The sequence below is a fragment of the Halictus rubicundus genome, chromosome 1 (assembly GCF_050948215.1).
Source record: "Halictus rubicundus isolate RS-2024b chromosome 1, iyHalRubi1_principal, whole genome shotgun sequence".
NCBI classification, from domain to species: Eukaryota; Metazoa; Arthropoda; class Insecta; order Hymenoptera; family Halictidae; genus Halictus; species Halictus rubicundus.
Genome location: NC_135149.1, coordinates 18190462 through 18469405, shown reverse-complemented (window position 1 = coordinate 18469405; position 278944 = coordinate 18190462). Strand labels below are relative to the sequence as shown.

The 278944-nt window shown below is 44.0% G+C and overlaps 1 protein-coding gene and 2 long non-coding RNA genes across 8 annotated transcripts; 1 reads left to right on the top strand and 2 right to left on the bottom strand.

Moving 5' to 3' along the window:
• Positions 1-16304: 16304 nt before the first annotated feature.
• LOC143358636 (uncharacterized) lies at positions 16305-39510 on the top strand. 2 transcript variants are annotated; one of them, XR_013082986.1, is made up of 3 exons: positions 16305-16889; positions 38832-39371; positions 39445-39510. It is a non-coding gene; the product is annotated as an uncharacterized LOC143358636 (long non-coding RNA). The 2 variants fall into 2 exon arrangements; XR_013082983.1 differs by lacking the exon at positions 16305-16889 and adding an exon at positions 36096-37333.
• Positions 33501-35037, bottom strand: LOC143358580 (uncharacterized). The gene is made up of 2 exons (XR_013082976.1): positions 34918-35037; positions 33501-34839 (listed from the first exon to the last, which is right to left on the bottom strand). It is a non-coding gene; the product is annotated as an uncharacterized LOC143358580 (long non-coding RNA).
• Positions 39511-111591: 72081 nt separating the features above from the next.
• Positions 111592-246955, bottom strand: Dll (homeotic protein distal-less). 5 transcript variants are annotated; one of them, XM_076791974.1, is made up of 5 exons: positions 245076-246940; positions 230975-231216; positions 117701-117872; positions 113976-114288; positions 111592-112624 (listed from the first exon to the last, which is right to left on the bottom strand). In XM_076791974.1, exons 1-5 carry the CDS (start codon positions 245557-245559, stop codon positions 112606-112608), a joined length of 1230 nt encoding a protein of 409 aa, XP_076648089.1. In that variant the 5' UTR covers positions 245560-246940; the 3' UTR covers positions 111592-112605. The 5 variants fall into 5 exon arrangements, with proteins under 5 accessions (XP_076648089.1, XP_076648083.1, XP_076648107.1 ...); XM_076791968.1 differs by having other exon boundaries at positions 245061-246939; XM_076791992.1 differs by having other exon boundaries at positions 230975-231198; positions 245076-246937.
• Between the last annotated feature and the right edge of the window lie 31989 nt (positions 246956-278944).

The window sequence follows — 278944 nt, the reverse complement described above, 5'->3', positions numbered from 1 at the left end:
AGCTGTACCCAGCACCTGTAGCACGTAACCAAGCGTCCATCTGTCCACCCGTACCATCAGTGGGAAGGCAAGGCCTGACTTCTTGCACCGCAATCAATCGAGCCGCCGCCGTTGCCAGTTCCTATTCCTTCTCCCTATCCCCTTCTTCCCGTCAACTTCATCTTTTCCACCGACTATACTACACCGAACACACGCAAAACCTAGCTTGTCCACAGTCGTTCCCCGAAAATTATTTATTTATTCACGGTCGAGCCTCGTTCAGGCCTGGCTCACCGAACAAATGGAGTGTTACCAAGATATCAAAGTAATCGATGTGCACCGCATTATCATAATTTTTCAACATCTTGTTCTTCACGTGTTCGATACCTTCGGTACATTGATGGCTCTATCGTTTCAAGCAGAAATCAATTTTTATTATGAACAATCGAACGATATCCGAGTCGTGTATCGTCACTGTTTTGGAACGCTGAAGCCGATCATTAGACCGCGGATTTTTACGCAAAATAAGAACTGTCTGTCAGTCCAAGATACAGGAGCTACGTAGCAATTATTCCTTTTTAAAATTTAAATTCTTACACTGTTTTGCATTGGGTCTGCTCAATTTTCTCACAAATGCGTCGAATCCGCAGCCCACTGATCATGCTCGAGTAATGATTCTTTCGTGCATATTTCAATACTAGGAATTATCACGAATGCAGACGATTTAAGCTAGCTAAGTCGCGAATTTCGTCCAAGGGGGGAGGAGGGGGGGGGGCACTAATAAAAAATGTGAAAGAGATACTAGAAGGCTTGAACAATATCTAGACTGTAAATCATCTCCATTTTGGAGCGCAGAAGCTGATCATACGTGAATAATAATCCTTAATCCAGGATCGTTATAAAGAATCGTGTTCTACCCAGCCAGCACTAATGCAGACCTCACTGGCAATATATTCTGCACGTATCGCCAGTTGAATAATTTCATTATGGGAAGGACACGTTGCCGTTTAACCAGAACTCGTACCATCCGATCCCCCGAAAGGCATAGCCCATCCTCGAACCCTGTCTTTCGAGTTTTTAGCACGGAACCCGTGGCGTTGTTTTGCGGCTCGCGCGCGCGCGTAAAAGAGAACCGCGTGCGTGCCACGTATGAAGACAGTTACGCAAGGTTTCTTGATTTCTTCTGGTTCGTGGCGTAAACCGGCGAAAAGAAAAAGAAAAAAAAAACCGCGGCCTTGAAGAGATCCTATGGGTGGGAGGATCAGTCTGTTTTTCGGCAATGAAGCAAAGATGTCGTCGCCGAAAACAAGCAGCCTACTGGCAGATTTGTTTTTTACGGTTTCAGGAACGAGAACAGCGACAATGAGGGTGGGACAGGTCCGTACCATGGAAACAGAGATTCGCAACGCTCGCAGGTCAAAATCTGCATACCCATCGACCCTCCATGGTTCTTGAAATTTTTGCATAGAGGAAGACAATGGCTCGGGGAGGCAAGTGGCGAAGACAAACGACGGGCGACAGGATCTGGTGTCACGCTTTCCACTTTTCCTATTTCTAGAATCGGATTATCGTTACGTTTTCTCGAGTGGCACGACCGGTTGCCTCGAGGTCACTTTCTTCCTCGCGGAAGACTCCCGCTCCTTTCGAAAATCGGGATTAGCTAACATTTAGATCGCCGGAGATAATGTTTGTGACCGGCTTTGTGCTGAACCACTGTTCCTGGAAAAATTCACCTTTTTACTGGAAACATTAGCTTCACGATTAGCTACCCATACACTTCCAATATCGGTAGCAGAGTCGTGCTAATCCAATTACACAACTGAAATACAATATAATTACAATACAGCTCTCCAAATTATAGCCCAGAACTTTGAAGAAGTGCAATATATTTTTATGTTTTTCTTTCATATACTTGTTTGCTGTCTATGCGGCTTATTTTCTATTCTTCGTCCTCGTTCGTAATACGTAACGCTATTTTATGTAATTTAATTACAAAGTATTTTATTGAAAATTTAATTGAACGAAGATCTGAATTAATAAATTACAATATGACTGAATTACTTTGTAATTATAATTCCTGGAGTAATTCAATTGTAATTCTGCACTACTCTGATCATTTCCTTCTAGGTTAGAGTCGCGAGAGAAGTTGTCGGATTGAATCACTGAAGACAAGGGTCAATCTTATCTAGTTAAACTGATACAAAAATAACGAACAAATTCATTTTAGTTGTGATCCTCCAGTAACGTTAATTACTGTACTTGTAATTCAAGTTAGTTAGACATTCGTTGTTCTTATGGGAACAAAGTTTTACTTGAAAAATGCCCAACACTGTCTGAAAACAATTTATTGAGAAATAGTCGATTAATAAAACTTGGGGGGCGGGCGGTACGTAGAGTGTTAATATTTATAAATAACGCATAACGTTTGCTTAAGATTGGAAATTTTCCCTGAAAAAATCTGAGGGACCAAGGAGTGCCTTTACTTGCGTCGTTTGTCTAATGGAATTCGAGAGGTCTTGCTGTAATTTCTTGGCATTAGAGTTAATTTTACGGTGTTTGAGATTTAGAAATGAGCGAAATGAAATCTCACAGAGATAGCGTCCAAATGGGTTGGCTAGGTGTTAATATATTCGCCGGAGCGAATTACGTGATCTGCAGCTGGAAGAATAATTGAGTTGAATGTTCGAACCGTAGTATAATAATCATGATATTCCACGCAGCGGTACTCACAGTACCGGCACAACGTAATTAACAGTAGCCGTGTGCACGAGGAGCACAATGTCGGCTTCGCTTTGAAGAATGGACCCCCTCTGGAGGCGATAATTTATTATTTTTATAGGGAGCTATTCATCAATGGCTGCGTCTCTTTCTGCGTCCAATATTTCCTGGTCATTTAATGTGGATGATGGAGCGCACAAAGGTTTCGACGAAAGAAATCTAATTGCGTTCGTTCAAGAAAAAACGTTTTATCTAATAAAACGGAACGTTGCCCCAAAAAAGATCCAGCTTGTTTTATGGTTGTTTAACGAGTATTCAAATAAATTGGAATTAAACGACTCGAGAACCTAGTGGATTAGATTTCACTTAAACAGTTTCTGAGCGTCGATTAATCATAGGATTAACGTTCGTTAAAAATGGAATGAATGGAATCGGGAGCTCCGCGCCCACGGGTCAAGTGAAAGGATCCTAAACCGTGACACGTGTACCTCGAAAAGGAGAAGACACTGTTGGGCCAGCAAACGCGCGTATACAGATACAATGGCGACATAGATGAGGACGCAAGGGAGCGTGGAACATTTGACTACGGGCTGTCAGAGTGTCAGCCAAGCCCATCCTCTTTCACAACGTAGGAAATATTGTAATTGCCCGTGCGGAGTTTCCTCTGCGACATACGCCACCCAAACATTACCCGATCCGATTCCCAAGGGGTTCAGAAACCTCCTGCCCTTGACCGATAATGACATTCATGCCCTTCCCCTTATTGACCTCATCGTCTCTCCAGTTAATTTTTCGTCTCCATTTACTCAACATTAATTCCTCTATTCGCCAAATTTTTCTTCTTCATTTTAGTTGATTTCGTCAAGAGGATTACCTCTTCAACTGTATCAGTTCCTTCGCTCAAACTTTCATCTTAACATTTACCGACAATTAATTCTTCTTCCACGGATGTACTCTTCCATACTATCTTCCGCAATTTATTCGACTTTATAATTTCCAACTGCTCTTAATTTATCCCTCTTTTCACTTCGAGGAATAATTAGCTGTCAATTGTAAACTGTTGCAATCTTCTCTCCACAAATTTATCCCTTCATTCAATTTTTCATCTTCTTGATATTTACCGGAGATTAATTCCTCTTTGATGGATTCACTCTTCCAAGCCTTCTTTTTCACCTCACTGTGCTTAATAAATCCCAACGGTATTAATTGTATCTCACATTTTATGTCCGAGATTAATTCTTCAGGAGAGAACTGCAAATTGTTTCATTCACTTCTCCACAAATTTTCCCGTTCATTCAATTTTTCATCTTCTTGATATGTACCGGAGATTAATTCCTCTTTGATGGATTCACTCTTCCAAGCCTTCTTTTTCATCTCACTGTGCTTAATAAGTCCCAACGGTATTAATTGTATTTCACATTTTATGTCGAGGATAAATTCGTCAGGGGAGAACTGCAAATTGTTTCATTCGCGTTTTATCAATGTAATTCAATTTTTCATCTTCTTGATATTTACATTTACTTCGTTGCACTGATCCCATTTTCCGGGGTTACAACCTCATCCTGGTGCGTCGCTAGGAGAAACAGTAACAGCCGATCGCTATGATAAAAACTTGAGGAGTAATTCCACACTTCTCTCGGTTTCTCACAAAAGCGTGCGTTTCATTCGTTCCCATAGACACGGGGCGAATCGCACGAAACCCGGGGAGAGAGCATCGAGTAGGAGTCGGAGTAGCAGCAGCAGCAGAAGAAGAAGAAGAAAACGAGAAAAAAGAGGAAAGAGAGCGAAGGGAACGAAGAAAGAGATCAAAAAACACGGGAGGGAACAGGGAGGACACGAAGAACACGGAGTCCGCTTGTAGAGGCATGTCGCAGGCCCGATTGTTCTCTTCTTTCCCGGCCCTTTCCTGAAACGGGGCTCGCGAAGTTAAGAGATTCGCCGGCGCGAGCAAAGCGATTCCTTAAGCCGGCCGATCGATTGTCCGATAATATCGGCCTCATTTGTCAACCGCGTCGAGCCGTTTAAATGCAAATAGAACAAGAGAACCGGCCCTCGGCCAACCAACGGCCGACACGGCCCCATCGGAAATTAGAATCTTTCCCGCGAGGACTATTTTGCAATAATCTTCCCGATCTCGGACCACCTCGTCGGCCCGATTCCCGATTAGTTTTTTTTTTTTCGACCACGACGTCTTTCTTATTGGCGGCCTTCTGACGTCGATCTGTATATTTTTAGAGGAAATATATTGCGACGGAGACGATCCAGAGAATGTTTATTGACTCGGAAGAAGATAGAGTCTTTATTAAATCGTCTTTGTTGAATCGTTCGTACTGCGTTCAGTTTTCTGTGACTCATTATTTAGAGTCAGATTTTCTTATCGAGCTGTAAATGCTAAATTCTTTACAAAATATATTGAACTAAAATGAAATACCTGAATGCATGAAATATCACACTAGGATACTTTCTGTAACAATTGTTGAAGATCGCGTAAAGATTCCTTCTCAAATAAAAGAACGACTCCATTTTATGTTGACGTATCAACCCTCCACAATGTATTTGCTCCAACGTGTTCATTTAAAATGTGCATTTCGCATAGAATTGAAAATATGTTGAACTAAAAAGATGGTTGAAAGATCGCAATAGGATAATTTGAATTGTCGACGTTCTCCGAACTCCATCGTTCACCGACAAGAAAGCAGCAGAGGTTCGATATCGCGGCGCAACGAATCAAACGGCCGAATAAAATTAGCTAAATCGGCAAACAGTGGCGGGCAACGTAACACTAGAACGTATTAGTCTAACGCATCTGATCGCAACCGATTTATCAGCGTGCATCCTGCATCGCCTTTCTCGAGCGGAATGTGACGCGGCGGTGGCAAATGGCGGACCCGCGGATTCAGAGGAAAGAGATGATGCGGAGATGATTCCCGCTGAAAGGGTCTCACAGGTGGACGCATTGCGCAAACGAAAATCTCATTATCGCGAGACAAAGGCGCGTCGATTAATCATCGTCATCGGCGTATCTCTTTGCGGGCAGAGAGCGTATTGCTCGCGGCGGAAGTCGAGGAGAGTTCGAAGCAAAGAAGGTGAAGAGAAACACGAAGGAGAGAGATACGAGACGAAGAACGAGATGAAGAACGAGCGTCACCGTGCACTCGTGAAAGGTCCATGCGGAACTAAGCCGTGGTCCTTTTGTTCCTCGAGCATCCTGGGCTACCTACGGCTGCCTACCTTCTGTCCTCTCTCATTCTCTCTCTCTCTCTCTCTCTCTCTCATCTTCGTCCGTTTTTCTCCGTTCCCTCGTCTACTTCATCCTCCCTCTTCGCCCCTACGTTTTCATCTTTTCTAAGCATTTTTTTCCGAGCGATACCGCGACGGGAGGCTCGATTCTTCCGCGATTCGTCCCAGTTGATTTGCGTATAGATCTCTCTCTCTCTCTCTCTCTCTCTCTCTCTCTCTCTCTCTCCCTCTCTCGGGGAGATTCCGCGCGGAAAGGGACCCCCGATTCCACGGCCGTCGGCTGGACGCGTTAAATTTGTAATTGCGCTTATTACCGGCACGGTCTGTTTTCAATCTGCGCGTTTTGCGATCGGAATTGAGCCCCGGGCTGCAGGAAATGGCTGCTCCCTCCAGTGGAAGATCAAAGTAGCTAATAAATTTGCGCTGTGTTGTTGCCGGACACGATTCATGCGGCCACTGTCGAATTCCTGTGCGCCGCTGCCGAAACCGTTCCAACGCGTTCTCGTTACTTCGATTTTTACTTAGGAGGGCCACTTCTTTGTTCCAAATTGTCGTTCTTCTTAGAAGATTATGGAGTAATCGAACGAGCATTTCCAGGGGACTGTACAGATTTATTTTTCGGAAAAATATAATTTTTCAACAGCAGCATGTACAGCAGATCGAAAAAGTATTCGAACGCTAAGTAATATTTGAACTGTGTCTGTTACTTTCTGTGAGTATTGAATTCTGAACACTATTTCGTTGAGAGATTTGTGAATTTGTGAACGTCGGTTTTGGAAGGGCTTAAACTGTCTTTATCGATCCGAAAAAGTGTTACAATCCTGGACGACTTACGACCTACGAAAAAACCTCCTTTATACCCCGATAGCACAATTACGATTCAAAGGCGAGCGCCCGCAACGAATAATTGAGACCTCAATGCAATAATCCATCACGGAGGACCGTCGGTCTCGACGATTTACAGCGTATTTAATTAGCCGCAAGAAAACGGATGTCCACCAAAGGGAAAGTCGTCAAAAATTACGACCTCTCCGGCAGCATCCTGTGCGCCATTATCCTGCTGGAGTATCCTTGCGGGACGCGGACTGTCGGTGAAAACGAAGAAATCGTCGACATCGGCTGTCGTTCCGTCGGGCGAGGTCGGGGCGATCGGTGGATCGTAATTATTAGGTTCGCGAACGAGACGGTCGGTGTCGACAATGAAAAATCCTGGAAGAACGATTAATTTCCACCTCCCGGCGCCGCTACGGGGAGTCCTGTTGGGACACACCGCGTGAAGGACGCGGGCTCGCGCGCGCGCGCGGCTCGATTCCCGTGTGCGGAAGTCCCATCGAAATTCCGGCGTGCACGTGGTGCCCATCAATCTTATTTATGCATATTAGAAATTATGTTCGTACACAGGATGGTACACGATACCGCGGGCAAAACGAAGAATTAACAACGTTGTCCGGCATCAATCTCTGCCTCTACGGCGACGCGTGATGTCGCCGACCGAGTCGACGCGACGGTGTTATTGAACGCCATTAGACACGCTGATTAAAGAAACGTTCCTCGATGTCTGCCGAATATTCTGCCCGAATGCCGAAACTACTCGATAATCGATGGTTAATTGCGATTCAGCGTGAAAGAGACGATGACGGTGACGATTCTACCGATCTGACACCTCTGGCAGACTTTTTCTAGCGACTGACAGACAGGGTCATTGTATGATTAGTCGCGCTAATGAAAGACAAATGAATTTTAATACTCGGATATTATACTCGCGTGCTGAGAATATACATAACTGGATATACATAAGGATGTTAGATCGTTTTAATACACCGTATGGTTATTAAATGATCAATTTTAATTCAGAACCGATAATTTTAGTGAATAATGTCTGGTAGGAATTTGTAAGTTACTCTGCTGAGATCAAGAACAAGGTTCTTAGCAAAGTTTGATTGATTTTTAATGTGGAACCTGTCAACTGAATTATATTTCAGGTTTGGACGTATATAAAGGCATGGATAAATTGATTGGTTTAATTAATAAGAAAATGAAAAGGTGATGTGGAAGTGATCTTGGATTAATGTCGTGTTTCTGTGTCAATTATCAGGGCCGGTGCAACCCGACGCGACGTTATTAAACGCTATTCGTCGCGCTAATTACGAGGGAAGTTTTTACAGGAGTCAGGTATTGTGCACGGGTTATCGAGAGCACCGCCGGTCATTGTTCTTTCATGGCTCTTTGGTATTCAAGAGGATGGATCTGAAACGTTGAATCTAGTGTTAATGTCGAGGCGACGAGTGTCACCGGAGGTGGTCCTCGATGATGAATGCGAGGCCTTAGGCGGACCTCACCAGAGGAATGGTAGGTAGTCGGGTAGCCGACAACACACAGCAGGGGATTCTTCTCACCTGTGTTCGGTGGCACCAGCTTCTCAAGAGAAACACGCTTCCGTTTGTGCGACTCTGAAAGTCCTCCTGAAACTTGATATCTGACGTATTTATTAGTCGGGTGCGCTTCAACGCGTCCATATTTTTCTACATGGGAACTATCATAAATAGCAGATCTGCGTACGAGAACAAACTTTCTGCAATTGCAAGATACAGAAGCTACTTAGAAAATATTTCCTCTCTTTCATAACCTCAGTGCAACAAAATTGGTAGACATATCGCTTACTCGAGTGCACGCAAAATCTTGAACTTCTTTTTTCTGCATTTTCAGAAATAGTAGAAAAACAAAAGAGATTTATGTAACGATGTATCAGTAATCACATCAGATTTTATGTATTTATGATAAAAATGACTAGTCCCAATTTAAAACGTTAAAAACATTAGAGGAATTTAAGAACACTGTTATATTATTTTAAATCTATTACACGTATTAAAAAGAAAAATTAATTTCTATTTCACTCCAGTTTGTTACAAATCGGGTAGAAAATTTTTATTTTCCATAAAGATCCGCTGTCTAATCATCACCAACTTATTAAAATTATCTCATGAAGAAATAAATTTTTATTTGGTTCCAATACCTCGTTTTTGATGCAGAAAATTTTTATTTTGCTAATTACAGGTACTCATATATGTCATACACGCATTAAATCTCACGGGGCGTCATTTGTTTCAGAAGTGTCACGGGTTAAAAATAATCTGGAGAGTCGATTCGATTGGAAAATGATCGGAAACGAAAATGTTAGGGGCAGGGGATTTATATTAATAGATACTTGAAAGGCTCGTACGATTTCTCGGACTTTAATGCTGAAACGCGAAAGACCGGTTGCGGGATTACTCGTTTTTATTCTTTATTTCCCGCAATTACCTGTTCTGCGGGCAGTTGTTAAATATGACAAAATATTAGGAGGAAATTACTAGAATTACTTGTAAAAAATTATTATTGCCTTCGTATCATTAGTTTGAAGTTCAATAAAGGCGTTAATTTTCAATTACCTTATTTGCTTTTCATTTTCGAACAATAAATTACCGGTCACGGTGCGCAGCCACCGCAAATAATTCTTCGAACCGTCGAGATATTAACGAAAACTGGAAATTATAAAAATTCCGTATCCGATTAAAACGAACAATGCAAAAAGTCGTTCGTGTTATTCACATTGTGACGCTTCAAAAGTGCGAGAGAATGCGAAAATATTTTGGACAGCCGTTGTACGGAAGGTAATCGGAAGGGTCTCGATAATGAAGAGAAATTCACTTTAGCCTGTTTCGCTGGTGCAGCAAAAATTCCAAAATCCACAGCGAGCGGAGTCAGAAAAAGACGCGTCCGGCCTTGCCGCGTAATTTCACGGTGGCGATGCTGAATCCAAGAAACTGGATCTGCTCGCATTATGAAGAACAAATTTCCCCAATCCGTCGCGCTCTTTATCCCCCACCAGGTCGTGTCCGTGAGCACGGTTTAAGAGGGACATAATAAACGTTCGTTCGAGCCTCCGAATGCGTAAGAGCCACGGAACACAGCGAGAAAGACAGAAAGAGGAGAAAGGCGGACAAAGGGCGAGAGGATCGTCGCGTCGCGTCGCGTCCCGTCGCGGGGAAAGGAAAACACACTTCATACGCTTCTGTGAAATTACAGAAGTGCCGTTTGCAAACGTCGAGGTACGCAAAGAGAGGCCCGGCGACCGTCAGCGCAGCGGCCGGATCAGAGGTTAAAAATGCGGCATACCACGACAAAAGCATGCAGAAAAGTGCAACTCCGAGGGACTCCTCCTTTAATGTGCAATGCGCACACGAATGCACCTACTCCCCCCTAGGGCCGTCGAGGCTTGAAAAAAAATTGCTTGATATAAACAACAATTAAGTAGGAGTGCTGCGCGGATACCTTTCACGGAGTCGTGGGAGAGAGCTGCTGGTGTGCGCTATGGGGGGAAAAAAGAGGACCCGCGCAGAGGAGACGTATGGGACTTCCTCGCGTGGGCGACGGATCCTACGTGCCAAAAATGGCGGGAATATCCGACCGAGCCGGCAATTAGTCTCGGCCCGTGGCTGCCATTGTGCCGCAATTATGGACAGTTAGCCGAACGGGAATGTTCCTCGAGGAGTTCGATGAATCGCTCTCGCGAAAGAGTTATTAAATCCGAATCATCCGCCGCCACCCCCGCAAGCCCTTGATCAACTTGATCATTTACCGGCCACTTCACGAATTAACCCCTCGTTCCGAATTGAACGGAAGTTTCACGTTTAATCGTTTTTTAATCGACTTTTAGTCCAACCAATTTCGCGTACACGTTCCTCGAGCGTGATATCGTTTATAGAATTTAACCGTTCGGGCACCGACGTCTGTGCATCGTGCTGAAAATTCATTACGAGACTGCTCATAAAATGAACATTTTCGCCGTCAATTCTAAGAAACAGGAGCCAAGTGAAAGGTTCTATCCTTCCTTAACTATTCTAATCAGTTGGAAGCAGTACGATGATGTTTTTGAAATTCTCTTGAACTCTTCACTGTTTTAAATTGCACTCACCCATTTTTGGTGCCATTTTCAGTGCACTGATCACAGGAGGTTAGGTCAGATTATTAATTGGAAAACGAAGATTAATAATAAGATTAACGAGATGCAAATCTTGTGAAAGAAGTGGGAAAGTGGATCGTTTTTCTCTTCACTCGGGCTTTCAGACTGATTGATCCGCCCGAGATCCTTATCTCGGGAAATCCTCGTGCGAACATAGATCTCAACGGCAGATAATTGTTGACTTTCGTGAGAAGTCGTTCTTTCGGAAAGAGTTTCCAGAATTCTTCTCTCTCTCTCTCTCTCTCGAGAGAGAGAGAGAGAGAGAGAGATTTTTAATAGAATGACTCGGTATATTCGTTCTACCGACGCGAACGTGAACAAAGCAGAAAATCGTTTTTCTCTTCGGTCGGTTTCGAAGCTGCCTAATTGGCGGGAAATTATGTTTTCCTCCTTCTTTTTTTCGGCAATACTAGTTTTGTTACTTCTGCGAGCCAGTCCCGTGACTCCATGCGCGCGGTTTGCATGGGGGTTGCGAGCCGGTTTAAGGGGGCGGGTCGCATCCCCATGACAACCGTTGGCCCCGCTGATAAATCGACTTCGTGCGCGGCACATCGGTACACCGTGAAATGCGACTCCAGATTACTTGGAAAGTTACGATCCTAATTAACCATCCGCAGACGCATTTCGTTGCTTAAATTACCGCTTTGGTGGGCTCGCGGCTAGGCGCTGCGGAAACGAGTTCTGTAATCCAACCGCTGATAAAGTTTCTTAATAACACCGACTTAAAATCGCATTATTAGAAATTAATTGTTTCGGTGGTTGTCTGGGAGGCAACGCTTTTCACGCCTAGCCGAACTTCTGGGAACGTTCGCCTCGAAAGAGAAGCATTTTTCCTTGTTCAACTTTTAATCCTCGAATGATCGAGGTTTCCGAGAACGAGATACCATTTTCGAAGGACGACCTGACTAGATTAGACCGCGGAGTTGCGAGAAGCAGAAGACAGATTAAAATTTATTTTGTCTTTTCATTAATGATCTTAATTAATTGAAAACAATGTATCCACGTCTTCAGACTGTTTTATATTCCACCAAGTGATTCTTTCAATTTGCGACATTTACCATTGTTAATCAGTCATGCGTTTACAAATTTTGATTTTTCAGCTGTTTTGATTGTCCAAAAGGAAAACCGCCAACTGATTCTTATTGAGTACATCTCTGACTATGGTAACTACCAAGAAGGAAGAAAAATATTGAAAATTAGAAAGATTAAAAATACGTTGAATATAAAGTCTCGATGTTTCCAACATCTTTCCACCGTTAAGAGCCCGTAAAAATTAGAAAAAAATTTATTTCACTACAACTGTGGTGCTGACAATAACCGCATACGTCTTTTCAGACCTACATTGTATACCTACAACATTTGAGTTCGATTGGTACAATAATGTTTCGGACATCGAAGCAATACAGTGGTTTCTCTATATGTGTCGCCAAGACCTGGATGATAATTGTCTACATGTATACATGAGCCGCCACTGCTGAGGAGTGTAAACATAACACTGCTCGGGTATGTCTCCTGGACGATATACGACGCTGGCTAGACCCGTGTTGTTGACATTGTTGACATATATCGAGAATTCACTGTATGTACATCGTCACCCAAAAAGACCTACAATTCCGTCATTTTCTCGAGTACGATCCTAAAATTTTGGGATCATATTTATAAAACACGGTACTTTCGACGTACGCGAAACGGAGATCGATCCTGCGAACCAGTTAGATTATAAATCCCCGTTAAGTCAACAGATTAGACTGTCGGTCGATTAAGGAGCCATGGCGCGTCGGATCCGCAAAAGGCAGCAAAAAGCGTGCGGGATCGTTCGATCGGAAACATCGTGAGCCGTTGTCGGACTTATGGTCGGGCCCGGCTATAACACTCTCACGGTGTTCCGGGAGCAGTCAGGTGGCTTTCGCCGTGCGATTTTCCGCGGGCGCGGGCGCGGGCGCGGGCGGAGCGGAGGACGGAATATGAAGTCGCGCAGTTGCAAATGTATCGCAAATTGTCGTTGCGAAGTGCTTAATGCAGGAGGCGAGAGGCGGTTGGCCGTCGGAGGTGGCGGAGGAACGAGGAGACAAACCAGGATTGGGGCGAATGCTCTTAGACGAAGGGAGACCAGCCATTTCCCCCCTTCATTTCCCCCACCCCCCGCACGCCTATGCGCGAATTCGAGGCTCTGTTGACGTCAGAGACCGTCATCGGGCCTCGCTGACGACGCCGCGACGCCTAATGGTTCGGTAATGTCGCTCCGTAAAGATAATCGACCGTGAGATCTTCGACCGAAGCTCGCCATTTCTTCCTCGCGAATTTCTATGGGACCGGTGCGAAGCGGCGCGCGGCGGCCTCGCGAATCCAACGAACCGATTTCCCGGCACCATGCACTCGAGATCACCGTCGACGTCATCAAAAGTGCACTCCGGGAATGCAACGGGCTTTGAAGTCGCGCGCGGACCGTCGCGGTTTTCGAATGTTTTCTTCACGGTGGATGGAGAGGGTGAATACAGATGATTCGCGAGAGGATTTTAGTAGACGATCTTAATGCCGCTTCATTCCGCAACGCTTTAGTCTGATCTCGTTTTAAACGTTTTTCAGGCGGGAAGTGTTTGGAAATCTTTTATTTGGAGGTACCGTCCGCGACGTAATGGCGACCGGTTAATTAAGGAGACACTGAGCTCCATTGTTACCATGAGAAGCTTTTATTCTTGACAATTAGAGTGGTCTTCCAGTGAAATTCTAGCGAGTTTTTCGGGGGTTGGATCGTGGAGTGTAGAGCTCGATCCATTCACGAACGGTTGAGTTCAGAAGACGATCGAAGTACGTGCATTTTGATCATTATTAGCTGGGATTGCTTTAGAAAACATCTTATGGTAGTTTCGTTTGGCCAGTAGGTTCTGCGATAGACTTGACTACTCAACTTTGTAAATTATTCTTATGAGAAGCTTTCACACTTGAAAATAATTGAATGGAAATACATGTGTACACTCTTATTCGAGGTTTCCCATTCGCTTGATGAACTTCCAAAAAGTTTCAGTAAGTTTAGATAATTTTTTGTTTCGCACTATTGCTGTTGCTATTAAACAATTCTTAGCCACGAACTTCCAAAATGAAATGAATTTCCAGTATGAAATAATTGCCGGCAGAGAATGTGTCAAGGAAATTTATTTTAACGTTAATTTTAACGTTAAGCATTAATCCCGTATTTTGGCAGCAAAATGAAAGAAAACGGGAAAGGTAATCGACGTGGCCTGCGACTCGATTAATTTTCTGGATAATTTGTAAAAAGGTCAATCGACTGAATTAACCCTTGGACAAAATGAGCAGGGCCCGACTCTGTAATTAGTTCATAGGAATTATTAAAACGGGTTTTAATAAATATTTGCCGCGCGTGTTTTATCCTGTGTGTCCGCCGACTGAGGAATCTGCATCGGTACCATTCGACTCGAATGTAGATCCGCTGCGGTGCAGTAACATAATGGCCCCAACAAGCCACGAGGGGTTGGGTCGGTGGCTTGGTTGCCCTCAAATCATCACGGGGGTGTGAGGCAAATGACGTTCGGCCACGCGGAAGTAACGCGATAATGGCAGCCATGAAAGGCCCCACCGTGATATCTGGTGCTTTGATGTCCTCTCCCAAAGCTTCTCGCTGCAAAATCCATTCTTTTCACTAACACTTTAAAACCCCTCGAACCGATACACTGGCAGTACGGGCAGCCGCGTTGCGGCTCGTCGATCGACGCTTTATTACGATTTGGATGACGTAATGATTTCGATAAAAGTACCTGGAATGTTGACTTTTGCTCAGCAACTGATTTTCAGGCTTTCATCACGTGTCGCTTGATATTCGTGTTCACGCCTTTTCGCTCGACCATATTCTAGTCGCATTTTTACAAAACATGTGTGGCACGATTTAGACAAATCCTTGATTTACATTTATACATTTATAATATGGTCGCGTGCGCAATGCAGGAAAGTATTCTGTGCATTTTGCTCAGGGCATTCGCGTTAAAGTATTAAAGAAAAATTCATCGTAATATCTCTGGTTAAGAGTTTTGCTCTGCGTATTTGTTGACAAACGGTATTGTGTATTTTGTTCTCGGCTAAAAAGCTAAAAATTTGTGTAGCACTTGTTCCAACATTGAAACAACAGCCTGGAAACTGTTATTAGGTGTTGCACACAATTAATAGTAACTGGACTGCAGATTTTACTGCGAAATAAAAATTGTGTGCATGGATTGTAGAAAGTGGGAACTGCATAGATATTTGTTTCTATTCTTAATAATTGTAATAAGTAGACTGTGAATTTCGATGCAAAATAAAAATTATTACAATGACGAGGAGCCAAACAAGAGTTTTTTTCTTGCACTAATAATTTTGATGACCTGGTACTGATACATTGAAGCTGTTAAATTATTTTAATCTATCTCCTGCTTTAAATTGCACCTATTCATTTTTACCATAGATGCATAAAACTCATAATCTAGTTGTATAAGCCACAAATAATATAACTCTTCTGATATTTTCACTATTTCGTGTCTTATGTGTTAATTGTTCTCATAAATGTATAAAATTCGTAGTCCAGAAATAACGAATTAATCCAGGCGATACGATAGCAATCGAAAACCGATTGTATCGTAGAAACAACAGCTCGTAAACACAATGGTATCCCTAGACGTGACAATAACTCGCAAAATAAATAATAACGAATCAATCGGACGATTTAGGTGACCGGTACGGAGAGTCGTCCCCTAACGAGGCGTAAAATATATTCCCGAAGGCGCTAACAGCCAATAAAGGCGAAACAAGCGAGCGATTCCCACCTGAGAGAGGGTGAGTTTCCAAAAGTGTTCGCGAACGTACAATCATTCGTCGGGATTCCACGAGTGCGTCCGATGTTCGCGATCGGTCTCGTCGTGCTACATCATTACGATCCCCAAGAGATCTCTATTTATCGAGTTTGCTGCGGCCGGGGCGCGCGCACATACACGCACACACAGGCACACACGCGCGCGCGCACACACACACATACACACCGGTGCCCATTAAACAACAAGGCAACGGGGTTTCGCGCGAATTGGTACCCCGGGGATCACGAAATCGATTCCGAAAACCGTTTTTTACACCGGGGGTTCGGAAAAGAAATACCAAAAGGCGAAATTACGTCTGGGACTGGGGGCTGAGGTCGCAGTCTACCGGAACACAGAGAGAGACTCGTCCGTAGTCGCAGTTTGTCGGCCAATGGGACCAGACAGAAACGCAATCGCAATGCAGGCCAATCCCTCTGCCCCGTTCGTCCACCCGCTCGCTCGCCCTCCCGTTCCCGGTAATGACAATCATTACGGGGAATGATTGCAGCGTCGGGTCCGCCAGCGCGCCAGCCGCTATTGGGGGATGGAAACCACCTTATAGAGTCTCTCCTCGGTCCTCGATGCGAGCGGATTGTCACATGCTCCCGTCACGGCAAAGTGTTTCCTCTTCGTGTCCGACTTCCTTCGATCCGAACAGTGGAAAAACGCTCCCATTGTCAACGACCCCCGCCGCCGCGGGAAAACCCGCCGATGACAGTGACGTCGTAGCCGCGCGAAAAATGGCCGACCTATCTGCCATCTTCGATCCGAGACCTCCTCGATCACCTGGACAAGCTAGTGACGAAAGACAACATCTTTCCATTGTGATTGCAAATTTCAAGGACTGTGCTAGTTTCGGTGTTCCGTTCTCGGATTCCTGAAGGATCCGTGGACGCATGGTCCTCTGGATCTTCCGAGGGTTTTTGGTAGTTCATGGCAGTCGACACATTGAAGTGACTCTTCGGCGAATTGCACCAGTCGAATTTGTTGATTATTATGGCCGAAGCGCGAGGGAACGCGTGTAGTTTGCTGGGCGACGGCCGCCGAGCTGCCAGAAGAACATGGCCGTCACACCACGTGACTGGCCACCTGTATCGAAGACGGACCTTGAGGTAACTGTGGAATTTAACAAATACTTGTTTACGCAACCAGGCATTTCTTCAAGTCAATACTACATGTACATGATTATAATATCTAGTAAGTCTTTCACTTTGATCAGACGCGCACTCTTTCACTGTTCAATCACAACTGCTGTAGTATTTCTAACAGTACTCATACATTATATTTATTTACAAACACTGTGCTTTATTCACTCTTGCTAGAATTTCGCTCTTTCCATACCAATTTCATTCTCATTCGTCAATTTCATTGCGCATTCTCCATGTTCGTTCATTTTTTACGATATTCATTTTTCTTACAACATTAACCCTGAAATGGTATCTTGGGGTCTCTCACGACCCCAGTAAAATTTCTGTACCCTTTTCAATGCACGTGTGTGTAGCACGACAATTGCAAATATGAAGTTTCTTTAACTTTTTTGGAACGTTTGGATTGTTTAGTCTTAAATTATACACTTGAAAGTATGTTAGTAAAGTACGAAATTTTGGAAGAGTCCCAGTGTGATGCTTCATAGTCCGAAACATGGCGGCGCTCAAAGGTTAAATAGGCACCTATATTCTCTTTCGGCACAAAAATGATGGTCGAACTCTTAGGTCTGCGTTACACGAAGAATCTATGAAAAATATTCCTTCTATTTTTCAAAGTTTATCTCAGACTGCAATGTTTCGATCGATAAAGTCGACTTGGAGATGAGTTACAGCACTTCGAAGTTCCCGTATTAAATCGGCCATCATTTTTCCACCAATATTATTCTCGCACGCTTCGAGATGTTGTGTATTGGTATATCTGGAACTGTGTCAGTGGCTGGATCGCAGCCAAGTTTGTCGAAACTTCGAAAGACGTGGCAATCGACATTCAGCGTTAGACGATAATTGTCGTTCGAGAACCGATCATTTCCTGGCCCCGCGAATTTCCCAATTCTCCTCGAGCACAAAACGAAAACTGTTGTTGATGTTACGGGACTGCTAGAGCTTTCTTTTTCATCGAGATCAATATTCGACGGACGCGAGCAACAATCTCGATAACATATCGATGCTCGTTAGGAACCGGTAATTTCTGCGTCCTGTTTCTCGAGATTAACAGAGTATAATCACCGGCGGTAATCGGTCTGAAAGATCCATACAGGAATCCTCGGTTTTCTTCAAGATTACGGAATCGCTCGATTCGTCCGGATCCCACGAAATCCTGATCGCACTTGTAAAAACGTCCCGAGACCGGTTACGGCTTAGTATCGAAAGAAGAGATTGCGAGAAGCCAGGAAGCATTGCTATACTTCGCGAAGTGAAGCATCCTTCGGCAAGGGGGGGAGGGGGGAAATTCTCCGGCGTTCTCTATTCGGATGTTGCACCCCCTTTCCCATTAGGAGTGGCAAAAGTGTAGCGGAATGCGAGTGAACGTTCTGTGAATGGAACAGAGGGAATTCTGTCCGTTTCAATTGATTCTTCGGCGAGGAATCCTGCGGAATGCGCTGAAGTACGTTTCAATCGAACAGCAGACTCTTCGGGGCTGCTAAAGTTTTATCAGATGCGGGTACGCAAAGAAGTTGATGGCAATTGAAGGACGATGTGCGGGAACGTGGGAAGACGACGAATATTTGTCTCCGCGTTTCTAGCAGCTAATGGAAATGTCAACTTTTGTTCGTTCCGACGGAATCTTCGTGGATTGTTTCAATTTAATGCTAAATTTCTGGAACTATAACTTTGCAACTTGAAATACTTCTGCCTAACCTTCTGAAGCATCAATCGATCTCTCTTCATAACCAGGCTGCAGATTATTATTTTTCTGCACAATAAAAATCGTCTTCATCGATTGTAGGACACGGGAACACAAACCCTGACGTTTCGTCATAAATGCATAAAATTTCCAGTCGAATCGTAATCACTCAAATGAAAACCTTCGCGTACAATCGCAAACAGTTCGTTTCAAAACGATTTCAATGCCCGACGTCCCAAACAGAATTCCCAGGACGACCATGGGTCCCCGTAGCGGGTTCGGATCTATCTATCTAGGAGCATGGTATCGAGGTTCCCGGAGGTGTGCTCGCCCCGGCAAGAAACTCGCTCATTGTTCGCCTCCTCCCGTGCGGGTTCTGTGCCGGCGACACGTAAAGTGCGTGCAATACACGCGTGCATGCGTGCCTGCATGCCGTGCGCCGCTCGGCTCCGGTGCATGTGCACACAGCGCGTAGACCGCATATAGTCGGCTTCGGTGCAACGTGCACACAGCTCGGCTCGGTGCAGCGTGTACCGGAGTCAGAGAGCCGCTCAGGGCTATCATTATGGCGGCAGTAGACACTCCCTCCTTATCGCCGGTTTCCAACGCGAGTCCCGAACGAACGAACGAACGAACGAACGAACGCTCGCAGCTCTCCGCTCGCCATCATTATATTTTCCGCGGCGAGAAAGGACGCGCACACACGCCCAACAACACGCACACGCGCGCGCCAACCTTCGTATTTCCAATGTACGTGCACGCGGATCCGGTCAACGTCGAATCGAATCTCTTCTTGCGTGCTTAAATATACGAAGCCGGTCGGCTTTGATACTTTGTAACCGATAGTTTAGGAGCAGAAACTGGATTACCAGCGTCGGAAAAAATCGATCGACTTTTTGGCCAAGGGATTTGGACCAGGCTGCGGTTTTTTCGTGGCTAATTGCAGGCTCGTTTTTGGGACTGGATCCCGGCGCGCATCCACGAGCGTTGTTCTCTCTGTTGTTTTTTTGCGTAGTTTGATTCAGGGTTATAATGAAGCAGCCGCGGAATAATTAACCGATTCGGATCGCCCGAAGATCGGAATGAAAATCGAAGAAGCTCGAAAAAAAGATGGAATGTCTTATTAAGTACGGTGACTGGCGTGCGCGGTCATTATGTAAGAATTGTGCAATGCACTGCAACTAATTGCAGGGAGTTGCGTGCCTTGTTCTTCGATGGAAAAATTGAACAACTGTAGATTTATAGAATATTCTGTAGTTGCACTTTCGATGATTTCAGATGGAAAATATTCTATTTTATTCTACAATATTTTGCGCAGTATTCATTAGTGCGTAACGTCGAGACACGACAATGTATTTCTCACATGAAAAATTGAGGTTGAATAGTTTCGTGGGGAGGACTCGAGGGTGTTCGTGGAAGGGTTGAACCACCCCTCGATGGCCAATAGAAAGGTGACGTCTGTTTCGAATCAACTTTCACCTCACCGTACCAAAATAACTGTCTCTAATAAACGTTATTCTAAGAGACCTCCAGTGACGGATAGACTTTAAAATCAATCCTGGATCTTTATGTGAATATTATTTGTTGTTGGCTTGAATTTTATAAACTGCGAAATAAAATGCGACCGTGACGAAACGTCTTTAAACCGATAGTCAATCCCATGTAAATATAATTTTCTGTGGTTTAAATTTGACGAATTGAAAATAGACGTTTATTGTAAAAAAAGCATCGTTTCAGGATGAAAATAAAATAAGAGCCTTACGAAACGTCCTTGAACTTCTGGCTAATCACGTGTAATGTCTTGCATGGGTCACTGGTATCGTAAAGCCATGATTGTGTAACAATCTGTCGACTTTTTCTGTGCAACGATATTCCAACGGTACACTGCTCGTCAAATTAATCTCGCTTCTTTAATACTATCATGATTGAATAAATCGTTTGCTAATGGATGTTAGATACATTCAAAACGTACAACGCATCCGCAATGTCTCGAAACCATCGTCATACTAAAAAACATTCTAGAATCATACTAAAACAATTAGAATCTTATTGAGCAGCCGGTTGAACATGGAGCAAAATTAAACCGGTATATTAGACTATCCTTGAACACGCTCTTTATAGCCTAAATTTATCAGTATTGTGATTACCATGTTTTTGGACCACACAAACTGACATTGAACGGATATCGTTCCAATATTAAAACAAGAGGTGCAATACTTATGCAATTGGCTTTGGAACCCTTCACTGTTCATAGTCCATTTTAACCCAAAGTTAGGTATGTTCCTCCTAAATCCTAATATCCCTGTCTTCGATAATGGTTAGTGGTAGCCAAAGGAAGGTCTGGCATCGATCATGGTTACTGATAATCACAAAGAATCCTGGCCATTTTGAATGCTTACTGGTAGCCAAAACAATTTTCGACATTCGCAATGGTTATTCATAATTGAATATATTAGCTGTTATATCATAACTGGACTGCGGATTTTCTGCATTTATGACAAAAATCAGTAGGCGTATTTTAAAACAGTAGGAACATTAGAAAAATTTTCAAATGCTTTTACATTATTTTCAACCTATTAAACATATTAAGAAAGAAAATAAATTTCTATTTCACTCCGGTTTGTTGCAATTCAGGCAGAAAATGTTTATTTTGCATAGAGATCCGCAGTCTAACCATAACTTTTACATCTTGCCTCGTAGCAATTATGGTGTCAGCTATCGAGTCCCCGTATTTTTGATCTCGAAAGCGGATCAGGGGACAGCAAGTTTCCCCGCTGGAGGGTTAGATCGCCGGCTTGTAGATCCTCTAAATGAACGTTGCCAGGGATAGGTTGCGTAATAACCATTGAAAATTTCGAAAAATCCCCGGCTCGGCTCTGGGGCGCAGCGTGCAGTGAGAAGGAGAGAGAGGGGGGAGGGGAGAGAGAGAGAGAGAGAGAGAGAGAGAGAGAGACCTTGCGCTTTTGCGATTCCGATCGCAGAAAAAGAGAGGAGGATTTCTGATCGAGCCGGGGCGCGCACCACCACCACACCCGGAGTATTCCTGTGGCGGCTTCGGCATCGCCACGAGGGTTACACCGGGTTCACCGGGAGCGTACCGGGTCCCGCCATTGGTCGGGTCGGTTCAGATTCATTAGCACGCGAGCGCCGATTGGCCGGCCGCGAGGCTATCGTCTTTTTGCTTTCTGGCCGCTCGCGTAATGACGTGCTGCGCGTCTCGGCTCGGCTCGGCTCGGCTTATATGCAACCGAGTGAACCGAGCGATCGTGCATGGCAGATAGGTTTTGCCCGGTGTCTGCATGTGCACATCGCCCACCACAGATACGCTAGCCCCGTCGTCGTCGTCGTCGTCGTCGTCGTCGTCGCCGTCGTCGTCTGCGCGGCGTGGCGCGGAGCGGAATGAAGCGGAGTGACGCGGACACACGCGTTCACACATACAGGAAGCGATCCGACGAACCTCCCGAGATACTTCGAGGGGGGAGGAGGGGGCTTGTGTGTGTTACCTGCATCGCAAATGGGTCTACGCCACGCAGACCCCCGAAACGATATATGTACGCCCTTTTCGCTCGCACCCCTCGACGAATCGCCGATCGCCGAGGGGACGCCGAATCGCCTGATCGAGATCCCCAGATTTCGCGAAAAAAATAATTACGAGACCGCAGATATGTACGTCCCCCGAGAGGGGAAGCCTGCGAGGGGGCACACACACACACACACGCGCGCGCCTCGCCTCCATTTTGAATTCTTCGCCGAGGATAGCCGCCCTCGGATCGTGATTAATCGACGATCAACTTTCCAAACTTGCACGCTTTTCGAGTCCTCGATGATTAGTTCAGGGGTACTTTGTATTGACTTTTGTTTCGTTGCCTTGGTTATTTCGAAATCTCAAAATGGCAGGAGAACAGTCTTACAAATGATATATGGAAAATTGAGGATGGAACATTTTCTTGGAACGGGAACTGTCAAAGTTATTTTTACATTTCTGCATTGAAAAAGTTTCCGGCAAACATTCTGCATTTCAGTGCACTCCGAATACCGTCCAAATCTACAAAATACTAACTTATACTTCCAATGACCACAGCGACAAGGTCCGATAAGGATCCTTCACCTTTCGTTTTTACTTCCGTTTTTCTCGACGCAGATATATTAATTAGAAGCTGAGCGTTTTTGCACGATCGACGGAAGTAGATCAGATTGGTTACACGTATGCTAATCATACGGTTACGGAGTCGAGGGACCAGACGATCGCTTCCACGCTGGTGCAAATTCTTTTTATGGGCTCTCTTCCACGTGATACGATGTGTATCGTGATATGTCGACATTGCGCCGCGCGGTTTTGTATCTCGAGTGTTTCTGGCCGGTTCGTTCCCCCGCTGTTTAATTACCGATCCAGACCACTGTTTCCTCTTAACGTTATAATCGGCTCGAGGACCGTGACTCTTAAATCGGCTGCTCGAGGACCAATGCGCAAGTGTCGCGACAGTGCACCCCTATGCATCGTCGAGAGGGCGCCGGGTTACCGTGTAGGGTGAGTTTGAGGGCCCTAGGAATGCCGTCGAAAGCACTTCGCCTAACGCGGAGACCTTGTGTCCAATCTCTTGGAAAGAATTGTCTTTCGTTATCGAGCCCCGTTCGACATTTTTAACCGCGAAATCATTTCTCTTCCGAACAGCAGGGGATGCTCGCTCGATCGCCTTGTAAAAATGCATTTCGTAAAAAACACATTTTTCTACAGACCCCTTGGTTTCCACAGATTTCCCCTCATGTCCTCACAGTCACTGGGAGGAATCAGTGAACTATTTATTTATTAATGCTCATGCAAAATATTTCTTTAAAAAAGCTAGATCCTAGAGCAAAGTCTTAAACACTGGTCTTGGTTTCTGCAAATGCAGACATTTGCCTACAAAGGCTTGAATAATTTTGGGGGCTAGGTATGCAAACCTAAAATTACTGATAGGCACTAACAGAATTTTATTGCCCCATTAAAATAACGCTAATGAACTCATTTAAGTCTTGTGCGATTTTTATAACGATGGATCCCCGAATAAAGAAATCGAGTTTATATATCCATGAAATAAATGTAAACTAAAAAATGTGAAACCGTCAGTGTTAAGTTTAGCGTTAAGTCGTTAGTACCCCGGATTAGTAATTTCCTGGCGAAAAGAAAAATGGGAAATAAATAGCGCACGGTATATCTCGTCCCGGAACACTTTTGCGTCTTTTCAGGGTGCACAGAAACATTTTGGAGGCCGGGTTTTCGCGCGCCGCCAGCGTGTGCATCATTTTACAGAATCGTCGGCGAAGATAATGCTAGTAATTCCGTCTAGGAAACTCGCTCGTCGAAACTGCGTCGCAACGACATATTTATTACTGGCGTGTAAAGTAAACTCTCCGACAGAACCGAGGTTTTTCATGATTACGTAAACGCAGGGGCACGTAACTGACAAGTCGCATGCAACAATGTTTGTAACCGGCGCGGCGTTTCCAACGCTCTTTGTTTCAAAAACTGCCGAGACCGTGCTCGCGAATTATCCTTCTGCCTCTCTTCGATATGTCCATTATCCGAACGCAACGGGCGGCGTCGCGCCGTTTCTCAACAATGTGGCGAAGCTTAATGTCAATGTAACGAAAATGACACCGCTCCTCGGTGTAATGTATGACATTCCGCCGCCGCGCCGCGCGGAATCACGAACTTTTCGCACAGCTCTTGAATGGGCTTTATTAAAGGGTGAACCTTCGATGTAAAGTAACTATCTTCCGTCCCTTGTTAAAGGGTTATCATTACAGACTTTTACGATCGTAATTTAACGTCCCCCGTGTGTTTATAACACAATCTGATTGCCTCTTTCATATTTGTTTATGCGTACCGGATAACAACGTCCGATTGCTGATAGTAATAATAGCAACGGAACATCCAATTACTGATAATAATAGCAACGAAATAAGTAGCGAGCCACTCACACGTACGCCTGAACCTTGTACTCGTTTACCGAGTCATTTGGGAACTAAATGATTGACTAGAAATCATTTAAAAAATTGCTTCACGCAACACGAAGCCCTAACCCTCCACGATTTTGCACAACTCTTATCCAAAATGAGCGTTGACGTAGACAGAAGTTCTGTCCTGTAAGTTGTGTCGTTTCCTATTGCACTCCACGCATGCATATGGACGTCAATATTTTTTTAGACTTCCTTTTTTTATTAAAACAACTTCTTGTGTCTTTAAGAATCCTCACATTCGTTCAAAGCGTATATTCCAAGCATGTAGAATGATATTTTCTGTTTAAAAACAGTCTTTAAAATTTCATTTTTACGATCACATGCTATATGAATTATTTAAAATGGACAATATAGTTAAACAAGTCGTTCAAGTTATTTATGCAAGTATTTGGAAAACATATTCTGAGTGCAAGGAAGCAAGATAAACCAAGATCAATTAACATTCAATATTGAAAGATTGATAGCTCTAAATGAGACAGAATTGTGTTAATTCGAAACGTCAAGTTGAACGTTTAACACCGTTACCTATTAAATGAAAATGTAAATAATAAAATTGTACATTTGAAAAATTGCAAGACCTGTACGATGACCTGATAATAAAGGTAATTGTATTACAAATAGCTTAACAGCTCTAAATTCTAAATGAAAATGCGAATAACAGAATTGTACATTTAAAAAATTGCACAGCCTGTGGGATGGTTTAATAATACAGGCAATGGCATTAGAAATAGCTTAACAGCTCTAAATTCTAAATGAAAATGCGAATAACAGAATTGTACATTTAAAAAATTGCACAGACTGTGGGACGGTTTAATAATAAAGGCAATGGCGTTAGAAATAGCTTAACAGCTCTAAACTCTAAATGAAAATGCGAATAACAGAATTGTACATTTAAAAAATTGCACAGCCTGTGGGATGGCGAGTAAAGGCAACGATGTTAAAAATATATGTGAAAATGAATGGAGGCAGTCGATTTAATGGATTCCAGGGCTGAAAAAGGGAGGATGCGTTAAGGAGGCGCTAGGACGGATTACAGGCCCTTGGATTTCGAACATCTTGCTCGCGGGATCAATATTTAAGTAGATAGTGGCAGTTGGTACACGAGGATGAAGAGGGAACACCTCTCCTCTCGCATCCGAACACAAAATGGCCATTGAAACGCGACTTGCCGTTAGCAGATATGGATCGCGCCTTCCCCGGAGGTCGGAGGGATCGCTCTGGCGCACGGGGAAATGGTGAACTGCCGGAGGACGGGGTTGGTGTCGCCATGGCAACAACGATCCCTCAGTAGCCGAGCCCTCCTACACCCTTCATTCAACTCTGCCACCCCTGTAATCCGCTCGAACTCGAAGACAGCCACTACGCAATTTTCGTGAGAGGATACGCGTTTCGGCTGTGTCTTCCAGCCACCTTACCAAATAGACAATCTGTCAAGAAACTAGGAATCGGACTTTCAAAATCGACCCTTTTACCACCCCCATCCTACTGATGATTCCCCTAGTCATTCCGAAGGACAGCGAAATTCGTTCAATCGCCCAATTGTCTACAGCCTCGCAAGAAAGCCGGAGTTCTCAAAGACGTCCAATCAGCGATGCAGTGAAAAAGGGTTACCATTTTCAGGGCTCTAACGAAGCGTCGGAAGGTTTTAATCAGCAAGTCGGTCAAGTCTGACCCAGATAAATATTCATGAGCTCTCGCCAGCTCCTCGGGAAGCTGATTTACAGATCTGCCTCGAGTTCAATGATTCCTCAGTGTAATTTGCATTCGGCACTCATTAAGCTCCTTTTCTTTTTCTGGTTTCATTGGTTTCTGTTTCCACGCGTGCTCGTGCTCTTGTTATGTTCGTGAGACGTTCTCTATCTGCTCCCTCACTTTTTTTCTGGTTCGCATACTTTTCCGGTTAACTACTTACTTACTTACTTGGCCTTCTGTATTCTTTTCTACTTTAGCTGTCCTGTCCGCGGATTTTATGCATTTACGACAAAAACGAGCTGGTGCAATTCGAAATAGGAACATTAAACGAATTTACGGTTAATAACATTCTGGTCAAACTTATTAAGATCGTTAAACGTGGACAAGAATGTTCTATACGGTGACTGTTTGTTGCCACTGGTGCTAATAATTTTTGTTTCGACTAATTAGCTACCCATTACACCATCACGATTGAACCTCTTAGTTCTGGGGAATCTTCTATCCCTCAGAGTACTAATACCAGAATCAACGACCAATTGTAAACTACGCAAACCACGAAGGGGGCTACAAATTCGTTTGATTAATCAATCAGATTCATCCTAAACTTGTCCCTGATTCAACATTTCCTCCGCCATATCATGCACTCGAAAAAGAAGAGAACCTAATCCGGCAGACAGGAGACGGCGTCGGGGCGCTTATTTTTTTTCACCAATTAGAAAATCATGCACGACGGCTGGTCTAATATCGGAGGATCGCTTCGCTGAACCGTTTTTAATATCAGCCGAGGAACGAGAGGGCCGATGGGGGTGGGGGGTGGGGGCAAGGGGAGAAGAAGGCGCCGAGGGTTGTCCACCGCGTTACCATACACGTCGCGGCGTCTCCGTCGTTATGTGGCCCCGTGGAAACTATACCGGGATTCCCGAAAAAGAGCGATCAGACAGCTACATGTGAGGCGTGGGGGGAGGGGGCGCAGAAGAGGAAGGAAGGAAAGGGGTCATAAGCGCAGAGGGAGCGACAGAGTAACGGGAGAGAGAGTCACCCGTCTTCCCTAATTCGATCGAAGGCTCATTATGATCTTAGAGCTCGTCCCGGGGAACCTAGCATTAGTATAAACACGGATCGAGAGTACCATTATCCGGCCGTGGCGGTGGCCCATTTTGAATACGAAAGGAGCAGAGATATTATGTTAATCGATGCCGACGTATATTACAATATCCTATCGCCACCCGGGGGCCGTCCCCGTCGAGACTTTTCGCCTACGTCGCCCCGGTCTCGCGCTCGTGCGTGCATTATGTATGCGACCACGGTCCCCGCGACGACGCATTATAAGTTCACGAAAAATAATTAATAAACGGGACGGGGACAAACGCTCTGCTACTCACCGCTTTCGGCGCGACCGAGACCCTCTTCCTGCCAGATTTCTTGTAGAACAGACGGTTTTGGGATGAAAGCCGTATCCGTGGAATGAGAGGACTAGGCGAATAAAAGAGAAAGGTCGGATGAAGGTTATGGCAGGGCAAAGGTAGAGGAGGGGTGGTTATGTGGTCCCCAGTTTTATATTTCTTCCTAAAATCTGGTTAATACCTTGAGTTGAATTTTTGCTTAAAATATAGGTAAAAGGTGGGTGGAAGTCTGTATTTAATACAGTGTTTACCTGTGCCTAAACACGGGTCTGGCCAGTGACATATATCGAACGTAGAAAAGGTCAACGAAGCTCTAGAAGATAGTTCTGGGGGGATAGTTCTGGGATTTTTATCGGTTAGGCATTTGCTACATACATGTATAGAGGAAACACTGAATGAACAATAAGAACTCGCTTATCCGCACTTCAGATGTCTGACTTCTTTTGTCAGAATACGTTCGACATATGAATAATTCACTTTAACAATTTATTGTACAACTCGGTTTATACTTAAAAACGTTCAGTACTGCAATGAACACTAACCATTCTAATTTTATTCCAATTTTATTATTCGAACACTCGTCGTGTTCCATCAGTAATTAGTATAATCAAGGTTGTAGTGTGTTATATGTGATTTTTGGACCTCTTACGATGCACGGGTAATAGGGTGAGGAACTCAATTACTGTATGGGTACCAATTACTGTACCTATAGTAATTGTACTTATTTTTAAAGCATAATGAATATAAAAAAAAGATAACATATATATATATATATATTAACTGATTTGAATGAAAAAAGTGTAATATCTCTTTCTTAATATTGCTATAAAAATAAATATAGTTAATATAGGTACAGTAATTGGTACCCCCACAGTAGTTGGATCTCTTTCCCTGTGGCTCCCTAACAGAAATCGTACGAAATCACTGTTTTTGATAACATTTTTGCAATAGAACAAATTCTTTTCTTCGAACGTGTTGCTCGAAATAAAATAGCGTTTGCTTTCGGTCGCAAATTGATATCGGGTATCATCGAGCGTCTCTCGCTCGCAAGTGCAACACAATGTTCCCGTCGACAGTTTCTTTACCCAGCGTCTCCCTATATCCCTCTCGATTCGAATATCCACCCTCTCGATATCGATTCGGAGCGAGAAGCCCGGGGAAGAATACGGTCGCGGGAAAAAGTAATTCCTCGTTCGTGGAAAATCAACAGTTTTTCCGCGAAACGAGCTTAAAATCTCCCCCTCGTTGGCCGGAGAAGTGCCATTAGCGGCGGCGGCGGCGGCGGCGGCGAGTACTTTAGAAGCTTCCAGCCTCCCCGCAACGTTGCATCGCCGTTGCTTTTCGAGTACAGAGACACGATGCCGTGCTCGTCGGTTCTCTCTTATCCGTCAATAACGTTCAGAATATTGCATCCATTCGTCGATCCTGCCTGCGAAGGGGTTATCGGAACCCGCCGTTCTTTAATATCAGTCATCGATTCCCCTTTTCGCATTCCTTCGAGGCTTCACGTCCCTAGATTCGCATACTCTTCACGAATAATTCATTCCGTTCATTCGCTAACCAATCATTTCAATCTTTTCAGCGAACCGTTGTTCAGTTTTAGTAATTTCAGTGTTTAATAATTTTATTCCAGACATACTCCAAGATACGAGAGGTTTTTCTATATTTTTTTTTAAATTTTTGCCGGACCTTCTTTGTGGCGGATGTATACATATACAAAAGTAAAGTTGTCTGCATCGAATGCAAGAAACGCGAACGAATATTCTTCCTTTTTCTATTTTCAATTCCTTCAATTTCAATTAAATTATTAACCCTTTGCAATAGCAGACATCGATTCTAGCCTCATAATGTCCCCTTAGGAGGGACATCCGAGTGCAGAGGGTTAAATTGCCATGAATGCATAAAGTCTATTCATAATGTATAATTGACGACGCTTAGATGAGCTTGAATAGATGAGCTTGATTATATAATAAACAATTTGATACTGTTCACTGTGTTAAATTCACTGTGTTTACGAGGGAGACTACAAAGAATTCCTTTTATATTATAGTTTATATAATTCCATTGTTTCACTAGCTTTATAATCCCAGCATTGTTTGCTTCTACCTCAATAACGATCTCAATCTAATAATCAAAAGTTAACACATAAAATTACTTTATATATTTTTTTTCATTATTTCTCCTTAACACTAAACCTATCAAGCACTAAGGTTGGTACGTACTGCTTTATAAAGATGATAAGATTATATTTATTTAAATTGTGTTTTCATTACAACGTCAGCTTGAATAATTTATACGATCATTTCCCGCGACTATATCTTTGCAATTTCAAAAATTGCGGAGAGAAACATTTCAAAATTCAAAGCGGCAAAAGGAAAAATATTTTCTGCCAGAACGATCTACCTCGTTCCCTTAAAACCACAATCACCTCGATTCCCGAAGACTGAAAATTTGAGAAAACGATTCGAAATGGTGGACGAACGGCGCGATAGGAGACGGGAGGAAGTTTCCCACGAACCGCTCGCAGATTTTCCTCGGCTGGAAACGCGAGTCTCCGAAAAAACTTGAACGATTCCCTCTGATCCGATACATCCCTCGGTGAACATCCAGCGAGGATTTCCGGGGGTAAAAACGTGTCGGCGCGATAATGCCCGTGCGACGCGTGAAATCGTCGCGCGCCGCGCGCCGTGGCCGGGAAACCGGGCGTTTTAAATCGGCACGGTCGTCGTCCGTCGAGCCGTACCGGGCCCGATCCAAGGCGAATCCGGGATTAATGCGTTTTTAATAGTGACATAACTGCGCCGCTCGTTCGCCTTTTTTCCCTCCGCGTTTTTACACGGCCGGAGTGTCGGTTGTTCGTCGTCGAATGCACTTCGCGGAAAGCCGAAACATCGGCCGTCGCAGCCGCGCGCATCGAGTATTTTTAACGATCCCTCGGTTCGCCCTCCCTTTCTCTCTCTCTCTCTCTCTCTCTCTCTATCTATCTCTGTCTCTCTCTAGTTTTGTTTCTCTTTCTCTCTTTGGTCGCGGAGGGTACCGGAGGGGCGAGGAAAAAGGAACAGCAGAGAATCGCGTGAATACATTATACAACGACCACGCTCCACTTTCTTGCAGGCGGAATTGCGTTTTGCAAGAAAGTCGGCGTCGACTCGCCGGCATGCCCGCCCCACGGCTCTACCCAGAAGTGCTCGGAATCGGTGGATTGCGCGGTCAATTTCGTGAGCGCCCGGTGAAAGCTCCGTTTCGACTTTTTGCGACTCGCTTCTCGCGTTTTACGAGTATCGCGCCTCGCCACGGGTGACCCTGAACGATTTCGGGCTCGATACGCTTTCTTCCTAACGTGGAGCACGATGGATGGGTGGACCCTCGAGGATGATTTTCGTCCGTCTTTCAGGTCCTGCGAAAAATAATTCTAGGGATTTCTCCGACACAATAAATAATCCGAATTGATTAGGAACAGTTGCGGGAGTGTCGTGCTCGTCGGCAAGATTGTTGCTCCGCGTGTTAAAAATCCAATTTCCGGTAGATAACTGCCGATCAACCAAGTGTTAAGTATATCCGAAGCGTCTGTAAATTGCGTTCGTCCAACCCCGTAAAAGAAGTCTATTATAAAGAGAGAGAGAGAGAGAGAGAGAGAGATCTTCCGCGTCTGGCTCGCGAGCGTCGAAGCATTATCCACCGGAAGATTAAAAGTTTCCACCGGTCGGGTCACGGTATAATGAGCTGGATGAACGATTATTAGGATCGTACGTGTCTGTCGCGCCTACGAATATTTCTTTTTTCTGTTTTTCTTCGTCTTCTTTTTGATTTACGTCGGCTACAGGGTGGGAGAGTTGGTTCTTTTGAAACGCCGATATATCCGAGGCAGGTGGGGAACGGCGCGATACCGATACGTATCATAGTTTTATTCCTTCCACGGCCGGGGAAAAAATGTAATTGGCCTGACCGAAATCTATCGCGAGCTCGTGGAGGATCACATGGAGGCAGGGTTGCAGGGGATGAACGAATCAAGGAGAAAAAAGCACGTGTGCGAACGGGCGACCGGCTGGTAATAACAATGATTAGGGCGACGAACGGACCACGAAAAATAGAGGAGTCGGAGGAAGAGTCCTGCCTTGGATCCAGCTCAAAATGGCGGATGGGAGCGGGCCACGTGGTATCGTAATCGGTATCGATCCTCGCCGCCGCGATCCGTCCGGATCGAATTCGGATCCGACGTTCCAATGGAAACTCGATTTTTCGGTGAGAATTCTGGAATTTCGAGAAATAGCTAAGAGCTAAATCAACTGTTTGATTCCATTTTCGTAGAATCTGTAAAGTTCTTCTGGCTCGATGAAAATTGTTTGGAAATTTGTGACAGCAACTTTGACATTTTCTTAACGCGATAAGAGTTGTCGGGGCTTCGACTGACCTAATAATTTGACATCAGGGTGGCCGGAGATAGACCGTCGAGGACGGAGAAACGCGGGATCCTCTCTTATCTTGCAATCTGTTGGTAGGTTAAATCGAGGGTTAACTCTTCGTCGTCGTCTTCGTCGTTCGACGTACGATGCACCGGGCTGAAGGAAGGCGGAGAAAGAGGAGAAGGTGGAGGAGGTAGAGGAGGAGGAGGTAGAGTAGGAGGAGGAGGAGGAGGAGGAGGAGGAGGAAGAGGGTCCAGCATTGTTCGCGGACATTGTAAGTATGTCCGGAACAAAGAGCGGTAATCGACCCGTGTAACATTTATAACGTAATGGGAGGGCCTCACCGGCCCATAATAATATCAATTACGGGGCAAGAGGAGAAAGCTGGAGAGAGTCTGGCCCGCCGGTGAAAGAGAGATGCTCGACGGAGAGGAGCGGAGGAGGGTGAGGCTTAGATCGGGGGAGCGCATTGACGACGCGGATTCGCGAATCTGTCGGCCAGAAAATTGAACCCTCTCTACCAGCCAGCCAGCTGTCTTCGGGATCGGATGGGGGCGTCGTGACGCTCTCGTTAACTATCGCAATCAGGCCTGAGAAGCAGCCCATTTTTGCATATCGGAGACACGAGGCCACGGACCTTTAAAACGGAGCCGCTCGGTTAACTAGGTTTGCTTTTCTGAAACTCAACACTGTCGACGGCCGACGGGACTGTCTCAGCCACTTTCAGAGTTGTTTTAACTCGATAATGTTCGTGAAACAGCCTAACATTCGTTTTTGATAGACCTCGCAGATTTAGCCTCCTATTGATACATTTGATAGACTTTTAGCAATTCGAGATTCCTCTGTTCTAATGTTTACAGAAGCACAGGGGGCACTCTTGAGGAGTTATTTCAGTGATTTAGAGCTAGCAAGGTTTGCGGAAAATTTGAAGACAGGAATAATTAACAAATTCCAAAATAATGACTCCTGTCCAAACAGATAAAGTGCACCCCTCAATTTGAAATTTCTGGTACATCAGTTTTAATATTTACAGAAGCACACAGCACTTTTGAAGCATTACTTGAGTAGTTCGAAGCTAGTGTAGCATGCAGAAAAATAACGTATTTAAAAATAATGATTACTGCTTCGGCAGGGTACAGTGCACCCCATGCTTCGAGCCTTTTAGTGCCAGTATGGTTTGCCGAAAAATTAGAAAAAATAGTGATTCCTGCTCAACCCGATAGGGTGCTCGTCGATTAAAAATTCGCGACGCATGTGTAGAGCAGAGTAAATACCGTAAACATAAATAAATGAATAAACATCAGTTTTTCTTTTCTCTTGGGAAACTATTGACGTCACGGAGATTCCACTGGGCGTGTCTACAAGAGCAATTGCAGGGGCGAAATATGTTAAAGGGACAATATAGGTCGCAGAAAAATTGTGGATAGTCAGATTTTCGGGCAAGATTGATGGGGTGCATATCACGATGAACGCACACGTCGCTGGCGTATTGGGATCGGCGTGTTGGTACCGGGAGAGTGCCGGGGCAAGGTCGGGCAAACGTATCGAGGAGGGCCTGAGACCCTTCGTTTTTTAATATCGCTCTCTTCTCGCAAGGTTTTATTTAATGGCGAAGGCGGTAACCGCGCACCGACCAGTCGACCAATGAGAGCTCGACTGGAAATCATACGCGGGATCGCCGGCCGCACGGCGGCCTCCGAGAGTGGAGGTGAAGTTAGGTTAGGTGAGGTTATGTTCGCTCCCCACGTCTCCTTAACATTCGACGGGCCTGTCCCGGCACGGCATCGTACTCGCAAGAGGTGGGGCTCCGTCTCTTCGATCGGCGTCAGGCATTTCTTCTTCTTCTTCTTCTTCTTTCTCCTCCTCTTCCTTCTTCCCCTCCTCCGTCTTTTTCTCCTCCTTCTGTACCCTGTTCTTTTTTCTACGCTTTTTCTGCAACATTCTCCACCTCCTCGTCCTCCTCCTCCTCTTCTTCTTCTTCTTCTTCTTCCTCTTCTTTCGTCGCTCCGTCATCGCCTCCTTCGCCGTTCCAATGCTCACCACGAAGGGTACACCTTCACTATACTTAGCATTGCCTTCGTTTTAGGATGAGAACGCCACGTGAAGCATCGTGATAAGCAAACCGCTATCGCGAATACAAATGAGAGAGGCCGGGGGTGGCAACGGTGCCTATCGGGCCCGGGTATCTTTAGACATAGTATGTCAGCCTGGTATTAATAGTTTCCATCATCAATAGTCTGCTGGGAAATGCCTGGTAACCACGGGCTACCACATTCCTCCGGTTTGATGGATGGCCCCGATTTTCGTCTTGCATCTTTGCACTTCGGCTGAGTACACAGCTCTACCCGGTTATTCGTCGATCTGAAATTTTGCCGAGAAGCTGCGCGATAGCGTCGAATACTTAGCACAATGTCTGCCGCGGAATACATTAGGCCACATTGTTGTTAATTCCCTTCTTGGTGATGATAGTCATCACAATAATGCACAAATAACGCAACTGTGCGCGCGCGCGCGGGGGGCTTGACTGAAATTGTTGATAATTGCGCGGCACGAGTTTTAAATTGGAAAACAGAAGATACCAGAAAATCGTCATTTTTTTTTATTCTTGACTTGGCTGTTATTGGAGCCTCTGTGACTCTATGCATCATAGAATCAATAATTATTTAATATTTGTAGATGTAACTAAACACTCGAGTAATCGTGTAATATTGCAAGGATAAATTGATTTTCATCTGTCAATTGCATGTAAATCAACATCGACGGCTGTTGCAATTTTCATGTTCAATTTCAGTCATTGATCCAGGCGTGACGAGACACTTGCATCCAGGCACACGAACGTTCCATCTAAATTCTAGTTTTCTAGTTTCAAGTTTAAATCATTAGCTATTTATATTCGTTGCAATAAGACGATCAACGTCTTGAAGAAGGAGGATCGAAAATGTGTGAAACTGATGCTTAAGAATTTGATTGAACCAAGCCATGGTTGCCATAAAATTGTTAAACGGAACATGCTGAAAATATTCGAATCAATGAAACTTTGTCACATGCAGATTAACAATAAAGTCTACTGTCCTCGCTACTTGTACTTGACTCCTGTTTCTTGCATCGACTGCAGACATGTTTAATTTTCCACATAGATCCGATAGTAATTAATAGACAGCGGATCTTTATGGAAAACAAAAAAATCTTCTATCTGTTTTGCAACCAACTGGAGCGAAATAGAAATTGATTTTCTTTCTTAATATGTTCAAAAGGGAGAAAATAATGTAACAGTATTTTTAAATTCTTCTAATCTTTTCACTGTTTCGAATTATACTTACTCATTTTTCTCATAAATGCATAAATGTCTAGTAATTAATCTACTATCACCGATGTAATCTATGTTGTTCAGTTTGGAGCAGCAGAGTCCGCCATTTTGGTATCGCTAGGAAACCGTGCGAAATGCGATAGAAATCCGCGATAAGCCTCGGGTTTGAATCCGCAATTCAGCGGGCTTATCAGTCTCCGATAGCCGATCGAAGAAACTGTCTCGGCCGATCTATGGTCGCCGTTGTATTTTTTACTTCGCAGCCTCTGCCTCTGTCCTAATAATCGGGTTATCGGGCATCGATATGCCGAGAACTCTAATTACATTCTTCTGCGTTACTACTTAACCGTGCTGCGCGCAATACCCTTCTCCTCTGTCAATACCGAACAAAGCGTTTCGCAATTCCTTTCGAGTAGAAGAAATTACGGGGTACAGTTCGAAGACGTGGGAAGTGGAGGAGCTCCTTGAAGACCAAGAAACTCGTTGGGATTGTCGATGCTACGGATCCGTCGATTACAGATAATTAGCGATGCCGTACGAACGGAACGGGCTCGTCTATTTTATTTAAAGGGAAACGAAGAAAAAGGCGCGGCTGAATGAAATGCCCGTCGGCGCGCGCGCGCGCGCTCTGTGTGTGTGCATCTCTCTCTGTGTGTGTGTGTAGTGTATCATAGATCCCGATTTCTCCCCGGGACAACGTGAAAACGATCGCGGCGGTTAGAACACGCTGATAATTGCCTCGCATTATTTAATCTCGTACAGAAGAGAAGTTGTCGATCTCGCCGGGATCGCGCTTAAATTATAAATACAAAAAACTTGTTAAACAGACCGACAGATTTCTCCGGGATCGCGTGATCCTGTCGTACGGATTAGCAATCACGTGACAATGCGTTTCTCGCGTGCCCCATCCCGACAGAGGACTGATCCGCAATCTATACACGGACGGCCGCGCTGATATTGTTAGTTATTAATTAGCTACAAGATGGTTAGTCGCATTAATCAACACTCCGCGGCGGTCAGGATCCGCTGGAAGAGCCACCAACTTTTCCAGTCGATCCAAGAACTTCTCCACGATCCAGAAGTCCGAGAAAAGGTAGAACCGTGTTGAATAATGACCACGTGAGAGTTTCTTTATGGGGCGAGAAGAAAAGGTGAAAGGGGCCGTTGATGCAACGCAGCCATTGATGCAGTTCCTCCTCGGTACGCCTTCGTTGATTCTTGCGTGTATTGATCGATGGTGACCGTAATTTTCAGATCGCGTGCCACATCACCTGCCACCTTCCTTTCCAATGCAAACCAATGTTATCGGGACGCGGCGCGCGTTTTTCCTCAAACCCCCTTGTACTTTATTTTCCGCGCGCGCGGCGGGGGGCCAGCGCGTGTTCCACGGAAACGATATAAGAAACCGATTAGGGGGGCTTGTTTGTAAGTTCACGACCAATTAATTTTATTTTTCGCCCGTGTACACAGTCGACGACTTGAGAAACGACGTGCCGGCGAAAAATGGCTAAAACGATGCACCGCGTCACCCTGCTTTGCTCATTAATCCCAGCCATCACCGGAATCGGACACCATTTTTATTCAAAATAATGATACGAGAGAAAGAGGTGTTCATTAGACTGTTCATTTTATTCTAGATTTAATAGCGAACCCGCCAATCAACCGACCGGGTTTGTGTATTTTATTTTACAACTATTGAGTCTGGAATGGTCTTCCCGTGGGACATCATTGAACACATTTTTATTTGACCACGCGTTACCATGAAAATCACGCAAAGCTTAAAATAAATTTAATCCGGTCATTTTTATAAGGGAACGCATGCCAGTCACTTTTAGTGCACGATAGGTTTAGTGTTAACATAGGAACAGTAATTATTTCGAGATGAAATCTAGTATATCATGCCGAGGGAAAGAGAACAGGTAGGTTGGCAAGAGTTTCCTGACACTTTTATAAAATTGATAATTATCTTTAATAATACAAGACCTCGAATAAATTAAAAAATATTGTACAACCATAACAGCATTAATACTCTACCTGTTGGTGTTGATTTAATGATCTTTTAAAAATCAGAGGATAATCGTCCTGAGCGTTTTAATCAAAATTTCAATATTGATCCCTGCATTACCAATCTTTACGCAAAATAAAAATCGTCCAAGTTAATTGTAAGAAAACGAAGTTAAATGAAAATGCAGTTGCTATTTTCATCACCTTAAAACATAAAAAAATACAAGATCTTTAGATTCGTCTGTGTTTTTATTTTTATACTTGACCTATTCATTTTTGTCATAAGTGCAAGTCCGCAGTCTAGTGATCAATAGACTGCGGATTTTATGAGTTTGTAGCAAGAACGAGTTGGTGCAATTTAAGATAGGTCAAGTTATTAAAAGAATTTGAGAATACCAGTACATTATTCTCAAATTACTAAGATTATTAACACTAGAACTACCGACTCCTCAAAATGGCGGATTGTAGATTTTTTTCTTTTACACTTCGAGAGGTTATAGAAATATTTTCTTGAGAAATTCGATTAAAGTTCTGTTATTACTACAAAGGAATATACATTAGCTCACGAAAATATTCGAACGCCCTTTCAAACAATATAACTCTTTTTAAATTGGACCAAATGACCTGCCTTTTTTTGGGCAATTAGAAGAATTGGTTTACCGAACGGCGTGCAAAAAAGATTTTGAAAAAATTGATAGGAATTATAAGAGCAAATAAAAAAAGGCACTTTCCAAAACTTTTTTATTTGAACCTGTAAACAAAATTTAAAATATGCGTTTGGTAGTTCTACGTTAGGTACACACATACTGAAAATTTCATCGAAATCGGTTGACGCAGATAAAAACTGCACGGATCGAAAGATCTTAGAATCTGTGGATTTTAAGCAGAAACTGACCAAAAGTCGTGAAAATTACGATTTTTACCACTTTTAACTATTTGTAACTCGTGTGTATATTGACCGATTTCGATGAAATTTTCAGCATGTGTATATCTAACGTAGATCTACAAAACGCATATTTGAAATTTTCATTACAGGATCAAATAAAAAAATTTTGTTAAGTGCCTTTCACCGAATTCTTCTAATTGCTCAAAAAAAAAGTCAGGTCGTTTGGTCTAACTTGAAAAAAAAGTATACAACTTTAAAGGGCGTTCGAATACTTTCGCAAGCCTGTGGACTACATCAGCCTCGTTTCGAACTCGGCAGTGATAATAAAATCGCAATAGCTGCAGACAATTTTTACTTTGCACGAAGATCCACAGTCTATTGATCACCCACCGGGGATTAATTGGGAAAGTGCTGAAATCACGGATCGACTCGCTTTCGGCCGGTCGTGTCGTCGATTTCGAGCGACGGTACTCGGTTATTGGGAAAACACATGTCGACCGGCAATCACGTTTCCGTGTTCTTTTCAGTTGCAGGTGCAGAGCCGGCGACCCAGGCAGCGCACCGGCGGAAAAAAAGAGAACGAGAACCTTGAACCGATCGTAAATGGCTCGTGGAGTGAAAGCGGTCGAGTCTCCGCGGTTTTCCCAGAAGAGCCGCGCGAGCCGCCAAATTATCGACCTGTAAATCGGAATGAAGGATCTCCGGTTTTCTTGCCCGGCGTGATCGGGGCAGAAACTGGGCGCGAGCCGGGCACGGCTGTGCTTGCTTGTCCCAGCTCTATCGGCATCCAGGGCAAACGAAAAAATTGGATCGATAATTGTGATCTTGGAAGTTGGCGCGGGGAAAAAATAGGGGATGCAACCCGGTTTATCGTTCGGTATTAAAATGCCTGTGGACGGCTCGGTGGGAATGGTCAGAGCGTACCGTTCGGCTTCGACAATTTGCCAGATTATGAACGAAGATACAGGAACGACGCTTAGCGCCGCATTACCCTAACGACTTCCAGGTTACTTCGGATACGTGAACGTCGACTTGAAGATTTCCATCGGGAATATCCTTGAGGCTACGTATGTACACCGGTGATTGATGAAACCCTGTCCCCCAACTGTTCCCCATTCTAATAAAATTGTCATTCTACAGATTCCTCGTAAGTCGTTCGCAACGTGCGATTCTCCCGGAGAATGTCAACGGAGAATACATTTTGAAGTGGATACTCTGTTGGAATTCCTTGAATGGGTAATTGATGATGCGGATAATGTTAGGTTGTTGTGCGTTATAAGTAGCATACAGCAGAGAATTTTGATGAACAGTTCGAGATAGCCATTTTGCCAGCAAATATTTGATTTGTAGAATTGGAAACCGTCTGAGCGAGGAATTGTGTAAGGAAGTGACTATCGAGGATGAACGCAGAGTGTTTTAAGTAGCGCACGCAATCGGGACTATCTGTCAGAGAATAAATCACTTGGAAAATAATTCTACTATTCATACAGATATTGTTGAAATAAATATTTGTTGAGAATTATTCCCCAAACTTCGTCAACATACTCCCTTCCAATGCTCCTTTGGTGGTCATACTAGAAATACAGACACAGTACAGTTTTTACTCGATATATGTCCAAAAAACGGGTCTAGCTACGGACATATTATATCGGCCAGGAGATACTATACTTTGATCCCTACGCCCTTACACTCCTCGGCGACCGAGGTCTCTCGAGGCAGTGGGGATAGTTCTGGGACTTTCATCGGCTATGCATTTGGGACATATATAGGATAAACACTGTAAAGATTTCTACAAGCTGTAACCAAGTGTTGGAAAAATAAAGAAACGAAAAAAGTCGGTATTAAATGCTCGTTCACAAAGAACAAAGCCGTAAGGGTCTGCCAACGACACACGCCTCCTTAATTAAGATCACGTTTGCAAAAATGTCGACCGAAGGTCGCTCGCGACCTAGTAATAATAAATTCAACAAAATAAAAGTTTCTGCAATTATCAGCAACGCCTTGTGTATTCCAAATGAAAGGGTTGATGTTATCGGAGGCGAGTCGATTTCGAGAGGCGTTCGGTGGGGGAAAGTCGAAGGTAAACGGCGTCAAATCGTCGCATGCTCGACAAAAAGACGATCGAGTCTGCGAAACGACAGAAATATCGCTGGAAACCAGGACGAAGTAGCAGAAAGAGGGGACGCAGACGACAGGGCGAAACAGTACAGCGGGGGAAAAGGGGGTTTGTGAAGAGAGGGGTGGTGGTGGTTGGGGGGGGGGGTGAGGGCACCACCAGCGATCGTAGAAACCGGCGCAATGCCACAAGAAACTGACTAACTGGTAATTAGCATATTTCCAGAATATTTCGGCAGCACGCGATGTTCCGGTAACTCGCTCCGAAAATGCTCCCCATCGCTGGGATTCCAGCAAAATAGGCCTCGGCGAATGCACATTATAACGACGTCACACGATTCTATTTCTGATGATCGAGATTATTCTCTGGATCCGATTCTCGGCCTACCAAAACGAGAATTCCCCCCCCCCCCCCTCCCCTCCCAATAAGAAACATCGATTTCTCAGAATCATTCTGACTAAGAAGGTAAAATGAACACGTTTGAAACTTTGCTTATATTTCTTTTACACTCCCCAGAATTTTACCACAATTTTTTCAATTCCATTGGCTTAAAAATACAGTTTGTACAGTCGCTGGATGTTTCAAGAAACTACTTCCGGGTTATCTGACGTAAAACATCCAAATTAATTTTATTTAACGTACAAGATTGCTTCGAAGAATAACAATTCATTCTAAAAACAAAAAATATAAAAGCACAGAAATTTGTCAGCTCCTGACAGACTGAAAACAATTAGATATAACTCTGAGAGATAACTCAGAGACTCAGAGACTCAGAGACTCTATAACTCTTAGATTTAACTCTGATTCGCAGACGTATGCACTGGTTCACGAAAGTATTCGAACGCCCTTTAAAACAGTACAATTTTTTTCAAATTGGACCAAACGGCCTGACTTTTTTTTTGAGTAATTTGAAGAATTGGTTTACCGAATGATGTGCAAAAAGGATTTTGAAAAATTGCAATTGCTATGAATTATAAGAGCAAAAAAAATTACACTTTCAAACATTTTTTTATTTGAGCCTGTAATGAAAATTTAAGATATGTGTTTTGTAGATTTATGTTAGTTATATATATACTGAAAATTTCATCAAAAGATCTTAGAATCTGTGGATTTTAAGCAGAAACTGACCAAAAGTCGTGAAAATTACGATTTTTACCACTTTTAACTATTTGTAGCTCGTGTGTATATTAATCAATTTCGATGATATTTTCAGCATGTGTATAACTAACATAGATCTACAAAATGCATATTTTAAATTTTCATTACAGGCTCAAAAAAGAAAAAAGAATTTTTGAAAGTGCCTTTTCTATTTCCTCTTATAATTTCTTGCAATTTTTTCAAAATCTTTTCTGTACGACATTCGGTAAATCAATTCTTCAAATTGCTCAAAAAAAGAGTCAGGTCGTTTGGTCCAATTTAAGAAAAGTTGTACCGTTTTAAAATGCGTTCGAACACTTTCGCGAGCCTGTGTAGATCAAAAAGGAAACCGATGTTCCGAACTCTGCAAAACCGGCCTCTACGATCCATTCCGATTCGATTTCCAGTTTCCGACGGATGATAGACATTTGCCAGCCGGGTGTCTTCCTCGATCCTTTTTCATCATGCCGCGCGGCCGCTCGCCGGATAATTCAGCCCCTTCTTATCGCGACAATCGATCTTGCGAAACCAGTCAAGGTCGATATTCTAACCGGTCATTCGCGGAATAATCATTCTTTCACCGACGGTGGCCGATTATCCGTGTCGGTAATTGAGCTTAATTGGGCATCGATCTATACGATCCACGGGTGTACAGCGACGATCGGTGTGTCGTAGGCGAGAGCGCGCACGATGCACATGCGTCCACGCAGATGCACATGCACTCCCCGTTGGTGTTCGGGACGACGGAACAACGGCCGACAGAGAAAGACCGATCGTTTGTACCCGCGGCGCGATTATTACATCGCTAATGACACGATGACTCAATTAGAAGGCAACGTACAATCGGAATTCAGGCGCCTCTCGTGATTGCGTATCTCTCTCACTCCCCTCCCCCTCCCCTCTCTCTCTGTCTCTCTTTGTACGACGCCCATTCACGGTCCACGCGAATCGGCCACACGAGAATCGCACGATATCATTTCGTATTTGGCATACCCCGCGACCGAACTCGGGCCGAACGTGGGCCGGAACGTGGAGGAGACCTGTCACGAGTCTACACCGAGCGCAGATCGTATCTGACATTATTGTCCCCCGCTATTAGGATGATTAACGGTACTCCTGGGTAATCGAGCCCGGGGTATTGTCCCGTCGTGTGTCACCGTTGAATCCCGTCCTGGTTCCTCAGTCAAGACTCACGGCTCGAATCCTTTCTAATAATCCGAGTTTTGCGGGGGTCTACGCCGTTTCCTACTCGATGGCTTTGCTTCAGAGAGATTTTATCGGATATATGCATCTTCGAGAATTTATTTCTTAAGCGTTTCGACATCTTATTCAGGAAATGGTAGGAATTTCTCACGGTTTCGACGTTTTCCGATAGGCACAGAAGACTGTTGCAGGACACTGAAGGAATATGTATCTTTAGAAAACAGAGTCGAGATCCAGAAAAATATCGCGTTGTAAAAGTTTTATAGTATGAAGTTTCAATTCGATATGAAAAGCGGGGTGATATAGTTTCAGATTGTAATATTTTCTCAGCTTTCCAATTGGCACGATTGAAGGGGTATGCTGGAGCACATCAAGAAAGCTATTGGAAGAGATTGTGTGCTATTCCTGAAAAATTCAGCTTCAGAAGTCAACAGAGTTGGGCTCTGCAAAAATATAGTGAAAATCATTTCAGTATATGAAATTGAAGTATTTGTTATAGTATAGTATCGTATATCGTATAGTATAGTATAGTGTTGACGTATTTGTATTTGATTTTTAGTATATGAAAATCATTTCTAGTGTGAAACTTAAATTAGAACCAAAAAACAAAATATTTTATTTTGAATTAGTAAAAGTTTCTCCGTTTTGGGTTTGGTCATTAGAGGAGACAGAGAAATAGTATTCACGTAGATCATGAATCACAAAAATTTCAGAAAAATCTGTAACCATTCTAGCTTACATGGAAAAGAGTTATGTTCAAAATACGATTGTTTTGAATAAGATCGAAATTTTATCTATCAATTCAAGAAGAAATTTATTTCATTTTAAAAAGTTGTAAATGATTTAAGAAAATAAAATTAAAAATTATAGACGGTACGTAGAAAGATTGATATCATATTATATGATATTGTTAGATGTTATATAAACATTACTTGTACCAAATTAAATAAAAATGATATAACATTTGATGGATATCCAGAACATTGATCCTATTTCCGCATCGTATACACCGAAACAAATTAGCATTGCGTGCGCGAAAACGATTACAACCACCGAGCAGGACGCAGAAGTCCAAAAGCTACATAAATCGTATGTAAAATTGCATGAAACGTTTTATTTAATTATGTTTGACTCGATCCTACCACCATGAAATGTACAAACCGGCCAAGTCTACGTTATAACAGTACATTCGCAAAAAGCCCAATGATTTATTATTATTTATATCCTGTTAGGAATTGCGTTCGCTGCCTTTTTTGGCCACATTTTATTCCCCATCCTCGTATATGTCTTTTTTTCCTGCTCGGACAATATTGCCTACTAATGAATTGTTTTTACCGATGCCAGATCGTTATTTGATCCTCATCGTCCTCGTCTCTCGAAGGCGCCGCCAGATCATTAGCCGTCTTCCGGTTCCGTAGCGGGCCCCGACATAAGCAGGAGAAAACACCATAAACCATATTAAGCAGGCCCATAAAACTTGCCCTTATACGCTGGGCTGCGGGAGCGGCTTGATTTCAAATCCCGGGAAGGATCCCCTATCAGGCTCTCCTTTTACCATGGACGCAACACCGGCGTGTGTCGTATATATTTATTGAGACAATAAACCGCAATTATGGCCGCCGTATAAACGACTAACTAACCACGTGGCGGCGGCGGCGGCGGCTGATCGCGATATTTTTCGACCGGTCTCTCTTCCACCGGAAGAACGACGAAAAAGCTTTCCTGGCCAGTCTTCGCTGACGCCTCGTGTGTAAATCATTTCCAGATTGGAGGAGGAACTTTTTTCCGCCTTGCTACCGCGCGCACTATCCTCGTAAACGTGTTGCGTAATGTGCGAAGTGTGTGCGAGATGTTTGCATACACGGGCCTCGCGAAAGTCCGCTTCCACGGTGAGATTCCAAGCCATGTTTCACATTTTTTCCTCCCTTTGAGAATGTTACAAAATTAATTTTGTCGTGGTACATATTACCAGCAGCTAAGGGATTTGAAACGTTCGCGATTCACACCTGAGAATTTCTGAAAAAGTTATTCAATTTTAATTGCAATTTTAGTCATAAACCTCCAAGAGGAACGTGATTTAAATTCTTCTTTTTTTTTTTTGATACAGCGCAGTCAGTCGGAATATCACTATAATAGCTTTCCGCTAAGTAACGTGTTAATAGTAAACAGAAATCATAGGTTATTCCTGCCTGCCTCCGTTAAAAGTATGATTCATACTTGATTTCTTTCTGCGGGTCTTATTGTGTATTAGAACTTCCGTAGAAATGATATATAATTTCACCGCGAATTGGACTTGACGCAGTAATATCGTTCAATTAAATCGCGGACAGGTTCTAATTAAAAAGTGTGCGCGGACAGACATTTTTCAATTAGATGTTATTAAGTGTAATGCGGTTTCGATTTTTCCGCGTGGCCTTTTTTTCAGAACCGGGGTAAAATATAAAAGCGTTTCTGCGAGTACCAATGTCCCTCGTTACCATTTATCGTCGTTACAGCAACGAGACCAACGAATCAAATCCCGGTCTAACGACGAGCTTGTTCGAGTGACCGTGAGTCCGGCACAGCTTCGGCCAACGGATTTAATGATTATTACCGCGCCGATGATTGCTCCATAAAACAACATATTGCTGTACCTGGAACTCCGCGGCGATGAAACTTCGGCTAGCTCGTGCAACCTCCGGCCCGATAATGGTGCTGCCCTCGTTTCCGGTTGTTCTGTATACCGGTTGCTCGGAACGTAAACGTGAAATCGTCGTGATTCGACCACTCGATGCACGGCCAACGCTGGAAAACTGTCGAAGGTGTGACTCGACCGGTCGTAAAACCACACTAGACCATTCTGATCTTCGAGTTTAACGATTAGATTTCCAACGAAACTCTTAAAACGCCATTATACGTCTATCTAATGGCAGTTCGCAGACGCTACATAAAAAACAAAAACTGAATTCAGAAGTCGTGACTATTCAGGCTCGCACAGTCGTTGACCCATCGCACACGGTTTAGTCTCCAGAATTTTTGTGATCATATTTCTTGTGAAATTGAGATAGATACTACAGTAAAGTCTCGATCTAAACAAAATCTCCGTGCCGTGACATAGATCGTGCAGGGCTATCATTTTCTTGCGACCGCGCGGCCGAAGGCGCACTGCGTACCTTCAATTAAACTAAAAATACTGTCACTAAATACAGTGCAAATTATATCGTGTTTAGCGTAATTCTAATCAGAAAAATACCATAAATAAGCTGGTGGAAGTCCCGTAAAAATGAATTGAAAAATAAAGAAGTTTTGTAATTGGACTAGTAGCGGTTCACACACATATACCCGATCGGTATCGGAGGCAGCTCGAGCTTCTCGGCCCCTCGCGGAGTATGCCCCCCCCCCCAGTGGAGGGGGTAGGCGAACTAAGATCGTGTAGCTCCGTTAGGCTTAGATCAAGACTTTACTGTACTGCGTAGGAATTCAGTAAAATTAATATTTTTACCATTTTCATCGCAATTGCAGTTCTTGGGACTTGAGAAATATTAACTCAGGATGATATAATCACTGATCCGTCATCTACATTCTGGCTTCTAAAATGTTCGTAAACACGTTTTCATTGAATTAGATATTTCCACTGCATAGGGATTTAGCAATCATTCAATGACGATCGTTAGAGCTTGAGAAATGACAATTGAGACTGAAATTGATTCACATTCCGATATTTGGAATTTTAATTCAAACGTTTATAGAAATATGTAATAAATTTCTGTCTAATTCTTGTGTTCATTAATCATTCCTCCATTGTGGGCTCATTCCACAAATCCGAGAATCTAACCTCAAGCGAACGGATACAATAACGTGAATATACTTTTTGGTCATCATTCGGGGGGTTAAAAATGACCCTGCATCAACGATCTAATCGTCAACAACCTTCATTTGCATAAGCCTTTATACTCCACTAGCAGAACAATTTGTTTCCACATTAACACAACTGTGACGAACATTGAGCGCAACACTACCCCTAAGATAGTCCTTCCTCCATCGCCAGATCCCATAGCGTGTTCCATAGAATTCCGAAGACGAATTACGATTATATTATGAAGGAAGTCACTAATATCAAGACTCCGATTATAGTTTCTTCCAGAATAATTTTCTGGAAGAGATGGCTCAGCATTTTCATTTTGTGTAAGGTGAAACGCTTCCCAGAGGGTGCGGTAAATTTTCTAATAATGGTGGAATCCGTTTCTAAGAATCTCTAGTGAACGCGACGGTTCCACGGGAATGGCGAAGCCGGCACTGCTCGTGATTCCAGATGCATTTTTCATTTTTCACCGTAGTCGGTGCAGGAGGAGGCCGTATTAGTTAACTTGGTGGGGGCAGGGCCGTATCGCGTGTAAACGCGAGCCGTATATATTCAATTAATTCAAGACGGATGTTGTAGGCCGGCGATACAGCGCAGGGGTCGCTCCTCATTCTCAAAACAGTAGCTACGTAGACGGTGGAGTTAATTAATGGCAGTACAGACACTGACTATTGTGCGCGTTTCGTACAAAGTAGGCAGAAACCTGGAGGTTTTTTCTCTTCTGCTTCTGGTGCATCCGTCAAATCTGCGAAGATTGCAACGTCCTCTGTGTCTCGAGAGAAATATTTGCCGCGTTCACCGCTTCGAAAAGACACGAAATTCGCGTGCTTCATTCGTTCGCCGACGCGACGCGACGGTGCGATAAAATTGAGAAGTCCTGAAACTGTCCAACGCAAACCCAGTTTTTCCAAAGTTCGTATATTTCTCTGGGTGAAAATTCATCGTCTGTTTCAGATACTGTAAATGTTGTTATTTGTGCATCGTTGTGTCGTAACTTGACGTGTTTGTTTGAAACATGAGATTGCAAGTAAATCACGATCGGCGGAATCAAAGTGGAGAATGAAATTGACTGGTTCGAATTCACTCATTAATGGAGAATCTATTGTGCAACTATTTTTGAGTGTACGAGAGTTAACAACATTGTCATTAACTTGGCGAAGAGTTTTCACTGAAACGTGATGACTTTTGTGAAAAAAGTAACGTATCAATTTGACAGATTCTTCTCATTTCTTAAATTTTATCTCACCTTATTCTGAATTTCTCAGTTTCGAGCAAACTATTCACAAAGTTCATTGATTCAACATTTTTGTGTGAAATTGATTTTACACTCGACTGTAAATAAAATTGGATAAACAAAGTACAAATGACAATTAATTTATGCAATATAGAAATTGAAAAAACTCAGCACTGTCTCCCTCCAATAATTTTAGTAGGACATTTTTTGATCTACAGTATCCAAACATAACTACACCTTTTCGTCACAAAATGTACAAAATCCTCTGTCCAACAATAAATTATTCATTAATATGAAAACCGTATTGATTCTTTCACAGTCATTGATTCTCTCATAAAGTTTTGGAACTTTATAGTTTATCCATAATCATTCTCACCGAGTATCTAACCGGCGATCTAAAATGGCGTCGATGCGTAAGAACGAGGCTCGCGTGTTGGTTTTGCTAGTGGTGTATGGTTTTTCTCACCTATATTTCGCTGTGATGATGATTATGCTATCGCGGTTAAAAAAGGGTGCGAAGACATAGGTATACGCGTTCGTCCGTTATATCGATCGCTATGCGCGTCTACATATATCGATAATAAACGATTAGGTCCGTGGGGCAGGAAGCGTCTGTAATTTGCGACACACCGGGTGGCTTCCGTTCTGGATCCATCGATCCGATTGATAATATTTACCGAAGAGTTTCGCGCAGCACAGAAGCCGTAATAGGCGGTGCATCGTCACGGCAGCTCTAGAACCGGCTATTACACAACGCGCAATAATTAGCTAAATAAGCGGCGTAAACGTGCTACTTTTCTAATCTGCTCGGCAGTCACTTTATGCCCACATTTTGTCGATGAGAGTCAATTAGAAGTTCGTTATACCTTATCTTAATTATACTAACGCGCCGCTGCCGCTGCTGGTTCGAACAATGTTGCGCGGTCGCGCACCATGCTCGAGTGCCTCCCGCGAGCATGATCCTGGCATTCCCATTGGCAAACCATTTACCGACGATCGATCACGAGGCCCTTTTAACTTTCCGGATATTACGGGAAATTATAGATTCTTCCGAAACAATTGTCTCATCTTTCGAACATGAAGCATCGGCCAGATGGGGCTGCTAGACTAGCGGAAAATAAATGGCCGATCGGTATCCGCGTGTTCGCGTGCGCTAATTCTATGTATTTTGCGGACAGCACTGACAGAAAGCTTAGGCGAGGTATTTGCGCGAGTGCGGCGAGGTATTACCATTTTTATTAGCTATTAGCGGCGTGAAGTCACTCTACATTTTCAAAGAAGTTCGTATTATTTTAGCTGGTTGATGCATTGCTGTTTTACATACACCTTCGTTCAAATCATTTCAAGGTCGACAGTCTATGCATAGATTGCAAACGCTATACTTATTTCTGATACATATTGCTTACAGAATTACGATCGTTTGCATTAGATGCAGAGCCTCGTGTCCAAGCATTTATCACGAAAATATTGCGGATACATTTTTCTACACATTTCTGAAAATGATCAAAATCTGTGGTAGTGCGATAGAATATTACCATTCCTTATCTTCCTCTAACCCTTAATTCCATTATCCTTTTTCGAATTTTATCTTTGATATATTTATTTCAAGTAAAATGAAATGAAAAAAAGAAAAAAATTTTAAACAATTATTTAGGCAAAATTATAAATTATTTTACTAAATTCAAAATAACGTTAATCAAGAAATATTATTTACGAAGATCGTTCGCGCAATTATTATTTTATTCTGAGATACGATTGTTAGACTGTACTTTGTGCAGAATGAAATTTTCCGTTATGTGCAAGAAACAGAAGGCAAATTGTTCCATTATTGAATTAACACAACGAGACCCTCCAATTCTCTTAGTCTGTCCGCTGCTTCAAATCGCGCCTAGTCATGTTTGCCACAAATGCACAAAATCCAAAGTAAATAATAAACGGTATTGACAGAGGGTTCAAGCCGAATGCATATTTATACCAGTATGGTCGTCAGCGACCACTTTTTGTGTCACGCGAACTTGATCTTTACTTCCAAGGAAGTTTACATCATTATATAAAATAATTACAGTTGTCCAGTAAGTTGGACACAACCGGCAAGGCACGCGACCGAGAATGCAAATGCCGAATCTATTTGCATCCTCGCTCGGGAATAATGTATTATTCATCGGTACGCCTAATGACGGAAAACTAATCGGCGATATTCAAAGATAGATACTTTCAGTCGGAATGGACTTCGGCTGCGTTTTCTTCAAACGTGCATAATGTACGGCCGAGTTGGCCTGGCCGCGATTAAATACGTTCCACGGTTGAATCGGAGTATGTACATCGGTTTTGCATAAATCCGCGACTAACCGTCTGTAAAGCGTTAATACACACCGGCCCGAAAAGGAAAAAGAGAGATTAAAAAAGAAGAAACAGTCCGTCACAATCCGCCGCCTTTTTATTGCTCCCGGTGTGCCTCGAATTAAGACGTTTACAGAGCCTCGAACCGACGCGCTGATTATCGTTACGCATTGTTCTGGATAGCGCCGAAAGCATTAGTCTCGCCGCCGGCTAATTCCGAGTGAAATTAACGGCAAGGACAGGCTAATTGATCTATGCAATTAAGCCGCGGAGTGTAAGTGGCGGTAAGTGAATGCCGCGGCGAGCCCCGATTCCTCCTGAATTTATCGGACAGCAATTTCGAGCACGGAAAAGCAAAAATAACTCGAACCCAGGATCCCCTCGATCACGATCATCGAAATCGAACCTGTGATCGAGCGTTTCGCCCACTCGTTGTCGCGTTGCTATAATTCGTTCGCTTATGAACCCATTCAACTCGTAGTTTACATTCTTTTCTAATTTTTCGCGATTTTTGCACACTTCGAAGCGTTACACTGTGATTTTCGAAAATTTTGGACGAGTTTTACCAAATCTCTGATGCCGGAAGATGCATCTCTTTTACCCCTTTTCTCTGTTATTTTAAACATTGTCATAGACTACAGATTTGGATATAAAATAAATATTGTCTGTGTTAATCGCAAGATGTGGTACCTGGCTATTTATCTGTCTGTAAATTGGTGTTGCTGACTTGAAATTAATACAATTTCTCTAAATGTTTTTACAGCTTCGTATTGTTGTCATAAGCGCACAAATTCCATTTACAGGTAATTTATGTTTCACCATAGATGCAGAGTTTGGTAAAACGAATTTGCCTCGCTTCGCGTTCTATTATATCGGCATAAATTATGTACAAGTTACGAGCAGAAATGAAAAATGATCGAACCTCTGGAGGTGCATTTAGAAAGCAGTCCAACACCGTGATCAATATTTTCACCCGGCCCATAAACCTGCCAGCGAAAAACCGAAACTGTGACATCTCAGCAGCCTCCTTGTTAGTGAATTAAATTATTAGGTGCATGGAGGAATAGTATGCTATTGTTTGCAGTCAGGTAGCAATAAAGTTCAGGCTGGCAAAGGCTTCCTGGCATTTCGTTCGGAAATAACAGTGTTCGGGAAGTGTATTATTGATGCTCTGGAGATTGTATCGGTTTTTACTTACTCGGAAAATAGTTGCCGGTGGTGAAAAAAAAAAGGTGATGGATGATTTATGGGAGCGGCAGTTAGCAGCCATTAGCATAGAGAGCCGGTATCTCGGAAGGTGTCTGGGTAACTGCGTTTCATTTGAGCAATTGTTAAGCACGGCCGTACAAACAAACGGTCCGTTTAGGACAGATTAAATTCCGATCTCCGCGAGGCCGAGACGGCCAATTTAAAAAAGACCCGAGCCGGGATTTTCGGAATCGAACCAGCCGGCATCGGCAGCGACCCTAGCATTAAAGCCTGACTTGTTTTCCTGTAATGACAGTCCGGTGGACCGGCTCCGGAGATGCCTAGGCCGCGATGATCAAAGACAGACACCACGGTCTCGATCGCTGGGACCCCAGGGTTTCGACCATAATACACATTTCCGTTTCCAGAGTCCGAGCCGATTGTCATGGGAGCCTATCGCCGTGTCGCGCCACGCTCTGGGACCAGAACCAGGGTTCCGCGAACCCCGTGCCGAAACGAGGATCGAATTCGCCGATGAAATTCGCGTCGAAACGCGTTAATTGCGTTAACGGGGACGATCTTCGGGGAAAGCAGGAATCCCGGGGAAAAAGCCGGGCCGAAAGCGACGCGACGAATAATACATTAACCCTCGCCGGCCTTCGCCGGCTCTTGTCTTCATTTCACGAAGCTTTTTCCGGTAAACGACGCGACGGACGCGACGGCAAGAATGCAGTCCGCCCGACAAGAAGGAGCCAAACTGCGCGTTCTTACATAACAATTCAGAATTCACATGATAAACCGTAACCGGCCTGCCCGGACCTCGCACGCGCGCAGAATGAAACTTTTTAGAAACTTTCCCCGATGCACGGCAAATCGGCTTATTTCTAACGTGCGCCCGCTGTTGCAGAACTGCGACTTCTACTTGCCACTATCTACCGTCAACGATGCTAAGGCGATCGATTTTTGCATTGCAACTGCCGGGCTAAGTGAGACAATTATTGTTGGGAATAGTACGAGAAGATTTTTACTGTTAGTTTTGATAACTTTTATAGGTAGAGGAGTACAATTCGAGAAAAATTGATAAAAATAAACTTGTTTTTGTAATAAGAATGAAACATTTGAGTCAATTTTTGGAACCTTCTCGGCTATATTATTTATTTTTTATTTGCTAGACTTAATCTTAATTCTTGCACGCATTTTACAATAACTATATTATGTTGGCCTATTTATTATAATGATATACATTAATACTATTCTCTTCTTCTCACTCAGCTGTATGTACACTACCGCTCAAAAGTATCCGGAAACTTGCGAGATATGTATCAGCATTGCATAAAAGTTATTTCAGTGCCTAAAATAGTGACTAAAATCGATTTTTATTAATTTCTTATGAAATATCTAACGTTTTAAATTGAAAATTACGTATGTGGAACTTACCAATACTACACAGAAATTAAATACGAGATTCCTCGACGTACCCACCGTGGAGTGTTCGGATACTTTCATTGGTCAAGTAACCATTATTTGATGTAGTAACTATTTCAAAAAATTTAGAAAGAGCAATAGGTCAAGATTTTCATTTGTTAACTCCGTAAGGAGCAACTTTAAAGGAATTCATTTATTTCACTTTGAATAATTTAAGACTAGAATACCGAAAAAACGATGTATCCTCTACGAATTCTTTTTTAAACAACGCTTTCATCTATAACATCTTCTTCACTTCGACATTATCCGCCGCCTGTAAAAGCAACACCGTGACACTTCCTCTACAAAGGGATGATGAACTGCAGTCATAACTTAGTACTCAACTTTCTGAGTCAGGCTACAAAATGGAAATTTATGGAAATGTCTGCATTTTGGCTCCGAGGGAACGTCGATGATCATTCAATGTCCCCTCTGTGAAAGGTGATTTTCTGCCGGGAAATGTGAACGTTCGTCTTCGGCGTTTTTCCGGGATTATGAGAATCGAAAGTGAAAGGTGAACTTTCAGAAGTTCTGCACGTCAAAAATCGTTGCTCCTAGGTTTATTTACGTCGATCGCTATTCTGAAATTCACGACGTCCAGTAAACCAGACGATAAACATTTTATACCTCTGCTAGTAGACTTTCTGCTGGTTCGGGAGAAATAAATCCAACTTTCCTCCATGTATTAAGGAGCCGTCCGCATGGAACGGTCTCACGAAGACATTTGCATAGACCGACGCACGAAAGGCAATCGCGATCACGCCAAAACCGCTCCCGGTCTGGAACTGTGAAATATATCGTCGAGTACGAGGTCTCCGGTTTCGATTTCTCGAAAGGAAATCGTTGCTCTATGAAACTACGTGATAAGACCGAAACAGTGTTTACTCCATAAATGTCCCAAACCGCTAGCCGATAAAAGTCCCACAACTATCCCTACTGCCGCGGGGTATACCCCGTGAGGGGTCGCGAGAGGTCGCGTGGATCAACGATTAGTATCTCCTGGCCGATATATGTCCCCGGCTAGACCCATGTTTTGGACATATATCGAGTAAACACTGTGCATCCTGTATCTTCTTCCTCCTCGTTCGTTTTAAAGAACTTCCCTGTGCTAGTGCTTTCTTCTTAGAAACCCTTTTTCGCTCTTCTTTTTTTTTTGCACAAAATATATGGACCTCCGCGATTCTATTTGTTGTGAAGGCTCTTTCTCTACTAATTAGAATTCACATTCATGAAAGTATCATTCAACGAAGTCGGAGCCGCGCACCTGCATCAACGTGACATTTAACCGTCCCTCTTAACCGTTCTTTGCTAATTGCAATTTTCACCGGCAAAGGTGTCATTCTGTCTACTAGCTTCTGAATTGCACTCGCAACAACATAATGTTTAAACTTCTCGCCCAAGAAATACGCAGCTCGATACCTAATAAACAGCGGATTGTATGCACTTATGACAGAAATGAATAGAGGAAACACAAAACTGAAATCATTCAAAAGAGTTTAGAAATAAAATTATTTCCGACTTACACAAACTACCAAAAGAAGAAGTTCAATTTCTAATAACAACTTCTAATAAAACTACTAATGAAACAGAATAGAAGTATTTAAAAAATTACGTAGTCTTTATCGAATTGTTAGGACAATAAAGAAATATTCTTATAAAATTTTCTACGTCTTTCCATATTAGTTCCTTCTCAGCAAAGCGCAGCAACCTTAGCACATTTTATATCTTTGGAATGTTTTCAAACAGTTCCTACCCGCTTAATCCATGAAAACCGCTGAGAAACCCGAATTCCTATAAATTGTCATGGTGTAATTGTCGAGTATCGACGGGTGTCAGGGGAAATTCGATCGGGGGGAGCCTAAGTTTTGCGCGGGCGGTAGAGATTTTTCCTTGTCTCCGTGAAATCCGACTGGTTCGCCGAGGCTCGCGAGGCGTTTCGCGATAACTTTCCTTTCCCTCGACGATCTTTTTCGCGAACGGTGAACGGCACGATCGATGCGAGCCGAAAAAATGCGGTCGATGCGGCAGGAAGGACGCAAGGTGGACACGGTCCGAGAGAGGGTGCAGCAGGGGTCGGTGCTTTCCGTGAATGCCGGCGGCTTCGTTTGATGGTTTTTACCGGGAGTCCTGGATACCGTGCGTTCCTATACCACGATTGGCTCCTTCCACGGGCCCCCGATCGGTCATTGGTCCTTTCCAACAGGATCGTAGGTGCCCGTGGGACGACTTAAACAGACGTCGCCTTCTCTAAGCTGCCTCTCGCCGAGCGGCGGCGGCGAACTCGCTTCAACTCGCTTCAACTCGCTCTCGTGTGCACGCGCGTAACTCGCGACGACGACGACCACGCTGAAACGAACGGGCTGACATTCTTCGGGCAACCTGCTGGTAACCTTTACCAGGAGAGGTTCGACTACCGCGAAAATGAAATAGCACCAGGCATGCGGATTTCGACTTTTATGGGCCTCGCTTGGGAAAACTGGAGACACGCTGGGAACCAGACGATTTTGCCTCGGATTGGTGCACCTACGATCCGACACGTTCATCTGCCTGTTATATCTCAATTCTCTTGGATCCCTTCACCTCTAAATAATTTTTAGTTCATCCACCGTTCAGACTCGAAAACTGATCAGGTTTAGCTTTAGTATTTGAATCATTGTGCTTCGTAGGCTGATGTGTTGATAGCAACAGATTTACTATATTTCGTTTCATATGATATACCTCTGTTCAAATGCAGAAATCAACGACGTGCAATTAAAATGACGGGAGCATTCATTTTTGTTAACCGCCTGCACTCCAAATTATTTTGATTCTACACTCCAGACATTTTGAACCCAATCGGGACACATCATAAACAAGAAAGAGTGAATTTGAGTGTATTTTTTACATATCACACTCGAATGTTTAGCAATTTATTATTATAGGAATAATAGATTCAGTAATGTAAGAATCGTTTCGAATTATGGTAAATTTACGTGACGCTTCAGAGTCGCCACATTCTAGAGGGTTAATATACATATTTAACAGAGCCTAGTACTCAAGAAATGTGTACACAAAGTAAATCCCTAACCATAATCTAATAGTAGCACTACTACAACTAAACAAATTCGAGTCGATTTTCAATAGTTTCTTCTGAGGAGGTTTTTCGTTGTCAAAAGTTTCGCCTAGCAAGAGATTAGTATTGTCGATGACATAAAGAGAGTTTAGAGGTCTTTAAGGATTAATTATAGCTCTCTTTATACCTAGTTTCATTGGAGTTGCTTTTCCGCTGTTGGAGCAGGGGGGGGGGGGCAGCAGGTTTGATTATACTAATGTGAACTGTGATGATAGGCTATCCAATCAAGGCAAAGACGTAATCCCCGTTTTTTGAGATCGCTAAACTCCCGGCTCCGTTTTCCACACTTTCTTCGCCGGCCGTATACAGCCACTTTTCTTTGAGAAAGTTGTCGGGCTTCCGAACAAATGGTAATCTGTGGGAGAACGGTCGGGTGAGAACGTCGAACGAGGAAGAACTTAACCCGATTGTTGCAATTTTCGCGGGTCCATTGTTGCGAGGGCTCTCTGGAATCGGCAGTTTCATTACCGATTATGTGTATTTTACTGTACCGCTCGGGGACTTTCCTCGAAGAACGCGTCTCGCAACCGTCACCGCACCGTCGCGTTTACCCGTCTCCCAGTGTCTATCAGCGAGCCCATAAATCTCGGCCGCCTATTTCAATGCCGCAAAAAGACAGATTTAACGAAGCTTATTGCCGGCAATCTACGCGAAGTCCGCTCTCTCGGCGAGGCACTAAATTAAGCTTAAAGTCGAGGACCCAATTAAGACAGAGACACACTTCGTTAGCGGACGGGTCGTGCAATCCGCGGGCGAATCTCAGACAAATCGGACGCCTGCGAACGGTTGATAGTCTGTTTAAATAGTTTGATTATTCATGAAGCACGGGGAATCGTAACACGATGCATATATGCAGCGTTTTAAATGCTCCAGCAATAATAAGAGATTTTATAGGGGATCTTATGGCGGTCTCGAAGGCTGCGTGCCGGTCGCTGCAGCTCATGTGGGTCTGGTTCCCCATTGTCTTGGGAGATGGCGCCACCGATGTGGTCGATAGTCTTCCCGGCAGTGTGGGTTCAAGAAGAGGACACTCGGAGATCCTAGGTCCTTCGGAGGACCCGAGAAAAATTGATGAAATTTATTAATATTAATAATCCTAACATATATCTGAGTATCTGGAAAATTATTTCAATTAACATCCGATCTTTAAATCGTGGTGTAATCTACGATGGGGATAGAAGAGAAGAATAGATAGGAAGGTGTGCTTGATGTCCTCAAGGACTCTAGAACGGCTGCAATCGTTTTGATTACTCTACGGTAGCTTTTCCGTTGGAATCGTGTGAATTTCATCGTCCGAGGTACGAGTATATGGGAAATTTTATGGTGTTCGTCCTGGAAAGATGGCAGGGGCCGAGGTTCCCGCGAGGTCTCCTGTTTTGTTTTCGCGTGTGTTCGCCTAATGAGCGTACACTCGGCCGGTATCGCTTTTATACGAGCCGATAAAGCGCACGCGGGTTCCAGCGATGAAATTATAATCGCGTTCGATCGCTCGGCACGACGTATTAACTACAAGACAGCCTTGTTTGTAGCTACACGTGGACGCATCGGCGGTTCTATTAATTATGTAGATGATGCGGTTGCGTCACGGACCGACGCTAGGAACGCTCCGGCGATTCCCATGTATCGAGGGGAGCGGCGCTCAATATTCCGAAAAGAAATGGCCCGGAGAAGGAGGTTGTTGGTAGCCGGGTTCTTAATGAGCCGTTGTATAACGAAACCGGGAATCGAACGTCGTCGAGTTGAAGCGTCGCCGCGGATCCACGGTTACCTCGGATTCCCATGGATCGAGGAACGAGAGAAGAAGCTCCGACTTCGGACAAATCGCCGGGATAAAGGTTAGAGGTCGGCCGACAGAATTGCAAATTGGAAGACGATGTTGTCCAATCCATCCATCGTATGACAACGCGGCAGGAGCATCGGGAGAAACAACTTGCGCGAACGATTCTCATGGATCGGAAGAAGTGCTCAATACCAATGATCGGGCTCAACGAGTCGTGCAACGCGAGACAAAGTCTCGACGTCGAATCGTTACGTGGAAAGTACCAAACACGTTGATGAAGTGCTTACAAAACGTTGTCCAGAGGAGAGACAGAACGACAGGAGGGCAGGCGGGAGGGAGGAGGAGGACTCCCCTTGCTGTTCCTTCAATTCAATTGAATTCTATTCCAGCGTGCAGTTGATATCATTGAGGTCGCCACTTAAATCCTCATTGTCGTTCGTCGCTTATTGTTTCACCCTTCGTTCGGCTACCGACGAATGTACATACGTACGTTTCTCTTTCACATCCGTACCCGCACCTCTAACCGGCCTAAAGGAGAGAGCCCAGACCCGAGGGTTCGGACCAGGCGGCTAAGAATGTAACTGTCGGATCAGAAAAATACGCGTACCACACGAGGACGAGTGGCGTTCGCTGTTTCTAGGGATCCTAGGCTGGTGATCCAGCCTTTGGCTACCCCGTCGATCCTAGAGGATTCTATCCATGGGAAAATATCCTACGGGAAACCTGCGAGTCTCGTTCATGGCAAGATCGGTCACGATCAAACTTATCGAGCACGAGATAAAATTGGCATTTAATGCTCGCAAGGTGGAGCAGGTCCTCGCGCTTCATTCTGTTAACCTCGCTCTTCAGCTTCCTCGAGTATTCTAAGTTATCGATTGAAAAAGGATATTCTAATATTTGGAAGAGCCTGCTGAAGACTGGACATTAAGTAGCACGATGGAAAATGCGGAACGTTGAATAGAGTCGTCATTTAAGCAACACTCTGTTCAACGTGGACTCTCAAACCTCGATTAATCCTGCGATAGCTCCGCTCTTCAGCTCCCTAACGAATTTCAGGCTGCCGATTGGGAAAGGTCCCAGGTTCTTGTGTTTGTAGGAAGATTTCGGTCCCGCTAATGACATCACCGAGTATTTCGTCGTCACGATGGAACTCGGGATGGATAGCTCGCTGATAGAGTCGTCGTTTGGACGTTTAAACAACACTCTGTCCAGCTTGCAATTTTAATCACGGTGGAAGGATCGGCCGCGGAGATGGGTCTGGTCAGGAACCAAAAATTTGGTCACCCAACCCCGTTCGTTGTATCCGGCTGAAGGGTTTCCCTCGACTTCATCACTGCTCGAGGACGCAGGTAGCGCCATGCGACTCAACGCTACTTGCCGCGTAGCGAATTTCGAGAAGTGCTCTCCAGGGTCTTTCAACAGTGGCCGGTGCGGTGGAGAACCCTTCGTGTACCGGTGTAGGCCTGGTGGTTCTGGTACGATGTTGTTGGCAACGCTCGCTGCGGCGGCGACGACGACGACGACGACGGGGAATACCGGCGGCACCCCGGCCACATGGAAACGTGAACGGAATAATGGACGAAGTGAAGTGCGTCGCGGTTGCTCCCGAAGTGGGCATTGTTGGCCCACATGCTCGCTCGAACAAACCAGGTTGATCGACTTCGTAGGAACACATGGGAACGCCGACGACGAACGAGCACCCCGGTACCACTCTCTCCTTCTCCGTCTTCGCCTTCGCTTCTATTTTTCTCACTTCTATTCCCTCCTCCCTTTTGTCCACCGAAAGGTGTACACGGTCTAATCTCGGTCTTCTGGATCCACTTCGGGCCACAAAACATGTTCGGGGCTCAGTCTGCAACCCCTATGACGGTTCGCTAGGATCGGAGGGTCTCCGGATTTAATTATCCACGGAGAAGCTAGCTTTCTATGTTTTATTGCTTATTTACTAGTAATTGAAGTAGAAGAGGTAACGATGCAGTTGGAAAGGGCTGTATTTATTTATTTATACAGTAATTATCATTTCAATTGTTAAGCGGAATACCACGAAATTTTCCACTCACTGAAGTAAGCGAACACCGTGGGCTACAAACTAATTTGTGCGCCTAACATAAAAGCGAATTATCTCATCCGATTAAATCGTGTCATTTTCATTAGGACCCTCCTCTTTCCGCATGTTCCCTTTGTTTCTATTTTTCTCACATCTATTTCATCCTTCCCTTTGTTCCTCCACGGTGTACAAGATTTAATCTGACTCCTAGATCTTCCATCTCCGAGTCGCGAAACACATTCAGGGACGATCGCGCTAGTTCAACGATCGTTCCACGGTGTTTCTCTGGGATCAAAGGGTCTCGAGATGAAACGTTTCCTCGGATAAGCCTGGCGGAGCCTCGGCGAGATTCGCCGAGGCTCGTGGCGATCGTATAAAGTGAATTATCTCATCTGATTATGTCGTCATTGTCATTAGGTCCTGATCTCTATCGCCTTCTCTCTGTCCCAGCCACCTACGGTGCCCCCGTTAACAATCCCACTTGATTCCGTCATTGGCAACGTTGGAGTTCCTGAATGAGTTCGTAACGAGATGCACAGCCAGAGGGCTGGCCCACGTCGGGGTTGCCAGCACGTGTCCTCAATGGACCAATCAAAGCTCACCCTCTTCTCGTCTAGTCGCTCTCTCTGCCCGGCTCCCTGCGTGTCTCTCTACCCCCTCCCCCACCCCCCTGGGCCGAAGCTTACGTACATTAGCCTAATACGATATGCTCGCGGAGGATTTTATGGGTCGGGAGGATCATCTGATGGAGAAATTGCGGTCGGCGTGGGACGTTTTCGTGACGAATCTCACCAAGTTCCGACTCCTTAAGCAGAAATCCCATTTGCCGCGGCCTCCGTCACACGGGGCACGTTTCCTTTTCACGAAAAGTTCATTAATACCCCCGAGGCACCTGAAAGCACCATTCTACACGTTACTCACGACAATCCTATCACTGGTGATATTGCTTATTGCGAGCCTAACGTATAGGGGTTCACAGGGTAATTCCGGGAGGAACGTACCACATTTTGTTTTCTGTTTAATAAAAGTTTTACCGAGAATAAAATTAAAAAGATAGGCAGGCATAGTTCAATTGTTTATTTTTTATATAACGTAAAATAAGTAAAACTTTCATATTAATATTTATTAATACGCTGTTTAAAAATGTTCGAGAAAATGCATCCCTCCCTGGGGCCTGGGGTTAGATGCACTTCTTTCGTTTATACATTTTTCTCCTTAATTCTATTCTTTTGTTTTCTCCTAAACATATTACACAAAGGAGAACACATAATACATTGCTAATGGAGCATTTGAGGTATTCGAAACAAGAAATCCAATCTACTTTAGATGTGGTTGAATAATAATCTTCTAAACATTCGATACAATAATTGTTAGAATCTATTAGCCAGTCGTTTTTGTCAAACATCCGTCTCCCTTTATCACATCATTTTTTAGCATCCCCTTTTTAATTGCCTAATTACAGAGTAATAAATACAAATTAATTTATTTTTAATGAATTAAAGTGTAAGATGTTAACAAATAGCGTGGCAAAGTACAAGTCACAGTTTTAATTGATCGCTTTTTAATTAATTAAAAAAAGTGTCTCCCTAAAATGAGGGAAAACACAATAATAAATCGTAAAAGAGAAACCATTGTCACTATTTAAGTCGATACTGATAGTTAAAACCGTACCATAAGAAGGTAATAACATTTGCAATGACCACCTACAAAAATATTTCATGAGAAGTTTGGAGCACTAAGAAGTTTTTATTCTTCTGTTACACGTAAATAATATAATGCACGTGTTATTCGTTTTGAGATTATTTACAAATGTTAAAATCTTATAAACGATAACAGAAAAACAGTTGAGAATAGTCCAATATTGCCACGATAAAAACTGGTGCATCTCTCCCGGAATTACCCTATATTTTTCAAGTCGAAATTCCGTAAAAATTGTTTCGCTATACCTATTTGCTCATCACTGTAGTCAATTGATTTGAAACTCTTTTGTAATTTCTTTTATGCCAATTTCAATATAGGATTAGAATCACCAAAGGCATCTTCTTTGAAAATGATTAAAAACGTTCTCCCCACTCCGTTACCGTTCGGTTTTCGTCAGTTTCGTCAAAAAATCGGCAAAATGCGTAGCCAGTATTCGAAACGATTCTTGGCTCGGCGTAGTTGAACTGGAAAGTCAGTTGGTCGAGAACAGGACCGAGGATTCGTCGAAAAAATCGGACACAAGCGTCGTTTCTCCTCTCGACGGTAGAATCGTGGGTCTGTCGACTCGCGGAGTCAACGCAGCAATTAATCATCGGAGCACTGACGTACGGCCGGGTCTCTCGAGCACTCGGAGCTCGGGCTCGATACGTTCGCTAACGATCATCTTGCAAAACGTTTTCTAATGAATATGGTAATTGAATCCGAATCCGGCGAAGTAGGAAGAAAGGCGCTGGACGATCAGCGGGAGAGCGCCGCGCGAGCCCGCCCGCCGATTCGCACGCACGTGCGATTACGTGCACGCGTTCAACCGAGAAATGCGTTCGCATAGTTCCGGGAGGCTGAATGGGACCGAGAAAGATGGGGCCCGACAGACCTAATCGTCGCCGGAACGATGACTATGTCACCCAGTCATCGTTCGGTTTCCGCGACGACGAATCACGTGGGGAAAAGGACGCGCGATTCCGCCCGAGTAACTCGCTCGCAATAAAATGCTCACCCCGACGAGTGGGACCGTCGTGTAAACGCGCTTGATTCGCAATTTGACTTCTATAGCAACTCATCTCGAGCTTGCGGCTGCTTTCACGGATCGCGAGATGATTCATCGAGCGTGTTCCGCCATTCGAAGTCAGCCGACCAGCGAATTTGTTTACTAATGCGAAGGGTTCGCGAAGATTCTCGTAACCATTACACTTTCTTTTTTTAGTTTATTAAACCGCTGCGTCGCTAAATTAGTTTTACGTAGACCGTTTGGTGCACTCGTTGGAAAATTTTGATACAACTCGGCAGTTTCAATTGAGATCACAACATAGCTGTGCTAAGGGTTAACTTAAGGGTCAAGGGTAGTCATGTGACTTTTGCAGTGTGAGCAGGCACAGACTTAAGATTCGTCTTGATATTATCGATTATATGAATTCTGACGCCAGAAACGGGAGGAGAGCTTTTGGCTTTATCTCTCAGAGGATCAAAACAAAATACTGCTCAGTCTGTGGCTAGTGATATTTTCTAGTGCGAGCTATTCTCGATTTCATCCAGAAAACTCATCCAATGGCATAAAAATGCTTGGAATCAGCGGCATGCACATCGTCAATTTTTGGCCTACTTCTAACGCTTATATTACCAAATATCTGTATAATCTCGTCAGCTCGTGACCAGCGCGTACCGCATTGAACCTTCCCCTTTCGAATGAGCCCTTCCCCAGCGAAAAATAGTCTCATATAAAGACGAAAACTTTCCTCCGGTGAAACCATTTTTCGCCTATGTTTGTCGGTAACACTCTACTTTATCGCGAATCTACGGAGTCTTGGCCCTGAAGGATTAAATCGTGTCGAGCAGCGTTGAAAGAAGGGCCACCGTTCAACAAACCGGCAACCGAACGCGATTCGCAGCGTACAGTCTCGGAGCGCGCGTAAAAACCTGAAAAATTCGAATTCCACGAGTACAGCAAGCACGCAGTAACGCCATGTCCGTGTATTCGAGAGATTATGGAAAGATGTCTGCGTTGCGCAGTCGAGCTCTGTCGGCTGGTAGGCAACGATTGCGACACTCCTTTTAACAACCACTCTCGTCTCGGAGAAACTTGTGACATCAAAACTTCGGGCCGATTGCCGACTCCGCGATTCGTCGGAGGTCTCTGAATGCTCCCGGTCGAAGCTGACTCGTCTCTAACCTCGAGGAATTCGCGGGACGCTGGGGTTTGCACCCTGGAAGACACTTTATCTACGTAAAAAGATTCGGACAGTCTCTCAGCCGAGGCTGGGGAAAGTCGACGAATTCGTACTGGCCTTCTACGAATGAATTTTTAACAACCAGAAAGTGTACCTAATAATCGTTCGTGCAAAAGAAATCGTAAGACGGAGGGTTAATCCATCGAAAAGTACACAGTTCCAGAGCTTCCTCATTTTCTAGAAGATTGATCTACGAGGACACCGTTTTCTGAAAGGATCTAGCCAGGTATGCATAAATAATTGATCCCAGAACAGTTTGATTAAAATACAACCGCGAGAATAGCCAGATTTCATTGTCGCTTATAAGTATATTCAAGGATATCAGCGTATTGGTTTCAACTTAATAAAATAATTAAAAGAAGAAATAAATTTTTACTTCGCTCTTGCGAAGATTTTTTATTTTGCATAAAGGTCCGCAGTCTACTTATAAGAGAGGTGTGTGAATCGAATCCCCTAACGCGGCATAAGTAGATTGCAGATTTTTATGCGTTCGCTAAAATACAAGAAAACGTGGGAGATAACACATAATAATCCAGTGTGTTCCATTTGAAGTTCCCTGCCCAATTGTTCCCCGAACAATGGGTCGTTGTAAAAAATATTTTAAATAAAATTCATCAAAACGAGTCCGCCCAGTTTGGCAGACAAACTGAAGTCGTTTTGGTCCACATTAATAAAAGAAATATTCTGATTTAAAGTGTGCGCCTACAATTATGAGACCGAGTGTGTACGCAAACAATTGTACGGTTTCGTTGAAGAATTCTGTTCTCGAACCGTCAGCAGCGATTCGGAGAGCATGATCTACGAGACGAACAATGGGACTGGATACGAGGGTCTAATTAAGAAAAATTTCGGTCCGGCAACAAAACGGTGACTTTTGGCGCGCCGCAGTTCGTGGAACGGGAACGGATTGGCTCGGGTTTCCACGGCGCGAAATAAAAGCCGCGCGGAGTAGATTCAATCAGGGCACGAGGGGGTTTGATGAGGGGTCCAGGGGGTGAGGGAACACCACGATGGGGAGAGTGCTGTTGCGAGAGGCAGTCGGTTGAAGTGCAAAAGCGAAGGGCTCGGTAAATGCATGCGCGCACGGCGTGCCCGGCCGTGCATCGGAAAAGGACGAGCGCGTTCGCTTGCACACACGCGCGCGCGCACACACGGAACCGTTCCTGTGTGACGCGCCTTCCCCTCCTCTAATATCGTAGGGTGCATTACGCGTTAAGTTAAGTTACACTTAAGGATCGTCGTTGAACAGGATTACGTACATACACGTTAATGCACGCGTAGCCGAGTGCGCATTGTCGGACCGGGACGCGAATTAAACGAGCTTTATCTAACGAATGGCAATAGCGAATTGGTGCGCGATGACGGTTTGCCATCTCGTTGACGACAGTCTGACGTAAATCTGATTTTTAACAAGTGGAAAGTCCATTAATTGAATTTTAGCACAGCTAACCCCACGCTGGCACACAGGTTTACACGTCTGGGCGAAAATTTCTCTATTGAATCCTTTTCAAGGGAGAGGAGGGAAGACCCTAATTTTTTCCGAATTTAATCCGCAGAATTTTTATGCTTTATTGATAAAAATGGAGCCTCGAATAAGTGTCCTAGAATAAACCTGGGCATAGACGACCCAATGTGCCTACAAGGATGAACGATAAAGTTATAAATTCTATATAGACTGCGTGGACATTCGTTTCTTGTTCTAATGATGTTATTGAGCCGGAGGATTGTAGAGGAGGCTGAGGATAAAATGGAGGTTTCAACTGGTAGCAGGTTTCCAGGCGAGTCAGCGGTCGGTTTCAGCGGAACGGTATTAGACGAACCAATTGGCCGCATCTGTTGACTGGTAACCGGGTGACCTCGCCTCTTATCAAATGCGTTGACGCGATAGAAGTCGAGAGAGGTCCATTTGTTGGGCGTTAACGTTGCATAAAAGGGAACGGGCGAGGGGGGAAAAGCACGATGCTGATATTGCGCGAGATGCGATTGTCTACGGGCCGATAAATCCGGTCCTTCTCGCAGGGCTCCTTTTCTTCCCTCGTTCACGGCCGACCCTTCACGTCAATTAGACAATTACCAGGCGAAAGAAAGTCCCCTTTGAGCCCCTCGAACGAACGGATGGACACGGTCGTGTCTTCGGTGCACACGTAGGTAGCCGCGAGGTCGAATCAATTAAATCCGTCTACTCGCGGCGCTGACGGATCGGGATGAATAAACGTCTTCTTCAACCGGGATTTGTGTGGCGCAGTTCCGACACGCGCCACCATTCGTGGATACTTCGGCGAAGCAACTGGGACAAATCTTGGAGCTACAGTCAGTCTCGTAATTGATGGCTCACGCTTTAAATTCGAATAATAATTTTTCGTAAATGGAGCAAACGACTTCGGTTTGTCTGCTTAGATGGATTACTAGATGATAACGTGAGAGTCTGATGTAATAGGTTTTGCGTAATCTCTTATTCGAAAGTGGAATTGTTATTTTCGCCCTCGGTCTCCTCCCCTATCGATATTTTCAAAACAGCATTGTCCGTCGAGTTGGCTAATTAGAATGCGTGGCGGGGGTTAATTACGACCGCGCGTATTTACGAATCCGTTTCTCCGATCCCGTGGGCTAAGTGGAAGGTAGACGACCGCTCGTTTCGCGAAATATAATTCTAGGTTACGGTCGAGGGTAAGCAGCCCGATTAATCAGTTCCATTACGGGAGGCAGTTCGTCGTTAAGGCGTCGATGTCCCGGGCATCGTGGGTCGAGAGAGCCAGTCCAGGGCCCCTCGGTCGTTAATCGAGGAAATTCGGTGAAACCGTAATTAGCGGTGCGATCGTCGTTATGGCGGGCACGAAAGTTCGCCGCGGACCAGCAGCCTAATGAACTCGTTACATATTTACACGTTGTTCGTGCCAAGCCGAGCGGCTCGCTCGCTCAGGCCCTGCCGGGGCTCAGAAAACCACATCGAATTAAGAGGTCCTTTCGCAAATTGCAGACGGAACACGAGAGAGCGATTTAAGCTTATCGATCCACCCAACGACTTTCTGATCTGCTTAACACCCACGTGTTTCCCGCCCCGTACACACCACCCCGCGAAAGAACGTTCACCTAGTTAATGACACTGGACACGGTTGTTAACCCGCTAATTCGAAACAATTTATATACCGCGCGTATATAACTACACATATTTAAATCAAACTGGCCTGTAATTTGCCCGCGTTCCACGTTAAATGTTCTACGGCCCGGCTCTTTAGCCTGTTTGAGGAACCGAGACACGTGGCGCGGACTCTAGAACCGTTCGTCACACTTACTATATACGTTATGTAACTCGCAGTAAGAATTAAAGAGCCCTTCTCGCCAATTAGAAGTTTGCGTAAGAAGTTCGTAAATGCAACGTGCTGACGATTTAGTTAACTATTAACCCTCGTGCGTTGCCTGCGGTGATGATTCGGCCATTATCTTTTCTAGATATACTATTCACCCCTTGTAAGACGATTTAGTTTACGGTTGCAGTGATTCGAACCTTCTTTGTAGTTCATAATTCCCTGAAGGACGAAAAAAATGTATACCTATTTTATGCCTATATGTTCTCCGATGCATTAATTTCCCTGGCAGTATTTATCAGCACTTATGATTTCAACTTTTTTGAAAAATGAGTTATGTACAACACCCTTTGGTGACCACTATACAGACGTCAATGTCTTACTCGGATGAAGGTTCGGTTTCGGCATATGTTTTGGAGTTTCATCTGCGTCTAGCCACTGTGGAGAACGTCGTCGTAGAAAATCCATTATTCGTCACAGGTAATTATCCTGTTTAACATGCCTTCATTATTCTGTCGAAAAAATAATGAATAACTGATCTCCAGACGGCACATCTTATTTCTTTCAATGAGTTCACGTGGGACCCATTTATCTAACTGTTTTACTTTTCCCAAAGCCTTCAGATGTCAGGAGTCAGTTGAATAGTTTATGTTGGTTCTCTCCGCGATTTCCCGAACAGTTGGATTGTGAATCCCTTCCAACTATCTCTTTTAAACTTGAATCTTTAATAGCTGCTGGCTTATGACCACGTGGCCCATTTTTCAGATTTGTATCACCGGAATGAAATTTTTCAAACCAACGCCTTATGGTCCAATCACTTGGTATACCTTCTCCAATAGCAGCATTTATGTTTTTCGCTATTTCAGATGCAGTCTGTCCAAGTTTGAACTCGAACAAATTTCCTTTTTATCTATGGTGAACGAAAATTGATTTTGAATCACGTACACTGTACAATATCAACTTAACAAACTTATACACGCAAATTCATGTACGAGATATGTACTTTTCATATTGTACAACTTCAACACTTTCTGCCGTAGAAAAACTACACTACAAAGGCGGGAAGTTTCCAATGTGAAAAACGGTCATTTCGATTGCAACAACCTAACAATAACTAGACTCCGGAGTTTATGCATTTGTGGCAAAAATGGGTGGATGGGATACAAAGCAGAGGCAATTTTAGAGCATTGGACCGTTTATTTTGAAAGTGATGCAAGTCCATTTTTTGTTGATAAAAAGAAATACTGTTAAAGGATTGGTTTGAATAGAAAGAGACGCGTGGAGATGTGTAACAGAAAAAGATTGAATGGATATATTTAGAAAAAGAATTACAGTATTCGGTCTGCTTAAACCATGTCCGCACGGTTCAGTTCCTTTGCTGAGACTGACTGCCTTGGTGTCCTAGCGTTTTGACCAGTCTAGGCTTTTTACCTGCTTGTCATAAAAACCTTGTCCTTGGGTATTTCCCAAGTCCTGCCATCCTGACCATTTGGACATAGCAAAACTTTCCTTTTTGCCAGATGGCGAGTTTTCTTAAAAAGTAAGAATTACTTTAACAAATACAAATATACAAATTACGTGATCTCATTAAAAAAAAAAGTGGACTAATAAACGGTGCAATTAATGAATACTTTTCTGTTGTTTTCGACTTATTAAAATTATTGAAGAAGGGACCTCTGTCGATAAGCGCAAGGTTTCTGTGTGCTTATGCTGCTGGGTGCGAAGTGTTTTCGGTCTGTGTTAAACGAACCTCGCAATTTTCGTCAATGTTAGACGAAAATGGCCCGAATAAGAAGGGAAAACGAATCGAATCGAGTCGATCGACGGGGACGGGTTTTCGTGTCGGCGAAGTTGGCGTGGATCCGCTTTGTCGTCCGGCGGGTGTCCCGAGTTCAAGGTCGCCGGTAATCTAGGATACTCGCATGTCCAAGAAACGAAGAGCGACTCGATGTATCGGCGTTCGGTGGCCGACCACATGGTGAATTAAGGGTCAGCCCATTACCGATTTGACCTCGGATGACCCGGCAGTGTATACAGAGCTGGTTGCGTGCTGCTTGATTCAATTAACCCCACGACATACAAACACGCCCGGCCCGTGTGCACACGCACCGCGTATGTCGCGCGCACACGCGGACAAGTTTGCACGTGTGGACGACGGGAGCTCGAAGAGGCCTCGTACAGGCCGAGGGAACCACGACAAATTGGCGAACCTCGTTGTCCTCGTGAAGGAACAGACCGAAAAAGAATAAGACCCTGGGCGATGAGGGTCAACCGGGCTGAGATTCGACAATTAAATCGTCTATAGGTACATTAGAACAGGCCGAATCCGGACATCTGCTGGCCGAAACTTTGCTACGCTGTTGACCCTCGTTGCGCCAATAAAATTACACGCTATACCTCGCCTGGCAAAATCTCAACTCGTCAGCCATAATTCTTTGGGTAAACTGAAATCGAAATACACCGTTGTTTGTCGTTTTCAACTGTCATAGTCTACAACTCTTTTCAAAATAATTGCATCAAAGATCTTAGGATAGCAATGAAATAATCCATCATTTATTGTTTAATGTACTACATTATTATCAATTTATACTATTACATTTTAGAGAAATATTAAAATTAAATCTTACATACATAACTATACACATACAATTATCGTTCAATCTACAATACACGAGAAAATTATTTTCAAGAGAATTTTAGCTGTCTGTCTCCGAATGTCTGATTCTACTTAAAAAGGCTCCCGGAATTTTTGCTAATTACACAAAACATATGCTGTCTACCGTCTTGCCGATAGGTGGAGCGATAAAAGAACTGTTCCTTAATATACATTGAAAATTTCCAGTCAATTTGTCCAATACTTTTTTCTCAACCTCATCAACCAGCTGCTGGGGAACTGTTTCCAGAAAACCGTTTTTGTCGTTCACATCAGGCACATCTATCGATGCGTTACTATGTCGCGAATATCTACACAGCTGCTTCAAATTTCTGTTGAAAACTTTCAAGATACATTCTCGACACGTGCTGCTAATGATCCAGGCAGGAGAAAATCGATTTTCGGAACTCGGTAAATTAAACTCTCCCGATCAGTTCTTGCGCAATAAAATCCCGGAGGGATTTTTACCGCGTTTCGTCCAGCGATCAATTTCCATCTCATCCCGTCCGGCTACTAAGTAACAATATTCCCGAACAATTTCAGCATTACATCGCAGCCGGACCGTGGTTAATGGTGTCCGCGAGTTCGGTGCGTGGACGTGCGGCGTGTCTGAAACTCGATTACGCTCGTACGGTACCTTTAAGCGTTTTACAAGAAGAAAACCGAGAGCGAGAGAGAAAGAGGGAGAGAGAAAGAGAGTTCTGGTGTCCGGGTGGAGAGTACTGTGATTTCGGGGCGCAATCATCTCTTCGGGGCCCCGATAAAGGGTACGCGGAGATTCCGGGAATTGAATTACCGAGGCGTGCCCGCGCGCCCGGTAACATGTTTAATATCTTCATGCGGCGAATTCCGAATCTAGTGGAAACGATCGGGCCCCGTCGATACAATGTCCGAGGGGAAATTATACGTTCAGGCACATTGTATTACACGGGAACTCGGCGTGGCATCCGATTCCGCGAATCTCCATGCAGGTTGCACCGCATTTTCGCGTGCTACCATCGCGTTACCAGCGTTAAGTTAAAAAAAAAATCGATTTTTCTGCATTTTCTTTGAGTCAACTGTTGCAGAACACGTGTGCAAAAGGATTTGTTTGAATTTGTGCAGCTAACATAGTTACAGGCGTTTGAAGAATATAACTCGCAAGATATTATTTATTCCAAATATTAATATTTATATTCCTGTGTTTGTTTTAAATATTATTCCAATTAGATCGTTTTTACTTGCCTCTGTCTCTAGGTTCCTAGAGTGTTAAAGAACTGCGTGTGATCGCAATATGCGAAGAACGTGAATAAATTGAACGGGTGAATTTTCACTCTGAGGAACTAATGAGGGTTAAGGGAAAGCTTTCTCTCAGATAATGGGAAAGAAGTCGCGCCGGTGTCGTAAAGCTTAACTAAATTCGTGTAATCTTAACAAACAGGATGGATCTCTCTCTCTCTCTCTCTCGCCTGTCTCGCCGAGCGGTGGGAGCCGAGTGTGACCAATAATTCTTGATTAGAAAGCCGGTCGCCTCATCGGATGCGAAGGCGTACATGGAGAAGAACGCGAAGCAACTGAAGAAGGGAGGAACGGAACGTTAGGGAAGACCAGCCACGTCTGATTCGCCGGACGACCGCTCGGAGAGAGGATCCATCAATCACCGGATGTCCCGCACCTCGGGACCGCTGTTTCTCGCCGGTAGCAAGAACCTGCAGAACCTCCGCAGCTTTCGCGACCACGGAGGAAGCACAGAATCCATCCACCGACTCGTTCCAGGCCCTCGACTCGCAAAAACACCGTAATAATTGGCCGTTGTACCCTGGATCCGGGCGAAGTAGTATTGTCCTATTTTCGACGGACGCTCGGCGCTCTCTGTGCGACAAACACCGACTGTCTTTGCGGCTCTTTTGGCTCGAGACATTTCGAGGGTCTATCAGAGAAGGAGTGTGAAAATTTAGCATTTCCGACGAAATGAACATTTATTTTGGCTCTTTTGTTTCGAGGTACTCGAAATGGAGAAAAAGGGAGCGTCAAAATTTAGCATTTCCCTTGGATGGAAAATTTCTAAATTCTGCTCTTACGTTAAGGGATACTCGAGGAGTCCATGGGAAAAGGAGGAGTGCCAAAATGTAGTATTTTCTAGTAAATGAAAATTTCTAAATTCGGCTCTTCTGTTTGGTGACTCTCGAAGGTTCTATGAGGGAAGGCTGAGTGCGAAAATTTAGCATTTTTTTAGGAAACAAAAATTGACAAATTCGGCTCTTGTTTGCAGACAGCTGGAGGGTCAATGGGAAAAATGGAGCGCCAAAATTTAGCATTTCCCGGGGAACGAGAATTTGCAATTTTGGCTGCTTTGTTTGGAGACACTCGAAGAGTACATCAGAAAAGGGGAGCGTCAAAATTCAGCATTTCCGACGAAATGAAAATTTACTTTGGCTATTTTGTTTGGAGATACTCGATGTGCCTATGAGAAAAGGAGGAGTGCCAAAATTTACTATTTTCCAGCAAATGAAAATGTATAAATTTGGCTCTTCTATTTGGTGACTCTCGAAGGTTCTACGAGACACGACTGAGTGCTAAAATTTTGCATGTCCCAGTAAACGAAAATTGATGTTTCCTCTTTTTTTTTAGACATGCGAGGGCTCCGAAGGAGTGTGAAAATTTAACATTTCCCAAGACAAAGAAATTTATTTTCGGGTATCCATTTCTGAAATCCATCAATATTTCTCATTTATTTTCGCCCTGGATCGAGCACACAATTCTTCATCCTCGACCCTAATAAAAGTCATTCACTTAGAGATACCGTGGCAGCAGGAAATCGGGACGGATCACCAATAGAAAATCTCCTAATAAACTAAGAAAATCAGCTCGTATATCGAGAACGTCTAAGCACCGGTGGGAATCGCCGGCTCGAAAATCGATGATCCAGAGTGTCCAGGGTTGAGAGGCGAGGTGAGGCGATTCGGTTCGATTTCAAAAAAGCATCGGCCTCCCGCGGCGAGCATTCTCGCTCATCCATTCATCCAGCCGCGAGTTACGTTGTCTTCCGGCGCGCGTTGAAAGAGGAGGACGACGCCGGCGAAGAAGAAACAGAGGCGAAGGAGAATAGAGCGTACAATCACGATGAGCAGCGGCCCTGAGGTGCGAGCCGCGAGTGGAAAGGCTCCCGGGCTGCCAACCTAATAAAGCAATTTGTCACGGTTGTCGTCCGAATGCCAGCCATACATTAACACACAATCTCGCCTCCGAGATAGTCCGCAGCCGTGTCCTCCTCTTCTTTCTTCTCCCTTTCTGACCCTCGCGCTCCTCTTTTCCTCGTTTCCCTGTGCCGCGATACCCATAACTTCGACTCGGTTTCGTCACGGGATCCCCCAAGAATCCGGTGACCATGTGAATACCTTCAGGAAATCAAATTAGTTGTCGCTTTCCAACCCTCATTCATCAAACCGAGGAAGTTTATTGGGTCCCTTAGAATTCGTTAGGTCTCGACTTCGTTTTAATCACTGATTCTCGAGAATATTAGGGAAACGAGTTCCCATATCTATACCTCACATTTTCGTTAACCCTATGCGCTCCGAAGTGCTGTCTCTCTCTTTCATTTCAGAAGTTGCTTCAACATCTTATAATTCAATTGTATTCTCTAGCTTCGTTAGCCTATCCTATGCGGAACAGCTGTGCAACTGTTTTTACATACCACAGGATTGTGACATTATTGGTCATTTACAACATTCCTTAAGGTGCATAACAAAATTTTCTTAGTGTTTTCTAACACGTTCTTCCTTGAGGTGCCCCAGGGCCTGACGTCTGGCATCCAAAATATTCTGACCTAGAGTAAAAAAAGAATCTCTTTCGAATCTGCATTTAACCGTTTGAACTCGGAGCCATCGATTCTAGTTTCTAAGGGTTTTTGAAAATATTGATTTTTCTTGAAATGGCAGGCATTTGGAGTTTCAAGAATTACAACTCTGACAGAGGAGCAGTGCCTGGATTAATTAGCTTGACGCACACCTACCCTAGACCCCTATTCACAGAAGTCGGTAAGCAATATTTCAGTTTTGTAGGACACAATTCCGGAAACTTGTGCGAGATAGAAGAGGAAAGATAGGACAGAAACTTGAATAGAAAAGCGTGGCACCTGGATCAGTTGAAACAGTAGCAGGGAAGTGAGACGTCTCTGATCTGCGACCTCCTCTGACAGAATTCTCTGGCTTTGCAGGTTATAAAGTCGGACGAACCGAGAAGACGAAGACCGGTGATCCAGATCGGTTCGAACGGTAGCAGGGAAGAAAGGCTCGCCTCCAGGAAGCTGCCAGGAAAGATCGGCCGCTATTACGTCACCTGGCCAAGGCTGCCACCTTGCAGAGCTCGCGTCCGCGCCGCTCGGCTCGGCTCGGTTCGGCTCTGCTTGGTTCGGCGAGGCGAAGCTGCGGATTATTAATGTTTGCGTCGGGTCGTTAATGGATCGGGGTCTCCCATTCTCGGCGCGGGGAACGTAGAATGCGGGTCCAGCTGTGAACGCGTTATAAGATCCTTTTTTGCGCGGTACAATGTCCTGGCGACTCCCGGATGCGGCATCATTAAGTCACCCGCCCTCCTCGCCACACCGTCGCGTCGCCCGTCTCTCTTCGGCCTCTTGTCCCGCGGACTTGGGACTTTTGTAACGCCGACAATCGAATATCGACGGTCTCTCTGCTAGACCGCATAACACCGTGCCGGTGACCTTCTCCTCGGCTTCTCCACCTTTCGCTGGGTTATTAACTCTCGCCCGGAGTAATTAGCCACTGTTACTTAAACCGAGTCAACTGCCTAATGATCTATCGTCACCTTCGCGTTCCCTCCGACATCCTCTTCCACCCGTAGGTTCCTCTTCCACCTGTTTCGCCGGACATTGACGCGCCGTCGCTTGTTTGAAGATCGTTACCGAGTTGTCCGGATTCGAATCAACCACTCGTCGAACCGCTGCCAGGTACTTCGGCGAGTATGGTTGACGGCCGGTCGGAGTGACGAGACTCGAGTTCGGAGGGATTCACCTCGAGGGAAATTGTTGGAGACGTTAAATAATAGATCGATGGACTCTCGAGGGGGTGCTCGACAGGGTTGGATGTGGGGTACGCGTGACAGCGGCAGGTGCTCCGACTGAAGTTGAATCGTCGAGGACTTTGATGACGTGTGTACATATTTGGTGGATTGTAATGTTGCAGGTAGATACGATGTAATGCGATCAGTTTTTCCGGGGACTTAGCGGATCAGCTTCTAGCGGATTTTAAGCGATGCAAGGTTTTATAGAGACGTTCGAAGTTCGATTGTAATAAGGAAACATTCGTTACAATTAGCAACTATAATGATTTATAGGAACGGTCAGCATCTTTTCAGGAAGCGACGAGTAAATTCACTGAGGTTAGGAAATCATGTCTTCCTTTTCCACTTGGCTAATCCTTCTCTAATTATTACGAGGATACCAAAAAAAAAAAAAGAAACCAACATGGTAGAAACAAGTCTTTGCAGTTTAGAGTCCAGCAAAATTTCAGCACTGCTCATCCCTTAGAAAAAAAGATGAATAAATTGATTTAAAACCTGTACTTCCATCTTCCTTGTCTACTTCGTCTATCTGTAATACTCTATAATTTTCATCTAACAACTACGACGAAGATACACACAAGACAAGATGGTAAAAACAAGTTCTTGCAGTCTAGAGTCCGGCAAAAACCCAGCACTACTCTTCCCTTAAAAAATGATGAATAAATTAATTAAAAACTTGCACTTCCGTCTTTCTTGTCTACTTCATCTCTCTGTAACATTCTAGAATTTTTACCCAACAACTGCAACGAAGCTATAGATCAAACTAGGCGACAAAAACAATACTCGTGTAATCTCGAATAAGGAAAAAACTCAACACTATTAATTTGTCCACAAAGGAGTCAGTGAATTCATTTAAAATGTCCATCTCCACCATCAAATATTTCAAAATTGATTACAGATCAAATTATTAGATGCTTTCTCGAATTTGCAGATAGCTAGGGAAAATATAAAAAATTCTAAATCATCAAGAGATTATTGTAACATCATGAAACGTCGACCACACAAAAGCATACTGACAGTCCATCGTTGTCCCCGAAGGGTTAACGCTTCAAGAGTGTTTGCAGTTTTAGCTTCCGCAACTGCGCGACTTGGCAGTACATATGTATGTAGTATGGTGTATGAAACGTTTGATTCATGGTGCGGCTTCGCGATTTCTATTTGCGGATAGTCGTCCGGTTTGATAGGGATGTTGGCGTCAGCAGGATCGGGATGGGTGTTGATTCTGGGGCTATCAGACATCGTCTAAAGTCAGACGCGTGCGATTGGACCAAATGCTATAAGTGGAACATGGGAACAGTCCGGATTTCTGGTCCACGATCACGTCGCGCACGTCGGGCTCGTCAACGAATAGATAACGAAGGAGAATGAGCTAGTTGAGGCGGTTTGATACATCGGCGACATCGCCGCAACATTCATCTGCATAATTCATTCTTATCAGTACGATTCCCTCAAGCAGGGATTCTCAACCATCGGCCGGGCATTCGACGCATTTATGGATAAAATGGCTGATCGCTTCTAAAGTGATCTCTGCGATTTACTGCTAAAACCCGCTACCATTCGATTTATTATCACTTTCATTGTTGTTAACTTTACAGTGAACAATTTCGACGGTAATGAAAATTTTCAGAGCTCAAATGAAATTGCATTTTACAGTCTGATACATTTCTGTGTCAAGTTACAAATTTGAAATCGACACACGCAATAATTCATTTTAAGAATTGCTTAAATTTTCAAACACAGTTTCGTTAAAAGCAGACTGTATTCGACTTCGTATTACAAATTTTAATTCAAGGTTGAGAATTGTTTTGTATAGAAAAAATCAAGCTTGGTTAAAATTAAGTTCTACACAGAAGACATACTTGATGATGCACAAACAAGACAAACTGACCTGACTGTTGATGGACAAACTTGACCTGTTGTTTGTTGATGCCCTACGATAATCGAATCTGAGATGCCTCGAAGCACGATTATTTTGAAAACAACCGAAGATTCACTGAAAGCAGACTGTTTATACTTGGCACACAAGCAGTCATTGTTGAACGCTAAATTAAAAGGAAGTGCAGGAAAGTGTGCCAAGGATCGAAGTTTAGGGTCGCCATTTCTGTGGACGAATCGATGTTTGGGATCGATGGGCCGGGACTAATCGACGCGATTCGTTGTGTTCGTCGCCGGAACGGTAACGTGGAGCCGGGCCGAGTTTCGACTAAAGTGCCGGCATTGTTAACGTCGTTAAACCTGCCCGCGGACGGGCAAATGAAGCGACGCCTTTGACGCGATAGCGCGACATTAAGCGTGGTTCACAAGTCGCGGGATTCGCGTTCTCCGCACGTAAGAATAAGACGCCCACCGTATTTACCCGCTCTGAATTCCTGAGTCGCGGTTCGCCCCCTCGCGAATTGTTGCGCAGCGCAAACCCAAACTCTTAACTCTTAAGCTCGCATGACTCGGCCGCATAGCAATCTACGGGGTGTCCCTTCAACGCGCATCGTCCGCAAAACCGATCAACAACTCCTGGACATCCGAAAATGACAAACCCACTCCGCCATCTTGGAGAATATTTTCTAATAAATTCCAGACCAGCATATTCCAGTTCAATATATTTTGATTTTTGTATAGCGTTTGACTAAGGACTGATACGTGGTTTCCGAAGAGGCCAATTGTGGGAGGTGATTGGAATTTTAGTTTTAATTCGGTTGTTGTCGTGGTGGGTGGTGATTGGTGGTTATAGATGGTGATTCGGATAGGTTGTTTTCGATTTTCAGGTTTGCCAAGAGGTAACAGTGGGTCGAAGATAAATCGAGATACTTGAAGAACACCCCGTACCTACACAGATGTTTAAGAGCTAAGCAACTACTCAGAGCGAGTGAGTTGATGCGAGCCGCGTATCACGAGAAGGAAGTTCAATTTAACCCAATAAAGGACAATCAGAGGCCGACGGCGACCAGAGACGAGTACCTACTACTCCTCTGATGGCTAAACGGATCGACCGAGGGACTTCGCCTTCAGGTCTTTTCGGCTCGGAAGACGGAAAGACGAGGGAACGCTTTCGATCTTACCGCGTCCGTTCGTCGAAATCCGCCATCTCAACCAATCCAACAATTCATCAACCGGTACCAGCCAATTGTCCCACAAATTTTCATTCCCAACCAGAACTATTACACGCAGACCCCGTTTCACAAGATCCAACTTCAAAACGCGAAACGCATAGAGCAAACGCGGAGACATGAATTTTTCAAAGACTTCTTTAATTGCAAGTGGCAGAGCAATTTAGCCTTTGCACGATTGAATTCATCCATTCTTTTCAGGAAACTTACTAGTAGACTGCCGGATGTTTATGCATTTATGGCTTATGAAAATTTTCAAAAAATGCTGGAACATGAAATTTGATAGAATTTAGTAGGACTTTCATGTGTTTCGGATCTACAAAGGCTGTTCCCATGAAAATAGGATTTTATTTCATTCCACTTTCTTAAAACTTGTCCGCAGTCTACTTTATTAGTCATGTGGAGGGAAACAGTCTGATTATATGTATTGATTGCCTTCTTTTCCTTTCAGTGTTTCTTTTCAATTTTCTTTCAAATCTTATTAATGTAATTCATTGATTTCTCAATTTAATTAATTTTTTTCATTTTAAATTGACATCGTTGTAAAAGATTAATATGATGCAAGATTCAAATAATCCGCATCGTTCACAAATAATGATCACGATGATGATCAAATACCATGGTGCAATCGACTTTAGAATAGGTCTGCTTCTTCTCCAATGAATTACCAACAACCAATGCAATATGTTCACGAATTGCAGGCATTCTGCACTTTCTTTAGCGCTGCGTAACACAGAAAAATTCACATTTCTGGAACAATGATACCATCATCTTGAACAAATTGAGGCACCTACAAAGCTTCGGTGTTCAGGATCTACAAAGCAATGACTGTTTTTTGAATACAGTGTTTTCTCGATATATGTCGGAAATACCTGGCTGATAAAAGTCGCAGAACTATCCCCTGTACCGCGGGGTATACTCCGTGAGGTGCCTCGAAACTCGATAGTTCTCTGACGCCGAGGAGTGTAAACATATTAGGGGGACCCATAAGTAATCAATTATTTTGAAATCTAAAACAAACTTTGTAGTAAATTCAAGTTTTTATTTCTTAATTTATTATATAATCTCCATCATTAGCAAGAACAGTTTGCCATCTTTCCTGCAAATTTTCAATCCCCCTCTTATAGAAATCCAGGGTTCCTGAAGCAAAATATGACTCAAGATACCTCCTTACATCTTCTACAGAAGTGAATGTTTTATTTCTTAAATAATGGTCCAAAGATCTGAAAAGATGATAGTCAGAGAGAACAATATCCGGTGAGTACGTGGGGTGCGGTAAAACTTCCCATTGCAATTCTTTGATTTTTTTCCTGAGTGAGTTTCGCTGTATGGGGCCGGGCATTGTCAATTTGCAGTATTACACCTTTTCTGTGGACTAAAGGTGCCCTCTTTTTCAATAGTTCCGAATACAGCCGTTGTAATTGACGACAATACAACTCAGCAGTAACTGTTTCTCCAGGTTTCAACAACTCAAAGTGAATTATGCCACGACAGTCCCATCAAATGCACAGTAACACCTTTCTAAGTGATAAGCTAGGTTTAGGGGTTGATATTGCGGTTTGATTTGCAGAAAGCCATTGCTTGGAACGCTTTATGTTATCATAAAGAATCCATTTTTCATCTCCGGTAACGATTCTGCTAAGAAATGGATCTCTACGAAATCTGGATAGCAATGAAGTGCAAATTGATCGACGAATATTCTTGTTGGTCTCAGATAATTGATGCGGTACCCATATTCCTTGCCTATATGCCTTTCCCATTTCGTGTAGGTGCCTTTGCATAGTTGACCATGTGGACCCTAGGCTTCTCGATAATTCTTGTATACTGAATTTTGGATCAGCTTCCACTAGAGATTTTAGGGTGTCATTATCAAATTCAACTGGTCGTCCACTTCGAGGCCTGTCAGAGAGATCATAATCACCAGCAGCAAACCTTCTGAACCAACGTTGACACTTGATGACCTTCAATACATCTCCATAAACATCGCAAATTTTCTTTGTTGTTACCGTTGCATTAAATCCCGCATGAAAATGAAAAAGTATGCAATGACGAATATGATCCTCGGAAGGTACGGACGCCGCTATTTTATTACAGGGTTGTAAAAAACAATTATACTTTTTAGAATATTTTGAACACAGGTTGCTTTACCGAAAACTGTAAAAGAATACGTGTTTCCTCTTCAACGATCGGTACAGAACTAAATGCAAAACAATTCTTTGCAAATAATTGATTACTTATGGGTACACCTAATAATACGGATCGGATACGACGTTCAGCGTGGATCAAAGAATAGTATCTCCTGGACGATATATGTCGCTGGCAAGAGAAAATACTGTAATATGTTTCAACAGTATCGAGGTTCTGACTTGAGAGAGTGATAGATCGCAACGCTTTCCAACTGCGATCCACGAGGATGCTCGCGGCGCGCTCTGCCAAAGAGGCGAGAGCACTTTCGAAAATCTCGTGACTCGCCTATTCCCTGTCATGGTAATACCTTCGTGGTAAAAAAAAGAGAGGCCGGGGAACGGGAGGAAGGAAGGACAGAGGACCGGCGCGTCTCGTAAAAGGAAAACGGATTCGAGGGTGAGCCAGAGAGCGTGGCCATTTTGTCTGTTTAGTTCCACACGGAGACACCCGATGTATGGACGCCGCGGTGCGTATAATCGCTAATGCTGAAAACCCCCCTATCCATCCACGGGGTGGGCTAAGTCCGAACCCCCGCTAATCTCGTGGAGCTACCTCTCCCTTTTTCTGCGACACTGTGAACTGAGCCCGTGAGACCCTCGAGATGCCCTTTGCTGTTCGTTGACTGCTCTATATACTCATGGCAATTTGGCGCGAAACCAACGATTTTTATCAGCGAATTTTGCAAAAGATTTTTGGGAATCTTTTACGCGGAGGAATCATTGCAATCGCTACTGGAAATTCTATTTAGCACCAGAAGTTTGGTCTAACCTAGACCTTTCGGCCCTTTGATGTCTTTTGCCTGCTCTATATAGGGTAAGGGACCCAATTACTGTGCCTATATTAAATATACTTACGTTTAAAGCGTAATGAATATTAAAAAAAAAGGTATTAAATTTTTTTCATTAAAACCGGTCACTTTGTAAATACGTACAATTAATATAGGCACAGTAATTGGGTTTCTTATCCTACTCCCGCCAATTTGACGCAAATCCAGCGAATTTACAAAAGATTTTTGGGAACGCTTTTCTTGAAAGAAAATCAAAATCTAAAAATTTTGTCCACCTCAGATCCTTCAGCTGCTCTTTGATATCTATTGACTGATGTCTATTAATTGTTGTTGCATTCTATTCAGTTATTTTGATGAACGAATTTGATAGAGGTCCTCAGGAATTCTTTTTCTTTTGAGAATGAAATAAAGTATTTAAGTGTGGTAGATTGTTTGAAAAATGTATAGCTTCATGGATTATGCTAAAGATACAGAAAGGATATTGTTAGTCATATACATAGATGCAATAAATTAGCACTGTGTCTGAATTGAAAATGATTATATGGAAAAACATCCTGTTTATGAAAATAACGTTTATTCATGGAATAAATATTCTTCGTACACACTATTTGTTTGTATATTCAATATAAGAATTAACAGGGCAATACCATTGTTCACAACAAAGGCTGAATGGCTGTTTACCAAAACTGTGCTTATTGTGTTCACCTCTTTCCGGACCTGTCAGAAGCGATGTTCCCGATCAACGATTCCAAATCAACCCGTAGGGGCCATTTCGTTCCATCCCCTTACCCATAGTCGCAGCCTTTTTGCGGTCTTTTTGTGGGCTTTTGTAAGGAACGCTCTTTCTGGCTGTCCGAAAATCCGCTTGGTCTGTGTCACAGTGTTCACAGTCCATTGGATCGTGAGCTAGATAGTCCTTGTCGTTCGCGGGACGACGGGCCCGAAGAATGGCACGAATTGGCCTTTTACATTTTCGCGTGGACCGCTTGTCCATAATACGCATTTTGCTAATCGAGAATCTCTTCTCGTTGACTGGAACCAGAAGAAAGAGATACGATGGACGTGGCAAAGTAGGCTCTGAAAATAGGATGAGTACCATTTTTTGGCTATTCTGGAACTAACGGGGTGACTGAACATTTTTGAGAATTACTTACTGAACTGAAACAGCGTCTCGGTAATCTGTGAAATAAAATATTTGTATTTTTTCAAGGAATATGTATTATTGTTAGTACACTGCGGATTTTATGCATTTATATAAAAAATTAGTAGTTAAGGCATTTAAGAGTATGGATATTGTATTTCCATCAACTTATTCAAATTATTAATGGAAGAAACAAATTTTTATTTGTTTCCAGACCTTTTTATTTTTATTTTTCACAACAAGTATCTTTTTATTTTTATTTGATGCATTTGTTGCAATCACTATTGTCTAAAATTCGGTTCTGTGCACGGCTTAAAGTAGGGAAATCATTTTTATTTGATTCAAGCTTCTGTGTTCCAGTCCTCGACTATAATAAAATTAATATTTGAATAAACATCCGTAGTTTGATCATATATCTACAGATACTTGTGGATTAACAGAATAGCGTAGAATGAGATAGAAATTCACTCGTTTGACGAAGATGTGATCAATATCCGATAAAGTGAGAAGTCCACTTAATAATACACGACAGAAAATGTCTAACCACAAAAGGATACATTTTGAATAACAGGTACGTTTCATTCACGCGAGTATAATAACGACGTGATGTAAGAATAAGGAAAAGAGGCGACTATTTTACCTCTTCTGGTATCGATTTCAACAATACCGTCTCAATTACGCTACAATTCAGCGAAACGATAATTTCTTTCAATCATCCCGATAATTACTCTTTTACCTCGCGCGACTCACGGTATCATCGCACGTCCGTACGTTCAATTTCGCGCGACTGAATAAAGGAATAATAAATTCGTGCATTCGTCGGCCGGCAATTACAATTGAGAATTCCAGGCCCGTCAAAGTGTATGGTCGGGCCGACCATATGTTCCCGGGCCGGTCCGCAGGAATGTCCCACAGGATCTTGTTGCGGTATGCATCGGCGAACGAAAGTAGCTGTGCCGGTCGAGGGGCAAGAGATCGGTGTCATCCCCTTAAGTGGGCACAATGGGGCCAAATCCGATTTTCGAAATGATCGCGTTAAACTTGCCCGGAGATTTGCCGAAGGGCGGATGCCTCGGCTCAATAGCCGATGTTTACCGGCTCTCAATGGACGGGGATTACCCCGTGCGTATCCATTGCACGGGAAAGAGTATGCTCCGACGAAACCCCATGGAGAGGGGGTTGTAAGGTTTTCGCCGCGGGGTGCACAGGGCGTGATGTCGCTCGAGTTCTTACCGTGTCCCATCGGACAGCGACTGAAAGATGCGCGAAAAAATTGAACCGATTCCCCAGCTGCCTCGTGTCAACCTAAAATTTGTTATAGACAACTTTCAGTTATCTCTTCATAGCACTTTCGATGGTAAAATGCTGTTTAACACTTTGACTGTCAAACCAGAAACCTCAAAAATTCCATAAAATCAAAGTAAGTTATTTAATGAAATGAAAATTGAAAGAAATGAAATGTATGATATTGAGTAGTCCTCCAACTTTCTTGCATTTTACAGATCCCAATAAAATTTGGTGCAATGAATATATTATTATAAAAATTCATTTTAAAACCTGGACAAATGATTCCGTCACCCACATACGGCTGATATGGCACTCAACGTGTTAAGCCCTCGACTCTGACGAATATTTCTGAGGAAAAATGGATTTTATACATTTCTGACAAAATTGGGTATGTACAATTTCGAACAGAAGAACAATTAACAGAATTTAGGAATATCAGTGCAATATTTTCATCTCGTTGAATAATAAAAAAGAAAAAGGCCCAGCTATTTGGCCTCTGATCGTAGACTCTGTAGTCTTGACCCTCGCAAAGGGGATGCTTTCGACGATTTCACGACAGTTCATAGAATTAATACGAAACCTGCCGAGCCCTAAAAGGAACTGGTTGCCTCATAAAAATGACAAGAGTGAATTTATTTCGACTCTGTGGGATTCGTATTGCAATATGTGCTCTGCTAAATTTATCGAATCATTTCCCAGGAAAGCATCTTTATAAATTCGATAATAGTAGAGTAAAAAATCTGGAATTAGTCATTGTGACCAATGACGGTAGATGTAGTGTTAATATAGTACATCTTAAAAAACCATCTTTTAAGTAATAATTGCAAACAGAACGATTGCATTACATTACTGGGAGTGGCTTGTCGGTATACAACAAAAATATCCACGTCGTTAAACAGTTTATTAAAAAATCTTCGACCACAAATTATACATTTCCAGAAACCACGAAAACAATCGCCAGTACGCAACGCGCCAAGCTCGCGGCGGTAGAACAATGGCAATTACTTTGCTATCAGATCAACAAAATGAGCAGTGTTAAAGGAAAATACCGTGCCGCACAGTTTTGAAGGTTTCGAAGCGTTCGCAGTCGTCGAATTTTTTAAGCGTTTTCGAGCAGCGCGGGCAACATGTATACAGGAACGCCCGGTGGTGCGTGCTCTGCAGGAAATTCCGTGTGTGCACGATGCGCACGGTTCACCGATCGAGGTTCGAGTGTGTATCGATCGAAACTGGCTGTCAGGAAGTTCATTCAGAAATTAAGACAACCGGCGTACGGCCTTTGCCGCGACGACTTTAATTGCGGCTAATTGTTACGAAGGTCGGAAGCGGCCTGTAAAGACGCAAACCCACGCAACTGATGGTCACACCACGCGATTATACTGGGTGATCGAGCAGTAACGCTCCTTGTCCCGCTTCCCCATTGAAAGCACACAATCGATATCCACGGGCCAGGTCGCGTACAATTCGCAAAGGTGAAACACAACGCTCGATTCGCGAACGTGTGCGTAATACGCGACGGAGTCGAAAGGTGAGTTCCGTTCGCCTAAACATCTTGCGCGTTGAAGATACCTCGACGAAACTTGCCCAGGATACTGTCCGATACTTCTACTTGAAAGCTATGTGAAGATTTGTAGAAATTTGTAGGTTTCCATTTGTTATAAATTGTGGAAGGTAGCTTGTCCGTCACAGGTAACGCAGAAATTGCAAAAATTCGAGTGACAAGTGAAATAATACCTACTGCACCAATCTATTGGCCTGGTGATATTCGTATTTTTTTTTCTTGGTCAACAGGAAATCACCTTGTAAAATCGGAGAGCGACAAACTTGAAACAAACAGGACACCTTATATAATTGATAACAAACGAACGCCGATAGTCGAAAATGTTAACGCAGCTCTGGAACAGAAATGTTGAACAATTTTTTCAGCAAGTTTTAATGAGGTATCTTTAATGTACAAAGAGTTATAATTACTTTTTGACTCTCGTTTGTAGGATATTTCACCGCGTGTAACAACGTCGCGACAACGGGGCCCCATGGACAGGGAGGGGGGGGGGGCAGAGGGGTCTATTGCCTGTAAACACGTCGAAAGTATCAATCACCGATAATTTATATCTCCGGGAAGCTCTCGCGGAATCGTAGTAATTACTTCATTAGTCCTGGAATTCTAATCCATCATTGTCAGCCGGGTTTGTCCTTTAGTCTCTGCCCGATACAGTAAGGAATCAATTATAATGGTGCCCCACGGGTAATCGCATTAGCACACAAACGCTCGTACACGCTTCCGACCAGCGAAAAGACGGCGGGAGAGAGAGAGAGAGGGAGAAAAAAATGAGGAACGTTCCTCGATGGTTGCGTAACAGAGATGAAATCACGGAGACGGTTTTCCCGGGAACGAGCGGATATTTTCCCGCGAAACCCATCGACTACAAGGACGCTCGGTTACTTAACGCCGGTCGAGTTCTGTCCGCGTTCGCCGTGGACACGTGCGCAACAGGAATTTCGCGAGCATTTTTCGTTTCGACGGATAAGGGAAGAGGAGAAACGGGAACGGCAGGGGAGGAATTCGTGCATCCGCTCTCGGCCCGGCTTCTCGTCGACTATCTCACCTTTATCCCACGTTGGCGAGCAAACTCGCGAGGTCTTTCAAGGCTGCCACGGGGCTTTTCGTGCCGGCCACGCAATCCGCCTTTCGGCCATTGTCTCTTCACGATAGCCTCCGTGCGTGCATTATACTCTTCAACGGAACCGAGCCACCATCGCTGGAATGCTACTGCAACGAACGGCCTCGGGTACTTTGCCGGCTCCTCCGATTGAGGGATTGAAAACGCAGTCCTGGCACTTGCGTGGAATTTGCATTTTGTCTACTGGAAGCCTGTTAATACGATTACTAACTATCGGACGGATTCTTGTAGCCACGGTCTGTGTCATAATTGCTGGCACACACTGCAAATCGGAATTACTTTTTTTACAGATGGACCAAACGACTTCAGTTTCTCTTGCAAGCTAGATGGAGAGTCGAATGTTTTAATAGGTTCATGGTAATGTACAGGCACGGGGTTAATTTTGTGGAATAGTATAGATATTAGGTTCACCCGTCCAAGTCCGTGCGGTTTTTGCCGGCAGATGGCGGCTATAGGCGTTGTGAAATGTAACTTCAGTTCATTTGTTTAACAATGGCCATTCTAACCTTACTTTTCCAACAAATTGTGTGCAGATGTGGTTAAGTGATTTTTACCGCGTGTTAGGTTAAACATTCAAAAAGGAAATTAGCATTTTCGATATATTTTGTTGTTTTATTGAAAAAATACGACGCAAGAGCGTCAATAGATTTGCGATGTGTATGGTGTCTTCACCATACAACATCTTTGTTGTATCAGAACGCGTGTGCCAAAAGAGTTTGCTAAATTTCGTTCTGGTGAGTTCGTTACTAAAGATGCACTACGCAGACATTAATCGATGCAAATGGTCACTACGCGACACGATACGTTGGAAAAATACTGAACATATCAAGCGTGGTTGTTTAATCTCGAAAAATTTTGTGGTAGTCATAGAAGGAAAAAATCGCACGGATTTATTGGACCAATCCAATATTATTCCAAGTATGCTCTCACGCAGTAGAAACTCACCCTCGAAATCGTGCGAATCTTGAGCGATTCGCGCTTCGCCAGCTGTATGGTTCGCGGGTCCCAACGGTCCTCCGTGCCCCGTGCTTATGCGAAAAACGCCTCGAGGCCAGTGCCGGCATCGGCGAGTTCACGCCCCCGGTGTCTCGGACACAATCGCGATCGGGTCGCGGCAGAAAGGAGGGTAAAAAAGTGAAAGAAAAGAAAAAAGCTCGCGATGAAAAAGCCGACCGGTGTTGGGGGCACTTTACAATGTGGGAGGAATCGGTGCTCGGCCCCCCCGAAACTTTTTTTTTCTCCCCTTTGGCCCCTTCTCCGTGTCTTTTCTCTCCCTTTGGCTCACAGTCGCAACCCTCTGGCAGTAAGTCGGCCGTGTGTACCGGGTGCTTCCGGTGTAACCGGATATCGTCGCTCGCATTCACGTTAATTTATAAAATATTCCGACACCCTCTCCTCACCCCCTCCAATGACACGCCCGGCGGACCCTCTCGAGACAGAAATTTCTCTCCACTGGCGAATAAAACGTTCGTTGAATTTCTTTGGCACGATTCGACGTTGCACTGTTGCCTCTCGTTTTGAGGTAGGTTCAGGTTTAGATCAGTTTAACTTTTTCTTTAAGTTGATGCTTAAATCTTGACTGCAGAAGAGTATAATCCTATTGCTAGATTGTGGATTTTTTTCAAAATATATTTTTTTCCAACGAAACAATACACCGCACGAATAAACTATACACCGTGCCAATACTTTTGTTACATGGACCCACTCGAGAGGAAAATAAATTCCTATTTAGTTCCTATGTCCTGGAATTAATTAAAGAATTTTTATTTTGCATAGAGATCCGGCAGTCTACCTATCACAATTCAAAGTAAATATCATTCGTATTTAATCAATTTTATTTGGTATCTATATTGGAATCTATTTCTATAACTAAGATAGTCACTTTTTCTGTAACTATGTTTGAATCTATTTCGTAATAAGTTGAATTCTACAATTGTATGGTAGAGAATCAACTTTTTGGGGTTGGCTTTTTGAAACTCGTTGCTTGGGAATGTAACCTAAATTATACGGTGACCAACTCCACAGGAAACAATATGGCATTTGTACTGCTTCGCCAACCAATGTCAGGACCACACACGCGCGCGTAATTCATGCGACCAGATTGGAAGGTCTATGGTGACCCCTCTGATACGTCACGCTGTGTCATTGGCTACTGCAGCTAATGTTCACTATTACATCAAAAGCCTACTTAACTCAAATATTGTGAGACTTTTATAAACTACTTTTACTCACCCAACTTCTGACGTAGGTTGAATCAAACTACACGTGAGCTGTTCATTAGCTAAATCAGTACAAGATTTTATCAACTACATGACCTATCAGAAAATACAATAGTTCTCGTTTGTCAAGAATTAAAATAAGTATCCTTAATAAATGGTCTTACCATAAAATGATGTCTTAGACATGTCATAGATTTCGAATAGTAAATTCGATTAATTTCAACTATCTATCATAAACTGACATATAACATGCCACGTGTAACAACTTAATCATTTTACATTTAGTTCAAAGTAATACAAATTGGTTTACATTGCGCACATAGAGCGCCGGGCAAAATTAAATAGCACGTTCCAGTCCGAAACGGTAGAATTAAATTGCAATATCAAAAATAAATATGCACTGTTTTATTAAGTGTCTCTACTTTCTATTTTGCGAAATAAATCGATTTGGAAATGCGGCACTTGCGCGATGCGTTTTCCCAGCTCGCATTGCAGGCACGCTGAAGTCGAAGCACCTCGAGGCCATTTGTTTCCATAGGTGTGCGGTTCGGACACCTTTATCTTCAGCTGCTTCAACTTCGTGCCGTGAAGGAACTGTATTCTCGAGCACCCGCTTGAGTTGAAGAGGCCGATAAGAGCGCCGAGTGCGCTATGTACACATAGATGGGTATCTCGGGGAACGAGTTTAACGTTCGAATAAAGTAAGATGAAAAATTAAGGGGCGTTGAACGGGTGGGGGAGGGGGGGTGAGGGTGAGGGGGATCCCTCGTGCCGCCCCGATAACGAAACAGACGGAGGCACAACGACGTCGGATCACCGTTTCAACCTATCATCGCCTCCGATTTCAGGGCTCGGGTGGCACGCGTCAACCCCTGTTGCGCGGCGCCCTTCAACCTTTGTCGGGCGCACGCATCGCGCGTTTTATTTTACAACCCGCTATAGCTGTTATTTTCGAATTTGCCGGCCAGGGGGACCCGACTTACGACTCATTAGCTGGCTGCGATAAAGGAATTTGCGGCACAGCGTTACAATACAGGGGTCCGGACTCTATTGTCACGTTGATAAAACTGATCATCCGTTCAACACAAAATCCATTCTGCTCTGTTAAAATGATCTCCGAGATTCCAGATACACACACTGCATCTTTTAGAGGTGTTCGAGCAGTGACAGTGTCAGAAAAATTAACTCTAATTTGATATCGTACCTTAATACTTCACTTCGCAGTAGGATATAATATCACTGCTTGTGTTGTACTCATTTAATTCTCCATGGATGAGCTAATTTTAGGGGAAAACTTAATGGATATATTTTCATCAAATCAACATAGTCCATTTTCAAATCAGCACACCTTGTTTGAAGCACACCTATGTTCTACATTAAAACTAATATGATTTCTTTGACAATTGATTCGTAATAAAAAGAACTTGTGCACTTCTAGTACGAGAGCACTAACATATTCTAGATAAGCTCCAGGTTATTTGACGTCTTTACCCATATGGCATCTTCCCCTAATCTTACAGTGGTATTCAAAAATATTCGTGTACAGTGGTAGAAACACAAAAACAATTACAATTAAATTCACGAGATATCAGACTAAAACGTTCAACTTAATTTCGGTGAAAGCAATAATGAAAAATAAAATGCTTCACACTGCTTTAAAGTCAATGCTATCAAATAATTAGTATTACACATGTTAGTTTACGATAGACAGTTAAAAGTTGTTGACGTCCGTAACCGGTGTCTGAGAGTCGCGTTTCTAAGACATCATTTAAGACTTAGGTTCACTGGTCCCACGGTTGAAACAATTTTTGCTAAAAGTGATTAAAGTACGCCGGAAATTCTGAAGAGGGTGCATCTTCCCGTTCATGTTTCTTTTGCGCGGGGTAGTCCCGATCGTTCCAACTCGAAAATAGATCCGCGAGTAATTGGACTGTTGAACAATCCGGCGCAGGGGGGGGGGTTGAACCGTTCACCTGAAGTAATTAAGAACGGAAATTAATTAGGAGCATGTCGTCGCAATGAATTTCGGCCCGAAAGGGTTAATTACCGCAAAACAGTGCGTGAACCACTCTTTCCCCTGATAAAGGTGGGTCCTGGTCGGTGGTGGAAAACAAACGGAACGCGCACACACCGGAGCCAGAGCGCAGCACGCGACTCGAATGTAATTGACGCGTGGTTCCGTTTGCAGAAAGCTATCCGATGCGGAGGCTCGCTAGCAAGGACGCCGGCCTGTTCATTCCATAATACGCTTAATGAGGGCCCGTTAATTACACTAATGAATCCCAGAATCCCATCGGCTTATACCTGACCATGGAGTCGCGCCTGCTGCAACGGCCAGGCCTGGCTCTCTTGTCCTTTAAGCGGCTATTATCTCTCTCTCTCTCTCTCTCTCTCTCTCTCTCTCTCTCTCTCTTTGTCTCTCTACATTCTTGCTCGCGCGGCAAACGAACCGAAATACTCACCGTTGAAATAGTCGTATTATTTTCCAACCCCTGTCGACAGGTAGACGCCACTACTCCCGAGGAAGCTTCATCGATGTCCACAAAAGTGTCTGCGTGCCGTCTTCCTTAGGCTGTTGCTCAAGAATAGAATGCGATCCTAGGATGACATCATTTCGGTGATCTTCAAACCGTCAAATTGTGTTTCATTTATACCTTGCCACTTTGAAGAAATTGATCCCACAACATAAACAGAGGAAGGATATCGAACATCTTCCGGTATCCAAAATTTATAAACAGGATACGAGTAAATTTTATTCTTGGGGATCGTACGAGTAATTCAATTGGTCCTGATCATTATTTAACGCGTACTAAACCGACTATTTGAAATTCATTCGAAAATTTCTGATGAAAATATTTTGACGATTTCAGTATACAGTGATTTCTCTATATATGTCGCCAAGGCCTCGATGATAAACGTCGCTGAATTATCTCCACTACTGTGGGGTACAGTCCGTGAGGGGCCACTAACGTCGAGAGACCTCGGACGCTGAGGAGTGTAAACATAACACGGATCGGGTATGTCTCCTGGACGATACAGTGATTTCTCTATAAATGTCGCCAAGGCTTGGATGATAAACGTCGCTGAATTATCCCCACTACTGTGGGGCACAGTCCGTGAGGGGCCGCGAACCTCGAGAGGCCTCGGACGCCGAGGAGTGTAAACATAACACGGATCGGGTATGTCTCCTGGACGATACACGACGCTGGCATGACCGGTGTTGTTGACATATATCGAGAATTCACTGTACATGACGCTGGCAAGACCCGTGTTTGAATAGTTTGAGAATAGTTTGCATCAATGACACGAAGACTCGGTTGAATTCGAAAAATGGAGACTCACCAATATTGAATAGTGGATTGAAAAGTATCAAAGGATCATAGGCGAGAGGTGATCTCGCTTGCGCAACGTATCGCGTGATCGAGAGCGGATCGACGAATCCATTGGTTCCATGAGTCTTGGTCGCGGTCAAGAGCAAACAATGCCTCGATTCCCCGAGCAATAAACATTTCTGAATGGCCGGTAAGCAGATTAATGATCCAGATTTCCAATTTGAAGGTACGAAACGATCGTACCGGGTAAGTCGTAATAAAGCCATAATCGCGAGAGACGGCCTCGCAAGAGCAAAATCAAACAAATCCGAGAGACGTTCCATCGATCCGGATAGCCGTGTGGCGGAGGTCGTGATACGTTCGCGAACCGCAGGAAGCAACAGCCATATACATACTCCTAAAGCGTCGCTTCTAATAACAGTAATCGCTATAACACTAATGGCGAGCGTTTAAGTGCACGGTCACGAAGGTGATTCCCCGGAATCCCGGGTAAACTGATAACTATTCCCCACGTGCAGAGCGCGCCGATTGTCAATAATGAAGAAGAGAACGAGATTCGCCAGGTTATTACACCGGGATCGTCTAATTATCTCGGACGTATCTCGTTAGCGGGTAGACGCATCGGGAACGGACAGAAAAATCTCGAGCATTTAATCTATTTTTCATTAAGAACGGCTGCCAAACGATACCAATTGTACGTGACGCGCCTCTATTTAGAAAACGTTTACTGTAATAGACGAATTATCTTTATTTATCTATTAGAAGCAGCGTAAATCGCTGGTTCAGTCGGACCCTGTATACCACGCTGCTTTTGACGGCGTTTTCATCGCGCTTTCTTCTGATTCAGGGCACACACGCTTTTCATAATTCCATGGCTTGCCTAATTTTATCCATTTGTGCATCAATTAGGCTTTACATATTCTTTTAAATCTGTCTCTTTGATAGCAACGTTTACGTTCCTGTTGGGCCTGATACAAACAACTTGATTCAAATAATGTGAATTGACTATTACAGTGTTAATAAGTGAAATTAAACACGAGTCTATTATCTACAGGAATAAATAGCACACCCTTCTCTATCAAATTCATTCCTATGAAAATTCAGTCTTGTTCTATCCTACATTTTCTCAGCGTCCATCATTTTCACCAAGAGATTAAAATTTAAATTGCGATAAAATTTGTAGATTAGTTGTAATAAGTACCCCATAAATCAAAATTATTACTCGGTAGCAGAGTTGTGCAGAATTACAATTGAATTACTCCAGGAATTATAATTACAAAGTAATTGAATTACAATGTAATTGAGTTAGCATAACTCTGTTGTGCACTGTGTCAAATTGCAGCATTTTTGTCATAAACGTATAAAATCCGCAGACTGTTGATCACGATGGTGCTTGCTTCGGTGGACAAGATTTAATTAGGAATTAATGCTACTGTTAAAAATCAGAACTAGTTCTGTTTTGTATGATAGGACCTCAAGACAGGTTCCTGTGTAAATAGAGAATCGCTCGTAAACTGATTCAGATGTAAACGTCACTCGGCTAATAAAACGTTAGAGAACGAATTAATTGAAAGGTTTGAATTATGTAATTCATTTACAATTGTGTAATTGAATTACAATGTAATTGAATTAGCACAACTCTGTTCGGTAGATCCTGTGTTAAATATTGAGAAACGTCACTTCGATTAAAAGTACTCACAATTTTTCATACGTAATGAGACTGTGGTCGCTTTGTCACAAAAGTCTGCTGCGAACAAAAGAAAGAACACAATTCCACGGGCCTAATCCACGGCGGGTAATCGAGCTTCGTCACTTCGATTTCTCACGCAATCATCAATTCCACAGAAAAGTTTCTAAAACCCTCGAAGACAAAATAATGCATGAATCGGTTTGTCCCTCTTGACCACGGAGTACAAGCACATGTCAAACGTAAACACGTTGACCGTTCCTCGTCGTTATTAAATCCATTAAAACTATAAGTTCGAGGGTCGGGAAAAACGACGAACACGAAAAATCATCCCTCTGGCCTCGCGAATAATGCATAGGACGTCTAGCAGCGACGATGAAAAAAGTTACGGGGGCATGGAACTGGACTTCGGAAATGAAGAGCAAACAGAGCTCGCACCAATCGACCTCGGCTAATCTGTACAATTCGATTTATTCAATTGATCGGTTCCCTCGGGCAAATTGACCGGCGGCGGTGTCAGCCGACAGTTCCCGTCGCTATCTACCGGCCTCAATTTCGTCCTCGTTTTAGGGCCCGGCGCTGCCAGTGGCGGCCAGATAACATCTAAGATCACCGCGGGCCCGTTAACGTCAGATTAGTGTCACCAGCCCTTTCCCGAGGTAACCCCACTCTGGGACGAAAAGTGAGAAAGAGGGAGAGAGAAAAGAAGAGTAGGAAAGAGTGAGAATGGGTCAGAGGGTCGGACGCGCGCCCGCTGTCCAATGGGCTTTAAATTCTCCCGGCTTTACGACTACCGTCCTGCCCGGGATAGACCTTCCACTAAATCTGTTTATTTTTGCGCGGCTTTGCCCGACAGGTAGGCCCCGACAAGTCCTTCTTCTCTTTCACAGAGAGGACTCGTGTCCTCTGGAAGCCCCCCACCCCCTTCCGCCCTCCCCAAGACCTAATCCCCTTAACCCTTCTTAACGTCAGGAAGAAAGAAAGACGTCCACAGATCCGCTCCACGCACTTGACTTTTTCCCGAAACGGAACCGGAGAACGCGCCTTCGCGATTACCGCTCCCTTGCTTCGTGAAGGAACGCTGAACTACTTGCAACTTGCGTATGGCTTCGCCGTTATACATAGTTGCGGTGATCATATTTTCTTGAAAGAAAATAAAAGACAAATACTTTTCGTAAGAATTAACATTTTCTTTTTGTGATTCGTATTTTGAGAATTCACAAAATTGTATACAATTCGTGTCAAGATTTGGTATAAATGCTGTCTATCTTTCGATTTTTAATTGGAGGGTTTCACTGTTTTGTGTCGCGAGACTGTGCTGATATTTTTGGACAATTGTAAGCAGTTTAATTTTTTTTTTCGAGAATTTTTTGATGGCTTATTTCACTGAAGATTGTTGACTGTACTCAAATACAGTGAATTCTCGATATATGTCAACAACACGGGTCTTGCCAGCGTCATGTATCGTCCAGGAGACATACGCGTCTCCGGCGTCCGAGGATAATTCCGCGACGCTTGTCATCCAAGCCTTGGCGACATATATAGAGAAATCACTGTATTTACATTCTGTCATTAGTCAATTTTAGATTTTTTAATATTAATATATTACACGTAATCGTGGATAATAAAATAGGAATAACAAGGGAAAACTCCGTTTTAGATGTCTTTTTAATTGATGAAATTTTCTATTTTATTTGATCCTTAGGAAGGATGTTTTCGATCATTAAACAATTCTAGACGATTAGGTCCATTTAGACCTCCATTTTTCAATTTTTCTTCAATAAATTTTTCACCGCACCCCATTAAACAGATGATGCTTCCGGAAGACCAGGTTAGGTTTCATCGATTACGTTAAGATTGAAATCACTATCTTCTACTATCAACTCGTTCTCCCATGTATTATTTATTTTACGAATATTTATGCTATCATAAATGTACATGTTACTGTTGGTAGCATCCAATGTGAACAGCACAACTTTCTTCATTTCGAAATTCGAAATTCTTAATTTCGAAAAACTGTCGCACAGTTTAAAAGTTGCATAACATTTTCTCGTTTTCTTTTTCTTTTTCGAATTCGCGAATTTCCCTTCGACATATATTACCAAGTAGGTAGGTTGTATGACCAAGTAGGTAAGCGCTCACATTATTCAATATGGAACAGAGGACATGGACGAATGTCTAAACAGTGAATAAATAAGCAATTTATTAAACAAAATTCTGCCGTCTGTTCACTCTCTTCATAAATATTATCGGCGCAGACAGAGGCTCTAAATTGTCCGAAAGATAAATGTTAACTTCGCTCGAAATGTATCGGTCTCCCTTTGTCTCGAAAGATAAATGGTATACCATTTCCATTTTAATCAAAATAATCTAGTCACAAAAAAAGAAAAAAAAAAGAGAAATAACTATTTGCGCGTTCCTTTGTTTCAGATTGTGGAAACAGCATGGCCGGCGAAGTGGTCTACGAGCGCCATCGTTGAGGCCAACATTCGAGGATAGATTTTTGCCCGAGATAAACGATCTAAAAAGAAGGCGATTTTATGGCGCGAGCGGTTTACGAGGATGGAAAAATGAAAAAGCTTTACGAAGATGGTGTACTTGCTGGAAATTATGAGGCCGGGGCTTCGATACGACGGGATTAGCCCAGGCTCTCCTTAATGAGCGTTAATGGCACGTGATTTCTTAATCACCTTAATGATCACCATGCGCATAACTCGTCGCCGTGGACAGTGGGGACCAATAAAAACCAATTTATCCGATATACTCGCTGCGTTATGCCGATTCGTCTATCATTTTTATTTTATCTGTTTGTCGTTTTTTTTTTTGCGACGCGGTGGCGATTTCCTTGCGTAATAATCTTTTTTTTCGTATTTTAGGAGCGTACTTTTTGCAACGCGGCAGTCCTTGATTTCTGGAAATACTCATTATAATATTGATTTTGCGCCGAGCCATCGTTAACCGGTTTAATGGTTAACAACGTGAAGTTTTAATTGCATTTTCTCCAACAAAAGTTACCTCAATAATTTATAATCAATTTTTCTTGTTAGATCCAGCTCGACTTCATACTTTCGAATTTCAGTCTTCGCGTCGTAAAAGATGCTGCAAATTTTTAAGGCTTTCACGAGCCGGCATCGTACAATTTTCACGGTTCACTAAAGCCATGTTCTTTTGCAATTATTCTCTGAACGTTTTCCCTAGCGTTATAGCATCCACTGATAGTGTACACTATAATTCTTATTTACTTCATTTCGCTCTCAAGGCCAAGAAATGGTACGTGATTACTATGGATCTTTCTGTCTGTATTTATTTCAAGTGATCTGTGCCAGATACAGTGTCTACTCGATAATTGTCCAAAACATGGGTCTGGCCAGGGACAATTATCGGCTAGAAGATATTATTCTTCGATCCATTGCCGAACGTAGAAAAGTAGAGCGAAGCTCGCCGAAGAGTCTGAACATAATACGATTATGTTGATGAAAGTCCCACAAAAAAATAATAAAAAATAAAGAAGTTTTATTATTGGTTTAGTAGTGGTCGTCTCACACAGATATACCCGACCCGCACTATGTTTACACTACTCGGCAACCGAGGCCTCTCGAGGTTTCGCGCCCCTCACGGAGTATACCCTGCGGTAGTGGGGATAGTTCTGGGACAATTATAGGATAGATATTTGGGACATTTATCGAGCAGAGACTGTACACATTTCATTCTTCCTGTAATAATTTTACGAATTCGAAACTAATACATAGTTATTCATAATTCATTTTAATCTTTCTGCTATGTTAAATCAGCAGTCAAGTGATTACAATTCTTCTAAACTCACATCCGCTTGAACTAATCTCACCTCAACAATTCTACACCCTTAATCCAGTTGCTAATAAATATTAAAGCTAACTACAAAACTACTAAGTATTCTATACCCACTATTCCACAATCTACGTCTTCCCACTATATATCTTTTTAGTTGCTTGCGGCCCAGGACTGCAAGAGTGAAAATTTTTATGCGCGTCGCGTCCCTTTAAAAAATACAGTGCAAGGGCCGTTGGGTCTTGGTAGATCGAGCCAAGTCGGCCCCAGACCCAATGCTTAGTTCATCCGGCTCGTGTGCGCCTTTCCGCCACGTGGCTTCAACCCTTGTGAGACAAACGATCCGCTGGGCGGAGTTCTCCGTTCGTTTCCTTTCGACCTTTGTGCCTCTGCACCGTGCAAGTTCGCCAGCTGGATGTCCAGAAGGCGTTGCGACAATTCGACATTTAAGCCATTATACAGGGTGTTTCGATACCGCCGTGCACCGGGGGTGAATCATAAAAAAAAAAAAAAGAAAAATGCATTTCTATGGCCAACGCTTGAAAGACTTGTTTTCGTGCTAGCCGCAAGAGCCCGCGTGCTTTCGAGACTACTTTGTGGAGGCATTTGCTCTATATAGGACCAATAGCAATTTATACTTTCGATCGATTCGGTAAAAAAATTGCTTTTAAGATGCTTGCATGCAATTTATTATTATTTCTTTTTGACAGGTAATCATTCTAGGGTAACGCAGTTGTTCAAGTGATTGGTCCGTGAATCTTTAGGCAAAATAAAAATTGTATGCATCGATTGCAAGACAGGGAGGCTATGTAGAAATTAAAAAAAATGTTGTTGTTGTTTCTATCCTTTCGAATTGTACCTAATCACAATCATACATTGGTAATATAACGTTTAACGAAGTAGATGCATTTTTTCCGACCTTCTTGTCCTGTCAAGACCCGCCAAACACGGTTCAAAATCATCCCTTGTGCATATTGTGCAATTTTTCTTGAACATTGCTGTAAAGATTATTGTTTTGGGGATAATGGGAAGTAGAATATCAATATTTTCGCCTTCGGGGAGCCACAAGGTTCGACGAAATCTCTCCCCGTCCATTTACCACCTTCGCCGGCCAATCAGGTTCACTTTAATACCTACAATCGCAAAAGCAACCGGCAACCGACCCTAAACGTCGTTTTCTCTTGGTCTTCAAGGACGAATTCATTGGTTTTCATCCACATAAGAGAATTACGGGATTAACGCGCGAGGGTCGTTGAGAGAAAGATGGCAGGGGCGGCCAGAAGGTTAGGGTTGCCCGACAATGTCGCGCAAACGAGCGAGCCACCCCATGCGCGAGACCGCCACGCCCTTCTTGCTGCGTGGAATCGCAAATTGGCACCCCAACCTGACCACCTCTTGCTTCTTCCACCTAACTTTTCCTCCCCTAACTTTTCCTCTTTTTTTCTGCCTGCCATGGGCGTCCTCCGTTTTTCCCTCGTTTTCGATCTCGCCGCCCTAGGATCGTCGAACTCGAGCCTGGCCGAAAGGATTCGTTACTGTCCACGAATTACTACCGTGACGCTTCGTACTCCTCCAAATACTTGCATTCTGTGCCATCACTATGTCCGCAATCATATTTAACCCTTCAAACTCGAATAGCGAGACTGATGTAAAAAATAATCGTACTCGAAATTCGAAACAATTTTAACGTCGTTAGATTTGTTTGATTTGCTTAGATTCATTTGATACAAAATTTGTATGTGAGGTGAGTAACCGTGTTCATTTTAATTCCCCTTTAATGACTCCCTTCTATAAAATTTTTTGAGGTAGATCAAATTTCGGATTTTGGCAAAGTCTCCAAGGTTTCGAAATTAGTTAATGCATTCTTAAGTTCTATGGTTCCCAATCAAGGATTTCAGTAAATTTCTCAGTAACAGTTGTAATTTTAGTTCAAAAATCCCTGACGCATTAAAGAAGGAAAATTACATAGCTTTTACTGAGCAAACTAAAGATATCTGTTCACCGAAAATTCCCGAAAGCGTCGACAGCCAATAGCGCAACGCCACGTGGCAGCGTCTAGTCTACGCTCCTCCCCAACGGGTCACGTGACTCCCGCTCATGCGCACCACGCCACCGTCCCGAATTTCCCGAGTGAACGGCGCAATTTCCAGTCCCTTCGGCCGGTTCCAGGGCGACGATTGAACCGAAGGACACATTTATCATCCACTTGTCACCGTACGTCACGGAACTGTGTCGTCCGAAAGACAATCTAGCGTCCGAAAGAGTTAGAGTCCCCGTCTAACGATAATCCTCAAGAAGAGATGTCGTCTATGGTGGTGGAAGGAAGGGACGGAGTAATAGAATTAGTTCGACCAGACGAGGAGACCTCCTCACTTAGCTCGCTATAATACGAGGCAAGTTCCGTCACGAAGACCTTAATATCCGCCACTTCCTCCGCCTCCCACTCGTTCGTTTGTTTATTCGATATCGTCCGACGTCTTACGAGGCCGAGCCTCGGTCTTCCTGACCCCTGCACGATACTAATTCCCTTTCCTGTTCTACTCAGCGTGTTCTCCTCTATGAATTCATGAATACGACGGTGCCGGGCTCGAGGTGCCCATATTTCTCTTTTATACCGGTCGTATTAACTATTAATGATTGCTAATTACATACCCATTTCTTTCGAAATTTCATTCAGTTCGTGTGTTCGCATCTTCCCGATGTTCTGAAAAAATTCACGACCCGAGAGTTTTTCTTGGAGGTTTCCCATCTGGATTATACGGATATTAAAATCTTTTTTCAGATTGTTTATTGACTGCTCCAGTGCGCGCAGAAATATATGGAAAAGTGCTCTGGACTGTATTAAAACTGCAGTGCCTGAAAAACAATTTTAATGAAGGCTGGAAGCTGGTCATGTTCCTAGAGATTTTATTTTTTGGAAATACTTTTTTTCTAGGCATAACAATCAATGGAGGCTTTTAAAGGGGGATCATAATGACCATTTTTCAAACGGATTCTTTTTGTGGCTATAGTGCGTACAAAATTATAGGTTCCGAAGAATTAATGAGGTCTTTTAAAAAGAAATAGATAATAGTGATACTATTTTTAGAGAGGCTCTTTTTTATAATGACCACAGCTTTTCTCGGACTGAATGGGAGAGATATAAAACGAACCTTGCTTTCATGCTATAATTTTCTACGATTCCACATCGATTTCAAATCTTTCGTTTCCAATTTTGCAATTTAGTCGCGAAGACGGTTTACCTAAGACTGTGAACGAAGAAAACTTTGGAGAGAGTGGCCCGAATAAAAAAAAAAATAATTGGAAAGCCACGGGTGTGGACACTGAAACGATTCGTCGCCAGTGTATCTAGGATAGCGTACAAAGCCACAAAATTTGGTTTGTGGCCGTCAGGACCGATGTGGGTTAAACGGTAATTGGTTGAAGTCGAGCAACCCCGTGGCCGGGTCGTGGCACGATCAGCGGCCCCGATAAACGGGAAACTACACGAAGTCCGCGCGTTCTTCTCCTCGCCTGCGGTTCGGGGCCCCAGCTAAAAGATGATCGTGGCTCGCGATACTTAAGTTTCTCGAGCACTTTAATAGTTTAATTTTCTGCTCGCCTCCTGTTTGTTCTCCGCGCGTAGATTCGGATCTCATCTTCGGGAACGCAATTAAAAAGGCGAGGTGTAGCGAGAAGGAAAAAGATAGGGAGTGGGAAAGAGAACGGAGGATAGAGTGGGAAAAACACAGAGAAACAGAGAGAGAAAACAGGAGGTTGCAGAAGGGCGAAGGTGCCAAGGAAGGGATGGGGGAGGGGGGAGGCATGGTTAATAGAATAGGGGATGTTGAGGGAACTTGAATTAAACGAGGCTTTATACGAGGCCCGGAGATTTGTCTGGAACACGATCTGACACGGATTTGATTAGACGGAAGCGGCGGTTAATGATCAACGATCCTACATTCTTTTTCAGCGGCGTAACGAAGTTCGATGACAGATAAAGCGTTGCTGATTAATCACTTTTTTTCTTGTATCTTTGTCCGCATGTGTTCGCGCCGCGGTGTGCCCCGCGTCGCACGGTGTTGCAGTTTTAATCGTGGCTCGTTTGTTGTTGCACGATTGATACCTCAATTACGCGTCGCTTGTTGCTTAGAGACCCGTTGATAGTTTCGTGGAGACGCTGCGAAAAGATCGAACGTCAGATACCGGCTGTTGAAGTCTTTTGCATAATGCGATAATATGGCATACATGCGGCGCATCGGTAGACTCGCTAGACCTGATCGTGCCGGCTCGTTCGGATCTACCCTGTGTGCGCTAATTGCAATGGAATTGTTCGATATTTTCGGTCTGTGCGGTTTGTTAACTGGCGCCCTGCCTTCGGAGCTACAACAAACTTGGGGAATAATATTAGTTTATTTGAATACGTTCAACAGCTTGAGTAATACACTGAATTTAATGGAAACTCATGGTTTAACCATAGCGTACAAAACACCCTATTGCGAGCCTTTCTTCACCTTGTGCGATGCATTGGTAAAATCCACTAGAATGCACACTGTCATTGTAGTATAATGATATCGAGGCTTTGGAATAATCTGAGACTTGCAAAATTGATTTCTCATAGATACATTCTTCCCAGACATGGAACTCCTTTATTTTTCCTGTTATTTCTCAGTGCATCTCAGGTTATTAAATAAAATACGTTTCATTTCTTCCAGTTCTAATTTAATTTGTTCTGTATTTTTGTCTTTTGTAATTCACTCTGCCTACATTCTGAACATCGGAACCGAAGGATTTTGAGTAGGAACGATAAATCCTCCCTCGTATAATTTAACCCTTTGTACTCGGAGCTATTTTAACTCGAAAACGAGACATTTCTTCCGACCTAGAATATTTCCCTTCCATCTATTTTTTTTTCATGTTATGCATACGAAAACGGTGCAATTTTAATTCGTACAATACTGAAGTATTTCGTAATTTATTAAATACAAACTTTAATAATGTCAAAAATATTTAGAATAATGATACCGCCATTCGAGTGCTAAGGGTTAATACGCTCCGTACCTAATCTTTCTTCCTTGACTTTACCAGTGAAACAGTTGCAACCACTCGTGCATTGATAAAAGCTATTGCACTTCATACAGTCATTCAGGAGTTTGTCTTTGGAACTGCAGGATTAACTGTTCGTAAATTCAGTCTCGGCACAGAATGATTTTCCTATCATCAATCTTCTTCCCCCGCAGTTTCACAATTGAGCCGGTGCATGTGTGGGATTATTAAGTCAGACCCACCGACGTTTCATTTGCCGTTGACAGTCGCCGAGTGTATTCTGAACAGCTAACAAGGACTAAACAGCGACGATAAATCCGCAGAACAGTGGTCGCACTTCATTACTCGAGGATAAGAGATCTTGACCAGCCGCCTAACAGCGGCGTGCACGAGTTTCTAAACGTGGTTGATGCAACGTAGAATGGAGGCATGCTCCGAGGAAAAGGAAAACCAGCAAACATCCCACTCAGCAGAATCTTTTCTAAGGCAGGGAACGAATACCGGCGCCTTGCAGCCCGAGATCCATTCGACCATTGTGTCCATTATAAGTTTTTGTCCCCCATTGCAAGGAGGTTTCCCGTGCGTCTTGTGAGACTTCATGCCGCTGCATTGTCGTGCCACGGTGGTCTCTCTCTCTCTCTCTCTCTCTCTCTCTCTCTCTCTCTCTCTCTCTCTCTCTCTTTCAAAGCCATAGCTACCGGCGTTTGATCCCCTTCCCCTTTTTTATTTCCCTTCCACCGCGGAGTATAAGTTTACGTTTGGAAACCGCGGCCGAGGCGCGCACGCTGCATTCATCGGTGCATCGGTGCACCTTTTTCTGCCTCTGGTTCTACCGATGCGATGCGATGCGATGCGATGGTCCCGCACGGACGAGCAAGCGTAGTCGCGCGTAGCGAACGACGGAGCGCACGATCAACATGGCCGGCTTTTGTCGGGACGAGTGGCCTTTGTCTCGCGAAAAATCAATATCCGGATAAACGAACGATTTAATCGAGCTGATAGATAATCGCCTTATTAACCACCGTCACGGTTATTACGGCCAAAGTGGGCCCTAATGCGGAGCCAATCGGCGCGTATGACTATCCGTCGTCGAATTAGCCGAGCCACCGGCACGCCGTTCCGAGATCGAATCGATGACACTGCGAAAGATCCTTCCGAGATGAATTTTATTGACTTTGAAGAATCGACTGACTGTAATCCTCCATTGATGGCTGTGGAGATTAAGAAACGTCTCTATGATGACAGTGGTTTTGTTAGTGGTTGTCTTGCCTCGATACTTGTCCAATACTTGATCCCCTCCACACATTTTAATATTAGTGACAAAAGCAGCCATATTTTATGGTGTGATCTTTAAAAGCTTCATAAGTCTTCCTCTTAGTCCTATTTTATTCTAACGTTACAAAACTGATTTATCACTATCACGAATAGATACAATTATCTAGGCAGTACTGTGGTTTAAATGAAGAGACTTGATCTAAAACTCCAATAATTAGTGCGGAAGCCATGTAATTTATTCAAACTTATGCCTCTTTGTGTACGAATACTCTTTGGCTGATATTCTATAAGTTTCATATGTTTGTTGTAAGTACAAGATCTCTAGAATTCAACAACTAACGGGGGACACCTGCACTTCAATTTAAGCTAATCTTCTTCTATGTCAAAAGTGGCCAGATTAATTCAAAGTGGCCATGTTCGTTGCATGGACTTTCCAAGGACATTGATTGTAGGAAACATTGAACATTCAACGGGGGAGACCAGTACTTTTTAAAAAACAATTCTTATTCGAATCTCAACAATCTTACCAATGCACGCACTCGTTTGAATGGTCTACGAACGTTGCTTCGACGAATGTGTTAGGTGCATAGATTAATTCATGTCCCTCGCAATTAATCATATGTAATTTTTTTTTATATCCAAACTATTTACTGGTCTGATCAGTCACCTACAAAGTGGTGTAACCGCATAGGAAAATGACGGGGATTGTTTTCAAGAGTTGAAAATGTTATAAGCGTTTATGAAGATGAGGTCACGAATTAACGAGGTTACAATATAGAAAGTAATTTCTCGTTAAACGACGGTTAGATCGAGCCGTCAAGTTTTCCCCAAGTTTTTCCGTAGCCATGGCTTTTCCAAGACACCAGGTAGACACCCAGCAAGACGTGGGATAGTCGGTGGCTTCGCTTTAAGCGAGATAGGAGTACAGTTATCCATAAAAGTAGAGCATGCGTACGCCGGCTCTAGAACGGCAGGTGGTGTCCGCTGCCGGTGAACAAAGAGAAAAGGAAAAAAAAAGGAACTCGAACCTACCATCAGGACACTGGCGAGTCCGTTCGGTGGACGTTCCTCTCAAATGATTGAATAATTGACCGGCTCGCTTCGGAAACACGCCGATTCGTGGAACATGTCGACGACATGCGTTTACGTTGCACCTCCCAGTAGCATCGAGGACCGGTATCGAACTCAAAAGAGTTCATCCGCTCCTTTGCTCTACGTGTTTCACAACGACAACAGTCCCGCTCGGCTCGCAAACGAAAATTTTCTTCTACGTATAAAAGAACATTCTACCCGTTTAGGCTGCCATGTCGCGCATATGTTTGAAAAATTCCGACGGTTTCACTGTTCGCAAGTAGAAATTTTCTTTTGTACAAGGACACCACTCGAATTTGTACGGCTCGAGTCTGTGGCAAAATTTTTGCACATGTTCTTCGAATTCCGAGCTTGCTAGAAAGTATTCTTTCGTAAGAAAAACTATTCCGATTACTTAAAAATTGATTAACGTTGAAAAAATTCAACGGCGTTTGAATTTGGTAAATTTACGATTTTTACTGTTGGCAAATGGAAATTTCTTTTGTACAGTAGCAACGCGTTCGAGTCAGCAGAAAAATTTGTGTAGGGTAATTCCGGGAGAGACGCACCATAGGGTGAGATGCACCAGTTTTTATTGTGGCAATACTGGACGATTCTCAACTGTTTTTCTGCTATCGTTTATAACATTTTAACATTTTGTAAATAATCTCAAATTGAAGAACACGTGTATTATGTTATTTACGTGTAACAGAAGTATAAAAACTTCTTAGTGCTTCAAACTTTTGATGAAATATTTTTGTAAGTGGTCAGTACAAATGTCATTATGATTTTAATCTCTTTACAATTTTGCATCGTGTCTTGACAAAATTTTTGTACTGGTTCTTGTTTTTGTATAGGTGCGTCTCTTCCTCAATTTAGGGAGAGACGCACTATTAATGCATGTAAGTGTGCTAAGCAGTCGTTTTTATAAAAAATGAAACATCCTTTGTGTAATTATTTAAAAATCGATAAATTAAAACTGAGACTTGTTTTTTGCCACATTATTTATTAACATCTTACGCTTTAATTAATTAAACTTCATTAGACGATTACAAAGGAGATGCTTTATATTTGACAAAACCGACTGGCTAGTAGATTCTAATAATTATTGTATTGAATGTTTAGAAGATTATTATTCAACCACATCTAAAGTAGATTGAATTTCTTGTTTAGAATGCCTGAAATGGCTCCATGAAACATGTATTATGTATTCTCCTTTATGTAATATGTGGTAGAAAAAAAAAGAATACAAGTAGGGAGAATAATGTATAAACGAAAGGAGTGCGTCTATCCCAATCAGGAGTGCATCTAACCCCAGGGCCCTAGGGAGAGATGCACTTTTTCGAACATTTTTAAACAGCATACTAATATATTGATATAAAAGTTTTACTTATTTTACGTTATATTTTCTTAAAGAGATTGAAATAAACAATTGAACTATGCCCGCCTATTTTTTCAATTATTCTCAGTAAAATTTTTATTAAACAGAAAACAAAATGTGGTCCGTCTCTCCCGAAATTACCCTACGTCCTTGAAACCCTCTTTCAGCGAATTATTTAGTTGACCATTGCACCTGAAAGTTTGAAAATTGTTTAGGGGAGGGTGGAATGAGATGGTCGCCGTGTAAATTGAATTAATTAGTTATTATTCATATTTTATACAATAGTAATCATAATTAAGGTATCTTAGTCCATAATATCTATATTCGTACAAGGGTACTCGATAAAATTGATAAATTGGGGTCTGCCGTGTTGTTAACCTATATGTATATAGACGATTTCTGGCTTCTCTCTCTCTCTCTCTCTCTCTCTCTCTCTCTCGCGCGCGCGCTCTCTCTTTCTCTTTCTCTCGCGCTCTCGCTCGAACAGTTTTCTTTACACTCTTATCACAATATCGTATTTTACACAGATTTGTTTCATTTACGACTTACATGCTAGAATGGGGGCTTTGAGAGGGGGGGTTGGGGGATGAGGGAGGGGCCCCGGTGCAATATTTACACGGAATCGGGGATCGATCGCGGTTGTCCACGTTGTCTGGATCGATCCCCGCGGCTTGCGCCGAGGCTAGTAACGCTAATAACTTTCTACGGACTCTGTCAATTTTTTTCAATTTTCTCGTATAATCTTCTGTGTTCGATTTCGCTTGTCAATGTGTCTGTGTCTCTGTGTGTACATGCACGTGTCGACGTCTCTACGCCTCGCGTGAAGTCCCGCGACGACAGCGTCCGCGCGTCGCGTAAGTTTCGGACGAAAAGCTCGACAACGACGCTTGGAATGAAAAAAAAGAAAACAAACAAACAAAAGGAATCGAGTTCTCATTGTCTATCGGCTTCCGTTGTAACTTCGAGAAAATCGTCCCGCTCGCAACAACGTCCGAGATCAGTTTCGACGTAAACGCACCGACTACGCTGAAAAATCGAATTCGCGGGACGGTTTCCGCCTGCCAGACAATCTTTTCGCGTCCGGTGTTTCCGCTCGCGAGCCGGGCCTGCGTTCTACCATTTTCGCGAGTCGTTCCTCGATCGATCCGCTAGAGTCCACGGGGTAAAAGTGTCCGCGGAAAATGGTAACGGTGCCCGGCGCGAGCAGAAACCGCAAACACACTCTCCGCGCGCCGCGCCGGCTTCCATTCGTTTCACGCCGTTCTCGCAATTTACTCGCTCTCCACGCGCAATTTAGGAACTGAGGGAGCTTCGTCTTAAATTACACACGCACACGCCTCTTTATTGCACCGAATCTAAACTCAAGAAACCCGTCTCTCTATCTCTAGCAGGCTCTCTTTCTCTCTCTCTCTCTCACTCGCTCTCGTTCGCTCGCTTCCCCATCTCTTCTTCTCGTCGTCCTTCTGTCCGCGTTTTTTCGCGAGGCATGTTCCGCGCCTCGTAGCTTTGCGGTCGAATCTAACGGCACTTATTAGTATACACGGAGGAATCATTGTCGTCGTCGTCCGGCTGAGACGCGTTCCCCGCAAGCTCGCTATACCGCATCCTAAGAGAGGGAATCAACGCCGAGGAATTTTGATTGACGCCGTGCGAACGACATCGATTTTCGACGCAGCTGTCGCACCACTCATCTCTCTCTCTCTCTCTCTCTCTCTCTCTCTCTCTCTTGATCTTCCTTTCCTCTTTTTTCTCTCCTCTCTCTTTATGCTGGAGCCGCGATGAAAGATACAGGAGCAGTAACGCAAAATTGATCACCAGTTGGTCATCTAGCAAGTATTGATCTGCTTGGTCGATGCAAACACCTCTATTGAAAAGCAATAGGATCTATTGTGAGATCTGACTGCTCTGATCGTTTATCGCAGCTTCGTCATAAACTTACACTCGTTTAGACGCGATACTGGGTTTGTACTCTCGTTTAATAGCTCCGCGAGCTCGACGACTTCACTTTAAATATCTTAAGACCCCATGCAGATTTCTCATGAAATTGACGCTCTAGCTGTACAGAGGAAATTCTAGACGGAATAGCAGATTAATTTCAATCGTTATGAGTAGACTGTGGATTTTTATTCGAAATCTAAATGAATCGATTAAATAATCGATGTAGTCTTAACCTTTGTGATCTACCAGAAGTCTATTCGTAGGATTTTCAACAGTTGTAGCAAAAGGAAGCTTAAAAATTTTCTTTTATCTAATACAGTGAATTCTCGATATATGTCAACAACTCGGGTCTTACCAGCGTCGTATATCGTCCAGGAGACATATCCGAGCCATATTATGTTTTATCACTCCTCGGTATGAAAGGCCTCTCGAGTTTCGTGGCCGTTCACGGGGTATACATTATCATCCAGGTTTTGGCAACATACATAGAGAAATCACTGTAATACCAAACGAAACTATTAGATTACGTTACTGCCGGTGGAGTTTACGATTGTACTTGCTATTGCAATTGAAGGATCCATGAATGAGTCCTTAACAGTGGACCAGAAATCTCGAAAAAATTATTAAGAAATGTGTTAAAATTGTAGCAGATTTTCTGACGAGATACACACGAGACTGGTGCTCCAGCTGCGCGCAGTATGAAATGGAGGAGATGGCAGATTGAATAGTTAATTCGCTTTATTTAACATGAATTGTGTGCCGAAATATCGATTTATTGGTTGCACCGAAAAAATCAGCAAGTTCCAAGAGGACCGAAAGATTGATTAAAAAATCGTCTTTTTTCAATTTTTCTTCGACTTTGAAACTTTATAATTGCTATTTCAACACTGTGTTTATCGAGCATTTTTTTCACTTGTTTCTTCACAAAAATTCGCGCTTTCAAAAGCGGATAATACACACACCCACATTATAAAGATTGATTAAATTTGTGTTTGAATGAACACCTTGAGAAAAATCACTTTCAGCGTGTTCATTTTATTGCAGAAAATGATGTTCCTCGAATGATCGACTTCTGAATACCAGCGCTAGTTCGGAAGACGAAGCGAAATGATTTTAAGAAATTGTAACAGTGCTTTCCTCCATTTCGTACGTTTCTTGTGGCGGCGAGCAATGCGCACCGGTGACGGGAACTCGAAAAATGGAAATTGCCGAGTGGAAACAAGCTGTCGTTGCCTGTGTCTCTATTCCCTTTGAATGGTTTCAGGTGATCGATACCGGCGAAGAAAATACCAAAGAGCGAAATTCCTAGCACTTAGAAAGAGAGTCAAGTGAGTTTCACAGTCCCCCAGCCGAATGAATAGATTAAAATGAAAGAACTGTGGCGGGCGCTACTTATCCTTTCCTTCACCCTTTCAGTGGTATTCCACGATCTTACCGTTCGATGCTATAGACTGGGGCACTCCGTGGACTATACCTCCTAGCTCGCGAGCACATCAAATGTTAATCCATCACGCAACCTGACAATTAAAGAGAGAGGATTCCAATATACTTTTCAAACCACAGGGAAATTGGCTAATCTGCACCGGGCCTTAAAATTGTCCTTTCCCACGAGGATTCGCGAAAGGAGACTTTCGCAAACGGAGATTTCAGACTTTCATCATACAATTCTCACTGTCGAGACTTTTAGGTGTAAGCTGTGTCCCAGTGGAACTTTCCCAATGTTTCCTAAGCGTTTCAGCTTCATCAGGGGCTTGAAAATAATACCACTAGGTCACACACCCCGACGTTTCGACAGTGAGAGTTCTTACTATCTTGGTATTCGAGTATCGAGCCCCGGATGAGGACCAAGCTTCCTACTGTTCAGATATCTCATTTCGGATATTCGGATGCGGACCTCCATCCTGATTTCGAGTTATAACGAGCAGACTGCGGATCTTTATGCATTTATGGCCTCTGAATTTCGTACGATTTTTATTTCGTTTAGATCTACAAAGCTCACTGCCACTGAAAATTAGATTTCATTTGTTTCCGCTTTCCTAAAATTTGCCTACAAAAGTTGAAAATTGCATAAACATCCGCAGTCTAATAATGAGTGATTCGGATGCCCGGATATCCGAATACTAAGAGCCCCAATGAGAACTGCGCAAGACTTTCGCAATTTTTACTTATCCACTATTCGAATAGCTGTGTTAACAGTCTCTCATGTTTTTCCTCAGCTTTTGTAGTTGAAATGGATCGATAAGAAAATTTGAGGCTCGTTTGACGAGAAACAGCGACGGTCTCCGGTCTCGGTTTGCTAGTTTCGCGAATTCTCGTTGGTCGGTCGGACAGCCGCGTCTCCGGAGGCGAAAAAGACGGCAAAATCAGGAAGTAAAGGGACCGTGCGAGACCGCGTTCTCATGAGACGACCATTGTTGGCACCGACACGCCAGAGGATTTGGGTCAGCGGTGGGGCTCGCCCGGCCCTCCCAGTTTCCCGTGGTCGCAAACCACAACCGTCTTTTTTTGCGGTTTCGTGGCTCCGTCTCTTTGAAAGCTAGCTATTGCTCGCGAGAGATGCAAGATGGCAAAGGTTGGCCAGCATGGCCGACGGAAAACAGTAAAAACAACGCGCCAACCTGAAACGTTTTCTCGATCCCCTCGGGTGATGCGAACGCCGCCGCGCCGCGTCGGCGAGCTCTATCGGGACGGACAGCCAAGAAAAATCGTTTCGAAACTCGTTACCAGAAGCCCAACAGCTTCTACAGTCCCGACTTTTGCCGTACATCAATTAAATCTGACAATCGCTGCGTCTTACTTAACTCCGTGTCATTGAACTTTCCTGGATCCTCTTAACACATTGCTTACCGCCGGATAGTTGCTAGATCGACACATGAAAATTTGTGAAAAAAATCATTCAACGGCCTATGACAGTTTTGGTCGTTCCATCGAGCCTGCTGGGATTATTTTTTAAAAGAAGATCTTCTAATAGGATTTTTATGCGAAATAAACATTTTCTGCCGGAATTGCAACCAATTGGAGTGAAAATAATATAATTTTTTAATTTTTCTATTTTAAATTACGCCAGCTGTTTTAATGCATACAAATCTGCTGTCTACCGATAGGCTTCTAGCGAGTAACGTGTTTAAAGAAATTTTTCCTTTGTTTCAAACAACCGGACAAAGTGTCGGAGCTTGTGGTTACAAGTTAAAATTTATAAAATTCGACTCTACGATTTTTCAAATAGTTGCACGTTCTTTAAACATTGCTTCTGAGCGAACAAATTTTCAACAATGCTAAACCGAGGTAGACCAGTTGCACTAATCCGTGCTCCGCCGCTCACAGCTGTCACTTCCGGTAACTAGTGAAAATCACTCGTTCGAACAAACACTGTATTCCTCTATCTGTGTGCTTTTCGACAGTCACCTTTGTTTCACGGGAATTTAGACAAATCGCAGGGGGACAATAACCGAGCGAGTCAAGGAACGCGCTTTGTCTTGCATCTATTTTTCTTCGAACAAGCGCGGCGGAGGTTTACGCGATTGAGCTTGCTGAATTCAAATTGCTCAATTTTTTAACGGGGTTAATATCGGTGATGATCGTCCGGGAGAACTGGAAATTAGGCCCGGTTGTGCCCGACATTCGGCTCTCTCATGAATTTAATGACCACGCGGGTACTGTCGACACGCGTGGTCCGAGCCGGTGATTTTTTCGCCGCGTATTCGACGAAACCGCGCGCTGGTTCTCTCTCTCTCTCTCTCTCTCTCTCTCTGCGCTCCTTTTCGGAGGAGGTCCCCGGCGGGTTGCTTCATCCGGAAAGGAGGGACCAGTGATTACACCGGTGATTGCCGAGATCGTTTGACTCACGAAAATGTCATTAGGGTTTCATTACTTCCAACCGCCTTGAGGAACGACTGCTCAACGAGTTTATGCAACGCGTTCCCTGCCTCCCTCTCCCCCTTCTATCTCTTTGCCCCCCTCTTTCCCCACCCCACGTTCGGATCCCTGTGCGTCCCCCTAGACCCCTTTTCCGTTACCCTTTCCGTTCTCCAAGACCGTGGTTCGATCCAACACGAAGTGGGTCAGGTTGGCCAACTGTCGCAAAGGGATCGACCGATCTAACGTCACCGGGCGATTGACATTTACCGTAAGGAGATCAACGTGACGCGAGGACGCAGAAATCGCGGCGGCGGCCTCGAGAGAGGTGGCGAAGATATCCATTGTCCGAGCGAGGATAATTGTTCTAGACAGAGAGAGAGAGAGAGAGAGAGAGAGAGAGAGAGAGAGAGAGGGAGAGAGGGAAGGGGGGGGGGAGAAAGAGAGAAGGAGATCGGTCGCTATCCTGACATTTAACGTCGAGCGTCGAGCGTGTAATCTCGAAGAAATTCTGGGGATAATCGCCAGATCGATCGATCCTTCGACTACCCGGCTTACGCTCGCGTACACTCGATCATCGAGCCCGACGAGTTTCTAGCGAAAGAGGTACCCTGGGTTTTTCATTGGTTCTTACGGTTCGCTGGCGTGTGGTTCGCAGCGACTTCCGGCGACGTCCTCTTGCTTCAGCAGATCCGTTTCACGAACGTCCTCGTAGATCTCTTGTATCTTCGGGCGAAGAGTTTTTCGTTTCTTGCGGTCACTCGATAAACACGATTCTAGTTTCACTGACGCTAGTTCGTTCGAGAGAGTGTCCTGCTTCCGGTCCGGGGTGCGCTCGCGCGAGGCTAAATTACTAGAAGTTCCCTAGCGGAAATGCGCCGCGACGTGCACCGGTGTCGCGGATCCTTGTCCACTTTTCTCTACGGACGGGGAGGGCCGCGCACGGTAAAACAAAACCTCCCGCGCGGACAACAGAACGGAAACAATATTAACATCGAACGCGAATCCCATCGCGACTGGTGCTATACGTATTCACACTTTGGGGACGCCGGCGCGACGGCGCCGATCCGGCGCAAAGAACAAGCGGTTCCTCTTGAACACTGCTCGAAGGACGTCTTCGTTAAACCGCCGGCCACACCCTGCAAAAATACAAAACGGAAGGAGGTGATAGGGGGTGTACTCTTCAAGCTAGCTTCAGGGAATGTTCAAAATGTCTTTGGGGATGGAAATACTCTACTTCTAGGATTCTGTTGATTTTTCAGGATTTAGGAACTGGTCAAGGCTCGCTAAGAAAAATTAAGAAGGTGTCTCTAGAGGTTGAAACAGTGTTTCTACGATTTCATGGGTTTCTCAGGGTGTATTAATTGAGCTGTCCTTGCTACAAGGGATGAAGGAGGTGTTTCTAGGGGTTAAAGCACTTTTCCTGGGATTTTCTTGGTTTTTCTTATGATATCTTAGCTGATCAGAGCTAACTAAAGAGGTTAGAGAGTGTCTTTAGGGGTTGTCACATTGTTCCTACAAGTTTTTTGGTTTTGACAACGTTTTGAAGCGGTTAGGGCTGGCTTTAAGGGATGAAGAAGGTGCTTCTAAGGGTTGAAACGCTGTTCCTACGATTGTCTTGGTTTTTGATTATACAGGGTCATCCGTTTTTAAACGGCCAAACGTCAACCAGCTATAGAGGACCCCAGATGGAACAACTTTCACCCCTAACACCTTTTTTGATTCGAAGTTATTTCATTCAGTCTCCACGGCGTGCCCCATGTCAAAAAAACCAAGATCCAAAGGTGATACAAAAAAGTTGACTTAATAAAAAAGATGCCCCTATTTATTTTAAACCAAACAAAGGAAAAATCATCAAGATACATAATTGCAGTCCTAATATATTTAATCTTAAGTGAACGCAAAAAATGAGGGGTTTTTGCAATTATCTAAAAATCAAGACCGAATCGAAAAAAGTGTTAGGAGTGAAAGTTGTTTCATTTGGGGTCCTCTATAGCTGGCTGACGTTTGGCCGTTTAAAAACGGATGACCCTGTATATTTATCAAATGCTCGCTAGCTAAAGATGTTGAAGTCAGGATCTCTACGGATCGAAATACAGTATTAACTGGTTATTGATGGTTTTAAGGGGTGAAGAGGGTGTCTCTAGGGGCTGCGACACTGCTCCTACGATTTCCTAAGGTCTTGACAACGTATTAGACTGTGACAATGGAATGAATGTACAGAAATGAGTTTTGGGCCGGAGAATTGAAGCTTGACGGACTACAGTTTAATGAGTTCAGTGCTCCGGGTTGAAGATTAAAGTATCTGTGTGCTACAGACAACATCGAAGATCAAGACGAATCGATTCGTTTCATCGAATCAAAGTTTCTGCACACGATCCATTAACAATTGCCGATGAAAGGAGAGCATGCTCCTCCATCGATGTGTGACTAACTTGTCAATGGGTGGATCAAGGTCTTGATTAACGAGAATTGAGGTCCAGTACTTACGTGAGTAATCCAGGATTGGGATCCGCCTGGTACCAGGAGTACTGTGGCATGTACCCCGCGTGATGCGGCGGTGGTGGTGGCGGCGGTGGATGGTGTCCAGGCGTGTGGGGATGGTGGTGGGTGTGTGGTGGCGCGTGCGGATGCGGATGGTGCTTCATCTCACCCGGCCAGGAGGGTGCGGGTGGGCTCTCGTTGTGCTGGGGCGACATCTCGCTTCCGGGGCTCGAACTGCCGGGGGTGTGACCCCCTGCACCACCGCCCATGCCGCCGAGGTAGCCCGTCGTCGGACTTCCCGACACCGAACTTCCGCCTCCTGCAACCAAAGCAAGAGTCCTTCTGATTAATCAAACCTCACTCGGTGTTCTTACCAGGGACTGAAAACTTTCTGAAAAGAAACTGTTATGTACCGAAGTAACTTTAGAACTAGACTGCGGATTTTATGCATTTAGCAGAAAAATAAGTAGAAAAAATGTACTGGAAACATTAAAAGAATTGGAGGATATGTAATGTGTAAATTTCTTTAACTATTGGAGAAAGAAAAATATCCTAAGTGGCTCCTGTGCCTTGCAATTGACGCAGTCAATTTTTATTTTGCACAAAAATCCGCGGTCTATTTATGACTCTAGGTTAAAGCAGACCCAAGTACCGGAGTTAGGAGGGGTGAGCAATACTCTGTTCAACTAGCAATCCTAACTGCTGATTAATCGTAACCCCATTGAACGTCCTGGACGATCCTAGGAAGAAGAACCTAGGCTGAACACCTAGGCCAAATTCTAGTATTTGCACGAAACTTGAAGGTCCTACAATAGCTGGCTGAAGTCCACAATCCACTTGGAGATTGAACAGTCATACAATGTGAAATTATCCATTTTCATACACTTTTAACACTAGGTTTACTATTATTTGTATTATTATTTTGAATTCACGATTACAGTGATTTCTCTATATATGTCGCCAAGATCTGGATGATAAATGTCACGGAACTATCCCCACTACCGCGGAAGGGTCCCCCCGGGTATACCCCGTGAGGGTCCACGAAGCTCGAGAGGCCTGAGACGCCGAGGTGTGTAAACATAACACGGCTCGGGTATGTCTCCTGCACGATACACGACGCTGGCAAGACCCGTGTTGTCGACATATATCGAGAATTCATTGTATTGAGATTGTAATGATGTATCTATCAAATTTATTTCTTCGGGTATACATTATTAAGAAAACGACGAATAATTTGGATAGACACATTCTTATTACATTTATAAAGTAACGTAAAACGGTCACTCCTAGTACCCCGTAAATCTAGTGTTAAGGATCTCCAGAATCCTCAATCATTCGATTTCGTGCAAGCGTAGCTTATCAGAATGACGTGGCTCCGGCTGTGCAAATTAATTTATGCAATATTTTGGTGATCCTTTCACTTTTCATGCTCGGTACACCCGTCTTCGCGCGAAAGGCTCTGATACTCGAGAAGAAGCGAAAACCTTTAGCCGAATGCATTTCCTAAAGAGGTTGTTTCCACAATGAACGATAAATGGGTTTGGGCATTTTTCGAAGGCATTCCGGTTCTCGTTTCAAATATGTTTCAGCGGTGGCTGTGACAAGGAAGCTCTCGGTGCCCGCCACGCGTCGATGACTGGTTACACGCACCGACGCAACCAGTCGTATCATAAAGTGAGTCAGGAGATGTGGATCGGCAAGGTTGTCGAACGGTTCTGCGCCGATGGCGTTACGATTCGATCTGCTTAATTGATTTATATCTTCCCGACTGGATTCGTCGGTTTCGCTCGTGTCGCTGTAGGTAACAGAGGCCTCTCATGCGCCTGTGGAGAGCTTTTAGCCTGTTGTGTTCTCGACGTCGGTCGCGTGAAATTCGTTGGCATCGGATACACTACCGTATCGATCGACACGCTGAATATTTTCAACGTGATTTAAACCGTATCAGAAGCGTGTCCGACGTCCCATTGATCTCACCGATACGCCGTAATTATAAGCCTGCAAACCTGGTCGGACCGCAGCGTTTTCTGGTAGCCCGTGTCGCGAGTGGAAACTTCTTATTATTCGTAAGATTGAGTTATGCTAATATTTCGCTTCTGTGCTCCGTTCCGCCGCCAACGGATCCTCCAGGAATTTTGAACAAAATGTGGGTGGTCAAAGAAAATTATTAAGCGAACGGTTAACCCTGACAAACTCATGAATAGTTAGAACATCGTATAAAAATAAATAAATAAATGTATCAAATCCGCGGTCTAATCATACGAGTATATTGTTTGGGAAGCATTGTTGTGCTTGATAAGAAAGTTTCTACACAGCAGATCATTAAGGGGAGACGATAAATAGAGATCTTAGAATCGAATTAACCTTTTAACGTGAGAATATCATTTAACTTTGTAATTCGCATTAAACGCTTACAATTTGCAAAGCAGCTCCAGCTGTCAATTTTAAAGATAAAAGTTCAACGAATTCACCTTTTTTTCTAACATCGCGATGCATCTGTATTGCTCATTAGCACTCAAAAATAGTTAGTACGTGGATTGCTTTCTCGGATCATTAAAAAGTTAATTTATCGTTTGACGTAATCCGTCCATAAATCATCGGACACCAGCTTTCATCCTAATCAATAATCGCGATTATGATTAGACCGGGCTTTTACAAGACAAGGGCTTCAATTCACTTCAATTTTACGCTCGCCGAAGTCAATGTCTGGTAACTTCTGAACGAGGGTGATCCTAAATTTCTACAGTGGCATAATATTCGCCACCCCTGCGTCATCAACGAAATTTCAAATGATACCGTGCCCAGATCCAAAATGTCCTAACCTAACTCTTTCATCCCCGGTGTCAATTCGACACATTTTTCACGTAAAGGATGACATTATTTTACCATATGTGGAACAATTGATCCGAAACTTTATGATTTTTACTTTCTAAACACGAAATATATACAGGGTGTTGAAAAGAACCATTCAATATTTATATGGTATATAGGATACATTGTACTGAGTAAAAAAGCTTTAGTAAACATGGGTCGAAAGGTCAACCGTTTCTGAGATATAAACATTTTTGCTTGCTAACTTCATTTACTTCTGGCCTTTTGATATTTGCAGAAGATTTTCCACGTGTCTTCCTTCCTTCGATAAATAACTGACTGATTCCGGATGAAATCTACTGTCGGCACTTGAATAAGAACATTCAGAACGCGGTTTGTAAACACTAAAGTAAACATCGCATGCGATCATGATACTAGCAAACACAAATGTTTATATCTCAGAAACGGTTGACCTTTCGACCTATGTTTACTAAAGCTTTTTCACTCAGTACGGTGTATCCTATAGACCATATAAATATTGAATGGTTTTTTTGAACACCCTGTATATTTAGCACTGTTAACCCCTTGCCCTACAATATCGAGTCATACTCGTGATGAAGATTCTGGACTGAGTCTAATAAATATGTATGTTATTAATTTCCTTTAAACCGAAATAAAATTCTATTTCGGTGTTGTTAATGTACAGCTATCGAAGAACATACAGGCATACAATAGATATAAATTTTCTCCCTCTTTTTAGGAAATTACTAATTACGATGTAACGACATTCGTTACCAAAAGACCATCATTGAAATTCGAGTTTGCTTGCTCAGGTAGCCGATACAGGGCACTACGTTATGCTAAAAGTCAGCCGGAGGTGGAGCCCGTAAATTACATCTAGGAAAATGAGAAAGATATCGAACCTCCTTGCATGAGACTTCCGGGCTGGCCCGGTTGAGGGGATGGTCCTCCAGGTAGAGCGGTTCCACCGGCTAGAAGGCTGCCGTGTTGTCCTCCGCCGCCGCCACCACCCTGCTGCGCCGCCTTCATCATCTTCTTGTACTTACTTCTTCTGTTCTGGAACCAGATTTTCACCTGCAACAAAAATCGAAAGAACGGGTCAGCTTGGAACTCGTTTCGCGAGTTGTCGGTAGCTATTGCAACGCGAAATGCGCGGTGGGGTTGGGAGGGGGGGGGGTGGAAAAAATATTGACGGAGAGAGAGAGAAAGAGAGAGAAAAAAGGGACAAGAGGAAGACGTAGAAGAAGAAGAAGAAGAAGAAGAAGAAGAAGGAGAGCCGGGTTGATGTACTGTTTAACGTTGGTCCGAGAGACGTGGGAAGCCGGCAATTTCCACTGTCTCCGCGTCTGTCCTTCCTTCCGTCAAACATCCGATAATTACAGGCCTGATAGACATTTTCTGCGAGTACACGCGTAATGATACACGCGTATTTCTTTGGCATATATATTTTCCTCGAACGGCAATCCCGGTCGCGCAGGCGCCTTCGATCACGAGGAAGATACATTGTGGCACGAGATCCGAGCCCTGTTCGCGTTGCCAATCTGTGATACATGGCTGCGGCGACGCCCCTAGCAACCGGGTAACTAAGCCACTTTTGCAGAAATTAAGTAAAATTGAGCGCGACAGCCCGGGGATCGCGTTCTTTCAAGCTGGGAATATTCGCGACAGCGCCCCGCGTTGGTCATACAGGGATCACACTGTTGGATCACATCAGGTTATTTAGAAGCTAATTTCGATCGTCGTATAGCGAATTCAATATATAAGGTTGTTGCAAATGAAATGGCCGTTTTTGTATCGTTAGCGTAAACTTCTATTTTACAAACTTTATTCATATTCCATTAATCGAAATAATTTCCATCGACATCGATGCACCTCTTCCATCGTGGTACAAGTGCCCCAACGCCTTTCTGGTAAAAATCTAATAAATGTGAGGCAATAAATTCATCAAATGCAGTTTTTGCAGCACATTATTCGTTGAATGTTTCTCCATTCAAAAAGCCATCTAGGTGCTTGAAAAATATGGTAATCAGTAAGTAACAGGTCAGGCGAATACGGAGGGTGAGAGAGAACTTCACACTTCAACTCTACTAAATTTTGTAGAGTTTGCTTCGCAACATGTGACCGAACACCGGAACGACATTTTTCAAACCAACACCTTATGGTCTAATCACTTATTATACCTTCGCCAATAGCAGCATTTATGTTTTTCGCTGTTTCAGATGTAGTATGTCCAAGTTTGAACTCGTACAAGTACATTATATGAATTTCCATTTTATCCATGGTGAACGAAAATCGATTTTCAATTACGTATACTGTACAATGTCAATAAATATGTACTTTTCATATTGTAAAACTTCAACGCCATCTGCCGTGGAAAAACTAAACTACAAAGACGGGACGTTTCAAATGTGAGAAACGGTCCTTTCAATTACAACAACCTAATATATAAACATAAACTTTCCAGCTACGTCTTCGTTGCCTATGTAACTTTGTAATGTATATTCAGTATTTCGGTGAATTTTTACCCATAGCGCCAGTAGCTTGATCCAGCATCATAACTTGGATTCAATGATCGTTCGTAGCAAGTCTAAAACTGCAAACGCAACCTGCCTCAATGAATAGACAAGATTGACAAGTTCTATAATGTACCTGGACTATACAGACCTAGCAAATTCTATCACACCACCATCTGAGGGTCTGAAGGTCAAGCCTGTCCGCCAAGCCAAGCTAACGGAGAATCAGATCAGCCTCCGATTAGATGCAACTACCAATGAAGCCCTACCCTTTTCAACAACGTTGCTGCACTCTTCCAGAATACTTTAAGGGTGGGTCTGCCTTTCGCAGGGACGCGAAGGGAGAACGCAAGGAAGGAGGGGAGAAAGGCAGAGAACAGTGTCGAAAAAAAAAAAATAGGAGGAACAGCCAGTTTCGTAACTGTCGTTTCTTTCGCCTGTCCCTGCCTACACGCTGCATAGAACGCCGGGCACGGCCTGCAGCGGATACTAATGCGCGTGTGCCGCTGTTAGGATTGCACATGCGGTATTTTTTTGTGTCCTCGCGATCTATACGTACGCCGCGTGCACGTGACGGGCTGCTCAATCTTACGTAACCCTGCCTCATAGAGGCGAGCGCCTGTGCCAAGAGAAACGTCGGATGAGGAACACGCTCGTGTTTTGCGCGAGCTGAGCGTACACGATGCTCTGGAACCCTTCCTCGGAAAACAGCTTCGGGAAGAGGATGATCGACTCTCGGCTCGTTGACTTTCCAAGGGAAGTGTGAGCGATTTTTTCTTTTTTTTTCTTTCTTTCTTTTCTTGCTGATCGTGTCTTCGATCGAGTATTCGAAGACTCGGGACGATTCAGGAGGTACGAAAGCTGTTTGGCTCGGGATAGCTAAGCCAGTTAGCAGACGTCGTTCGGGTCTGTTCAAGTTCGATACGAGCGACATTTTTCCGCGAAATTTATTGCCAGACCTACATTCGTCTGATGCACATACATAAATATCGTGAGCGGCTTCGAACGCTGTCGCGACGATAACGCTCGCATAATGTGCATCAGCCTCTGATAAAGGAACGATACTCTCGAACATGCTATCATCGAGGGATTACGCAACCGACTGCCGTTTCCTTTTCCGTCGGATGCCGGAATACGCGAAACTAGCTATTGTTAGCACCACAGTTCTACGTGGTCTCCAGGTGCTGGGCACAGATGTGTTTCCCTAATCGAGTCCCTCGATCCGAAGGTCTTAGAATCCTGAAAGAAAGGATTGGAACGATCGTGGCTCTATTCTGATCGATAACTGCTGGCTCGTTTCACATTTCTGCGGTAAATAGAGAATTGTTGCATTATTATTTTGTGAGTTACATTGATTCAAAGTTAGCATCCCTAGCGCACTAGTCACATAAGGGTTACTACAGTGAATTCTCGATATATGTCAACAACAGGGGTCTTGCCAGTGGCGTGTATCGTCCAGGAGACATACCCTGTAGTGGGAATAATTCCGCGACGATTATCATCCATACCTTGGTGACATATATATAGAGATCCACTCAGTTCGTTTATTAGTCCAGAATATAGACTAAATAGGATCCAGCTAAGTTTACAGTACCTACCAAAGAGAATCAACAATATTAACGCTAGATCTATCAGATAGATCAAAACGATCCACTTGAGATACTCCAATGTAGTGAAGTCAGAAAGGAGTTTCAATGAGAAATGATTGAAAAAATCCACCTGGTGTATGAGAACGACCTCTATTTCGTCATTATCGAAATTGCGAAGAAGCTTCTATGAGAAGTGATTATAAAAAGCCACTTACTATGTTATTATTGTTACCAGTTTTACTGTTATCGAAAGAACGAAGGTGTTCCAATGGAAAATGATCGCTATCTTTTAGGTTACTATCTTTGCCGAAATTCTAGACGAATATTACATATGATATTCACTTCTAGTTTCCTGCTAGGTCCAAAAGGTTCCACTATACTTTCCATTGCATCATTACAGGACTCGAAAAGGTACCCTGGCAAGAACCTGTCAATTCCATCACTCGTGGCTCTGTTGTTACACTAAGAGTCTCTCGGAGTTTCGACAGGAGTGCTGCTAAACTTTTACGAGAACTGAGAAGCGAATGGCTCCGGGCCGCTCGGTGCTCCCGTTAATTAATCGATGACCGTGTTGTACGGTTACTGTGGTTCGGATCGAGTGGCGCGTCAACGGTTTGACGGCTGTCAGAAGGACGAACAGCTCCTCCTCATCAACCCCGGCGTGTTCCGGCGGTTGTGCAATCGTCTTTGGTCCGGCGGGTGACGCGCTCGCGCGTCCACGGCTTTTTACGCCTGGGGCGTCAATCAGGAACGGTTACTTTAATTAACCGAGGCGGGGCGAGGTGCCGACTAGATCCCCAAGGAAAACTGTCCTAAACCAAAAGAGTGCAACAGACGAGAAAACAGAGAGGGGCGGGGGGGACGAAATCGTCACGTCGAAACGAGTTCGTTGAAACCGCAGCGCGGGTGCGCAAGAAACTATTCTTTAACCCTTTGCGGTTAGCGTTCATTTTACTTCAGAACTTGCTGCAAAATGATACAGTTCAATTATTTTTGCATAGGCAAGCCTACTAACCCGTTGCACTACAAGTTATTTTGCGGTTAAAATGAGTACACCTTTGTCGTTCTTAATTGGTTAGTCCACAATTTTTACTTATTTTCTCATCGCGTTCGAGGCCGAAAAATATTGCACAACTCGGCGATTTGAAACGCGTCCATTTGGTAAATAATCGAGACTTTTCATTTTGTCTTTGTGGTTCGGACCATAACTACGTTTACACTGATTAATAAATAATTTTTTTGTTTCGAATCGGTAGAATGACCGGAATCGTGCGAACCGACGACCCATGCGTTTCAGAGCATGCTCTATAAAAAAATATATAATTTATGCGATCTTGATTATTTTTGCTTGAAAAAAATCAGACATGTACTTCAAACATCAATAAACACGCGTGCAAAATTCCGATGCTGAAGATACAATAGTTCGCCATGAAAGAATTGCTAAATATTCATGATTACGTCCTCGAATGCCAGAATACCTTAACCTATTTAAAACAGATAAGAAACCCTAAAATTTTAGTTGCATACCATGTGATGGTGATATTATTGACGAGGGGTCGATGGCAACCAACGAAATAAGGGATTGGTCAATGTCGAGTCTGGTTTGACATAGGAGCGTAAAAAACTAAAGGAAACTACAGAAAAATTTTGCTACACTGAAAAAATAAACAGAACGAAGATAAAACAGGCAGACAGAGAGAGGACGGGGGGACAAAATCGTCATGTCAAAACGAGTTCATTAAAACCGCGGCTTCGAGAGAAGAAACGGCAGCGGGCCCGGCATTGTTTCACGTTTCGTACGTCGAATCGGGCCCGCAGACGAACAGGGAATGTTCGTGTAACGTGTGCCGTATAAAATGGCCGCGGTGCGCGTACGGTATCGGCCGAAAAGTATGTTGCTGTTACGCGAGAGAGAAACAGTGCCCATTGGCGAGTGCGCGCGCGCGCGCGCACCCAACGGCGCGGCGGCGCGGCGCGGCGTGCCGGCGCAAATAAATCTCTGTCTAATTGCTCGCTGAAAAACCAAAGCGGCCGCGTAGATGGCGCCCGACAAAGGGCCCAGCGTTAAGGCCCCCGTCCCCTGGCGGTTTATTTCGCCGGTCGTCGGGCCCCGGTGAGCGCCACCGCGCTTTTGTTTATTGATATTTACAACCAGCCTACAACGCGCGTGGCCCGCGCGACCCGCAGCTTTTGCCCGCGAGGACAAGCTCGCGTGCCTTTTTTCGGACGCGAAGCGTCGGCGTCCCCTTGTCGGACAAGCAGGTGCAGATTCTTGCTGTGCCCCGAGATCGGACGGTTACTTATCACTAGAGTTACCGGTGATCGATGGCCACCGGGATCTACGAGCGAAAATCACGAGCGCAAAAATGTAGAGTGACGATTACCCCCAGAATTCCCTGGATATTTTGCTACCGTTGGTGAAGTTGTGAAGGACATTTTGTGGGGAATATGTCTAGCATACTAGGGTTTACTCAGAGTATTTGTATACAGTGAATTCTCGATATATGTCACTAGTGGGGATAATTCCGCGACATTTATCATCCAAATCTTGGCGGCATACATATATATTTAGTAATATAAGTTTATGTCCTTTTTATTGGTACAGATAAACGGCATGCTAAGCGCATCATATTATACACTATACAGAAAATTAGTCACCTTCGGGTTCCTTTAATACAGTTTTCCCACCATTTTATAATGTTCCTGACACTTTATTGGCAAGAAGCTTCGCATGGCTACATTTAACGTGTTTTTGAATTCTCATTTGATGTCATCTCCAGAAAATAACACGGACTGGTTAAATGCGATAATAGATAAGCAGGTAAGAATAGTTGTTGTTTCAGTTGTTTGTTCAACAAGTTTTCGCTCGAACGCGCAGGACATTGCTTTCGCGATCGATATAATGTGTGCGTGTGCAGACGAAACCTAGAAGCGACACTTTCTCAGGTACTTGACAGCTCATTGACGAACCAACAATTGCATCTTTAGCGTTCTCGTATGAAGAACATATTCTTTACAAATGTGGATACATTAATTGGCGAATGCACGGTTCACGAATTCCGTGTAGAGGTGTCCCTTCGGTACACGTCCAAAATCGCATACTACAAACGCACTCGCATCAAGGCCGAAGACCTGACAGAACGAAACCAGGCAAGTATCCTAAAACTTGAGGTATTTTAAGTGGCAGATGATCAGGTACCGAGAAGTCTCTCTTAGTGGAGCCCACCACAGGCGCGTCGTCCGATCAAAGTGGTAAGTCTCCCGTTCGATGATCGCAATCGGCCTAGCCGTACGGAGGGACATCGCGGCCGGTCGGCAGCCGGCAAGAAGAATTCCGACAAAAAACGCACGGTCCACGGTTCGAAATGTATGCAAATGCGCGTGACGAGTCAGCACCGCCTCGCGACGGAATACATAAGTACACGAAGCTGAAGGAACGCTCGACGGAGGCCGAAGCGAAGGAAGAAGACGAGGACGAAGAAGAAGAAGAAGAAGAAGAAGCCTTGCGCTTGAACCGGGCGTAACGCCGACGGCCGCTGTGACGGTGGCAAGCTGCTATCTCTGTCCCGGCATAGTGAATACGTGGCCCAAGTTAGGGGACTTTGAATGGCCGTCGGGCGCCCCGCGCGGGCGCAAAAATTGCGCGCTTGCCAGCCGGTGGTCGCGCAAACCTTTCTCGCGACAACCGGTGAGGAAAAGGAAAAAATCGGAGGACAAACTTCGTCGTTGAAACTTCGGCGAACAAACTGGAACTCTGCGACGGACCAAAGATGTCCGTTCCACGGCTTCCGACGTCGCCCACGGCGAACCGGCGCAGAACAGCCCCGTCGCGTCACTCCGTCGTCGATATCGACGATGCATACTCAATGAGCGACAGATCGTCGCCGGAGGGTGAAGGGGCGTCCAGAACACCGGGAAAGGGGTACAGCAGCCCGGACAAGGTTTCAGGAGTAAAAAGCACGCCGTTTCGCCTGCGTGAATCCGAGAGCGCGGCCTGTTTAATATTTATGAGAGGCATCTAGGAATAATCTACGTCTAAATGAAAACGCTCCCACCGAATCGGGTCTACGTGGCCCAGCTGCCTCGTTGAACGCTCAGGCGACGCGAGACACGATCCTGGGAAGAGACTTCGTGCGATTGATTTTTCGTGGTTGATCTTGTAGCGATCTTTCAAATCGAACCGTTCTTTACAACCAAATATAGCGAGTTCTCGATTTATGTCAACAACAGCGTCGTGTATCGTCGAGGAGACATACCCGAGTCGTCCTATGTTTACACTCCTTGGCGTTTGAGGCCTTTCGAGCTTCGTGGCCCCTCACGGGGTACACCTCGGGGTGGTGAAGATAATTGTGCGACATTTATCATCCGGGCCTTTGCGACATATATAGAGAAATCACTGTAGCTTTGTTTTGAGAAAATGCAGTGGGCGGCAGCTTGGGAGGTTGTTGATGGCGTTGTGTTGCGGAAAAAGGTCGTAGTTACTGTTCGACTATCGATTTCAGCTTCTACTGAATTCTAAATATCAATTAATTTCGATGAGTTCATTGGGTGGTCTTGAGCGATTAAAATTCTTTGAGTCTGACTCAAGGCAAGCCAAATTCACTGTCGGATTTCTGTTTGTCGAATTTCCTATGTTATAGTTATCATCTGATCATAAATTTTGGTCGGTATTATTTTTGACAAAGAATTAATTCAATTTTGAATAGGGAAACGTTCTTTGTCCGACTAAAGACAGTCGACATTCACTGCAAAAGTTTTCGGTATTGCAGATCTTTGTCTGTCTAATCTTTTACAATATATTTACTGTCTGATTGTATGTTGGTAGTATGTACCAATTTTAAAAAGTAAATTAATTCAATTAATTTAATTTTAATGCTCAAAAGTGAATTAATTGAATTTGGAATAGAGGGAACTTCTTTGTCTGATCAGAGGCCGTCCCAATTCACAGTCGGTTAACAGCGTCCATATCTGTCTCGTGCGTAAATGGCCAAGTAATGCTGTAACACATTCCTTTTAAATGTTAATTTTAGTGATGGTCTGGAAAGACTGTCTAGCTACAAACGATCTGTTTGTACTTGTAGCCTATAGACATTTTGCTAGCCTACTGATTCGTTGGTTATCGGGCCGGGTTTAGCGTGTTTTAAGATTACAGGTTTCGTTTTTCCGAAACATTGTGTCTGGTCATGGACGGTCCGTTTCCACTGTGAGCTTTCCGTCTGACCGACACAAGCGTCTACGTTCTCTATCGCAAGAGGAGGATCAGCCTAAGTTGTAGCCTTCCCGTCGTTACTTTTGACCGATATTCGTTGCCAGTTATATCGAATACCATAATTGGCGCTTGCAAAAATGTAGTCCTTGACTTGATAATACCGGCCGATAGCACCAGCGGCGGCTCGGCGCGGTTCTGTTAACTGTAGTTACAACCTAGTTACAATACCTCGGGGCATGAATGATAAAAGTTTCGGAAGGTTTCGAGGCGTTTGATAACGTTGAAACGGAGAAGTGCTTCGGGAGAAGTGTGCATCCGATCCTTTGCCGGAAAATTCGTAAAAATCCTTCCGCGAAACTTCAACCTTTCGATCAACCAAATTAACAAAACAAATCAGTTTCTAACAATTTCGAGTTAACCGCAGCAAAGAAAATCAACGGGACATTATTGCTTCCGTCGCTAATATTATTCCGTCATCCGGAATAATATTAGCGTAATATTTCTTCGTCAAGAACTGCACAGCAAGAAACCCATACACATACAAGATTATCCGAACTAACAGTTTTTGACAGACTCGGCGTGATGGTTGTCTATTCCATTAGCGGGCTGTTTCAAATAATCGTAAGGCAAGAAGGCTATAATTTTACTATCAGTATGTACTCTAATAGTTCGCCCATAAACGCTAATTGCTCATAGTTACTATAGTTCAGTCGCGTAAACACATTCTAAAATTATTCCAATAACTCGTTTCGCAAGGAGCATATGAGTCCACCATTTCAATTTCGTTATGGTAGCAGAAATTACATTATACCTCACTGGCCTAAGTATCTTCAGCTCAGTTTCATAAATCTATCATATAATCTTTCAATGCTTTACTTTTATCATCGAATATACATTCAGAAGCATGCTTGACCATTAACCTCCCCTGTCAACCTTTTCCAACCCGTTTCAACCCCTACGAACATCCTGAAACCCAAAAGAACATTCCTCATAAACCTCCCCCAAAAATCAGTATCAGTCCCGAATAATCCGATTGCCAAGTTATGACCGTTATCATTAAGTATACATTGAGGAATGTCTTTAAACGTCTCCTCGAACCCCCTTCAACGCTGTTCAACCTCAACCAAATCCAAATCCTTGGATCGTTGTTGCCAGCCATTTCACCCTGTTACCGAATAATCGGATCGCCAAATGAACTCGCCTAACCGGGCACCGGGATCGCCGTGGAACAGCCCGGTAGTCTTAATCCCGTGGCGGCGGGTAGCCACGCGTTTCTCCGGTTGCGCAACGCGGTCACGAATTATGCTCGGAAATCCAGCCGCGAATTATTTCGCCAATCATCGTGCCAACTCCCTGTGGGCCAGTCAGCCACCCGCCGCGCGTGCAGATCGTCGCTGACACAAAATTGGAGGTTATATCGTAGCCGGGCGTATCGCTCGCTGGATCGAGTTATATTCCCGCGGCGGCAGCGGCTCGATCCCCGTCGTATACACACCTACACTTGTACGCACACACGTGCATACACGGTACACATGCCGGACCCCCGTCGGCGTGGTTCTGAATGATCCAATCTGTCCGCACAATAAATAATCACGCGTATCGGCACGGCCTACCTGCGTCCTCCTGTATGCCGAAAGCCGTAACAAACTAATCCGTCATCGGTACCGGACGACGACCGTACAAATCGCCGAAGGGTTTTTCAACGGGCAGCAATCAGCGCCAGCCGGGCACCCGATCGATCGATAGGTGAGACCAACACCCACGCGGAACGATACGAATTCGACGAGAACACGGGGGATGAAACGGGACCGTTTTTAATTGACCTTTGTCCCCCGCAACAGCTCGAGAACCCTTCGCAATCCTAGCCCGATTGATCGGGCAGAACCTGCACAGGTCCTCGCTCCCCCCCTCGGACTTCAAAGATCGGTTCAGGCTTGTTCTCTCTTCGGGGTTGATTACGGTGGTCGTTGCCACTGGGGCTGGGTAATCTGTACTTTCTGGTTTCGGGCGATTTCGGTCGCAGAAATTGTATTGGTGCAACGATTTTAACCATTTTCTTGACTATTCAGATTGTGTCCATGCTGGATGCAGTTTATTTATGCGAGATGTGGGGCACATGTTTTGTAGATCGTGGAAATATATGTGCATGTACGGATGAAAATTAATATCTTCTAAAATCTTATTCACAATAGGAATAAATATGTTTACAAGATTAGTAGGGTGCCGATGACACTCCACCCAGTCAGTTGGGGGTAGGTGAAATTGAGGTGCATTGTAGGGCCTAAATCTTTCCACCATCATCAGCATCAGCCAGAAAATCCATTACGCAAAACGACATAATTAACCCTTAACACGTTGTCTGGTGGTTACCAGTGACCAACGCTATTCACTTGCTTACAAACGCTTTTCGCAGAATTAGTGACAAGCAGTATCGATTCAATCGTTCTGAAATGAATTATACTATACATCGAAGACGTCATTACCGAGTAACTCATAATTATGGAGATCTCGAACGAAATAGGCAAGACTTGTATGAAATACAGAAAATTCACGCGGCAGTGAACGTGTTAATACCATCAACCCTAATTGGCAAAGTGAAGCCAATGGACGAAAAATTGTATCCTACCAAGAGAAAGCTACAAATATTTATAAAATGATTTATTCCGACTTCTTTTACTTCTTTTTCTTTCCATTCCAAGATGGATAGAACCAATACTACCATTATTACTACTGGACAGTTCGATCGTAAATGTCTCCACAGTAGTATAGGCGGAGAACAAAGAGTTGAAATGCTATATTTTCAGTCTATATCGCCGGCTGAAAGGTCATTGCCAAAGGATTGAAGCTACGGTAACCAAACTACAGCCTATAAACGTATTCAGAGACACACAGACGAACATATGTCGCATTTTCCGAGCATGTAGTCGCCTGGTCGAGCATGTCAGCAGGTATCGTAGATACCTACGTTCCCTGCCGGTCTCGAGGGTGGGGTGGGGGGATAATAACAGCCGTGTAAATGCGTCACTAGGGCCCCGTTCGTTCGCATAATGCTATAATGCCTCTTTTTTTTTTTATTTCGCTCGCCCGCTCACTCCCACAATGCAACGTCGGTTCCCCCCTTGGTTCCCCCCTCCCCTTCGTCTCTCCCCCGCACCGGCCCCCTCGCTGCTTCGGCGATTCCCACTTCCTGCCTGGCATCGGTGATGCGCAGTGCCACCTTAACAACAACGAAATTCCCCAGTGGTGCAACGGCCCCATCGCGCTTTGTTATTCATCGCTGCGCTTATGCCTCTCCCTTCTTCGTTTCGTAGACGAAACGAGCCACATGCATATAGTTATCTGGCAAGAAACGATGAAATATCGCTCGAGAACCGAGGGATCCGGTGGCAACACTACCCGAGGAACCGGGTAGTCCGTTGTCCCTGCGAATGACACTTGTGCCTCTTTGAAATTTCAGACTGTTCAACTGACCGTTCAGTTTCAAGGAACATTGCCCGCGAACGCGGATTTTTCTGCAAGATAAGAATCGCCTGAATCAATTGCAAGACACAGGGACTACGTGGACATCAGCCTCTTTCGCCAACAATTTCTCTGTTTTGTGTTTGTCCTATCCATCTTTAAATGCACAAAATCTATTCGTGAACAATTTAGTTGGTGCGTGGAATCTCCACAATTGTAACAGCAAGCTCTGTGTTTTAAATCTAGAGACCGAGTGTGCTAAGGTTCATCGTAAAAAGAATTTCGGAGATTTTGAATTAAATTTTAGCTTGGTGGAATCATTATTATTTAGACATTTTTTAAAATTGAAATAAAAATGAGCAGAAAATATGAAAAATTCTTTTCATATTTAATCGTTTATATAGGGTCGATAAAAGCCTTCTGAATAATAAGAGCCGGCAGTGTGTCGAAACTAGAAACACTGTTCATGAAGCTTCACAATAGGAAGAACCACAGGTCTCAGAACTTTTGTGCGTTATAGCAATTGTATTCCTGAAAGCTCAGTTCCTCGGTTCAGAGCACAATTTTAGCTTCTAGCTTGAAGGATTTCCATTTATAGCTAAAGCGCTCGGAAATCTTCAGAATTATAAGAGCACCTAGTCAAATCTAGTGGCACAGTCTATGAAAGAAACTACAGGTGAGAAAAATTGATAAAAACAATTGTTGATCAGGAAATTTTGTACTAACTACCACCCTTGTAATATCACCTGTCGATTGGCAACTTTCCTGTCACCGAAACCCAAAGAAAAAGGATGAATCTCGCTGGAAAGTCGCAGGATGGACCGTGCGCGACAGCTGACAACAGTTTCCTGTTTCCGACCAGATCGCGGAAAAGATAGCGATCGGCGGTCTTTTTGCGGTCGCATTTTTCTGTTTAATCAGGAACGCGAGAAGCATTTAGTTGCTCCCATGCGATCACAATAGAGCGCGTGCCCGTCGTTTGTTTGTCGGCCGGCGGAATCTTAATCGGAAACCGCGATTATCGTTCGTGCATTATTGCTCGTCCCCGCGGATCCGTTCGCTCGGCTGGCTGCGCTCCATCCGTGGCGGGCGAAAAATGGTTGAAATCGAAACACTGTTTTACAACACGATCACGTAGCTGACAGAACGGTGACAGGCGGAATACGAGCGCGCGGCAAAACGGTACACACGCGTACCCTGTCACCGTTCCTTTGTCCCCGGGACCATTTGTTATTTTGTACATATTCATAACGCCGTTACATCATCGCGTACCGATGCATTCTCTACCCGGCCTTCTCTCCTTTTTTTCCGTTCTTCTTTCCAGTGCCTGGCTGCGCTGTTCATCGATACTTCGACGAGCACTTTTCGAAATTATTTAACACTTCGAATCCTCAATGTGTAATCCGCGTAACGAGATTGTCGGAAATCTGCTGGAAACAGTTACCTTTCAAATTGGTTAGACCTGGGGCTCTTACCAAATTCCAAATTGGATGGATTACTTTATGAAAATGATCAAGGTCAATTTATAAAATAGTTGTTACGGTAAGAACAAAGTAGAGATGTCATTCGTTACTCCACATATTTTCTTGTATTTTAAAAATGTCCCAACCTCAAGCATAGAATTAACTCTGGAAGAATGCACACACGTTTCAAAGTGGAAAAATGCCGTACAATCGTAAAAATCTTAAGGAAATCAAGTCACGATTGAGTAAAATGCAGAAACTTAAACCCTAACATTAAAAATTTCCAGTCTGAAGAGCGCGAAGCAAAAATGGACACTTCTAACCAGATCAAGTTCCCCCACACTAATTTCCCCTTCCACCGCGATTCGGTCACGTGACGCGATTCGTCTGTGTCGTACATACTCCGGTACTGGCGGGGAAAGTGTAACATTTCCCGTCAATTCGTGCGCCTCATCTGGCGACACTGTGTTCAACATGCCTATTGGCGGGCTAGGGCGCCCGCAGATGCCCGTGGGCAAAGCTACGGGCAAGCGACTCAACGGAGTGGGGGTAGGCCGTAGCACAGCCATAGCTTGCCACGTAGCTATGACAATGTATGTGACAAATACATTCAGCGACACTGCTTCTAACTCGCAATATATCGTGAATTCTCGATATATGTCAACAACACGGGTCTTGCCAGCGTCGTGTATTGTCCAGGACACATACCCGAGCCGTGTTATGTTCATACTCCTCGGTGTCCGAGGCCTCTCGAGCTTTCTAGGCCCCTCGCGGTAGTGGGGATAATTCTGCGACGTTTATCGTCCAGGCCTTGGCGACATACATATATATAGAGAGAAATCAGTGTACTTTATTCTGCGAAATGCCTCGAGTACGGTTTTTGTTTCAGCAAAATGAAGACCTCGGCCGAAGTTGAAGAAGACAGGAGGCCGAACGGGGTCCCGTTACTCGTTTACGCGTCCCGATAAAATGCAGATGCAGATCGGCGCAAACGTTGAACCGCATCTCTCTCGCGATGCGAGGCAGATCCTGCGTTACGTGAGAAATGTTCGGGAACCGTTATTGTATATCGCTGTGGCTGTCGTTCGCAAGACACAAAGGCCCTATTCATCCGCGTGCAATCGTATGCATAGGAACTGATCCTGACTTCCAGCATGCCTCGCATCGCTTCGCGCCATCCTCCGTATACGTGTACATGCATACCTCCTTGCTCGGTGAACCTCGTTAGATCGTGGTAAAAGAATAATATCCGGCGTCAGGGCTGCCGTTTCGCCAAATGAGATCCCGATTATACCGTGTTTCCGAGACTTTCACCTGCTGAGCCGCTGTCGCTCAAAACTCTCCGCCATCGAATGCAACCGTGCGTCGAACAGAAAGATCACCGTGCACGCTGAATTAATGCGCCAGCACTTTCATACCACCGTGGAATTCGTGTGCTCGCTCTTGATCCTGGGAAATCGATGGGTCACCACTGTACCGACTCGTTACCGGCTCAAGGTTCACCTTGCTGCACCCGTGCACTAAAAATGCATTCGCAGATGCGGCACAGTTTTTCCGGAAGAAACTCTCCAGCTTAGGACCGAACCTTCCCATTTCGATTCGCAGCACTATGCTTGACAGCTTTTCATCCGGGATTAGTAATGCATACAGATGGAATGAAAATCTTCGAAAATGACAGAGAGCACTGTGTTAAATTTCGGGTCATAGATCTTGAAAATTCTGTAAGAAATAATTGCAGATCTCGGAATTTATAATGAACAGCAAAAGACCAATAATAATCTGGAGTGCTCTAAGACCAGTACATTGAGAATTGATCGAGAAATGCATTCATCGACAATCAGTGAATCTGTACAGTAGAATATCTCTGAAAGATACTTTTCGACGCAAAATTAACACTGAACTTACTACTACCCTTAGTTAGATGAGTGATTTGAACTCGTCTTCTTTGAGTCGTAGAACAATTCTAGACTGAAATTTCTCTCATGGTTCAAAATTTATTCAGAGTGAAGTCTCTAGAAATGTGACAACAAAAATGTTAAGTATCGAGTCATTTACGAAAGTTTCCTAAGCAAGAATTGCAGATCCAAGTAGTATAGCACGTTTTAGGAATCGAGTTATTTTCTGTGCATTTTAGACATTACGATGCACTCTGTTACGTGGCGTTCTCATGAATTAATGCAATAGTACATTCATGCCTTCAAGAAATTCATGAACTTGATTCCATATCTGGGAAAATCGAAGAATGACCACTGACTCGTTTGTGGTTCAAGGTCCTGTGTTGATAGCAACACAGGTCCTGTGTTTTATAGTATAGCTATCTGGAACACCTGGAGGCTCGAGTACTCCTCTAAAAACGAAGATTTTTCATTTTATCTTCAATTGAAGTTATCAAGATTCTTCCATGGGAACAGCCTGAACAAATTTCGTTGTTGAAGCACACAGTACGATCAAAAAATCCGGTAATTTTTATACAGTGAGACACATCAATTTCAATACTGATACGTTCAAAATTCAACGATCGCCATCTTCTAACTTCAATAAAACCTTTAGTATTTATTCCCGTCTCAGTTATAAAATATATTTCTTTAAAACGTTACCGAGAATCGTTCCGTGGATTCAGTTTCAACTTTTCCTACAAAACCTCTGGCTTCGTTACCTTTCACTGAAAAATCGTTCGAGAATACCGACTACGACAGGTACCGATTCGCGCAGGTTTCCTTCGCCGAGAGATCTAACCCCGTGGCTAGGCTGTGGGGTAGCTGGAGCATTAAAATATTGAAATATATTCATAAATGCAAAGATCTTTTGCGAGGACGTCAAGATGGCCACTATTGGAGGCCGTCGAGAGTTGCTCGGATCGCTTCGTGTCCCATGGTGTTCCAGGGCTCCAGAGTGCATTGTCATAATCGACGAGGAACCGAGTCCGAACCGAGTCCGCCGATTCCCATGTCCGTATTCGCGAGTTTCCACGAGCCTGCTCTCGAAATAAGTCCTCGTTTGTAGGTGGATACCTTCGTCACGGTGAGCGGTTCGTACCATGGTTTACCGGACAATCGTGGTGGACGCGCTCGAGGACGATGAGCGGAGACAGGACAAGAGAGAGAGAGAAAGAGAGACCATGGAATAGGGGGGGTTGGAGGAGAACAGAGGCGGAGGTAGGAAAGCGAGCGAGCGAGAGAGAGAGAGAGGAGAGAGAGAGAGAGAGAGAGAGAGAGAGAGAGAGAGAGAGAGAGAGAGAGACAGAAAGAGAAGGGACCTTCTTCTTGGTAGCGGAGGAAGAAAACGGGAGACCACCGGGAACCGGGAGGCAAGGGGCAAGGAGAATGTCGTGCTGTGCTCATCGAGGTGTAGATCCTCGTCCCCTGGGTCGTTCCTACGCCGTGGTCAGCGTCCCACTAAGCCACGGTCACGTTTACATTCGCGTTCTGACTACGTTTAAATTGCAGTCGTACATAGAAAAATGAGCCTCCGCTCTCTGCCGCTGCGCTGCTGCGAGCCAGCCGCGGATCCACCTGTTCCGCCGACAAAAACATGGATACCCTTTGTTCTACGGACACCTCGGCCCCGGAACGTATCCTTATCTATCCCACGGGTTCAATCTCGTTCGACTGACATACCACATTTAACTGACTCAGCTTTTTTCGACGAAATTACCATTTCTAAACGAATCGTACGCGAAATTCGTTGGGCTCGCATTTCAAGCGAGAGGGACGAAGGATCGACCCGTTAAAAATAATCCGCAACTTCGTCACTCTATTCAATACAATTGACACTTCTAGACAGATAAAGGTAACCTTCGGTCCTCAGGTTTCTTTGAAGCATTTCACGAGTGCAGACAACTTTTGTCGCGAAACCACCATAGATGTAAGTCTTCTCGTCGCAATGAGCCTGGAAAAACTGATCTACGATTTTTTCGTGCCGTTTTATTGCAGTTCGAACGAACACATTATTGCACCGCTCGAACATAGGATTTTATAAATGCGGGCGTCTCGAGATTTGTTAGTTTGCAAGTGTAAACATTTTTCTCGCGGCTGTTACCGCCAGGTTCAAAGGTTAGAGTCTTCTCTGTGCAACGAGTTCAACAATAATCTATGTGGAAGTTTTTAACGCACCGTTTTATAACGAATGTGTACCGCCACGAAGTTCAACAAGAATTTTATAAACTCGAACGTATTGGCGTTCGTCTGAAGCATTTCGCTGGCGTTAAAAGCCACGTCTCTCGATCGAAACCGCAATATCTAGAAAGGTTGAAGTCCTCCTTTACAATAAAAAGATGATTCTGTTGTTTTAACGGTGTTCGGAAGGTGTCAAATCGTATCTGCGTTTCCCACGAGCCTGGTATCATTTATTAGCACCTTCGAACGAGGACCGCCGTGACTATCAGACCCGGCGAGCATTGCAGTAAATATCCCGGAGGTGCGGACCGTTCAGCAGACGGTGGTGTCCCTAAACGCGTCGGAATATTGCCGATAGGATCAAGGTACCAGCGCGGGACTGTCTCGCGACGGTTTCGCGCCTCGAATCGCACCTGGCTTGTTCGCAGGTTGTCCCGATGTCCCCGGAGCTTTCTCGTTTTTCCGAGGAAGGGGGAGGCAGGACGACGGAGGCACGGATTAAGATGTAAACGACACTCTTCTACAAGCGATCCAGACAGGCGGATAGGTCGACCGGTCGGATGGGCCCTCGCGTAATTTTCTCGTTCGTGGAAACAGTAAAAGGCCATTTGAAGCGCGCAGAGCACGGTTCGCGCACCGATGGTCGGCGAGAAGCGTTTCTGGACTTTTACGGAAATCGGGAACCTGGGAGCACCGTGCACCATGTACAGTGCTCGGCCTATGGTGGCGAATGACCTAGCCCCATCCATATGCGTATATCGGCCTGGCCCGAGCACCCTGCTTTCTGAACAACAAGCTTGAACAAACCGCCGCGTGCCGCGAGACTTCGTCGCGTTCTCGCTTCGTTTGTGAACACGTCCGACGACAAACCGTTTCCCAGACATACCGAGGGAAAAGAAAGCCGATTGAGATATCGGGACAACCCCAGCTGATAAACGAGTCGCGGCTGGCGTGGCGGCCTCCCCGGCTCTCCATTTTCTTTTATCAGGAACGCACGCTCGTTACGTACCACGCCGCGTCGTGTCGCGTCGTGTCGCGCCGCGAGGACGCCGCCTAGCGTTGCTCGGATCGAGAGAAATTGAAATGCCTCGGATGTTTCCCTCGCCCTGGTTGGTCGCACTGAACTTGCCTCTTGGATCAATGCAACTGCTACCCGATCCACGTGACGGCGTATTCAACCGGACTGTAGATGTTTGCCTTGCTAATGCCGTCGAGGTGCTAAGTGCTTCTTGGTAGATCGCGCTGTTCGACGAAGTCTGATCGATAGGGAAATTTCGCGAAAAAGACGATTACCGGTTTCGCTCTCCAAATCCACCATTTTGCAGACCGTATTCGTTCGCTTGCAAATCAAGCTCACCCTTTTCAAATTCAAAGTTTTATTGCGTGTGACAACAAACCCATAAACACTTATTTAACAATCTATTGCGTGCGACAATTACCATACAAATACTTAATTAACAATCTACTGTACACATAAAATTTCATCTATGGTTCCTCTATCGTTGCTTCAGGTAATTTCATGTACAGTGTTTACTCGATATATGTATGTCCAAAACACATATACTATTCTTTAAATACTTTAGATACTATTCTTTAAAAGTTTCTCGAGTGGGGATAGTTCTGGGACTTTTACCGGCTAGGCATATGGGACATATACACAGTAAACACTGTATACGTGTATTTATACAATCATTATGACAATCTGCGGGTGTAATCGTTACAGGAATGATTAATTACATCCACCTTCATGGTTTGAAGTGTCGGAAGAAACTTGATCAATGCCATTTGGAAGCTTAGGTGTTCGGGTGTCGTTGATGAGAGAGTGTATACCTTGTCTGTATTGATTGATGTGTTAATATCAACGAATCAAGAGGATAACGAGATGTCCCGTCGCACATGTAGCATCTCCTGTCATCCTGTTAGGTATCTTTTCTATCTCTGTACAGTATAACATATATGTCTTCTTTCAAGAGCCGTAGCTAGGCAGCGGATTTTATGCATTTATGGTAAAAACGAGTTAATGCAATTTAAAACAATAAAGAAATTAAAACCGTCCGAGGAAGTCGATATGTTGTCTTCAGTTTTCTTTCGATATAAGGCGATGGCTCGGGACCGGCTTTCGTCGTATTTTGGATGAAGAGATTTATCTCTTATTTCGAAATAGAAAGCGTCGACTTATATCGGATTAAAATTGTACGTATTGACGGTCGCTCGAGTTTATCCACACCGCGACAGGTCACGAATGACTCCGGCATAGCATGCGGAAGATTAAAGAAGAAAATAAATTTTAATCTGTCCTCTGTTTCTCGCAACTGATCCAAACAATTTTTATTTTGCACAACGATCCGCGATCTAGTCATAACAGTTCAACACATCCGCAGATATGCTGGACACTGATTTTTAGGACCTTGAATAAGTTCTCGCTGTTTCTTTTACAAAATAAAAGCTTTTACCCAATGTCCTTGCTTCTGGATCATTCCTAAAACTTGTAAACGTTATGAAACAGTTGACTCATCTACTTGTAATGTTTTTCCAAGTTCTGCTAGCGTCTGACATCGGTCTTGATCGAGTAATTCCTCCAACTTTTCGTCTTCAAATTTTTTCGGTGCGCCAGAACGTTCTTTATCCTCAAGTTCAAAATCATTATTTTTGAAGCGTCGAAACCAGTCTCTGCATGTCGTATCCGACAAAGCATTGTCCCCATAAGTCTCAACAAGAATTCTATGTGCCTCAGCTGCAGATTTCTTTTGAATAAAGTAGTGCAATAAAATTCCCCGCAAATACATTTTATTTGGCACAAAAGTAGACATTTTCAGAACTAAGAAAAAATTACTTTGTTTACACTAAAGTGAACTACCATACACTGAAATTTAAGGTTACGTACACTACTGCCTTGCATGTGTGTTACCATTCGAAATTCCACGAACGGGGTACTGCTACTGCCATTTTTGAAGAAACAGCGAGAACTTATTCAAGGTCCTAATAATTGCATAGAAATCGAAACTGTGCCGTTGTAAAATCGTATCAGAGATTGCATCACGCTCCAAGGACGGTAGAAACGTCATAAAAACTTTTCGAATTGTCCTCTACGCCTAGCGTTAGAAGATCAAAGTCTATCCACCACACGAGCCCAGGGCTGGCTTTCTCGCGAACATATCCCATCGGCAAAATAAACCAACGAAACCCCACGAAAACGATCCTCGGAGCTTCTGCAGTCTCCGTGCAGCTCCAGAGCGTTTTCATCAAGCGGCAGCTCACCGGCATAATGTATTCATCCGCGCGAGCAGTCTCCGCGACAAAAACTGGACTTCATAACTCGTGTTTACAGTAGTAAATAAACGAGGAGTCAGGTTGACGAGGATTCTCGAGCAAGAGAGAGAGAGAGAGAGAGAGAGAGGGAGGGAGGAGTAGTTCGGAGGAGCGAGAAAGATAGTAGCATCGCGGAGACCTCGGTGGGATGATGAAGTGGACTCTCGGTCTCGGATCCGCGCGGTACTGCAGACGGATAGCGTATTATGCTAAGCTGGAACAGTGACGCAGAAGAGGAAGAAGACAACGGACTGGTTGGTGGAAACAGCGGACGATCTACGGTAGGACGGAGGCCGGGGATTTCCCGGGCGATCATTAACGCGGTAATCGATCGGATCAGGAAAATTTCCATTTGATCGGAGCGTGAGCGGTGGCGCGACGGTACAGTAACCCGATTCGAGGACGTGACTCTCCGATCCTCTTCCCCGTTGGCAGCGTTCGCGGAGCGGTGATCTTTGGAGTGTCGGGAGATAAGATCGCCGTGAATTAAATACCGTGGTTCGTTTTCTTCGGCCGGGATTCCTGGGCTGGCAGAAACGCGAGCGACGCGGCCCGAGCTCTCGATTCTTATCAGGCGCGATTATCGTGGTGGGGTGAGGTGGGGGGAGAGGCCCCGGCCGGCGTTCAACCGGGCCCCGGCCTTATGAATTTTGATGATATCTGATCGATGCTCCCGCGGTGAGGGGGACCGAAGAAAAATCCGCTCGGCTCGTTAAACGAAAATTTATCACCGACCTATTCCAGTTTCGTGCGGTGCCGGGGATTTCTGCAAAGGCACGGACGCCGGAGCAACACGGACGGACGGACGTGCCGCGCCGGAACGGTAAATTATGCACGTGCACCACGCGCATGCACTTTCCATCGCGCAGGATGTTCCTGAACGTACACACCGTGGAAGCCGCAGCTTTCAACGGCGCCGGCTCTTCTAGCCACGGATACCGACGTTTTTACCACGAAGAACGGACAGAAGATGTTGCGGTGTCCGGGAACGTCCACGCTCGCGGAAAAACCACGACGCTGCTCCGTCGAGCAGCAAGCCCGAGACAAGTCGAGTATGAAGACAGTTTTGTTCGCGGTTTTTGCCGGGATTTTGTCGGGACGAAATTCTTTCAGGCGAGGGATCGCTGGGAAAACGTTTGTTTGTTGTGCGAACGTTGGTTGAACCGCGCGGTCGAAATAACGTTGAGAGGTAACCGGTATCGGTAGACCTCGTGGTCAACAGATCTCTATGCAAAATAAAACTTGTCCACGAGCTGAGTACCTAAGATTTTAGGACCGAGATTTGTAGAATTCGATGATATCGATTTTAAACAGCTTTTTCATTACTTAGAAAGCTGCAGTTTTGTTCATATTTTGATCACACATGGAAATATTTTAAACAGTAACAAAATTAAATTACTTAGTCTTATCCACACTTATCTTTTGTTCATATTTTGATCACACATGGAAATATTTTAAACAGTAACAAAATTAAATTACTGTCTTTTTTACAGTTTTAACCAGAAGCATGAAATTGATTGGACTGTTTAATAAGTAAGCGAAGAAGAAGAGGAAGCAAACATTATTTTTAATAATTCACTGTATCCCTCGAGAATCACGGCGCTCGCTCGAAGTTCTAACAAAGCAGAATCCTTTCAACGAGATCCGCAAGACGTTTCGACATTATCCGAAGTACTCTTCGGCGTATAGCGGGTACATGCAATTTTCGAGCGGTTTCCGCGCGGGCTGGATATTGAAGAAAGGACAGAGACGGTCATAGAAGGGGGAAAGAGAGCGGAGACAGGGGCAGGAGGGAAGAGAGGAGATGGAGAGGGTAATTTTAGCCGGTAATTTTACGCTTTTACTCGGCCAGGTTAGCAAGGCGCGGCTCGTTCTCGTGGAAAATGTCGTCCTCCTCGGCTTCGAGGCACTAACTCCGGGCTTAGAGCTCGGCGTGCTCGTCTTCCTCTTCGAAGAAGTCCTTCGAGTGGGTGCGCACACGAAAACCGCGAGACCGTACATCCAGATAGTTACGGGACATGACTTCCTCGCTCGCAGGATTTTATCGCCCCAGAAATCTGCTGCCGTGTGCATGAACACTTATGTAGCCGTGCATGCATGCACGATGTACACCGAGCCGTACCGTTTCGCCGGCCCGAAGTTTACCGCTGCTTCAGATTTAGGGCTGTTCACTTTGTCATCGGACTCGGGAAACGGGAAGATGGATCGCCCCCGGTTTTCGAGCGGAGCGATCCATTTTCCGACAAAGCGGACTTTCGGGCCGATGCACTTCAGCTGCGAGTGAAGTATTATTCCGCGAAATGACTTCGGCAACCGTTGGCCCGTAGTTCAGCATTTTTATGCAAACATCGAAGCGTTTGCTCTATCTCTTTCACAAAAATTTCCATGCTTTCTCCTCGGCGAAAATGTTCCCAATTTTTCAATAAATGCAAACCTGCTGGTTCGACGCTTCAGAGTAAATTCTACTTCATTTCCCTTGCTATTCTCCTCGTGGCGAGAATGTTCAAAATTTTTCTACGAACTTGTCCCAAATCTATCAGTTTTCCTTTCGATCCTTTTCATGCTTAAACGATCGGGATTTTTATACAAATTTCAAAGTATTTGCCCAATGCTTCCACAAACGTTGTTCTACTTTTTCCTTGCTACTTTTCGAGAATGGTCAGATAAGATAAAGGCAACATCATACAAATTGTACCACCGAAAAATTAATTTTTAAGAGTGAACAAAGAATTGTGTGGCTCATGCGACTGTCTCAACGATCAACATTTTGTATTATAATATATATGCGGACGCTTTTTGAAGGCGATTAGTAGTAACTTGCACATTTTCCTAACTTTTTCCAATTCCTCGAAGCCAGCGTCGGTTCGAGATTGTTAGAAAGCGGTAGCAAGAAACTCAGTGGCACAAGTATGGAGGGAACGAGCTCGGTTGGATTTTTCGGCGAAAAAATGGCTAATTGAATTTCCCGACAACGTAGTCGAGCCGATTTTTTCCAGCGGCCGTCTCTCTTCCGCCTTCCACATGTTTTTGCACCGTTCGCATAACGGACAGAACCACGAGAGCGGGCTGCACCTACACGCGCGGTCTTTACGCACGCACGCACTCGTTGCGAGCTCACGCGAGAGAGGGACTCCTCTCTCGTTGGTGCCCGAAGTCAGCGTTTCGCGAAGGCTGCTTCGCTTGTCGGAGGCTCGACATGAAGGAGCAATCGCTCGCAAGGAGCAACGAGAGATCGTTGATAAGGGTATAGATGCGCCCCGGGTGTAGGCGTAATAAATTGTTTGCTGATTCTATTGAGCCTACACGATGAAAACAATGGGGCAAATGAGAGATGGAAGGCGACCGAACCGGGCTCCGAGGAAAATGAAATATTACCCTGCCCCGTGGATGGCGTTGACGAAACACGGCCGATTTCTAATGCCGATTTTTCAACGGCAATTCATCTGCTACGTTATGTCTCTGGCAAAATCGTCGCCCCCTTTTTAAGCTAGTTTTTCCCACAAAGGAATGTTTATACTAATAATTTTTATTATAAGTTTTATAGGCTTGCTAACAGATTTCTCTATATATGTCGCCAAGGCCTGGATGATAAACGTCGTGGTGTTATCCTCACTACCCCGGGGTATACCCAGTGAGGGGCCGCGAACCTCGAGAGGCCTCGGACGCCGAGGAGTGTAAAGAGAATTCACAGTACTCCAAAGAAATGAGGTTGTCGACGAGGGTTGACCGAAGGGCAATTTTGCAATTCGACTGCCGCCTTCATTGACCCTCGGCTTCCGTCCCACGCGTCGATCCCGTTGCGAAAAAAAGGCTCGGGAGAAAGGGAAAGGCTGTTGTCCTAAACCCGCGGGTGCACGTGAATCCACGTACACGGCGCATCATAGTTAGCCACGATGATCGTACCGCGGCGATACGATCTCTCCTGCCTCTCGTTCCTCCACCTCTTCTTCCTTCTTCTCCTCGTTCGTCCTCGTCTCCTTGTTGCGCCTCCGCGGCGCAGGGGATTGCGTAACCTCACCTTGCCGCTAAACGTGAAACAATGCTCTCGCGTGAGACAGCGCGAGGTGCCGGAGATACGCGATCTTCCCGGTGCCTAACTCCTGAAGCGGAGTACCGAATAGAGGGACCCTGCCTACAAGCCACCAAGGCGATCTTTTCACGATGAGAGAGCGAGGGACACTAATGATTCACGGCGACTGGAAACACCGTGCCACGATGATTCCGCGGCGCGACATTTCCAGCCGACCGAGCCGTGACAACGAACCCGCACGCTCTTTTCCTCGTTCTAAGAAAGACGTGTGCGTACGCCCTCGTAGGACTGTCAACGCAATCTCTGTCGGCGATTATTTCAGAATTTTTTGAAGCCCATGGACCGTAGCTAAACATTTTTCCAATGCAGTATTTACTCGATATATGTCCCAAATGTCTAGCCTACAAAAGTCCCAGAACTATCCCCACTGCTCTATTCTTTTCATGGCGAGAATGTTCAGAATTTTTATACGAACTTGTGTCACATAAAAAGTATTTGCCCAATATTTCAAAGAAATATCTAATCTGCCGCAGGGTATTCCCCGTGAGGGGCCACGAGACTTCCTTTTCTACGTTCGGCGTGATCAAAGAATAGTATCTCCTGGCCGATATATGTCACTGGCTATACCCGTGTTTTGGACATACAGGGTGTTCAAAAAAAGGCATTCAATATTTATATGGTACATAGGATACACTGTACTGAGTAAAAAAGCTTTAGTAAACATAGGTCGAAAGGTCAACCGTTTCGGAGATATAGACATTTTTGTTTGCTAACATCATGATTCATTTACTACTGGCTTTTTGATATTTATAGAAAATTTTCCACGTGTTATGATTTTCCGCTACAGGACTGACTGATTCCGGATGAAATCTACTGGCGGCACTTGAAGGAGGACATTCAGAACGCGGTTTGTAAACACTGAAGTAAGCATCGCATGCGATGGAAGTAAGTTGATCATAATGCTAGCACACAATAATGTTCATATCTCAGAAACATATATATATATATATATATATATATATATTTAATTGTTTAATGTTGCTTCAACATCAAAGGTCATTAGCACCACGGTACATATACTTGATATACTTGGCAAGACCGGCGATATACTCCTTAGAACTTAACAGAATGGGTAAGGATCTAGGCAACTTAGCATTTTTCCTTTCATTCTCATATTTTTTGCATTCTATTATTAGGTGGTTTATGTTAATCGGTACTTTACATATATCGCAGATCGAAACGGTTGACCTTTTGACCTATGTTTACTGAGGCTTTTTTACTCAGCACAGCGTGTTCAATATACCATATAAATACTGAATGCTTTTTTTTAACACCCTGTATATCGAGTAAAAAGCTTCAACAGAATCTTGAATCGTAAACCAATACGCAGAATAAAATAATCTAATATTTTCGTTTGGGATTATTGTGTGAAAGATTTTTAAGTTTCCGCTTTGGTACAGCACAATTATTGACAAGCTTATTAACCCCCCCCCCCCCCCCCCCACCCCACTATAATATCGAGCCAGACTTGCGAAGAAAATTTCGAACGGTATCTAGAAAATATATGCGTTGCTAGCTGTTAAATGGAAATGAAATAATATTTTGTCGTTGCCGTGATCGTACAGTCATTGCAGTAAGTAAACGCGCGCATCCTAAAAAGCCGATTCTCCCGTGGGTACCAAGCAGAATACGAACCAAGGATCATGCGAACGTTAATCAGAATTTCCTGAAAGCCTCGGGTTCCCTCGTCGATTAAGCGGGGATTTTCGCGCAAGACAATGGCAACGGTCGACCTTAAGAAGCGTCGTTTTCCCGGCGCCTATAAGGCGCACGTTCATTAATCTCAATCGGTGAGTCACTACACCGTGGCGAACTTTCATCGAGGCGTGGGCCCTTGTGGGTACTGTTCGCGAGTGCAAGCAACGAGGCAGATTATGGTAACTGGACGATCCTCTCGGTGTTGTGTCAGTGCCGATGCGACGCATCGGGAACGACGATTTTCCCGGTCGGAATCGGTCAGGAAGCAATTAAATGGGCGAAGCGACGCGACGCGACTCAAGCATCTGATTCCAGGCCGCGGAAAGCCGTTACAAGGTGGTGGCTGGGAAACGGTGGTTAATAGGACAAATTACACTAATAAAAGGTAACAACGTCGGCCGTTTTCACGCTAGAATAACAATGGGCCTCGCAGGTCCATTTGAATATTTCCCTAATGCCCCCGCACGACGACGCCGGTTGGCCGGCTTCGCCACAGCTCTCGCAGCTCTCCGCTCCATTCCGCTCCGCTCCGTTCGGCTCGCGGCGCGGCGCGGCGGCCGGAGCGGACATGCGCGCGCTTTTTCGTACGCATCAATGCGCCCTAGGTCCGTTCCGTTGGTCGTCTGTCGTGTCCGGAAGGGTAGGACCTGCCTACCTTCGAAACTGTTCAACGAAGCTCTCCTTTCTCTCTCTCTTTCTCTCTCTCTCTCTCTCTCTCTCTCTCTTCCCCTCTGTTTCTCTCTATGTCTCTACTACTGCCGGGGGAAAGCGGCCAGCGTGTCCGACGACGTGGCATTAAATTCGTTCTGCCACCCTGGCCATTCGTCTGCGCTCCCGGGACCGTGTGAGCGTGCGTATCCGTTCCTCGCCGCGCACTCGATGGATAGAATTTATTGTCTCCCGTAATTGGATCGGCGGCCTGTGACCGTACTCGCGCGCGATCCCGCGTTTGCTTTCGCTTATTTATCGCCGCTCTCTGTCCCTCCATAAACAATTAGACGCCCCGTGTACTACTTCGCTGTTTGGTGAACATGCTCGAGCGGGAGGAGTTTGTGGGACCTCGTGGGCACATTGTACAAATTCACTCGTAGCCCTGTCGCCGTGCATTCGCTCTTTGTTTACAAACAACTGAAATACATTCTACTGGAGTTATCTCCATTACTGACCATACTCCATCTCATGTGATCGACCCTTTCTTCGAGCCAGACTCGACGTCATTAACTTTTGCACCAATTACTTATTTTTCTCACTTACATTCATCGATAACACCACAATTTGGTATGTAACAACAATTCCATTGTACTGATTATATCCCATCTCGTGTAATCAACCCTTTTCGGTACGTCGAGCCAGACTTGACATTAACTTTTGCACCAATACTGATTTTTCTCGCTTATATTCATCGATAATACCACAATTTCGTGTGTAACAACAATTGTAGTGTTTCTCAGCTGTTCTATACAGTCCAACTACCTATTGGAATATTTCTGAACGAGTATGATGAAGAAGCCAGTTCTGAAATAAATGTGAGAAAGCAGTAATATGGTGGTTGATAGACTCGAGTTTTAAATAATGTTACAATTGATTAATTATGAGAGCCACGAATTAATTCGTACACCTAATGTTTGGTATATGAATTGTAGATTTAGGGTGAAGGTGGCTCTTAGGGGATCGAGGGAAGAGTGTTTGACGCGAGGGTGGGGTTTGCTACCCCCGGAGGCAATAGCGTTGTACTACATCTTGATGACCACCTTTGTATTTGGAGACTCAATAGTGGTTTTGGGATGTTTCTTTTGGAAAAGGTGCAAAGAGAGAGCATTGATGAGGAACCGACTGCATAACGGATGGTTACATTACCACCCTTCGAAACAATAACGTAGACTTTCATTCGGGTGATGCGCTTTGCATTTGGAGACTGAATACTTCAAAAGAGAGAAATTGCAAATAGACATAAATAATATACATATTTAGAAGATTCTAATTGACCCGTTCAGCTTAAACGAATTAAAAAGGGTAGGAATTTTGTTAGAAACGTTGAGCAACTTTTGCCTCGGGCATCTTTTTGATTTGCACAATTACGCACATGTTACAGATGACTTTGATGCCAACATAGGAATAGCCTAATGTTTGTCCTTCGGTAAAATAGTCTGAATATTTGAGTAGTAATAAGGGAAAGAGGGGAAAGATTCGGGGCTTTCCTACGCATAAAATTGTATTATCGGTGCAGAATAACGAATTGAATAAAAAGCAGTTGGCTATCGGAGTCACGGGCATCGGCATGGGCCGGAGCCAATGTGATCGTGTGCCTCAAACCGTGAAGGTTTCGACCCATCGATGCCTCCTGGAACACCATACAGCTCCAGTCATCGCGTTCTCCTTTTTCCAGGCCGATCGTTCCATGCTCCGATTGGCCGGAACGCGATACCTCCGTGTCACGGTGAAATTAAGCGTGCTTTTAACGCAGCCCCGCATTTGAGGAACCCCCTCGACCAGCTCTCGCCCTACCGGCAATCGATCCTCGTCCAATACCGTCGGAGCGAGCCAGTCCTCGATGACGCTCGAGTATGGCGTATCGTTCATGTTTCCTCCATCCTTACCTATACGATCCGCTTCTCCTTTCAGCAACGGATACAAGAAACAATCGTCATCTAATTACTCCTGGTCGCGTGTTAACCCATTGCACTCGAAAACGTAACATTTCTTCCGACCTAGAATATTTCCCTTCTGTATATTTTTGTTCGTGCTATACATAGGAAATTGGTGGAATTTACTCGTACGATACAGAAATCTTTAGTAATTTAATAAATACAAACAAATGTAATAATGTAGAAAATATTTTGAATTATGATACGGCAATTTTTAGTGACGCCTTATAGTCGCCATTCGAGTGCTAAGGGTTAATTCTTCAGGGATTCAATCTATATTCAAAAATCCGGAAGATTTGTTCTCGTTTGCCATACGAAACTCTTAGAGTGTTTTGTGTTAATGTGCTGGATGCAGAATCTAATGAATTGTCTTAAATTGTTTTTCCATTTTTTCGAAATTTCGCCGCGTACTGTCCTCCGTACTTTTTTCATGAAGTCGGACTTGAGGGAGCAAAATAAGTCGCTCTTTTATTATTTCAAGCAGTACGAGATATTAATACTTTTCAAATAACCTGAATCGAATTTAAATTCATTAACATTTACTTGAAACATGTCATTAATATCGAACCAGCATTTCGGAGTACAGTGGACCCAAAAAGTAGACTATAAAATTTCTGATACTCGAGATATTCACGACATTTAACCTGTTGTAATTTCGTAAAAAACAATCGTACAGCAAGAAACTTGGACTCATTTTAAAGCTTGAAGATTCCACTTTCGTCCACCATTATTCATTTTCCCCTAAGATATTTTCACATGTTGTAGCAAATGGAAAACTGAGACCCACTTTCCCTAAAAAATCCTATACCGCTGTAAAAACTTCAAAAAAATATTTTCCGTGAATGAATATTCGACAAATTTGCAGATTGAAGCATCCCCTTTACAACGACGTTTTATGTAACAAAAACGAGGACCAAGTTCGGTGGTGGAGAGCCGTCAGGGTGTACCTCATGTAAAGTTGGCTGTACACCTTTCACTTAAACGTTAACAAAGTGGCTAACAAAAATCGTGCATCAAATTGTTTGATGTCGTTGTAAGGGGGAGACTTCAATCTTCAAATCTACGGAAGATTCATTCTCGAAAAAAATTTTGCAATGTTTCCAGGGACGGTGCATTTTCGATAGAAAACATGTCTTCAGTTTTCCATCCGTCACGTCGTGTGAAGTTGCCTTAGGCAAAAATGTATGATGGTTAGTAAAAGTAGAAGTCCGGAGGTTTAAAATGAAACGGTAATTAATATTGTACTATTCGTTTTAACGAGAGCAATGTTGTTTAAACATCGACAATTTCTCTTGGTGCTTGTTTGATTGATAAGATTTTTCCCGAGTATTATAGATCTGATGGTGTGAAATTTTGGAAACAATTCCTCGTATCGATTCGGAACTGCTGGATCCTAATTTGACATTGTGCAGTGCGGGGTGCAGCAAAATTTCCGAGCAGCCATCAGAAGCCGAAGAAGCCGGCGCGGCAGTTCCTCTCGAGAGTGTCGTTCGCGGAAAAATGTGGGCCGCCTACGGGGTAGAGGTTCCAGGCCCGTCCAGATTCAGCCCACGTCCCATTCCCTCGGTGGTTAAGTAGCTGAGGGGAAAAAAACGCACCCCGAAGATATAATTCCCGAGCACGTCCGTGGCTCGTTAATTCCAGCGCGCGGCGGATGCACCGAGTCCGCTCGTTTCCAGGCCACTTTTCACGAGCTGCACCCGCTCGGGCCTGTTCTAACGGGCGATCAGGTGTCTTCCTCGTCGAACAGTGCTGGAACAGCGGAATGGGCGGCACCGGAGTCTCCATAGAGGCCCGGAGAAACCATAAAGCTTCCCCCGTAACTTAGCGACCGGCAGCGAGCTGTAAAACCCTGGATTTCCATGCGCGCCGCGCGCTGGAAACGAGCAGCGTCCAACGAACGTAAAACCCTTCGGCTTTCCAACCCTTCCACTTCTTCTGCTCCTTCTTCTTCTTCGTCTTCTACCGAGAACCCGTAGAAAAACCGTGGACCGTTTTCTTGTTTCTTCTGTTGCTTTCGCGCTTCCCTTGTCCGAGTGCCATTCCTCGGTGTTAACATGATTTTTCTGTCGAGCAACGGGTAATTGCCTGGAGAAAGTGTTCTCCGATTTCGAGAATTGATAGACTAGTCGAGGAACACGTGTAGTCGCGTGCAAAGAAGCGCCGACGAGAAAGTGGTTAGGGGATCTGTCTGGAATGCTACAGGGAGAGCTGCCTAGAAACTGTCGATTAATCTCCTGAGCTGATAGTTTGGAGCTTACTCGGTTCACGATGCACCGCAGCTCTTCAAACTGTTTTTCAATTTTTCCAAGTCGACGTTGATAGCAAAAGGGTCTCCATTCGGTCGAGAGATTGCTAGTCCCCGATAGAAAGTAACCCTGCTAAAATAGTCTTTTTATCCTGCGTGGCAGGATGTTATTCAAATTTGTCAATATACGTCTTCCATGTGGTACAATATTTCCTGAACAATAATTAAACGACGAAAACAGTGTTGCTTCTCAGGCTCGAGTCATATAATAATAAGGTGGGAATGAAAAAAGCACGTTTACTTTCCTCATTGTTATACTAATTGCAAGTTGTCTCTTTCTAAGATGTTGCGTTAGTTTCAAAATACATTCCAGGATAATTACACTTGTCGTGCATGTATATTTATCTCGAGGTACATGTAATTTAACAACTTTTTCTTTAGAATCCTCGCGAGCTATAAATACGCATATGTATTTATAGATCATGGAACTGTGAATTAATATTAATACGTACTGACAAATACGCATAATATGTGCGCATGCGCGCGTAAGTCAAGATTTATATAAAACGCTCGCTACCGCGATCACAGACATGTGACGTTTACAATCTTGTAGTTTAAGCAAAAATAGTCAAATTAGTTTTATCACCTTTGTTGTAGAAAGTTCGAAATAGTGCATAGTATAATGTTCCGAAATTCTATGACTAGTTTCCAATAGAATATTTCAATATTTCATAAAGGAGGCACTTAAGGGTAGCATTTCATAAAATATTTTAACGATGAAGCTGAGCAACGAAGAAAATTCTAGCAGGGAACGTGTAAAAATGATTCAAAGAGAAAACCCTATTTTTATTCAATTTATATTTGACATGACCGATGCAGCCAATATCTATTTTATCATAAAAATTCGCAGTCTAGTTATTGTGTACATAAATACACAATTAATATAAGTTTACTAGGTGTGTCGGCAATTATAAACGAAACTGCAAGCGTCTTCCTAATCTTTCAAGCACAAGTTGCACAACAAATGAGATCATAAAACGCGATTCGAACAATTTTGGTTCGTTTTGCTCCATTCTCGAGGGTGCTCAGTCCAACCAGCGCCGATTAACTAATCGCGTTCGCGCTGTTCAATTAATTGCAACATACAGTTTGGCGCGCAAACAGTGTACCAGCAGGGAAATAATCGGCGAACACGGTCGCCTCGATGCGACTGCAACGAGTGGAACTGCAGGGTCCTGGTGTCCGAGATCTCCTTTCCGCATCCGGTGAGATGCGGTCGATCTGACGAGATGTATTCCGCGCGGCCGGTTGCTCGCTGGCAATTATCAAAGTCGTAAGGGGCAGCCGGCTAATGAGGCCGCCTCGTTACGACCTGTCGATTAAAATCGTGCCGACCGTCGCTCGTTTCGCGCTCGCGCGCCAGCCCGATTCGCGTCCATTGATACCGTCCTGCGACGCAGACGAGCTAAGGAATTTACAAGGGATCCGCTCTGTTTTTCTTCAGCCACTGATTCGCGATTGAACCGATATAATTGCAAGGCAAAATCATCAGCAAGGGAACATCGTCAAAAAGTCGGCGGAAATCGGCCCCTTTTACCGCTTGCTTTTTCAAGAAAGGAAATAATTTACAATTTTCACATCAAGAACTAATCAATTTAAGCCTGCTCTATGTTGATACACGAAGCTGTGTTTTATACAAAAATCTTCTCAAACAAGATGGCACTCATTTATTGAGTGTAACATGACAAGGTGATTTGCGATCTTTGAAAAATTTTTCTCAGAAAAATTGATCCCTGGACATCATTGCCGTCCCTGGCGTCAGAATTAACGCCAGTGTCAACAAGCGTTTCACTTTCGTAAGACGACCACTAATTTCCTAGATACAGGAGAGACTAAGGATGACACAAGAATGACACTGCTGTCGCGATACATACACATATGTATATTATTATATTTTGTTCAGATTTCTAGTTCTAGTGTGCACGTTAATGAATAAATAAACAAATATTGATTTTTCCGAGGGAATGAACGTCACTCGTGAACTTCGATCCCGGTGATATTCTTCTTTGACGCGCTTTGCGTGTTCCCTTTCTCGGTAATGTTTAATATTAATGTGCATCAGATGCGAGTGAATGAAAGAAGTAGTGGCAATTCAATTTCTAACCTTTAGCGTGCTGTCTTTGTTGCGTTGCGTTTTCAAATACTACTTCCTTAAACATAGACTCTAGATCCCTAATTTCTTTAGATGTCATCGTCTTTTCACGATTAAAAGCGACGGAAACCTATCACAAAATTCCTGAATTATTTTCTCGTAAACAAATTGCGGCACAAATCACTAACACAAAATACACAAAATTGTTAATTAAAATTCTACGTCCTCCAAAAATTAGGCTTCCTCCATCTTTTCTATCTTGCTATTCTGAAATTGTTCTTTCACCGAAGACAATATTTTCTCCTTGCCATATTTCAATAAGAACAGAATTTACTGAACACATTTAATTCTTCCCAGTTGAAATAAAATTTGTTTTATCGTTATCGATCGGTTTGTTTCGTCTCTTCTAGGAATTCATTCACGAGAAAAATGTTCTAATTAGCTTACCTGCGAAGCAAATCGTGGGGCAAATGATCAAGTAAACGCTTAAATAATTTCGCAAAAAAAAAATCCGGGTGATCGCGATCAACGTTCGAATCACAGTTCGCCGAGCGAATCCGCGGCGACTTTCATCCATTCCGTTTCGAGCACGCGCATAAATCTTCATCGCGAATCAAGCTCGAACACCGAAAAGGGAATCGGCGATGGGTACAACGGTGCCGTTCGCAGGTTTCCTCTTTTTTTCGCGACGTCCCGAGGGAAGTTCGCGCGAAGTCAGCCCGCTTAAGAATCGCGCTGAACGGATTCGGCATGAAAGCGCGATAGCGATCCGACAACTTTAATTAACTTTGACATTGCCGCTGTAATTACGAGCGTCATTAAAGCCACCGGGCATTGTAATTGAGTTAAGAAAAGCGATTTGTGCCGGCTTCGAACCAGGAAAAGTCTTATTTCCGGCGAGTTCGAGTTACCCGCGGCCCGATTTTGTCATTTCGCTGCCCATTTGCGTCGACTCGCGCAATATTCGTTTCTATATTTATGCGACAGCAAAATTTCAATTAATATTTACACCGCGAGTGTTCGTGTGAAATCAAGATTTTCAGATACCAGCTGGCACGCGTTAAATTTTCTTAACGATTTATAAAAGCTGTAAATAACCTGATGGTATTTATCACTGTTCCGTTATTAATTCACAAAACCGGATTCAGCCGCGGTTTATTCATATTAATTTTAGGAAAATCGACGGTTCTGTTCTTGATTGTTGTTCGTGGCAAGGTGTGCTTTTCGAATTCGCGATGGTAGAGGTGTTTGTTTGGAGTAGATTCTCGAGTTCAGGTGCGAGAGATCGAAGATTCGGAACGTGGTCCCGGTTTTGCCAGCGCGATTCCTCTTCGCACGCCGCTACGGCCTCGGCAATCTGCCTCCGATCTCGCGGGGTCAAGAGATTATTTTATGAATATGCATCGATGCTACTCATACATATACATGGCCGAGTAATTCATAATGGTCCACTCCCCCTCGACGTACAACGACTCCGCATTAATATCTAGTTTAGTCTCGCGTTTTGCGCGGCCAGCCTCGTCGTGATAGACTGAGAGAGTAAGAGAAAGAGAGAGAGAGAGAGAAAGAGAGACAGAGTGAGAGAAAGACCGTTTTAAGTGGCTTGTCGACACTTTGACAGAAACACGGTTACCACGAAACTGATATAACGTCATCCAGCGTAATTTCGCTTATGAATAGTTATCGGAGGTGGGCAACGTGAAAAAAAAACAGGGGAACAGGGGACAAGGAGAGCGAGATACTAGCGCCACAATAATGAGAAACTCAGTTAACTAATTATTATCGGCTAGTCATCCGGAGAACACGAACATGCGGAACTACGATACATACTTTTATCTGAAAAACTGCGTCGTTTTCTGTGAGAAACTATTAGCGACAGCGAAGTTTAATTGAAATTCAGTGTCAACGCAGATTAATGACTCTGTTGCCTGGAATTTATGTCTGCAAGAAATTATTGAATATGATACGTGTTCTTGTGAAATATACAAGACATTATTACTCTTATGGTACGTCAGTTCTACATGTATTTGTTTTTGTATCTTTGGATCACGAAAATACGATTGCAATCTCTATACATTTGTCATTTACATGTGATGAATGTTTTATATGTTTGTACATGTTTCCCGATTTTCAGCAAGTTAAGGAATTATTCATAGAAGATTAGCGATCGTGATTACGTTTTCGTGTTCCATCTTTCAGAAATATAAATGGAAATTTACGTTACCGAGGGACGATCTGATAAAAGAAGATGTGTATTGCTTTAACTCTCATACATTCCTCAGAAATGATTGCATAAAAGATCTTCGGATAACAGTTTGCCCACCTTTGTTGCACAGTTTAAATCAACAAGTTATGTTGCATTTAGCACGTCATATTATAGACACATAAATCTTGCGATGTGAATAAAAAGAAATCGGAAATGGTGTAAAACCAATTACTGTGAAGTAATTTAAAATCAGAAAATGATCGACGTCTGGGGAAGGTGGGAGAGTTATGAACAAATTTTTATGACAATAGCAACGACTTGAGATTTTAACCCCTTCAACAGGATATCAAATAATAATCATTTATTTATTATTCTTTTCAACCAAGTGGCTTATTTTGCAAGTATGTTAATAATCATTTATAAATCTATGATCAAAGTATAGAACTTTCTGGTTCGTATTGATAAATTGATTTTATGGATTTATGACAAATGCTAGTAAACTTTTAAGAAAATGAAAGAAGGGAACTTGAAAATCTCAATATAAATTATTAAAGAAACAACGACTATATTACGTGGTTCCCGTTTCTTATAATTGTGCAAACAATTTTCAATTAGCATAAAGATCCTCGGTTTAGTCATCAACAACTCATCACTTAACAGTTTCATCCCCACGATACTACCCAATGATAGAGATACCAGTTATGCGAAACGTACTAGCAGCGACTCTACACTATCCAGCTCGGTTAAAAATGATTTTCTACAGATCAAGTATCCGTCAAGCCGGCGAAGTCAGCCAACAGATCAGTGGAAAAACGCGTTTCACCGACGTCAGTGTAAAAAAAGTGGCTATCGGACAAACCGATCAGAAGTAAAACGCTTTTCATCGCTGTCGTGAGAGAAAAAACCGGCAGACTCGGGTAAGACAAGTCGTTCCATTTTCGCGCAATTATTTCAAGGAACTAGTGCTAGGATTCATCGATTCGAGGCTAGCTCGTGTACCTCGTGAATTATACATGACCCGTTGCCCAATCCCTTCCCACCCTGGTACGCATCATGTTCCCGCAACCCCTCCGCACTGAACAAGGAAAAGAGAAAGAGAGAGAGAGAGAGAGAGAGAGAGAGAGAGAGAGAGAGAGAGAGAGAGAGGGAGAGAGCGATACGACGCGGAACGGGAGAAGGAGCAATGGGCGAGCGCACGGTATTGATGCATAAAACGTGCATATTTACGAAGCCTGTTTTCACGGATGTGAACACCCGGTATGCGCCGCTCGAGAGGAAGGCAACCGGGCCCCGGACTGCATCACGAGCGCCATTTATTTATTTTACCCCGGCGGATGGATAAAACTTGTTTACGGTACACGGACACCGGTACGCGTGTAGAGAAACGCCCGGTGTGGACGCGGCCAACGTGTACCGGCGAGCCAGAAAGCGCGGATTTGCCCGTAATGAACGACGACAGCATCCGACACACTCGCCGAGAACGGTGGCTGCCTTTCCTCCATTTTTTTCCGCTGGCAAAAACTGCCCGGGATCCCTATCGTCCTAGCCACGCATTCGATGGGAATCCGCGGATCGTTATCATCAAGGACATCGAAGGACTCGGCTGAATATCGAAGGGGTTGCTCCGAGACCGAATTCAAATTCGGCGCGTCGTAAACTTAATGCGATTTAGTATGACGCGTTGTGACATTTGATGCGCTGAATTTCGACGCATACAAAATTCGGCGCGTCGCAAACTCGATGCGATTTAATTTGAAGCGTTGTGACATTTGATGCGCTGAATTTCGACGCATACAAAATTCGGCGCGTCGCAAACTCGATGCGATCTAATTTGAAGCGTTGTGACATTTGATGCGCTGAATTTCGACGCATACAAAATTCGGCGCGTCGCAAACTCAATGCGATCTAATTTGAAGCGTTGTGACATTTGATGCGCTGAATTTCGACGCATACAAAATTGGGCGCGTCGCAAACTCAATGCGATTTAATTTGAAGCGTTGTGACATTTGATGCGCTGAATTTCGACGCATACAAAATTCGGCGCGTCGCAAACTCGATGCGATTTAATTTGAAGCGTTGTGACATTTGATGCGCTGAATTTTGACGCATACAAAATTCGGCGCGTCGCAAACTCGATGCGATTTAGATTGACGCGTTAACTTGAAAGCGTTGCAATTATTTTGTGTATGAATGAATAGAATTAGTAATGTGCACTGTCGCGTGTGTTCTATGAAATCGACAGTTTATGGGTCCACAATCTCTTATCATTGCTTAAGTTTACAATTTGAATGTAGCGTCATTTAGCCCAAAATGAATATAGTGTGCGGCCTGTGAGACGATAGTCTGTTCCGAGCCTAAGGGGTAGTGTTGAAAGTATAAAAATTGATTGTCTATCTGTCGTTCGTGGTTCTCAATTATTATTGAGAATTATTTCTGCTCTTAATTATTATTGATTATAGATGTTATGTCAATTTCGTCTTTACATGTGGTGTGGAGTTTCTTACTCTAGAAGGGATGAAGAAGAGTCTCCAATATGGTTGCTAACATCTATCAAATTCGTAGAAATCTTATTGAATTATTAAAAAAGTTTCGAATTATCAGGTTTCTTTTTAAACAGATAACACTAAAAACTATTTGATAAATCATATTTTTATACGATCTGGATGAACTAATTTCTACGATTTTGAAGGGATGAAGCACTATTTAGTTGTCACAAAAGCATTTCTCTCAATATGCACGTCTTAATGTCGTTAGACAACGCGAAAATAAACAACATGATTTCCCCCCATTATGTTTTTGTTTAATAATTTGCTTTTTCAAACAATTATTCCACATTTTGCGCATTAATCGAAAACAAAATGAAACACTGGAACAACTTAATTAATATATTAATTGTCGGACATTGTGGGCAAACGATGACCCAGAGAAGCACGTGATCGCTAAATGATTCAGATCTACGTATAATTAGGAACGGTCAGTCTACTGATTACAAGGCGTACGTTTCTCCAAACGCACCTCGATTATCATGACAATAAGAATGATTCACGGAAAAGAGGCCAGTGGTGAATCGTGCACGGGATTACCCAAGATTCCCATCTGTTCATCTCAGACACAACAAATTAATAAGTAGAGCCGCGATTGAGTCGCTCACTGAACATATGCAAATTACGACGATTATGTATATTAACTCCGCACTTGCCCGAGCAGATATAATCAATCTTCCAACGGCGAACGTTTCCGTATCTCCGGGGAATCAATCATCTTTCGTCGCGGAGAGAGAAAGAGAGAGAGAGAGAGAGGGAGAGAGAAAAAAAAGTTCGGCAATGTTTACTCTATTTCCTTGACCTTTTGATTATAGCTTCTGGGACTGCAGGCTTCTTCTTATTTTTGCTAGATCAATATTATTTTGGACCGTTATACGAGGCTGGATCCTTCATAAAAAGGTATACTGTTAATCGAGATCTTTAGATTACAAAACTCACAGAAAAATATTTTTACCTTTCAGAATTACAGATCGATCTTGTTATACCAAATTAGATAATTCTAATAATCAATTTAAAGAAAAATTAAAAAATAAATAACTCGTTTTAAAATTTTTTTATTTTTTATATTTATAATTCAATCAAAATCCTGTGACAACCTACTATAACATTCCATTTTGCTGGACTGATAAATTGAGGAAATTTAGCTTTGTGAGATAACAAAAGTTAAGTAAATTTTAAGAAAACCACGAGTGCTTGAATAGTCCCTCTGCGAGTTCGAGATTGTTAAAAATGATCTGAGAATCGTCATTGAAAAATAACGGTCACGGAGGGCCGTTGTTTCGTGGGAGACGAGCGAAAAACAGTCGCGAATCTATCTTCCAGAGGAACGCAGGAGTATATTATACGTGTCATATGCGTGGGTAACACGCACTTCCTACGCAATGAGCTGCCCACGTATCTGGATCGACGCCGCGAGACTGCGTGTTCGCGAGAGGAGAGAGAGAAAAATTTTTGCTGTTCAACACCGGCGCATCGTTTGCACGAGGCGAGCGACGTGTTTGCATTTCAATGAAATCAATTTCGCCTGATCGAAACAATCTCATTCTCACGATCAGCCTCGCGCACCGCGGAATTGAGACTTAACCGTGATTGAAGGACGTCGCATGGGTGCGCACGAGAAACCTCGATTAATTCGATGAACTTATTGTGCTCGAGCTTATTGTCTCGGGACTGTGAGACATTTTGACACACTGGTAATGCGACCCTACCATGTAATCCACTGAAAATATTTGATACCAGTGACTCGCCATTCAGGCAACATGGGAAAACGAAAGGTTCGGGAGAATATGCTTGTACGCACTGTTACATTGTGCATTGTTTCCCTGATTTATTATCTATGGAAACGATTAGAAAAATTGCTAAAGTTTCCCGTCCACCCCTCGTACGATTTCCACATATTTTCCAGTGGTTTTGATAGAAGAGCATGTTCAACGAGTCGGTTGATTACTTCTGAATTATGGAAATGGCGATTCTTTGATTTTATCTTATCTTTTGTACACTCTTTTTTACTTTCGGGGTAGAAATTTGTGTATTTTTCTGGCATATGGATTCTTTGTCATATTAACCCTTAGCACTCGAATGGCGACTGTAAGGCGCCACTCAAAAATTGCTGTATCATTATTCAAAATATTTTTTACATTATTAAATTTATTTGTATTCAATGGATTACTAAACACTTAAGTATTGTACGAGTAAATTGCACCATTTTCGTATGTATAACATGAAAAACAATCTATAGAAGGGAAATATTCTAGGTCGGAAGAAATGGTTCGTTTTGGAGTTAAAATAGCTTCGAGTGCAAAGGGTTAATACCACTCGAAATAATATTCGGAAACTCTGGAAGAGATCACTTTTTTAATACTGGACCATACGATTTGGATTTTTCTCTTTTGAGAGCTCAGAACGATTAGTTTATAAAATTGGATATCTGAATAAAGATTGAAGGAAAGATTTTTCAAAGGTCTGGGCCCTAAAATGATGTCAATGAACCTGTACAATGTGACAGTATTTATTGGCCCAAAAGCTCCACAACATTTGCATTCTAAAATCGGACATTTCATATGCGACAACCTAATAGAGGTTGCGGGCACGTCGATACTCGAGATATTCGTTTCATCCTTGCCATAAATTCATGTATTTGCCGGCGCACAACGCTCGGGCTCGCGTCGTGTGCGTGGCGAAGGTTGGGCACGCAACCATTCCCATGATGGTTTAAGAAGGACGAAAAGTGCGGGCACCAGCCGGCACAGCCAGTTGCTGGTCGCCAACTGTTGCCGAATAATCGTTGTTGCGTCGTCGATCTACTTTCGTCCTCGATAAATTACGTTCTCGTTCGCTCGCGGGATCCCTGTTTAATTTCACCGTGTCGCTCCCGGATGGCTGCTCGTCAAATCCCCTGACAAGAATTAATTCCTCCGCGATTAACGCACCACCGGTTTTTATTTTCATTTATTTTTCTTTTTTTTTTCATTTATCCGCACACGTCTATGCGTATCGGTGTTCGAGAACCGAGACAGACTTCGAACTTTTCGAAAAACACGGCGCGAACTTTCATTGTTGGGGGGGGGGGGGGGGGGGGGGAGGAGGAAATGAGAGAGGAAATCATTTTTCAGCACGTCCTCGGTAGAAGGGGGCATTTGTCCTCTCATCCGCCGACGGGTTCTTAATGGGTTTTTAGCCGGGGCCGTAAAACGCATTAAAACTCGTACCGATGACGAAGGAGGAGGTTCCTCCTTGCCAAAAATCAGGCTGTGCATCAAGCCGACCCCCACCATCGGAAATCCACCGGCGGACAGTGGTACTTAACGCTCCGCGCGAGCACTCGGCCATCCGTTCACTCGCCTAATCGTTGCATTCACTGTTATTTAATTTTACTTTCGGCGACACGGTCAGCTGGCCATGGAAATATTAATGAGCCCGCCGGACGTTCTGCAAAAATACAACAATCTTCTCGTGCTTTATAAGCTGCAGAAAATTGCTGTGCTGAAGAACACTTCTTGTGCATTGTTCTTCGTCAACGTAACTGCTCGAGAATTTTTATTGTCATTAATAAGTAATGGATTTTATTGCATTCGTTAAGAGATTGGCTGATGATTTATGACGTTTTTCTTCTTCTTCTTCTTCTTCGAGTGCTGACCGAACACTTAACCCTCGGACCCCTCGAGAGTTCCCGGCCTATGCCGGGGTCATTTATGACCCACGCCGACGTTTCACTACAATTTTCTTCCGATATAAGGCGATAGCTCGGGACCGGCTTTCGTCGTGTTTCGGACGATGAAGTAGAAGAGGAGACAGCGATTTTCTTATATCGGAATAAAATTACACATATCGACGGTCGCTCGAGCTTATCCCCGCCGTGACGGTCACGAATGATTCCGGCATAGTATACGGGGGGTTAATAATAGTCTCTGTCAGTGGGTCTACAAAAATCATTATTTATACAAACACTTGCTAATAATTAAATTGTATTAATAAATTGAGGCTTAAATGCCAAATCCAAACTATTTCTGTATCGTTTAGGACGCGATTATGTCTTTTAAAATATTTTCTCAGTGAAAATCGATGTAAATCTCATTTTTTAAATAGCACTGGCGTAACAATATAATAAGATCCTGAGCATTTAATGTAATTTTGGGAATGTTTGGAGGACGATTATGATTTAACTTTTTAATATTGAGAGTTGGAGATTACGTGGAAGGGTTGTTGATTACTTTGTAGGGAATGCCGGAGAGTTTACGTTAGCTCGAATAGCATAAAAGCGAGTTAGTATTCAGGTGTATTGAGAAACACTGGCAGGACCGTCGTGGGCGTACCTCAGCACATCCCATATACCTATACACGTTAGTATACTGCTATCCGCTTTTCGTGTTTAGGCGCAGTCCTGCGGGCTCACCGCTTCCAAAAACTGCCTCAGTAAGACGATACTAATTTTCTATTAGGGCGCGAATGTGCAAAAACCGTCGTTATTAGGTGACGAAAATCGATCCCTGTCCGCACGCCTCTCGAAAATACCGCATTTCTCTTCCTTCTGAAAAAAAGGACGCCACTAACGGCTTGACGTGACCGCACGGACCTATAGCTGTACGAAAATATACTACCCAACAGTCCGAAAGACTTTCTATGGTACAAAGTTAATCGCGATTCTTCATACTACAAATGCAACTGCACTTGAGCCCCCTCTATTTTCCAATAGGGAAACTTCAAATTAATTTATTTGATTTTAATTTTTATTCATTCAGAAAAGTCGTCCGATTCTTCTCGAAAGTTACTTGATTTTTTTTCAATAGTGCTTGTTCCTCAATGATTTTGGACTGAACAAACAGGATTTAAATAGTTTATTGCTTTTAACACACCAGAACGACCGAGCAATAAATGCGACTGACGTATATTGCTTTGTAACAGTGACAAGACTGTGCCCATTCAGACTTCATACAACTTTTATTGTAACATGTGCTTCAATGAAGAGGTTCATTAAAACATTTCCGATGAAAACATTTTTACAATTTCAGTAATTGTAAAAGACAAAATTAGGAACCAGTCATTTTGACTGCCCCGGTCGTTCTAGTGTTAACAAACCGATACAGCGGTGCCGAGGTACCATTCCAACTACAATTGCAACAGCAAAACGAAAAAGGAAGAAAGAAGTTTTTTAACAGAAAAAGTTCGAAGAATTCTTTTTCAATAGAAAAAGTAGCAAAGAATTTTCGAATTGATCGATTCGAACTACAAACCAAGAGAAACTTGTTTATCCAAGAGATTTTCACTCGTACTGAATCGATAGATTTGCAGTTCTAGTTGTAACACTAAACCTACCGAGCACAAAACATATAAAAGTGCAACGTCTTATAGAATGGAGAAGATTGAATTTATTTAAACTTTGAACGATTTTCATTATAACATGTGCTTAAACAAAGAGAAGTCAATTCAGTAATTTCCTATGAAAACGTTTTTATAATTTCAATAATTGTGAAATAGAAAGCCGGTCATTTTGACCGTGATAGGTTTAGTGTTAATAGTACCCTGTTCGAAAATTGTTCAAATAAATATGATCGATTGCGCACACAAATCGATCGACAACATAACCCTCGACGCGTCTTCGCGCTGTCCAACAAAGTGCGCGCTAGATGATCTTCGAATTGGTAAATCGTCAAGCGATCGATTCGTTGAAACTCGTCCGCTCAAAGACGCTTCACTGCCGCTCTAGAAAAAGTAGGTCGATTTATTGACAGTTCTCGTTGAATGGCGCTTGTTCCTCGGGACAAAGCTCGGGCGCCCATTAATATGTCAATTTATGCGGTTTCATTTTGTAACAACGTGCCCAAGGTATTCTCGCAAGAGATCCTGTTTCGCGTCCAGGCCTGCAATCAGCACGAGCGTGTTGGAAGGTATAACGCAAGGCTCGGTACGCGTATATCTGTCCCTTCGCGCTTCCGTTACCAATACCATTGTCAGCGTTACGCAAGCGGTTGCGGCTGGCAGGAAGCTAGCTGTCATCGCTATCTCCCGATTACGGATTAACAGGAATCGAATTCGATTGTTACATTGGGCCCCCAAAGGATCCTCTCACAGAGTGAGAAAGAGAGAGTGAGAGAGGGGAGTGGGGGAAATTCTGTCGATCTGGTTAGCCGTTCGATAGTCGCTGGACGTCTCATCGACCTTATTGAGTCGTTAATCTGAAACGTAACTTGCTACATTATTGGCAAGCGAGTAATTAACCGGGCACCCGTTAACTGCTCGTTAAACTGCTGCTCGTGATACGTCCGATCTCCATAATACGCGGCTCCGTTACCTTCCTGGCCGTCCCAAAGCGAGCCGCGTTTCACGTTCACGCGAAACGAGTCGCGAAGCAATTTGCACACATTTATTTCCTGCTAAACGCAACGCTGATCCGCCGTTCAGTCGTTTTATAACTCAATCTCGCACGGTCACCGCTCGGGACTTGAAACGGTGAAGTCGTCCCTTCCCGGATTAACGTTCTCGCTGAAACACGCCAGTTCTGCGCGATTCTTTTTTTTTTTTCTTTTTTTGACTTTCGTTCGCGTCGTCATTCCTTCGGATAATCCCGGCTACTGGATTTCGCGGTGGCAAACAGTCGGCTGATTGCGATTCATGCACCTACTCTCCTGCTACTTTCATCTTTACCCGAGCGTCTTAAGCATCGTTGAACGCTGCTCTTATTTTCTTTAATTTAGTAAATAATAGTCTTTGCTAATTCTTGAGGAGGATCATTATGTTTTAATTTAGTTTACAATAGTTGTTCGTTCATTCCTTAGCTTCTTTGCTCATTCTTGTGGAGGATCCTTGAGCACTAGATTTGGTATTTTTTAATTTAGTGTGTACATAGTTTTTCGCCACTTCTTTAGCTCATTTAGCTCGTTTGAACAGCGGTGACATACTTTATTTACTGCATTTATGAATCCACTTAGTTAATTCATTTGTATCTTTTTTTTTTTAACTTCCTAATAGCAGCACATTATGATCTTTTCTCATTCAGCAGGTCTATAATTCTTTATTCATTGATCAGTTCTGTTACCTCTTTCGGAGAACGTTGGAAGAACGTCAACCCTACAATAAACATATTGAAATAACTACCGAAATAAATTCTCAGTAAATCGGTAATCTCAAAAACAATATCCATTCGATTACCAGCATGCACCGCGCGAAAGCTCCATCCCAGGTCGCATAATCTCGAGCAAATGTCTCCGACTCCGAAGAAAATCCTAACGCTTATGGTCGGGGTTGTACGTAGGCGTGCTTGGAAAGCTTTCAACGACCGTGTGACGATCGAGCTGGTCCAAAGTGGCTTTCACCAGGTGGAAGATTTTCACGAAGACATTCGGCAATGATTACCACCGGAAAATGTTCCACGCTATAATCTTCGAATCTCGATCGTCCTCCGCGCGGCCGACACCCTTCGCGTCTGGTCACGAGAGCATCGCGATAAAGATTCGACATCGCTAAATAGAGGGCTACTGCTCGCAAGGTGATCTATTTTTATTTGTTTTTCTGTCTTTCTTTTTTTTCCCCACCGAGAGCTTCCGACAAGCCGACCGAAGGGGTTATAGTGACGGAGGTGTATCGATTCGTTGCTCGATGACGTTATATCGAACGCGTGGCAGTCACGCTGCTTTCATATAGCACGAACTACCGCGAAGATAGTTCGGGGACTCTGGTGAACAGAACGCATTAAAAACTAGTGAAGAATTTATGGCAGACCTTTGCGGTCTCGATGCGTTCTTCAGGAATTAATCATCGCTCGGCTATTCTGGGCTCGCGAAATGACGGACCGATGTGGTCTCGGACACTTCATTCTCTTCCTTTCCTTTTTAAGAAACGCAAAAATCAACTTTTACTGATATCCCCAATTCGTATTGTCGTGAATTAGAATACACGACACCGTGTATTTATTCTGTAATTGTATATACAATCATTCTGATTTTTCTCATGGGTTCTGCAATCCATTTTGGTACCTACTAAGTTAACGATAAACTTTTCATAGACTGAAGCAAAAATCTTTCAGAGGCTGAAAAATTTTCTAAAAATTGTCAATCTTCACTCGATATTTGGTGGGTAATTCCGGGAGAGACGCACCATAGGTTGAGATGCACCACTTTTTATTGTGGCAATACTGGACGATACTCAACTGTTTTCATTTTCAATACTTCTGATGAAATATTTTTGTAAGTGGTCATAAGTGGTCTCTCCCTCAATTTAGGGAGAGACGCGCTATTAATGCATGCAAGTGTACTAGACAGTCGTTTTTATAAAAAATGAAGCATCCATTTTTTAATTAATTAAAAAGCGATAAATTAAACATGAGACTTGTTCTTTGCCATACTATTTGTTAACATCTTATACTGTATTAATTAAAATTAATTAATTTATATTTATTGCTCTGTAATTAGGTAATTAAAAAGGAGATGCTTCATTTTTGACAAAAACGAGTGGCTAGTCGATTCTAATAATTATTGTATTGAAATTTTAGAAGATTATTATTTAACCACATCTAAAATAGATTGGATTTCTTGTTTAGAATGCCTCAAATGGCTCCATGAAACATGTACTATGTATTCTCCTTCGTGTAACATGTGGTAAAGGAAAAAAAAAGAATACAAGTAGGGGGAAAAACGTATAAACGAAAGGAGTGTATCTATCACCAATGAGGAGTGTGCATTTAACCCCAGGCCCCAGGTTTAAATAAATAATTAAACTATGCCTGCCTATACTTTCAATTATATTCAATAAAATTTTTATAAACAGAAAACAAAATGTGATGCGTCTCTCCCGGAATTACCCTATTTATTCCGTAATGGCGGATACAATAAATCTGATTTTTCTCATAGGTTCTGGAATCCATTTTGGTACTTACTAAGTTAACGATAAATTCCTTGTAGTCTGAAACAAAAATCTTTCAGAGGTCCAAAAACTTTCTAAAAATTGTCAAACTTCACTCGATATTTGGTACATGTTCCAACGCATTTATGGAGTGTGTTTTAAGTGTTTTGCGACAACCTTTGTCACCGATTCGACGTAGAGCGAAGTTCTGCAGCAATCCGCTCGTAAACCGTCGCGGGAAAAGCTTGCCGTCGCAGACTTTCCGAGCACGTCCCGCGATTAACGCGGCTTTAGAAGCGATAATTACGTCAGAGTGGTACGGTTTGCCGATAATTTCTCGCGATGCTCTTATTCTGGTTTCTGGAACGCTGCTGATACCGGTCATACGCACCGCCGCGGAAAGTAAAAGGTATATTATTAGGCGGTTGCATACGAAGTGGCTCCTTTTCCATCGGGCTACAAGAATACGTAACTTTTCCCCTGTTTTTCCGTTTTTCGATGGTTTCTTGCACTGCGCAGCTCTCCATTAACCGAATACCCCACTGTTTCACCAATCTCTCTCTCTCTCTTTCTCTCTCTAACGTTTTATTAGGCGAGTGACGTTTACATCTGAATCAGTTTACGAGCGATTCTCTATTTACACAGGAACCTGTCTTGAGGTCCTATCATACAAAACAGAACAAGATCTGATTTTTAACAGTAGTGTTAATTCCTAATTAAATCTTGGCCACCGAAGGAAGCACCATCGTGATCAACAGTTTGCGGATTTTATACGTTTATGACAAAAATGCGGCAATTTGACACAGTGCACAACAGAGTTATGCTAACTCAATTACATTGTAATTTAATTACACAATTGAATTACATTGTATTTCAATAATATAGTAATTCAACTACGTCTGTAACTGAATTATATAATTCAAGCATTTCAATTAATTCAATTACTAATTATTTTAATCAGATGTGTAATTGAAATACAATATAATGAAAATACAGCACTCCAAATTATAGCCCAGAACTTTGAAAAAGTGTGATATACAGGTAACCCTCCCACAACACGGCATCTTATAACACGGTTTTTCTACCTGTACCTAACCCCCCTTTTTGTACTGGCTCTGGGTCTCATACAACATGGCATTTTCTTAGGAACCTATCTACCGTGTTATAGGAGGGTTACCTGTATTTTTACGTTTTTCTTTCATATACTTGTTTGTTGTCAGTGCAGCGTATTTTCTATTCCTCGGACTCGTTCATAATACGTAACGCTATTTAATCAGAAATTATTTGGTAATTGCGCTCCAATTGCAATTACGAATTACATTGTAATCTAATTCCATGAAGATATGAATTATAAATTACAATATGACTGAGTTACAATCTAATTCAATTACTTTGTAATTATAATACCTGAAGTAATTCAATTATAATTCAGCACACCTCTGTTGTACAAGAATTGAACAGTATTAATACATTTCTTTTGACCTATCGAAGTTGTCAAAATAAGAGGAAGTAAAAATTGAATTGTTTTTTATCCTTCGCCTCTCTCAATCATCATACATCGAGACGAACTTCATTTAAAAGTGAAATCAGACATCCAAATATAAAGATACCACTTTAACCGCTCTTATTTTTACGCAAAATAAAAATTGTTTGCATTTATTTGTAAGACACAGAAGCCAAGTAGGAGCTTATCTCTTCCAAGATTTTATTAAGTTGTAAGGAATGTATTGACATCTGGATCCCCTTAACTTCTCTACTGTTCGAAATTACCACCATCTATGTCCGCCATAAAAGCATAAAATCCGCAACCTATACGCAATAAACCTGCGGGCGTAAAAGCGTTTCGTGATCGAGAAACGCTTCGTAAAATTTGCATTCTAAAATCGGACATTTCATGCGAAGCAACCTAACAGATTCTCTTGGCTGTTCCGCACGAATTAAAAGTTCATAACAACTGCAAATTGCGCGAAAGGCCTGCGCGACGTTGAAACTAGTACGTAAACGAAGAAAAGTAAAGGTTCTTGCAGCGAGACAGCAACTGGTTATTGAATATAAGTTTTTATAGATGCTCTAGTTAACGCCGGTCAACAATTTATTTGTATTCGAAGGAGTCTGGAGTCCAGACCGACGCGAGCAAGAAGTCTTTCAGGTTTTTAGATCGGTGTCGATCTCCGTTTCTTTAAAACAGTTCTTTCATATTCTTACAACATTCATCGAACAGACACAGGCAGCGAAGGCTAAAATATCTTCTGCATTCATTTGAAATCGTAATTTTCAATATCTGTCCTCCTATTCCCCGAGCTTTCTTCTTCTCGTTTTCGCCCGTGTCGTTTATGAATATTCCGATTTACAGGCGATCTCGCGGTGGAAACGGCTCGAGTCACGTTCACCGGTTGAAAAATCGTTTATAAAGCGATTTGTAAAAGTTCGCGAATGTTTGTCGGTTTAGTAATAGCGCCTGGGGGAAGGGGGAGGGGCAGTGATCATTAGCCAGTACAAATTACATAAAGGACAAGAATCGCCCGGTGAATTGGCGAAGAGGGGAGAACAGAGAGACCTGTGATAGGAGGTAGAGAGCGTAGGAGAAAAGAGAGTAAGAGAGAGAGAGAGAGAGAGAGTGAGAGAGTGAGAGAGGCAGGGAATAGTAGTGCGGGAAACGTGTAAATTGCACGCCGGCGTCGCGATACCGATCTAATATGGTCCCGCGTGTGTATCGCTGATTAGAACACGAGCCCGAGTCGATTGTGCGCCGCCGATATCGAATCGATTCGCGGATATAAATCAGAACGTCGTGCTCCGGTGATCTAGTACGTGCCAAAGTAGCGGCTCGCATTGCCGCGAATTATGTAAGCCCCGCGCGCAGGATTCCTGAAAACCGATCGTACATCTCGCGGCTCGCTCGGGCTTCCGACGTAATACTTTTATGATGCTTTACGATAGACGACATCTCGCAAACGGAAATCAATAAACAGAGTCATCAATCTTGTCCGCTTCGTCGCAACACAGTTCTTATTCGGACCGTATTAATCATACGCTCTTATGAATATACATACTGTGGGAAATAAATTGTCACTTTCAATCCGAGTTTCCCGTAAAATTTTTCTAGCCGAGGGGAAACGAGGCTGTTATTAGTCGCCGCCGTGCGAATGCGTTTCCGCGACACTGAAACCAGTTTAGTTACATTGGGCCGGTGGTACAGCTTTATGAATTGGATACCTAGTTTGATTCAGCGGTTTTCGGTGTTAGTGTTATAGTTTGATGAGTACTAATTAGACTGGATCCTTGTGTAAAAATTTCTGCATGAATTACAAGGCACAGGAGCCGAACACGATTCTCCTTACTGATTTGAATGAGATGAAACTAATACAGGGTGTCCCGAAAAATGTATACACAGTTTGAATCTTGGTCCACTCATTATTTCCAATTGATTACACCCTGAGAAGAAAGTGAAGTCAGAAAGTTTACGACCCTGTACATTAACATTCTTCTATTCTTCTACTCTTCCAACTGTAATTAAAATATGTTCCTAAAATTCAATAAAACTTCCTTCTAAAATTTAATTGAATTTAAATTTCTTCTAAACTTACATGTCATCAGGAATCTTATGTAAAACTAAATTTATTCTATTCCATTCCTTTTCTATTTATTTTTCTTATACAGGGTGCCCCAGAAATGTACTTCCTTGAACGGATTCCCGGGGGTATTAGAACTTACTTTTTCCTTTACGAAAGTGTTCTCCGTGGTTTTGTTCAGCAGTTATTAAGGAAAACCACGGACCAATCAGAGCGCGACTATAGCGGACGGATTCCGGCTCGGCGACAGGTCCCGCTGAACATGGCGTTGGCATTGGCGGAACTGGAGTTCGCCCGCTGTAGCCGCGCTCTGATTGACCCGTGCTTTTCGTTAATAACTTCTGAACAAAGTCACAGAGAACATTTTCGCAAAGGAATAAGTTACTTCGAATGACCCCAGGAATCTCTACTTTCAAGAAAGTACAACATTTTTCGGGCGCCCTAAACGTCAAATCCGTAGTCCAGTATTGTCTTCAATATGTTCTGTTCATTTATTAACACAGTAGAAAATTACATTGGATGACAAACACAAGGAAGAGGTAGAGCTCGGTGTGTCGAGGGTTAGACTGTCCTGCGCGCTCCAAATTCTTAGGCCAGCTGAAAATCCCATCATTGAGGTCAGCAGATAACAATCGAACGTCGAAACGAGGATCGTGGTCGGCCAGTTTCGATCGGTCGAATCGGCGGAAAAGCGGTCGGTGCATGCGCATAACGGTCGATATCGACCGGAGCGGAACCCTCGGTGCATACAAGTGCATCCGCACACGTGGCTGGTCGGCATAGCAGCGCAGAAGTTTGCAAGAGGTAGGATAGGTAAGAGAGACTGCCGGTGATCTTCTGGCGAGCCGAGTTCTAAACGTTGTACATGTGTACCGGGCTTGTCGAGGCTGAATATTTATGCGCGACCTCTCTCGAGGCAGCATCGCTTGGTGCAACGGCGGCGACGCGGCTGCAACGCAGAAATCCGCTGCATTCTGGAAAAAGACACCGACACACAGGCTCCCGGACGCCTGTTCTGATTTATACGGAGTATTGCGCGCCAGGATTGGCCAGGATCAGTGCCGCTCAATCGACCCGCGTACCCAATCGGTTCCCGTCGAAAACGATCGATATCTGCCGGGGCCCCGCGCCGTTATTTATGCGTTTCACCTCTTGCTACCCTTATCTCGAATCTCTGCTCGCCTTCTACGCGCGTAATGCCCGCTTTTTTCCATAGGCTGTCTACGCGGGGGCCCCGCAAATTGCGCGCCTGCCGCCGATCGAAAAAACACGGATCGCGATCGCGAGATCGGCTCAAGACACTACTCCATCGGGCCCGATTTTTCCCCCGAGAAATCCCGCTTATGTTGCGCAATCACCGCTTTTACCGCTGCGTACGCGACGTCGTACAATCCTTCCGTGCCTGCGTCTTTAAATCGGTTGCGAGGATGGTGATCTTTCGGATTTAGTTCTTGAGGAACTTGAGGATCTGAGCGACGTTCATCATTATTAGACTGCGGATCTTTATGCAAAATAAACATTTTCTACCTGCATTGCAACGGACTGGAGTGAAATATAAATTTATTTTCTTTCTTAATATGTTTGATAGGTTGAAGATAGTGTAACAGTATTATAAAATGTTTCTAATGTTTTTACCGTTTTAAAATACGCTTACCCATTTTTGTCATAAATTCATAAAATCCGCAGTCTAATCATTCTGCAAACGCTGCTTATGTTGTGCAATGGACTGTTGCGTAAACGATTCGTTTCATCTGATCCTCCAACACGTTTTATATCGTTAGAAAATTGGGCTACAGATTTTTTGGATTTGTTTTTTGAAGACCTGCGCGTGAGCCATTGCCAACCGAAACATTCAGGAATCTGTTGAGAAATTTTATCGACCCAGATTTTTCTCTGCATCTGATTGATCGTACGGAACCTGTGTTTGAATTGTTTAAAAATTGCCTACAGGTTTTTAGGTGTGTTGGGTTTTTTTGTGTGCCTATGGTGCTGATCGAATCAGTCTTGAAAAGTTTGGATCACTATTGTCCGAGCAGCATGAAGAAACTCGGTCGATACAGATTTTTCTCTGGAAATGACGCTTACGTTGTGTAATGCTGCTTTAATGGTTGCATGAGAGATCTACTTGCGCCGATCCTCCAGCATCTACCGCTTCAAATCGTTAGAAACTAAGGTATAGATCTTTCAGTTTAAATATAGATAAAGATTAGATACAGATCAAGTCCGATAGTTTCTTTTGCGGTTGCAGTGTTTAGAATTTTCTGTCCTCAATTTGCTGGAAGAAAATAGGATTATTTTTCTCAGCATACTTCTTCCACAACACGCGTCTTGAACTGTGTATGCGATCCATGCTTATTTCTATCAATCTAGAAATGACTTTAGAAATACTGCTCCTCGTTATGCAATCGTGGTTAAAAAATGGCATGAATGATTCAGTCGCGCCGGTGAAACGTTAAAGAACAGAGCGCGGACTTCCTCAACTTTTCGAAAAGTTTCGAGGAACTATCTGCAGGATAACCTCCGTTTGTATATCAGAGAAATATAGTTCAGCCTTTGAATATTCATTGCGAATGACTATTAACATCAGTTGCTCCTTTAGAAAAAGTACGTGTCGTTAGATAAAAATCGGACTATGTAAAATTGATTTATATACGCGACGCCTCGTTTGAATGCTAATCGTGACATTTAATTAACCCTTGGTATTTTAGTGCCTCGTTTAAAATTAAATTATTCCAGAGACAAACGCACGATATGCCCGACATTATTACACTCCTAAATTCACCGAAACAGAACGGCGAACGAGTACCGCGAAAATGTTAATCGCTAATCCATCTACGAAGTCTCCGCTTCAAAGTCAATTCCGACAAGAAAAATCGCACGTTCCTCGCCGGTCTCGCTGCATTTGGAGAGACGGTGCATGGTTATGCGTATAGCGATCGGCGGCGGCTCGCATAAATCGAGAGGACGCGATATCGAGGCGACGGTGCCGCGATTCCACGTATCTGCGAATTAATGCGGGAACGCATCCGCGGCGAACCAAAGCGAAACGCTTGTCGCGCATGGCGCAATCATCGTCAATCCCGATTAATCACTACATTATAATTAATGGCCGGCATTCCGGCTTTTTTCCTCCGTTGCTCGTGGTCGTCCTTCTTTTTTCCCTCGGTGTAACATAGTTGCTCGTTTTAATTATTCATATGCTGTCCGCGCGAACCGATCGAATTATTATATACCGGGCGAGCCCGTTGATCGAACGCGCGGTTTAATGAGACGAAAAACGTGTCGCACACGTGTCGCCGTTGCCCTAAATTTAAGACTCGCGGACTGCAGGAAACCTAATCGAGAAACCAGTCTTTTCAACCGTTGATCGAGCAGTTCGATTTCAAGGTACCACGGAAAGATTGCCCTGTGTAAAAGCGTGCTAAACAGTAGCCGGGATTAGGCTCGCACGACAACGCATCTCGGTTCTATTAAAATGCAGAGAGCCTGCTCGAAAAACGGGCCCTTCAGCCGTTATTCAGCAGTTCGATTTCAAGGTTCCCCGGAAAGAGAAAAGTGTGCTAAACAGTAGCGGCTTCCGGCGCGTTCCCCGGTTGCACGTTTAATTTCACGCTGATTAAAGTCGCGTGTAATTAATGCGGAACGATAAACACAGGCCGTGTTGTTCGGCCAGTGGCGATGCGGTTTCAATAATAATCGCGGCGGTTTTCGAAGTGGAAAGCCGATTGCAACTTTGCTATATCCGATTTCTCTTTTAATGAGTCTCGTGCGGGGGGTGGGGTCGACGTTGCAACGGACGACGGACAGATAAACGAAATTATGCAAATGAAGGGAACACCGGCGGAACACGGCGAGGAGTCAAGCATCCTCTTCCTGGATCATTTCGTGGAAGCTTGATCCTAGGCGAGGTGATCGCTAAGGATCCTTTCTAGCCGGCACGGATAAAACGGAAATTTCGTATCTGGCCGCGACAGGCCGGCATAAATCGCGTTCACCGGCTAATTAAACCGTTGGCTATCGCGACGATTAATCGATCGCCGTTTCCTCCTGGATGCTGCCGAGGTATCGGCTCTCCTTCCCCTACACCTATCACCCTTTTCTTCTCGTTTCTCCACCTCCTCCTCCTCCCCCCCTCCCGCCTCCACGTCCGTCTCTTTCTCTTTCCGCTCGTGGATCCTTCTTTTGTCTAGCGTACGCGACCTAATATAACCGAGCCGCGTTTCTTTCTCTTTCCTCTTCTCTTTATTCTTCTTCTTCTTCTACTTCTTCTTCTTCTTCTTCTTCTTCTACTACTACTACTCTTTCGATACCGTAATAGAATCGCGTGCTGCTCGTAAAGACTCGGACCGCTAATCGAGAATCACCCCGATCGTCCACACTGTAAATCTTTCACCGGGAATCGAATTCGGCTCTTCATTGATCCCCGAGGTTGCGAATATTTTAATTGGCTGGACGAATTATCGGAAGCGCGGGCAAACAAACTCGAGGCCTTTTGTAATCCGATGGTTCCTTCAACCCATTCGGTGTTTGTTGATATATATTTCTCTTTTAGACATTTATCGTTCCTCTTTTTAATGGGTCGTGTAGTTCGTACACATATTTTATGTTTGGCTTTTCTCACCTTAGAATATTCCACGTGAAACATCGAGGACATAGTGCACCAGGGCCGAGTTCAAAAATTGTGCGGGCCAAAAAGAAAACGCTTTCAGATAAATCGTTTATTATAAACACATTATTTGTAATAGCAATAATATGTAATAATTTACTACATATTATATAGGATGGTAGATCATTATTCTATAATCTTCCTGGCCTTTTTCGTTGAAGAGTCTTCAATCACGTCATCAAAATTCAATGTAAGTTGTAACGCGGGACCGGGGAACGCCCCGCCTCGCACTGGCCTTGTAATGGACTCTCTTATAACTCGAAAAAAAAATTGTTCAAAAAGACTGTGCATGCGTATCTTCTGTGGCAGCGAGTGTACAGTATTTTTAAACAATTGTTTGAGCATTTACTGTACATTTCTTGCAACCGGAAATGTACACTATAATCCTTTCAAACAATTTATTTGATCGCGTTTATGAGAGCCCACTGTATTTCAAAGAGGACGACCAAAATCTATTTTATAAATCAGATTTTATAAAAGTGTATTTTGCAAGATGAACAGAAAAAAAGCAAGCATCTCGCTATACATAAGAACAGAAAGTGAGTAAAATTTTACTGCGACGATCGCAAAATACTTATCACGTGGCTGTATAAAAATTCCAAACAGCCAAGTACAGTGTTTACTCTTTGACCCACGTCGAACGTGGAGGAGAACGGTTCATGGCCCCTCACGGGGTATACCCCGCGGCAGTGGAGTTAGTTGTGGGACTTTTATCGGCTAGGCATTTGGGACATATATAGAGCAAACACGGTACAGTGCTATAAAAATTTATTCACTACATGGCACTCGCACTTAGAGCAAAGTGGCTATAATGGAGAGCATCGGCGAAAAATGATTGCAGACGGTGCGGAGCTAATGAAAACCGCAGGTCGTGAATTTTCATTCGGCTCGCCTACATGAATGTGTTTTTCCAGTGCAGAAGAATCCTGTGCAAAAAGGTGGCTGGCAAGCGTATCGCCGGCGGCGTGGCATCGGGTCCGGAAAAAACGAGACACGTGTAACAAAGATCGTCGAAGCAGGCGATGGGAGCATCGGGAAGGCTGCCATTACGGTTTTCGCGAATTTGAATGAATCGTTTTGCTGCAAGCGCGGTTGCTCTGAGCGCCACTACGGCGAATGAATCAGCGGATTCCTCGGCGATTCTTTCGATTCAATTAAAATCCATCTGCCCGGTGGAATTCCCGCTTCGAACGCGATACAAAGGGAACGTTCCCTCGCCAAGGCGAAAAACCGACGGCTCTTCTCCGTCGCGGCTAAATAAACCGTCGACGAATTGTCAGATTTCCGCGAAACGATGGATACCACACGGTCACGTGGTTCCTCCTCCGTGTTCGCCTTCTCTCTGGAACTTTTCTGCTTCTCTCTCTCCCTCTCTCTCTCTCTCTCTCTCTCTCTCTCTCTCTCTTTCTATCTCTTCCTCTCTTGCTCGCGCTCTTTCGCTTCGTGGATCCGCGCGATCAGACCTCCTCCAAGAAGAAGGGATTACGCAACAGAGTCCCCCACTTAGGCGACCTCTATCCTTCTTTCTGTCCTCTCTGTCTCCTCTTCTCTACGGAGCGCACGTTCCTCCGTCGTCGATGACGATGCCCACGACGATACGCAGTTGATTGCGCAACGAACGTCAGCGAAAATGCAGCGACGCATCCGACGACCCTTGCGCGCACCGGAAGTCATCCGGGTCTAGGGTCCCCTCCTGATCGGAGTTCTTTGGCGCTTTTTACCTTACGGGGCACTAAAAGTCGCCATTTTACATTCACAAACATAACATGAATATATCTACGAAGAATAATTCCTCACGGATGCATTTTTACAATCTAGTTACTCAGAGAGGAATATTACTAATTTTATGTTTCTAAATACAGTACAATTCTGTCCACGTTACGAAATGTGTTTGTGTAATACTTGATGCTATGAATGACATTAAAAATTCGTCAAAATGACGGATTCTAATATTTTTAATTTACAAATATTGAGATTGTAAAGATTCAATCATGAGGAATTATTTAACGAATTGATTTATTTGGGTATATATTGTTACAAGAAGATAATATAGATACATTCAAGTTATTTTTATAAAGTAATGTAAAATAGTCATTTTCAGTGCTCCGTAGACCTAGTGTTAAAATTGGATTAAACTGTAAGATAGAATAGGTGAGACATTATCCTAAGATCTTTTATGCAACTCAGTCATTCATGAACCCATTCATCGATTTCCAGTATCAAAGTTATTCATGGTTTCTCCATACTAAATTTCTAAAGGATCCTCAAGGCCTGACTCCCACCAAAAATAATTTTCAAAGAGAAATAGACACGGTTAACGCTATATTAATTCTAGCTATAGCAATAGCAATTTCTGATCATTTCCTTCAGATCATCAGCTCCTCAAAGTGAAATTTTACTCGTTTCCTGTGCTCGTGTTCGTGTTGCAAAATTTCTGCAAAATCCGATGCTTCCCCGAGAAACACACTTCTTCAATGGTGCGTATTACAATAAAACTGTAATCAATGGTGCGCATTTTTCAAAGGCGTTTCGAAGATACATGAAGAAGCAATTTCCACAGCCTTTCATTAAACCCGCGTGGATAGTCCGGGACAGTAAAGCGATTTTTTTTCAGGGGTAATCATTTATTTTGGTCGTTCGAGTGGCAACTCCACCGGAAGCTATAAAGAGTCATTGACGCTGTGCGTCACGTGTCGATGACTAGTATTCTATATCTTCCCTGAAACGGCCCCGACGTGCTGCGCGGCGTTTCTTCTGGCTTTCTATCATTCGATGAATTCTGAGCGCTCCCGGCGTCCAACCGCCGCGGAATTCATACCGCACACAATGCTGCCGCATTGCTGCACGTCTCTCAATCACAATTATTCTGAGAGCCGAGCTTCTTTGCCATGTGAAAAACCTGGACGATTTTTCCCCGCCAGGCTCCTGCCTCCTCTAATTCCGAATTAAATCGCCACCATCGGGGACAGAGAGCTTCCTCCAATTTTCTATCTTCTACCGGACATCTTAATGGCGTCGACGTTCGCTCGCTCGCTTGGCGCTGCGCACCTGTTTCAATTGCGCAGTACCCGGTCGGCTCTCTACGGGTTTTATCTTTTCGATCGCGTACCGATGACAGATCAAGATGGACAGAACGGGAAAATAAAAAAAATTATTGGCTCAACGTAATTAATATCGCCCGCCTTGGAACGTCCGCCTGCTAAAAACATTTTGCATTATTATACCCTTGCCAGTCTGATCCTCAGTATTATATTGTGTAATTTTATTGTGCATCTGTAGGTTTTTGTCGCTGAGCTTTTTCAAGTAGTTTTATTACATTTTTAAGACGTGAAGACAGAAGCGTGTTTGCAACGATTGAGAGGATGTCAATAGTTGACGGGTCTGTGTTTTCTGTGGTTAATAGACTGTGGATTGTTGATGTAAGATCGATTCTTCAGTCATTTTCTTAAAATCTTTGAATGCATTCACTGTTCGAAATTTTATCTACATTTTTTCGTTATAAATATATTACATCCATAGTCTGGTGATTAATATTTAGTAGTCAGTCCGGCATTGAACACTTTGTGACAATCGATAATGCATGATGATTTATCAACCCCTATTTGCTACATTGAGTTTATAAAATTTCAAGAATATTCTCCGCGTCGCGCGCCCTCTTTACTAACCACAAAATTATTCTAATACACTGTACTAACGTGAGCACACTGATAGTTCAGAAACTAATATTTATCTCAATGTATCCAAGCGAATCAAATTTCATCAGAATTGAAAAATGCGGAAGAACTCAAGAAGCAATCACCGTGTTGAATTTCGTCGTTGGACTTTCAGTTTCAATTTCATCACATTACTTTTGCCGCCGTAGAATTTCCTGGTTAATCCTAATGTAAGAATCACACGCATGTGTCTGCGCATAAGATCGTGGTCGTACACGTGAACCAAAATAATTTAAACACACATTATTCAGCAAACGCGTATACTTTGCATTAAACAAAATTACGACACCATAAAAGTCGGTAACGGATTACTGTTGCGAGGGTCGCGGACGCGAAATAAGTAGTTGTTTATCGACGATAGAAATTATGGCCGAACGTTGCACAGTTTCCCAACATGGAGTGCCCTGAAGAACAAGAGATTATTTATTGGTCCACCTGCTGGCAGTCGTTCAATATCGATCGAGTATCGTTATCATCCCGTCGATCCGCTAGCACGGCGGAATGTTTTATCGCGCGAAACGGCGCATTTATTATAAACGACGCCGACGTTGCGTTTCCTGGGGAACAACCGTGAAAGGGCACCGAGTACCAAGCAGCTACAGGTGGTTCCGCGGGAGCGCTCTCTCTCTCCTTTTCCCTCTCTCTCTCTCTCTCTCTCTCTCTCGTTCTCTTTCTCTCTGTGGTGATCGCTATTACCCGTTTCTCTCCCTTTCGCCTCTTTTCTCCCCTTTTGTCGCAGCTCGCGGCTCCCGCTTACGCGCGCGCGGTGCGTTTAATACGCGCCGTGATCAAATGGAAGCGCCGCCCGGCATAATTGCTTGGAATTGCGCGCCGAGCACCGTTCACCGTGATAAAATATTTCGCCTATAAAACGCCAGTTCCGGCCATTTATAAAGTAACCAGGCTGCAATTCTATTTGGGGCGCGGGGTCACTCGAAACCCCGATGCTCCGGAGGGGAGACTTGCCAACCAGAAATCCTCTATCGGAACGACCGGCCATTGTCCTGACAGCTCGGACGACAGACGATTGTACTGCAGAATTTGTAATCGAGTCCTCTGATATTTTTAACGTTCGATGTTTATGCATTCGATAGAGAATATTATTTTAACAGACTCGGTTGAAATTTAACTAGATTGAGCTGATTAAAATGGTTAACGTTGGATTTCCGTGTGAGAAAGCAGGTATCTGGTCAGTTAGTGATTTCCCCTGACAGATTGGTGGTATTGTATGATAATGAGGGTGATCAGATACCTACCTACATAATTATATTAAAAACCAACATATGTTAAAAAAACAATTATTTATGTTTATAGCAATAAAAGTTTAAGTAAGTTTATATAGCAATAAAATCGTAAATTGACTCGCTCTGGCAACCCAGTGTTAAAAAAAGAATTAAATTTCTATTTGGCTCATGTTTTGTGTAATCTATACAATTTTTATTTTACCAAAAAATCCGCGGTCTGCTAATTCTGCATTAAGGCCAGCATCTCCCATGCCAACAAAACTGGCAAAGCTGTAGACTGCGGATTTTACGCAATTAAGATAAAAATGAAGAACATTGTCAACATATCGTTTACTATCTGGTTCCTGTGTCCCGCAATAAACGATTTCTATTTCGTGTGCTACAAGCTCCCAACTCGAGATCCTCGTGTCCTGCACCCTGTACCCCATCGATCTTCCGATTCCCCCGATCGACAAGGGCCCCATGGTCGGTGCTCTTTGTTCGCCATGGTAAATGACTATATTTAAGATCCGACTACGCGCATCCACGAAGTGTAGCAACGAAGCAAGTAGATATAGGCATAGCGATCGTCAGACGTGGAAACCGTGCGACGATTGTGCGGCCAGATGCCGGTTGCATGCGTATGTTGCGCCTCTCCGGATCCATGGATCAGGGAACGAGTGGCTTCTGGGATAGGTGGGGCTCGGGGAGGCAGGTGAGCGGAGAGTTCTATAGGTGCTTGTCGTAATGACTGCGGCCGCGGCGAGCGTCCGATGGATCGCTCGAATACCATGGTAGCATCGTAAAGCCGCATTTTTCGCGTAACTGGAAAGACTCCGCGGCTGCGGGCGGCCTTTCCCCATGGGCGGCGATGGGGAAGGGCGAAAAAAGGACTTCGGGGGCCTGGGGACCAGCCGCGAATGCTGAGGAACGGAGGAAGACCAGGAGGATGGGGTAGGAAGAATCTTAGGCTAGAAGGAAAATTCTGGCGGTGGCTGCTCTCTGTCTTTGTCAACGTGAGAATTTCTACCTTGGTGGTACATAGGTTGGTACCATGGTACTGACGAGGAACGAAGATGTGTGGGCTAAACAGAAAATACAGTACACTACAGTGAATTCTCGATATATGTCAACAACACGGGTCTTGCCAGTGTCGCGTATCGTCGAGGAAACATAACCGGGCCGTGTTATGTTTACACTCCCAGGCCTCTCGTGCATCGTGGCCCCTCACGCGGTATATCCCGTGGTAGTGGGGATAATTCCGCGACGTGTATCATCCAGGCCTTGGCGACATATATAGAGAAATCACTGTATCTTGGTAGCAGGTCTAAGCAAGAAGAGCGAGAAAAGAACTTGGAGGAAATTCAGCGAGGAGCGACTGAAGACTAGGAGGACGGAGGTCCAGGAGTTACAAGCTAAACAGAAGATTCTAGCGGAGCGTTTCAGTCGTCGTCAAGATGGAAGCCTGCTACCTTGGTGGCAGGTCGGAGCGCGGAGGCAAGATGGACTGCCACGCTCGAGGGAGCCCCTGACGCGTCGCATCCGCAGCGACGACGCGGCCTTACGTAACCCGCCACCTCTCGTTCCACGTTATTGTTGCCTTCGTTTCTGTCGTTTGCTCGAAATGCCGATGTTGTCATCCTCTGAACGGCCTCGCCGCCTGTCGTCTTTTTCTTTTTCTTTTTCTTTTTTTTTTCGTTTTTCAGCCAGAAGCGACTCGCGAGAGAGCAGAGAACTTCGTGGAACGGGTGAACTCGAGAGAGAAGTGGATTCCAAGGTGTTTCTGTTCTCTTGGTTCGAGTCCTGAAGAGCTGTTTTTCTTGGCTGTGGTGGATCGGTCGGTTCCGTTGCGTGGAAGGGTGGCGAGAAGAACCGACGTTTAGGTAATGTGTCAAGGATGTAGCGCTGCGCTGCGCTCGAAAGAATGAAGAATCGGTGGACTTGGCGTTACATGCTGGCCGGAGATAGATCGGCGATGGATGGAAGAAGTCGTGTGGAATAGTAATTACACACCATTGTGTAGCAGGAAGCTAATGAGTTGACGGTTTAGAGGGACGCCGGCGCTGCCGGCTACGAGTTAATCACCGGCTTCGGACTTCGAGAAGAAAATTGTTGTATCTGATTCCCATTGTTGGCCGATTCTAATGGTTGATCCGGGGGGCGGGGGAAGAGGTAGGTCTGACGGAGCCTGGAGGACAAGCTCTGTTCGATTTCGCGGCTTCGGAAAGACGATTGATCTCTAGATCCTGGGATAAAAGACAAACTTTACGCGCTATGTACGCATGTTTGGAAATGGTCACTTCGTTTCACCAAGTGTCTAAATTTTCTCTCTTTTTGGTCCTGTATCGCCAAAAAGACAATGCAGATCGTTACCTGGCTCCTCACTGTTAATAAGAACCAAACTTTCCGTACGACGAATGCTTGTCCGCAAATACAAACATTGTTTTACCAAGTTTTTAAGTTTGAGCTAGGATGACAGCAACGAGATGTTCTCATGACGATTTGAACCTTCGAAAGAACAATTGAGATTCGCCTCTAGCTTCTAATAGTCCAAAGAGAGCCACCTTGTTCGTCCCAAACCTAGTCCTGTGTTTTTAACCATTCTCACTCGAATGGCCACCGAAAATAGCAATAACTCAAAGTGCGAAGAATAACGTGAAGAAAACGGACCGCTTCATTTCCGAGCACCTTTTTCGGTTAATTAATAGCGTAACCGCAGGCGGAACGGTCCAGCGTGTTTGCGGAAAGAAAGAGGCAGGAAGTTCGAAAGTTCGTGCGTTGACTCTGATTGATCGACGAAAGGGGTAAAAAGTGGGACGAAAGGAGGCGCCGCGACTCGTACGAGGCGCGAATCTCGCGGCATGAAATCGCCGCAACGCGAGGCGACGCGATGAGAGAAAACCTACGGTGCCTTATAATGGGCCCGGAGAGCCGGGGCCCCGGAGTTCTCAGGACTCAGCGGCCCGGCCGCCGAGAAAGAGAGAAAGAGAGAGAAAGAGAGAGAACAGGTGCGTGACGTCAGGTGGGCAGCACCTCGGGACCGCGCGAGCCAGGGGCCCCTTACTACTTTTCACTGAAACAGATCGCCGGTCAAACGATGCCGCTCGGAACCGCGTGCCTCCACGGCTAAGAACCATATTTCTTTCGCGAGCTGCTTGGCGCTGTCATACGTCGAACCATCCCCTATCTTCCCCTAATCACTCGCAATTTTTCACCCCCCCCCCCATCCTTCTGCAATGCCAATCTTTTGTACACAAAATGCTACTCGAAAGCAGCTAGATGCAAAACTCTCAATGAATCAACAATTTTTAAAGATATTGAATTTATTCTTAGACGTAAGTTTCACGAAAATTTAAAGAGGGTTAAGTGGTTTTGTTCGGCGCTCTGACTATAGGATAGCTTTCAAAATGTTTTGAAGAAAAGATATTGAGTGCTATAATTTCCAACTTGGCACGCTTATTAACTAACAATCGAGGAATGTACTAAAATGTTTTTCAGGCAATAATAATCATTTTCACCAAAGTTATAATGTTGGTAGTGACAGCGCTTCAAAAAGACAAATGTATTGCTGGCGATCATGACCACCTTAGTCATCGGACACGGGAAATGTAAAATATTTCTTTAATCTATGTATATGAGTGTGGCCATTGCATGAATTAGAATAAATGAAATAATAATTTTAGGAAACGAAGAAATGGTAGCGCATTAAAAGAAGACTTTGGACTTCTTTTAAAAGAGTCGTTATTCGTCAGCCAGCACACTTTGTTTTAGTGTCGCGAAAGTTAGAATTCCGTGATAGTTTAGCAGAACGATTTCAGAACGGTAAAATATACATAAGAAAGAAATGATTTTTATAGTCCGTCGAGAACTCCTTAAACCAGTTCTGCATAGCGAAGACGTTTGATTAATTAACTGCCTCGCGATCTCGTTAATCAGCAGCTCTAGTCACATTCTTTCCTCGGCTAAAACGACTACGGACGACCGCGGATCTCACAAAACGAGTGTCATTTACTCCGTTGATGCGCCGAATTTTTATGCATTACCGCTCTCTGACTCGGCATCGATAATTCAATCACTATCGCGATTAGACGTCCGTTTCTAGCGTGGCAGTGGCCGGGTCCAGTTTTTCAGCTCCCATCGCCTGCCGAGGAAAGTCTAAATTATCCCCGGTCGAGCTCGTCGTTGGACACACCGTGCATAGTTATAATGACCCAGTGGAATCGTAGAAAGCATGAAGCGGATGCCAGCTTTCCCGCGTTGAAAATAGCCGGTGTATAAAAAAAAAAAGGAAAAAAGACGAAGAAAAATAGCGAGTCACGCAAAGGACGAGTTCGCCGTAGCGACACCCGCGGGACCATGAAAACCGTGATATTCCGCAGTTTCGTTCTCCAAGGTAAAACAACACTTTATGTTCATCAAAAACAACACGACAATTTATGTTCATCGAAAACACTGTAAATCTGTGAAAAGTCTCCTTTTCAAATATGATTCTCTTTAAAGTTAGAAGTGGAGCCTTTGATTTTTCGTGTTTTGATATACAGTGAATTCTCGTTACGAGTCAGCTGCGCGGTTCTGCCGTCTGACTCTTAGACGAAAACTAAGATTCTCGCGGAACGTCGCATTTGAAATACACAGGGCACGCTGGATACCTAAAAGTCATATCCGTCTACAAGTCATAAGCCTTTGGCTACTACCTGATAGTGGCAAGAAGACCGAGAAAATGTCTTTCTCCGATACAATGTTGCACGTAGCTTGAGAGACGGCTCTCGAGCTTCGGCCTCTCACCGCGGTGGTGTGGGTAGTTCCACTGACTCCAAATCGTAAGGTTGGCACTGACTCGTAACGAGAATTCACTGTATCTGTCAATAACACGGGTTTTGCCAGCGACGTCCGAGGCCTCTCGAGCTTCGTGGCTCCTCACGGGTTATACTCCGCGGTAGTGGGGATAATTCCGCAACGTTTATCACCCAGGCCTTGGCGACATATATAGAGAAATCACTGTATCATGTAATCGAGAATCCAATTTTATTCATTTTATTGTAAGTAGGCTGCCAAAATGTCTGATTACGTGGAACATCGGTTTGTTAGGAAGTTATGGTCTTTCTCGTATTTGCACAGCTTGAGGGGCCTAAATGGAATCCAACTTGATTTACATTATTATAAATCCTCTTTCATTTTTCAAGCACTACCTTCGTCAACATGAACTTCTGTCCACTCTAAAATTACGATTTTAGGAAAATCCGAAAAAAATGAGCAACCTCTATCATTTTTGCATTTTGCATTTTTGTGGAGACCAAAATGGAGTCTTGAAAATGAGGTTACAGGAACCATTAGTTTTTTCCTCTCGAAGTCCGATTTCGATGTCTCTCTCGCAGCAAAGAGCCAGTAAAAAAAAAGGGAATAAAATGGCGAGTCACGCAATGAACGGTCGACACCCGCGCAACCATGTGACCCACGGAGTCGATGGCACGGTTCTCGAGGGTAAGACAAACGATCGGGTATCGAGGAGGCACCGATGCACGCCACATTGTGCTCATCCTCGAAACACTACGGCGAGAGGGGCTCGGGGAAGATACTGAGATAGAGGGAGACGGGGACAGTGGCGCGCTTGTAAATTATGTATGAGAGTGTACTCACGGGGGATTACATAATGGCTTGTTTACGGCCGCATGTAAACAGCAATCAATGGAGCAGCCACAATCGCTCGCGGTTCGGCCCGAGAGATCGCGTTCGGTACCATGGAGAGCACCGGGGGGAGGGGGTTGCCCTTGAAATCGCGTAAAATCGAGTTATGTTCGCGTGCGGTCACTGCAGGGAAAGCGAAACGCGCGCACGCGGAACCAGAACCGACCGGGTATATTAATTATTTATGGCGGCCGATGGATTCTTTAACCGGTTGATAAGAGTTCGATACTTGTCTGACTGTTTCCACTTGTCCCGGGAAGGGCGAAGAGGGAACGTTGGGGACAAAGTATGCGCGCGGTGTAATGCGATTAGGATCGCCGCGTCCTGTTGGTTCGGTAACGTTATTCCGGTTTGTGGAACGGTGCGCTTGGATATTTAGCTTCGCGCTGCATCGATTCGCGTTTTAACGATTGCAGAAGAATCGGGCAATGAACTCGCCAATGAAGTACCTATATCGGGGACACACGGTAAATTAGGGTTGAGTCTTCGATTGTGCTAGTTTCACTATGAATGCTCCTAACCGCTTAACAGGTTGGTCCTCGATCGTTTCGTGCAGTAGCATTCTGCAATTTTTAATATTCATCGAGGTAGGAAAGAACAATTAATATATTGAGCGTACAAACTGTTATTCCAGGTTTCATAATTGAATCAGAGTTGTGCAGAATTACAATTGAATTACCCCAGGAATTATAATCACGAAGTAAGTGAATTACATTGTAATTCAGTCATATTGTAATTTATAATTCAGATCTTGGTTCAATTACATTACAATGTAATTCGTAATTGCAATTGCAGTACGATTATAAAATACATTGTAATTAAATTACATAAAATAGCGTTCCGTGTTATGACCGAGGATGAGGAATAGAAAATACGCCGCATAGACAGCAGACAAGTGTGTGAAAGAAAATCATAAAAATATATCGCACTTCTTCAAAGGTCCATTCTGGGCTATAATTTGGAGAGCTGTATTTTAATTATATTGTATTCCAGTTACACGCCTGATTAAAATAATTAGTAATTGAATTCATTGAATGATTTGAATTATGTAATTCAGTTACGGACGTATGTTAGTTGAATTACTATATTATTGAAATACAATGTAATTCAATTGTGTAATCGAATCACAATGTAATTGAATTAGCACAACTCTGCATTGAATCTATGAGATAATAGTTGGCTTAGCAATGTTATTTTTCTTAACGTTACTGATCACTCTATCCGTTTAAAATTCGGTTCTCGAACACGACGCGTTACCATTTTCAACACCTTGTCCCGTAGAACGAGGCGATAAATCTCGCAAAAGTTGTGCTCCCCAGACACAACCATAGTTGGCCCGGAGTGAACGCAACAAATTAGCGTTTCATCGCGTTACGCCTGCACTTTGTTTAGTCCCTCACGAATCGCGGAAAGCCGGTGCGGATCAATTAACGCAACTCATTGCGTCGGTGTCGTAAACTCTCTGGTTTCTGGTCCGTTCGCCTCCGATACGGCTGCTAATCGTATTACGGTGGACGTCGGCGTTTCCCGACGTTGTAATGCGAGGATATATGTGTACGTATGTGTACACGAAGGAGCGGTAAACGGTGGCAAAAATGCGAAAATCCTTAATGATTATAACTCTTCCGACGCATCGTCGCCCGCCGGTAAAGAGTTGCGTGCTGGTGGCACGCTAGGATTGTAAATTACATGAATTAATTCGACGGTTTCTTTAAAGGCTTCTAGCCGGGCTTAACGAGCGTTTAACACAACGTAGCCCCCGTGCGAACGATTATTAATGACGGGGAATGCGTTAACTGCTGTATGAGTGTCTCGGGAAATCTGTTTGCATCACAGGCCCGAGAGAAGATAACCGGCCTTCCGCGGGGCTAAGAGAGCCCGGCCGCATAGTCTCCGACTCGCGACGACCTCGTCACTCGAAACCGTTCACCCTTGCCTGTTAATCTCAAATTTGGCGTCTAATTCCCCGACAGAGACCTCCGGCGTTCACCTATTCCCATGATAAATTACTCGGGGGCCGTCGATTTTTCCAATGATAACGCGATTACCCTCCCAGGCGAACCTTCTTTCTCCTAGGTCGCCGATTCTCAGGACCTTTCCTCTTTCTCTCTTCATCTCTCCGTCCTTTTTTCTCTTTCTCTCTCTCTCTCTTGATCGACCTGTCTCTTTTTCTCTTTTTCTCTTCCTCTCTCTCTCTCTCTTTCTCTTTCTCTTTCTCTGGCCAGTTGCGTAGCAAAAATGTAATTAAAGGCGTGCGCTCGCGCGGGCTCGCACACGTATAATGAAAGTGGATGGCAACCGGCGGCGAGTGAATGACGCCCGAAGGCCACGAAGGTGCCGCAACATGTGTGCAGTTGCAGTGGTTACGTGCACACCGATGCAACACCGACGCGCAAGTGCCAGTTACATGGACGTTCCGCGAGGGACTTTTCTTCCCGCGAAAAGATGCGCCGCGATCCATCGATTTGCCATGGAGGCCAAGGGGAGAGAAGCATTTCCTGGCGAGTGGGTTTGGGTGACGCGAGGACCGCCCAGGTAACCATTCAAGTGATCCTTGGCGCAGGTAACTACCCGCGAAACCATCGGTCTATTGTCCGCCAGCTATCGAAATTAATTTCGTATTTTGTTCGTACACACTCCGTTCGCTTGAAAGTCGTACGTTCTATTCCTTGTTCACCAGTCCCTTAATTGTAGGTAGAAATTGAATTTTTCTTTTTTTGGTCGGTTCACGTTATTCACTTACAAGATTGTCATGCTAGACTGCGGATTTTATGCGTTTTCGACGAGTCAGTGCAGTTCAGAACAGATTAAAAAAATTTTTTAATTTCAACGCGTCAGTTTCAACCGGTTAGAGTTATTAAAGTCAAAATGGGATTTCTATTTGGCTCCTGCGTTGTACATTTGCATTCTAAAATCGGACATTTCGTTTGCAACAACCCAATATCTCTAATGAATATGCACTTTGCTCGTGAAGAAATCATACATCGTTTCACATTTGTTTGGTATCTGCTTCAAATGAGTTTGCACTTCCGTCATGAAAAAATTATACGTTCTGCAAAATTTGTGTTCTATTTACATCTAATTTGCACTTAATTCATACGTGTTTGTGTATACGTCATGCATTCGTCGAAACTCATTTCATATCTACTTTAAAGGAATTTGCACTTTGTTCGCGAAGAAATTGTACATCCTTCAACATTTATTTGGTATATACTTTAAATGAATTTGCATTATTTGTACGAACAGTTCTTGCTTCGAAATTTGTTTAGTACTTTAATTGAATTTGCATTTTGTCGATGAAATTAGCTTTCAGTCGAAGGAATTAGGAAAGTTTTACGTATAGCATATAGGTAACAATCCAAACTGATGTAAAACTGTGTTTGATCGACAAATTTTTATCTATAAAATATAAACTAACGCATTGAAGCAGTGCCACAAAATCGGAAATAGAAAAAAAAAACCATTAGAATTATAAATCTGAATTTAGAAAAATAGATTTACAGTTTGCGATCACGGTTGGCAGGTGACATGTAATAATTCAAATAAACACATTATATATACAAAGTTTAAATAGTCGCGTAGTCTATTCAATAAACCGACGTATGATTAGTTTCGACACGTAATAAATATTCTGAATGAAGTAATGTCCCGATAATACGTGGTTTATGATCCTGTTCTAACGATGAAGCGTTTTTAATCGAAGCAGCGCTTGTATCAGGCGGATCTTAATGATAATTAAAAATTGATAGGACAGTAGCGGGCGAGGGAATAAGCAAACATTACCATAATTCTCCGCGTTCCAGAAAAAGAGAGCCGAGCACGGTGAACAGACGAAACAAGCTGCATCCACTTTCCAGGTGTAATTGGGTTAGCTACCACTCCCACCTTTCCTTTTTCACCCGCGAGATTTCCCATTATTTCCTCGTTCTGTCGATCCACCGCATGCTAGTCGATCGACGGCATGGCGATCCCTCGTTTGTAACCGGAAGACTGGGAAAGGTGTGGAAAAAATTCTCTTTGGAGTCCCGTTGACTTCTCGTTAATGGGTTGCCTCTCTTACGTCATGTCGATCCTCTCTTTCTGGACCAGGTAGACTATTCTGCTTCCTATTATAGGTCATCCTTCACCTCAGTGTCTTAGTGAAACAGCTTTGGAAAAATGGCAGCCATATACTTCCATTTCCAGACACCAAGCTCAAATTTTCAGCACGCTACTTAAATGCCACACAAGATACAGTATTTTCTCCATATATGTCGCAAATACCTGCCTGATAAACGCCTGGTATACCCCGTGAGAGGCCTCGGACGCCGAGGAGTGTAAATAAAATACGGGTCGGGTACGGCGTTCAGCGTGGATCAAAGAATAGTATCTCCTGGACGATATATGTCGCTGGCAAGACCCGTGTTGTTGATACGTATCGAGAAAACATTGCATACGCGTTGCGTTTAAAAGAAACAATAACTTTTGAATTTTTCTTGTTTTTCAACCGATCGAAGGTTGAACTCTGTCAGAAACCGAAATTCCTTATGGGGAAAGAAACTCGTGAGGAATAGTTGTGGGGAAAGTAGCGTTGGAGGATTTATGGTTCCGCCATTTGTCGCGACCTGGGTCCAGCTAGCGAGGGTGTGCCATACCCGTAGGAACAAGAAACCGAGGAAAAGATGCTCGTGAGGCGTGAACGCAATTAACGCGATAGTTCAGCCTCGGACGTAATTGCTGCGCGTCTCGCGTTCGGTTTTCCATCGGGCTGCATCAAGATTGCCTTTACCTCTCAGCTTTCAATCCGCCGGATAGTCGTTTAGCGGGGAGTCGGGACGGTAATTGAAAAAGAAAAGTCCGCGAGCTATCTGACAATATTTTCTGAATTACTCAGCGAATTCCTCTTCTATATTAGAATAATGCTTTTCGCGGCGGAATTTTCTGAGTGGCAGCCTGTTACCTGCTATGGCGCGATCAGATTATAAAATTATCCATCCCGATAGTCCGTAGATGGGAGAAACAAATGCGATGATTTCTTCTTTGGGGGCGAGAGTCCAAATATCGTGGGAATTAATCATCCTCTGTACCGTCAGGAGAAAATGTTTACCGCGTTATTCAGTGGTTTCGATTTTTATTAGGAAATGTTGAAAAAGGGCCCAGCGATTGGGCTAGTTGCTACAGGATAGAGAATTCAAAAGAGATGTGAAAATTCAGTCATGTGTCTTCAGTCTCCAACTACAATAAGAATAAGAAGAATTTGAGTGGCGAAGAAGTACATACTGGAAACCCGAGACATTTTTTAATAAGACGGTCGAACCAAACGAGCCGCAACGAAGTTGCTTTTGTTTTGGGGGTCAGAACGAGAGGAGAGTGTTGAACAGCACTAATTGACCTCAGGGGCCCGACTGACCCGGCGTGCGTCCGAGCTGACAGCCCGGACCAGCCGACGATTAAACTTCCCGTTAATATTGCTCGCTCGTTCTCTCTTTTTGTCTCTCATTTCCTCCCCGCCCTCCGCCGCCTGTCTCCGTCTCTTTCGCTCATTGTTCCGACGATCCTCCTCCTTCTTCTTGTTCGCCCACCCTTCTTCTCCCTTCTCAGCCCTGCACCCATCCCCCATTCCGCTCGACGCGCGTTCGTCCTTATACGCTTATCTTATTCATCCATCCGACTCTCTCTTTTCCGCAAACGGTCTCTCTCTCTCTCTCTCTCTTTCGCCACGGAGGATCCCAACTTCACCTTCTGCCGGGCTCACCTACACCTTGGATCCAGCCACACTATGAATATTTATGGCGGCGGTAATCTAATACCGCGGGACGCGAATCGGCGAACGCTGCAAGGGCGGAACCACCCCCTTTTCGGCGAGCCTTCTCTTTATTTGACTTTCCATTCGCCGCGCCGCGCCGCGCCGCGCGATCATGCGAATGCTCGAGGAATTTTGCCGAGAAGATGGATTACCGGCACCTTGGATCACAAAGAATGGATACCTTCTTCTAAAAAAGTTACGGGAAGTTGTAAGTAGTCGCAAGAACTGTGCAGGCTTGTGGGAAGCGTGCAAGTCCGTAAGACGTTTACAAGTCTGCGAGAAGTCTTCGACTGCAATTTTCTGTAAATTCGGAAAGGGGGAAACGTCTCTTTCGATCTTTCGCGTTTTGACGTACCGAGCGTTCGTGACAGGATACATAGTCGTTTATTTGATTACGGATAGACTGGAAAAATGTTGAACCCCTTGTACCGCAACATCCAGTCAGACTTGCGATAAAGATTTCGATCAGAATAGCTATTTAACCCTCGGACCATTGAATATTAGGCGATGGCACGGGACCGGCTTTCGTCGTATTTCGGATGAAGAAGAGGGGACAGAGATTTTCTTATTTCGACATAAAAAGCGTCGTCTTATATCGGAATAAAATTGTGCATATTGACGGTCGCTTGAGCTCATATCCACCGCGGCGGATCACGAAGGACTCCGGCATAGTATACGGAGGGTTAACCACCCTGATTATCACTCCCATTTTTTGCAGTTTAACGTAACAATCGTCGCCAATTGAATAACCACCTGGACACCTGGAATAAGGCTCTACCTTGCACGTATTGTACATACATAGAATCCTCATTCGAGGTCTCCATTGAATTGTTAAGCTACTCGAAAATTTGTCATATCGAAATTACCTCCGTATCATCGCGTAAAAAAGTGAACGGTAGAATGATAAGGTTGATGCTTATATTATACCTCCTCACGGCAGTCTACTTTGAAGTCTCGGGACTCTGCGAAGGCCATAAGAAGCAAACAATCGAAAATAAACATGGTAGAACACAACAGTTCGAAAATAGCTACGTACATCAAAGCCTATGCAAGCGCACAACGCGCAACCCCTGAACGGTAACATCGTATAGCTGGAACTTGGGTAAATGTATTCAGTGAGCAAGTTTCGCGAGTAGAGTGTCGAAGAAGATTGAGTTGCCCGACTGGTTCAAGTCCATAAGCATCGGGCATCGGGTTCTAGAATCGAAAATGCAACTACTCGGGTTCTGACAAAACGTGGCGTCGGTACTCGTGAGAAATGGCCTACCAGCGTTTCACGGAGCTACTGGACAGTTTCTGTCTTCGTTTAGTTAAGAATATTTGCTTGTGCCAAACGTATTCCGTGAGTAAACTTCCTGGAAGAAGTACAGTAGAACCTCGTTTACTGCACAGAATCCTCGTTCGGTGCATACTAGCGATCCCCATCACGAGATGAAGATCTGAGACTCGTGGTAGGGATGGCTACGCAATATCTCTTTCGTTGCACAACTTTCATTTTTGCACGCATATTGTAGCATTGGAAATATGTGTTCTACTCGTGGCCTGGCGAAACGTGACGTCGGTACTCGTGAGAAACGGCCTATCAGCGGTTTCACGAAACCGCCGGGACAGTTTCTTTCTCCGTTTGATAAAGAAGAATTTGCTCTTCTTGGCCGTGGCTGCCGCCGCCGTTATCCCCCAAGGCAATTTCGCTGTTTTGTCAAGGCGGACACGACAGGTTGTACGCGGGGCCCCTCGAGGAATCCTTCCTTCCTCTCGCCAGTGGCTTCTTTCTCCCTCTCGGTTTCTCCTATCCTGGTTTCGCCAACGGACACCTCGGCACTTCTATCTTTCTATCGTTCCTCTGTTCGGAGTCCCGGGATTAGCCTAGCGGAACCGTAGAAACATACGGCGGCTGTGGGAAATAATGACAGGGGCCCTGCGTCAGTGCTCGTGCTCGCTCATTCGCTCGTTCGTACGCTCTCGACAGCCCCGACAAGCAGATCCGGAAGCAAGCGCACCAAAATTTTTCATCACGGAATCACCTCGTCCTTCCCTTGCACGCCCGGTGCCTACGCGCCGGCAAGCAGAATCGCCTTTCTTGGACGGTCGATCGAGGCGAATCCGAAACCGACTTCCTGCTATTTCTCGAGGCTGGATGTCTGCCTACCCCTCGGTTCGGAGATCAGACGAGAGGTGTCCTGAACCGTGAAGCCACGGTGCCCGAAAACGGCCACGCGGTTTCTGGGAAACCGGGACTAATGGGACCGGAAGGGGCGCCACGCTCCTTTCGGCAGAGTTATGGGTTCCGCGAACCGTGCAGAAGCTCGGACCCGAACTAGTTTCGCCGGCGAATGCAAATAGAGACAGTTCTAATTAACTTTTTATACACAAAGTTGGACGACGCGCCGCGGACACTACTGCGCGGACACCGAGGGCTGGACAGTTCTTAAAGTTTCGAGAAATTCGAGAAGCACAGAAAAATTTAAACACACTTCATCCCTTACGCCGATAGCCATGTACCTCGGTGACCACTTGTATTAAAAAATTGCTTTTGTTGACCAGTGGCAAGATTGTTATAGATTTTTATGGTCTCGAGTAATCACTGAGCGATGCATTCTAAAACAGTGTAGGAATTAAAATAATTTAAAAATCTATCTGGCTCGTGTCTCTTCGAAGCAGACAATTTTCATTTTCCATAGAAATCCGTCTATTAATAATATACATATTTAGTAGATTTTCTTTCAAATCCTCATAACGAGTCTAACCTCTAAGTCTCCCTTGTTATAGCGTAATGGCTTAATATTCATATTACAGAAGGACGTTGATGGGCGTCGCTAAGGATGATACAGTGAATTCTCGATATATGTCAAGAACACCGGTCTTGCCAGCGACATGTATCGTCCAAGAGACATACCCGAGCCGAATTATGTTTACACTCCTCGGTGATCGATGCCTCCAGAGCTTCCCTCACCCCGCGGTAGTGGGGATAATTCTGCGATGTTTATCACCCAGACCTTAGCGACATATATAGAGAAATCACTGTAGCGGGGTGTGTTGCAGCCAACCTCGAAGACCTAAATGATTCCAAGCAGCCTATAGCAGGTCCTTGAGTATTCTCGCATATCTAGGACCTGGTTAGATCAGTTGGCTGCGTTGCAAACGTAAAAGTCGAAACATTTGTTCGAATCGGTGAGCCTATTGCTTCGATTCGCACGTAGGTAGAAGCGCTTCGTTGTTCGCGGGCCAGGAACGATTAGTTCTCTTTAATATCTATCCTCTTACGTATATCCGTAAGGACTCGATGTGAACTGTGCACGTGAGGATATGAAAGCTAGGTCGCCGGGGTTCGTAGGTTCGTGGTCGGCATACCGTGGTGCATCCTGCCTTTGTGAATGTTTTTCTGGCTCTCTCGCTATCTACGTGCCTCCTAACTTTGATTTTACAATACGCGCAGACTACACTCAACAACCATAGACTTGAAAATAAAAGTACGGATCGCATCGAGTGACCCCATTCTTTTGGAAATTGGTTCGAAAAGGATCGAAGTTAAGTTTTCTGGCAGAAAAAAAATTTGAAGGACTCGTTGGAGAACACCGTCTATAGACAGATCGATGCACACCGTTAAAATCCTTCCGCTGTATTCCGACTTAATTTCACGCTACGCTCTAACCCTTCGCGGATGCCGTGTGCTGATGATTGGCAGTGTAAAGGTGCCGGGTTAAAAAGAAATCAATGAATGGGAGCGCAACAATAGGGAAATCGACGAGTAACTGGACGAAACTGTAAAAAAAGACTCTGTCCGTAGCCGCTCGCTGGAAAAGAAGAAAAAAGGTCGCTGCACATCAATTTCCTACAAGAAATAAAACCGCCTCTACTTCCTGTCATGCTTATCCATCCGCTGATGAGCCGGCTCCGAGGTATGCCGATTCCACTTATTCGAACAAGAAAATCTCTGCAACGAGCCAATTTGCTACGTGCGCACGCTAAAACAACCAACGGTACTGACGCTTTATTTCATACATCTTTCACCGTGCACAAGGGTTGGACAATGCGATGGTCACGTTGCTTACGAGTCCCGTGGTTTTATGCGTTTATGTGAAAAAATGAATGGATGGAGAAAGGAACTGTGAAGACATTAGATGAAGTTAAGAATATTGTTATATTTTGTACTGTTCATTCGCATTATTAGAAGCGGAATTGCTTCTTACAATTGACTTAGACAATTTTTATTTTCCATATAAATTCAGTCTCGTCATTTCATAGTCACGAGTAGACTTCTGAAAATGTTCAAAAAGTGCTATAATATAAAATTTCTTAGAACTTAGTACGATTTTTGTTTATTCCAGGTCTACAAAGGTTACTATCACTAAAGATTAGATCGTATTTATTTCCTCTCTCCTAAAATTTGCTTACAAAAATTGAAAATTGCATACACATCGAAATCCGTCCGCTGTAGCCGCATTCTGATTGGCCCGTGTTTTTCGCGAATAACTCCTTAACAAGGCCGCGGAGAACATTTTCGCAACGGAGAAAATTCCTTGAAATAACCTGACAAATGAAATGTTCTACTTCAAGGAAGTACAACATTTTTGGGAGAAAATTGAAGCTATATACAATACCAAAGGTGTTGCGTACTGATAAAGAATTTCCTCACCGCTGTACATTATTATCCAGTCAAGATTAATGTTCCAAAGCATTGTATTTGTTAGACTTTATAACTTTAGAGCATAATTATAGAGTCCTCAAATATCCATTACGTGATGATTATTCATAGCCCTATAACAGCTTCGCTTTCCATCCACAAGAATATACGACAAATTACAAAATTGAAAGTAGGTGCTAAGCATTGACATGGGGTTAACACCCCCAGTACCATCCCCTAACACGAGTATCGGGAAACTCTAGCCCACAAACCTTCCACCGACAATTCCGCGGGAGTTGCACGTTTTAAAACGCGACCGCGATGACTGAACAATTCGATGCGGTGACCCCTCGAAGAATGTTCGCCGATACGTCACGGATTGATGTCACTCGCGTGTAAGTTCGAAGTCCGAGATGTTTGGCATTTAATTCTGAAGTGGTAGGTGTATCGACCTAGTACGGCTACGAGTTAATAATAACAAAGAATCCTGGCCCTCGTTTCGCAGCAGTTGCTCACGTCGCTGCAACGACGAAGGGTTTGTAATGAAAGAAACTTCTAATCGTCGGCTGCGTTGCTATCGATCTTACAACCCCAGTTCCTCCCACTAAAAAGTGGGGGGAGGGTGGGGATGCAAAGGGTAGGTGGGTGGGTTAAAGTAATCGTGGTCGCGGCAGTTCTCTAGGCAGAGGCAAAGGAAAAGTTTTGCGATTTAAATTGCCGGATAGGTTCGCGCGTACAACCTGTATAGTCTCGCGGCTGGCAAACTCTTGATTGACCCACGTAATCGGGACTAGAACCGTCGACGTCATCCTCCATCGTTGACATCGTGGATGGAGAACTATAGCTCCTCCTCCACCTCCGCCCGGACGCCGGGCTCGCAAGAGACACGTAGCAGACCCGATGAAACAGCTTTTTCGACGTTTCTGTCACGGAAGTGGCCGGACTATAGCGCCCTGTCGCTCGATGAAGTTCAAGTGACCGTTCCCGTGACGTTGAGAACGCTATTATCCTGCTATCAGCGGCTCGATTTCCATCGCTCCTACCTGCCCGACCAACATCGATGGACGAGACCACGGGAACACCATCTGGACGACAGAGGTCCCTCTTTTTCGAGAGGCACGCGGACGTTTCGGTACACTTTCGACAAGCTGCGAGAACAAGGTTTGTCGAACTCCGTGTCCTCCTTGCCGATGCTCGAGAGATGGACTTTTGGAACTTCTAAAGGTGCGAACACACTGGCAAATCGCATCTTTTACGAGAGCGTTGTTTTTTTTACAACTATGTCACGGTTGGCCTGTGTTGAAAATTTAAAAAGTTGTAGATCTACATTTTTGTGACAGAATCTCTCTTTATTGGTTTTATTCGAACGCGCACAAAAATATATTTATGCGCAGTAGATTGAATCTGTCCCCACAATGGCGCCAATCGAGTGCCAAAGGATTGAAACTTTAAATAAGTTACGAAAGAAATTGTTGGATTGTATTCTATAGTTTGTTCGTTTGTGACCAAGATACTATTTATTTTGCGATTATAATCATTAGAAATTCTTCAACGTTCAGAATTTTATAGGGAAAAAATGATAGTTCATATTTATTGTATGTCTGTGTTTTCTCCAACTACAACAAAATAGACTTTTATTTCGGTGTAAAGGAGATTAACAACATAAATATTTATTAGACTCTGTTCAGAATCTTCATCACGAGTCTGACTCGATATTGTAGGGCGAGGGGTTGAAAGGAATTCTCAGCGCAGAAGAACGCTTCTAGATTACGAACGTTTGCGATCTATTAAACGAGGTAAATATTAATCGAAGTAAATATTAATCAAAACGAAGAGATTCGACTGGAAACAGGACGAAAGTGTCCCGTGTAAGTCAGGCCTAAGGGTTCACGGGCTTACACCCCGTGTATCATAGTGCTCGGCGTTTTGGGAGCGCGTAAAGCACACCACGATCCGACCGGTGATCCATTCAAAGCAAAATCCCTGCGGAGAGAGCCTATCAGATGCCCTTTGTTGATCGATCCTCTTTGTAAATCGTCCCGCTATCGTGTTACCCCTTGAGAGGAGGTACACAACAGAAACGAAAGACCTCTCTCTCTCTCCTCGCTCTCTCGCTCTGGAACACGTAAGCCTAATTTAAACGTGCTCGAATCCACGGTAGTCTCCGTCCTCGTAAATTACACGAGCACTTTCTTTCTTCTAATTTAACTAATCGAGTCGTTCGCTTGTAAAGCTCTCGAGTCCACTGGCGAAAATTCAGGATTTATGTCGCGGCGCACGCAAATTCAATTAGAGCACGGCCATTCCACGTGATTAAATAACCGTGTCGTTAATAATCGCCGACAATAAAGTCACGGGAGAACGACGAGTGGAAACTGAAGAAAAGGATAATCGTAATGCGCGCGTTTACGGGGGCCGGTTGCAGGCATCGAGATCGCTGGATCGGTTTCACGGATCGTTAATTTCGTCGTTGCAACACTGGCCGGCCGTAATGGTCGCGTGCAAAAAGACGTCCGACCGCGAGAACATTTAATTCTGAATAATTTTCCGACCCTTCCGGGCGACGTCGATCGAAACGCGAAATAGAGGCGGCGGCGGCGGCGGCGATTCGACGCGGTCACGCCGATTCGCGATCTATGCCCTTCAAACTAGACCCTTTCCACCTATTTTTAAGCCACTGCAACTTTTTCTGTGTACCGTGTAATCAAATCAAGTTTCACCGATCGAGCGTTTCAGTTTTATGCGATCTGAAAGCGTCAACTTTTTAGCCCCGTGCCATCTTCTTTCGTAATCGAGGGATTTTGCAATCTTCCCTGGTAGAAATTATTCTGCGGTGCAAAGTCTCTCCAAGTTGGATTAGGTTGTCCCATTGACTAATGCACACGATGCGAGTTCAACCTATTTTTTTTTTCAGAATGCAAATTACGATAAAAGGAAGCTTAGGATGTAGTGACTCGTTAATGAACAAGTTATCACGCGTTATTCAACAATGTTAAACGTATACATTGCCAAAGACATTTTTGGGACATTTACATTTTAATTGATACTGAATTTGATATCTACACTTCAGGAAAATCGAGTTGCACAGAGTACACCCTCAGGAGTGATCCTAAAGGAGGAAATGATTAACATAACTTCTTAACACATTCGCCACGAACAGAACATAAGCGTCCAATTTTTATCGTACTGATACCCGGATAAGCGGAAATGGTTTAAGAACACAAAAATTTCTAGAACGCTTGTGAAGAAAATAGTCTAATTACAGGGTGAGGGTTAAAAAATATTCATGTCGTAAAATACATGCTGTTTGAACACTTCTGAAGTATCTGGAATAAAAATCGCGGTTAGAAAGCAACGATAACCGTAATTCATGCCTTAAACGTTTCATTTCGAGCGGCATGTTTAATGCAAGTAGTCGTGAAAGCAAGCTGAACAGTCATAAATTGTTCTGGAAGGGACAGAATATATAAAATGGCATAATCGGCGAGGTCTTTGCTTGGCGAAGGCGATATAATCGATATTTTGATGTACTTTTTAAGTATTCTTTTCTATTGTTAATTTAATCTTAATTTATTCCCTTGTGTCAAGTTTGCGGAATGGTAAAGAAGCAATACGAAGCTCAGATACATAATTAACTTTGCGTACGGTACTACTGAATTTTTCAAATATCGTTAAGCAGTGGTAAACACCTTAAATATATAATTATAAATATAAATATTAACCATTTAGAGGAAACATTTGCATCGCAAGCGCCGCCATCTGGGTATATTTTCTGAACGAATCGCAAGAATTCATTTCTGAAATTTAATTTAACTTTTGGCATAAATAGTCTTAAATATATAAGTATCAACCATTCATAGCAAGCGTTTAGAAATGAAGATTTCGTACTCAGTGGGTCAAGCAAGATTTCCAAAGGCTATTGTCCAATTTCTCAGGGGCAAACGATGATACTAAACGAGGTCCATGTTTAAGCAGTCTGAGGCATCGGGACGAGGGAGACGCGGGGCAGAGATTAATTTTCTCGTAGGCTGTGAATTCCAGAGAGCCGAATATCTTCATCAGCGGCGCGAAGGGATCCGTTGCGCTGCGCTGCGCTGCGCGTCGGGCAGATTTTTTCCGCGTGTGAGGCCGGCTTAAAACGCACCGGTGCCGGATCCCTACGGTTTTGGAGGAAGAGTACGAAACGCAAAGGGCTCGGAGCAAAGACGAGACGGTGGGCGGGGCGCTTCTCCGGCTCCAAGGCGATCCACTCCGACCTCCACCTTCTTACTTAGAGAGATAGTAGGCGCGCATCAACGGCGTTACATCTTTCATGAAACGGCAAATGAGAGCTAGAGAGCCCGGCCAGAAAAAACCGCGAGCGCCGACGCCGCGCCGCGCCGCGCACCGCCGCGCCGTTCCGTCGAGTCCTCGAGAAACGACGAATGCGAACGGAGACGCTGAGCAGCTGCTCGAGATACCATCGCCGGGCCCCCGAAGACCCCTGATTCTGACGGCGCATTAAAATCACTCTTTTTTACAGGACTTTCAGCCGTAATAATCCACGGCAGGCCGGGAATCGCCTTCTAAATAGGGCGGAGTCCTGATGGGGAACAATTAGGGCAATATTGCCGAATGCGTACTGGTTTAAATTGTAACCCTTTCTGTGGACTCGTCTTGACTTTCGCATCAGTGGATGGATACTTATTTTGCTGACTTGTATTGCATTCTGCAATCATGTTACGGTGCAAGAACGACTGTGGGATTTGTTCAGCTGTTATAACAGCTACGCAACTCGGAGCCAATTATACTGGGTTTGTTAAAATAGGACTACAGTGTTTTCTTGATATATGTCCAAACACATGGGTCATGCCAGCGACATATATCGCCCAGGAGATACTATTCTATATTATTACACTCAGTATGATGTAGTGGGGATAGTTCTATGACTTCTATCACCCAGGTATTTGCGACATACACCGAGAAAAGACTGTACAGATCTTTGACAGCTTACTACTTTCTGCACTTTATAAGTCAGTTGAGTATTGGTTTCCATTTTATAAACGAAAAATATACCGTCGCACAGCGTGTAGAAATGATAAAAATTTAATAATAATATTTATTATCTCTCGCAATGCTGATATGAACTGGCTGCCACATAACTCCTACAGATTACTTTCAAGTTTAAAAGTCAACATTAATCGTGTTATTGCTACCATAGGTGCCGATTTGTGCGAAAGAATGGTTAAAAATTTACAGAAGTCCAGGGGCGGTTATTTAAACGAAATAATTTTTAAAACATAATGACATATACCAATAAATGAGGAATAGAAAAATGACATTCATATCTTATACTGAATGTGTTTAAAGCAGTGGAATTGCAGAAAAATGTTTTAGATAACAGTGGTAATGCGTAATATAGCTTATAACTTGAATATTTTTATAGAACTTCTTTGAAATTTATTGGAATCAATTCTTTCTTATTGCATACAATTCAGTACTCATTATTGCAATTGTAGAATCTAATATTAGCTTCGGCTTCTTGCGTTCTGCTGAAATGTATGGGCTGAAAGTCATAAAGAGACCGATAGCCAATAAATATAAAAGAATTTGAAAAAAAACACACACACACACATTTGAGACAATAAAATTCAATTTTCAAGGAGTCCGAACGTGGAAGATCCGTTTCACACTCATTACTTCGGAACCCATTATAACATCCGATGGAATTTTCATTGAAAAACCCAAGATGATCGATGCCGATGTTATTACTTGACAGGGATGATATATCTACGAAGATTGACAGGTGTACACAACTCTATTGTTCGCGAATAAATTAAACGTTCAGGTCATACCAATTTCAGTTTCACTTTATAGAAAAATCGACCATTGCGGTACGCGTGTAGTACGATTATTGCGAGGAACATCGGACAAATCGCTGGATCCACAGCGCGGCGAGGTAAGAAGAGGCGGTGGATCGAGCGATCGATGCCGATTGAGTCGTTCCCGGGGTGCAGAGAACGATGCCGGCTTGGCCTTTTTATTCTTGTGCAGCTTTGTGTGCAGAAACGGATTGACGAACGATGTGTCAGCGGTGACAACTGGCGCATGCGCTGCCTGAATACAAAATGAAGCGGTCGTTCGGTTGTCCGTTCGGCTTCCACGGTGCCCCCACGTGTGTCTCTGCCGGGATCGATCCGCGATCTGTTCGATTTTTACAATGTATCGAATGAATAATCGATGCCCGGTCCCGGTGACGCTTGAATGCGCCGCCCGATGCATTTGTCATCACCTCTGGAATCCACGCGTCTCGATCCCGATCCCCGGCTACCACTCCTGAATCGTAAACCGATTTTTCCAAAAAAAAAAAAAAGAAGACAATCTAGCATCGATTACAGCTAGCAGCGCCGTCGGGCAATAGAATGTTGATCGCCAGACTGCGGATCTTTATCGCAAATAAAGGATCTTCCATCCTTTAAAAATGGTATACAACTGAAAATAATACGTCAACATGTTTTCGTAATCTGTTCGCTGTTTTTTTTTTTTTTAATTTCACCAGCACATTCCTTCCATGAACACATAAAATCCGCTATCTATTGATCACCAATAAGGAAGCGTAACGGAAATCATTTTACGACCATTCTTTTAGTTTTTATCTTCACCTGCGGCACCGTTCGATACGCGTTTCCATAGCTGAATGAATTTTCTAGTGGATTTTATTGTAGAAGGTAAACCGTGGACTACCTCCGCTGCGAAACTCGTCTTCCACTTTCATGAAACTGGAATACTCATACTTTGATATTCATACTTCGCGAGCATATTCTTGTTTCCAATTCAACGGGACGGAAGCTCGACACGGCGAAGACTGACCGAGTTATATTTAACTCTTTGCTTGAGAGCCGTGAGAGTTATACAGGGTATTTCGCCTAACTTTACCACCTTAAATATATCGCTTATTCTGTATGGTAGAAAAAATGTCAGGGGGAGAAAATATTCTGCTCGAAGGCGCCAGCACGGTGATGGGACGAATTTTTTCCTCAAGGTCATTTTTTTCGAGATTTCAAGGTCATCGTATTTTTTTAAATGGGACTGCATATTTTCACTACGACAGTCTTATAGCTTATAAAAAAACGTGTCCTCTGTAACTGGGAATTGAATCAAGTACAGTACCATAACCAACATTTTTTTGATTATGTGTTATTTACTGATGAGCACTGATGAGAAATAAACAAGCACAATATGCATTACTGGTCTGTGGAAAACCCACATTGGCTGAGGCAAGTTCAGAATCAGCGTCCATGGAGTGTAAATGTGTGGTGCGGTATCATCAACCACCGAGTTTTTGGCCCATTCTTTATCGAAGGAACATTAAATGGTCGAAACTATGCAGATTTTTTAACAAATGAATTATCCATATTGCTGGAAGACGTTCCGTTTCACGCAATGTATTAGACAGAATTTTTCCCGATCGTTGGATAAAACTTCTTTCCGTGGGGACACCTAAAAAGTAAAGTTTACAATCTTCTACAGTTCTACATGAATGTAGATCAGCAACTTAAAAATGTACAGCAAGAATTTATTTACCGCCTCAAAAAATGTATCCAGGTTCATGGTGCACATTTTGAACACCTTCTAAAACAAAGATTTAACTTAAGACTGTTTCAATGAAATTGAAATTCCTTTATTTAACGTCCCAGAACGCGTACTGAAGTTGCTGACAAACATTTCATAATTTCCTCGCTAAAGGTCACGTGAAGGTCAACATATTGCACCTCGTTGGATTCGTTTTTTTTTTTTATAAGCTATAAGACTGCCGTAGTGAAAATATGCAGTCCCATTTACAAAAAATACGATGGGATGAAAAAATTCAGCCCATCACCGTATTGGCGCTTTCGAACAGAATATTTTTTCCTCATGACATTTTTACTATCATACAAAATAAGCAATATATTTAAAGTTGTCAAGTTAGGTAAAATACCCGATATATAGCTTCGATTGTTGAGTGGATTGTGCGCTGTGTCAATTAAATATGTCTTCAATCCTCTAGTTTGTTATGCTATTGTGTTTAGGATTGATTAAACAAAATTTACACGAGGACTATCTTTGAAGATCATTTCCTGAAGAGAGCTCGACTCTTCAATTTGAAAGTAAATTGAAAAATATCGACTAAAAAAAAATAAAAAAAATGTGAGATGGTACGAATATTTTCTTTGTAGAACTGAAGACAATTTCCTCAAGAGCACTTCCGCAATTTGAAGGTAGATTGAAAAATATTATTGAACCGTTTGTGGACTTTCTCGTTTCCTCAATTTGGAAGTAGATTGAAAAACATTACGGAAACGTGAAGGTGTTAAAGAGAATGTAATTTGCTCGATTATGGCCCTAAGGACGTAGGGTTCGAATGAGGTAGAAATTACGATGACCAATTTCCGAGAGGTTGCGGCAAACAATTTTTGCGTGTACACTAGTCGCTTCCTATTTACCGTAGATCAGAAATGTAAATACAGTGAATTCTCGATATATGTCAACAACACGTGTCTTGCCAGCGACAGGCATCGTCCAGGAGATATACCCGAGCCGTATTATGTTCATACTCCTCCGCGTCTCGAGCTCCGTGGCCCTTCATGGAGTGTAGTCCGCGGTAGTGGGGATAATTTCGCGGCGTTTATCATACAGGTCTCGGCGACATGTATAGAGAAATCACTGTATGTCCTATACAGGGTGTCCCTAAAATGTTGTACTTCCTTGAAAGGGGTGACTCCTGAGGTCATTTGAAGTAACTTTTTCCTTTGCGAAAATGTTCTCCGCGGCTTTGTTGTGGAATTCTTAAAGAAAAACACGGACCAATCGGAGCGCGGTTACAGCGGGCGGCTTCTGGCCGAGCCAATGCCAACGCCGTGCTCCGCGGGATCTGTCACTAATCCAGAATTCGTCCGCTGTAGCTGCGCTCCGATTGGTCCGCGTTTTTCTCTAATAACTCCTTAACGAAGCCGCGGAGAACATTTCCGCAAAGGAAAAAGTTTCTTCAAATGACTTCAGGGATCACACCTTGCAAGCAAATACAACATTTTTGGGAGAATCCTTTGTAAACAATAGCTGATATCAAATAATTTACATCCTTTCTCTGTAACACGTATACCTTTTCACACAAAGCCTGCGTTCTTCGAAAATCGTTAATCCGTAGAATTATTCGGTAGTCGATTATTTCACACTTCCCGGCTCCCAAGCTTCCAGTGTCCCATTGAAAACGCACCAACGTCAGTCTCGAACGACAAGAACGAGCCTTTTGGACATTTATAGACGGCCTATACACGTCTTCATTCTTCGCAAGGACTGCGTCGTCCGAAGCCTATAGCAGAGGCTACGCTCGGAACTCGGAACCGGTGAAAAATTGAAACTACGCCGAGTTAAGGAAACTTGGTAATTGCAATGAAAGCCGGTGAATAGTCAGTGAACTTAACGACTTGTGTGTTGCGTTACGCTCCCCTCGAATGCCAGAAAAACTGGGGAAAAAAACGGAATGAAGACGTACTTGTGTCGGCGTAGGACTCGATCCTGATCGTTTGTTCCGCAGATGCGGTTCTTTCCCCCGTGAGTTCCCCTTTTTTCCTGGGTTGCGTTTTTTTTTTCGCTTCTTTTTCGTTCAATTAACGTCATTTCGTCCGGAAGAGAGCCTCCGCCGATGAGTCTATCGCGGATCGGTGCTTGTAAGCCGAATGGGAAACCGAATAAATTGCCGCGGCGCGAGGCGAAAGAGAGACACACGTGCGCGCTCGCGCGGCTTCTCCTCAGGTATTCGACTTAATTTATTTCTTACCTGTGCGGCGCGCCGCGACGACGAAAGAAAACGGCATGCCTAGGCTGATAAATTGAATCGATATAGCTTGTCAATCAAGGTCGTGCCTCGCCTCACGGAAATTCTCACAACCGAGGATAAAACCGCCACGTAACCCGCGGTATTACATAATGGGCCGCAGCTGCTTGCTAGCTCACTCGCTCGCTCGCTCGCGATCGCGGGGACAGCTGCGATTGCAAATATTTCTCGCGAAAAAATCCACCCCATTAAAACGAGACGTCTTTATTACCGGGATCACGTATCATACCGGCCGGTGCAGTGGCCGATTGCGAGGCTGATCGTCGTGCCGAAATGATGAGCATACTCGAGCCATCCGGCCGATATTTTTGTTGCGGACGATGCTCGACAAGGGTGGAAAAATTGCTGAGCTTAATCTTGATCGTGGGGGGGAGGGGGGAGCTAACGGAATTATAACTCGGTGCATCGTTGCTTTTAATGAGTTCAGACTTTACGTTTGGAAAGACGTCCGTGTAATAAGGGTTGAACAATGTAGGAGTTCCTCGACGGCGTTAAATTAACCACCTTTGCTAGGCTTTTTATATTTTGTTGCTGATGTACTTGATCGACGCCTTAACTCTTTCCAGTTGACACAAATTTGATTAGTAATTGGGGTGAACGTGTTCATTACCGTCATTTGTCTCGCCGCCTTGCGTCACTATTAAAATGGCTCATTATTATGCACCTGCTTAGTGAAATATTGAAACAATTTATCAGAAGACAGACATCAACTACACGGATATTATTCGGTGTATTATGACTTTAAATATGGAAGTCTACGGGGTTTCTTTAACTATCTTTTGATAAATTGTTGATAGATCGTGAACGTCTAGTAACGGTGGTAGTGATTGATTAAAAATGAATTTATGCTGTTTTATCAATCTCCTTTTGTTTTGAGGAGTTAATTGATTTTGCAAATGACTGACCCGTATCAAAACTATGAAATCACTGAATCCAAATTTCATTAGGATTTGAAACATCTAAAAGGGTTCAAGTAGCAGTTTAGTTACCATTAACCCCTTCGAACTACGACTAATTTTGCGGTTTCAGTGATTAGAACTTTTTTGTAATTCGTAATTTCCTAAAAAAAAAGGAGAAAATTTATATATATTGTATGCCTATATGATCTTTAATAGCTGTACATTAACAACGCTAAAATAAAATTTTATTTTGGTTTAAATTAATGGAAATTAATAACGTACATATTTAGAAGACTGTTCACAATCTTCATGACGAGTATGACTCGATATTGTAGGGTAAGGGGTTAATTTAAATTACTTTGGTTTCGTGGGATATTGTTTTGGAGAGACTGTGGCCATATTAATCGCATCATGTCGAGCAGTATAGAGACTGGTCGGTCAACAATTAAAAATACCAAGCGAACAATGAGTTGAAATCATCAGAATTTCCGAAAGTACCCTCGTTGAAACAAGTTCTGTCTACCATTTACTGTGCAAGCAAGTGGTTATGCCATGATTAATAAATACCTGCACAGAGAGTAATAGGGGTTGCTGAACAATACAGAACTATGAACCCTTAGCACTCGAATGGCGACTGTAAGGCGCCACTAAAAATTGCTGTATCATTATTCAAAATATTTTTTACATTATCAAATTTGTTTGCATTTAACAAATTACTAAACATTTCAGTACTCTACGAGTAAATTGCACCATTTTCGTGTGGATAGCATGAAAAAATATATATAAAAGGGAAACATTCTAGGGCGAAAGACATGTTTCGTTCTAGAGTTAAAATGGCTTCGAGTGCAAAGGGTCAAGTCTTTATAAATGCAACTCTAGTACCCTGCAGACCCATTATTAATTCCATTATATCTAGTATAGAGCCGGGTGATACTCTCGTTATTGATCTTGTTGTAGGTCTACGACATAAACGTTAAGACCTCTAGCGAAGGAATCACTCTGTGTGTCACGTCCATCTTTAAACATTATTTTGTTCATAACTTCGATCCTACTTGGACGATCTAAAAGAGTTCCAGATGTGATCAGAATAATACGCTTCAACTTTGCAGTTTTAATTATAACGATTAAAATATTAGGGGGTGTTATTGGGCAGTGAAAGTGTTAGGGAATCGCAGCTATCAAAGAACGCCTTCTTCTTTCATTAGAGGTTCGAAAGGTCTTCAAAAGGTGTGTGTCTATAGAATCACCAAACTTGAACAGTGTTTTGCTAAAAAAAAATCGAAGCTACGACGGTCTCAGAGAGCATCCGCGAATAGGTCTTCGGCAGAGTGTCGAGCACCGGGTCTCCGAAAAATATGTTCACCCTGGGTCTCCCCGTTGTTGCGAAGTAGGTGAGCACCTATGGAGGTCCGCACCTCCCCACGAAGCCGGGACAAGGTTGTAAAACGAAGCCCAGCCCGGAGCAATGCCGCAACTATGCGGTACATAGGGTCCCGAAGCGGTATAGGTAGAAGGGCTGAGGAGGATCCTAGAGAGTAAGAGAGGGAGAGGGAGATGGAGAGAGTGAAAGAGAGATAGCAAGACCAGAGCCTGGGGGATCAAGCTGAGTCGACGGGCACGGGTTCGGGGAGGGAAGGAGAAGGAAGGAAGAAGGACGCGAGACACGAAGGGAGCCGCCATGAAACAAACGAATACCGAAAGGGCTGACCGAGAGCTGTGTAAAGCTGTCGCGATGCGCGAGGCAGAGAGACGGGCTGGACGAAGAAGAAGAAGAAGAAGAAGAAGAAGGCGACGGTAAGAAACCGAGAAAGCAAAAGCGCGGGGACGGTGCCACTTCAAACGACCCGCGCGCACACCGTCCTCCCTCCACCGAACTGCGGGATTCGAGACACCCGAAGAGGGAGGAAGACGCTACGGGAACGGAAGAGGACAACGGAGGACGGGAAGAGGGATACCCAGGACGACTACTCTGGATTCCTATAATTGTTCATTTTTGCAAATTCCCCGGTTTTTGCCCGGGCGAGCCCGGAGTTCGCTAACCCCATCGGCAGGACCTCTACGAGGACCCGTTGTCACCTTAGAGCACCAACAGAGCCGCCTATTCGACGGATCTCTCAGTTTCGTTCTTCGAGATTCTTTTCGGACGATGGAACACGGTTTCTAGAAAATATTCTCAATCGCGAAATGGAGAAAAGTCTACAGTTTTTACTGTCGACTCCTCCCCACTTCTCACGAAGTACAGTGCTAAATAATTCCGGAAGGACACGGCTCGCACCAGTGAAAAGGTAAAGTCACAGATTAATTGTAAGGCCTAGAAAGAAATAGAAATTTCTGTTTTTCTTTAACACTAGATTGCTGGAGCGAATCAATTTGACTCATTTGCGATTTTATTGATACATATACAGTCAGTCCCATAAGTATTCGTACGCTCTTAAAAATCGCATAACTTTGTCAATATTCGACTATACTACTTGAATTTTTTTGAGAAGTTAGACCAATTGGATCACTACATAAAGACACTACATACTCTCTCATATATACAGGGTGTCCCACATAAATGGGAACACCTAAATATCTTTCGTATTTACAGTCCTATCAGAAAACTTCAGAGGACAAAGTGACACTATTGCAGGGGGCAATATAATGGTGAAGAAAAAAATTCTTTATGTCGTGTTTTTTAATGAAATCTCAAGGTCACGGATGTTCTCAGTTTTTCAGAAATGATAAATATCTGCATTCTAGCGGTTAGCTTTGGATTCGATTACTAATTGGTCAGAATCGACTAAACCTGTATGCAACGCAGTAAAACCTCAATTACTCAACAACTAGAGTTCGCAGACTTCTACGCACTGGAAACGTTCTACCTATAAGTATTTTATTACACCGATGCCTTGTCTTTCACGCACTGAAACTGTCCTCACTCAACTTTCACTAGATTTTGTTCTAAAAAACTTATCGAAACGTACAAACGTTGACAGGGAGTTACGAACGATACAGCTTGTAGAACTAGCGTTTAGTTAACCATAACATTGAATTTGATATGATGAAGGCAGAGTTGCTATATTTATTTCCTACTACTTCTCGATTGTTATGTATATACAATTTATACAGAAGCTTTCACGACCGGACACGATATAATTTCTATCGTTTTATTTGAACAGAAATTACGCCGAAAAATGGCAAAAATGTGAACAGATAAATCCGTATAATTTTTAGAAAGCAACGACTAAATCTAGTGTTAAGAAAAATCAGTGGATCGCTATTTTGCAAAATATTTCCAGAAAATTGAGCTTGTCTGCAATTAGGCAAATACAGTGAATTCTCGATAAATGTCAACAACACGTCTAGGTGACATACCCGAGCCGTGTTATGGTTACACTCCTCGGCGTCCGAGGACTCTCGAGCATCGAGTGGTGGGGATAATTCCGTGACGTTTATCATCCGGGCCTTCGCGACATATATAGAGAAATCACTGTAATGGCCGCATCTCCAGCATCGAAACCGCAAGAAGACATAAGCTCTCATGGTCGTGCGTTGGCATGAACCCCTGGAGACCGAGATTCTTCATAATTCGAGCGTCGGAAGCTCCCCAGGATATTCCCACTGGATCCTCATTCCTCTCCCCCGCCAGATCTCCTCCCGAGGCAGTTTCTTACCGTTCCACGGTTTTCCAAGAAGCCGTGGAACGCTGATATCTCCGTAGCTGGTTCGCGTGCGAATCGCGAGAGTTTTCGAACTGGGACGCCTCGTTACCGGATCGCAAAACGCGCGCGAGTCCTCGCGAGAGTATCTCTCTCTCTCTCTCTCTCTCTCTCTCTCTCTCTCTCTGGCGCTCTTTCTCCCTGTCCGGTTTCGCGGAATCCGTTCGGTTGGGAGAGCTGAAGAGGTAGCCCGAGACGTGGCCGAGGTTCGGGCACCGTAGGTCGCGGAGCTTCGGGGAGAAAGAAATCTCCGCAAATTATAGTATTCGCGTCACGAGATCCGTTCCCTCTCGCGCTTTCTTCCGCCGATGCGATGTCTCCTCGGAGACGTGCGTGCCCAATTAACCTCGGCTCGCAAAATCGCTGCCTACTGACTATGGTCTAGCTTTTCGAGCCCCTACGAACGACCCTAATTCGTCAGATCTAACCCTTTGCGCCCCTAGATTGCATTTGACTCAATTCTGTTTCAGCAAGTTCCATGTGATACGATATCATTTTTGTTTCAGCAAGTTTTCTGTCCAATGTGTTTAGAAAGCAGTTTAGAGAACATTTAGGTAGCAATGTTAGCATGTTACAGCAGTATCTAGGATTATGTTAGTTAACTTTTAATGTATAAGTACTAATGGATAATAATAATAGTCGTCTGTAATTTTAAGTTTCACCCAAGAAGCCTCGCATAGGACAGCTCTACACCATTCATATGCGCTACATAGATAATGTAAAACATAATTTATATTAATTCCTGACGATGCCTTCCAGGTGAGATGATTCAGTCTCAGTTGATTCTCAGATTTTTGTAATGGCACACTTGCGCTGTACATTGTTTACAAGCTGCTCATTTAGATTCAATTAATTTGAACTTTGAGGACACTGAAAATAGAAAAATTGTCGATGAAGGAGACGTTGTATTCGCGACTACCTACACTGTACGTTGGGGGAACATTATTTTGCTTTTTCAGTGGGTAGTATTGCAAGGAGAAAATTAGTGGCTTACCGGTGTTTAGCGGTTTGTGATCAAACGCGGATGTGGAAACCTTCCGGTAAGTACAGGGATTTTATATTCATTTTCGAGCACTGACTCTGAGTATGTAAATCTTGTTAGCATGAATATTCAACTTCAAGCTTGCCTTGCTCTTTAATTAAGACCAAGAGGAACTTATCTCGAGCCTGACAACCGTTCACGCCACTTAATTCCTTCCGCGAATCCTCAGGATCACTGTGCCCCCCCCCCCCCACGTATCAACCTGCTGTGTTCGCCTAATTGCCACATGTGCGCGTACAGCTTCTGTGGGACCGAAAAATTTATCGGTAAACGGCCGATCGTTTATGCAAAATAATAAGTGTTTCTGCATCAATCGTGTTTCACCTGCCCGTTTCCATAAATGCATGAAAATCCTGACACGAACACGAACACGGTACGAAGCTTGAAGCTAATGACACCGTGCTACGGTGATCGCACGAAATATAATTTATTAGGTGTTTGCGAACGTTTCCTTGATTAATTTTCATGGAAGAAATTCTTCACTCGAATCGACATATGCTGTTGTTTTTATTAAAATTATTGTTTCCAACGACAGTATCGATTTACTCTTATCGGCCGTGTAATAATGAATAACTGCTGCTGTTGATTTAACGCTCGAACGCTTGATTCGTATGCTGTTTTATATTAATTGATAATGAAATCGCTGGATTAGCGAAACTTCTGGCGAAGCTATTTTATCCGGAAGTTGTGGTCGCGATTGATTTCAGCGACGCAAAGGTGCTGATGAATTAATTGCTTCGAAAACTGAGGAATTCTTTGCAGAATTCTTGCTGAACAAGATAATACATAAAACAAGCAAATTTGCTTTAGAAACATTTTTCCAGGACAGTTTGCAAGCACCTAAGAAAGTCTCGAAGCCTTTGTTCGACTTCCTTACAATTGGCAAGGAAATCATGCAAAAAATCTCTCCACAGTATCGCCACGAATAGCAGAAAATGTAGGTGCAATTTAGGGTAGTAGGCGGGTCAAAGGAATTTAAGAACGTCGATGCATTAGTTTCAACTTGATCAAATTATTAAGGGAAGAAAGGAACTTCCGTTTGGCTTTCGTTCATTGTAGTCGTTGCAAACAATTTTTATTTCGCATAAGGCTCAACAGTCTGATCACGGTGGTCCTGTATAATGTTGTAAGAAATCTCTTTTACAAGATTTTCTATAATAAAAAGAAAAAATCACGGTGGTCAGAGGTCGCGTAGCGAAGTCTTTTCCGTGATAGACGATTCCTGGGTGTTCCTGTTCCTCGAATTCCCCGGATCCAGAACCATTCCCGCAGATGCGCGACTGCCACGGGATAGGGCTCGGATTTACCGGCGAAATGTTGGATTTATTAGATCGAGATACGCGTGGGCGTGCCTGCCCCCCCCCCCTCCCAATGCACCCCTTCGACCTTACACCGTTAGGCAACGTGTGCGCACGAGACTCAGTTCGAGTTTCGCGTAGCCCTAAACGCGTAGCCTAGACACCGAGGAGAGTTCGGCTCTCTCTCCTATCGAGAGTGGGGATCCTATCCTCGTGTCACGCACACGCGTAGGTGAAACCCGTGAAGGTGGACTCGACTGCCGTTGATGAAACAGCGGTCGGGTCGTTGCGCGTCGTTCTAGGAATCGAGGGAGGACGTGGGTATCGTGAATTCGATCGTCGGCGCCGAACGATGATTTATAGCCGAGCGAGCGAGAGAGAGAGAGAGAGAGAGAGAGAGAGAGACAAACAGCGTCCGACGAGGAACAGCCTTTGGGAAAGGAGGTTGCCAGCGACGGGTAAGCCGCCGGGTACACCTATAGGTAACGTCTGTACCGAGGACTGCCAGATTTACATCGGATCTGGCCTGATGTCTAGGACCTTGGAGCTCCCTGATTCTCGGGAGAGTAGGTTGGAGAGTGGTCTAGTGAAACGGGCCCAGAAAATATATTTTCTTTGGGACATATTGAATGTACAGTGTTTCAGGAATATGCTCACAAAATTTTATGAAGTTACAGATCATTTTGTGTGAGAGGTGTTTTGGAGAGTAATCTAGTGAAACGGGCCCAGGAAACTTATTTTCTTTGGGACCTATAGAAAGTTCACTATTTTCAGAATATGCTCCCGAAATTTTATGATCGTATTCGCGAAAGTAATGAGAGGTTGTAGGTTAGAGGGTGGTATACTGTAATGGGTCCTGCACATTTTTTGGGACATATGAAAGTACAGTATTTTAAGGATATGCTCCAAAAATTTTATAATTGGGTTCGAAATGACAACACTGATCGATCTCACATTTTGCATACGCCTTCAGCACACCTCTGGCTACCGACGGTACCACAAATGTGCCGACATATATTTTTTCTAATTTTTACAGGGCCTGGAAGACGAAAAAATCGAAAAAAATCGAAACTCTGTATTGAAAGTGCCACCATTTTGTTAATTTCTAATATTTTTCTTTCTTTTTGGAATTGAACATAATCATAGGCATCTTAAATATGAATCAATTGGGTTTTTGTTTATTCAAATAAGTATAAAATAATGTGTCGCCAATAGAAGTCAATAGGTGTTGGCTGGTGTGTCTGGTCATAACCCACCGAATCTACTGCTTGCAAGTACGTACTGTTGCTTGAGGAATTTTCAAAACCGGTCTTCTCGAATATGAATTTTTGTTTAAAACAACATTATACTACAATTTTCACTTATTTCTTTCTGTGGAATCATCCCCTGTTTGGCTGTATACCTAAATTAAGAAACAGCCCGTATAGTTGTCCTGATCTATATGAGACCAAGTGAAAAGTGAAATAGATATGTCTTACACTCAATCTGCATCAAGTGCTTTTCTACTGAGCCGTTTTCTTAATAGCCGCGCCGATAGTTCGCAGGTGAAAGCAATTAAACTAAATGAGTATCTGCTGCATTGTGAATAACATAAAGACTAATATATCTACAAGACCATTATAAACCTTTACCATTATAAATAAATTTGGAAAAATTACTAATTACAGCTGTAAACGGTCCTAAGCATTATCAATTATATGGTTATAAAAAGGTTCCTCCTTTCCAGAGTTAACCCAAGAGTTATTAATCAAGAGTTATTAATAGACTGCGGATTTGATGCACTTATGACAAAAATGAGTAAATCAAATGTAAAATTGGAGAGACATCAGAAGTATTCAAGGACATTGTTATTCTATTTTTGCTCCTTAAGACAATTTAAAAAGAGAATTTTATTTCACTTCAGTTTCTTGCGATTCGCTTGGACAATTTTGATTTTGCACAAAAATCCGCAGTCCAGTTATTAATAATGAGTTTAATGTCAAGTTGTATTTTGTTGTTGTAAATATATTGCCACTTGAGAGTATATGTATAGGCATGGAATAAATATAAACTTTCTTCTTTCAAGAAAGTATGAACGACAAAGAAGTTCTGATCGCTGTAACCGTAAAATAAATCTCTGGTTAAAAATATCCACGTTTCCGGCAAAAATGTTCAATTTCCGGGCGAGAATGATTTAATGTTTTAACGGTCCCTGTCCTAAGTTAGCGATTCCAAGGACGAAAGGGCTATTCGTATGGTAGACACCTCGGCCCCGTGGGAACGGTGAATCATCCCCACGGATGTTGTCCGGTCTCGCGTCCAGTAGGATCTCGAGGACACGATAGTCTCGGAGCGTTGGCGGATTGCGTGCTGTTAACGCTTGCACGGCGCTAACGAGATGCGTAATACGGGCCGTGGAATCGAGCGGAGGAAGTCTCTGCCCTGTCAGATCGCCTAGGGAAAGTCCTGGGCACAGGGTAGCACGGTAGGAAGAGAACGTCGGTGCCTAACTACGACCTATCTAACCAAGACCGATCCACCAACACACAGGCGAACGGTCTCGGGCATATGGCGGTCGCGTCGGAGGAAGCCTTTCCTTTACCTCCTGGCGGCGAAGCAACGCCGCTGCAACTCGCCAGGTTATTTACAGCTTCTTGGCATGGAGGTGAGCTCTCTCGCGGAGAGCCCAGGCCACTGCCAGCAAGAAGGAAGTAAGGATGATTTATATCCGCTGCTACCAGTCCTGCTCCCAACCCGCGATAATACCAATCATTATCATCGCTTAATAACAGGCATTACTGCCAACATTGAAATAATGTGTGTGTGTACCCTAACCTGGCTCTGCCATGGCTGACCCATTCCGACCATGAGGTACACAGCACGCTCTCTATCCTTTGCTTTCTTCAACGTTCACCAACACCGGCCTCTCTCTCTCCCTCTCTCTCTCTCTCTCTCTCTCTCTCTCTCTCTCTCTCTCTCTCACTCTTTCTCTCTGTGTTAGCCACCAATTCTGTTTCTCTTCTCTGTTCCCCCTCCCCTTCCCTACCCCTCTCTCGCTCGGTTTCTCCGAGCTGCTGTCAGAACTATATGGCAACCCGGGGGATCATCGTTGTTGTTGCTTGATACCGCGAGCAGTAGACTCGCGCCCCGTTGCCATAAAGTTGGTCAGGTGCAAGCGCGAGCCGCAAAACGAAACGCATTGCGCCGCCGGTGATCTTCCTGAAAGATCTCTGAAGAAGGAGGCGGGGAACGGGAGGAGGAGGGTTTCGTTCCCGGACTCGGTGCAGGGATTCCTCGCACGAGGGAGGAACGGAGAGAGGGCGCGCTTCTGCCGGTCGAAACCCCTCGAGCCTGTTTTGCGCGAATTCTTCTCGAGTCCGCCGTGGTTCTCCACCCAGGGGACCCACGGAGCCGAGCACCGACCGGATTTTTACTTTGCTGAAAGGGGAACCGTCTATTCCGAACCATTTTCGCGTGAAAACACCCGGTCACCCGGTCCTCAGCTTCTCCAGAACGTTTCGAAGCTAACTTCGTTTTGCGTATAGAGATAGCATTGTTTCCATTTGTTGTTAGCGAACCATAAGCCGTAAAAACCATTGCATATCTTGACAACTGACGTCTCGGTCGTTATTTCCTGCCTTATTAGCATCAAATATGGAAAATCGAAGAGCATTTGCGTCGTATGTTGTCTATTTTTATTAATGTGAGGATTAAAATTCAGTGCAAAACAGGAAAATATCGTGTGCTGTTTACGGACAGTATATACCGTCGGATTACCATTTACCTTGTTCTCTTCGACGCTCTTTACGCGGTGTAAATTTAATTTCGTATGATGGTGCCAAAGGTAATTTAACTCAATTTTTTCGTAACAAATATTCGAAATTCTGCGAGCATGAAATCACGAAGTTGCCGGGGATCATAGGGTTCACTGCGTCACCGAATAAAACTTATTTGAAACAATGATAAATCGTCTTTCATTTTCCTCTGAAAAAGCGAAATTACTTTACCTGACAATCTGATAATTATTATAGTGGTCGATCTGCGTTTCCGTGGAATTTTTGGGGACATTGGCGTGCAGTGGACCTGAACTGTGGACGAAACTATGGGGTCGTTGTTCGGTTGTCTTCAATAAGTAAGTTATTTGATTTTAATTACTCCTACATTAATTCACACATGTTCAAAATACATGTGCATTGACAAACACTGAGCACATCTACTTTTACCGCAACGCATTTTCTCACCCTGGTATTTATAAAACAATTCATGAAAGTCGCAATTTGTACGAAGATCCGCAACAATGAGTCACGACACAATAGGTTGTCAGAATTACGTCACTGTAGCCATTATGAATATACATATACATACATTGCATAGAAATTAGAGATTATATTTAATGTGAAAAAATAATCTTATCTAAATGGTCTTCTTTTCAAGATAAAATCGTCAATCTTCGATAATAATTGCTAATTTCGAGATAAATTCGTAATAATTGCTTGATTTTAATACTTCTATTAATCCTGTATCTACCAAATCTAAGTATATAGTATCATAATTTTGAACCCTCAAACAGTAGAGAATATTTTGACCATAGGTTAAAATCCTCATATATTTTAACAGACAGTTTAAACTATTTGCTATTTGAAGCCACTTACACATTTGTTCACAAACTTTCCAGACTACAATAGAATATTTCTGAAGTCATGTTCTGATATATTTTCCATTCAACATGAACTCTTAAACATTGTACTTAATTCGGACAAATAAATACAGCGACTTTCTATGAACAATACGCAAGTCAATGCACGTGAACCCTTTGCACTCCATCGAGTCAGACTCGTGATTTCGGGCAGAATTATATATAAATTATTATTTATAAATTCCCATTGAATAGATACACAGGCAATAAATATAAACTTCCTTCTCCTTCTAAGAAATCATAAACGTGAAAGCAGTTTTAATCACTGCAGCCGTAAAATAACTTATAGCGCAAAGGGTGAGGTCCATTAATACCCGCGTTAATTCCCAGTTAGCCAAATGCTGTTTCAAGCAAATTTTCCCATCAACCCTGCTTGGAGCAGAATTTGGTCCCCATGTTGTATGAATTTGACACCAAAATTCCATAAATACCTAGTCAAATTCGCAGACAGATGGATCGCAAATTAAGTGCAAAATTCCATGCCAAACTGGAGCCAAACCTTTGCTTCGTCCTGCTTCGTTATAGGGGGCAGGTCCGTCGCACTAAGAGCGGACGTAACCTTGTTCTAATAGTAACAATCGGGAAAAATTGAAGTAAATCTTCCTGTAGGGTGAAAAAAGGTACTTTATTTAAGTTTCTAAAGCCCTGTTCGCGAAACTGGTACGTAAACACCACAACGTGCTGTGAAAGACTATGCGCCGCAAAAAATGTGTTATAAAAAACAAAATATGTGCGTTATACTCCGATTTTGCCCGATATTTACTTTCAGGACAAGGTTAGGTTCCTTCTTAGTGTGACCGACCTGCCCTCTATAACGAAGCTGAACGAAGCCAAGGTTTGCCTTCAATTTGACGTAGAATTTTGAATATGGATAGGAATTTGAAGACAAATTTTGGTGCCACATTCAAAGCAAATTGTTTACTGGGTTTTAAGGACGCAGGTTTAAAATTTTGTAAAACAGAAAAGCCTCCGTAAAGATTCGTCTGTATGTATCCGCAACTGCAATAAAATCGTGAAAAATATTTTCGTCGCAGAGGTCCAGAATAAATAAGAATATTCAAGAAAGAAACAACTGCTGTAAGAACGTTCGATTGATACGCTGATTCAGATTGAGATGCGTTCGGCCGAGTCGTTCGCGGAATCGTCTAATTGCAAGAAAGTCTCCCGGCGCACGCGAACAAAAAGCGGAGGGAGGTGGTCCAGAGATTTTCCAAACGGGAGAAAGGAAAAGGGAGGAAGAAAAAGGAAAGGCACCGGAGCGGTTGCCCGTCTTTCCTTTATCGAAGGATGTCGTTCCCCCTCTCGCCGGGCCTCTCCTCTCTTTCGCTCGATTCTGTTGGCCGGCTCTTAAAGAAGCGGAGAGAAGGCCGATAATTATTTTCACGCAGCGGCTCGTGCATGTACGTGCATCGAAAGAGCCTGGCGTGCCTCGCGGGACCTCCCACAGTGCCTCAAATACCAATAATTACCTGCAGACGAGTTCGATGTTTGCAGAAACACCGGGGCCGCCGTCGCGATTCCTCGCGTACGAACCACGCGAAAACACCGCCACCGTGTTGTCGGAGGGACTAAAGGGGGCGCCACCACCACGATTCTCCTCGGACCCCTTTCCGGGGGAGGGCAGGGAGGGATGGGGAGGAGAAACGGGGCCCGACGAGGGGGGCTTTTTTTATTGGTTCTCACGTGGCGTGTACTCCATGATTTCTCCGAGTCGATCCGCGTCCACCGAAGGCTCCTTTTTGCACGATATTCACGAGCCTGCCGAACAACCCCGAGGATCTGTTCTCGGAAACGGTGTAACGAGAGGTGAGACACGCCTCGGACCGATTCGTACGTGTCCCCGGGAAAATTGGAATAATTGTCCGATCATCCTCCACGCACCGAGATACGGTGCTTCAAACCGGGGGACCAACACAATCATATCCAGAATTTTTATGAGAGAGCGTGACACAGACACTTCTATGCGATTTCAGGTGGGGATTTATTTATGGAAGCACGCAGTGCTATCAATAGCAATTGTTACTTCGTAATAAAGTTCTAACCTTGCACTGTAATTCGGTGAATTTCAACATTAATAAACTGATATTCAGTAGTACAGTGTTTTCTCGATATATGTCCACAACGCGGGTCAAGCCAGCGACGTATATCGTTCAGGAGATACTATTCTTTGATCCACGCCGAACGTCGTCACACTCCTCGGTGACCGCAGCGGTGGGGATAACTCCTGGACTTTTATCGGCCAGATATTTTGGACATATATTGAGAAAAGACTGTATTCATTCTATGACAATCGTTTTCAATTTCAACATGTTAATAAATACAAAAGAGAACATTTAATTGTTCGATTGCGTTTATTCGATCTCGAAACACCAAACTCCATCAGGACTGTTTGAAACCGCAGGATCGATGACACTAATGGTGAAATATTGTTTTAGACATGATCTCGACTGCATTTATCTATTCACCTGATTTAAGTATTTCTATAGAATCTACCCCGGTTGACGTAAAAAGAAACAACGCAACGGTCGCGGTCGAGGTTTCGTGCACGCGAGAAAGAAAACGATTGATAAAAGTCGGCGATTACTATAGAAGGAAGCGGTAAAAAGCAACCAATTATTTCGAGTATACGCGAAATAAGGAATCGATGTATACAGTGTCCGAAAGGTTTTGTTCCGCGATTCCTTGCACACTATCAGTTGGCCCTGTATTTTTCACTGGCAGGAGAACGAAGTCTAGGCGTGCGCGACATAATTACGCCGGAGCGTATACATGACACGCGTGAAATGAGAGGCGAAACACACTGTGCGCCGACGGTAAGTTTCGTAGCGCTGAGGAAAAACTAGTATTACTGGATTCGCGTTTTTTTTTTTATCGGCGAACGGCTAAATGGGTTTCCGCGGCGATCGCGAACAAAAAAACGGCGACCGAACGCGTCAAATATTAACGAGGACGTCGAACGAAAGTGACTGATAATGCACGCGAGACTTGCGACTCGAAACGAGCCAGGTTAAACGAGTCCGAATAACACTGGCGTCTACGAATCGAACGAAAAAATATTTCCACTTAACATCAATGAGATTGATGACATTTTAATCTGGCTGAACAAATTTCAATAAAAATGACAGAGCTGTTTTAGCACGGGGATCGCAGAAGTGGCCTTAGAACGCGTTAATTACTACAGAGATCAAAAGATTATTAACACGAGAAATATTTCTATGGATTGATAAAATTTTGTATTTCAATCTATAGAGAGTGGGATGAACGTTCCATGAAAATGGAAATTTGTACAAATAAAAAATTGGCGATATAGAATACGTCAAAAGTTAATGACGACGAATTGATGCAGAGGTCAGACATTAACGAGAACGAATAAAAGATAATATTGAAATGAGTAGAAATAAGACAGGGATCCAAGGATTGTTTAATATCTGGGATCCATCGATGGTTCGATAGAATTGTGTATTCTGGTTTGGAGATTAATTAATGTAGATCAAATGGTGAAATTAATTTAGAATAAAAATGGCAGCTATTTCGGCACGAGGGTGTTACCATGTCAAGGCTGACGAAAGAAAACGCGGGCTGAAAATATAGACTCATGTGTTCTCACAAAATATTCATGTCGAACGTTCATCGAGCACAAGCGTCGCTGTATCTAGGTGAAGGAAAGTACACATTGAACCCGAAGACGTATGATTATAGCGACAACGCAGGCCATTAGACAACGGAAACATCAATCGTCCGGCGCGTTGCATCGTGTACGACACAGCTCTCGTCGAATCTGAGGGAAAGTTTTATCTTCTCGTCATCGGATGTCCTGTAATAAAACCTCCCGAACAAGATGAAAAGGATTTCTACGAAGCTACGATGCGATTGACGAGAACCGCCGAACCGATTCGAACTCTGAGACTACGTTCTGAGCCATCAACCACTTCTCCCGAAGCTTCCACAACTGATACTTTCATCCGTTAAAACTATTTTCCATTTCACTGTCACTTTTCCTTGCGTTGTCAATTTCTATTTCGTTTGATCCTGTTCGCATAAAGTTTGATCCTTGTTTCGTGTAAAATTGAGCCTGTTCGAGTACTGTTTCAAAAATATAATTTGAGGGTTGATTTCCTGAAACAAGATGTAATTACGTTTGATAAAAATTCAGACTGTAAAAGGGCTGTTTAAAAGATGAAATTCAAGGGTTGATTTCCTAAACCAAAATTTGCCTAACATAAATATAAAATTGAGCCTGTTAAAGGACTGTTTAAAAAATAAAATTCAGGCTGTTCAGAAAATGAAATTCAAGGGTTGATCTCCTAAAGGAAAATTTGCCTACCCCAAATATAAAGCCTTTATATTGAGCCTGTTGAAGGACTGTTTAAAAAATAAAACGCATGGCTTAATTTCATAAAACAACATGAAATTAGATTTGCTAAAAATTGAAGCTGTTAAAAGACTGTTTAAAAATTAGGGATTGATTTCCTACAATAATGATGTAATGATGTTATGATTTGTCTTAGTGAATTTTAAATTAATGTCTTGGCTCCAATCTTGGCTGCAATCGCATTTCCGAGAGAATCAACTCTCGCGTGTAACTGCAAATACTTTTTCAAGGTAAAATCAATCCATATCGCAGCAGTTTCATCACACGGTCCGAAAATATTTCAAATATTTTCGCTTGAATCAGCCTAGCATAAATTTGCATAATTTACCAGATCGGAGCACATCCCTATACAAATTCAAAAAATTCAAGTGGAAGTCACCCTCGCCAATCCGCCTCTCATGTCAAGCCTATAACGAGCGTATCCCGGGGACGGAATAAAATTGAATTAAATAATATCGTGCAGGATTTACGAGGACCGCGGGGTTACATACGAAAATACACAAGGACGAGGTCCGCGTGGGCGATCACGAACGTCCACGGAATATAATAAGCCGTGGCGTGGCTCGCGTGCCTCGAAACTTTCCCATTTGTAGCCGGTGGACAGATACGAGCCGATAGCGACGTGTCGGTCGAACTTCTATTACTTTTATTGCCCTTGCCGATAATACACGCCGAGAGTATATTCAACCATCCAGCTCGGATGCATTCGCGAGCAAGAGAGAGAGAGAGAGAGAGAGAGAGGAAAGCTTGCCTAAGCTGCTCGTTGGTTGGACACGTTGCTATCTTGACACGCACGAACCGAACGAAGAGCCGATGAGATAACAGCGTGATAAGCTCGTTCGATGCCGGTTAGTCGGCTGCCGACGAAGAGGAACCGAAGAGAAAGGAGGAACGAGAAAAAGAACTAATCGGTCTACTTCGATCGCGAACTGCTTCCTATCGAGTACACTTCACTGTTGTGCTTCGATGTGGACCGTGTCTGAATTCTTAGGCTTCTGCTGGACGATCATCCTACTTCCATCAAAGAGATCTTCGTGATGGGACTATCGGAGGATTCGTATTACAGTGAATTCTCGATATATGTCAACAACACGGGTCTTGCCAGCGTGTTGTGTTACGTTTACACTCCTCGGCGTCCGAGACCTCTCGAGCTTCGTGTGGTGGGAATAATTCGACATTGGCGACATATATAGAGAAGTCTGTTCTCGCTGTTCTCCCTCCAAACTATACTCTAAAACCGAACACGTTATCCCATCATTTTTGTTGGGCCACGATCCCTGGCATTTTTCAATAGATCCTTCAACAGCAACGAAAACTTCAATGACGCGTCAACAACTGACTCCCAATTCGTTTGGGGAATTAAGCTGCTACAAAAACACCCAGCGTGAAGAATAATCCTTGGACCTGACAGCTTCCAGCCATCGATCGGAGAGCAGTCGCGTCGTCCGAGAACGGTTCTCCATGGGGCACGCGGGGCAAGGCTCGGACTAAATTCTCCCATACGAAACCGTGACGTAGCGGGTCTGGGACCGTTGGAAACGGGGGCGCAAAAAATCCGCGTCGCTCGGACAGACTGTTTCCCTTTTCCCGGGCAGCGTGCAACACGTAACACCGGATCACTTGCGAAACCGCGTGTCGGGCAGACGTCGAACTGCGAACAACCGTGTGCGTACCTGTCCCTCCACCTTTCCCTCGCCTTCCGCTCATTTATCTGCGTCCATTTATCTGCCTATCACTAGTGTCTCGGGCAAGCATGCCGCCGCGCCGCGCCGCGCCGCGCCGGTGTGCTACCTCGCCGTGGTCCTGGATCCAGATGGACCGGATAACTGAGTCGGGTTCTCGCCGCGGCAACAATGAATCGGCTAATTAATGATTTTGCAGTATCGGCGCGATCGGTGCTTCCCCCTCCCCTCCTCGTCTGAAAAGGGGTGGAAACTACTACGTTAGGGGTGTGAATTTCTGGATCGTTGACCGGCCAGTTAGCGGCGAGCATTTTATCAGATCCGAACGGAGTCCGAAGGTGGCAGTTTTGTAGGTTAGATGTATTAGATACTGGGCCCGGTTCTGCGCCAGTGGAACAATGGCTCGAACATAATTGATGATTCCGCCGGAACGTGCATGAATCATTTGGAGAACGCCGCTCCGTAGCTGGGCTAGGCGAGCGACGCGTGAAAGTGGTGTGCCACGAGAATGTCACTAGCATTGTTCCCGGTGCGGCGATTGCTGCCAGGTTCGCTCTATGTTGCGACCAGTGTCTAACGAACCGCTTGCCGGTGGCGATTCGTTCCAGTTTAGATGGAAACAAGTCTGTCGAAAAGGTAGTTACACTTCCAGGTAGCTGAAATATTCGGACAGCTGGACTGCTTAGGTAGCTGAGCTGCTCGGGTGGCTGAAATGCTTGGGTAGCTAAAATGCTAAGGACTCACTACCTGGGAAATTGTACAGGCTGTTACTACGCGTGTGTTAAATATTATACGGGACGATTCGAAAAGAACATTTTCTTGCCAGAGAATACACAGAAATGTAAGAGTAGCTGTGTGTTTCTATTAACACTTTAGCCACCGGAAGCTCATAGGCTGTTTAACGACTGAGCTGTATGTAACAGAAGGCTGTAAAAAGATTATTAGAACATTTCTGGTGAGTAAAGTGTTAAGATGATTTACAATCTCTTTGGTTCACCGACAGTGGCTCGTGAAAACGAGGCCAGGAAAACAGAGACAGAGAGAAATCTCATATCTATAATATTAGAAACGTCTGATTTTAGCGTTTCAGCAAAAAATAGTATTATAGCCTGCAAGTTTGTTTTGGTCTTTTTTTACAGAAAATCGCATTTTCAGAGACGGCGTAGAAATTCTATTCGATTGCAGAAACTGTCCTTGAGCAACTGCTAAAGGTAGCGAATGCAAGTGAAATATAAAATTGCAAGAACGGTAAATAATTTGAACGAATCTCCCGATTGAACGAGTATCACCAAGTAAAATGCCGGGGCTAATTGTTCTCGGAATATTGCGAGCCAGTAATATGTGCGAGATCGCTAGTTTCAGTTTTGCCAACTCCTGGGATGAAAGGTTAAAGTTTCGAGGTCTCGGTGTCAGAGCCTTGGCGTTCCATCGAGGTCTCGTTTGACGTCAAAACTCTCGGGCAGAAGGGAATCGGACCGGGCACGAACCACGGTGAAACGAGAAAAAAAGAAAAACATTGTCTTCGAGACTGTTTTTTTTTTTTACGGTTTTTATCGAAACATCTTCGTCGGTCTGTGAAACGCGACTAATAAGTAGCTGGTATCACGCAGGAATCGCGATCAAGGTCTCTGGCCGATGAGGCACGCGATGGATCGTGCTCGATCTACGGAAAACCGAGAGCGTCGTCGTCGCGAAAACGTTGGCCGCGGCGTAGATTAACGCGTAGATAACTATCGTCCATGCATGAGTGCGTGTAGATACGAGCGTGCACACGGTGCCGTGCACCGTGATACACGCGCGCGAACGTCGAAGACTCCGGCGAGAGGCGGTGAAAAATGAAAATCGAGACCGGGAGACCGCTTTTCGACAAGCGGTTGCTTCTCGCTCGGAGAAGAGGAAAGGAGCCAACCCGGCGATTCCTGGAATCGACTTGGTCGTTCTCATTTTCAAGATAGCCGGGATCACGATCCTGGGAAAGCTGTGTCCATCTTGGATCGGTCTACCAGCTCCAATCTGCTCCTTTCGAGTCTTGAACGTCCGCCTGGTCGAACGGAGCGACAGCGCCGTAAAATAAGAAAATTTTCCATCTTTTTCGTTTTGGAGGCCGAAGCAAGGTAGCCGGAGATGCTACGCCATTTTGAATTAATTGTACTAGCGTCGGAACCTCGTTTGGCGACTCTTCAACCCTTGGACAGTCAAATGATACGGTAGAGGTGGAGGTAAAACTGAATATTTGAGTGCAACAACGATCTCTGTCGTTTCTGGCTTGAGATGAGAAGATAGAGTTTAGGATCATGCTTTAGAGGAGGAGACGCCATCTTGAATTAATTGCGACAGCTTTCCGAAGAGTCTGTGACAGTTGTTGGACGCTTATATTGCGATATTGAGCGAGCAAAGTGAAAGTAGAATTGAATGTTTCGGTGTAAGACAATTTTTTGATCGGTCTTCGTTAGAGGATTGAAATGATGAGGTTATGTTTAGTCGAGGTTATGTTTTGGGGTAGGTTTATTGGCTTTTGAACTTCATCTGACAATTCTTCGACCGTTACATTTTCAAGCACAGCGAAGAAGTCGAAGCAAAAGCGAATATTCGAATGTAAACAAATTTTCTACCGGTCTCGTTGAAAAAAATAAGAACCAATTAGATGACAGCATGCTTTTCTAGGGAAGCTACGCTATCTCGAATCGATTCTGCACGAAAAGGGAATCGAACTGGCCGAGATCATGCTCTTTACAGAAGCACCGCCATCTTGGCCCGTTCTAGTAGCTCCTGATGCTCATGTGTCGCTGTTCAGCCCTTACACAGTAGAACGAAACGACTGAATTGGAAGCGCAAATGGAACACTTCCTTGTGCTGAGCCGTTCAATTTCGCCTGGTTCGAGTGTGTAATGGTTGAAACGCGACGGATGAGGATCAGGAGCATAGAGATCGATCCGAGATGGCATTTCACCGGTGTAATTTCATTCTGGACTTCCTAATGCTCAAATATTCAATTTCGCCCTAGTTTCCACCGTTTGATTCAACTGCGTACGTGTAGACCCTAGACTGTTTGACCCTAGATACGAAACCTGGACGGTGTCTACGGGCGGAAAGGTTAAAGACGTATCGACGCGTCGCGCGACACTACGGTTGGAACTGCAGCAAAAATTAATTACCGAAGTGCAATAAAAGGAAGCTCTGGGAACCGGAAGCACCGGTAAATTGAAACGGAGAACATGGCGGTTGGAACTGCACACAGGCCAGCCACGTTTTGCAATATTCTGCACGAACGAGCTGCCGGCAGATCAAAACCGTGCTTCGTTCGAAGTCGAGCGAATTAAAATCGCGGCGTAACGTCAGAACTCTTGAGAAATTCCCCGGCGTAGGTTGGGATCATTCGATCCGCGAAGAGCCGAAGCGCGGTTTCGCTGGTGTGGGGCATCAGAATGCGGATCAGCGTAGCGGCGAGGCGTCGCTGTTCGATCGATCGCGTTACACGTTGCCCTTTGAGTGACAGTATTATCTTATTCCCAGGCGTAGGAGTGAACAGATCGATGATAGAGAGTGAACGGGGGTGCGGGACGCGGGGCTGGGACGTGCGATCGTTCACCGAGAGACAGGTCGATGTTGGTTCTTTCCACCGTTTCAATAATAAATAACGAGGATAAGGAGGGCTGTCTTCCGACAGAGAGCGGGGTACAGGGCTCCGACGGAGTCGACCGTCCGACAGGAGTTTCCCAATGGTTTTCCGCTTGGTACACGGTTTTCCCGGATCCGGTTCTGTCCGAGGATCCACGGATTTCGGATTCACGACGCGTGTGTGCAGCTTCCCTCCGCGGACTTTCGAATCTCGTTTCGACGCGTTGGCATTCCCGGGGCCAATGAGGAGAGATCGGGGCCACGTTCGTCGGCGAAGACGAAGAAAAAGGAACCACCACGCCCAAGGTACGTGGCAGGAACGCAGACAGCCGCGCCGGTGCACCTATGTGCAGCCGCCGCCGCCGCCGCCGCCCGCGTCTATGTGCCTATCCCCTTTGCACGTGCAAAACTCCGTGGCTCTGTGTGCGAAGTTCGCGTGTACAAGTACGCCCTGTCTTTCTTGCCCTGATCCTCCTTCTCTCTCTCTCTCTCTCTCTCTCTCTCTCTCTCTCTCTCTCCCTCTTTCTCACTCTCTGCCGTTCGCGTACAGCGGCGGCACGAACGCTATAAGCTACCACGTCCTCAAATTGAAGCCCCGAAGAAAAAGAGATGCGTGGCCTCACTTCCCTCGGATCCTTGCTGCCCCGCTCTCTTTCCCTCGTTTCCTTTCGGTCTCTCTGCCCTCCCAACTTCTCTCCACCTTTCTTTCCTTGTTTCTTTCTTTCTCGACTCTCCTGCTTTTCTTCTCCTCTTTCGTCGTTTTCATAATGCGAAGGTGGGAAAAGGAGGGAAAGGAGAGAGAGAGAGAGAGAGAGAGAGAGAGAGAGAGAGAAGCCGATGGTGGTCACGGGAGGAGGAGACCAAGGGAAGATGGAAGAGAGTGAAGGCTCGAGGCGCCATGTTGCTGGCGATGACAAGAAACCCGATGCGACGGTAGCCGGGCCAACAGTGCAGGCACAGGCGCTTGCTCGGACGCCTTGATTGGCCGATTACAGATTATGCACGGTGCACCCTGCTGGGACGCGCACGGCCGCGAGCTTTACTGCCGCGGCGAGTCGCGCTACCAGGCCACCGGCTACCGGGCAAAAAGTCAACGCGGCTAGGGAAGTTGATTTCTCCACTTCCTGCAGGAACTACCCTCCAACGTCTACGGATTAGAGAAGCTTGCTGTCTCTGGTAGCTTTAGCCGACTCCTAGCGCCCACCGATTTTTCCAGAATTATTTAGCGCGTACTCTTTTTGCCTTCTTGATGCATACTCTGGCGCTGGAGATCTTCGGCTTACAATTCAAGAGGTAAATTGTATTGTGTAGAGGGTGGCAGTTTTTCTACTGGGTTTTCGAGGTGTTTATTCGAAAATCTGGGTTCTCTAAAAGTATTTTATGCAACAGCCGGCTTTTTCAGCTTGTTGGATCGTTTGTTCCTGTGGAGGTGGACTTTCTTAAATATTTTGTCGCCGTGAAATTTTAGTTTGGAAAGCTTTGACGTGACATTTTCCGTTATTTCGCGTGTGATAAAAGTTGGAAATTTATCGATTTCACGGACAAGTTTAAAGGATTGCATTCCATATTGAATTTTAAATTCTGATCTGAAGGCTTAAAAGATCTTTATAGTTTATTAGCTAAAAATTCATCTTTCAAACGCTCGGAAATGATCAATTATTCGCTTACGGTAACAAACAAAATAGTTTTTCTCGAGTACTTGGGAAGGCTTTAACTCCTTGCCCTACAACATCAAGTCATACTCGTGATGGAGATTCTGAACAGAGTCTAATAAGTATGTGTGTTATTAATTTCCTTTAAACCGAAATGAAATTCTATTTTGGTGTTGTTAATGTGAAGCTATTGAAGAACATATAGGCATACAATGGATATAAATTTTCTCCTTTTTTTTTTTTAGGGAATTACGAATTACAAAAAAGTTCTAGTCCTGAAGCCCTATAAAATTTATATTCCTAGAAATATACACAAGCATACTCTGCACGATTTTTCTGATATAATTTATCGCTAAATAAAATTATAAATTATTTTCCTGTAGCATAGTATACAAGATCAACAGTGTGGGACTTTTCTTAATTACTGACCGACGTTAAAAATATTACAAAAATCTCAAATAAAAGATGAACCCTTTCGAAATGCTTCAAACATTTCCGTAGATATCTAATGTTTTAGATATATCGTTATGAAAAATATAGTCTCTAAAATATAGTTCCAAATGATCCACAGAAAAATCGTGAAAAAAAAATTGTATGCAATTTCCAAGTTGCATTTACGTTCGTCAATGGAGAATTAATAATTCGATGTTACCCCGGCGCGGCGCGGCGATTCGCCAGCTACATATTAGCTCCGACAAAACGCTGCGAAATGGCCAGAGAGGAAGAATGAAGAACGAAAGAATATAGGTGGAGAAGATTGATTTGGTGCTGGCGCGCGCGACCCCTATCCCGAGCACGTCAAAAGGCTAAAGGTTTTCTCATAGGTACGCACGCCGTGATACGCAACTGCGTATCGCGTAATCACGGGATAACTGGCTGTCGTGCTCGATGATGTCGTCGCAGGGGGTCCCGGACCGGATAATTTCATTAGCCTGAGCACCGCGGGAGTTATGTTCCCTCTCTTCCCCCCTCCTCCACCCCTCCACCGGTCGACAGAGAATCGAGCGCGACGCAGCCTGATGAGTAATCGCGGCAACGCGTCAGGTTGTTTGCAAAATAACCATCCATAATGACTCCTGACGGCGATTTTGAGAACTGTATCTGGATTACCATCGTCGAAACTGTGTTCCACAATGCGCACCGTTCCCCCAACACCAAACTCCGAACAGATAAAAATCTCCAACAAAACTAAAAATCTCCTAACCCACGCATGCTCTTCCAGTGAAAATTCAACCATTTTCTATTTTAGATACAACTTTCTTTTTCTCCACGATTTTGTTGCAATTTGGTGTATTTGCTAGTAGGATTTATCCAGTTGGTTGCATCTGGATTCTAATTTTTTGGTGGTTAGTTCAACCCTTAATTAGTCAGTTTGACTTGAAAGTAAACTTTTATTTTGAATTGTAATTTTTTTTGCTGGAATATGTAAATTAATTAAACAGCGACAGTGATATACACATTGTCAGTGTGTCAAGGATTAGTTTATGTTTACATAGAATTGAATGTCTACAGTGATCTAATTTGATTCTTAAGATATAAATATGCCTACTATATTTCCTGAATAATGCACTTAAATTGTTAGATTCAATAAAAAGAGCAACTTCATAGTCATCTTGAATAACTAGATTAAAAAATATATGTAAAAGAAAATTAATGCATAAGGATTTAAACAGATCTATGGCTCCCATAAAATCGTCAGAAGCATCGCCTTCGTGAGGCTACAAATACCAAAGCACAATTGGTCAAATTAAAGTGTAAAAAGAAAATGAATGAACACTACAGCAATTTTAATACCGTTTGATATATTAAGAACAGTTTAAAGATTATTTTCATTTTCCTTAGAACTGTAATCTGATTGAAACAATCGCCAATGAAGATGTACCTAACGATTAGCACACAGATTGAACAGAACCAAGTCGGTTCACAACACGATCAAATTAATACTACAAGAAGGTTTTCTGTTAGGTTCGGACGGATCATAAGCGAGCGGTTTCGGGAGCAGAATCGCAGGTTTTCGCAACCGCGAATAATTGAACGAAGCATCTTAATTGGCCCGGATCATCCGGTCTCCAGAGCTAAATCGGCGCCATACGAAGAGACCCGCGAGAGGTTCGCTCCAATTAGTCTCGAGCCACGATTACAGTCTTATAAATCGTTAATTGGAAACCGTGGGACTATCCGCGAGAAATTCATGGCTCCGAGAAGGCCAACCCCAATTAGCTTCTGACCAGGGCTCACCCCTTCCGCGCGTTCTAATAAATCGTTAATTGGAAACCAACCTCCCGGATAATTAGCGGAAAGCCTGTCGATGCCCGCGCGTGCGCGCGCGCGGAAACCTGAAAAGCTCCGACGCGAATATTTATGATCGTCTCGTTAACGTTCCCTATGGCGCTGGACACTGTCGCAACCCTATCTCCGATGTCCAGGGCGTGGCGGATCGGTGATTTAGTAAAGTCATTTGTGCCGATAATGCTGACAGATGCCGTCCACTGGAGCTCCTGTTACAACCAACTCGCCCGTGAAACGGGACACCATGGAATCGCAAGGGGGTGATGCGAGACAATGCGAAATTTCGCCAACATTGCGCCGACGATCGGCCAGGAAGGCGAGTTAGGCGAGTGTCTAAGTCAGTCACAAGGAAACGCTCCGTTTCTGTCGATTTGTAATCATAAAGTTGAAGTTTGTGGGTTAGATTCTTAGGGGATGATTATACTGCTTTGGGGGTTGAACCACACCCTTTAGGATTTTTAGAAAGTTGTGGATCATTCTGGGGTTAAACGGCGCTTCCAGTATTTTTGCGAAGCAAGTAAAATCATTTTGTGCTGCTGTTAGAGAACTTAAGGGTTGCAGCAACCCCTTACTTTCAATTTTTCAGAAATGTAAAATGAATTCGGAGGTAATATGACAACTTTAGTACCTTTGGACTGTTGATGCGATCATATTAGGTTGAATAATAAAATCTGGGGACATGGTTTCATACTATTTTGAGGGTTGAACCACCCCCTTTTTGGATTTTCAGAAAATTGTGGAGGATTCTAAGTGATCCTCTGAGTTCAGTAGTTAGTATATAGCTTGACAAGACTCCACAAAAGCAAGGAAGACCGCTTTGTACTTAAAGGTTTTTGTACTGAGAAAGTTCTAAGTTCCTAAGAAAACCGAGATGAATTCTGAGGTAAAATGACAACTCGTGTATCTCTGAACTGTGATAGAATTTTATAGAGTTGATAAGATGGTACCAGAGCTCAGAAAATTTATTCATGCCGCGTTAAGGGTTGTCTCGTCCCTGTCGTTCAATTTTACCGAAAACTAAAATCCGTTCTGTGATAAAATGGTAACTTGACTACCGTTTGTATTGAATAGTGGTGGTACAACCTAATAAACAATATATTGTTTAGCACTTCGTTAAGGGTTCTACTGCCACCTTTAGTCCGCGTTAAGGGGTGAGCATAGAGCAAAGAATTTCGCCTAACATTCAAAATGACGTTTCTTCTTCACGAACCTTTATTTGTGTCTAAGTTGCCACTGAAAATTATGTGCAAAAAGCAGAAACATTGGCTAACAGACAGACTACGTATATCATCCTTATTTAGCACCCCCAATTTTGTCGAAGGGGATAATGAAAACATTATTCTCTGAATTTTCAACTCATTTCCTTTTATATCAATTGAAAGGAACCTCTTTGTTGTCCCATCAGTTTGGAATCACTTATCATAATTTTCCTCTGAAAACTGTACGAAATGTGATACAACAGACGACTCTAAAGATAGACAACGTGTGCATCGTCTTCCAACTATGAGGCTGCTGCATCATAATTGAAAATTAATTGCTCGCAGGATTCGTAAAACATGTAACTCTGAGAGACGTGAAGAGACAGGCGGCTATTTGCCGTCGGTTTTCCGAGTTGTTTACCCTGCCTGGCGTTCCTTCGGCACCGGTATGAAAATATTGCGCTCATTGTATCCGCACGTCAGATCAATAGGATTACGTCTGTCGGATCTATCGACGTCGATGCATTCGGTATGGGATTGAAAAAGACGCTTACCTGCGTCTGCGTCAGTCCAAGGCTCGCCGCCAGCTCCGCTCTCTCCGGTAGCGCCAGGTACTGCGTCCTCTGGAACCGCCTGTTGAGCTGTTGCAACTGCAGGCTGCTGTAGATCGTCCGTGGTTTCCTCATCTTCTTGCCTTTGCCGTTCCTCAAGGAGCCACCGCCACCGCCGCCGAGCTCGTCGACGAGGCTGCCGCCCTTGTCGCCCAACGGCGAGAGGTCTGCGAACATGCACCACCCTAACATCAACTTTCAGAGTCCTCGTCACTGCTGGCGTACGAACTAAAGAGAAATCCAACTGAAACCTGCCCGATCATCCGACGGAGCAAACGAAAACGAAATATAATTACCAGGTTAGACCGCACGGAAATATTCGAAATGTTTTCAACATTAAAATTCGAATGAAAATATATTTTAATCGCGGTATGCCCGACAAAACGCCTGCGGGACAATCGATGGGCTAGTTTCTCACCCTTAAATCAACGTTTATCAATGATCCTTCCTCATTATAAAACGGCGTGAAAGCCTAATGTTGTCATTGAATAAAATTTTATAAATTCAAGCGAGCCGAAAGAGCATGAAAAATGAACTGAGAAATTCTGCCAATCAAAATGGTAAAGCCTGCATTCTAACAGATTGTATACAATGAAGGTAACGATTTCGTAGATTAAAGTAGCGCCAGCAATTTCTCAAACAAATATGAATTTCATGAATGTTATCCGACTTTCTATTGTGCGCCTAATCGAATCAAGCGATGATGAAGCACCGCCTAGCAAATGGTGAGAATTCGGTAGCCATCCCGAGGTGCTAAACGATCATTAATCTCCGCGATCGGTATCGCGGTGAACAATATATCGGAGCGCTAACTATAACGTAATTAATTCGGGACAAAAAGAAAAAAAGAAGGAAAGAAAGGAGAATTGTTATAAATTAATCTTGAAATAATTACGCGCCGGCTAAATGGACGCCATCGTGCCAGCCGGCGACGCTATCGTCGGTTGCGATCGCGCCATTATGTTTATACCCTAATTACAATGTAGCGTAATGCGCCGCGGTGTGAATCCTTGAACGTAACACAGTCATTTAGAAATCCAAACATGCTGCCTTGTCATTTTCCCGTCGGTCGACCGTTGTTATTTTCAAGGAAACGCGAGAAAATTCACCATAAATCGACATGGGGGCTCGGCGATGTGACGGACGGATAGGATAGAGGGAGAGAGGACAAGAGAGAGGAGAGAGAGAGTGAGAGAGAGAGGGGGAGGGGGAGAGACGAGAGGCACGAGACGAGTGAGATGTCGACGACGAAACTCGGAATTATCCGCGTAACGTAACACCGGGCTGCCTCTGTCCGCGGTACCTTTCCCTGCGTGATAATAAGCGTGACTATTAATTAACGTAAATTATGGTGAGCTGACCGGACATGCATACGTGCGTACACGTTATGATTCTCATGATTTATTGCGACCCGTGTCACCAGCGCCCCGGGGCGTGGACTGCTGACCCGTGGATCAACGAGTCGCCAAGATCGATCGCAAAATGACACCGAGGATCATGATTTAAGGCCCGGGAATTAACGTTATAAATACTTTCCCGTCAGTCCTACGGAAGACCCATTAAACATCGACGTCGAATAGGTTCGCTAAAGGGTTCAAAGATGGGAATCAATTTCCGGGGAATCTAGAAGATTCAGAACTTAATAGGATCGATAATGGAGATCTAAGCAGCTGGATCTTGGCAGTGGGCATCTGATTTATCGTAGTTAAGAGTCGATATCGAGCATCTGCTAAAAAATGGCTTAAGAAAATTTGAATTAAAACGTCGAGGATTTAGAGATGTAGGTATCAGTAGATTTAGTCGATTTGCACCAGACACTTTCGATGCTATACAGAATTCCCCAGAAAATAACACCAGAAAATATAAATAAAGGTGTAAATATGAGGAATATGTTTTTTTGAAACAGAAGAGTTAACAATTTGATGGGTTTATAGTTAAACTATATTTAGGGGCTGAAATTTAATCTCAATAATTAGGGTAAATTATTTATTAAACGATTAATTTTAAAAAGTATATTAAAATATAACATCAGTTAGTTTGAAATAATCTCTAGGTAAAAGAAATAATCTCCTGGGATCAAAATGTTATGAACTTTTGAGGTTGTATGCTGCGGATTTAGATTTAAGGGTTGAAAATTACCATCAGCCACTTCGTGATTCAAATAAGGTTGTAGAAAATAGAAATAAGCTTCCATGTACCACGTTCAAAACTTGACAAGCTTGAAATTGAATATCATCGAAACTCCACTAAAAATATAGAACGGCACACAATGAACCGGGAGTATTAAAAATTCAATAGACTTAAAACGGGAGATCCATGTTCAAAGCTCAAACATTGAGCTAATAGTCAACAGTCGGTTCAGTCAAATTAAGAGTGCGGAGAAGAGGAACAAAAATATAAATAAAAATGTTCTAGCACAGCAATAAGGTTAAGGGTTCCGTGGTCGCCAAGTATAGTTCCCCGCGGAAACCAGAAGCTCATCGCTCGCGACGGGTTTGCGGGACAGTCAATGGAACAATGTCCCCCGTTTGCAGGCACCGGTATCGTCGAATACATTAGCTTCGACGATTAGGCAAGTATTGTTCCAACATTTTGTCGCGCGACCATGTTTCCCGTCGACCGGACGCGATAAATGTCCAGTGTGCACGGCTACCTGTTTATCGTGGTTCGAAGACCGTGATGCGAAACCGTGGTATCGTACGAAACACTTCGAGCACTGTGAAGCGAGAAAATTACTATGATATTTTAACGCCGCCCACGAAACAGAAGTACGAATTTTCTTTCTTTGATTGGTCACGTATCGTAAGAGCAACTGCTCGCGGGCAACTGCTAATTAAGGAAACATAGTTGTAAAGCTGGCGGGCAAATCAGAAGCAACGACGTCGAATTACGTCGCGTTGGATCGACGGGAATTGGCATCTTATCGCGGATCACAATATATTTACCGCTCGCATCGATCACGAAGACCAACTCGGCTAATCACTGGCTCTGATGCAACGAACGGCGACAGAGGGAGAGAGAAAGAGGGAGGGAGAGAGAAAGAGAGAGAGAGAGAGAGAGAGAGAGAGAGAGAAGTGTAGAAACCGGCGAGGAAAAAATCGCCGATGGAAGCCGCGCCGCGCGTTTTACGATACATTTTTTCACCGACGCGAAAGGTTATAGTCGTTAGCGCTGCAACAGTATGCAAAGCAGCCGCTGAAAACTGCTCCGCCGCGTGAAACTACTACTTTACCGTAATTCACACGGGTCATTTGTGAACGCCGGTGCGTTCCCGGCTCCTTTTTCTAGCCGACCGAGGTCTGTCCTCCGAGTTAGCCGTGTTCCGAGCCGATTCAATTGCTTCCCGGGAATAATCGGTCCTAGAAGTAGCAATTTTATGACCTACATCGCCGAACGCGCTGAACCGCCGCTCCGATGTGCAAATACGGACCCCGGAGAAACTTTCAGTTAGTTGCTTAACCCCTCGGACAGCGGGAGTTAGGGTCATTCTGACCCTGAGTCGTAAACGTTCCAAATTCCAGTTTTCCAGCAGTCAGTTAAAATTATCGAGTCCAACAAGATTAACGTTGATCTCAAAAAAAGTCGGTAGAAAAACATGTAAAATGGCTTATGTGAAGGTTAGAGTAGATCTAGTTATGCTTCCATGATAATCCTCGGAAGCTGTCCAAGGTTGTACTTCGGTACCAGGATGATTGAGAGAGACTGCATCGCCGTTGGCATATGGATATTAGTTCATTTTGGAGAACGCTGCTTCTAGAGTTTTTCCGAAATTCGTGAAAAAAAATAGAATGGAACAACTGTGATCTAGTACCGAGGTATTACTGCAGTTTCAGCAAGGAAGATGCAAAAGTTTATCATTAGAAATGTGGATATCACTTGTCGGATAACCTTGTCGAGGCGTTACTGTACTTCCAGGAAGAAAGATAAACAATGCTTATGAATTATGACTCCCCGGCTGAACAATTTGTCCATCCATTCTATTCACTGTTCTGTTAATAATCCACTCCCATAAGGAGCAAACTCATCTCCGCAGCAAATGCACATTTTAACTCTCGAACAGAGACCCCATTAAAAATGATGACACCACAACTCAGAATAATTTTGACATAACTCAACCAGTTTTTGTTCAAGCTAAAAATGTCAGTATCGTACGAATGAATATGTTCTCCATCTTCCCTTTCTTCTCAGGATAAAATGTCTAGAGGCGATGAAACTTCCGGGCTATGGAGTTAGAGTCGAGACCAAAGGGCACACAGACTATGAACACCATGAAAACTATGAACTGTCATCACTGAAATTATGAACCAGTGCCACGTCTGAATCGTCTTCTGGATAAATACCGGTCAATGCTCGGCACCGGAGGTGTCGAATAAAAAACAGGTTGCTGATGATGAACCTTGTTGGTCGCAGCAACCACCCTGCTTGTGACCCACTATCCATCTGACGGTCCAGGACAAATGAACCAGCCATTAACATCGTCGGGTTCAAACTGAATCCTCGTTGTCCCGTCGCCGGCTCGGGTAACCGTCCGCAAGGATTCATCCGGCAAACCTCTGAACCAGAATCCAATTAGCGAGGGTGCCTTGCACTTCTACCGAGTTCTACATTAGTCACCGACCTGCCAGCTAACCAGCGGCCAAATTAATCCGGAACGGTTCAAAGACAATGCGGGGCCCCGGTTCCCCGGAGGCCAGGTCAGGGTGATGGATTAGGTATTAAACGGTTGTTTTCACAAGGATTAGGAACACCGGCCCGGCAGAGAGTGGCTTCGACGGTAGAGGGCTGGACCTCTCGGATGATGGCGGCGACGATGACGGACTCCGGGGTCTCGCTGGCTACGAGGATTTACACGGAAGTCGTGTTTTCTCCTGCGTAGATACATCCGCAGATATCGTGCGGCTGCCACTCAACCGGATCCTGGGAATTCGTTCGTCCCCCAGCTGACAATGAGAAAAGTAGGGTTCGAACGGCGGCTCGGCTCGGCCCGGCCCGGCCCGGCCCGGCCCGAACCCGTCACGCAAAGTGCACCGAGGCACCGGTCCTAGCTTCGATCATCGACGATAAACCATTCAACTAGCTCTTGTTTTTCCGCCCCACGTTTGCCTTCGCGGGAACCCGAAGAACTCCATCGCGGAACAACCGCGCCATACTTGAACGCCAGCCCCTTTACTGCATTTTGATTCACGCATGAATTAGGTGTACGCGTTTTGAAACGAGTTCGGTAGGCGATAGTTAGACTTTGTTTTCGAGAGAAAGACTCTTTCATTGGCGACTGTCACTGCTAGGGTGCAGGGTGTGATCTTTGATGATGTAGAAGTGTAAAAATACCATTGCATAAAAACGAAACAACTTGTGCACGTTTATATCGTTTGGGAAAATTAGAGAATTGTTCTTAGCCAGGCAATATTGAGTTAACAATAAAACTGTGTCGCCGAGATGAAAAAATAACGTTCGGACCAGCTGGAATTCATTAAGTAAGATGTTTGTACATATTGATTAAGGTTTACAAAAATGCATTGTTGCGTTTTCTCTTTTCAATGAATTAGAATATACAAAGCTATTGTTTTATACCTCTTGTAATATTAAGTGGACGTTCGGATCATTTTCCCAAGTTGGGAAAACAACATTTCGATCAGTTGAAATAATAAAATAATGAAAAATAAAAAAATATTGTATTCATTGAAAATAATTTGTTGTATTTATTCTTTGTAATCACAGTTCGCCAAATAAAATCGTCCACATATTTTCCGACGGTGCTCGCAAAATTAAATCAACGTTAAAAGCCTCGAATAACAGGTCGCAATTCTTGATGAGATTTTTAACACGTTCTTTGTCAATTTGCATGTCTGGAAAACAATCCGAACATGACGAATTTGAAGAACGTCTTTCGGGCAGATCGAACAGTCACGAACAACCGAGCGTCGGCTGCCGATGCCCCGCAGTGGATGTACAAACAATAGCGTGCTCCTTGGTAATTAGCCCGATCGTGATTCCAAAACGATATTTATTATTTAATTAATCCAATCGCCGCCATCAGCGTGTATGCCGACACCATGGAACGGCGCAACGTTGTACACAGAACACGCTGTACTGATCTGACGTTTGTCAGAATCTTGTGTCGCGCGAGCAAACGAGTCTCCGTGTAATAATTAATTATTAACGATACAGAGTACAATCGAAACACGATAAACACGAATTAACCGCGCTACCAAACGAATCTCGTGCCCGATATCGTCCTCGTTTGTTCTCGCGAGGTTAAACACTGATGCACTCGCGGCTCCCGTCGATAAACAATAATTCATTGTTCTGGTGCCGTGCGCAAACAAAAGTTAACCCTTTGCACTCGAAGCCATTTTAACTCCAAAGTGAAACATTTCTTCTGACCTAGAACATTGCCCTTCTATACATTTTTTTTCATGTTATACATACGAAAATGGTGCAACTTACTCGAACAATACCGAAATCGTTAGTAATTTATTAAATACAAACAAATTTAATAATGTATAAAATATTTGGAATAATGATACAGCAATTTTTAGTGATGTCTTATAAGCACCGTTCAAGTGTTAATATTCTCTTTAGGAAAATTCTTCGCAACAGTGTGAGCGTTAAAAGGTTATACCGGATGTATTTTGAATAAATTTGGAAGAATTTAAAAAAAATTTTTTTCGAAGAAACATTCGAGTTTGACAGTTTAGCAGAAACTGCATTGATTTTTGAACATGTACTTCAAGTGGCAGATAACACCTATTGGAGCGTAAAGTAGAATTATAAGAGAATAGCTCACGAATAACTGAAAACTGACACGATCGAAATAAATACGAGCATTTCGCATGTTTCAAAATAACTACCCCTGTCACTTAGCCCTCGTGCGTTCCCCTCCCCAGACTAGGAGGTGAGCCCATTTTCTGTCTCAAAATACTGTATAATACTGAATTGCTCACTGCTACTGTTGAAAGATATGTCTCGTTAAAATGTAAAGTTATAAATGAGATACGATTTGTTGATTCCACGTGCATACCGTTATCCTAGAATGTTCTATACATAGCAATTTCCAACGTACAAATATGACTAATAAAACTGTTGGTTCAATGGTCTCCGTTCCCACTTTTCCAAATTGATGTACAGCGAGCGAAGAAAAGCGAGCAACGTCTCGAGAACTCGTTTACCAACGAATCTGAGCGAATCGTCGCCGGTATCGGCATCGATCACCGAGGACAATCACGTTTCGATTATTCGGAAGACAGCCCCGAGATCGGTGTTGAAGGTGTTGCGCCACAATGTCGGCGTTTCACCGGGACCCTCGAGCGAAATTTTCTAGCAATCCGGTTTTCTCGCGGGGACGTTCTTACTTGTCGCGCGGGAGCGCGCGCGGTCGTCTAATGGTTTATGAAAACCGAGCACGAAGAAATTGTTATCCTAACGAGAGAAAATGACCTATAATCTGCCAGCGTGCGCGAGCGAGCGGCCTCTTTCTTCGAACGCGTCGGGGAAAGAAAAAAAAAAGGAAATACACACGATCATTACGATCGCAACCCTTCTTGGTTTGCGCGCGCGCGGGTGCTCAGTTCGACGATCACAATCACCGGTATTATTTCCCGATGCTCGTGCATTCGTAACTTTTCGAATCGCGAGCTTATCGGACGAAAAAGGGAGAAGAGGAAGAAGAAGAAGAAGAAGAAGAAGAAGAAACTAAACGACAAACAAAATAGAAGAAAATTACCGGTACCGAGACGATCGTTACATGATTCCGCGGGGGATGCACACGTTCACTGAGAGTATCTGGGGGATGAACCCTTTTTTTCCGGTTCATCCGGAATTATTCGTTTCCTAGTAATTTCGACAAGGTCCAAGATTACCTATAACCGGCGCGCTTGCGGTTTCAACCCTGCTCGAACGGGGGTGGAACGTCGTCGTCGTCGGGCCTTTCATAATGTACACACGTTGTACGCAGAGCCGGGTCGCAGGTGGAAACATTGAAGAACGCCCGTTTATTATTAATTTACCGAAGCGATGGGGGTTCCGGGACTGTGGCAAGAACGAATCCCGTGATCCTCGTCGTATCCGCGAGGATTCTTCCACAGGCAATCGAGAATTCGCTAGCTCTGGGTGTATTATCTGTAATAGGTTGTTACATATGAATTGTCCGGTTTTCGAATGCAACTGTTATGAAGCGATCAAGAAATACTACCCCTGGCAGAAAATGTTTGATCAAGATCATCGATACGATTCTTGCATTATTTAAGCGTATGTTAAACATGGGAAACGGTACCTTCATCAAATAATATACATAGCACTTTTTAACATTTTTAAGAATGATGGTAACAATAGACGTTGCCACAAGAGCATTCTGAACATTTTCGGGTGATTAAAACCTCCCTTAAATTGGTGTCGCTGGTTCTATACATTATAAGATAACAAATATAATTCGTTTTTCTTCCGTATCGAAAATGTAAATAAACACAACAATTAGTAGTAGTACTAATTAGTAGTACTATAAACTGCAAGTTTATTATTCTGCCATTTTAAGGTACAAACCCTTAATAATGTTCTCGTTGTCAAATAGCAAGATTATTGTAGATTTTTATGTTCTCGGGAGATCATTAGACTGCGTATCTTTACGCAATTGTGGCTTGTGGAAATTTTCAAGAAATTCTATGATATAAAATTCGAGAAAATTTAATACGATTTTCATTTGTTTTTGATCTACAAAGGCTGTTCCCATGAAAAATAGGATTTTATTTCATTGCACTTTCTTCAAATCTGTCTATAAGATATATATCCATAGTCTAGTGATCACAGATTAATTTACAGTTGAGGCATAAAAATATGCGTTAAAACAAAGTGTTATTATGATAAGTATCGTAAAAAATGTTAGTTATTGACACGAGCGTTAAACAATGTGAAGAAAGAAAAATATTGACGATTTACGCGTCAAGATATGGTGGTAAATGAATGTTCGTCGACACTAGGCAAAACTCGAAAATGGAGATTGCAAATCAAGAACGTGAACGACGAGGGCATTTCCCGAAAGTAGCACAATATTGAAGTCTACCGAGGGAAGAAAAGAATCGAGCATTCGCTAGCTCTGGACATCGACGGATGTAATTGCCGTTTCAACGAACTCTTCTAATTAATGCTCGCAACCCCTCTCGCGGACATTCTTCTCCCCCGACGACGTGCAATTTCACCGCGAGTTAAATATGTCGGCCGCACGTTAATTCTCCGTGTTTCACTCTGTTCTGCGACCTCCTATTTATTATTATTCATTTTCGTGAACTGTATAATTTCCCCAGCCTTGTTCTTTACGCTTTACACTCGACGCTTTCGATTAATCGCGTTCTTCGTTGTGTTTCACGTGCAAACGTTTCGAGTTAACAATGAGCGCGATTTCGTTCGCGAACGGTGGGAAAGGATCGTTGATTAGGCGAGTTCGAAAACATTTCAGAATTGAATGCGATGCAATTAAAATTAATGTAACAATAGTCGGAATGTCCAGAGACGCCCGCTAAGGACGACTGATTCACATTCTGCGCGCTTAACGAGGTAATACACCGTTCAAATTTACACGCAGATGCTCGGTAATTCGTTTAACCAGTGAACTCGCCAATTTTTTCATCACAAATCGCATGAGCGCACGCTTTATGGCCTGCAAAAGCGATTTGACGCTTTGTGGCCTGCAAAATGGCGCCTGGAGGATAGCCGAACCTTTGCCACAACGAAATTGACGGCTTCATCGAACAGTTTTCACTCAAAAACTATTAGACAATTAATATTCACACTACTCCGAAAAATATCAACTCAGCTAAAATCACGCTTTAACACTTTATCCACCGGAAACCGGAACTGTATAAACCGGAAGAATGTTTTTTCTATCGTCGTTGTTTAGAGCAAACGTAGACACACAATGCGAATCACAGTAAAAAGATTAATAGGATTTTCAATAATTCTGCTGCGCCAAAGGGGAGTTTAAAAATCTTGTTTCACACAATAATCTCAAACGAAATGATCAGATTATACTGTATAAAAAAAACTCCTTAGCCATGGACCTTCAAAAATCATGAAATAAGGTAGACAACGTGTCAGAGTTTTATCTCCCAGTTAAGAAACTAGATTTCCTCGTTCACTTTCGAGCGGTGGGAGCAAGAAGGTCGAGCACTGTTCATTGTCCAAATAGCTTCTCTTTCAATCGCCTTTCTGTGCCCAACAATGGGCTACAACCTTCCGCCGAGAACAAGAAGCAGAAACGAAAGCCTTCGTAGAACAAATTCATTTCTTATTGAATGTTCCCGATCAAACAGCACAAGTAGTTCCCTAGCCTAGACGAATGGACACGACGGATCCCGGAGAAGAAGCGGGCGCATGAACGAGATTCTTCGTGTACAAACATTCCCGATCAATCGGATGGTCACGGTTAGTCGATCGATAATCCACATCGACCAGGAAGCCGGCGACACAAAACAGAAGGTGACCGTTAACGAGAAACGCAATTAGCTGACTGGCGATTTCACGCGCTCGGCAGAAAAGTCGCGATCGAGTCGTGCTAATGCGATTCCAGATGGGCGACAGCGTGGCGAAAAAGGAGGAAGAGGACGACGACGACGACGACGACGATGAAGAAGAAGAAGAAGAGGAGGAGAAGGATGAGGAGGAGGAGGAGAAGGCGGCTGAGAGAAAAGAACAGTTGCGTATCTGGACGGTCTCTGAATATATCCAGAAGCGCCTCTCCTCGAGAACGCGGCGCGAAGCCCGGCCGGAGCCCGCGACTATTCCCATTCAGCCCCCGGAGGCTTTTTGTTTCGTTCGTTAGCCGCTTTGCGGGACTTTTTCGGGGTCCCAAGAGGATTCTCTTTCCTAGTCGTATATCTTATTCCGCTCTCTGCTCGGCGTTATTGTGCCCATCCGGCGCGCGGCGGGCCGACGACCGCACCGCTACCTGCTACTCTAGATTCCCGAGCTCTTCCGTTTTCGTTCCCTTTTTTCGGGACGCGCGCTCTTCTTCTCGCCGCGGCCGAATCAGCATACAGGTTTACGACTACGATTTGGCGCCTGCCTGTGACGAATGGCCCCGACGGGACACCTCGGCGACCGCTCGCCCGCTTTCGGCCCCCGCAGGAACGATCTGCATTCTGACACCCGCTACCGGGCCGTTTCTGTTATTCGATTAAGCGGGCTCCGTATTTCCAGCGAAACAAATGCGGACGGACGCTTAGACCTTGCGGAATTGGCGCAGTCACTGTACTATTAGCATTGATGGGATTCTACGGGACGTCTTGGACCTGAGACGAGCGATCCGCATTTTAATGCCGTTTCTGTTGTTCGATCAGCGAGCTTGGTTCTCGCAGAAAATCAAACTCGGATTCAAGCTTGAACTTCGTTGTGTTGGCACAGTCTCGCTCATTGAGATGGGAATTATTAGCATTGTTGGGATTGCTATGGACGTATTACGTCCGAGAAGGGCCATCTGCATTTTGACAGCCGATAACGGGACCGTTTCTGTTTTTCCATTCGCGAGCTGGCTCTCTTAGCAAATCAAACGCGGATTCAAGCTTGAACCTTGTTGAATCGGCACCGACTCACTAAGGAGTGAGACAACTCAAGACTCAACTTGAGCCAACTCAATAGAGATGGGAATTATTTGCATTGTTGGGATCGCTGTGGACGTATTACGTCCGAGAAAGGCCATCTGCATTTTGACACCCGATAACGGGTCATTGTCGATGTCTGAACTTTGAAGAATTGATACAGTCACTGAAACTGTTGCCACTGATGCGATTTTAGTGGACAGCTTGGCAATGGCACCCACTACCGTGCCGTTCTTGCTAACTAGACTACCAAGCTGGGACGTGCAAATCGGTGTCGAAACATTGTAGAATCGGTACGGTCAGTCACTGAAGTGTTTACTATTAGCACTGAATTTGAGCGAACCTGGCCCTGAAGAGAATGATCTTCATTTTGGCTACAGGCCCATTTTTCTGTTACTTTCCGAGCTTGATACTTTTGACGAAAGAAACTTGAGATCGATGCCTACAGTTTTTAGAATTGGTTCGGTCACTGAATTGAAGATTATTAGCACTGTTGAGGTTTTAATACTGGAATTGATGCAGTCACCGGAGATTATCGACACTGTTGGGATTTTGGCACTTGTTACCGTTTAATTTTACGTCACTCGATCACTAATCTCGATCACTTTTAGCGAAGAGAGTGTCCCAATTCCTTGGAACTTATACAATACATTCGCTGAAATGTCGGCACCGTGCAATATGCGCGTTCAATTCGAGCAGGCTTATGGTGCAGAATTCTTTGTTATTTATTAATCAAAGGTGTCGGCTTTGATGATGATTATTAGCACTTGCTACCGGTCAATTTCTCGATCACTCGATCAGCGAATTTCTTACTTTTAGAACGCGAATCGATGTTTGGACTTAACACCGTTAAGTGTGCCCGAGTTTGGAGCAGGTTTAAGGTACGGAATTCTTGGCTATTTATTGAACTGAAATGTTGATAGTACCTATTGAGGATTATTAAATTTTCCGTTGCTCGATCAGTAAACTTGATACTTTTAGCGTAAAAGACGTAAATCGATGTCTGATCTTTGGAATTGTTATCGTTCACTGAAGCGGAGACGATATGTATTACGTTACAAAAGATGAAGCAACACAAGAAACTAATAAATAATGTTTAGTACGTGTTTTGAACTACGTTATAATTCATCCTTCGCGTATAATTTTAAAACACATTAACTTTTGACACCGAAGTCCAAGTGCACAGCGGTGCAAGCGTGTTCAGAGTAGTTCGGCTGCACGTCCATTGAAAGACTAATATTTTGAAGCAAAACGACACTATGGACATTTTCTGTATAAATAATTTCTTTGTTATATATGTATAGACAGTGTGTGTCTTTTGAAGCCCACATTAAACCTTCTGCCATCTGATTTCACCGCTTTGGCGAGATCGTGAAAACAGATTAAACCGCTATAATCGACAACCGGAGTAAATCGAGCTGCACTCTTTTCCAGCAAGTCGACTGCTAATCTCCACTGATTATCAACATTTTCGATACCCTACTTCGTAACATCGACAATCCAGCTGCTAACAATTTCTATTGGCGAATTGCAGAAAATTCAGGAAACTTCCACAAAGACGAGCTATCTATCCCATTAACACAAAAAGGTTTCTATCACAAAATCAAAGAGGAACAAACACAACTAAAAATTGCGACTGGACGACAGACAAATCAACTTCACAATTTTCAAAGTACTCTCAAGGATTCACCACACGCTGAGTATACTAAGGGCTGGCACGACGGCGCGCCCTACTCGCTACACTTATTTCTAACTTATACCCGAAGAGCGCACGGTGAATAGCCGCAAATCCGCCGTCTAAAAACACGCGTACAAGGCATTCCGAACAAAACACGTCCAAAAGATACGTCTGTGTGTCCATCGTTTCGAGGGTGGAAGACCCGTCGGAGAACGGCACGCTAATCTGGCCCGTGTGCTCTTCAACGGGTCCAGGTCCCGTGAAATCGCTCGAACACAGCCTCCGTTCGCGCGTGAAACATCCGTACCGTACGTGTTCAACCTATCGATTCATGCTGTCGTCGGGAATAGGAGTTGGCAGCGATCGCTTTGGATCATTTTGGAGCACATTTGGAGGATCGTGTGCGCTTGGTCCGAAACATTAAAGGACGGTGTTCGAGCACAGCCATGAAGGAAAAAGCATTCGCATTTTTTTTTTACTGGTGAAAAAGTCAGAAGTACCGGGCATCGACTGATAATGAAACGAGGGACGAAGGACGCCAACGAAGGGACATTAAGGGCCTGAAGTTTCGGAGGGACTCTAGCTCTGTGCCAACTCCTGGTCCGACACGCGCGTCAAAGTCCGCCGAACGAGGAGGTTCGTTACGAAATCGGCGCGGCGGTAACGGAAGCGGTGATCCAGCGGTTTCCAGGGAACAAGGACGGCCGATCTGGGTTAACTATCGTCTATTATAAAAGTAGGAATAAAAAAGGCTGCGAATACATACAGTTGGGGTACTCACCGTCCTTGGGCGGCGAGGGGCATTGGGGCGCGTACGATCCCAGGTGATATCCGTAGGCGTTGTGCTGGTGCATGGGCGCGAACGGATATCCGGCTAGCGCGGACCTAGGACTGGGGAATCCTGCCTCTGCGTGTTGCTGGTTCCCGCTGCCGGGTCCGGACGTTTGGTGTCCGAGCGCGCCGACCTGATGCGAGAACTGATGGGCACCGGGCACATTGTGTCCACCGGGGTAACCGCCACGCAAACTCGCCGGATTGTACAGGTTGTTGTGCTGTAGCTCGATGAACGCGGACTTGCCGCTCTGGGATACAGGGGTGCTGGACGCGGTGCTGTCCCCGCCATTGCCACCGGGTGGTCCAGGTGTCACCGAACCGAGCCCGGTGTGATGAAGATGCTGCTCCATGTCGGAGCCGCCGCCGCCGGCGCCAGCGCCGCCTCCACCGCCGTTACCACCGCCAGCGGATGGTCCACCGCCTCCCGACATGCTGTTCGGGGTCGGGGTACTAGACGGACAGGGGTCGCCCGCCCCGAATGGGCTCCCCAGGTCCGTGAAGTTGAGCGTCGTCGTGCTGCCCGGACGCTCCACCTTAGTCGCGACGTCGATGCCGCCGCCACAGCCCACAGTTCGAGCGGACAAACTCGCCGACGACGTCGTCGCCGCCGCCGACAAGCGGACACCGTACGGCGCACGAATCTTGGGGCCTCTATGGGTTACCAAAGTCGACCACCACTTTGGAGCGGATCGCCTACCACCTCGGGGACCTCGATGATCCTGCGGCGGTTCGATGCATCGAACAACGACCGACTCTCTTCCCAGACGGTGTTTACTGTCCACACTCGCGTCACTGTATCACGATGCTTGTGAGATTATTGTCACCGAGCAAACAGTCACCTTGTGTTATCCACTGTACCCGATGGAGCGAGTTCGAGTTTGGTCGGGTGTCTTCACAAATACACTTTCTTTCACCCGCGATGATCCAGAGTGAAACACGCACACGGCTGTGGATCTAGGTTCGGTCGCCACTCTACTCGATATACCAGATTTAGTTACGACAACGAGTTCATCCTGGATCGTTTCACTGCGCGACGGCCTCGACGATGGTAGAACGTCGCGTCACGTCGCGTCGCGTCGCGTCGCGCGCGCGGTACGCCGAGGATCTTTGGATCACCACTACTACCGTTTCCGATCGCGGCACTGACCGAAAAATCAACCCCGCGGTCACGGGTCGACCGGAAACCGAAGGACGTCGGGTCCCGGATGGAAACGGGTCGTCGGTCCAGCTTCTCCGACGGGAACCGGTAATCTGCCGACCCCGCTGCTCTCCCGTGACAGCACACTCGCGCGACACAGCTCCTCCGCTCTCCTGATTTAATTGTATACGTCGCCGACGACGACGATGATGATGATGACACTGGCGTGCGCGCGCGCGCACACACGCTCTCGCTCGACCAGCCAGCAAATGCGTTTTCCACGCGGGTCGCGGTGATTACTCGCCGTGGAGCATCCTCGCGCGTCGCCCGGACGTGGTGTCGACGAGAGAAACGACGACGGCCGCGACGATGCCGCGCGCCACGGATCCGAGTAGGGAGGAAGAAGAGGAAGAAGAAGAAGAAGAGAAGAAGAAGAAGACAACGACGACGACGACGACGACGACGACCACGACGAAGAAGAGAGAAAAGCACACACGCGCGCCTGGCCCAGTAACTGCAGTGCACACCGCGCGGCGCGGACCGGTATAATGATACATAATGAAGCCGGAGCCTCTCCCCGGAGCCCGGTGCACCGTTTCCGAAAGTCGCCGCGGTGGCGCCACTCAAGGACACGCCCCGATCGCCCGTTACCGCCGACCGCTATTGGCTCGGACCCCCTCCCCTCACCGCGCCTTGCTGACGTCAAGCGAGCCTGTTGGCTGCGCGGAGGCCATTATGGTGGACGATGGGGCCGTGCCGGTGCCGAGCCACGCCCACCGATGCCCGACGCCCTCGGGGCAACGGCGTTCGCGGAGGTGTTCTCTCTACCTGTCCGAGGTCCCTTTTCGTTCGTCGTGCGCGCACCTAGCCGCCACTACTCCCGACACAGACTCCGTCGGGGGTATAGCTCGACAAGAAACCCAGAGGCCACGCTCCCGGTTTGCTTCTATGCATGGAGCGCGCAGTTTCGCCCATCCTCGAGACCACGGGCCTCCTCTATCGACCGCGAGATTCGACGGGAATCGAGGGTTCAGGGCTCGGTGACATCTGGAACGCGAGTGCAGCCCTGGAACGTTTTGTTGCGCTCCGAAATTCTCGATGCCCCGACACCCTACCCTCTGTGAAACCCAGCCCGTACCGTCTTCACCGCTACGAGAAAGTATTAGAATCTGTTTCCCTTCGGGAAATATGGGGATGAAAATTCGAACCCGTGAGACAATTTTTCATAGGAGATATTTTAGAAAATTTCTGTTTGTGAGATCGTGGTTCTCAAGCACGGTGTTCTTCAGGCACGTTGCAGCCTGCGAGACGACACGTGTAACAATTTTCATTATCTCAGAGAATTTCTGTTTACGAGGTCCTGGTTTCGGAGCGCAGTTCCAGCGTTCGTATCGGAGAGAATGCTCCGAGGCCGCGAAATGCAAGAATGCGCTTTTCGTCATGTTTTTGCTCGGCTAGGCCACCGTTCGAAGAAAACGTCACTTACTCGAGGCACTCGCATACAAATAAGGAATTAAGAACATGCATCGTAATAAAAGACGCTCGAACGTCGCCGTGACAGTTTGACAACAGACGACGTCCTTGGCTCCGCCCATTAACCCACCGCGAAAGGAGTGGACCGCTGGCAGATGGAGGTGGAGCAGCTCGTACGACACGTTTTTCCGTTCTCACGTAGGTACACGCAACGTCGCCGCTAATCCCTCGGATTCATTCCTCGGGAAGCTATTTTTCCCTGTAAGGGTCTCACAAGCTCTCCATCAATCTCCCCTTCGCAACGCGGTCGTCACTAGACTGTGGATTTCTTTGCAAAATAAAAACTGTCTGAATCTGTAGCAAGAAACAAGGGTCGCTTAGGAATCTCATTCTTTAATCAACCTCCTATTTCTCTTTTATTTTTCTAATCCTTGAAATTGCTCATTTCTGTATTAAAAAAAAAAAAAACATCTATCCATCACTGTTGACGGAATGTCAATCGAATCGATTCAGACAATTGCTACCACCCCCGACAAAAATTCAACATTCAACTATCGACTTCAGATTACATAAACATCGTCGAGAAAACAAATTAACTGAACGATTCTTAACTTCCCGGAAAGAACAATTAAACGTGCTTCCAGGTATCGGGACCATTTCTATTCAAATGAAGACAACCTTGTTGCTTCTTTCTTTTTAATTCGAAGTAAAGATACGCTCTAGATCGAACGCGTGAATAATTTATCAAACCGATCGGAGCTCGGTGCATAAAAATCCCATAAAACCGCTGTTCCTTTGATCCTACAAAGTCTCGCATTCCTCTCGTCGCTGCCTATTTTCAAGGTACATCGAAAATTGCATACCGCGAATAGGTGTAACGCGAGCTGTGACCCAAATTTTCTTCGAAAAAGATGCCAATCTCGCGAGAGGTCGCATTATAGGTAATAGAATTTTTTATCGAGCCAATTTCTGCTCGGGGCAGAGGCTATAGAAGCCGGTAGCTCCGCCGAGGGAGAGAAAAACAGAGAGAGAGAGAGAGAGAGAGAGAGAGAGAGAGAGGGAGAGAGAGAGAAAAAAAATACGCTCGTGGTACACGTCGAGGGAATTTCGCAACGCGACAGGTCTTTTCGCTGATCCTATCGGCGAGCTGTGCACGGCAGAGACAGGTGAAGGCGCGGAATAGGATCGGGATCTCTTTCGCGAGCAATCCGAAGCATGGCTGCTCGCCCACGAGCCGCCTTTGTCTACCAATATACAATTAATCCGATGCAAATTTCCCCGGCAATTTCACGGACTACGTCAAATCGCTTCTGCGCTCGCTTCGCTCCGTGACCCCTTCGAACATGCGAGCGAACAGGCTCGAAATTTCGCGGTCGTTCCGCGGAAAGGGCTGCAATGTTGCCATTCTACAGGGTGAAACTACATTCTCCAAACGTATTACCCTAATTAATGCACAGTATGTTCCTTTGTTGCTAGTATTTTATTACCACTAGATTTGCTGGACCCGACAAAATGACGCGGATTTCGAATTCTTTAAAATTCTCGGATCTCAAAAATAGTACAAGTCAATGTTTGCCTGTTTGATTTAACACCACGTCTCAAGGGATCAATTAAATAAAATAACTGCGATATAATCTTAACGTGGCTTGTATATAAGACAAAAATCCTTCGATGTTATTCTGCTTTACAGAATTTTTGATTTTTGAATTTTTGAGATTGATCACATTTATTTATTCAAACGCATTGCGATGTCTCGATAAATGTGGTCCTATTATTTTTAAAAAGGCAGTATTGAAATACATGGAAATGATCTTGCCTAGAAAAAGGAGAGGAAATGTTAATACCAGGAATCCGATAAAAGTAATGATGCTCAAATGATAAAGACAACGAAAGGATGAAGTAAAGACAGATTTTAAAAGCTCCACAGGATGCTGCCGCTAAAGAAATTGCTCGTGTAATTTTGCATATAAAATAATAATAGATAGACTTCCTTTCTCAATAGATTTAATAGATTTATAATTATATAAGAATATTTTAAAATCCATCCTCGGTTTTTACTGTTTCGTACTCCTCCCTTTCTGTTACTCGTTTTTGCCATAAATGCATAAATTCTGCGTTCTAGCAATGAAGAGTTGCCAAACATGGTGGCTTGCGTGCGTACTCCTGTTAGGTCAGCTAATTAAATATTATTGTAATAAATGCGAGCGTTGAAAAACGGACCGGCATTAGGTGCCATTATTCTGTGAAATCGTAAACCACGATTGAAAAAGATTTACGACGGTAAATGTGATATTTGATATTTAATAGCTACTTCAGATCGCTGGTCCAACTTGCGTTTTTGAAAAACGCTTAGCGAGATGCATGGTAGACTGCCGTACGGTGCGGTCGAAAAATTGTTTCCTAACAATTTCTTTGTGTGCTCTGCATTTCTTGTCACGCAAGATACATTTGTACAGTCTTTTTAACAAGTCTTTAGAAGAACAATTAGAAAGATGCTTTTACAGGAAATTATTGAATAAATTTATTGATTGGGGTGTAGAGTGTACTACAAATTTTGCACAATCAAAATAAATGGTGCCTTGTCGTTCTTGTGGAGCAAATAAAATGCACTTTTGGTAGCTCTAGTGTTGAACGATCTGTTATACGGAGGTTTGCTGTAGCTAGAATTTTAGGATAATAGGAGACACTTTTCTCCCTTTTTTTATTCCATACAGCCCTCGCGATTCATCGATTTTCCATGGATCTCTGGAGTGCAAATTTTGGCGCGCTCCGTGTATCGGTGAAATTGCAATTTTCACGCCGCCTTCAAATATTTAACAAGCGGAGCATTGTCGTCGACAGTCGGCGGTCGGATGCGCGTTATTGGCTCCGGTTACGTGGCTGGCTTAAAGCTGGCAAAATCAGAGCGACAGAATCGCCTAATTAAATCGAAAGTCGGGTGGAACTCGAGTGGGAAACGACGTGCTCCTGGCCGCCGCCGCTCGCTTTATCTGATCGCTCCTAATCGTCTTCCCAGAATTCACTCGATTTTTTCTCCGTTTTATATCGTTCTCTCCCAATCGCCATTTTTCTTCGTCGTTCTATTCCCTCAGCTCATTGTTTACTCCTGCTCTAGAATTTACCCAACCGCGTAATTGACAAACGATGATTTTAATTAACGAAAGAGAGAGAGAGAGAGAGAGAGAGAGAGAGAGAGAGAGAAAGAAGGACAGAGAGGGAGAGAGAGAGAGAGAAAGAGAGAGAGTGAGAGCGAAATTCACGAGGAATCGGGAGCAGAAAGCTGTTCGCGAGACAGAAACTAGCGGGGACATTTCTTCGGCCGAATGATAATTACGCCTAATCAGTCGCCGAGCACGATTACCGGCTCGGCCACGGGTATCGTCTCCAATGATACTAGTTACCGGGATAATACCCCGTTCATTAACATTGCATCACGTTCCACCGGCGCACACCTACTCGATACTTCAATTACACGAATATTTATCCCCGATACTGTCGTCTAGCCACGTGAGATTAATTGCACTACGACGGACAATAGATGCGTACTGGAAATTACTTTCCATGTAAACAACGCCGTTCCCCCCTTTGTCTAACATTCGAAACCGTTCCTAACTTATCTCCGATTCTCTTACTATTAATTTCTCAATGATGGAATTGCATCCCCATTTATTTATCTTGCAATTTAGCCTGACAATGCTTGTACGGACACGGTGAATTAATGTTAGCTGGTTCTTATCGCAATTCGTACAGTTGTATTCGTACGCTTGGTTTGTTGAACGGTAATTAGTTGCAACACTGAGAATTTTGGAAAAACGTAAGGACATTAGAATGGAATGTGATACTAGATTTGTTTAGCGATTTCGGGGAAAAGACGAGGATATTAAAATACTGCAGATTTACTGAACTTTGTGTTTTACGGATTTTACCAATTGCAACCAAATAACGGGTCACTAAAAAATCCAAAAAAGCAAAGTAATTTATACATGGAATAAAATTTGAAAAATTGAGATAATACTAATTGTAAGAATTTCATACATTAAATTCTGTACAGCGAATAAATCACGGCCACGATTCGCATTTAATTCTGAGCGAACGACCGAGTCTCGGATCTCTGGGAGACGAAGCGCTGAAAAATTCCATAAAACCAAATTTCTAGAAGAAAATAAAAATAGAAAAATTGAGATCTCTCGCAATAGTTGTAAGAATTGTTCCGTCCTCCTCGCGTCGTATAGATTGCAACTGCAACGAATAAATTAGCGCGAAGATGCGGAATTTAATTCAGAACAAATAACCGCGTCAGTCGCCTACGAGAGACGGTGCGCTGAAAGTGTTAAAGAGGCCTTTATGAGGTCCGGCATGATTTTTATCAGTGGGTCAGAGGCTCGAGGACACCGGGCCCCGTGGAACGGCAGCGTGCCCCGACGGATGAAACCGGATGCAAAAATAAACCGGTGTACTGCCGGCGGTGTAGTACTTAAAATCGAATTTTTCTACGTCTCCCGGAGAAAATCACTTCCCTCTTGGTAATACGGGGGTACCTGAGCGCCCTCAGGTACGGCACTAGGCCAAAAGAGCGTGGCACGCTCTTACAGCGCGAAATTACATTGGGGGGCTAATTGCACGGCGGCGGTAGCGCAAACACGTGTCATCAGTTGACCACCACCACCAACCACCATCACCACCACCACCATCACCACCACCACCGCCGCCGCCGCCGCCACCGCCACCATCGGGCATCGGTATGGCCATCACCATGCAATGCCCATGGTAGGTAGCTGCGCGCGGTCGGTTGTGTACGGTGAATTACGTAATTGAGGTAAATGGCGGCTATCCAGAGTGCGGGGAACTGTGCTAAATAAAATGCCATTCAATTAGGCGACGAGAGGACCCGCGTCGGCGTTGCTGCTTCACCGCTGACTGTGACCAGCCACCGCAGAACTTTCCTAAAGCCGATAGGTCCTCCCGTCCACCATGAAACTTTCTACTTTAAAAAGATCTCTCCCTCTCTCCTTCCCCTTCCCCCCCCCCCTCTTTCTCTCTCTCTCTCTCTTCTATACTCCCCCGCAAGTCCTCCCACTCTCACCTCCCAACGTCGCCCAACGTTCGTCTCTTCGTAAGAATCGACGGATAATTGGAGACCTCATCAGCACGCCTTTTACCTTGTTTTTTGATGGGGGATAGTGGGGGGGACAACGTTGAATGGGAATGAAGAGATTGTGGCGGAGAGCTGGGGTTTTCGGTGTAACTACACCGGCAACTGGTGGGCTGACGACCGACGACTTGCTTACCTGCGGGGGCAGCTTAAGGCTCAATGAAAAATGGGTTAAACGCTGCTACGCTAATTGCCGGACCCGCGATCGTGTTCGATTGCCTCGGACGATCCTCCTGGATTGATGCTCGAAAGATGTCTGTACATTTGTAACAAATTTTCGGTATTCTACAGATTCAAGTTTTGGCACGCCTCCAAGTTTACCACTGTACGATCCTCATTTATTTGGCAAAAATAAGCAGCTAGAATTCGGAGCAATCGAAAGAATCGAAAAAATCGAACAGTATCGATAGTTCGCTTTCGACCTACTAAGATTATCGCAGCAAGAAACAAATTCCCGAGTAACTCCTGTTTATTGCAACCGACGCGGAAAATGTTTATTTTGCATAAAGATCCGCTGTCTAATTATAATAATTCTCAGCTCCTATCTTCGCAATCGTTCGCTCACTTTCTCCTAAGATATTTTTTGCACGATCAGGAACCCAATTACTGTGGGGGTACCAATTACTGTGTCTATATTAATTATTGGACTGCGGATCTTTATGCATTTATGGCTTTTGAAAATTTTCAACAAATGCTATAATATAAAATTCCACAGAATTTGGTACGATTTTTATTTATTTCAGATCTACGAAGGCTAGTACCGCTAAAAATTCGATTTTATTTGTTTCCACTTTTCTAAAATTTGCCTACAAAAATTGAAAATTGTATAAACATCCGCAGTCTATTAATTATACTTATTTTTAAAGCATAATGTATATTAAAAAAGAGATATATAACATTAACTGATTTTAATGAAAATAATTTAATATCTCTTTCTTAATATTTATCATGCTTTAAAAATAAATGTAAGTAATATAGGCACAGTAATTGGTACCCACGCAGTATTTGGGTCCCTTACCCTAGTCAGTGTTTCTGTTCAGAAACCTCTGCACTAGTATGACTCGATGTTGCTATGGGTACAAGGGGTTGATACGAATTATGTTCGTTCGCCGAGAGGTGTTCATTCGTTGTGCAGGTCAGCATACTTGGTTCCTCCGGGAAATCATGATCCGATAAACATTCTTCCGTTTGTCCGGCTGTTTTTCTCGCGTGCTCTGCCCATAATCGGCTCCTTTTGTTTCTCTCGCCGCGGGATGCGGCGCAAAGCTGCCTACGCCGTTGAATTAAACTGGAACTGAAATTCTAATGAGGCCGGATGTTCCTGCGATCTGGCGCACCTGATCTATAATTTCATACCCGCATGCTGTCCGTGCGCCTGCATGCACCAGGTAGCTCCGCGGAAAAAATAGGAGAAATACGAATGCAAACAGATACGTTATTTGTAACCGATCAGGTTCGCGAAGAATATCCATTAGTCTTCGCTCTGTTGGCGGTCGTTGGTCCGATAACGATTCATCATTTATCGGTTGACGCGTCAAACTATTCTTACACCTGCTGCTTCGTGTAAAAATGCTCGCGGTGTAACCTAACACCTTCTGCCTGCCGTTATCGTCTAGATATCTTCGGAAGATATGGGAACTCGTGAAAAACAAAACTTTGTTTGTTAACTTCTCAAGCGGGAACACGCCGGGATTATTCTTTTGTGTTTACTCCTCGTTTCATCGGAAGGCTAGCGTAAATAAAACGTTAAAGTAATTGTGGACTTTTTAAATCCGGCGATTGAATTTGTTGCTAAGAAGCTGTTGCTGCAGTGATGAATTTTTATAAATTTTTTTATCGTGGTCGTTCGAATTGCACTGAATTAATTGTCGTAAATATTTTTTTCTCTTTTCTACCTACATCGTGGATATTAATATAATGTTTTTAAAAATTTCCAATATTTATGTACGAGGAACTGTTTTAATAACAGAAACATTGATTGCAAACCGATTTAAAAATTGTATGGAAAGTATCTGTGAATTTATAATCTGTTTTTTAATATTAAATTGGCTGCAGATCTCTATGAGATTGTCCGTACTCGTTTTTCCGAAGATTAGAATAAGACAAAGATTACATTCATTAACTAGAAGATTGTTTGTCCTAGGGACGAACTAAAATCATTAACAATTTTCATTCGTGTGCAAGTTCCTTCGTATCTTGAAAATTAGCCATAAATTGCACGAAGATCAGCGGTCTAGTAATAACGTCGTTGGTAACATAAAGGGGTGACTAATTAGTCCATTAAACAATACACCTCTATCGACAAGCTGGAAGTCTCTCAACTCGAAAGCATTCCTTACGACTAAAGCTACTTAATTGTTCACCGCTGAATCTAGTTATTCCCACCGTTCGTTTGCAAGCGTTATACAGTGTTTACTCGATGTATGTCCAATACACGGGTCTGGCCGGTGACATATATCGGCCAGGGGATACTATTCTTTGATCCACGCCGAACGTAGAAAAGGACAATAGTGAAAATAGGAAATACTGAAAAATAAGGAATTTTTTTATTGGATTAGTAGTAGTCTCACACCGATTTACGCGACCCGTATTATATTACACCCCTGTCTCGAGTTTCATGGCCTCTCACTAGGTATAGTTCTGGAACTTTTATCGGCTAGGCATTTGTGACATACATAGAATAAACATTGTAGTTTGCGTGTATGAATTATTTATTTCGGTTCACCGGGACAAAACGGAACTTCTACTAATGGTGATATTGTTACGATGAAATTATGACAGCAATAAAGCTGCCAACCCTCCTCTTGCCCCCCCCCCCCCAACAATATTCCGAAGATATCGCAAAGATTTGGATTAGAACCAATCGGTCAAAAGCAGTCGAATTTCGATGAGAAGATCGACAGATCGACAACATGAAAAGATCTTCTTCTTCTTCTGTACGATCTTTTACACATTAGAGACTAGTAGTCGATCATTATTCTATAAAAATAGTTGTGTTTGCAGTTCGTCTCTATTATTAAATATGATGTGCTCATCGGCAAGGAGGAGCAGAAGCAAAATATTATCGCTGGACAGCGGATTTTTGCAATTACGACAAAAACGGGACGGTACAATATGAAACGGTACACATATTAAATGAATTTAAGAATACAGTGGTTTCTCGATATATGTCGTCAGAGCCTGGATGATAAACGTCGCGAAATTATCCCCACTACCGCGGGGTATACCCTGTGAGGAGTGTGAAGATAACACGGCTCGAGTATATCTCCTGGACGATACACGACGCTGACAAGATCCGTATTGTTGACATATATCGAGGAGTCACTGTATCATTGTACTGCTTTCGACTTATTATGATCGTTAACGAAGGAAAATACTGTCTATTTCTCGCCTGTTTCTGGCAAATGATGCAGAAAATTTTCATTCAATCATAAAGATCCGCAGTCTAGTTACAGCGTAATATAATGCGTCGGATTGATACGACGATTCTTTTGTTCTTACGTGTGTCTTCGAGGGTGGGTGGGACACGGTCCTAAATATAGGAAACGATTTCGGACGCCCGGGTAATACCGAGCACGGAACACGGTCAAACACATTGTTTGCGGGCAACGCCCACCCATACTGGCCCCGGCTTTTACTGCCGGGCAGTAAAGAACGAAAATTATGATCGGACTGCTTGTCACTGCTCCGGGCGTCGCGTCGAGGAGCTCTCTAAGATCAGCCTATCCCCTAAAGTCGCTCGTTTCCCCGCAATTCCGCGTGTACGGGCCCGAGACGTGCCATTAGTAATGTAAATGGAACCCGCCGGAAAACGTTTCCAAGGAAAAGTCGACGTTTATACATTGCTAGCCGGCTGGTTGGCTAACTCCGAGCGACCACGATCTGTCCACAGTCCACGGCCGCGCGATTTGGTAGTTTGCACTTTTTCTTCATCCTTCACCACTGGGAGGGTCAATTCAGAACCAGGATTATGTCGAAAGATTTTTTTTTTAAATTCAATGTTTTTATTTTTATTTTGAAAAAATTTTTCAAGAATTTTTCCTAGGACAAGTACAACTACTACTGTCTCCGAAAGATATTTTACGAATCCTCGTTGCGCCAGAAGGAAAGTAAGAAAGCGAAGAAACATTTTCGAGCACAGTTCAAGCAGAGGGAGTGGGGAGGGGGGGGGCGGCGGCTAGGGAAACTACGAAATCTAGAATCGAGAGAAAGTCCCTGGGCGCTCGAGATGCGAGCGCAATTACACCCGGGGGCGATAAAAGTGTTACTTCGCGGTGTAATTTAGAAATATTTTTACGCCGGCTTCGTTCGGGGCCGGGAAACGAGAACCGTGCCGCACACAGAATTGCCACTTCGCCGGTGCAATTCGTCCGCGAGTTTCCACGCCGCTCCTGTTTATATTCTACTTTCCATCCGGGAACTACCGGTAAACTTTTCCCCTTTCGATGCGAGGAATGCAAAATTGTTCTGTAAAAAGCTATGGGGCCGGATGGGAAACCGTACCGGAGAAGCGACAAGTTGTCTACTTTTCTCTCTCCCTCTCATCCCTTCGACCCTTCGTCTCGTGTGTTGAAAGACGCAATCATTTGAAACCGATCAGCTGAGATGTAATATTAATACATCCAGGAACACCATAAGTCGAATGAATAATTTCTTGCAACGCGTGTTCCGTCTTTTGCGACGCGTTGCTGGTATAAATCACCAGCGCAGAGTGCTAAATTAATTATTTATCGAATCACCTGCAGATTTAAATTAACACGTATTGTCGAAGGTTTAATAGACTCCTTTAATAGAGTTCCTGATTTGTTACGAGTCACCTGAGAATAATTGTACAAGTTTTAGGGGGTCGTTGCGAAGAGGTCAATCTTCGAATCTGTGGCAGATTCAGTGACGAATAAAATGTTTATTTTTAGCGCTAGAACTATCGGAAGGGTCGGAGCGACTTCGAAATTAAAACAGAGCGCAGTGATTTACTGTATATTATTACAACCTATGCAATAGACACTTCTATCGCAAATATATGGGCAAATAAATCGCAGGCTGTTTACAGATAAATACAATACACTCTGGCATAGTTAATTTAACGTTTATACGCTGAATCACGTGAAACACAATTAATGGTCGTTTATAGTTCCCGTTATGTATAACGCGACGCTACAATTCCCCATGCTTGACCTAAAACATTCACGAGAAATTGATTACCAATGGCGTCTCTGCCGCTGCAAGGACAAATGCTACGTTCCCGAGGCGTTGCGATAATTCAGTTCTGTATAATACACATTTTCCCATCTCGTTTGTCAACGTTCGATGCATTTCGGGATCGATAATGACGAAAAGATACAGCGTGTTCGGGGATCGATGGAAGCTCGATCGTGGAAAAGGAGCAACATCCGCCGGCACCGGTAACCTCTCATTGAAGGGCTCGCCACACCCTTCGTGGTTGTAGTCCTTTGGCCCCCTTTTCCCCTTCCCATGGGATCGTCACTTTCGACGTAGCCGATGAAACGCGGCATCCTTTTGTTTCAGCGGTTCCATTCACCGTACGGGCGACCACCTTAAGAGCGAGTCTCTTTTCCTTTTCCACGTATTCGGTTCGAGAAAGAGAGGAAAAAATACAACTGGGAGTAGCCGGGGCAGGGGGAGGGTGAAAAAAGGACGAGAGGCTACGGGATGGAAGGGTAGGAGACAGAGTAGGAAACGGTTCTCTGTATAATTACAGAGGCGATCTTACCGGAGACCCGCCGTAGATGAGTGACAGTGGGGACCACCTTTCTCAATCTAATGGCTCTTCCGCAAAGGCAGTGGCGATCCGAAATTAGCCTGGAAAAATTGGTTTTCTACGAATTTGTGCAAGGGGTGGCTCTCCACGGGGGTGTAGAGCATCGAACGATCGATTCGATCGAGTGGATCAGAGTCGCTTCATTCACCGGAATTAATTCCTGAACTCTAGATTATAGCAATCCAGTTTCTTCTAAAAATCGATTCTCCCCATTGCGCCCTTATAATGCAAGTGCATTGAATAATAAATAGACTGTGGTGCTTGATGCGAAATGAAAATGTTCTGCATCGATTGTGGGAAACAGGGGTTAAATAAAAATTGACACGATACATTTTCATACTTTGTCATTTACTTTTTCGAATTTAAACGTAGCCATTAGTACAGTAAATCAACGGATTAGGGTAACGTCCCTAACATTATACAATATCTACCGTACAGAAAGAAACCGACTGTCGGGTGTTGTCCTCGAAGGGTTAACAACTTTGTTAATGTTTAGAACAATATTATTGGATATTTCTAATCGTTAACTATTTTATATTCTGCCCAGCTAATTTCTTCATAAAATTTCAAAGTCTACTAAAACGTGATCGATCATTAAGCAACACCTCAGCGACCTCAGAATCCGCTTTCAATCTTTCATTCATGCAATGTAAAAATCTTTGTCTCTCCATCAATGAATAGAAATTAAAAGGTTACGTATCCCTATGGCTACCAGCAATATCATTCAACAAGGATGCTGAAAAGAACCATACGATGGTCCGGATGACTCGGCGAGAAGGTGGTTCGGTGGCCGCGCACAAAAGTTTGAAAGACAACGGCAGGAAAAGAGCGAGTAGCATGCGGCCACCAATGAAGGGAGATGGTCAAGCACGTGGGGGAAGAGGCTAACATTGTACGAGGCATCGAAAAGTTTCCTAAATGGTGTTACCATACGATTTCCTAAATCGTGTGATTCCTTGCGAGCACAAACAGCCGTCATAGGATTGATCAATTTTTTGAAGCTGTTAATACTCCAGTAGGTTATGAAATAAGCTAAAGCCAAAAGTCCATAGCACATGAAATAAAAAAAAAACAGAATATAGGGTTTATTCAAGTGTGAATACAAGAGGAGCTTCTCGCTCAAGCGCTTCAGGTCAACTGACTGTGTTCGAAGTCTGTCCTCGGAAAAATGCCGTCTTTACTCATGGTCATAAACGAGTGGGAGAACCCAGGTATAAGAGATAGCGGCAGAGGAGACTTTTCTTTCGTACTTACATAGATTCTAAATGTATACTTTCGCACTCCCACTTATTTAGAATTGTCGCTCCCACTACAGCGGCGGAGGCTCTTCATTCATACGCGCACGCTTTCGAGAACAAAAGCAAACGGAAAAGAAACTCAGATAACTTCTAAATATCTAGTTTACAAGCAGCACTTGAACTTTGACGATCGCCAATAACAAAGAAGGAACTATCGCCTCTCAAATTTAATCAAAATCGGTGCGACGGATTTTATGGAAAAGAAAAATTGTCTGCACGTCTTTAAACTTTTGTATCTCGCTCGTCAGGTATCGTCATAAAAGCCTGACACAAAGAGGCCACCCACGAATTGAATAAAAATCAGTGTGCCCAGTTTCCGTGCGAACCGTCGCGAGTGCAGACAGCCATCGTACAGGCTCGAAGGCGGATTTTTCGAGCAGAGAGTCTCGAAGCGATTCGCAACCGTGCGGATGGTTTCGCGCGGAGTAAAATCCGCCTCTGCTAACCCTACATCGAGAGAGACCGTCAGCTGGCCGCGTTCTTGCGTGACGCCGCACCGAGCCCGACTCCCTACGTCGCGAGGAAGACCCGCCTCGTATCTCTCTGTCCTTCATTACTATTCCATGTGTCGTAGCGGAGGAGGGTACTCTCTTCCCCGACCCGACGGAACAGAACGCGCGCAGCCGTGTATAGGCAACAACAGCAACAATCAGGTCGTGTGCGTGCCTAAACCGTGCGTGCACGCGCTCGCGCACGACCGAGCCTCTAGCTCTCTCGCTTCTCCTCGCCGCGCCGCGCCGCGCCGCGCCGCGCCACACCGTTCCCTTTTTTCCAAGGGAACCGCACGCTGCTGGCCGAAGCCGAAGCCGGAGCCAAAGTCGAAGCCGGGGTACGCGCTCTCCTCGCATGTGCGTGTCCAGAGCCACGAGGAGGGCTCAGGCTCGCTAGCCACGCTAGCCCGCAGCGCTCGATGTCAACTCGTTGCCATGCATCTGCCTCACCGGCCTTCGGCCGTCACGCCATCGTCCCGCTTCTTCTTCTTCTTCTTCTTCTTCCTCTTCTTCTTCTTCTTCTCCTTCTTCTTCTTCCCGAGAAGAAACCTCGCGCGATTTCTACCAGTTCTTCGGCCTGATTTCGTGTACCCGTTCGCGACGAGCTGTACAATGCATACGGGGATGGAGGTAACTTCGAGCACCGAAACACCTGTTATTCTAGGACCTCGATGGATGCTGTGTTGGCTAGACAACGTTGCGGATGGTGTCAATGAAGTATGGTGGTAATGATTTTATTGTGCATTCTGTATGGTTACGAGATTTTTGGACACCTTAACGGGTTCGCTAGCAGGTATTGCAGACCTTCGTGTACTCAAACACCTGTTATTCTAGGACCTCGATGGGTGTTCCTAGTTTCTAGACAACGTTGTGGTTGTTTTCAATGAGCTCTGGTTGCAATGATTTTATTGTGCATTCTGTACAGTTGCAAGATTTTTAGGGGCCTTTCGTGAACGTTCGTTATCAGTCTTAGGGTGTGTGTCCATTTGAGAGCAAAACCGAGTGTGAAATTCGTCTGTGTTTTATTTTCTACTCTCAATAGCGTGTACACTGACGAATTTGACTCTCGAGGTTATCCCACGATAGTTTTACTCTCAAATGGACACGCACCGTTACACATGTGTACACGATTCTGTATTTTACGTAAAGAAAATGCAATTAATTTTACACCTGTCGTTATTTCAGATTATAAGAAGTATCATCCTCGTCGGATGACAGTACAATCACCGAAGAGATAAAAATGGCGCTATAGAAATTGATCAAACTTATTTGTTAAAGTAAAAGTAAAATGCTAGTAGATGCATTTTGGTGCCCCGTACAAACCGTAAACGCATGTGGAAGGGTGGGAGGGAGGAGCGTGTAAGGAAGCGCGAAGATTCCTCGCGAGGAATTCGATGGTTTGGGGTTAATCCATTGGCCCCTAACCAGAATCTCTGTTTCCCCCTGCTCTGTAACATAATTGGCCCCTGCGAGGTCTAGTCTGGGGCCAGGAGGGATTTCTAGGAGTCGATGGGCGAGTCCAATTTTGTCGGCGTTTATATTCCGGCGAGGCACCCGGGGGGCCCGGCACTTATAAGTGATCTAATGAAAGTCGAGTCTGATCTCGTCGATCTAGCAACGACTGTATTACCATGAATTGATTTTGAAAACGCTGGCCGCGTTGAAGCATCCTCCGAACGAGCTTACGGGCTACCTGAATCGAAATCGGATCGGGTCGAAAAGAAACAAGGGTTGCGTATCTGAACCGGCGAACGACCAATGATACGGCGGATCGATTCGCGGAGACATAAATCGTAGCGAATGGTAGTCCCGGTCGAACAAAGGAGAATCAGTTAGAAGAGACAGACAGAGAGCCGATGAGAGGGTAGCCAAAATAATTAGCGGTAGGCATGAAGAAGATCGGGCGGAAGGTCGTGGCCAGGAAGCGGCTTGGGGAGTCCTGTGATCTTTGGGAAGTCACGGGTCAGCCTATGTGTGCTTTGACTGGTTTTTGCTGGCGAATATTACCACGAGCAATTAGCCGAGCCTCATTAGTTACTGTCCAATCAATCAAACCGCTGGACGGAAGGAAGAGACTGAAACGTGCGACAAACAGTCATCTCCTAATCCAAAACGGGACCTTCGAAAAGTTAACTAGCCACTGAACATTTATTTTAGCGTTACCGATGCGACTGGCCAAATTTGAGTCTGCATACTACGTTTAGCGACTGGTACAAATCTGAAACTGAAGTTGTTGTTATGTGATTCTCGTAAATGGATTTCAGGCGTTTACGATAAAAATTGGAAAATGCTTTTCCATCATTAATTTGGACAAGATGAAAACGATACCGTGATATTTTTAAATTCTCCCAATCCTTTTTCTATTTTAAATTCCATCTACTCAATTTTGTTATAAATTCGTGAAATCCGCAGTCCAGTTATGTACCTTGAAGAAGACAAATATTTACGGCGTTACCGGTAGAATTAATTGATTGCGTGTTATGAATTAGGCTCCGATTAGGCCACGGACCAAATGCAGACACTCGTAGGCCTCGGTTTTATAATTTCTTTTCGACGACGAACATTTTTGAGAGCGGTAACGCACCCAGCATCCATCTTCCTCAACTTGTGCGGGTTGACCCCTTCCACGGGAGTTTAAGCGAAAGCCAGGTAATCTGCCGGGTGCTTGGATCCCGCAGGTTCATTAGTCAAGAGACTAAACACCGTTGCCCCACGCTGTTAAGTAAGCTGTAAAACCTGGTCTATCGGAGCCAGCCGAGAGGACAGCGCAGCGGCGCGCGAGGCTCTGAACTCGATTGATCGTCGCGCGATGATCGTGCGAAAATCGTTGTCACGTGGCCGCTTGATTCCTGACGGCAGGTGGTGCACCCTTAATGAGCCACTTAAAAGTCGATTAATTACGACAAGCAGCCAGAAACGGGCCTATCGACACCTATTCGAAGCTCGTCTTTCTAAGAGCCAAAACTCCGTCATTCACGATAAGGTAGAGTGACTAGGTTACCGACAAAATTAAGCGAAAAATGGTTTTACGTGCCTCAACTTTTCGTGCTTATACGACAATATTTTTCGCTGGGAAAGGGCTCATTTGAAAGAGGAAGGTTCAATCTAGCGCGCGCTAACGAGATTATGAAGATATTTGGTATTATAAGCGTTAGAAGTAGGCCAAAAATTGACGATGTGCATGCCGTAGAATCCAAGCATTTTTATGTCATTGGATAAGTTTTCTGGATGAAATCGAGAGTAGCGAAATTCAGCTATATTTTCTCTTGACTCTCTGCGAAATAAAGCCAAAAACTTGGAGCACCTTTCTGGCGTCAGAATGCATGATATCGATAATACAGAGCAAAAAATGTGACAAAGTTTAGTCATAGACTTAAGACCTGTCGGATCAAGACCAAGACGGATCTTAAGTCTGTGTCTGAAGGCTGTGAATTGAAGTTACACAGCAGTTACCGACCTGCTGACTCTGAAAAAGTCACGTGACTGCCCTTGGCCCTTAAACTCTCGAGATCGACATTTAGTAGATCAACATCTCTCGGCCAGCAGTAGTCAAACATTTGGTTACGCTCGTCGCGTGCCATTGGTAAGCTTTGTATTACCAAGTGTTCCATGTTATTTGAAATCAAAACAAGAAATAACTAGGGTAAGGGGCCCAATTACTATGGATGTACCAATTACTGTACCTATATTAATTATACTCATTTTTAAAGCATAATATTAAAAAAGAAATATTACTTTTTTTCATTAAAATCAGTTGTTCGTGCATCTCTTTTGTAATGTTCATTATACTTTCAAAATAAGTACAATTATTATAGGTACAGTAATTGATTTGAGAATAATAATATTGATTCATCGGGAATATTTCTTCATCTCAAGTTTCTCCAAAGAAATAATCCTTAAAATAATGTGCAACAAAGACTGGACTCGAACCTCGGATAATTTTGGGCCATAATATCACGATTATCTAAAATAATTATTTCGAATAATTATAAAATCAAATACCATATTATTCGGGATAATACTTCATGTTATTTGAAAAGTGATCGCAAGCATGGAAGTAATTATAAAATAACGTGGCACTTGAAATAGTATTTCGAATAATGTTATTTCAGAAGTGTCTGCCGTGGTTCGAATGTTTTCGTCCAAATTCCAAACAGCCTATCATTTTTCAGCGGTGCCTAACTATGTGGGGGAGGGTGTATGCGTGTGGCTACAGCAGCGCTATTATTTAGGTACCACCAAGTGTCCCGAAATTAGTCGACATGAAACTGGTCCCCTTATTGTCGCGCGGGTACGACTGGTTCGGTGGTGTCCCATGGTGCTGGGCTGGTCGAAGTCACGGTTCTATGGTACCCCCGATTACAAGGGGAGCGCGTGGTTGGTCACTTTCCGGGGGACAGTGTATGGTGGTGATGTGTGACGTGGCCTGACACGATGTCGAACCGAGTCCCGCTGGTCAGTTGGGCACATCGTGGTCGTACATGATGTATATGGTGCGCGGGAATAGGGGCGGGGCGGAGACAGATGGGCGTGCGGAGGATCCCTTTGAGGCTGCCGCATGCGGCGCCAGTGCCTCTGCCCTGGAACTTCTTCTTTTACCTCGTGCCCCCTTCGAAAACCATAGGACGACGCTTCCAGGCCTGAAGAAGCTCGAGAGCACCTTCGAGAGAGCACCATTTCCCCTGGCGCCACTCAGTGGAGAGAGAGACCGTTGAATCATTTCGCCGCGAGAATAACGCGTTCATTCGTCACCATGATACGTCCGCTGACCGGCAGGATTTTATTCGAACAAAAACTGGTCGTTGAAAACGTCCCGCAAAGCTGGAATTAATGCATCCCGGCCTGTAACGCGGCACCAAGGCGACAACGTTTATTTTTTATCTTCGCACGTTCCTCGATAATTGCTCTGCGAGGTCCTAGATTAATGCTTCACCCAATTTGGTTTCGTATCCGCAAGGTCTCCTTTATCACTTTTCTCCGTAAAACTTGTGAGAAATGTTCCCTTACATCTGCTTTTATCGCTAGACTGTGGATCCTTATATGAAATAAAAATTATCTGGATTTGATTTTAACGAGTTGAACTACGATCTACGCATTTTTGTCAGAAATGCATAAATCCCGAGTCTACTCGTTATACTTTGAACACTTAATTTTCTTCCCAGAAAAAATGCAAAATCCAGTTGGAAGATTAATATTAAGACCTCAGCTTGAATTATTGGTAAACGTCACTCGCATTATTATAATCTACAGTCTCTGATACAGTTAATGAGATAAAACTGGCGGGGCAAGTCAAGGGAGGCTGGCAAGATAAGCTGAAATATTAGAACAATTTTTTCCGCGGAATCCTGAATACGCATCTGAAGAATGATAATTATACTCTTCTTTGGGGGGGATGAAGCCCGACTCTCGAAGATCTGATACGCCGAGGGACGCGACCGGCTCTTGTAATGCGAATGTAATTACTCAATTCATCTTGCGCCTCGCTTAATTGCGCGATCTACGTGATCTCGATTAGGCTAGTGTAATCGCAGCGTTTAATTTTATGATCCGCGTGTCTCGCTCGACGAAAAGATTGATTACGGAACCATGTGAGAAACGCTGCCTGTGAAGATGCAGAAATTCTGCAACAGGAACACGACGGTTGCTGTAATCTCCATTTCTTAAAACGTGCCCGTTCAAACCGTATCATACCACCCAAAAACGATTAAACTCATTTATGCATTTATGATAAAAATAGGTAGATCAGGCACAAGGAGATAATGTTGTATTATTTCACAATGTCTTGAAATTAATTCAGACAATTATTATTTTGCACAAAAATCCGTAGTCTACGTAATGTTAACCCTCAAAAGATGGACGCATCTGTCGAAATCCATTTTTGCAGCTGTTTGTCAATTTTCAATAAATAAACCCCCATAAGCTGAGTAGCTCAATTAGCATCATTCAAGCTATATAAATGTAAAGCGAATGAATGTTCTACAGAGAATTATCAAATTAAATCGTTTTAAATATTTTTATATATTTTGCTTTAAATAATTCCCATTTAAGAATAGATGTTGCTGATTTTGTAAGGCAGACAGATATTTTACAGGTAGCTAAAATAAATGAGTAAATCTAAACATTTAAAAACAGTAGATCAATGGGTTCAAATTTAGGGAGACCAAGGTAGATGGTGCCTTTAAAACGTCTGGATCTAAATGGCCAAAGGTAAATTAACTGAAAATTGGTATAAATTGTTTACTTTGCAGACTTCCAGTCTCTGCCCGAGATCAATGAACGTCGTTTTGCGGTAAATTGGCGGATTTTCGGTAAAAATTGTGCGAAATTGTGTTGATTAGTTACGTAATGGTGGATCCAGGTTCGGGATAGGATCAGTGGGGCCTTCAATAAATAAAAAAGAGGCCTCGGATCGGCACGGATGAGGCACATCGAGGAGGAGTGCGCCTTAGGCGACTCGTCGGTTTACCAAGAAGTAGAGAAGCCGACTAGAGAGAAGACCAAGGAATTTCCCGCGAGGCTCGCGTGTCCCGGATTTCAGGATCGGGGCCCCCGTCGGATCCTCGGGCGTCCTCGATCTTTCTTGAAAAAGAAGGCCTCGTCGAGGGGTTGACTGTAGTCCGCCTAGGATACGTCGAGGATCACGCGAACCCTCCGGCGACTCGAAGGTTAGCACGGAAACATCAGCCCGCAGATTCTTCCTTTCTGCTGAGGGTTTCGTGGACCGGGGCTGCCTCGAAGCTGACTTATGACCGTTGATTATTGTCGTTGGTCTACATTCCCCTCGCTCGGATCGCTTCAGTTTCGACGAGGCCGGCCAAGGGGTAGTAAACGACCTTTGACTACGGCTCCGAAGCGGAATACTTGGATAATTGGGTTATTAATTTGTCAGCTTTCATTCGTGCTGCGTTCGCTCCGTTTCGCAAGGTCATTCGATCGTTCTTTTATCTCTGGACCCCCAGTTTCGTTATCTTCAACTGAGCTCAATATTTGCTAGTTTTAGTTTAAATAAAGCAAAATGGCTCATTTTGGATAACAAAAATTTGTCACTGCATTCGGTGATAGGATCAAAACAGATCTCCAGCTATATGTAGGCAATGTCATCCTACCTGATAAGAAAATTCTTAGAAACAAATAACTACCAACAAACTCGGCCACTCGCATTCGAACGCTCTTAAAAAGACGATAACTTTTTTCATATTCGACCGTATAACTTGGCTGGGTTAAACTTTACCTCATGAAACCAGAAATTTTTAACTTTCTTTAATGTAATCCCGCAGATTTTGGCGAGAAAATGCCGAAAATCCAAAGAGATCCAATCCTAGGAGATCACTAGTTCAAAAGTTACGCGTTTTCGTAAAGATATGCGATTTTCAGCGTTTTGGATTATATTGAAGATTTAAGAAATACCTATTGGAGATTTGTGTAAATTTGTACACATTCTGAAAATTGAAATATTAGAGATATAGCAATGTATAAATATTAAAGATACAGAATGCCAGAAAATAAATGCAAGAGTAGTACCTGGATTATTTCGAACTCCATCAGAAGCGACTATTGCTCGCGATCTCGCACTTCCGGCGGCACAACAGCCGCCCCAGAATTCGATAGCAAATACGTTTCCAATTTTCCGGGACCATTCGGGTCCCCTGTCATCCGGGAGTGCGCCAGGGCCAGTCTGATTTACAATCCAGCCTTGTAAACAGGCAACAGAGCATGATTGTCGTGTGGCAGTTCGAAAAAAAAAGAAGAAGGAAAACGGAAACACAACAGCTCGCAGACAGGTCCAGCAATCCCGATCCCCTAAAAAAAAAGAAAAAAGAAAAAGAGAACCACTCGTGGAAAAGTGGAGCCGAACGATTGTCCCGGTGCGTCCAGGCATTTTCCTTCAGGTTCGACCGGTTAACCGCTGATGATAGGATCGGGGTAACCTGGCGAAACGGTTCCAATGGGTTTAGCACCCACTAAAAATGTGTAAATATTTGATGCAAAAAACGTGTCTTCCTTGAAGGGCCGCGCAGGACGAGGCCACCGCGGCGCGCGGGTCAGTCGGTGTCCTTTTTGTAGAAATGAGGTGGGTCCTCGCCCGAGCCGACCTTTGTAGTTCCGACCTAACCTCGTTTGTGAAACAAGCCGGCTACAGGTACGCCAGAAAGACAAAGACCCCACCGCTCGCCGGTCCGGGTATTTAGGGTCCTGGTTATAATTGCTTCCGAGATCTCGAGCGTAGTGATACTTCGGGCTGGTGTCCTCTCTTATTATGGTCTCCCTCCGGGCGCCCCGTCACCGCTCCATCCGGTCAATGAATCAAAATCGAGAGCCAGCAATGTGTCTGTAGGCACAACTGTAAAACAACTCCGACTGTTGGTACACTGGTAATGAACTGGTCAATGCGACACGCTGTTTACTCGATATATGTGCAAAACGGGGATCTAGCTAGGGATATATATCGGTCAGAAGATACTATTCTTTAATCCACGCCAAACGTAGAGAAGGACAGCAAAGCTCTAGAGGCCTCGGCAGTGGGGAAAGTTCTCGGTCTTTTATCGGCTAGGCATTTGGGACATATATCGAGTAAACACTGTAATCTAAATGTACAATTGCTTTTCTTTTGAGAGCACCAAAAATCCCTCAAAGGGACCACATGCCGTTACGTGCAGAGAATTGCCCCACATAGTGTGGGTACCTAGCGGATACCATAGCGTGCCCTTTTATCGACTGATGTCGTTTTCAGTAAAGTTTCTTCACAAAAAGAAATCGTTCCCGCTGAAATATCACTGTAAACCTGCCTCTCTAGAGGATCAACCTTCGAAGCCACGAGTCGACCGTTTAAATCATTACGTTTCACGGTAGCATCCAGCTCACCTGTGAACAATGGACACCGTGCTACCCCAACGACCTTGGCTAATCTACTTTCCTCCGGTCTTTCAAACTCGATTTGTCTCGGCGTCCTACGACTGATCGATCGCCCGGAAAGACCAAGGATCTTCGCGAGATGTTTGACGTGGAGACAAAGTTTGAGCGACCAAACAGCTAGCCCAGTTTTCATGGTTCGTCTCTCTCCTCTTCTTCAGCCTGGCCTTTCCTCGTTTAGGAATTGTCGAACCCTTTTCCTGGGCCGAGCGCCAGGCGCCAACGTTTCACGCCTCCTCTACGGACCGGCAGGAACTCTTTTTCTTTCGTACCGGCGCGTTGTTAAGGGTCCCGAGACGTCGCACCGTTTGCTAGAGTTAATGATTTTGAAGCCCCGAGAAAATTATATCCTTACCCGCCGAGGCGCATCGCTCGCCTAACGGGCCTCTGCTCGCCAAGGGACTCGGTTTGTAGACGTTTCTCCGGCTTGTAGGTGTACCCTTGATTTCGAGTGAATGAACCAGTGTTTTCCAGGACGATGTAAATGAAGCTTGCTCTGTGGAATTGTTGCTGTTTTCATTGTAGCTTCTACTGTGAGCATACATAATAATATGAGTCGCTCATTTGCCAAATCGTTTACCTCCGCAATACAAACGCTGGAGAAAATCGATGGAATTTAAACAAATTTTTTCAATCTTTATCATTCAACGGTGCTAAGCCTAATAATTAACATGTTGAACGGTGGTCGTCGGGGACCATTGTATTGCTTAAGAATGATTATCGTAAAATTAATGGCATTGAACATCAATTTATGACTGCTGAAATTAAGTGAGTTACAATTGTCCTCAATAAGCACAAAAGTAGTTCCAAATTGTATATCGATTAGGCCATTTTATTAAATGCTTTTTGAGAGAGGTGATTCCTGAGGGGACTGAAAGTAACTTTTTCCTTTATAGAAATATTCCCCGAGGCTTTGTTAAGGACTAAACAAAAAATGAAAAACACGGACCAATTAGAGCGTGGTCCCGCTGAGCGTGGCGTTGGCATTGGCTGAGCCAGAATCCGCCCTCTGTAGCTACACTCTGATTGGTCTATGTTTCCCGCTGATAACTCGTTAACAATGCCGTGGAGAATATTTTCGCAAAGAAAAAAGTTGCTTCAAATGACCTCAGGAATCATCTCTTTCAAGGAAGTAGAACAATTTTGCAACACCCCGTATGTCTCTTCAATCTACTCTGCAAAACTGAAAAAGTTTGGACATATTTTGAAATTCAGAGGCCCATCCAAGTAATTCGGTAGAAAAATATAAGAAAACTCGGAAGGTGGTTAATCGAACAGGCTCATATGCCACATTCGATCAGGTACTTGCTCGCATCGAGCGTGCGGAATTGGTGAACGATCTGCTTACAGTAGGATCGCAAGATCAATTAAACCCTATCAGTTCTCGGTATCGTTAAACAAACCGTTTCGATTGAGCGGAACTTTGGTGGCCGCTAGGTCGCCGTTGAACGTGTTAAATAGATGCGGGGAGCGTGCTAGAAATTGGCTCGTAATTCAACGTAGGATCGAGCAGTAGTCAGAAGCCGAACGAATTTCTTAATGTAGCCGTGGTATCGTCGTAATTTCCAATGGGGTCGTGGCCAGGGGGTGTGTTAATGCCGCGGCGTTTCCGCCATGGGACGGTGTTTCGGGCCGCGATAAAGAACGAGGAATCGTCGTTTCGCGGAATTTACGCTCGGCCCCGAACCGATAAAACCGGACATTAACGAGGCCATCGAGTTCGTTTTCATTGCCGTGGCGAAAGGAGCCACGATCGGGCGACCACGGGGTTCCCTTCTTCGTTGCTTCGAGAGTCCTCCCCTCTCCCCTCTCGTACCCCCGTTTTGGCCCACCGGTGTTCTCACGTGAGAAGCGGCACTAAGCGCCCGCCCAAAAACGAATATAGAACTTTTAGTTTCCCGGAGAAATATCGTGAGAGGACTACCGACTACCCTGTGAGTTGAAACAGAGAGGGGGGGCGGCTGAAAGGTGCAAAGGGGTGCAGGAGAAGTGTGAAAGGGGTGCAAAGGGACACTCGATAAACAACCCCCCGCGGCGGGCGCGGCAGATACGGGCGTTAAATGAAATTAGCACGGCGTTTAGTTTCGTTAGCCGGGCCTAGCTCGGCCGATCCTTCGGGTTATAAATTATTCTGGAATGACTTGCAGTGAAATGGCCGGCAAATGGGATAGAGAAGGCCGATCGGTTCTGCCTCGAAGGTGCGAGAGAGCGCCGACATGCAGATGAGGAGGGCGAAGACAGTAAACCGTCTGAGAGCAATTTGTTTTAGGGCGATATTTTTATTGTCGACACGAGCGAGTGGCTTTCTAGATACTTTGAAGAACATTCTTGTATTCTACCGCACGATCTGTCTAGCCGATCAACCAACCAGCTTCTTTTTCCGTAGCTCGCCGTGGAAAAATTGAAACGTTCTTTCCTCCTTGTACAATTTTCCTTTGGTCATTGTCTCGCGCGATGAACATTGCGTTTTCTTTTTTTTTCGTTTTTGGTAGGGACCATAGCTGTTATAACTCAAAAGAAAAATAGTCATGGAAGTATTTTATCGACTAAAATCGTATTGGTTACAAATAAGGATTATAAGTAACCGAACATTTTTTCTCTTGTTGGTAAATATTATCGTTGAGAGAAATTCTTTTCGATCACTTATAACAGTTATCAATGAGATTTTATTTCGATCGCTAATAACAGTTATCAATGAGAGAAGTTCATTTCGATCGTAACAGTTATTGATGAAGGAAATTTGTAATAATTATTATTAAATAGTACAACTTTTAAGTGGTAGAATGATACAATCAGAATTTTTAACGTAAAAAACATGAGTTTTTCCAAATTTTCTTCTGATAAATCACACAACACAACGTGAATTATGCACGCTAGTTTTGAAAAATACGGGAGTCTATATGATTTTCCCAGTTGCAAAAATGTTGAAAAATTTTTTTTCAGATTTTGTGTTGTTCTTATGGTCTGTTGATTCGTCTTGTACGAAACCATCTCAATGAATTTCACAGGCTTGGTTCATCCGAAAAACAGTAGACAACCCAGTAATTAAATAAGCAACTGAAATAAATTTTCTCATCATGAATTATTATGAACAAGTGAAAAGAAATTCGATTATCGATAACTGTTATGAGCGATTGAAATAAATTTCTCTCATTGATAACTGTTATGAGTGATCAAGATGAACTACTCTCATCGATAACTGCTTTGAGCATTCGAAACAGTTTTTCTTCATCAATAACAGTTATCGAGGAGGATCCAATTGTTTGGACACTAATAACTGTTATTTGTAACCAAAAAGTATAAAAATCGATATGTTTTAATCAGTTCGTTCTTCGAAGTTTTTTCTTTATATTTTTTGCAGATTATCTTAAATTCCATTAATAATCAGCTTTTTATTAATGATTTTTATCGTAGAAAATTTTAGAATAACTGTTATTTTTGGTCCATGGTTTTCGGTCACGAGACGACCCTTAGCCAGCAAGAAATAGCGTGTTAACTGGGTACCTAAAGGGATACTTTGGTCCAACGTGTCATTTTTAGGGGTTTTGCAAAGAAATCATGAAAGATTTTGGGCACGCATGTCTGTGAATATTTAAAATATACAAATTATTTTTTTAAATCAAAAATAATAGAAAATTACATTGAGAAATGGATGAGGTATCCTAAAATATTTTGGGCAAGTACTTTCGGTGGTTAAAACAAGAAAAATGAGGAAAAAAATGAATGAAGTCTTATCCTAAAATCTTTTAAGCAATTATCTTTGAGGAGAATATTGGAATTAAAAGAAGGTTCCTCACACTGCTCGCAAATAAAAAAAGAACAGCCTGCAGGACTTACTGCTTATTAAAAAGCAGTAGAAAATACAACCAATTAACAGAAATAACGACCAAGGATTAATTCGCGAACAATGAGCGTTAATCATGGGGTTGGAAGGTTGTTCCCTTAAATCCTGCAGACCCTTAACCAAATTAACGGAACACGTCTCTCGGTATGTACTAACAAGATTGAAGTGCTTTCGTTCCTTCGTTTCAGAAAATAATAGATCCGAACCGGACCGAGCATCCTCGCGTTTGTTCATTCTCACTGCAACAGGAAATCGTGCCGACGATGACGTTTCCCATTCTCCTGACCGATGGCCCAGTCGAAAACCCCGGGAACGATTCTCATTGGCGGATTAATTACCGTCGCTCGATAATATCGGCACGGTAGCTTCGTTTTGGCCGACACTTTAATGGCCGACATTGATTCGATGGTACGAACGGGGGAAAGAAGGGAATAGATACAGGGGACGGTAGCGAGAGAGGACTCGGTCTTTTATTTCGTTCGAATCTCTCGGTACTACCTGAGGAGATGTTCTTTCTCTACGCTCGTAGGAAGATAAAGGATGGTAATTGTTTTTCTTTTCCCTTTTTTGTTTTGTCCATCTCTCTCCCTCTCTCTCTCTCTCTCTCTCTCTCTCTCTCTCTCTCTTTCTTGTTCTATCTGTCTCTGGTTCCTCTCTCCTTTTCGAACGGGCTCGGTTCTCTCGTCGAGTTTCTGTTCTCTCTTCGAGCAGGGCGTCGCGTTGCCTTCGCCGTCATTACACGGCATGACAAGGCGCCTCTGTTCCAGGCTCCTCGACTTCTCGCCACTTTTTCTGCTCCCCATTCTCGTACCCACCTTTTCACACGCTTCTGAACGGCAGAAAAGACGACTCAAACCTCGAGGAAGCGACGTCTCCGCGTCTCCGCGCTGCGTGATAACCTTTCAACCCTCTTCAACAAACCGTCTCCCGCATTGTGAACCGTGATTGGATGGGGGAGGACACGTTGCGATGGAAGTCTACCTCGGAGAAACATTATTTCGATGCTGCAACCACTCCTTCCCACCCCCTCACCCCCTCCCTCGCGAAACATGCGCCCTCGAGAAGAACATTCCGAGAGAGATTCACGGTTTTATGGAAACTTTCGACCCTTAAGGTTATCTAGGTTATAAACTGAAAGAAACACAATAATAAAAGGAAACGCAATATATTCTGACTCGTTAAAATACAGCAAGGGGTTGGTGTTAAAAATTGGAAGTTTGTAGTGCAATGGAACGAGAATAACGATTGTGTAACACGAGAGAAATCGACAGGCAACTACTTCTTCCGAAACTGATAAAAATACAATGAAATTGACGCAACACGTGGACGAAGCATAACACAACTTGTAAACCGCATTACGTCCGTCTCCAGGGGGTTGAAATTCGCGAGATCGTACCCGGCCACTCGAATGTCGCGATTTCCATCGAATTGAAGGGGTAAAAATCTTCGAAACGATTTCGGAGATGATCGTTGGAAAAATTTATTCAACGGACTTGACCGCAATTGATTTAATTCCAGGAAGACCGTACCCTCCCGCGGCCCGTGTGGTCGTCGACGGCTTTTTGCCGGTTGGCCGGCGCGCGGATTTGACTTCTTTTTTTCACACGATATCCCGAGGGAAGTCGAGTCCAGTCGTCGGCAGGTCCCGCAGGTTTACGAGGTCCTACACTTGTACACCCGGCCTAATTGATCCGTGGCCGACCGTCTATTCTACCTGCGGGGATGAGAAGGCGGCACACGGACAGAGAGACACGGCTAGAGGCTTTCCTCTCTCTCTCTACACACACACACACACACACACACTCGGAATATATATATATATGGTATATCGGAGTGAAAGCCTACAGTTCTCTTCAGGGTGAAACGGAGCAGGAACCAGGAACAGGTCCCTGCATTTACTGCCAGCGAATTACCCTGTGAAAAAAGCTCGCTGCCTCTCGGAGAGAGGCGCCTCTCTATCTCTCGTCGTCGTCTAATTCCTCAGCCTTGTTCCGAACCGGGCGGCAACGTTTTTCTGAACCTAAACCCCCCTCACCCCCTCTCTTTCTCTCGATCGCCGTGGCTTTTTTACGCCTAGAAGTTGAAAAATAAAAATTTCTCTCGGATTACCTCCTTTGTGAAACCCCCGGCACGCTCGTTCTCGGTTTATGGTATTGCTGAGCTATTTTTAATAATTATTACCGACCCTCTATATAGCGACATGACCATCCTGCCGCTGTCAATCTATAAATCCGCGGGTCTAGTAATTAGTATGAGGGCTGCTTCGAATATGTACGACGATTTCTACGGCTTCAAGATGAAAGACGGAAATCTAGAATTTTTAACAAACAATATCTACTGTCTGACGATCGAGTTCCATCACGCTTTTAGAAAATGGTAAGCAGAAAGAGTGCTTTAAATATGAACGAAGACTCCAGGTTCTATGACGAAAGACAGCCAGAACTGTCGCCAGTTCAGCTTCCCTTAAATTTTCAACCTTTAGACTGCAAACACTTTTACGGTACCGGCAAACTATGGGACTCTCATGTCCGATGCGGACTGAGTAATAGTTCTTCAAAAGATCTGAAAACATTCATATAGTACCTTCGAATATCCTAAATTGAGATCATCACAATGACCTTGACTCGAACGTCCCTTCGTTACAGTATAAGGGTCGAAAAGCGGTGGGTAAAAAAGACTCTCTAAAATATAAACGAGGTGTGCGCAAGACGGAAGTGAAAGGCTTGCAGGTGCGTGAATTGCAAGTCTTCGCGGTGTCTACTATCTTGGTACAGTTTGACAAAGCCGTGACCACCCTAGAAGTCTCCTAACCTACCCTCCCGGAAGAATCGTAGTCGTGGTCGGTGCTGGGACTACTAGGAATAGCTAGTAGCCTTCTTCCTCGACTGGTGATGCCGCGGACGTACTACGGCGCAATCGATTCGCTCCCATGTCCACGGTGCATGCGAATGTCGCCGGGACACACGAGTCTTTCTCTCTGACAGTATCGTTTCGACAATGGGAGAGGGCAGTGGGTCGAAATGTTTGGCGACAACGCGCCGTGGGTGAATTACTGGCGAGAAAGAATAAGGGCGGCGTGCGGAGGGGTGCGGGTGTTGCGGGGGACTCTATTCAGAGGATGGCAAACACCAACCACCAACAAGTTGGTCGTAATAGGTCGCCGATCGGCCGGCGGTCTCGTGAAGCACGGGTCGAGAGAGAGGGGGGAGAGAGAGAGAGAGAGAGAGAGTCCGTTGCATGCCACAAATTGGCTCAAATATTTACGCAATTGGCATGATAACCGCATTACGTGATTATGTACGGTTGTTGCGCGCGATCCCGATGCTCACCCTCTCATCCCATCATCACCACCAGCCAGCCCCCCTCCCCCCTCCTACACCTCTTCGTCATCCTCCTCTTCCTCCCCCTCAACATGGTTTACTCTCCTCCTCCTCCTCCTCCTCCTCCTACGTTCTCCATGACCTCCCGTATAAACGGCAAATCAGGGTTATTAAACGACCGCTCGCGGGACAAGCGCATTGTTCGCCGGTGCCTATGCAACTTCCGCCTCGACGTTCTTCCTGTTCTTTTCGCCGAGCCGCGTCTTTCATTTCCCGCACCCCGGTTTCACTGATGTCGCGATCCTGTTGGTCAAGCTACCGCCCTTTGTTTGGGAATGTGCGAGATTGCTTTGACGATCGGTCCGAACGGAATTTGTGGAAGTCACTTTTACATCCGGTCCGAAAAATCAATTTTTTTTTTTTTTTGGTGCGGTTAAAGTAAGAGCGTTGAATCTTGGAAACGGGTTTGCCGAATTTTCAATAAGAAATTTCAGATTTTATAGCTTCGCGTCACACAACTGTCTTCACGATTTCAAATATTGCGCAATTAATTTACCGTACAGTCTAAAAGAATTAATGCGCGAGGGGGGTTTTTAAAATTTTTTAATAATTATAAACACTTGCGTCTATCTTCTACAAAATTGCCAGCAGAACAGCTTTCGTTCGCAGTTCGACAAAACGGTTAGAAAAAAATCGTACACTAACTTTCGTGGTGTCATTGTACAGAGGAAGCATCAATCAGCAAATCTATGGTAGATTCAGTCACGAAAAAAATCTTGCGATGATTCTACAGACGGTACAAGTTATAGCATTTTCAGAAGAAACGTGCGTTCGGTTTGCCGTACACTGCATCATGCAAAAACAAGAATACGGAAAAAACGAGTACAAAATTGATTGAAACCACTGTAATATCAATTATCGGAGTACATACTTTTTGGAGCCACTCTGTAACTATCACGTTGTGCCTGCGATATTGCCTTACGCTGTCCGCTGTCGATGAAGACAGTGTATCGCGGTGCGGAGCGGTGTAAAAGTTGTTGTAAAACGAATTTCCAGGAAGAGAACTGTACGAAGAAGTTGCCAGTTGCTAAAGTAGGTTATTATAACTGGAATAACGATGTGGTTATGAGCCTGCGGAAAATAATGGGCAGATTGTCCAAACAAATCCAACTGAAAATTATAGTGCATCGTTTGTTTGTTTTATTTTGTTTTTCTTTTTGCAATCGTACAGTGGCTGCGGGCATCCATATTTCATTATTACGTTAACAATTTCTTTCATTAGCGGATCCCAAGCGAGCCCGTAACTGTATAAATTTAGCCGCAGCTTAGCCGGATGCCCTGTTGATCACGTTTCAGTGCGCTCTCGGAAGATACCTCGATAATTGCCGATTCCAGGAATGATATTTTTACGACGATTTAATATCAACCTTGCGCGCGAAAAAATCAACATAACGCGCTCCATGGATTATAGATGCGTGGTCATGCAAATTCGTTCGACTTCTAACTCTGAAAAACTGCAAAAAAGTGCATCCCGACCGGTGGTACTGTAATTAACAGTCGTTTGAATCGATTATAAAATGTAATTGAAAATAGAATGGTTGTCGTTTTAAACGCGGCTGTGTACCGACCGTTTAAAAACAATGAAAACGAACCTGTTTGTCACAAATTTGTCACAGAGCCCCGCTGTAATTTTTGTACGCTTTTCCGTTCTCTAACTTCTTGAATCCATTATTAATATCATAGTATCATAATCTCGAATGCGGTAAGTGCAACAGCGCTTTCCAACGGTGATTAAAAACACATCGTTTAGGATCATGGAGGTCTATAGTTAATCAATCTCTAATCACGTTGAAATCAACAGAAATCAAGGAGTATATATCACAAAGTATTCAATATTTTTTATAGCGTTTAGCGTACTAAACTCTTTACTAATCCGCGATTACCATACAAACCACTTCTTGCAGATGGTATTCCGACAATTTTCAAGTAGTTCCTTTCTAACAAGTCCTTTGCAAACACTTTTTAATGGACAGTTAAAATATTTCAATTGTAATATGAAAGAAATGTTAATAGTTCTGGTGAGCTATGTTATGGTCTTTCTGAGAGTAAAATGATTGAGTACTGCCATCACAAATTTGTTAATGGCTGCTATGGAAGCTATGTGTAAATATAGCAATTCTAGTAGTAGCAAAGATATTTATAATTTTTAAGCGAGCTATCTTGTGGTTTCTCTAAATTCATTAAAAAGACATGACCGTTTTACCGCATGCGTTTGAATAAATTTCTACGAAGCTCAGCACGTGAATATTGCAATTCTACTAACTGTTTACGATCTCTCTGAGTTCGCTAAAAATTAAGGCAATCCTCCCACAAGTTCTCAAATATTTTCTATACACGTATGAATATCTCAA

Bases quoted from the DNA above. Each gene is read 5' to 3' on its own strand.
- Dll (XM_076791968.1), bottom strand. From the start codon at position 245,559: ATGTCGGGAGGCGGTGGACCATCCGCTGGCGGTGGTAACGGCGGTGGA. The intron at 117,873-230,974 runs GTAAGCGTCTTT...TTTTTGTTGCAG, and splicing joins TTGGACTGACGCAGACGCAG to GTGAAAATCTGGTTCCAGAA. The intron at 114,289-117,700 runs GTTCGATATCTT...CTTTGGTTGCAG, and splicing joins CGGAAGTCTCATGCAAGGAG to GAGGCGGAAGTTCGGTGTCG.